We start from the raw sequence: 288,358 nt of genomic DNA, 5'->3' as shown, positions 1-288,358 counted from the left end.
AAGGCTTGATCTCATGCCCCTGAAATCACGACCTGAGTTGAAATCAGGAGTCAGATGCCTAACTGACTGAACCACCCAGGCACCCCTAGAATTACTTTATTGTTAATGATATTTCTAAGTTCTATACTTTGATGTAGTGGAAGAGGATGGTAGCATATTGAAGCATTCTATCAATTGAACTGAAGCAGACATTATCCAAGACAGCCAAAATTGGGAACATAAAAATTTTATGAGGCTATCAAAGAGGAAAGAAAAGCTCATAAAGCCTCATAAGACTCTAAATGTAATAATTAGTGATAAAGTATCTTTTAACATGTAAAATTAAAATCCTTTAATAAATAAACTAAATGCTGCTAAAATAATAGCAATTGAAATTCATATATATACGTTATTATCAAACTGGTACTTCTGGAGTTGAAGCTCTTCAGAGGATTGTAGATCTCCAGTCATTTTTTAAAGTGCTTAATAAGTGCAAACCTAAAACTCCTTGTCAATAAGAACTGATTAAATAAATCCTGGTGCATGCATTCAATGATGTATCAGCAGCCATAAAAAGAACAAAGGACTCTATCAAGTCCTGTTATAGAAATCAAGGTCCCGATCAATTTATATTAGCTGCCATTTGAGGAAAAAGAGAAATAAATAAGAGAATGTTTGCACATTTGCTGCCATGTGCATTGACTGTCTTTAAAGGATGCATTAGAAACTGGTAACAGTGGTTGCTTCAAAAGGGATCCAGGGAGCTGGGACCAGTACTAAAAGGAGAGGTGTTTGTTTGTTTTTAAAGATTTTATTTATTTGACAAAGACAGAGATCACAAGTAGACAGCAGGCAGAGGTGGGGGCAGGCTCCCTGTTGAGCAGAAGTGAGGCTCGAAGTGAGGCTCAGAAGTGGAGCCGAAGTGAGGCTCGACCCAGGACCCTGAGACCATGACCTGAGCCGAAGGCAGAGGCTTAACCCACTGAGCCACCCAGGCATCCCTAAAGGGAGGTTTTTACTCTGCATCCTTTCCCCCCGCCCCTTAGGTTACTACCTATTCCTTATATAAAGAAAATGAATGTTTAAATTTTTCAAGTCATTAAATTGCTTTAAAAATGGATAAAGTTATGGTATACCAACCCCAGAACTACCTGATAGCACTATCAAAAGAAATGTAGTCGGTTTGGTAGAAACCTTCATAGGAAAACGAGGATTGGTCTCAACCTTCCCTAACACCCTATTGTTCTTTCCTTGGGCCTCTTTTAGGAACAGAAGACCCTCGGGTACCAGGTGGCAACAGGCAAACCCATTGGTTTAAGCAGTCAACAGTAGTGGAGGATAATCTTCCTCATTATTCTTTCTGGTGCAAGACAGACCCAAAGCATGATGCACACATTAGAAGCAGATAAATAAGATATAGCATTCCTAATTTTTTATAATTCAACCTAAAACTTCTGTTCAAGCCCTCCTCTGCCTAGTGTAATATTCCACCTTCCTTCCCAAGAATGGGATCTAAGGTCTAGAAAGCCTTCATTGAGCCAAGGAACTAGGGCAGGGGAGGAAGGTGGCATCTGATTGTGCATGAAAGCATCTGTTAAGATGTCCATCACCCGACCTGGTCCCGCAGCACTGTCTATTCCTCGTGTCCAGGAGGGTCTCCAACAACCTCAAATAAAGGAGGCTCCTCACTTTCCCTCTGGTTCTCCCATTCACCCTTCCTTGCTGCTTAAAGAATTTCTTTTTCTGTCCTGGAAGAAGGAATCCTTGCTGTGACTCATGCTGTTTTCTACCAGATCTTCTGTCTGTCTGCTGTCCTTTCTATTCCCCTGCTAGTCTGTTAAAACTCAAATGCCAAGAATATATTTCTTCTTTTCTTTTTGAATTTTTATTCCTTGCCTGAGAATCTTGTGGTTTGGGTTTTGTTTTTAGAACATATACTCTAGTTTTTTTCCAACTCTTTTTGAGATTCTTTTTTTTTTTTTTTTTTTTTTTTTTTTTGGGTACAATGTTATATTAGTTAGAGCTGTACAACTCAGTGCTCACCCTGAATTGTATGATTGGCATCCATTACCACATGACATTATTACAATATTATTGATCATATTTCCTATGCTGTACTTTACATCTGCACAGCTTATTTATTTTATAACTGGAAGTTTGTACCTCTTAATCACTTCTACTTACTTTGCCCATTCCCTCCAACTCCTCCCCTCTGGCAACTCCAGTCTGTTTCTGTTTTTTGTTTATCTGTTGTTTGTTCATTAGTCTTATTCTTTAGATCTACATACACGGGAAATCATATAGTATTTATCTTTCTCTGTCTGCCTTATTTTGTTTAGCCTAGTAATCTCTAGATCCATCCATGTTGTCACAAGTGGCAAGATCTCTTTCTTTTTTATGAGTGAATACTATTTCATTTTATATATTTACATGTATCACATCTTATTTACCCATTTATCTATCAGTGGACACTAGGCTATTTCCATGTCTTGGCTATTGTAAATAATGCTGCAATAAATATAGGGATCCGTATACTTCCCAAATTCATGTTTTTATTCTTTTTGTGTAAATACCCAGGGGTGGAATTACTGGGCTATATGGTATTGTTATTTTTCATTTTTTGAGAAATCTCCATACTGTTTTCCAGAGAAGTTGCATCAATTTTATTTCCCACCAACAGTGCATGAGGGTTTCCTTTTCTCCCCATCCTTGCCAACATATGTTTTCGTTGGGGTATTTTTTTTTATTTTTTGTTTTTTGTTTTTCTCTTTTGACACTAGCCCTTCTGACAGGCATCAGGTGATATCATTATGGTTTCAATTTGCATTTCCCTGACCTCTTTTCATGTGTCTGTTGGCCATATGGATGTCTTCTTTGGAGAAATGTCTGTTCAGGTCCTCTGGCCATTTTTTAATTGGATTTTTTAGTGTTGAGTTGTATAAGTTCTTTTTATGTTATAGATCTATGCCCCTTATCAGATAGTAATTTGCAGCTATCTTCTATCATTCAGTAGGTTACCTTTTTATTTTATTGACGATTTCCTTCATTGTGCAAAAACTATTTATTTTGGTGTAGTTCCAATAGTTGACTTTTGCTTTTGTTTCCCTTGTCTCAGGAGACATATCCAGAAAAATGTTGCTAAAGTGGATGCCCAAAAGATTACTGCTTGGTGCTTTCTTTTAGGAGTTTTATGGTTTCACATCTTACATTTAGGTCTTTGTGCAGGATCAGCCTGGCCCTTAACAAAGAGGAAGTACAAAGGAAAGAAAGGACAAAGAAAAGAAACTTTGGTTAATATTTCACAATATTTATGCAATCATATACAAATGCCAGAAGATGGAAAATTCTTTGAGAATGAATTTGAATATGAGTTTGGAAAAAATAGTTAGAAGAAAATTGAAAACTTTACTTATCACAGATGTCTACTAACTCTTTTCTTTTCTTTTTATTTTCTACTTTGTGGTGGTTGTTGTTGTAGCCCAGAATATCTGAATGCTGAACACTTCCTGGCAGGGCATTTGGAAAATCTTCGTCTTCCAACTTATATATTTTGGTTTTCCCACATTTTTTTTCTCCAATCTAGCATCCAGTCAGGATCAAGCTTGCTTGGATTCTCATGGAAAGGAGAGGGTTCTAGCTTGACTATGACCCTAACAGGCATCTGAGAAAAATTAAACCTTAATATCAGCTATAAAGAAAAGGATACGAATCCAAATCCTAAAAGCTTCAGAGTGGGTACAGTTTGGCCCCTGGTTCTAAGTCCTGAGAAGGTGAGGTTTCCACCTCATGTGCGTAAGGCCACACCCAGCTTCCTTCTCTGGAAACACTCTTGAGCACTACCTAGGACTCTCTATGGATGGTTTCAGGCACACCGCGTTCTTGCTCAGAATGAGTCCGTCAGACTGAGAGTTCATCACCTGAGCAATAAAACCTTAAGATTTAGGAGGGACACTGGGTTTAGTCGGAAGCAGAAGTACACAGAATGTGGGCTCTGGAACTGGGTCGAAATCAGGGCTCTACCATGTGCCAGCTGTGTGAACTTGAGTAAGTGACTGAACCTCTCTGTGCCTTATTTGACACATCTGTAAAAGAAGGATAATAATGGGACTTTTTAGTAGGGTTTTCATGAGGCTTATAAGAGAAAATATTGAAAGAAGGTTTTATATGTTGCCTCACCCAGAATGCCTCAGTAAATGCCAATCATATGATTTTTTATTTAGTTGCATGTGACATTCCTAAGAAATGATGCAAATCACCCTAAAAAGTGGTGAGAAGACAGGAGAATGATGTTGAGAGTGTGAAAAAGAGAAAGAGAGGACTGAGCGATGTTTTTTAGCAACTGTCATTCCAACTGGTCAGTAGGAGTGGCCCGCCTTGACCCACAGCATGGAGAGTCCCACGCTCCGTCCCTCAGCATGTCATGTAGAGACCCTGTTAAGTCTGCTTGGGGTAGGCACTATTCATTTTTGTACCCTCAGAGCCTAGCACATCGTATGTGTTCAATAAATAAATGTTGAACTGACCTCATGATCTTGTCTTTCCTCTGTAGTCTCATAGCACTTCTCTAAATGAGGGAAAAAATAGAGAATGATAAAGGGCAGGAACCAAGGAATGTTCTTTCTTCTTTCCTGGTCCTGACAGGAGCCCCCAGTCAGTATATCTCAAAGCTACATCCTGCCCATCTCCATGCAGGCTGGCAGAGGATCAGATGGGCAGAGCCCTCTGGGTTCTGCTGTCATCTGGGCCCCTTCTCAGAGTTTTCCAGAATTCTCCTCAAGGAACGTAGCCTGTTGGCAGCTTCCTTCCCCTTCTCTGTTTTTCTAGAGGATTTCACTCATGCTCAAATCTTCTTCTCATCCTTAAGACTCTAAGGAAACTGAAAACAGCTTTCTTTAAAAGGCGGAGCTGATGCCTGAGGTATTACTAAGAGTTCCATACCAGATATAAAATAGCTATGACTTTTATATAATTACAAATTTAATGATACATAAAATTCATTATTTAAAGTAAGAAAAGTGGCTTTGAAAGTCTTTGAATCTTGCTCACAGGGTAAAATATATATTATGTAAAAAGAACAGCGTGACAACAGGCACAATGGAGTTAACAGGTATTACTTCTCACTCCTACATGATTTTTTACTTTTCACCTTGCCTTTGCAATCCAAAACCTTCCTCTACCTCATACAAACCTCCCTCAGAAACTTGGTGTTTGCACACTTCCAGGTGATACCCTGCAACCCGACCCCAAGTCCCATAATCGTCGTGGAGAGAAACTGTGCCAAAACATATGAATCATAATTAACTTAAGAACATACCATATATCCACCTACTTATTAACTGGTATCTTACCCCTTACCTGAGAAGCAACTTATGAGAACAAGGGGAGATTTTGAAGGGACATCTTCTTGGACGCATAGCTTCATAACTGGTGTTGCCCATGGTCGTTAATGGTCCTGCCAGCTTCGACAGTCACGGGCCCCCTGTCAACATTTATTCATTCAACAAACATCAGCACCATTGGCGCAAGACCTAAAGGAAGTATGAGGGTGAGTCATGCAGATGTGAGCGAGCAGAGGAGGTAGGGTGCCTAAGGAAGAAGCAGGTCGGCATAGCCCACCAGCATCCTCCACTCAAGCCCCTTCCTCCAGCAATTCAAAGTTTCAAGACAGTGAAGAACCCCACTGCTCTCCCTACCAGGAGTGAGTCTCCGGCAAGAGCTTAACTCACTCTCCCAAGAACTGAAAGGACAGTTCACTCTCTGCTCAAATCAAAATCCAGGCAGACCCTGCAATGGTGGCTCAGAGATTCAGAAAATGAGAAAAATGAAGACTAGAGAGCACATAGAAAAGGTGGAGGAGAAAGAAAAAAGGCAGAGGAGGCATATCCACCTGGAACAGAGACACCTTTCAGACGCACAGCGCAAAACCTTGGATCTCAGAACCAGTGTCTCATCATGATGCTAGATGCCAACGTGAATGCATACTCTGGACACAGGGCAAATGTTGCTATTATATCTCAAGAGGCAAAAGAAGAAAGACTAAAAGTTTTTGAATTAATGTGTGAGCCTGTAGGGATGCCTGGGTGGCTCAGTCAGTTAAGCATCTGACTTCAGCTCAGGTCATGATTTCAGGGTCCTGGGATGGAGCCGCGCATTAGGCTCCCTGGTCAGTAGGAGTCTGCTTCTCCCTTTCCCGTTGCTCCTCCCCCTGCTCATACTCTCTCTGTCTCTTTCTCAAATTAATAAATAAAATATTTTTTAAAAATAACAGTGTTTGAACAATGTGTGAAAATAACAACAGTGTGTGAACGTGTAAAACACAGCACCACACAAACCTAAGACCCAAGTGCATTGCTTCAACACTAATCCTTATAATGATTAAAGCAATTAAATCTTTGATACCTACTTGTGTAAACTGAGGCAAGCAATTCTGCCTGAGTACCAATAATTTTATCTCTACAAAAATGCTCTTATTAAAATGATGGTTAAAACGAGTTCATTTCTGTGAATTATGGGAAAAATAAATATTTTCTTTCTTAAGCTCTTTTTAAGAAAACCTACAACTAAAAAGCTTTTCTCACCCCAAAAGTGAATTAATAAAATAAAAAGCCTTTCCCTCTGATCTATTTTTATACTTACTTCTGGATTTCATGGTATTTATATCCCATGAATGATTTTTCCTTCAAGTATGCCAAACTAAGCAATTCCTTTACCATATTTTTAATATGCAAAAGACTTTTCATTGTATCTGTAAAGGTCTTTTTCAAAACAGCATCAAGGCTTATTTGAAATTTATAAAAATAAGGAGAAGTTGAATGAACAAATGCTGGAGTTTTAATTGATAGTAAAGTCTTTCTATGACACTTTTATGAAACCTTTTAAATGACTTACACTACAGGCTACTGGCTCTTCAAATACTCAGAATCCCATCCTTCACACCAGGGAGCAAGAATTCTGGGCTCCCAAACAGGGAGGAGTCCATACAAAGCACTTAATAAATACGTACTGATTGAGACACCTATTCACCCTCTTTTGTGCTCAACCAGGCCCAGAAATGGTTGCACTGGGTTTTCTGACTGAGCTGTGATTTGGCTGAGAAAGTCTTATCACTGAAGGGGCTTTACCTGGAAGTTGTTACATAAAATAATACTAAGAAGTCATCAAAGAACAATTGCTCGTGATTTTTCTCTTGTTATCAATGAATGCAAAAGATTTGCATTCAAAATTTAGGATACTGAATTTAGTGTTTGACCTTGGATTGTTCTGGATACTTTTGTACACAAAGAAAAGAAAATCATTTCTAAGGTATTTTCAAACATAACGGGCAGCACCAAGTTGCATTTAATTACCTAAAGAAGTACTTAGGTGCCAAGAACAAAAATCTAAAACCTAATTCTGAATCTAAATCTAATTATTCAAATTTAAGAATTGACAACAGTCCAAAATGTGGTCACTAAAAATAAATAGGTAGCCCGCTCATTGGTGTCTAGGCTCCTGGTTAAAAATAGAGGAGTGACACTTGTCTTCTCTTTGAAACAAACCGCACATAAAAGAAAAAAAATGTATTTACTGCATTTTTAATAAAACTAGAACTATGTCATAATTTTGAAACCTATTTATGAAAGAAGGAGTGCAGAGCACTGCAAAAACTGATTTGGTGAAGGGAAGGGAGGGGTGGTAGGGATTGCGAGGTGTTCATAGACTCATTTCCTTTTCCTGCTTAGCAGACAGCCAGACTACATTTCCCAGCCTCCCTTGCAGTTAGCTTCAGCCTGCAGCTGTGTTTTGACTTCTAGAGTATGAGAGGTAATGTGTCACTTCTGAATAAAGTGTTTAAAAAGAGGGTGTTTATTTATTTTTTTTTTAAAGATTTTATTTATTTATTTGACAGAGAGAAATCACAAGTAGATGGAGAGGCAGGCAGAGAGAGAGAGGAGGAAGCAGGCTCCCTGCTGAGCAGAGAGCCCGATGCGGGCCTCGATCCCAGGACCCTGAGATCATGACCTGAGCCGAAGGCAGCGGCTTAACCCACTGAGCCACCCAGGCGCCCTAAAAAGAGGGTGTTTAAAAGGCCAGTATGCTTGGGCTTGGGAACCAAAAGAAGAGAGTAGAAATGGCCAGATTACTTGATGGGGAATTTTATTTTCTCACTCAAATCTTGAGATCAAAGGATTTGGTGGTCTTAATGCTCAAAGGAGAAATTCTTCTACAGAGAATGCAGTTTCAGCTCTGTTACCTTAGAGGCCGAAGACTATGCAACGGCCATTCTGGGTTCTTCACACAACTAATCTAGCAGGCAGAGCAAAGAGTTAGCAAACTGACCAGGAGACATAGACGCTGTGACTCAATCAAGAAATGTTAAGGAACACTAAGTCTGCAACCCAGGGGGGTTGGCTGGACGCCTCTTAACACCTCCTGAACAAACACTTCTGATCAATGAAAAACCAAGTTCATACAATAAAGACCAAAACAACCAAGTTCTCAAATCCCACACAACTGAAGGTTTGAGTCATCCTGCTAGGGAAAAGACCCTAGATGTTGGAGAAAACAGGGAAACATTAAATATAGATGCTCTTCAACCTTCAGCTGCCATTTTCTGCCACCATTTTCTTATGCCTTTGGACCTCTGCACATGCTGGTTTGTGGTAAAAACTTTCAATGCTCACTATATATCCATGTGCCCCCCCTACGTTGACTTACCAATAATCCTACCTAATCTAATTTTACAAACTTGCTATACAATTACATGGATAGCTGGGGCACCTGGGTGGCTCAGTGGGTTAAGGCCTCTGCCTTCAGCTCAGGTCATGATCCCAGGGTACTGGGATCAAGCCTCATATCTCACTCTCTGCTCCGTGAGGAGCCTGCTTCCTCCTCTTTCTCTCTCTGTCTGCCTCTCTGCCTACTTGTGACCTCTGTCTGTTAAATAAATAAATAAAATCTTAAAAAAAAAATTACGTAGGTAGCACTTCTTCAAAATTTTCCCTACAGTATTTTTTACCTGAGTTCAATTTATTGCATCAACAAGTTAAAGAAGAAAGAACCATAGAATCATTTTATTAGTGACAGAAAAAAGAGCCTTGGAAATATTTATGTCTTTTGACCCAGTCTACTTCTAAGAATTCATGGAATCTATGGAAATTACAAATAAAGACAAAAAGCATATACACCAAGATAATGATTACAGTATTAAACATAGCTGTCAGAACCGCAAAAACACCTAAACATCAGCCAGTGGACAAACAGTAAGTAAGTTATGAAAATTTCACACGGCAGAATATTATACAGTCACTAAAAATATATTTGCAAAGAAATAGTAATGCCATGGGGGAAATGGTTATACCTAAGTAAGTGAGAGAAACTATATACAGCACAGTCTCTATTAGATAACATTTTATAAAAAACCAGCTCTAGATTCTTCTTCTACCCACTTAAGCCCCCAAGATGGAATTGGGAGGGAGACGAACCATAAGTGACTCTTAATCTCACAAAAAAAACTGAGGGTTGCTGGGGGGAGGGGGGTTGGGAGAAGGGGGTGGGATTATGGACATTGGGGAGGGTATGTGCTTTGGTGAGTGCTGTGAAGTGTGTAAACCTGGTGATTCACAGACCTGTACCCCTGGGGATAAAAATATATGTTTATAAAAAATAAAAAATTAAAAAACAGAAAAAAAAAAACCAGCTCTACCTGTTGGGATGGTTGATTTTCAATGAATGCTATGGCCCGCCTATCTCCCCCACATTCCAAATTCATATGTTGAAATTCTAATGCTCACTGTGATAGTGTTAGGAGGTGAGGACCTTGGAAGATGCTTAGGTCATGAGCAGGGAGGCTTCATAAATTGAATTAGTGCCCTTAGACCCCTGAAAGCTCCCGAGGCCCTTCTGCCATGTGAGGACAAAGTGAAAAGAAACCAGGAAGCTTTCACCAAACACTAAACCTGCCTGTGTCTTGACCCTGGACGTGCCAGCTGCCAGAACTGTAAAATAAATGTTCGTTGTTTATAAGCCTCCCGGCCTGTGGTATTTCTTATGGCAGCCTGAACAGATTAAGACAACGAGCATGAGCCTCTGCTACTTGTACAAACCAGGTATAAAAACATTTTTAAGGGATCTATCATATATGATTTTTTATTTCAGACTTCCAACCCGGCCACATAGAGCATTGCAAAGAGCTAAGAGTTTCTTCTGAATCTGTTTATCCATTAATTTGTAAATTTAGGCTTTCCGCGAATTTTAGGAGAATGCAAAAAAAAAAAAAGAAAGAAAAGAGAAAAGAAAAAGAAAGAAAGGAAAAAAAAAGAGTTTTTAAGTTTAAGCCTTCCAAGCAAGACCTGGCAATATTATAGCCACGCCCTTAGCAGAGAGCAACAGAGCTGAGGCCTGGATCTTTTCCATGGGTTGTGTCTCTCTGACTTATTTAAAAATAAACACAGAAGCAACACCAAAAAGACACACAGGCATTCATCAGCTGTTTCCTTTACATCCTGAAAAAGTGTAAAGAGACTGTTGAGAGCAAGAGCCTGCAAAAGAAGTAAACAGTTTTCATTGTGTTGCCTTCATATGTGACTCCCATTGTTTTAGACAAAGGCACCAGAGGACTTGTCTCATGAGAAGACATACTGCAACAGTTAGTGAAGCTCTCGAAACTAACTGTATTAAATTACTCTTAAAAGTAAAGAATGAAGGGGCACCTGAGTGGCTCTGTCAGTTAAGCATCTGGCTCTTGATATCAGCTGTGGTGATGATCTCAGGGTTGTGAGATCAAGCCCGGCATCGGGTCCTGCGCTGGGTGTGGAGTCTGCTTAAGATCCTCTCTCTCCCTCTCCCTCTGCACCCCTCATCACCCCTTCCCCTTTCCTTTAAAAAAAAAAAAGTACATAAAAATATAACAGACCCTTCCATATAATACAATGCCCTGTGGTTAAATCAGGTAAGTCATTATCCTGTATGAGAAGAAGAAAGTTCCACGGAGGCTGGGTATGTAGGGAAATGGACAGATAAAAAATGGCCAGTTCCCTGAACTCCCATCCGGTGATCTTACTATTTCCCCTGGACTATGAAGAAGAATGCATTTGCTTCCAGTGGTACCTTTGGAAGATACTTCATGACTTCGCTTTCCTTCTAGGCCTGCAGAGAAGATCTGAGGTTGAGTCTTGCTGTGTTTCCCATGGGGCAACCAAGAGACTGTGCAGGCACGTGAGTGAGTGACACAAAAACAGACACAACACTGTCAGAGTGAGAGGGCAGCTAGAATCTCCTCTGAGTTCTCATTATCAATAAAATTCCAAATTTTTAGGTTGATTTCTCCCATTGTGAGGACTTTCTGTGTCCAATCAGTTAAACATGGGTTTACCACCTCCATTTCCCTCCCACTCAAAATAAAATGGACCCCTCTCATCTCAGAACTGCGGTGTACTGTTCCCCTATGAAAAAGTTATCATGCTCATATAGCTAACCTCTGAAGTGAGATTCAGTTTTGTTTTTTGAGACATATCAGAACCAGGATTAAGCTAGCATTCAAGAAATGTTAAATGAAGCAGATGATTTTAAATTTGCCTAATACCATGTTCACATTGAACTCTGATTATCTGCTGTCAACCAAAGATCAAGAATTCATTAGCATTGTATTTTATAGACTATCAACATTTTCCATTGTTCCTTCTTCCCAGTCTTGCCCTGTTCCAGCACAGTATCCAGGATAAAATGAAAGCAATCTTCTAAAAGCCATAAATCTGATCTCAACACTCTCCTTTTTTTTTTTTTTTAACCCTTCAATGGCTCTCATTGTCCTTTGGGTGAAGCCCAAATTCCCCATTGTGGCTCCCAAGTTCCCAAATTATCTGGCCCCCTGTCTAGTCCTAACAGCTGTCCCCTGACCGTTGACCCTCCATATCCCAAACTACAGCTTCTCAGAAACACAGCACTACCTCCTGCCTGTGATCCCTGGGTGTGTTGTTCTGTTGTAGAAGCTGCTAGAGCTCACTATGTGTCCATGTCTTCCTATTTCCCAGACCTGAGACATCTAGGAGGGTCAAATGATTGATTTTTGCCATGACATGTAGGCAAATGTGATGAGTCATCTCCAATCCCAAGACTTACGAACTAGATGTGAGATTTCCATGCCCCTAGTCACCGTGTCTCCCATCTGTGCACCTGATAGTGAAGAGTTGCAAAATGGAAGAGCCTGGATCCCAGCATCACCTTTGGAAGATAGTCATGCAGAGGGTCTAACTCATCCAAATTTGCACTTAGTATGTGGAAAAAATAACTCTATTAGGGTAAATTACTGAGATTTGGGAGAGTTTCTTACTAAAACAGCAAGAACTGATGAACCCATGACCTCTCGGCCTACAAAAATGTTCCCCTCACTTTTCCACCCTTACCTCCTTCCACCACCAATTTTCACCTAATGTCTACTCGTCCTTAAATTTCAGTGTAAATCTCTTTCCCTAGGACTCTTGTCCTCTCAGAGGAGATCTCATGTTTCCTCAATGAATTCATTAATTATATTTCATTATAATTACTCAAGGATCTTTATTTCTATATGGACCATAAGCTCCAAAGGCACAGGGACTCAGCCTACACTGTTCCTCACTGTATCCAGAGTGCTGTCATGATGTATGGCACAGAGCGGGTGTTTAAATAATATTCGAGAGTGAATGGATGAATAGGGACTTGGTTTTCAGCTACTGCATGTGTCTATATTCTCTTGCTATTTGAGGCAAGAAGCTTTTATTGAACATCCAAGAGACTTAATATACAAATGGACAGTGGCCAAACAATATGTAAAAATAGAACTCTGGTTTATAATCAGAAGCAACCAAATCAGAAAACCAACCCATTATCTATAGTAACCAGCCCAAGAAACCAGCCAGTCTATAAATCGATAAGTTAGAACAGCAGGAAGTCAGACCACTGTCTATACTAAACAGGGAAGCATGCCAAACAATGGCAATAATAGACCAAATGGCCAGGACTTAATTAAGCATTTCTCATTTTTGCCTCCACCTCTAACTTAGGTCCAAACAGAGAAAGCCAAATATGGACCCCAAACTAACCACATGAAATGCTTACTTCTAGTTAGCCTACCTGGAAGCTTCTCCATGCCAACAGTGCCCACTCAGAGCATAGCTGAGTGTGAGGAAAGGTCTCATGTACACAGTCTCTTGACCCCCACTCAGCGACACAAGAATGGGTCTTGGGTCTGGAACACTTCCTCTCCAAGAGTTAGGTCCACATAGACTGTCTAAGGCTTATTATCGAGCTCTGTCTTAACAAGGCCTCCAGGTGCTGCTGGGGCTAAAGTCTGGGAACCACACAACATAATCAGATCTGAATTACCTTATGTTCCAAAGGCATTTGTCTTTTGGAGTCTATGCATAAGCGGCACCAGAAGGTTCCTTCCCCGTGAGAAGGTCCTACCAGTCTGTTATTCCCCCAGTCATTGGTACCAAGCACCAGATTAGCCCCGCTGAACAGCAGGGACGGCACATGCCTCCCTCTGGGATCCATGGCTTTTGCATCACACAGCAATCCCCTTTGAAACATGCTGCCTGCCTCTCATTCCCTTCTTTTCCTACGCCACCTGGTATTATGATCTGTTAGAAGACAAACACACCGACTTTGGCTGTGCCCAGTTACTAACTGTTCTTAAGAACCAGCCAAATTATTCTTATGACATAGCTTCCTTCCTACTGAATGTTGCTTTATATTTTTAGAGACTTCCAAGCGTTGGTCTAACATGTGGAAATGGATGCCCTCGAAGCTGAAATCTTATTTTACAGAAGCTGGAAAAATCTGAGTGCAGATTCAGAAAAGCACTTTCCAATTTTGAAGGACTGACTTTTCTCCAGGCTCATATGTATTGGTTATAAGTCCTTGGAACACAGTAGACCAGAAAGATGAACAGGAGGAATCTTGCCTTCAAGGTTTTAACTTCTGAGTTGAAACGTCCTCACTTAGAAACTTTAATGAATAAATTATTTTTTCCAGAAGCATCACAATGGTTTCCAACAGTTAAAACCAGGGACTGATCTTTGTGTTGAGGCCTCTAACCCTTTAACAGTCTCAGGATTTCTCTTCTTTAAAAAGGATGTAAAATTGGGTACATTGCGAAGGAAATCAGAAATCACGACAAAATACAAATTTTGGAAAGCTGACAAATATCACATGTACCATAAAACCCAGGGGAAAGTAATATAAAAATAAATAACACATTTTCAAAAAACTATAAAAATTAAAGTCCTGACACATCTCAAAAATGCTTTTTTCCCTGTGTTTTTGGCTGTGGTCTCTGATCATTTCCTCATATGACGAAGATGCTATAACACCAAATAAAAGGTCAAAGACCTTTTCCCTGGCATGGTTGACCAATTTTTCTTATTGATAGTTTAGAAAACTCTTTTAACAACACGGCTGTTGGGGTGCCTGGGTGTTTCAGTGGGTCAAACCCTCTGCCTTCGGCTTAGGTCATGATCCCAGGGTCCTGGGATCGAGCCCCACATCAGGCTCTCTGCTCAGCGGGGAGCCTGCTTCCCCCTCTCACTCTCTGCCTGCCTCTCTGCCTACTTGTGATCTCTGTCTGTCAAATAAATAAATAAAATCTTTAAAAAAAACACGGCTGTTATTAATAATGTTTCAGAAATTGTTTTTAAAGTATTGTTGTCAAATGTGGGCAGATTTCTATCAAGTTTCCTCCACATGTGAGCTGCAAAAATCGACGGCTTTCACAGACTACCTTCAGGCTCCATTCCTTCTGGACAGTGTTTCTGTCTGCCTCCCACATACCTGGGATGCCCATCCTGGGCCATCCCCTTCCTGTCCTCACACCAGGAGAGTAGCAGCCTGGGGACACCAGCACTAACTGAACTGTACACAGACATGAGTGTGAACCAAATAAGTATATTCCACAGAAATCCACATTAGATGCACCTCCAACCCAAGTTTTCCTTAGGCAGTTCCCAGAGATGGCCAAAATGGCTCCGACCCCAACCATAGCTGGGGAGAGGGACCTGAGAAGGTGCAGTAGAGAGAGGTTAAGTGATCTGCCGTCCTATGTTTTCAGCACACGCCCGTGTGAACACAGTGCTAGGGCAGTACCAGCAAGACCGGCCCCAAGCTAAGCTTCCCCAGAAAATCCACCTCCACTCAACCAGGAGAAGCCCAGGTTGAGTCTTGATGCGTCCTGGCAGGTGAAGGTAAGTTCGACGCCTTTAATTGACATGAAGAAAGGGGAGAGTAGAACAGGATAGAAAATGATGGAAAGAAAGTGCTAACAAAACACTAGTGGCCTGAGGCTAGTGTCTGAAATGAGGGGAAAGTACATTGACGAATATGAGCGTTTTTTAAAAGACAAATGTGCTCGTCTGTGCCTCTCCAGCCTTTCTGCCACGTATTTCCGTGCACAGATCCGCTGAGCAAATTTGTCATAAATGATTAACTTCTGGAAGAACAAATCATTTGACCTCTCCAGCTGAACAAACACACAGCGGCAGTGACTAAAAAAGCCAAAGGCAATGCTTCAACAACACTGAACACACTTTCATGGAAGTCCTGCCATTTAATGGCAGAGGAGCCTGAGGGGAACTTAGGTAATGGCTTCTCTTTAGTTAAAGGAAAAGAATTCTCTGGGCCCCTGGTTGCTGCCACAAAGAGAGACTTCAGATCTCAAAGGCTGATTTTACCGTGGCTTTGGAAACGTGATCTGCAGGTTCTTAATAGGAGAGTTTGATTTACGAAAAGATTCCAGTTTCCTGGATATCAACAAAGAAATTGAATGAAGGTAGCAAAATGATACAAGGAACCATCCGCTAATGCCATGGGTAAGTTTCAAGGGCTTCTGTGCCTCTGTTGTAAGCACTCTACCCTGGAAATTTACACAAAGTAGCTTTGGGCTGGAAGAGTTCCTTGAGATACAGAATGCCAACACGTAGGCACATTAATTCGGAGTTTCCCTCTTCCGTGAAGCTTTCTAATGCAAGAAGATTTTTCAATAAGGAGTAATTCTTACTTTTAAATAAGAAGTATCCCTGTCCCCGGGGAGATTCTTATTTTATTCAGATATAGCTTGATGGGGACTTTCATAAATAAAATGCAAATGAGAATGAAGAAATTTAATTAGAAATACAGATCAGAATTCCTTTTCATTAGTACCTTAAAAACCACCATTTCCCCCAAAGAAAACTTGAAGACATGTTAATATACTAAAATTAAAATTCAAGTCACCACTTGTTTTTCCTGGGTTCTTTTGTTTTGGTTTAGTTTAGGTTTTTGTTTTGGGGGGCTTGTTTTTGTTTCTTTTGTTTGTTTTTTTGCCGTGAACTTGCTAAACTAAAATTAATGATCTGGTCAGCCCGGAGACCACATCTTACAGGACATTTTCCTCTAGAAGGCAAAAGGTTGAAATTCTATACTAAAGCCTGTGCCTGACCCATGGTTGTTAAAAAACAAAACAAAACAAAAACAGTGTTCTCCCTTCAGGCTCCGGAAGACAGCCCCCACTAAAAAATAAAAAAACAACCCCGAGGCATTGTTGGTTTCTTCGGAGCAGGTATAAAATATTGCAATATGTCAAAAAATTTCTTACAGCTTTCCTTTAAAACACATCCATAGAATACACACATGGTCACCTATGATTTCATCTTAAGTTTAAGAAGTTGAAAAGATAGAAATAACTTTTGGACAATCTTTTGAAACAAAATGCATTCATGTTTATCGCATTTATAGTATATCATTTATATGCAACGAATTATTTAAAAATCTGTCTTTTTAAAGCTTAAAAGTTCAAATCTCATCATAGAATACTTGGAAAAGAAAGAAAAACAGAAGAAAAAAGAAAATCACCATTTATCTGCCATCTAGATACAATCATGCCTATCTATGGGTTCATCTTCTGGTATTTTTGTTGTTCATAGTATTCAAGATTTTATATGCTGATTTTCAGTCTTTTCCTAATTATAAAACTATTATCTGCTTATTGTGGATCATCCAAATAATTTAAAAAATCATGCCTCTACAATGCCACCACCCAGAGACAACTTCTTAAATATGTTGGAGTAATTCTTCACATTTTTTTCTTCTCCTTTTTTAACACAAACAACTAGTTCATCTCTCTTTTGCTTGTTGGTTTTATATTGATTTTTAGGAACTTTTTATATTTGCTGGTTACTGATCATTTTTTTCTTGTCAGCCAAGTTGTCTCAACTTTTTCTAGGGGCATTTGTCATCAAGACGTGTTATTTTCTACATAGTCAAATCTATAAATCTTTTCCTTTGGGGCTCTGGGTTTTGTATCTCATTTTGCAAGTCTTTCTCACATCCCCAAGACTATTTTAAAAAAATAAAAATATTTTCTTTCTGATTCTTTTATGGTTCTGCTCTTGAGTCTTAGCTCTTTATTTCTATGTCTGGTATAAAATAAGGGCCTGATTTTATCTATTTCCAAATAGCCTAGTGTCCCAACAGTATTTATCACCTTGTCCAATTTGTGTTCTGTATCTACTGGCACACTCTGAATTACTCCAGCTGGATACTATATTTGGGGGCAGACTGGGGAACTGAGGGGGCCTTCCCTCATCCCCACTGTTCTTTTGGTTGTCTCAGCATCCATTACTATTACGTTTTCTTTTTCAAAATGAATTTTGTAATTATTTGGCCCATAAATTCTCTTGGGATTTGACTGGGAATGTCCTGAATTTATAGATTAATTTGGCAGGTAGTAAAATCCTTATAGTAGTGAGCCTTGACATTAGGAACATGCTGTGTTTCTCCAACCCATAACTACTATTTTGTATCTTTCTGTAAAGATTTGTATTTCTCCTATAGATCTTACACATGATTAAGATTTATTTCTGGATTTTTAATTGGGAATGGATTTGGATTTGACAATTTTCATTTCTGAGAAAGGCATTTTTTTTTCAATATGTTGGCTTGACTTGTACAATCTATTCCCTTGTATATATATCTTCTAATTTCCTGCTTTTCTGTAGTGATGTCAATTTCTCATATTTAATATGATGCTTTTTCTGTGGTAGGATTTGCTATAAGTTTGCCTTTTTCATTGGTTTTTTAAAAAGATCGAGTGTGTGGGTTTTTTTGTTTATTTGTTTTATGTTCTAGTATTTTTTTAATTTTTTTTTTAATTTCTTTTCAGCGTAACAGTATTCATTGTTTTTGCACCACACCCAGTGCTCCATGCAATCCGTACCCTCCTAAATACCCACCACCTGGCTCCCCAGTCTCCCAACCCCTGCCCCTTTAAAACCCTCAGGTTGTTTTTCAGAGTCCATAGTTGAGTGTGTAGTTTTTTAAAAAATTTTTATTTATTTATTTGGCAGAGAGAGAGGGCAAGCTGGGGGAGCAGCAGGCAGAGGGAGACTCCCCGCTGAACAGAGAGCTGAACATGGGACTCAATCCCAGAACCCTGGGATCATGACCTGGGCCAAAAGCAGACGCTTAACTGACTGAGCCACCCAGGCTCCGCAAGTGTGGCTTTTTTGCTTACCATTTCATTAATTCTACTTACCTTTTCTTTTCTTCCTTCTTTGGATTCCTTTTCCTATTGTCGTTCACTCTTCAGCTTCCTTCTCATTTTGTAATATTTACGTGTAACACTACACACCGTCCTTCAAATACTCCCTTGCCCCCTCCCTCCATGGTTTCCGTTTGGAGACTCCAGTGTTAGTCATGTCTTTCCTCTCATCTCCTTCCCTGACAAGGTAGTCCTCCCAACTACCCCTCTGTTTTCTGCACCATTACCTCCTGCCATATCTGCAATTGTGAGGTGACAGTTCATTACCAAGAAAGTCCTGACATGGGGTGTCTGGGTGGCGCAGTTGGTTGAGTGACTGCCTTCAGCTCAGGTCGTGATCCCAGGGTCCTGGGATCGAGTCCTGCATCAGGATCCCTGCTCAGTAGGGAGTCTACTTCTCCCTCTGACCTTCCCCCTCTCATGCTCACTCTCTCTCATTCTCTCTCTCTCTCAAATAATTTTTTTTTTTTTAAAGCAAAGGAAAAAAAGAAAATCCTGACATACTAAGAACATCACTTTGGGTTGCTCTGAGTGCCCAGAATCACATTCCTCAACCCACCTTTCTCTTCCTTCTGGGAATTCTTTGTGCTTCCTACAGGCTGGCTTCCATACTGCCACTGCCTCTAATGAATCACACTGACTCTTTCTCTCCATCCTGAGAAAAGCTGGATCCTCATATTTTCTAAACGGATCATCCATTTAGAAAATCTCCATCGTGAGAAACAAACCCCTGTCCTACTAACATGGACCACTTCTTTTGGTATATTGTTAATGTGTCATTATATTTTATGCGTATAAGGAGACACACAACCAGTGTGTTCTCGGGCAGTCAAAAATTAGATGGATTTTCTAATGTGCTTTTAGAGACAAGAACTTTTCTGAATCCTGATGGAGATTTTCCCGGCCCTTTAAAGTATTCATTTGCCTTTTCTTCCTCAATGTAGCATCCATTGAATCTCCCATGGGCCAGAAATCTGAAGACCCATCCTAAGGTCTACTTGAAGAGGTACTCCTCTTGCTTTGGGGAAATAGAAGTTGGACCTCCACTGCAACCCAGAGGGAGTCTTGCCAGATTTCCACTCCTTTGGGTCACTCTTTGTTCCCCACCAGCACCCGGACAATGCCCTGAGTTTGGAGGGACTCTTCTCTTTACCTGTGCTTTTAAGTGAGTAAGAAGTAATAGTAATTAATGATCAATTATTTCAAGAGTAAAATCATGATCATCATATAAAATAAACATGTTAAAGATTTTATTCAACTCATTTCCTAATTAGGAAGCCAGTAAGATATTACAACCAGCTCAAGGAGAAACCAAAGAGTGGACATAAGTATAAGTCCCCAAAAGTGCTGAAATAGTTTGGCTTAATAGATGCAAAACATGCTTTTTTTCATGAGGCCTGGAGGGGATCAATGACCTCTCAACCAAACAAGGTTAATCCGCATGCCTATGAATATGAATTATTTTTATTGCTATCAGTTACGTATAATTTACAGGGTTATAAAATCACTCAAAGACAAAGAAACTGTAGAGATAATCTGGAAAAGTGTCCTGTGATGACATCCTTTTACCTCCTTTGCTCATTTCAAAGGCATTCACCACTTTTCTGATGCTCTTCCCTTAACATCTTCCGTAGGGGTCCCCTTCCCGTGTCTGGTAGTTTGCGCTACTGGGATTCCCAAATAAGATGTGTTCTGGGCTCCTGACCACCCAGGGATCATAGGGTTCTCTGTTGTATCAAGATTTCATGGATACCAGCCGCTGAGCCACACAGATCCCTCAAATCAGATTTGCGCTGGATGGGTCTTTCTTCTTCTGCCTTTTAACCACACTCAAGAGTTACTGTGTACCTGAGGGGCCTTCGGACAGACACTAAGAAATAGGATTTAATCATTATTTGTAGTGACTGCATGTGAGCCACCACCTTTTTAATTCTCAATTTGTGTAACAAATTTGTCGTAGTCTCCTACGGGAGCCCAAGAAATAGTTGTAGATTTTTAAATCCCTCCAACTGAAGTAATTCCAGCGCTAATAACTCTCAAAATCTGGATTCAAGCCAAATTTATGAGTTGAAAAAAATGCCCCAGTTCTGATGCTGTCAAGAAGGCTTCAGAGATCACATGGGAAGCTACATAGTAGGAGGCAAGTGGTCTTTCTCCACAAGTGAGCTGTGGACTGTGATTGGAGACCCTTGACCTTTTAGGGCCACTTACATGATTGCTCTTTTAAGAAATAATTTAAGGGGTTGTATTAATTCTAGTCTTGACCAAAGTCCTTTGAAGTTCAAATAATTCTCCCACTTGACAGGTGAAGCAACTAAGGCTTAGAGAAATTTGCTCAAGGTCCCATAACTACTAAGTAACCTTGCTCTGATGCATGGTTGATATAGCTCGACATACTCAATGCATTCCATCACTTTCTGCTGCCCCTCTATATCCCAGGTGTTTGTGCCAACATTCTGCAAATATTCCTCTCAGCACCCACCATGTGTAAGACATTATATAGGAAACCCCATTTATCTGGCTATCCAAGAAAGAAACTTCTACCGTAGCCTGATTCCACCATAAGCTCCCCATGCACATCCAGTTGTGTTCTCAGCTCTATGAATGTTATTTTGATGTATTTCTCCACTGCATCCCTTCCACTCTCTACCCTCACACATCACCATATTCATCTCGTATTCATCTCCATTAGCCGGAATAACGCAATGTTCTTGTCTGGCCTCCCTAATACTAGCTTCTTCTCATCTCTCTTTCCTACCCGTGGACCCTCAGTAATACTCTGAGCTGTGCATGTCTCTCCCTTGCTTAAGAAATCTCAATGGCGGGGCGCCTGGGTGGCTCAGTGGGTTAAGCCACTGCCTTCGGCTCAGGTCATGATCTCAGGTCCTGGGATCAAGTCCCGCATCGGGCTCTCTGCTCAGCGGGGAGCCTGCTTCCCTCTCTCTCTCTGACTGCCTCTCTGCCTACTTGTGATCTCTCTCTGTCAAATAAATAAATAAAATCTTTAAAAAAAAATAAAAGAAAGAAAGAAATCTCAATGGCTCCCCAGTGACTGCGGGATAGGTGCAAACTCTTTAGGGTGGCCCATCAAGGTGTTAAAAATATATCAGCTCATCTTTCTGGTCACTCTTCATCTCAGCCGCTGATGAATCTATGACCTAGCCACAGCACATTAGTGCTTATTTCCACGGCATCTCATCTCCTCAGGCCTCCATGCTTTTCCCTCATGCCATTTTTTTGAATTACAACATCCTTCTCTGATTCCAGGCCCAATATCTCCTCTTCTGTGAGACAGTCTCTGATACCACCACTATTCTCCACGTACCAAGGAAAATAATTCTCTCAATCAGGGTGCGTGTTCCTCTGTTAAATCATACACACAGGCCCAAGTTCTACAATGGTCATGCTTATGTTTGTACCCCTGGCTAGACCCTGGTCTCCTCAGGGGAGTCATTCCACACACCTTAGAATTTGTGGCATAAAGCACAGAGACTAGTGTGAGGAGACCCTTAATCAATATGTTGTTGAAAATCTAAATTAATAAACGAACACATGTTGGACTTGAGGGTGCCATTTTCAGACTCTTCACCACATCCCGATCACTTTAAGACAGAAGGAACAACAAAAACAAATAACCAGAAAAACAAGAAAGGACAATCCCAAAGCTTGTGTTCCAGAAAAGCTGTGTACCCCTGAATATCCCCTTCAACCCCGGTGGTCAGAAAACGAATTGCCACACTGGGAACCAGTTCTGTGCCAGAGACCGGACCCTTCCCAGCTGCCTTCCGTAATGCCATTTGGGCAGCTTGGAATCCGCCATGATGGGAGTAGTTTACAGCATGGAAATTGGCAAACGGTGTGAACAAAGGTTGTGGGGAGGTGGGTCCTGTGTGCTGTTCCCATTTAAAATTGTACAAGTCACTGATCGTTAGTGTATTCACTGCTTTGTGCAACCATCAAAATATCCAATTTCAGAACATTTTCATCACTCCCCCAAAAAACCATACCCCTTAGCAATCGCTTTCCATTTCCCTCTCCCCTAGACCCCGCAATATTTCTGTGTGTGTGTGTGTGTGTGTGTGTGTGTGTTTTGTTAAAGAACTCGTTGTTAAACACTTATAATACACCACTGTTGGGAAACCATCTGTTCCAATAATAACTGTGACTTTTCTCTTTCTTGTTCAATGCTTTGGTACTTCAAGTACCTAGAGGCCTCCTAAACCCCAAGGTTTCCATAACAAAGATTTATATACCTTTAAAGAGGAGTTATTTTAGCTCTCGCTTAATTCAATTTATCCGTCATAGAATGAGATGAAAAATAGTCATGCATAGAGAAAAGATCAGGAGCTAATAAATCTTTTAAAAGGCTAGATCACTTTCTGCCGGATTAGTATATGGGATTTACTTGTGCATGAGACAATAGGCTCTTGTCTATTTTTAGATTAGATAATGCATTTCCTAGGACCCACAGGAGGCCTTGGCTTCTCTTATTACTGAGCACACATGCAGAGACCAGAGGTTTTATGAAAGGGAATAAGAAAAAGACAAGGGGAAAGGATTGGTGGTTTGCTCTTTTGATCACTAAAGCAACTCCATCAGGAAAGAGGAAATACAATGCCGGAGAATTTCCTCCAAGAAGTTCACCACAAATACACACAAATACATATGTGACAAGAGACACATATGCCTTGTACACATCCACATGAGTGCACTTGCACCATGAGATCATTTGTTAATGTCCTAATGACCTGCTGCCCCCAGAACTGTCTCCCCAGATGTGGGCTTCCAGATACCAGCTGCAAATTACTTATCCAATTAAAGCCTGCTGATTGGACTTGTTTTTAAATCTTCTATATTTGCAAGCAGGGAATGCTGGGCTGTCTAGGGAAGAGTCTAAGCTTTGAACTGAAAGTGTGGCCCATGGGCCAACAGCGACAGCATTATCTTGGATATTATTAGAAATGCAGAACCTCAGGCCCTATCCAGATTTATTGAGATCAATTTTTATTTTATCAACATCCCTGGTAGATTCACATATGCATTAATGTTAAGAAGCACCAGATGAAACAAGTGGTGGACCCTTGACTGGCATGTGTTCTCACCTCACTGTCTTGAGTTTGTGTGAAGCAAGAACTTGCTGACCCTTCTTTGGCATTCATCCAAACGATTGCTAACCAGGGCTTAGATGTCTTGGGAATCCCATTCCATTTCAAGCTTTAGTTTTGGAGCTGAAACAAAAGGCTTATTTTCTGTGCAGATTGGAACCCTACTGACTGCAGAAAGGTCAATGGCCCATCTTCAGGGATCATGGAACATTTTACTTAAAATGAAGTTTTAGCAAGAGGAAACTAATATGCTCATTACAGAAAAGCTAGAGAACTATGGAAAAGCAAATTTATATCACCTCACTTTCTACCTCTGAGTATTAAGCACTTAGTATTTTGGCACTTTTTTGTGTTACTTCCTGTTTCTAGCAGAATTCTTTATTTTACACAACTGGGAGAGTAAAGTATATGGAGTTTGCATCTTGGTTGGGTTGGTTTTTTTTTTCCCCCGCATGTCATGATTATTCTTTTATTCCTAAAAATTCTTCAACAAGATGATTTTAATGATCTTCTCTTCTTACATCACTAAACCATATTTTGTTGAAGTAGTCTCATATTCTTGAGTATTTTAAATGTTTTCTAACCTTTATAAATGGCATTATGATTAAGACTCTTATGTATAAATCTTTTTCTGATTCTTTTTTTTTTTTTTTTTAAGTAGGCCCCACACCCACTGTGGAGCTTGATCAAGCACTACAGAGGACTTCGCTATCCCTGGCACCCCAACAACACTTTTTTTTTTTCCAGTCAGGACACACCTCACAACCACTGCTCTTCAAAAAGCCAAAACCTCCGCTCCCACCCACCAAAAGAAAAATAAAGGATTCTTCAAAAAGTCTCTTTTACAAGTTGTTCATTTCTAAACAGATATTTAACATGGGTGTGTCTGGTCAGTGCTGTGTGGGTCACGTTCTTGCGTCCCAGCTTTGAGAAAGACTGGAAATTTCACTTTCTGAGTTCCTTCTTTGCTGAGGCAAAATGCAAAAAGCTAGAAATACCCAAACATTGCAAGGGTTTCAAAAAGCATAGGACATTCAGAAAGAATGACAAATTGTCCATAGCACCCACTTCTTTTAATTCTTATAATTTGGCCTCTGCCTCACAGTTCCCCTAAAGCTGTTCCTCAGTGGTCCTCAGTGATATTCAATGGACCTTCTCCTTAGACAGTCTTGCACTGGTTGCAGTGATTAAAGACGCCCTTGGCAGCGTCTTAGGACAATTGCCCCAGAAGTGGACACAGAGCCAAGAACTCATTTCCAAGTGATTTATTTATTTTTTTAAGATTTTATTTATTTGAGAGAAAGAGAGAGAAAGAAAGAGGACAAGCAGGGAAGAAGCAGATTCCCTGCTGAGCAGGGAGCGTGATGTGGGGCTCAATCCCAGGACCCTAGGATCATGACCTATGATGAAGGAAGGAAGACATTTGGCCAACTGAGCCATGCAGGCGCCCCTCCAAGTGATTTATTAAAGAAGTTTCTCCAAGAAGGTTGGCTAATAGGTGGAGTGTGACACAGAAGAGAAAGAGGAAGCAGCTAAGTATGGGCACAATTTCAGGCAAAATCCCAGAGAGTAAATTCAGTCTGATCCTGCAAGGGACTCTGGAGAGTAAGTTATATCTCAGGGACCTGACTTGAGGCCAGGAAGCTTTCACAATCTACCCCAGGGGGCCCAGGGATGGACATAAACTACAGGAACTACCAGCTCTTTGATTTCACAGGTAAACTGGCCACAGTAGCCTGAGGGCAGTCCTCTGAAAAAACAGAAGCAGACCTGGACTAATGGAGATCAAAGCACATAGGTGCCTTCAGGAGAAAGACGCACAGACATGGTAAAAGAAACCCAATGCTTCCCTGATAGACGACCAAAAAATCCCAGGAGAATTAGGGATTTAGTATTCAGTTTCAAATATACCTTCCGGTGGGTACTTGTTCCAGCCCAGGTCCACAGCCTTGCCGACCGACTCCTGTCATCAACCAGCCACCAGTAAGCCACGATTCTCAGTAATCCCCTGCATCTGCCTCAGCTTTCAGCCAAATTCATTGCCAGCTTACACCAAATATGCCTAACCTTTCTTGCCTTCATAACATCCCTTTTCCTATGCTAAGGATGCTCTCCCCTCAGTTTATCTACTGTAGAGTTCCCTGAGATCCAATTCAAATGCTGCCCACATCAGGAATTCTTTCCTGGTCACCCCAACACTCAAGGACAGCTGTCCCCTGAATGAGGACAAGACTATTTTTAGCTCTTATAAGAGCCTAATCATGTACCATAGAAACGTTCATGCCTTGTCTTCCCTGATGAGTTTTAGACTCCTGAGGACAAAGATTGCTTCTTTTTTTTTTTTTTAAAGATTTTATTTATTTATTTATTTGACAGAGAGAGATGCAGTGAGAGAGGGAACAGGAGGAAGGGCAGAGGGAGAGGGAGAAGCAGGCCTCCCGCTGAGCAGGGAGCCTAACACAGCACAGGATCCCAGGATCCAGGGATCATGACCAAGCCAAAGGCAGACGCTTAATAACTGAGCCACTCATGCACATTCAAAGACTTCCTCCTATAAAGCGATGTTTATTACATAGCATCTTATTAATAGTATTCACTTACATGTGTTTTTTGAAATAATCCTGTTTCTGAGTTCATGAAACATCAAAAATACTGCAGTTTACTTTTAAAATAGACCATTTCCTAAATCAGAACTACTAGTGTATTACCTTAATATGTTCTTTTGTTGAGAGCAGACAAATAATATAACACACTTTTGTGTAATTATTCCAGATCTAAAAACTAATTACTGAAATAAAAGGTTTGGCTCTGGGTTCCCAAATAAATTTAAAAAAAAAAAATGGAAAACTTTCCTAACCGTTTTTGATGATTTTCATCAAGTGAGCTTATCCCCAGTTCCTACCAAGGCAGGGCTGATGACTTCTCAGCTTTTGGGAACCAGGTGCTCTCTTTTGCCTTCATCTACTTAAAACTCCTCCCTAGTGTTCCACTGGTCTTAGCATTTGATCCCCATGCACAAGGCCCTACACGATTGAGCCTGTCTACCCCACCAACCTCATCTCATCATGCTTTCCCTTTGCTCACAAAGCTTTCTCTGCAGCAAGCTGCTCTTTCTGCTGTTGTCCACAGCACTTCTCTTTGTTTTAGAGCTATTGTCCTTGCTCTTCCCTCTGCCAAACTACCTTTCCGCCTGTAGGTGACCCACTCATTGACTCCTCTTCATCTTTTAGGTCTCAAGCTGTTCTATCGCAAGTAACACTTTGACCTTTTTCCCTGGGTGACATCAACCATATCACTCTGATTTTGTCCTTCAAGGTCTTCATGACAATCTGAGATTAGTATTAGCTCAAAAGATTTTGTTTTCTTTCCCCAGTTAAAATTACATGGTGCCCAAAGGAGACTGCCTTATGAATATGCTCGGGACCCACAGCAATTCTACACTCAGTGTGAGCACTCAGTTAGCAGTGGTTAAACGAGTAAATGGAAGAGCGCACTTTGGGAAGGACACTCTTGTGCAAGACAATAAAATGAAAAATTATAAAGCAATAGATAAATCTGACTTCATAAAATTTTAAAAGCTTCTGATAAAATATTGGAAACCGGGATGCCTGGGTGGTTCAGTTGGTTAAACCGCTGCCTTCGGCTCAGGTCATGATCCCAGGGTCCTGGGATCGAGTCGCGCATCAGGCTTATTGCTGGGCAGGGAGACTGCTCCTCTCTCCACCTCTGCCTGCCACTCTGTCTGCTCGTGTGTTCTCTCTCTCTGACAAATAAATAAATACATAAAATCTTTTTTAAAAAATAAGAAAACCAAGTAAAAAATGGAAAAAAAAATACTTGGAACAAAAGTAGATGATGAAAAGTGTTTTGGCCGATAACTCAGGTGAGATAAAAGAAAATAATGAACGAGATGAGGGAGAGGAAGTAAAACTCAAGATGTAAGATGAAGCACCTGTGTGGTTGTGGAATTCTCCAAGAATGGAATGGAAAGGTGAGTTTTGAATACGTAAGCCATGAAATGCCTTTGGGATGTGGAGGGCATTCAATCCTCCTAATAATTTCACATGGCATGACATTTTTATCCTCATTTGACAGAAAAAAGGTACCTCGAATAACCGTCTAACCTCATTCAAGAGAGTAAGTGGTTGAGCAGGAATTTGACCCTAAGTCTTTGTGGCTTCAAGGCTTATTATGTTCTTTCTCTGTCAGTAGACATCTTACATTTTTCATGGGTGAAACTAAGCACAAGGGAGTTAAGACATGATCCATGACTTTCTTGGGCAGTGGATTCTAAGCCCAGAAACAAAAATTAAAAGTAGTACTGAAATGCCTTAGGGAAGAAATACCACACTCTAGAAACTCTTAATCTCATGAATCTTAATACATTAATCTCTGCACACTATAGTCCCATTTAGAAATGTGACTCGACCACCCAGAAGTATAAATGGGGTTCTGGAATCAAAACTACATAAATAAGCCATAAAATCTTGGAACTATTAAATAGCTTCTAGAAAGTATTCTCTTAGAAAGTAATTTGTCTAACTCATTTCCTGCTTCAAAAAGGGACACTCAGGAAAGTTCAGTGCCTTGTTTAATATCACAAAGCAAGGTGGTAACATCAGTCTAACCAGATCACCACCAACCCTGGGCATCACGTAGACTGTGACTTCTTCGTCCCATTTCAAGAGGATTTTGAGACAGAATCCTTGAGTCCACCATCTTTTCTTAGATCATAGTTGCCTACAAGTTAGTTCCACTTCGCTCAGGAGTCTTCTCCATGGTGCATTTGACATTTGTGGCCCTTTTTGCTCAACTTTGCTGATGTTGGCCTTCTCTCAGATCCCGGAACAGCCTTCTTCACAGAAACCATGACTATACCCTCCTCCGAACTTGTGGTCAAATCTTGCCAAAGGCAAAAGTCCTCTTCCTGATGGGCCCTTTCCCACGACTAGTCTCTTGAGAAACTGGAAGTTCAAGTACTTATTGCCAAGCAAGAAGCCTGAATCACTGAGCACTACATTGTGAGACATAGAGAACCAGCCACTCACCAACTGATATTTGGAAGGCTGAAAATGCACCAAGCTGTCTCTTTGGTGAAGTCAGATTCAGCAACTGGGTGTTTCCCTGTACCTTCCGGCCTGATGCTTCTCCGGTAGTTGGGAGAAAGGAGCTGGGGTGGATTGGCCCAGAGGAGAAACAGATATGAATTAGAAATTACTTCCTCTTCAGCACTCACTCACTTGCGGAACAACTGATCAAGGCATATCAACATTAGTAAACATCGTGTTCAGCTTCCTTTGGCTCAAAGACATCAGCTTTTGAAAATGACGGCTATTAAGGCGAGTGGTTGTATAGGGCCTCATAAATTATGAATTTACTAGTCATGGATGAATACAGAGAACCCTGCAATCAGGAGACAGCTGGTAATTAGAAGCAACTCTTCTTCTGATTTAATTAACCACCTGAGGAAATTAGGTTTTCATTCGGATTTGCATTTGAATGCTCTAACCCCTTTAAGACAAGGAAAAAGAGGGGCACCCGGGTGGTACAGTCAGTTAAGTAACTGACTGGGTTTCAGCTCAGGTCATGATCTCAGGGTCGTGAGATGGATCTTGGGATTCTTTTTGCCTCTCCCTCTGCTCCTTCCTCTTGTGCTCACTTCATACTCTCTCTCCCTTCCCAAGATAAACAAATAAATCTTTTTTTAAAAAATTTAATGAAACTAGAAAAAAGAATAACAATCCCAGAGTGTAGAACATCTCTTCCAGATTTACAATGGGAGAGCTCTTTCTACTACGGTTAAAGAAATCAATGAATTAAAAGAAATTTAGCCACCGTGTGTTATTGTTGTGAATAATTGCCATCGATAGGCTCAGGAGGGAGGATTGGGCAAAGTATTATCCATTTCTGAAATACGTTCTTCTCCATGGTTGAAGACTACCTCCTTCTTTAACTGACTCGATGAGGGGGAAATCGAAGTTTGGGCGGTTGCCCAGTATCGCTAGCGAGTAGGTGGCAGTCTCACCATTGAAACACAGAGCTCCTCATTTTCTAATCTACAATATCGCTTGCTGCCTATAGTGCCTGGCCCCACAGATGTTTGGGAGCAGGGGAGGACATTTAGGAATAATACTGTATTTGATCCTGTGGTCCTCCTCGAGCCTCTTACCATACTGACAGATTAGAAAGGAGCAGAATGTTTTCCCCACCTCCACCCCAACCAAGACAGGTGCTTTAATAAAAATCAAAGAAATGTGGTCAGCATTTCAGAAGAACAGTGTTGCCTAGCAGCAGTGACCTTTAAAGAAAGGTCAAATAGATTTTTCCTAAAGGTTTTTCAGGATATTTGGAGCCATGTTTCCTGATGATTTATCTAAATATAGTACTACAATTTTACCACCTGCATTATCAAAGGAAGTCTTTTGATACTCAGGCTGCACAAATAAATATTAATCATGGCCATCATTTATTTGGTGTATTGTTTCACAAAGCATGGTATGGGTACCTGTTCAGATACCACAGGTGGCATACAAAGTGATCTGAGGTCCTATCAGATGGATATTTGTTATTATAAAGGTTGTATATCTGTTTAAATGTGTATTTGAAAACATAAACAGTTCACCAACTCAATGCTTTAATAAATACAGTTGCTTAAAGTTTTTTAAAATAATTTAAATAAAGTCAATTAAAATACTTAACTAAATAAGAATACATACAGTCAGTACTCAAATATAACTGAAGTTTTGCAAGGAATAATTTGGCACTTATTATGTTCCAGACACTTTGCTGGAGGACTGTGCTTTCTTCTCGCTCCCTGGTTTCTTCAGAAGCTCAAGTTAATCTTACCTGTGAGTGAGTGGAACTGAACCTACTTGGGTTTGGTTTTGTTTCCTGAACACTTTATCTTTTAACCTATTCCTTTTGGGATTTGGATTTTGTAAGATTATTGGAAGATGACTGAAATTCTCCCACTTTAAGCAGTAAACTCAAGAATTCTCTGGGTGGTGCAACAGAGTAGCTCATGCCAGCCCTTGTGAGTTACTTATGTTCCCAATTCTGCACTCAGGGACAACATCGTGGTAGCTTGAAATTGGCCACAGTGAGAGTATTTACACCACAGATATTTGCAGATGCTGCAAATTAGGATTTGTTTTTGTTTTCCTGTTCTGGAGAACCAGTTGTTAAATATTTACCAAAATAAAACTGTATTCAATCCTATTTTAAAGATGTTGACAATGGGGAGAAAGGGGAACCCTCCTACACTGTTAGTGGGAATGCAAACTGGTACACCCAATCTGGAAAACAGTATGGAGCTTCCTCAAAAAGTTAAAAATAAACTACCCTGGGATCCAGCAATTGCACTATGAGGTATTTACCCAAAGATACAAAGTTACTCATCCAAAGGGATACATGCACCCCAATGTTTTTAGCAGCATTATCTATAATAGCCAAATTATGGAAATAGAGCAAGTGTTCGTCAACCAGTGAATGGATGAAGAAGATGTGGTGTATACATACAATGGAATATTACTCAGGGATACCAAAGAATGAAATCATGCCCTTTGCAATGGCTTGGATGGAGCTGGAGAGTATTACGTTAAGTAAAATAAGTCAGAGAAAGACAAATTACCATATGATTTCACCTATATGTGGAACTTAAGAAACAAAACAAATGAGCAAAGGCAAGAAAAAGAGAGAGAGAAAGGCCAACCAAGTCACAGACTCTTAACTCTTGAGCACAAACTGCTGGTTACCAGAGAGGCGGTGAGTGGGTGGGGGGATGGGAGAGAGGTGATGGGGATGAAGGAGGGTGTCGGATGAGCACCAGGTGATATCTGGATGTGTTGAATCACTAGGTCGTACTCCTGAAATTAATATTACATTGCATGTTAACTAACCGGAATTTAAAGAAGAACCTAAAAACATAACGTCTCCCAGCAATATACCATCAGTCCCTACACCCTCAGGGATGTCCATGTGAACAGCTGCCATGAACGTGATAGCATCAGAGTGCCACTGAGAATGGGACCTTCATGAGGGGCAAGATTTTTAGGCAGTTCTCTTTTTTTAAAACTCTTCTTCCAATCAAAACTTTTGTTACATGGCTAAACATGAGCCTTTAGCCTCTTAAAGACCTACCTGGATTATATATTTTCCAAATAACACTAGTACATCAGTTTGCTCTCTAACTTTTAGGCTTCATACCACTCTTAAAATATTGTATCTAAAAAAATTAAATTAAAAAATAAATAAATAAAATATTGTATCTGAGTGATCAAACATGGGGAGAAGATCAAGAAGAAAGTGGGGCTATTACAAAAAGGCAATAAGAAAGATGGTATGGAGCAGGCGGGGGATAATAAAACCCTCATAAGCCAAAAGCAGAAAAGCAATTACCGTTGATTTATGTGGAAAGAACTGTGAGCGTTCTCAGTCCCAGAAAATAACCTCTCTTAGGCTTCTCTGATGCCCTGAGGCACATCTTGTTAATGGATGCACCAAAAAAAAAGAAAAGAAAAAGAAAGAAAGGAAGGAAGGAAGGTAGAAAGGAAGGTAGGTAGGAAGGAAGGAAGAAAGGTAGGAAGGAAGGAAGAAAGAAAATAAATCAAAATAATGCCCAGATGTTCACAGACAAGTTCAAAGATCTGACTGCTGGATCTGAGGGCTGAGTGTGGTTCCTGGAGATGATGGCTGGTGGGGTCACTCTCACAGCTGCTCAGGCAGTGCTGTCTCTATAATGGCTCATCACAAAATAAACACTGAATACTATTTTCAATTTTGCCTTTCTTTGTAAAATCAAAAAATCCTCTTTGGATTTCTTTTGGTTGACAAAATCAGGTACTTGTGTAGGTCTTCCATAAACAGCAAGTGGCATAGGGTGAATTTGCAAAAAGTGGGGGATACCTGTGTGAGACCCTCAAGTTCTTCTCAGCATCAGTTGGTCCTCCTAGGTCTGTCCAGTCTCCTTCAATGTTCCTTTAGCCTGCCAGAAAGTATCCCGGTAGGAGCAGGGTTAGTCCTCAAAGTTCATAGCTCAGGACACACTAGTGGTCAGCCTGCCTGGCTATTCCCTAGAGATTAGAACTTCAGACATGTGTAGGTATTCTGCTTCCCTCTTATATTTGTATTTGCTGTTTCTTGCTTGACAAATAGTACACTCTCATGTACATAAAACTTATTATAGCATAGCTGGCTGATTCCCAATGGACTTTTCATCTCTGATTTTAAGCACACAGCATTGACTGCCCTGATTGCACCTTGACTGTGGGAGGGACGGTCAAGACAATATTGCCTCCAAGCCGAGAATGTCCCAATTCATCCTGGGCTCCTCCACTCTGGGAAGTTAGCAACTACAGGTCTTCCACATTTCACAACTCCAGGGAATATACTTTCCATCGTCACTCATGTCAACAGTGACTCCAGGAAGTGTCCACGGCACACAAATGATCAAACTCACCACCGATGAAGAAAGTAAGGCCCACAGAGAAGACTGTCCAAGTTGCGCAGCTAACTGCTAGCAGAGCCAGGATGGCATCCCAGGTCTCTGGATCACAGTCTTTCTAAATTCACCAGACTGCCTCCCGTACTTTGCTAATAATAGCAAGAGAAAAACAATGCTGCCATCTTACTACATTGAACATTTCCCAGTGCCAAGCTCAGCATATTTAATGATTTACATACATTTTATCACTCATAAACATAATGAGTGGAGTAAGCCATGGGCCCCAAGGGGGCCTAGGTCTATAACATGTTGGCCAAGTTACAAGTAAGGATTTGGCAGAGTTCTAGAAAGTCCAAGAGGGAATGCAGTAGGAGTCAATGTTTCTCCTTGCTTCAAAGCACAATACAGATGTCTCTCTGACCATTAACCACTTTGCCCCAAGGAGGTGAGGTGACTTAAGTGGAAATACTGGGCACACAGAGTTCCGTCCATTGATTCTTCTCTGCTTCTCCATGCTATAAATCTTCCTGGGGGGATTCTCATGTACACAGAGTCCAGAATGTTCACGAACATATAGATATACCTGACTCCTGCTGCCAAGAAGCTTTGCTATCCTTTATTATTTGTTATACTGACTGCATAAAAATAAGCACATATCTCATCAAAGAATTCCAATTCTTCTATGCTCTAATATCACATTCTCATCTTGTTCCAAATACAACAATGAAACACTCAATAGGAAAACTGGTTTAACATTTGGAGACAAGACTCCAATCCTTCAAACATCTATTCAAGGTGCCTACTTTCCCCAATCCAGAGCTTTTTTCAGTTAAGATTGCATTGGGCTGTCTGCACTATGGTGTCTTAAGCAAATAAGTGGTTTCTGTTTTTCACTAGATAAGAACTCTGGAGGTAGGAAGTCTAGAGCAGATATAGTGGATTGGGAAAATCACAGAAGACCTCCTTAGGATCTCCCTTTCTTTTCTACCATCTTTGCATGAACTTTTCATCCTTATAGTTGCAAGATGACATCATGATTGTGGTCAGGCAGGAGAAAGGAGGACAGTCAATGGACAAAAAGTGCATGCCTGTGAAGTCTTTCTTTTCACCAGGAAAAGAATAGCTTCCAAGAAACCCTATCAGTGGATTTTCAGAATTATATCCCATTGCTTTTGCTAGGGAGCCTGAGAAGTCAGACGATTTGGGGCAGGGTCGCATGCCATGCTGAACAAAAGCTGAGTTATGTTAATAAGAAAAAAGGAGAAAATGGATATCGGGTGGTGTCAGTCTGATGATTGGAGTCCCTCCCTGGAGCCCTCACCATCAGTTGTGACCATCCCTGAGTCCTTCTGTAGAGGTCAGAGTCCCCTTGTCTAGCTGCAGTCCTAGTTGTTAAGTTGCTCTTTTCTGGTACTTTTATCTGATTCAGTACTCCCTCAGATAAGTAAGTGCACCAAGACTTTCCTCTGTGCTAGCTTTGGTCAAAATCCAGAATGTAAGTCCCACATTAAGCTTAGAGTTTCCTACATCGTACTGTGCTCTACCAATACAAATTCTCACTCCTGCATTCTCTCCTGAAACTTTTGGCTGCCCCTTATATCCAGGGCAGCTTCACTAATTATTGCTTCCACCTCCATGACCTTCCCTGAGGTTAAGGGTCTCCTATAACCTTCTCAAATGAGGGTACTCTTTATCCTATACCCAGGGAAGCTCAGGGCACTTCCCTAAATTCTCTCTAACCATCCAAATGAGACATAAGGATTCTCACATTTGGGGCCCCTTCCAAGAAGTTTGCACCTTCTTCAGACCTCTTTGTCCAAATCTAACCTTTCTCTTTCCAAACTGCATATCATCTGACCAGAATCACCACCTAGAAATTGGAATATACCCTTATTACTTCAAATACTCCTCCTTTCCAGGGAAGTGGACAAAGAGATACCCTGTTAAAATTTCTGACCACTGGGAAGATTTCCCTTCCTTGCTACCCTCAGTTGGAGAGCTCTGATTGTCCACTTCTGCTGGAGGCTAGTAAGTTGGGAAGAACATGTGTGAAAAGGACAAACTGTTTTTTTTAAGAATCTTCAGTCATGGGAGCATCGAATATAGTTACAAGTATGAACTGAACGAAGGGCAGATGAGTGGCAAAAGTAGACACAATGAGAATGTGAACCACATGGCTATGCAACTTTGTAGTGCCTCCAGGGACTATTGTAATGGCTTCTTATGCTTGATGACTGCAGGCCTGACTTAATGACTGGCTGAATCAGATAGTATCCAGGTCATTTAGATCAAAGCACAGTAGCAAGTCAGGAGCTGTTCCCCAATGGAGAATATGTGCTCTGCCACAGATACTTCAAGAACCGTTGAATGCTCTGGGCCAAAAAGGAAAATGGGAGCAGGCTTATTGGTGAGTCACATATTATTCTGGGCTCCATACAAAGCTGACAGCTTTGGGGACCACATGGTAAACAGGTCAAATAGGACACCCAATGTCCAAAGAGGTTTAGTATGTACCCTGCCTCTTTGGGGTAGGAGGACGCATGATATTAAGCAACATGTATTTCCTATCAATAAAGTTAATAAACCTATACTCCCCAGACCACTGGAGTTTCAGAAATGATGTATCATTTATTTTATCGTATCTTTGATTCATATGTCTTTCCAGAGCAAGCAGAGAACCTGCTACTTCCTATTCTCCAGGGTCCATCAGCATAATGTCATTGGTGCAGGTAGTAATGACATACTATACAATGATGATTTGGTTACAATCTTGACAGATGAGATTGTGGTAGAGTCAGTCAATATACTTCTGAGGCAAGATGGTAAATGTATATTGCTGACCCTGTCAGGTGAAAGCAGGATATTTCTGGTGTTCTCCCTTTATTGAAATAGATAAATACCTGTCCATCAAGTAAAAGATCTTTATCAATTTATAAATTTGCTCCAGTAATAAAGCTCTGTGTGGATGAGCATCTACAATGGAAATTACCACCTCGTTACATTTATAATTTACTGTTATTATACAGGATCAAACTGTTTCTGTTTTTAATTTACAAACTGAAAAACTCATCAGAATGCAATAAAAAACATTAGCCATTCATATTCAAATGCATGATTATATCATAATCTCTGAATTCCCCCAAGAAACAGAATTTTGCTTCCCATTTACTATTCAGTAGATTTGGCCAATTACTCTGATCAGCAAACTGTAATGTCATTCTGTATCACTGGGAATTTATTTAATATTGGTATATAACACTTTTGCCAATAAAACAGCCATGGTTACTTTAAGAGAATGCCAGAAGAAACCTGATAGATTTTATTTATTTATTTATTTATTTATTTATTTGAGAGAGAGAGACAGAGAGACCATGAGCAGGGGTAGTGGCAGACAGAGGAAGAAGCAGGCTCCCTACTGAGCAGGGAGTCTGAGGCAGGGCTGATCCCAGGACCCAGAGGTCATGACCAGAGTCAGAGTCGAAGGCAGTTGCTTAACTTACTAAGCCACTCAGGCATCCCAAGTCTTCTTTTCTAATATAACAATTTGAGTTAAATTTCTCTTCTCTTCTAACCATGGGCTGCCTATTGATTTCATTCCTGAAGACCCCATAATTTAAAAACCACAGCCAGATATTATTTATGAATGTCTGATAATGTCTCATATTCTTCACACCATGTTTGCCTTGCTGCCTAATGAAATGATTATATCACTTTTTTTCTACTGTCATGTGGACTCAGGCACTCTGGGCTTCTTTCAAACTGAGATCAAGAAGCCCTTTTCAATTATAGCATTTTTCATTAACATTCTTGATCTCTTAGGAATGAATTGTAAAGCTTTTTTTAAATATTGTGACACTTCTTTCATCAACGTGTCTTCAATGCAAGAGTAAAGGGAGAGTGTTCTTGGTTCTATAAAAAGATATAGTAAGTGAACAGGTAAGGCAAACATGATAGAATCAGTTTAGCATCTGTTTAATAATTCTTTTTTTTAAATATTTATGTATTTATTTTTTAAATGAGAGAGAGCAGAGGGAGGGGCAAAAGGGGAGGAAGAGGAAGAGGGAATCACAAGAAGACTCCATGATAAGTGCAGAGCCTGACGCAGAGCTGGATCCCATGACCCATGAGATCATTACTTGAGCCAAAACCAAGAGTTGGCTGTTCAACTGACTGAGCCATCCAGGTGCCCCTGTTTAATATTTCTTGAAATTATTGCTCCTGCATCATAATAAAAATTTACTGGTCTTTCTGTGTCATTTAAGTGAGCCAAAATTTAATCCAAAATTATGTAAGTTAACCCAGAAAAATGGTAGAACCACACTAGGTTAGCTAAACCTAGCCCATTTTATGCTGAATCTCTAGTAATATACCCATATAAATAATCTGAGTCCCATCCCTTGTGAAGTATGCTCAAACTGATTTCAAAAAATTTTTCTAGGGGTGCCTGGGTAGCTCAATCGTTAAACATCTGCCGTTGGCTCAGGTCTTGATCCTGGTGTCCTGGGATCAAACCCCGCATGGGACTCCCTGCTTAGCAGACAGCCTGCTTCTCCCTCTGCCAATCCCCCTGCTTGTATTCCCTCTCTCACTGTGTCTCTCTCTGTCAAATAAATAAATAAATATTTTTTAAAAATTTCTCTAGACTTTTAATGATACAAATTCCTAAATCTTTTCAAGTTCATAATATCTGAATTTTGTACTTCATCTCTCTGACCATATTATGTTTAAATTCTGATTATCTTTAGATCATCAATAGTACATGGGCCACATGGAGAATTATTCTTTCTTCTACAAAGGAGATATGGCTTCCTCATCTGCAGACAGCATTTATAAAATGTTAAGGGTCTGAAAAGCCTATCAAATCTGCCACATATCCCATTCTAATCACTGAGTTTCCTGGTCAAAGCCTTAAATTTCAGTTAGAGACCTGGCCAGATTGTGATTTAAACTGGTGCATAACTTATCAACCTGCAAAGTCAGGCTGTGAATTTCTTTTAGTTATTTTAGCTCCACGTCTATAAAACAAAAGCAAGATATAAATAGTATTTTTTCAAGCACTTCTGGACACAATCTACATCATAAAGTAAACTTTACATCATAAACAAATCCACTTATGCATACAATTGAATCATAAATTACATCAAACATTTCTCCCCACAACTATATATAATGTACTTAATATGTTCTTTTCGATTATATGTTATTTTTAAACTGTTGGTTTTAACTACACAGTAATGGGCTTCAACCACAATCTCATAAAAATTCCGAGTTTTATTTCAAAGTTCGATACAGCTGCTAAAATATCCAATCATGTTAGGAGACAATCCCAGAACTTCTCATTCACTTTAAACTGACTTCCAGCCCTAGCTACCTAGCTCCTAAGAGCTACTCCTTCAGTGGTACAGTGCTTTCTACCAGAGCACAAGTGAAAATTAGACTATCAGTTCACCAGGTAATAACTTGCCTGAATGTATTTTGGTACATAAATGGGAATTTCACCGTATTTTTCCTCATTTAGATTTAATAACTAATTTATTAAATCTCATTTCCTTGAGGATCTAGATCCTCCAAACCATTCTTTCTCTTCTCACTGTTCATATGATCTAGGGTTTTTTGGATGCAAATAACAAAAATCAATTCTGGCTTTAAAAAAAAGTTTATTGAGGGGCGCCTGGGTGGCTCATTTGGTTAAGTATCTACTCTTGGTTGCAGCTCAGGTCATGGTCTAAGGGTCCTGGGATTGAACCCCACATCCAGCTCTGCACTCAGCACAAAGTCTGCTCATCCCTCTTCCTCTGCCCCTCTCACGGCTCACACACTCTCACACCCTCTCTCTCAAATAAATAAATACATCCTTAAAAAAAGAATTTATTGAGGGTGCCTGGGCAGTTCAGTCTGTTAAGCATCTGACTCTTGATTTCAGCTCAAGTTATGATCTCAAGGTCATGACCTACAACAGGCTCAGATCCTGCTTAAGATTCTCTCTCTCCTGGGGTGCCTGTGTGGTTCCGTCGGTTGGGTGTCTGCCTTCGGTTCAGGTCATGATCTTGGGGTCCTGGGATCAGGCCCTGTTGCAGGCTACCCACTGAGCAGGGGGCCTGTTTCTCCCTCTCCCCTCTCATGCCCTCTCCCTTTCTTTTCCTCTCTCTCTCTCTCTCTCTCAAATAAATAAATACAATTTTAAAAAATAGATTCTCTCTCTCCCTTTCCCACTGCCCCCCCCACAACTTACTCATGCTCTCTCTCTCTTAAAAAAAAATTATATATATATATATATATAGAGAGAGAGAGAGAGAGAGAGAGAGAGCGCATACTCAGTACCATGAAATCAAAAGAACTTTATAACAACCAAATTTTGGAGAAAGTAGGAACAGTAATTTCAGGAACCTCAGTTTCAGAAACGTGTAGACTCTCTCTGAAAGGTTCTCCTCCAACCGTACTTACTAATGATTCAAATTTATAACGAAGAGAGTCTAATTGACCCAGCTTGACATGGTGTGCCAAGTCTCTGGTGGACCCGGTAACAGGTGTTTTTGTTTGAAGGCCAGTATTTATTTTTTTTTTTAAAGAGTTTATTTATTTTTGACAGACAGAGATCACAAGTAAGTAGAGAGGCAGGCAGAGAGAGAGGGGAAAGCAAGCTCCCCACCAAGCAGAAAGCCCGATGCGGGGCTCGATCCCAGGACCCTGAGATCATGACCTGAACTGAAGGCAAAGGCTTAACCCACTGAGCCACTCAGGCACCCCTTGATGGCCAGTCTTACCAGAACCTCATGCATCAGGATGAGAAATACATCCCAAAGGAAGAGATATTCCCAGACAAAAATAACGGATGTTTGCCACAGTAAATTGGAAAATCAGGATAGCCACCCAGTTTAGAAGAAAAGTTCAAGGAAAAGCCTAATTCAGCCAACTTCAGATCCCTTTCCAGCAACTCAGATGAATCTCCCCATTCTCAGATCAGAGCCTCCTCGATGACAGCGCTCTGTGATTCAGGCACCAGCGGAATTCCTTATCTTCCTGTAGCCCAGCTTCCAGCAGGGACTGCTTCTCTGGTGGGGTTAAGAGGAGTAGGGATGGGCAGCATACTTAAAGCTATGTCCCCCTTGGTTATTTTAAAGATGAGATTGAAGCATTAAAAAAAAAAAAAAAAAAAACCTCCCACATTAATCAAAAATGCCTAAAAGCAGTAGTTTTCAACACTGAATGCCTCCCAGTATGAGCCAGGATGCTTTTCTAAAATATGCGTGATGATGATAAAATCTCAGAGATTGTGAGGGAGCCCCAATGCATACATTTTGAAGAGAAGGATATTTTGATCCTCACGCTCGGTCAGAGCTAAAACGCACTGACTTGGAAATCAGAGTGGCTGAAGGTTGGAGGTGAGAAGGCACTGTCTGACTCAGCTCTGAAAATCACAGGAGGGGAGAAAGAAGGCGAGTGAGTCCACCAGACTTGGGAGAGGAGATTACATACATACATAGCGTGGGGCTCTCTGTGTAAAGTATATTTACCTCGAAATTTCTCACGTCCCATCTTCAGATCACCACAGTTAGATGACAGTCTGTCATTTAATAGTTTCTCCCAGAAGTAACTGTTTCATACTAAGCCCTATCACCCACTAACGTGTTAGCCAAGAAAAAAGAAAAACTCTAGAAAAAGAGCTGGGAATCAGAGACAGGTCAGATCAGGAAAGCTTTGATACAAAGTAAGGAGAGGCAGGAATGAAAGCCTGTAACTGGGGTGTGGGTGGTGTGTGGAAGATACACTAGCTGCCCGTGCAATACCCCCTTTCCCTTCCTCCTCGCTAACAGAATTGCATTATAACCTAAAGACCACGTTTCTCAGACTTCCTTGCCACTAGAGATGGCCAGTGAGATATATATGGAGTTGTTGAGTGGTGTTCCCAAGCTCCTTCACTGGGGGACTGAGCTGAGACGTGTACCCTTTCCAACCAACCCCTTCTCCTTCTTGAGACCACATGGAACTCAGGTTTAGGGGCTGAAGCCTAGATGCCATCTGAAATTATCTGAGCATGGAGGCTGCTTGCTGAAACAGAGGAGCGGAAGGAATGATGGAACCTGGCTACCTCCAGAACCTTCTCAGGTAAGGGAGAAGCAAACCTCTAGTGTGTCAAGTTGCATACTGGCATTTTCAGTGACATGCATGCAACAGAATCCTAGAACAGAACCCACAACGCAGTCCTATGCCCAAAGAGCACGTTTTCAGGAAAGGCTCTGAAAGTCTTAGTGTATGATAAAAGAATTCAAAACGTCCATCAAGTGGAAAGTGAAAGCAGCCCATGGCCTCTTATTTGTGGCACAGCCAACCCATGGTGTAAGACAAGACCCCCCATTCCCTGCAAGACCCCCACCCCTTGCCAGCACTTGCCATGTCACGGGTCGTTGTCACAGGTCGTTCCTACTCCACCTCAACCAGAGATCCTGACGGTCATCCCAGGAGTGGCTGCTCTTCCCCTCCACCCTGGCTTCAATGCTAACATAGTTTTGCACAAGCGCCTGGCCAGCCCAGCATCCTTGCCAGGAGAGGTGCCTCCCTGCACTTGTGGCACAAAACCTGCACAATACTCAGCGAAAAAAAGGTGGTGTAGTCATGCATTAGAGCTGATTTGTTCTCTCCAAAAGCTTAGAGCTGTAAGTAAATTCTATAAATGAAGCTCTTGAAGTTAAAACAGTATTTTAGAAAACGTATTTTGTTATTTTACATGTGTTTAGTATCAAGGTCATATCCCATAGGACACATATAGAAAAATGTCCGAGACACTCGGAGGTTGAGTACTAGAGTTGCTAATAGTTGTTAAGTCTTCTAAACATTCACAATGAGTACCTAGCCACGGACCTAGCAGCCAGCCGGGACCAGAGATAGCTCACTCTACACAAGCAGCAGTTGCCCTGCAAATGGACAGGGTGGCAGTTGGACTGGTCCCTTGGGTAGCTAGGTTTCTGCACGCCTCTTCCTGCCTAATATCCCCATCTCTGAAACTATGAGAGGGCTTCTTTCTAGTGACCTTGACAGTCCTATTTCTATGGCTGGGCTGTCTTTGTATTCTCCATTGTATTCTCCGTTGTCCATGTATGCCTAAACAAGACTTCTGCATGCCCAATGAGTTCCATGGTCTTTCTTTACACCTTGGCAGCCATGGCCCCTTGTCGGCTACCCAGAAAAATGCATCCCTGCCACCGCCCAAACACATCCCTGCTCTGACTCTCCAAACCTGTCTGGATCTACCCTTGTATTTCTGTGCCCTACCTCATGGCTTGACCTCTGCCCACACACCCTCTCTCACTCCTGAAGGTCTGACTGCAATGACTGGTATCGACTTTGACATCGCTTAACTGGGGAACTTTGGATGAATTGCTCAGTGCAGCCCATCTCAGTTTCTTCATCAGGAAACAATGGGGTTGAACAGAGAACTCAAAGATCCTTCCAATTCTGAAAGGCTGCCATACTTTGTAGGTAGGTTCTCCCATGTCAGTATTCTTCCTGATGAAGAACATAGAAAGAAGTGGTAGCAGCTGGCACTTCGAGAGCACCTGCTATGTGCCAAGTGTGGTGCTAGGTGCCCGACAAGCATTTTGTTATTTGACCCCTCCTGATTGACATACTAAAGGTGAATGAGATCTTTCTCCCTGTTCTGCCCTGAAGGAAGAGCCAAATGTTAGCACAAGAGGCCCAAAGTAATGAGGACTACAGCCGGGGTCACACGTGGAGGCTGACCCCGAGGTTCATGCTTAGCACCCTTCCGCTAGTCCACAGTACTACCATGAGCCTGACGGTAGAGCTTTGGGGCCAGGGTCCTGGGTTCAAATGCTGATATCACCATTTACAAGTAAAGTTTTGAAAACAACGTCAGCATTTAGTTAAACAACCAATTATTATCAGCTATCATTCCTGCTGCTCCCCAAATTCTTTCCCTACTGTTTCCTCCTGGAGCGGTCGATCCCTTTCTGCTTCAAGGGATGGAGAGCACCTCTTAAAAAACAGACACATCGGGACGCCTGGGTGGCTCAGTTGGTTGAGCAGCTGCCTTCGGCTCAGGTCATGATCCCAGCGTGCTGGGATCGAGTCCCACATCAGGCTCCTTTCTCGGCGGGGAGCCTGCTTCTCCCTCTGCCTCTGCCTGCCATTCTGTCTGCCTGTGCTCGCTCTCTCCCCTCTCTCTCTCTGATAAATAAATAAAATCTTAAAAAAAAAAAAAAAAAAAAAACAGACACATCTGTTAAAAGCACCATGGAAGCTGGGAGCTCCAAGAGAAAAGGAACGCTAAACTAGTCCTTGGGAGAAACATTCTTTTTTTCATTTCTTGACAGAATTCAAAGAAGGGATTTAACAAGAATTTGAGTTCCAGTTACCACCCCTGCGCTGGTAGTAGAGTGCTCTGCAGAGACGGTGCTGTTGGGTAGAGAGGACCAGTACCGCTGTTCCTAGGCAACGGACCACGGCAACACAGCCCAAGTTCAGGGACTGCAGATATGCCACCTCTCGCTTTGCTTCTGTGATCTTGAGCAAGTCACCTACTCCACGAGCCTCCAGCTTCTTGTCCCACTAAATGGGGATAACAAGTTCAGCCCTGTTTGGAGAAAGCCACTTCTATTAAAAGCAACCTTCCAATAAAATGCATAATTAAAATGTGTAATAGAATGTTATTTAGCCATTAACATAATTGTCTATCCATTAATCTACATGTGTGGTCTCAGCTTTCATGCATTCATTGTTAAAATTCTTCAATCAGACTCTGCCTGAATATAAATTGGGTCAAATATGTGTTCTGTATTAAGGTTGAAAAATATGTAAATCTCAAGGGATCCTAGGTCTGAGAGCTATAATTTGTAGGAGGACACAAATACCTTTGATGTAATTGTTCCGCTGTCCATAGTTATTTCAAACTAAATTAGCTTTAATTTAGATAAATCCTGAAAGCTCTTTAGTATCTCAGCAGGAAGGATGACCTGTGATGCCTTAAGTTTCACGCATCACTCCGCATAACTAATTATTATCATTGTCCCTATTATCAACCGTAAAATAACAAATTACTTAATGGAGTAGTCAGATGTCAGTAAATATTATTGGATTCAGCAGCGAACATAGAGTTCAACCTCATATTTTGATGGCGATGAAAGGGAAAAAATTCAACTAAAATTAGACATAAGACCTGCAGACTTACTGCCCTTTCCTTCTGAGCAATATTCTTTGTAAAGCCTGCACAGGGTTTGACCTGGTTATTTCTGTATTTGACAAACTGCAGAGCAAATAGACACAGAAAATGACCCAAAAGAAACCATTGTTTCCTAAACATGAACAGCTAGCTTATCTACTTCCTTTAGTCACGGTAGTAACTTGGAAGTTCCCTCCCATGTTTGTATTTTCTTGGATTCCTCCTTCTCCAGGACGCATGTGGGGCTTATGAGCACCTTTGGAAAAAGACTGTCAGTCAGAAGTTCACCTTAAAATAGATGGCTGAGTGGGATCACCTCTGAATAGCAAATGAGAACAGAATGTGCTGATTTTTGGTTTGCTTCCTTTCCTTTTTAACCCCCCCCCCTTCTTTTTTTAAACAAAATAAAGCTACATTGATTTGGAATGCTTCCAACAAGCAACCTTGTATTTGTAGATTTCTCTTTCCTCATTTTAAAAACGTCTCTGGTGAGCAGAATGCTGTTTAAATCAAAGCAAGGAGGAAAACGTTAATTATTATTAATGGAGCTGTCCCTTCAGTTACCCAGATATAATTCATAATGGCCACTCAAAGGAGATGCTCTATCATTAGGAGGTTAGTAATATACGCTGGAGGTATCAAGTTGAATGGCGAAGTCAATATTTGTCTTAGTTTACATATCAAACTGGAAAATAAAACAAACAACTCTTGTTATAACAAGTGAATTGGTCTTGGTAATTTTGTTAGGCTATTTTGATAGGGATGGGTAAGGCCCCGGAAGGTATTTGTCAAAGAAGTAATAACAGACAGGTAACACCCTCTTCATAAGACAAGTATTAAAAATATGTGGTGCATAAGAGTCTGCAACCCAAACATCCTGTTCTTTATGTGTTGACAGAAAAAGACCAGCACAGTATACCTAAGGACTGAGGCTGCTGCCCCTGATTACCTTCAGGTACCACTGAAGATTGTTTGCACACAGGTGGAAGCAGGGTGTTTCTAGCTACTGGAGTCTGCCTCCCAGACGGGGAGCTGAATCACCTCTGGGGAAACCTTCACCTCTCTTTCTCCCTCCCAACTACAGACTGACCTCACCAGGTTAAGGAGTGTTCCCCAACGACCTTTCATCACACTAAAGACTCTTGCAAAGGTTCACTTTTCAAACAAGCAATTCCTCTCTTTTGCTTTGCGTAGATGTCAGATGACAAGGACAAAGAAGTAATATCTCTTGCCCATCTCTTTTTTTTTAATTTATTTTTTATTTTCAGCATAACAGTATTCATTATTTTTGCACCACACCCAGTGCTCCATGCAATCGGTGCCCTCTATAATACCCACCACCTGGTACCCCAACCTCCCACCCCCCCGCCCCTTGTTTTCCAGAGTCCATAGTCTCTCATGGCCCATCTCTTCATAGTACTCTCATCTAGTCTTCCTTTTGCCTTAAAGACATTTGTCTCATTATCATTGTATTGTCCTGTGCAGTTTTCTTTTAATTGAAGTGTAATTAACATAGTGTCACGTTGGTTTCAGGTGCACAATTTAATGATTCAACAATTCTGTACGTGCTCAGTGCTCCCAGAGATAAGTATACCCTTACTCCCCTTTATCACCCAACCCCTGCCTACATCCCGTCTGGCAACTACCAGTCTGTTCTCTAAAGTTAACAGCCTGGTTTTTTGGAGGGGGGGGGGGTTGGGGTTGTCTCTTTTTTCTCTTCGTTTCTTTTGTTTTGTTTCTTAAATTCCACATATAAGTGAAATTTTAGGGTATTTGTCTTTCTTGGACTTATTTCATTTGGCCTTATACCTTCTAGGTCCCACCTATGTTGCTGCAAATGGCAAGATTTCATTCTTTTTTATGGCTGAGTAATATTTTACTTTATACATCCATCTGTGGATGGGCACTTAGGTTGTTTCCGTATCTTGGCTATTGGAAATAATGCTGCAATAAACATATGGATGCGTACATCTTTTTGAATTAATGTTTTCATTTTCTTTGGATAAATACCCAGCAGTGGAATTACTAGATCATATGGTAATTTCATTTTTAACCTTTTGAAAAAACTCCATGTTGTTTTCCACCATGACTGCACGAGTCTGCATTCCCACTAGTGTGCACAAGTGTTCCTTCTTCTCCACATCCTCCCCAACACTTGTTATTTTTTGTTTTTTTTTCTTAAATTTTACCACTCTGACAGGTATAAAATGATATCTCATTGTGATTTTTATTTGCATTTCCCTGATGAGTGAGGTTGAACATCTTTTCATGTGTCTGTTGGCCATCTGTGTGTCTTCTTTGGAAAAGTGTCTATTCAGGTCCTCCACCCTTTTCTTAAATTGGGTTATTGTAGGGAGGGTTTGGGGGGGGAGTGTTGTACCAGTTCTTTATATATTTTGGATATTAACCCCCTATCAAATATGTCGTTTGCAAATATCTTCTATCCAGTAGGTTGCCTTTTCGTTTTGTTGATTGTTTTTTGCATGATAGTCATGGGCCCTAAATAGGTTGAAAAGTTGGTGTTAAAAATAAGGCAGAAAGAAGAATGTGCATTCCAGCATTCCAGGGAAAACTTTCTGGTGCCCCTCCTCCATCAACCACCCTGAGCCATCACCTTTTCTTCCTTTTGAGGGACCATTAACCTTTAGTGCTCCATGTACAAACTGTATTAATAACTTTTAATTATTCTGTAAACTCTATAAAGAAGTATCATGGTTCAATTGAAATGCTTTTCTATTCATACCCATTGGGCACCTTGACCCTGGTCTGGAACACGCTCTAATTTTTCCTATTAAAACTAATGGATTTTTTTTTTCACTTCATGGTTTTTCACTTAACAGCAGGGTTTGCGGGAGTGAATGACACTCACTAAAGGAGGGATAGGTGGAATGGAATCTGGCCTGAATTTAGTCAATGTCAAAATGTCAACGCATTCTTGCAGCTCCTCAATGAAATCTCCTCTCTCTAATCTCTAACCTAGTACCTTTCCTGGGCACCCCCCAAATGGTTCTTCTTCCCCTGCCTCTTTCCCTTGGGCAGGTTAGTCCTGTTCCTTGGAGTTCTCTTTCCTTGAGAACACCCTACCCAAATCATGCCTGTACTTCGCTACCCTATTGGAACAAGTCCGACAGCCACTGCCTTCTCTGCCATCCCGACTGTCTTACTGGTCGCACCCTTCATTTTCCTACATGAGCACATCTTCTTTGAATGTTTCCAGGAACCTGGTACACAAATCCAAGTCCTTTCCCCAGTTAGACTGCAAATTCTTCCCTCCCCCCAGCCTGCCCCACTTCACCACCCACACTCATAACACCTACTTGGAAGCTAGGTAGATGTCCAATAAATATTTATTAATTGGAATTCAATGGAATTGCTGTTTTCTAGTGCCACATGCGAGAGAAGCTAAATCTATGCACACACAATTTATTTTTAAAGAAGTGCTCTGTTATATTTCTAGATAGTCTGAAACATGCAAAGATATTTTGCCCTATAGACAAGGGCAGGGATAATAATAACACAGTGCTTGAGTGTTTGTCCTTGGAGACAGCTCTGAGTGTAAAACCTGGCTCTGCCTCTCCTACTTACTGGCTATGGCACACTGAGCTCATTTTTTAATCTAAGTCTCAGATCCTTAATTCATAAAAGAACAAAAGGACACTTCCTTTCCTAGCGATTGTAAGGTTTAACAAAGTGACTTTCCTTCCCCTGTCTCTTAATTATAGACATACTTACTCTAAGGTCATTTTCAGATTGCTCTATTATTTTCATTTCTTTGGGAGCAAATTCCTCACCAGAGAATTCCTCACTCAATTGCTGAGTTTATTCCCTACCTTTTTTAATGTTCACTTTCCCCATGTGCCTTCAACTTAGAGTCTTTGAGCAACTTAGGAATAGGATTTGTGTGTATGTGTGTGTGTGTATTTGTTTTTTCTTTTTTTCTGGGTTAGGCTCCCTTACTAGTAGTTTTATGGTTTCTTCCACAGGCCACCCCTTTGCTTCAGGGAGAGCCAGCTCTTGTCAGAGAATCTCTGGGCGTCTGCATTAAGATGGTAGTGAGGCTATAGTATAGGCATTGATTGAGCTTCCCACAAGCAGTGGAACCCCTTCCTCAAATGAGGCTGAATCTGCTTCCTTCTGCCACTACGGTGCAGAACTTTATAAACACTGCCCTTCCAGACAGTACCAGCAAATCCTTCAGCCTCTGTTTGTAGGGCACGGATTTGACAGAATTCCCCAGTTGTAGGCACTGTGCCTGATTCACTTTTCATGGGGTATTTTGGTTGCAATTACTCCACTGACGTTAAACTGTTCTCTCACACCCACAGTCCAGCTGGCCCGTAGTTTCAGCCCTGCTCACTGCTTTATATATCTGTCCTGTGTTCAGATCTGGAGAGGTCTTTGTCTTGTCTGGAGGGAGAGGCATGTCTTTATTATTTATTTTTATATTTAATAGTTTGTTATTTTCATGTATCACTGATGTGCATTTGAAGCTAGAGATAGAAGGAGACAGAAAGCTAGGGGATTGTGGGTGTCCAGAAACCAAAATGCCACCTTAACCAGCAGAAGTACCAAAAATGGCATCCTAGGGATGCCTACTGAACTGAGCCTCAGACCATGATTGCAAGAGAGGAAGAAAGACTGGAGCCCAACCCTGGGAAGGGGCATGAGCTCCAGTTTGGAGGAAGATACACATAAAGTTTATGTCAGAGAGGACAAGGAGATTGGTTATTGTTGGTACTCCTTCTGTGTATGTGTGTGTGTGGGAGGGGGGGATGTTGTAGGAATTTAGGTTGAAAAGGGAGAAAAAATGAAAAATCAAATCCCAAAGAAATGAAATGACCTACCCTAGGTTGTTGAGCTCTGTTCTCCTGTAGGCACATGATTCTGAACAAAATCACGGTAAAACCATGGTGGGGAACAGAGAGCCCTACAAAGAGAAGCATAGGAGAAGAAAGAGTTCAAGGGCAAGGAGCAGAAGAAGAAGGAAGAAGAGAAGGAAAGAAAGAAGACTGGGGAGGGGGTGATGGGAAGGATAGGGGTGGTGGGGGAGAAGAGGAGAACGGAGGAGGGGCAGCACTCTTTCTGAGGGAGCTTAACCTTCAGATCTGAATGGGCAACATTCATAAATAGCATATATGCAGATTTGATTCTCAACATCCTTTACAAAGTAACAAATGGTGAAAAGCAAATTGTGATACTCATATGTGGGAGTGGAGGGGTATGCCAGGAAGATGAGAAGGAAAAGAAGGACCGCCAGACATACTAGAGATCAGGGACTCCCACCTCGTTATTTTATAGTTACAGAAACTGAGAAACAGAGAGACACAGTGACTTGCCTGAAGTCTCACATATTCAGAATCAAGACTAGCCTCCCAGACGCAACCTTGGTGCATTTTTCTTCTCATTTTATCCTCAGGGAAAAGTGGGCTTAATTGAGAAATATTCACAGGAGCAGATATCTTTGAAACCAAATAAAAGGAAGCAGTATTTATAATGTTGGTTTTGTAGAATGCTAAGTTGGTGGATCTGATGATTTGTAAAATGTAATTGACATGTCTTTAAAGCAAATAAAATATATTCCATATGAATACTCTATATTCTTGGGTATGGCATAAAAAGAGGTCTTCATGAAATAAAAATGGAATGGCAAGAAGCCATCACTGGTCACAGAGAATCATTATGGTCATAAGTAATGAGACACCAAAAAGGCAGTTAACTCCTAACTGGGTTCTTAGTCTGTCAACACTGACATTCCTAATTTGTCTGTTGACCTTTGGGACTGATCTCCTGAAGAAGCAAATTAACTTCAAAACTGGACCTTATTTTCCCTGAAAACATAACCTTCATTTGTAGATACAGAATCTTTTTGCTTTCGGATCAAAAGCTGACCTTCTCTACAAAGCTTTTGTTCATCAAGTGGTATTGATTTTTGACATTTTATTAAATCTTGGTTTGGTTTCTAAAGCAAAATTCAACACTTAACACCTCCTTTAAGAGACACTAATACAATAAAAGAATTTGTTGCCCTATCCCACCCATGATGGAATTCGAGAAATTAGTTATTAGTTATTAGTTATTGGTAAGATGATCTTTTCACTGGAAAGGTTGTGTGATTTTTGTCATTTTTCAAGTTCTTTTTTTTTTTTTTAAAGAAAGAACTATAAGTATTTCATGTTAGAAATTCTCTTTCTAAAAATCCTAAGGAAACAACCAGAAACACAGATAGGCTCATCACTTAATCATCTATCTTAATAAAAAAATTAAAATTAGGAGTGCCTGGGTGGCTCAGCGGGTTAAGCCACTGCCTTCAGCTCAGGTCATGATCCCAGGGTCCTGGGATTGAGTCCCACATTGAGCTCCTAGCTCAACGGGGAGCCTGCTTCTCTCTCTGTCTCTCCCTGCCACTCTGCCTGCTTGTGCTCTCTCTCTCTGACAAATAAATAAATTAAATCTTTTTTAAAAAATTAAAATTAGTTTAATTGCCAGGTTATAGTGTAACAATTATATAATCACATGGACATACACCGGAATATTAGGTACTGTAGACGTCATCTTTTGAAGAATATTTAGGGACATGGAACCATATCTCCTATAGAAGCTAAGCTCCAGGGATGCCTGGGTTGCTCAGTCAGTTAAGCCTTTGCCTTTGGCTCAGGTCATGATCTCAGGGTCCTGGGATCAAACCCCACATTGGGCTCTCTGCTCAGCGGGAATTTTGCTTCTCCCTCTGCTTCTCCCCCTGCTTGTGTACTTTCTCTCTCTGTCAAATAAGTAAATGAAATCTTTAAAAATTTTTTTAAAAAGTAAACACCATGAGAATGGAAGCCAAGTCTGAGTTTGCTCAATATTGAATTCCCAATTCCTAGCACAGTGGCACAGTGTATATTTGTTGGATGAATGAATAGATGGATGAAAATATTAAGTGAAAAAAGAAAGAATTCAAAGCTATGCATTTATTGCAAATTATATTATTTCTTCTCAAATAAAAGACTCCAAAGAGATGCTGTCACTATTATCACAAACAAAAGCAATATTACCCAAAGCATTTCCTTTTGGTGGCTTTATACAATATAAACATAATTAAAATGTGTTCGCTTTCGAAAGCAGAAAATATGTTTCTGGGGTCTTCAAGCACAGTTTTGATGCACCCAATGAACAAGAGAGACTAAAACAAAAGACAAACAGTCTTTTGATCCTAATCAATTTTTTCTCCCTTAATTCTATTATATAGAACCTTATTTTTCAAAATTTGTTCTTTGTTGCCATAGTGATGAGCTCCAATGTGAAATTATATCACACTGGCTTTCTTTCAAGTTTCAATAACATGCTGTCAACACCCACTTCTCTTTCAAATCCTCTAATCTCTGAGTACCTTAAGAGTCTCACTTTTGGGGAGCTCAAGTGGGAGTTTGGGGGGGTGGATAGTAAAGGGTTATGTATGGAGAGTGAGAGTGAAATGACAAGAAAAAAGTGAAATTCACAGCAATGTATTCTTCCCATCTTCTGAAGTTTTCATTTTATAAATGATATACCAATAGATGAAGGGAGCCTTAACTTAAAAGGACAGTAATTTGAGAATAAAGGCATATGGATTTATAGGTTATATTTAATATAGAAAGAGTCTTAACAAAGCAATAAGAAAATGTTTTCCAATAGAAAAATAGGGGAAACATATAGATTGGCAACATACAAAAGAAAATAGTAAAATGCTCAATAAACACATAAAAAGATGTTTCACCTGGCTAGTAGTCAAAGAAGTAAAAATTAATGCGCCATCTTTTGTCTGGCAACTGGCAAAAATTTTAAAAGACAATAGTTGCAAACTTAGCAGGAGTTTATTAGAGAATTGGGTATTCTTGTACACTGTGGTAAGAATATAAATGGGTACAGTCTTTCTGAAATCTTTTGAATTAGGATTTCCACTTCCAGGAATTTACCTAAAAAGGGAAAAAAATAAAGAAAGAGGGCTATGTATTCACTAAGATGCATATGCATTGATACTCAGCTTTGTTTTTATCCAATAAATGAGATCAACCCTAATGCCTATCAATAGGGAATAATTATATCGATCATGATTTAACCACATCACGAAGCGCTCTGAAACCATTGAAAATGAAGACAGAAATCTATATTTCTTGACATGAAAAGTTTTCATATTGACACAAAAAGATAGCTACATAACATATGGTGAAAATATATACGAAAATATAAAATTTATGTATATAAATGTATAAATATATAAAAAATATAAATATATTAAATATATGAAAAACATATGGTGAAAACTTCTGAAAATACCCTAGGAAGAGTGAGTCTCCACAGAAACAGGTCTAGATGCTGTAGCTGTTGCTACACCAAAATATGGATGGGTTATGGCTGACACAGATGCTTTCAAGAAATTTTTATTTTCTAAATTTCTATGTTGTATGAAGACTTGTAATTGGCAAGCCGAAATCAGGAGAAAACAATACAAGTATGTATTTTTATCATGCACCATGTAAGTTTCTTCCAGAATTTTTGAAACCTAAGTTCCCAGGCACAGGAGGCAGTCAGGACTGGAACAGATCTTGGAAATCAGATGGCTCTAAAATGAAAAAATGATAATTGGGTTGGGGAAGGTTTGTGGAAATGCTGGCACAAATCTGTTACTCAACCAGTACTTACTGAATAAGAACCTGGACTGAGCCCCTCATTTTATAAGACAGGAAGCCCAGACTCAGAAAGGCAAAGCTGTTTGCTCCTTGTCACTGTTGCACAAAGAGGAAGGAAGGAGCTCAGATTTCTCTTTTCTGGGTCTCTCAGTTCCACTCCCCACCCCCACCCCCCACCCAACACCATTACACAAACTGCCTGCACCCTCCAGCAAGTTCAGGTGACTGCTTATTTTATAGAGTAAAAGAAGATTTTTTTTCATTGTATGATAAACCTTGAACAAAGAAAGACATAGAATGACTCAGTGAGCTGAGTTTGCGTAGAAATTATAGGTTGTGCTGTTGTTTGGTAAGAGTTTGGAATTAATTACAAGGTATTCCCAAAACAACACCTCTTCGGGCATCACATGCATTTCTGAAGATTTCCTGCAGATGACTGCTGGCCAAGGGCATTTCCTCCGTGCAAATCCAAACATTGCTTGTTTACTGTTATGCTCCAGTGCAAGACTTCTAGGAATGTTTCTAGGAACCAAAGACTTAACCAGGATGTGTAATCTCTCACTGTGGAGCTGCTCCACTGAGGGACCAACCTGCCTAAGGAAGCATTTCCATGGCTGGTGTCAATCACCGTTTGCAAACCCGAGGGTTTCCAGTCTGGTTGTCTTGAACACAAGAGATGAGTATAAATGGAGTCATATTAATGGGGAAAGTCCGCGTTTCTCCAAATCTTGACCTGACCTGTTCTTAGAACACTGAAGAGAGTCAAAGCCTATGTTGGAGGGTCCCTGGCTGGTGGTGTCTCTTCTGGGCTCCTGAAACCTGATTCTCAGCACCCCCCAAGGAAAACCACCTTCCCATTCTTGCCCTCTGCCCGGTCTCTTCTCTGACACTTTCTGTCCTCAGAAACCCTTGCCCCATACTCTTAGCCTCAACCAGAGGAAGATCAGGGTCTATTCTCAGGCCATCTCTGGAGGTTGCCTAGTATATCAAATGTCACTGAGAGTCTGGTGACATATTCTCTGAAGACTGGGGGGGAAAGCATCTCAGACTCTGGGCCACATTTTATCACCAGATGCGGAACAGAGCTGATTCTCTTACCAAGGACTCTACAGGCCCAGCAAGGCAGAGGCCTGGAAGGTGCCAGACAAACTCCTGATACCCTGTCTCTCCCCTAGTCACACCAGAATCTACCCTACCTCCCTGAATCAGAAATCAGACCCAAAGCATCTCAGCTCCTCTTAAAAAAACCTCTTAAAGCCCCACCTCCTATTCTTCAGATAGGTCTGGATAAGCCTGAATCTCAGAACAATCTCAAGTAGGCATCTTGGCTACCTGCATTGTCCTTGTCATTTTACATTGCAAAGCAAAAGACTGTTTGGGGAAAATAAAACCAGTTTCCATGATGCTAAAAGAAGTTTACCATCTGACTACTCTACAAGGGTCTATTGATTCAGGTCAAGTTCATTGGGAAAGAAATGCAAAGCAAAACACCTAAATACGTGAATGTGCAAACCAAGAAAGACACAAGACCAGACCATGAAAATGTCACCCCTGCCTTTTTGCTCAATTTTGTCTTTTGGTTTAAATTTGTCATAGTTGTCAGAGCAGATCAAATCACTGTTTAGACAACTCTTTAAAAGTTAGCAACAGTTTAAGCTTAATTTTATTTCAATTTTCAAAGTGAACTTAAAAAAATGCCTCCCGGGGTTTCCACAAATGGACTGCGCTTTCAGCACACCCTGCAGCAGCAGAAAGAGAAAGCCAGGCTCGGTTGCCACGATTGATGGTTGGGGCTCTGCAAACGCGCTCAGATCAATCTCCGGCACGGGGATTATCTACGCAAACACACAAAATTTAGCACCGCTGAATCTGACCACTCAGACATAAATGCAACTGTTCTCAGAGAAGATCAATGTTTATAGCCTTAAATTCATTCAATATTTAATTTAAATGCAAGCTGGTTTATGCCTGAAGCCAAGGCCTGACATTTCGGGGTTTTGTTGCTTTTGGTTTTGGTTTTTTGTTTTGTTTTGTTTTGTTTTTATCACTGTTAGGCCAACCCTGCAAAAAATCATCATGCAAACTCCTAGGTGCTAAGGCCTCAGGGCCTCAAGCACAGGGCCCATCTGTCCAGAGGGGTCCGGGAGCAGGGTAGGAAGGCACACCCTCATATCTGACCCCCATCATGGAAAGTCTGCTCACTGGCAGCAGTTTCTGGTTTTCTCTGCTTCCCACCTCCTCCATCCAGCGGGTTTCTATGGGGCCCCCAGGGCCAGCCTTCTGGGGGCGAAGACAGGAAACACTCAACCCACCACTGAATTCAAGGCCAAGTTAAATAATGAGGAAAACATTTCTAAAGAGCCCAGTAGATGTAATTGGTTGAAACAAAAGCAGAAAAAAAAAAAAACAAAAACCTCCAAACAAGTCTAGATCCCACACTTAAATTTTTTCTTTAATTGGGGTTTGTTTTATTAGCTTGCTTTTCCAATGCTGTCCACACTTATTATCCAAAATTTGGAAAACAGACACAAGCATAAAGAACATCCTTGTATTTACTACTTATAGCTCCAGGGATGGCATATTTGTACGTGTCCTGCAAGATTCTTCCTGATGGGCATACATACATATAGATCACATTTTTTACAAAACTGGGCCATCTGAAGTATGTGTTTTATTACCACATTTTAGGTCAGTGGTTCTTGCACTGACTGATTATAATCGCCTGGGAGGAATTTTAATACCTTGATAGACAGGCCTCACTCTTTACCACTAAATTATTATAATTTCTGGAATGAGACCCAGGCATCAGTATTTTTAAGGCACCCTAAGTGTATCCAAGGTACAGAAAATTGAGAATAACAGTCTTGTGAAGGCTAGTACCGTTGACCACCCCAAAATATGCAAATGATTCGTTGGCTTAAGAATTATCTTGAGAAAGTGCAAACACAGGAGAAGCTTTGAAAACAGGTTAGAAGTTACCTTTCACTAAGGTGAAGGGACATTTATATTTATTTTTTTTTTAAATCTCCATTTGTAGGAGTGACTCCTCTCTGTACCAGGAAGAGTTGGCTAACCCTCAGTCCCACGAAACTTTCATTGACGGACAAGGCAACCCTGGCATTTGCATAACAACCTTGGGCTCCCTAACTGGGTTTTTCCTGGTAACTTCTCATAACCCAGCTCGCTTTTTGTCCACCCCCAACATCTTTCTTTGGTCTTTAACTACAGATGGTATTGAAGGTGGTGGTTTGGACCATTTGGGGGAGAGTTACACAACTTTCCTGGGTCTCCCCATATATTTGTGAGTTATACACGTTAATAAACTTCCATTAGTTTTTCTGTCATTAACCTGTCTATTTATTACAGGGCGTAGTCAGCCAAGAACCTAGAAGGGAGGGGGAAGAATTATTTCTTCTCCGCTACACTCACATGAAAAACTGGGATAAAAAGAGCAGGTATGGGGCGAGGTAGGACAGTCATTGCTGGACTTGGCCACGTATCCGAACCAGCTGGGAAACCTGGTGAGCATGCCCAGTCCCTGGCCAGCCCTACCTCAGGAGCCTCGGACTTGGGTTCTTCACTAGCTCCCTGGGCACTGCAGGTATACAGCGACTTGGAGAACCACCAGTTTAGGCGACCCATCTCCTATTGTGTGATGACATTTAGGCGACCTGCTCCTCCCTCTGCTCACCAGACCATAGGCTTCAGGAGTGGCTCTTCTCTATGGCGGGAGCCTCTGCCCATGCGTGGCTATGGAACACTTGAAACTGGCTGGCTCCCACTGAGAGTCACTGGATCACGAAGCTTTAGTAGACACTGAAATCATAGTATTTTGGCCGCCTTGGGTTCCTTTATTTTTATTTCTATTTTCAACTTGGCTACTAAAAAATTGAAATTACACATGTGGCTCACTTGAGATTTCTGGGAGATAGGCTGCTCTAGGGGACAGGACCTATGCCTGTTCTCTGCTATCTTTCCAGGACAGAACTCAGGGATTTTGCATCAAATAGGCACTCCATTAACATTTTTCTGAAAGAGAGAACGATTCAGTGAGTGAGTGAATGAACCCAGACATATAGCAGACGGAGCATTCACAGTGTGATTCCATGGGCAAAGGAGAAACTTTTGGAGAATAGATGTTATTTTGGTTTGAGTTTCCCCAGAAGCAGTCCCTGAGACAAGGATTCAATGCGAGGGATGTATTTGGGAAGGGATCTCCAAAACGCCAAGAGAGGAGGGAAGAAGTGGGAAGGGGTGCAAAATAGGATGTGTTCTTCAGCCAGTTACCACTGTGGGCAACTGCAGCTGGGTCCTGTGGGAGAATTGCAGGGAACAATGCAGAATTCGTGCTTCAAGGTGATTTCCCCCACCAGAGTGAGAGAACCAGGGTATTTGTGCAACATTTTCCATCAGTCTTTAGTCACAGTCTGCTGGGAGGGCTGGATGTGTGAATCCCAGACACCTCGGTGCCACTGTGTGGGGCAGATGGACAAAGCCTGCCAGTAAAGAGATGTCAGTGCTGGATAGGGGGCATGTGCCATGGCCTAGGGGACAGGGGCATAGCCAGAGACAGCCAATGATAACTCCTTTCTAAGCACGCTTATTCATTCTTGCATCTAATAATTCACATTGTCACCACCCCTCTACACATCCCTCTAGGTGGTCAGGAAAATCCCTTGGGGTTATTTGCCAGCTCGTTCCTTGCTGACCCCATTTCCTGCTCTCCCACCCTATGCACCTAGCGGATATGAGGAAGAGGCTTCCAGCAAGCCGCCCAGTGTGGCTTAAGAGTCGCCCACACTGATTCAAGGTGGCTTCAGCATCTCTGTCACCAAGGTCACGGTTCTACCCTTCATCTCCCATTAGTTAACCCTATGCAGATGCCAGCAGGCAATTTTCTTGCTTCTGGTTCTTCCATTATGATGCAGAGGCACCCGGGGATGGGGCTGGCCCTTGTCTTTGACTTGCCAAAACACACACACACACACACACACACACACACACGGACCTGACATGGTGGCAGCCGAAGGTCTGAATAAAGCATCTCAAATTTCTAGTTTCAGAAAATAGAACTTCACTTCATATTAAGTCATTTCACGGAAACCAGACCACAGTGGTTCTGTCTGGGGAGGTTCATTCAGTCTGGTTCTAATTTGAAATGAATTGGGAGGCTCCAGAATAATTTCATTAAGCACAGCGAAGCAAGGCAAATAAGCCAGAAGAAGTCATAAACAGAATGAAACCCAGAAACGGTTGTTGCTGTTCTGTTCGGGGGCGGGGCAGCCAGGGTGGGGGAGGGGGCCCTGAACTCAAAGTAGTCCCGCGTTGGTACAGTCATTTTACCTCTACTTGATCGCACAGAAATGTATCTGTGTTTCCCCAGGAACCGTCCTTTTCAGTCATGACCTTGATTTACTCAGGTCGGGCCAAGCCACCCTCCGGACCGCACTCCTGGAGTTCTCCGTTCAAGGCCCTTGCCCCAGTCTGAGATTCTGGCATTCCCTTTCTCTCTGGAACTCAGGTGATATAATCGTTTAGCTTATTTAATTAAGTATTCAGGCTATAAATATTAGGTTATCTGATTTAGGCAGATGACGGAGACAGAGGGGGAGGGATAGGCAGACGATCTTGGAGTCCTGCATATAGTTGGACCACCACAACTTTAAAAACAAACCTAGATATTCTAATAAAAATATGACAAAAAGAAATGAGTTCCCCAGTCACTCCTTTTTTCTTTCTTTTCCTCCCTCCCTCCCTTCTTTCTTCCTTCCTTCCTTCCTTCCTTCCTTCCTTCCTTCCTAGTTTCACAAACACATACAGAGCATCAAGCCCCATTTTATGGGGCCCAGAGCAGGACCTGGCAGTGTTTTGGAAATCAGTGTATCTGATTATGACCTTGTTCTCTGATCACCCAGCACACTGCATACCTCCCTCCTCAACTTCCACTGTACAAAGGAGAACGTGTCAAGGTGTCTAGTTTATGTTCAAATGCGACCTACAGAAGGAGCTTAAATTCAAGGCAGAAAAGGAGTTGGGAGAACATCGGAAGCAACATCTTGGTTGTCCATCAGAAAAATACATACCTCAACTGGAGAAAGATACGTTTCTCCTCGGAGATCCTGCTGTTCTCAACATTAACCTCCCCAGAGACCACAGAGATTTTATTTCATGGGAATGTGTATAGAGACTGATTTTGGTTATTGATTGGCAAGAATAAAAACACAGCACTTTGCACCCACACAGAAAACAACAGCAAAGTTGGCTTCCCTTAAATGAAAATATTTCCTTGGCTTCCTCTTAGCTACATATTTTTAGCAAAAATTAAACATACACTGAAAATCGTGCCTTCATTTCTTGGGTTGGGAATAGACTCATTTCAATCGAACTTCAAAGGAGCAGCCAGAAGACTTTTCTTTCCTAGCCCACTTTGAAACACTCCCACACTATTTTATCCTTTTCCCTCTGTGAGTTATTTTTTTTCCCTCGTCAGAACGTAGAGTATGTGAGAAATCTGTACTGTTCTATTTTTGCTGAGGAATGAGTTTTCGGCTCAGAAATTGTTAGCTATTCAATTGTTATTCCTACTCTAAACCTTTATATCAGAGTCAATGCCCAGCCTTTCCTCTTCCTGTGACTGTAACAATAACATGGGAGAGAGGACACAAATTTAGCTATTGTCTAAGATTAAATGATGCCCTATAATTGTAAATATTATTTTTACTTAATTATATCTCTATAATAGTAATCATCCAGCCCCACATAATTTTATGTGGTGAGCGTGACATCACAGATCAAATAATAATAATAAAAGCCACATTTATTAAGCCTGACTGGGGGCCATCCAGACCTTTAAGACTCCCATCTACCCCCTTAGTTAGATGTTAATAATTGTCCCCATTTGTCAAAGGAGAAATCTGAGGTACAGAGGACTCCTGTGTCCTGCCCATGTTTACACAAGGATGGGGCTGAGATTCAAAACTGCAGAGACCGTCTGTGGTCATAACGATGTGAACAATTCCCACTACAAATGATAAGGTTTTATTTTTTGGTTTTACTCTTCCTTCCTGGGAGTTCAAACAACATTCTATGGAGGCAGAACAAATAAACACAAATATTCCAAATGGAGATACTATGATCAAGTAGGTGGCCGATCCATCATTCATGAGAGATCCCAGCCAAGAGGTGAGCAGTGAATCCACCCTTAAGAATATGATGTAACGTGGCAGGCACAGACTTGGGGGCCCTTTGCGCACACCTCCGGACCTTACACACCCAGACACCACTTCTCTAATGTACCTAACTTTATGAGAAATCATAGAAACAGAGCTTGTCTTGCCCTAGTCTGTTCAGGCTGCTCTAGCAAAATACCAAGACTGGGGGGCTTAGAAACAACAGGAATTTATTTCTCCTGGTTCTGGAGCCTGGAAGTCCAAGGTCAGGGTGCCGGCATGGCGGGGTTCTGGTGAGAGCCCTCTTCCGGGTTTCAGAGTGTCGACTTCCTGCTGTGTCCTCCCGTGACACAACAGAGGAGCTCTTTCTGACCTTACGTAAGGGCACTAATCCCACTCAGGAGCCAAATACTTCCCAATACCACCACCCTAAGCATTAGGGTTCAACGAATGATCCGGAGGAGGGACATGAATCTGAGTCCATAGCAACATCCCACCTCATTCCCTCTTTTTACCAAAGCAACAACCAAAGGCTAAAGTGGGGGAGCGGCTTACCCAGATTCACAACGTTTTCTGGCAAAACTAGAACTATTGATCCCGGTAACCAATGTTTCTGCACCTCGCAACACAGAGACAAGAACAGCAACAGCCGGGATGTCCACTTTCCACGTGGCTTTAGAGCAGGGATAACTCAGCGCCTGCAAATCTCTGCCAGCAAGAACTTCTATAAAAGATGCTCATAAATTCTCTAAGATCTCACCGTGCTTTTTGGATCATTACAGGGAAGATAAAATTGTGGTCAGTGCCGTTTGGCTGTTATGCAATCTATTTTATTCTGTCTCTCCATATGGCATTTTATTTTGCATCTCCGAAACTCCAGAATATACTTATTAACCAGAGCAGGCGGGCTGAGCAGAAGCGGTTTAAAGTCGACACAGCCAGGTCGTCTTGTCGCTCCAGAAAAGTCAGGGGGTGCTAAGTATAACTGGAAGAAAACTGGGGCAAAACAATGGAGAAAATAGCTGTGATACAGCATCAAGATCTCTCCAGCAGAGGAAATATTATCATTTGTGCTTTTGTGCATGGGGGGTGGGGTGGGAGGAGGGAAGCTTCCCTGAGCCTTTATAGGAAACCTCAGTAAACTTACCTTCCTCCATAAAAGTAAAGCTGCAGAAGGGAGTCCCATGTTGGGAAATATTTGGAAAGAAGGTGGCCAGAGTATTGCAGGAGAATCCAGATGGCTTGGGAGATGTGGGGCAAGGGAAGCAGAGGTTGTCGTTGTAGAAGTCCTGGAGGCCTGGGTACAGGGGTGGGGCAGGTGCATTCCCCTCGGCCCTGAGCTGAGGACCTTGGCCTGCAGGCAGTCAGTGTGAGTGGTGCTCTTGAGGTCAACATCTCAGGAAGGGAAGGGCAGGAGATAGGACTAGAAGAGGGAGAAGATGAGCAGAATCCTTGGACAACCCCACCAAGAGGTCTGAAGCTGGGGTGACATGTTTGGGGTTGTCCCAAGTTCCTGCAAAGGGAATGCACCTTCATAGACCACCTGCAATGGTCCCTGAATACAGTCCACCCCAGCTAGGGCCAGGAGGCTCTCTGTAGCTCATGGAAGTCCCCCAGTGGGCCAACAGCTCAAAGTTTTCTGCCTGGAGCTCTGCCAGGCAAGCCGTTGGGAAGGGCCATCCTTTGGTCCTGGAAGGGAGCTACTGGCGAGTGCATGGCAGGGCCATCCCGGGGTCATGAACATGCTCCTTGCCTGGGACTAGGGCTTTACAAGATGAGGCAAGGGCACCAGGGCTGCTGTCCCAGGTCAGGGTACAAATTCCATCTCAAAAGAAGGGATGGCGGAGGGGTGCACAGTGTCTGGGCCTGGAAATGGATCCAGGCTTCACGACAGAGCACGCACTAGACTCAGGCCTGCAATGGGGCCCACCCAGACAGAAGGGCTCCAGCATGGGGCTACGTGGGTGCTTGAGGCATGGCCTGTGTGGCATGGGTCCTCGGCCCTGCTGTCCTCTCTCTTAGGCCAAGCTTGGTAATAAGGAGACAAACAGAAGTCCCTAGGAGCCTGGCAGCGCAGTCTGGGCCACAGACTTCCAGTTTGGGGGGGGGGGTACAGCTAAATCCAGGGATGCAAGGTGATTTCTGACACATTGGGTGTGGAGTGGGGTGAGCCTGGTAGGGGTAGGATTGTGAGTGGGGATGTGAGAGGGCTATCTCAGTCTCACCAGCTTTAAGGAGATAGGAAGGGGGGCGCCTGGGTGGCTCAGTGGGTTAAGCCTCTGCCTTCAGCTCAGGTCATGATCTCAGGGTCCTGGGATCCAGCCCCGCATTGGGCTCTCTGCTCAGCAGGGAGCCTGCTTCCCCCTCTCTCTCTCTGCCTGCCTGTCTGCCTACTTGTGATCTCTGTCTGTCAAATAAATAAATAAAATCTTTAAAAGAGAGAGAGAGAGGAAGACAGGAGAAATCTAGTGGGAATGGAAAAATAAGTGATCGATAATAATTTACACATGCAAGATAGCTTACAGAGTTCTATGTGCCAGAGAGATCCCATTTTGCTAGTTAGTTCTGCCCCTAGAATGTTTATACAAAGAGCCACCATGAATGAATGTGATAAATGCTGGTGTCAAAGCCAATCAGAATGCACCCCCACCCCTCACTCCCTCTCTTAGGCCTCTGGAGGTAGGAGCAACACCCCGGAGCATGTGGTTTTCATGGTGGCTGAGCCTCCGTAGATCTCCTTGGCCAAGTGACCCTTCTTGTCCTGGAAGATGCTTCTAGTAGACTTTTTCTCTTGATCCTTCTTTTATTCACAATGTTAAATGGCATCACCACGCTTTGGAAACTCACACAAACTGTGAGGGTGACAAGGTCATGTCACCATTCTAACAATGACTCCGCTTTCGTGTTTCACCACACTGGCCACAGGGCCGTCAGGGACTCACGGCAACCCTCTGATGTCTCCCTTCATGTCTGGCCCGTCGGCCTGAAAGAAGCATTTTGTGGGAGAAAACAAAATAGGGAAAGAGAAGACCTTAGCCGTCATGACTGCTGATCAAATGTTGATTCGGCAAGAGGTGTTGTTAGAACAGAAACTGAAGGCCTACTCCTGTCCTCTTGTTGTGGGGCCAAGGTATAAGGTAAAAGGCAATACATACGGTTGCCTGTTAAAAACAAGGGGGTGTGTCACATCCCCATCACTATCGACTGGTTTGAACACCTGCAGGGAAGGCAGGTTGATGGAGAGTCATCCACGGACCACTTGAGGGACTCATGGGAAACGTCTACTGCCAGCTGCTCACAAGTGGGTCTTTGAGATTTACATCCTTATTATCTTAATAGGAGAAACACAACCCTTCACTGCCAATTAACAAATGCTTTATGCAGGTATTTCACGCTTATAACTATCGAGGAATGTCCTTGCCCAGCAGCATCTCGCTGCCTATTTTTAGGTACTTAATTAATGGCCTTCCTCAAGGATAAACACATCGTGTGTTCAATAAGATGATGAAAGCTTTCTTTAAAAATGTATTTTGCATGCCATTATACTTGAAATTGTCCTTCACCATAAAATCGCGAACAATTACTTTAAACAAAACCGTCGTAGTAACAACTGACGACGAGGTTAATTCCGTCCGTTCTCTGATGAGTAATTCGGTCCTTACCTAATAGATGTTGAAAGATGCTTGGCCTCAAAATTCAGTGCAAGATGGTATGGTCTGTCCCATCAGAGCAGTATTCTCAATAACGCTGTGGATAAAATCGTGCAATTCTTTTTTTTTTTTCTAACAGCGTATTCAGAATTCACTTGTTTTCAGGGTATAATTGATTGATGTTTAGTACATTTTATGATTCCTTTTAACAGTGACTATCCCTGATAAATAAAAGCAATTACTGAGCCTTTTCCAATCATGTGAATCATTTCCAATTCAGGTATTTTGGTTACTCATTCGTACAGAACTCACAGTTCCTGCTAGCTAGGAGAGAGAAAGGCCTGAGTTTCCCTGATGACAGATTTCTGACAAATATCTAGTGTGTTATATCTGTATTGTAATGGGAATACCAAGAAATCTGCCTGGCTCATGCTATTTAAAATCACAAAACAGGGCGCCTGGGTGGCTCAGTGGGTTAGGCCGCTGCCTTCGGCTCAGGTCATGATCTCAGGGTCCTGGGATCAAGGCCCGCATCGGGCTCTCTGCTCAGCAGGGAGCCTGCTTCCTCCTCTCTCTCTGCCTGCCTCTCTGCCTGCTTGTGATCTCTCTCTGTCAAATAAATAAATAAAATCTTAAAAAAAAAAAAATCACAAAACACTCCAAGAGCAGAACATGATATAGGAAACATTTGCTATGCTGTGTATAAGTTTGTCTCGTGCAATCATATTTTAAAATGGTTTATTTCGCTGTCCAAATACAATGCATTTAGTCATCATTAAATCAATTTTTCTCTGCTATTTTGGCTGGTGTACAGCCTATCTGTCATTTGCAAAGAAGGCCGTGAGGCATAATGTGAAGGTGTTGTGAAGTTTGAGCCTTAGGAATACCTGAATTGGTGTGCTTAAACAGTTTGTAATGTCTATGATAAGCTAGCTAATCTAATTTTACACTACTGTGATCCACTTGGAAAATAGAAGGAACTGTGATGCTTTCAATTAACACATATTTAATCAGAAGGGGAGGGATAGAAGAAAGGAAGGAAGGAAGGGGTTAGGAAAGAAACAATTATTTGAGTTTTCATTAAAATCCATCTGTAGGCCTTGTGTAGGATAGTCCGCAGTAATATAAGGCACATTCCAGAAGAAGTGAACACTACTGAGAGATGAGATCATCAAATACAGGATAAGGAAGACTATGAAGGGCCCCATATGTGGAGCTAAATTGTGTAGATAAAACTAAAGGGTCAAAGCAGTTCAGAGAGAGATCAGTGTAGACCATCAACATCAGGAAAGGTTTCATGGAGGTCCAGACATGAGCTGGACCTAAGGGGTGGTTAATATTTTTAACAGAAAGTTTCCAAATTTGGGAAGACTCTGGTATGTACAGTCATAGTTTTGACTGGGTGGAATACCTTTATTTATAACCCCATAAACTGATGAAGAAATAGCACATAAATAAAAATATCTCCATATAGCTACCATCAAAACAATGGAACTGAATGATATAAAAGTAGTTTGCCAACATCTGGTGTTCCTCGATATTCTCAAGTTCCTGAGCAAAAATGGCGGTCTAATCTCTCAGAGAGACCTGGCTTACCAACTTCCTGACTTGGAGCACACCCCAGATCTCTTGGATCTCAGAAGTTGTGCTGAAAAGAAACTATTCAGCTCTGTTTACTTTAGAATTCCCCAAGCTCACCTGACCACGGATGTTTTTTTTCACAGCATAGACATGTCAAGGAACTGAACTCCATGGGACACAGACTGGGAAATGCTAGTCCACTACAGCAACAAACAAACCATCTAATTTTTGAAATGGGCCAAAGACCTTCACAGTCACCTCACCACAGAAGACATACAGATGGCAAGTGAACATATGAAAAGATGTTCCACGTTGTATGGCATTGGGGAAAGGCAAATTATTTTTTTTTAATATTTTATTTATTTATGACAGAGAAGATAACAAGATATGGAACACAAGCACAGGGGAGCTGGAGAGGGAGAAGCAGGCCCCCCACTGAGCAGGGAGTCTGAAATGCAAATTAAACCAGTTGGCCCTACACACCTATCAGAATGGCCCAGACCCAAAACATCGACAACACTGAATACTGGCGATGTCCTGGAGTTACAGGAAATCTTGTTCTTCACGGGGCGGGGCGAGGGGGGGGGATGTGAAAGGCTGTGGCCACTTCAGAAGACAGTTTCTTCTAAATGAGATTGAGCAACTGTACTCCTTGGTATTGACCCAAGTTGTGGAAAACTTATCTCCACACAGATACCTGCATGTAGATGTTTACAGCAGCTTTATTCAGAGTTGAGCTAGGAAGAAGCCAAATGAGCCTCAGTAGTGAATGGATAAACTGTTGTATATCCAGACAATAGAATACTAGTCAACTCTAAAATAGAATGCATTAAGAAGCTATGGAGAGATATGAAGGAAACTGAAATGCGAAAGACGCTAATCTGAAAAGACTGCATACTGTGGGACTGCAGCTATATATGTGACATTCTGTGGAGACGGTAAAATGATCAGTGGTTGTCAGAGGCTGTGAGGGCAAGAAGGTTAATAAGGGAAGCACAGAGGACGTTTGGGGCAATGAAACCTTTTGGGTGACATTGTAATGGTGGATACATGTCATAAATTTGTCCAGACCCATAGAACGTACAACACCAAGAAAGAACCTTGATGTCAACTATGGACTTTGGGTGACAATGATGGGTCAATGCAGATTCATTGACTGTAACAAATGTACTTCACTCTGTTGAGGGATGGTGATAATAGGGAAGTTGTGCATATGCTGAGGTCAGGGGGTCTCGGGAGAAATCTTTGTATTTTTGCCCCAATGTTGCCGTGAACCTTGAAATGTTCTAAAAAATAAAGTCTATTTTTAAAAAACGTAATCCGGGACGCTTGGGTGGATCAGTGGTTTAAGACTTTGCCTTCGGCTCAGGTCTTCATCTTGGGGTCTTGGGATTGAGTCCCGCGTCGGGCTCTCTGCTCAGCAGGGAGCCTCCTTCCTCCCCCTCTCTCTGCCTGCCTCTCTGCCTACTTCTGATCTCTGTCAAATAAATAAATAAAATCTTTATAAATAAATAAATAAATAAATGTGATTCAGTGAGGAAGGCATTACATTCCCAAGAAATCTGCTCCACACACACACATTTTTTTATTTTGTTTTGGTTTTGGGGTTTTTGTTTTGTTTTGTTTTCTGGTTTTGTTTTTTTGTTTTTTGGGGGGTTTTTTTGGCTACTTTACCTGTCTAGTACAAAGCTTCATTTAAAACAAAATGAAACAAAAAAAGGGAAAATTGGTATTGAGAGTTGTTCTGTGGCTGTTTTAATGGCCCAGTGAGTGGTGAAACCCAGATCTGCTCAACGGTAGTCTTATGCTTGTTCTACAAAGTTCTATCTTACAGAAGCATCTTTATCTACATCCTAAACCCTCAGAAGGACTGATGAACAGATTGGAACAATGTCACAACTGATCTTGAGAGGAAGAAAATAGAAGCCCAAAGTTCAACCTACTCAAGCGTGGCCAAATATAAGTTTTTTAAATGATGAAAGGAAAATGCCTTATGGTTGCAAAAATGTCAAAATTGTTCAAAGGCATAGAGACGGTTCCAAAAGGATTTACAATCACTAACCAATTCTATAAAGATTTCTAGTCTACTTCTTAACCATGTAAATCTGTGTTTCTCGTTAAGGATTATGACACTTCCACCTAATTCTCACCTTGAAATAAGAGACATTAAAGAAATGTGGCTGAACTCTGTGACTGGAGAAAGATCCAACTTGGTCAAACATACATAAGACACACAGCTCCCATGTTTCATCTCTTCTTGTGTTGAAGTCCTTGCATTTCCTACTGCCTGTCACCTACCAACCCTTTTCAAGGTGTGTCTCTAATCATCTGATCAATTTTTTTTTTTTAAGTAAGCTCTGTGTCCAAGGTGGGCTTGAACTCACAACCCTGAGATCAAGAGTCGCATACTCTACTGACTGAGCCAGCTGGGTGCCTCTGTCTTTAATATATTTAAGTCTGCTTCTTTCGTTAATGTCGTTAACCATTTTAAATATTCTTTCTTTTTTTTTTTTTTTTTAAATTTTATTTATTTATTTGACAGACAGAGAGATCACAAGTAGGCAGAGAGGCAGGCAGAGAGAGAGAGGGAAGCAGGCTCCCTGCTGAGCAGAGAGCCCGGTGCGGGGCTTGATCCCAGGACCCTGAGACCATGACCTGAGCCGAAGGCAGAGGCTTAACCCACTGAGCCACCCAGGCGCCCCATTTTAAATATTCTTGTTTCACCTCCTTTATTCAATTGTCCTGTTATGTGAAGTTCTGGGGAAGGAAGCTATCCCCGTTATTTATTAAATCAGATGATTTGGAGTTTTGCATCTGTAGTTTCTAGAGGATTTTACAGTTTAGAATTGGGGGTCATCTTCACGATAGTGGGATTTAGTATTCTCCGTGGTGTGGGACAAGGACAAGTGCCTCCAGAGGAGTTTACCAGTGCAGGGCCGCTCTCCTGCCCCAACACAAAGTATCCATTTTATTTATTTATTTATTTATTTATTTATTTATTTATTTATTAAAGATTTTATTTATTCATTTGACAGACATAGATCACAAGTAGGCAGAGAGGGAGACAGAGAGAAAGGAAGGGAAGCAGGCTCTCCGCTGAGCAGAGAGCCCGACCTGATGCGGGGCTCGATCCCAGGACCCCGAGATCATGACCTGAGCTGAAGGCAGAGGCCTCAACCCACTGAGCCACCCAGGCACCCCCCAAGTATCCATTTTAAACTCAATTCCATTTGAGAAGGAGGCCTGAGGTTACAAAATCGCATGGACTTTATGGCCAGTCAGCTTTTTTGTCATTGGCCCATGTAAATGGTTGATTTTTATCCCGTCCACCTCTTACTGAAGATTCAATCTCTTGGAGAGTGTTTTATCTAGAATTGCCAAAAGTCTCATCTCCTGTCTCACTTGGGTGTTAAAAATCCAATGCCTTATATTCCCGAAGCTGACACCCATCCCCAGAGCTGTTCAGAACCACTTAAATCTTTGTAACTTTTTTCTTTGGTTGTCTTACCTCCTTTCTTTGGGCACAGATGTGTGTTTGAATGAGGTTGGTTATAAGTTATTAGTGTTTCCCGAAGATCACCGCTAAAGGGTTTTGGGGTTCCTTATTCCATATGCTGCCAGGTTCAAACACTCTTTGGCCTTCACTGCATGACTTCTGTCAGGGACCGAGGGTGAAGCCCATCTTGGTTGGATTTTGGTGTAACCCTTGCTTGGCGATTCTGTGAGAACATATAAAACTACATTAAGTTCAAAGTTTTCCAAGGAACTGGGAAAAGCTGTTGTGTATTCTTTTCCAGGAACTTCTCTTATATGTCATAATAAAAAGCATGTTAATGGAGGAAGCAGCAAACAGTGAAGGGAGAGATTTTTGGTTAAATTGAGATCTTTAAAAAAAACACTTCTCCGTGCAGCAACCCTCAGTGTCAACAAATAACATGTGTTGAGTACCTCACACCAGCCTCTGAAGCACACAGGTGAATTACAAGGATTCTTGTTGGTTTAAGGAACTTTTTCTAAAAAAAAAAAAAAAAAAGATTTATTTATTTATTTTGGTGGGGAGCTTGTGGGGGGTTGGAGGGAGGGGCAGAGGGAGAGAGAATCCTCAGGCAGATTCCCTGCTGAGCGTAGAGCCTGATGCAGGGCTTGATCCCAAGACCCTGGGATCATGATTTGAGCGGAAATTAAGAGTCAGCCATCTAACTTACTGAGCCACCCAGGCTTACTCTAACAAGCCGTTTATGTGATATTGTATGTACGCACACACACACATGCACATATGCACCTACCAATAATGGTGGGGGGCATGTGCAGTGCATCTATGCCTATTTTATTAGGCTTGGAGCAGAATTTTACTGTTTTGTATTTTCAGAGTTCCAGTTGCTGAGTCTTGGCTTTTATGATAGAGTTTTGTTTACTGCCACAATTTATTTCATGCCAAGCCTTTGGTCAGGAAGACGACCTCCAATTATCCTGCTTTTCCCATGGAAGAGCGCTGTTTTACCCTGGACCACATGTTGCTCCAGTTCTCTGGAATGCATTTTGGATAAAAGCAAACACTGTCTGCATATCAGAATACTATTGTAGCTAATTAATTACACTACGAGGCAATCAATCCAGGAGAAAATACTTACTGTGCTACCATGTGCCTAGTACCACACCTTTTTAGTACTAGCTTTTTGAGATATTCTAAAAGACATAAAACGTGGACTTCTAACACTCAAGGGTCCAACGGGTATTTTATTTTATTATTTAAAGATTTATTTATTTGAGAGAGAGAGAGAGCACTCATGTGCAATCAGGGTGAGGGGAAGAGAGGGAATCCCAAACTCAGAATGTGGAGCTCGATCTCACACCCCGTGAGATCATGGCCTGTGCAGAAACCGTGAGTCAGATGCTTAACTGACTGAGCCACTGAGGCACCCCAGAGCCTACAAGTATTTTAAGAGATTATGTAAATGCAGCTTGTAATCAAGTACCCAATCAAAAACCATTTAAAAGAGATGCTAAAGTCACTTAAGACATATTTAAGTCGATTTAAATGTAATTTTTTAATATGTGGAAGAATCTATTTAGTTAATATTTGAAAAATTAATCACCTATGCAAAAAGTTAGAATAGGGTGGGGGGAAATCTGTGTTTTTTAAACCCTAAAAGGGTGAGGTAGACTGGAAGGAGTGGGGTGGGGGTGTGTAGGAGAGGTGGGAAATGCATTTTCAATTATGGTGCCTTTTTTGGGTAACCTTGGTTAGGGACTATTTTTATTGATTGTGGTTGGAAATTTCCATTTGGATTTCTTCTAGGAAACCAGCAGGAAACAACAGAAAACCCAAATAGATCCTTCCCTTAAGAAAATTCTAAAGAAATGTGAATTGTAGCCCCTTCTAAATCATCCATTCCTGGGTCTGTCTTAACTATTATTCTTAACATGCAATAAATAATTAAGTTAATGATGAGCATTAGATCATGAGAAGTAATCCTGGATTTCTAAGATGTTATAAACCCAGTGTAGTATTCGTGAGGAATATTTTCTCAGAAATTTTCATCTTCTCAAAATTTCTTAAAATTGAGAGAAAATTGCAGAAATACTTAGCAGCAAATTGAATTACACCCATTATTCTTACATAGTCTTTAAAAAAAGAGTACATTTAGACTCACTAAGTCTATATAAGCAGAAAACATCAATTTTATAGGTGTATAAGTTTTAAGTTCTTGGTGGGAGAATACAGCATTGAATGGGCCAAAGACTATTGCTCTATTTGCAAATCTTCAAACTGACAGAAACTTCTGGAAAGATTTATGACAAGTTTGTCTTTTTAAAAAGCGATGTTTCTATAAATCCTACCAAACTGCTATCAATAAGGCTGTAAATCACTTCATTGACTTGAGTAATGGGATTTGTATTTCAAGAAACCAGTCCAAGAAACCCAGAGGCTTTCATTGATATTGAATCTTCTGTAATATTTAATACCTATCTTCCCCTGAAAAGATGAATTTTGATAATGACTGAAAATATTTTTTACCATAATTTTTGCTGAAAGGAAAAACAAATAGAAATCAATGGTATTAGGTCTGATGCTTTTAAAGAGGTTTATTAGTCAAGAGCATAGGAAAAAAAAATTAGAAGCAGTAGAAAATAAGTATAACCACATTCACTAAATTGATGTGTCTGTAAGTTCAGATTTTATCTGCAGTCATGATTGGTACATCCAGTTCTAATGGATGAATGATCTTGTGTTTCTTTCTGCATGACTTTTTTTTTTTCTGTCTTGCTTTGAATTTGTTGGACAAAGGAGAAACTCCTTTGAATGATCTACTCTTCTTTCTAATTATAGCCATACATTCTCATAGGGAAATGGAGAACCCAGTAGCTAACTGCTCTAAAAACCCACCAGCAGGTAACTCCCATGGCGAGGAAAGGGGACTTGTCCCACAAATCCCACAATTACGTATGATAACCGAGAGAGCTAAGTGTACAGCTGTGTAGAGGGAGCCCTGTGTGCCTTTAGTTAGGGACCTGACTGACATCCTGGGCCATGAGCTTTATAAGTGTTGTCCGTGTTACCAATCTTTGCCTTGAGTAGTGTCAGAACCTAGAAGGAACTGGGCCATGCACAAAAGAAATCAGGCTAAGGGCAAGAGTAAGCTTTGTAGTCCCAAACATTTATAATGTCCTGGTCAGTGATTTGCGTGTGTTTATGTACACCCTACTTGCCTTTACGAAGAATTTGATGGGGGTCAGAGATGCATTCAACACTTCAGGTACAATAAATGAAAATTGGAAAGAAGCTGAGTCAGAGTGGAAGCAGGAGCAGAGAAGTAGGCAAAATCCATTCCGTGGGCTCTTAAATCTGAAGTCATGTACTCCATCTCAGAGGCCCTGGGAGGTGATGGGAAGCCTTAATCTTTATACCTTTGTACTACAAAAAAAGATGAGTCTGGAGCAATGGTGAGAAAAGGGATCAGAAAGTGCTTCAAATAATTCACAGTTCAGAAGCACGTGTGTAACCTGCACTTGGTATATTTGTGTGTGTGCATATTCAACTCTATTAGCATGGATAAGGAAGTTTATAGAAAACAAGAAAATAAATGAGATGGATGAAATTCATATCTATTAGCATGGATAAGGAAGTTAGTAACCCTATAAGACCAAGAAGACAGCAAATATTCATTGAGCTTTATATAGAGAAGCGTGTAAGGCACTCAGGATTCACGAGGTCTTAATTTCACTACCCACTGGTGGTGCCCGTTCTGGTCCCAAGAAACACAAGTAAACAAGTAAAAACAAGTAAAACCTGCTTATCAGGTTAGTTGGCAACCTATAACTACTGACCATGCATACTTACCCCTCTGTATTTGCTTGGGTTGATAGTTTCTGTTCCCAAAAGTTCTGGTCTCAAGTGCTCTTTCTAGTCCTGCATCCTATTCCCATCTATTTCCTGCTCTGGCTTCCCTGGTGGACGCCAGAATCACCCTGTCTATCCCACAGGTCCCCATTTCTACCCCAGGGCACCTCTAACTTCATATCTCCGAGGCTGACCTCATCTTCCTTCCCCCAAACAACTTGTCCTTCTATATATTAGCCCCCATGGCAGCAATATCTACCTAATCACTTCACCAAAAGCTTGGATATCACCCTGACCCTATCCTTTTCCTCAAGTACAAAGTCTTTTTATTTCCTCCTCCTTCAAGTATCCTTTTATTGTTCTCTACCCATCATCTCTGAGCATGTGCCAAATTAATGACATAATGGGCAAGTCTAATAGACAAGGCTGTCAAAATCTACCTTAGTTTACCTCTCTGCTCTTACCTAAGTCCTGGACATGGTGGGAAAGACCCTTTCTCTTGCTCTACTCTTCCTTTTTGCCTTTTCACAGCCTGAGCTCTATTGCTTAGAGCTGAATGATCCATTATCTATCCCAAATCTGTGATTTTACCCTCACTATTTTTTCTCTGTCTAGATGTCCTTCTTTCCCACCCTTGGTGCCCCCCAATCCACCATCCCATCACACACCATTTTATTCTGCCAACTCTTAATCTTTTTTTCATGTTTTATTAGGATGTTAGCTCTTCTAGGAAATTTCCCTAAAACCCTAGGCCCACCTAACATCACCCTCCACCCTTGGACTTTATTGAATTACAGGCGCTCCCTTCATGTTTTCACAGCAGTCTGAGATTCTGCTCTCATTACACTAGCAATCAGGGTCCCAGAGGAAGGAGATGGCACTTGCCATCAGATGATTCAGAGAGGTGTGGGAGAGGGGCAGGGGAACCATAAGGGATAGGGTAGGAACCCAGGTTAGTAACGGTTGATCTGGCACCCACTCTTGGTCCAAACAGATAAGGTGAGAGAGTGGTTACTGACAGCCTAGACAGAGAAAATCATGTGGGAGAGGTTATCTGATGAAGACCAGTGACCTTTGTTTGACAGTGACCAAAGGCAACCTTTCTGTGAAGAAAACAGAAGAGTGGGGTGCCTGGGTGGCTCACTGGGTTAAAGCCTCTGCCTTCGGCTCAAGTCATGATCCCAGGGTCCTGGGATGGAGCCCCACATCGGGCTTTCTGCTGAGCGGGGACCCTGCTTCCCTTCCTCTCTCTCTGCCTGCCTCTCTGTCTACTTGTGATCTCTGTCTGTCAAATAAATAAATAAAATCTTTATTTTATTTAAAAAGTTTATTTTATTAAAAAAATTTTATTTTATTAAAAAAAAAGAAAGAAAGAAAAGAAAACAGAAGAGTAACTCTCCTGGCTTCATTCTCCTCTTTTCTACTGGACTTCATACCAGGGTTTGCCACTGGCCAAACCAACCAGCAGGCAGAGGACAAGGAAATGAGTTAAATAATCTCATAGCCCAGCCTGGTGACCTGTAAGTTTGGAGAAGAGTAGAGATGGGATTTAGAGAAGTGAACGGATTATATCTAGCACAATCACATAGTAATGAAACTGTCTTCTTTGTTCATCGGGCTTCTTCATTATAGCCTGAGTTGCTTGAGGATAGAGAATGTTTCTTTCATCTCTGCATCCTCGGTATCTAACATATACTAGATAACACGTGCTTATGGAACATGGGGAATTAGACATTACTCAGAGGGCTGTACTTTCTGAGCATGTCCCACATGCTTTTTGGAATCCAGGGAAAATGGAAAACAGAATGAGTTTTACCATTTTCATTGTCTTGCGAAGAAGAAACATCATTTGTTCGAGAGAGATGAGTTAAGTTAGTTCTCAGCACTGGGAGGGATCGGATGCAGTCTTGTGATTTCCTGCATAAGAGGTACTTGGCTGCATAATGGGCAATTCCTCCAAGGGAAGCCACAGGTGCAGAAACAGTTTTTATGGGGCTGTTTAAAAACCATAAGCCCCTTGGGGGTGCCGGGTGACTCAGTTGGTCGAGCGTTATGACTCGGTTTCGGCTCTGGTCATGATCCCAGGGTCTTGGGATTGTGCCCTGAATACAGCTCCATGCTGGGCATTGGAGTCTACTTGAGATTCTCTCCTCTGCTCATGCTCATGCACACACAGGCTCTCTCTCCCAAATAAATAAATCTTTAAGAAAAAATTAAGGGACACCTGGGTAGCTCAGTCGGTTAAGCATCTGCTTTCAGCTCAGGTCATGATCCCAGAGTCCTGGGATTGAGTCCCAGGATGCATCTGGCTCATTGCTCAGCAGGGATCCTGCTTCTCCCTCCCTCTGCCTGCCACTCCCCTGCTTATACTCTCTCCCTCTTGCTCTCATTCTCTCTCTCCCTGGCAAATAAATAAATTCTTTTTTTAAAAATTAAAAAAATAAAATATAAGCCCCTGTACATCTTATACAACACTATATGTTAACTACACTGGAATTAAAATTTAAAAAAAAAAAAAAAAAGAAAGGAGAAGAAGAAGCCCTTGATAAAAGCCAAAGACTTGTTACTAAAAAGTAACCAGAAGGTGAACTGAGCTAATGTGGTCCACTCTGATAGATCCTAGAATATCTTGCCTCTACGTGGTTTGGCCTCGGACTTCAAACCTCACCCCCTAAATAAGCCTCAACTGCAGTCCTCGCTGGGTCTCTCTTCTCTTAACAGCCAACAGAAGAGAACGATCAGCAAAGAAACTCGCATGCACTGAGGGACTGTGGATCCATCAGAGGGCAGAAACTTGGCTCCCTGAATGATTATGGGGGACAGAGCCCTCTGTCTACCTCTCTACCTCCGCAAACCTCTGTGCGGAGAGCAAGAAATATACTTCTAATTTGTTAGAACTCCTAAGTTTTGTTGGGCTTTATACCAGCAGTTATTTTATAGATATGAAAAAAATGTTCTAACTTCTATGTCTGAGTCTGTTTTTTCTTTTTTTTAAAAGATTTTATTTATTTATTCAGCAGAGAGATAGAGATCACAATTACCCAGAGAGGCAGGCAAAGAGAGAGAGGGGGAGGCAGGCTTCCCGCTGAGCAAAGAGCCCGATTCGGGCTCGATCCCAGGACCCTGAGATCATGACCTGAGCCGAAGGCAGAGGCTTAACCCACTGAGCCACCCAGGTGCCCCTTTGAGTCTGTTTTAAATGCTGTCACCATGATTATCATAATCCATTGTCCATATTCATAATCAGTTATTTTCATAGAAGTCCTTTCCAGCTTGAATCTCATGATTTTAGAATTACTGTATTGCTGCCTTCCCTTCGAGAGATGCCTCTCAGAGCCCTTCTTGCTTGGAACATGATAGAAAATATACAACATCGTGATGTATTTTATAATGTACAAAGTCCTATTTCATGCAATGTCTCTCTATATTCTCCCAGTAAATCAGAGGAATAATTCAAGGGTCTGTTATTGTCCCCATTTTGCAGGTGATGAAACTGACACTAAGATTAAGTATAAACCAAAAAAAAAAAAAAAAAAGAAGAAGAAGAAAGAAAGAAAAGCGGTGACAGCTAATGTACAGATTTCTTTGAAGATTAAGCAAGAGAATAATTTAGTCCACCTGGCATCTGATAAATGTTCAGACTTTTTTTTTTTCTTCCTAACTCTCTGATAAGTTATTTATTGCTGTGTAACAAACCACCCCAAAATAATGACTTAAAAGAGTAACAATCATTGATGCTGCTCCCAGAGCCAGGGCTGTGAAAACCCGAGTAGCTGGGGGTGGGGTGAGGTTGGAACAGCTGGCTTCCTTGGGTTTCTTTCTTTCTGTGGTCTCTCCACATGGTCTCTCCACATGGCAGCCCCAGGGTAACCATGGCAGCTGAAGGCTTCCAGTGAGAGCAGAGGGAGTGAGAGAGTAGAGCGAGAAAGAGAGAGCCAGAGTGAGTTACAGAGAAGGAGAGGGTGAGGCAGAAGCTTGTAATGCCTTATGACCTAGCCTTGGAAGGACATTGTGCTGTCTCGTTTCCATCACATTATCTGAGAAGCAAACCATAAGGGCCAGTGCATGGTCACGGGGAGAAAAATTAGACTCCACTTCTTGATTGAATTTTTGGCCATGTTTTTTTAACTACCACATTTTCCTTCTCTAAAATGCTTGCCTGGATGAATGCAAACACAAAGCTCAGAATGTAAGGGTCACATCCAAGGTCATTCAGCCCATAAATGGTTCCACCAATATTAGATCCAATTTTGTGACTCCTACCTCCATGCACTTCCCAGGATCCCAGAAAATCTCGCGTGATTAGCATGCAGAACCTGGTAGGCAAGACATGCTAGCCCCCAAACAGACCCAATGCTCATTGCCTTGGAAAACACACTTACATTTATTTTGGAGGAAAAATATTACCCAGAAAGCAGTCATCCATGAGCACTTTCCAAGTTTCTCCCAAACATCTGTGTTTAAAATTTTTCCCCCCAACAGATGTATTCATTTGCATTTCCCCCAGATGAATCACTTTTTTTGTTGTTGTTATTTTTTGACTGTATTTCTCACCTCTCAAGATCCTTTGGTATTAATTCTCAAACCCACCACTTAGGTTGGTACCGTCTCCTGATTTGGAACCTTCCCTTTCTTCTATTATCATGAACATTTGCCCTTCCTGTGGGCCACTAAATGAAATGTTCTTTAAGCGGATGATCTGAGGAGTACCTGGGTGGTTGAGTCCGTTAAGCATCCCACTCTTGGTTTTGGCTCAGGTCATAATCTCAGGGTCGTGAGGCGGACCCACACCTTAGGCTTCTGCTCAGCAGTGAGTCTGCAGGAGATTTTCAATGCCTCCCCCTCACCCTCTGACCCTACCCTGCTCTTATTAGCATGCCCCCTCTCTCTTTCTGTCTAAAAATAAGTAAAATAAATGAATTTTTTTTTTTTTTTTTAAAAAGAGGACAGCCTGATAGGTCTGAGGGGCATTGTGGTTTGTTTTTGTATTTGTTTTGGCAATAGGCCAACATTGCTAGAATTGAAACTTCTGTTGACCCAGAGAGAGTTTAAAACTCATTTTAGAAAATCTGGGTTACTTGAACAGTGATATAACTCTGAAATCTCAGAGGGCTCATATAGTGCCTACAATTCTAAGCAGTAAGGTATTTTTCCATGTAGGAGCCTTCCTGTTTGGGGATCCCCAGGAGTCTCTATGGGAAACCATCCTTTCTCTTTCCCAGCCCCAAGGTCTTGATGGGTACATGGGGTAAGAAAAAGAGAGTGGAGGAGTCTCCAGGAGATCTCTGTGTGGTGGTCTCTGTGTAGACCAGCACACTCTTCAGAGACATAATGCAAGCCCCAACCGTAGTGCTATATTTTCTAGTTAAAAAGTAAAAGGTGAAATTAATTTTAATAATAGATTTTAGTTAACTCAGTATATCCAAAATACTATCATCTAAACATGTAGTTATTAAAAAAAAAAATCCACGAGATACTTTTCATTCTTATTTCTATACCCAGTCTTGGAATCCCAATGTGCATTTCACACTTCTTGAACACTTCATTTGGGACTAGCCACTTTTCAAGCCTATACCATATTGAAGAGCACACATAAGCCCTTTGTTTCTATTGCTCATTGGTCCTCTGAGACCTCAATCTTTTCTCTGTTTGCATACCTTCTTATCATTCAGATCTCAGCTCAAAACACCTATTCTGGAGAGGAAAAGACAAGTAAATTCGACCCACTCCCTCCCTGCCCTCCTCTTTCCCATTCTCCTGTGTTACTGTCTCCCTAGACCTGAGCTCTTCTGAAATGGTCTCACTCATTTGCTTACATATTTCTTTTCTATCTTCTCCACCAGAATGTAAGTTTCACGAGGGAAGGGATTTTTAAAAATTTATTTTGGTCTCTTGAGTTCCCGGGGCCGAGCACCGTGCCTGGCACATGCCAGGCGCTCAGGGCACATTTCGCTGGACGAAGGAGTCGCATTTCTCTGGAACGCGGCGGAAGGGGGCAGCCGAGCGGCGTGCACAGGTGGGGCGCCCACGACGCGCGGCGCTCCCTAGGCTCCAGGGTGGGTGTGGGTGAGTGGGTGTGGGTGAGTGGGTGTGTGCGGGGGTGTGCGCGGTAGAGCGCGCCAGCGAGCCCCGAGCGCGGAGCTGGGAGGAGCAGTCGGCGCTGCGCAGAAAACGCAGCGCCCGCCGGGCCGGGCAGCTCGGAGGTGGGTGGGCCGTGCCGCCAGCCCGCCCGCGGGGTCCCCATTGGCCGCCTGCCGGCCGCCCTCCGCCAGGAAGGCGGCGAGGAGCCGAGGGGCTGCTCCCGAGCCGGAGGGGGAGCGCCCGACCAAGCCGACGCCGGGGCGGACGCGTGGGATCCGCGCCCCCCCACCCCCGCTCCCTCCCCGCGCTCCCGCCGCCGCCCCGCTCGACTCCGGCGCTGGCGCCCTCGGTCGGCCTCCGACAGCTACGGAGGGACCCGGGCAGCTCCCGGGCGCCCGGGGTGAGTGGCCGCGCGCGCGCTTCCCGGCCCCTCCCGGGCCCCGCCGCCTGCTTTTGCTTTCGCGGCGGCAGCGCCGCGGGGTTTGCCGGGGCAGCGCCCAGGGCAACCGGGAAGGCCCAGAAGGGGGCGGCTGGACTGCGGGGAGAAATGGGGCCGCAGCTAGGAGGCTCCCCCTGCCCCGAGGGCTGGGTGGGAACAGGTGGCGCGGACCGGGCCGGGCGCTTTGTGTCGGGGCGCGGAGACCGGGAGCGGGCGACCGCGCCTCCCTCGGCAGCTCCCTTTCCTCCCCTGCTCCCCCGGGCGGCCGTACGCCGGGTCGGCCGGGTAACGGGGAGGGAGTCGCCTGGAATGTGCCTCTGGGGACTGCCTGGCTCGAGGGAGGAGCGGGGGTGGCCGCGGCGGCCGGGGAGTGCGGGAGCCGAGAGGTGGTGCGGGGGCCGCTGTGCCGCCGCAGGCCGGAGGGGGATGCTTCCAGCGAGGCGCGTTCCGGCCGGGCGAGGGCTTCATTCTCCCGCGGCGCTCCCGGAGGTGGGGAGCTGGGTGGGCGTGCGTGTGTGGAGAGAGGGGAGGCGGGGAGGCCAGTCACTTCCGGAGCCGGTTCCGATCCGCGCCGAGCGCCCTGCTTTCGCCGACGCGGACCTCGGGGTGCGGTTGTGCCCGGCTCCACGCGCGCGCGGGCGATGCGGGGCCGGGGGACGTCCCTGGCGCGGGTTTAACAAAGGGTGCGCTTCTCCACCCGGCGGGGCGGGGCAGCCGGGCAGAGGTGGTCCTTGGGAGGGGCTCTTAGCTGGGGAGGACTCCTTCGTTTTCGGGTTATCATTGTATTATTATTATTGCTATTATTTTAAAGGACTGGAGACTGATGCATGAGGGGCCCACGGAGGCGCAGGAGCGGTGGTGATGGTGTGGGAAGCGGAGCTGAAGTGCGCTGGGCTTTGGTGAGGAGTGACAGTTTATCATGACTGTGTTCAGGCAGGAAAACGTGGATGATTACTACGACACCGGCGAGGAACTTGGCAGGTACGGGGGGCGGGGAGGGGGTGCCCGAAGCGCATGCTACTGGGTTGTGCGAATGCATAATATTGGGGGCAGTGGGCGGTAGACAAACGCAGTTTGAATCAGGAGGCTCCCTCTCCCTTCCAAGAGATGTGCAAATTACAGAGAAGAGTTGCTAGCCCAGCGCGTCCTGGGGTCCAGAAATAAAGCCAATAATCCAATGGGCTGTGATGGAAGAGGCAATTTCAGTGCTAGATTATGCTGCATACGGTATTGATCAAGACCCCTGGACGGGAACAGATTTAATTGTCTGCAGTAATTCTTGTCAGCTTTTGCAGTTACGAGATGAGGCAAAAGCTTAGTAAGATATATTTGCATCTGGTGTTAGGTCTTGTATGTGACTTGAACAGCGTACCGACGAATTAGTAGGATTTAAAATATTTATGCTTTCTCTCTTTGGATTTTCAGAGTAACGCAAGTATGGGTAGGTCATATATGGCGACTTGCCCGATGTTGGTGTTGGGTTGGATTTTGAAACTTCCTCCAGCCAGAGATTTAATTACCCCGTTGGTGTTCCTTGTTGCTTTGGTTTCCTTTACAATGTTAAATTTGTAGCAGATAAAAGACCGAGAGTCTAATATGGCTATCTAGATTCAGAGCATTACTTCCATTGCTTGCGGGAGCTGTGACTCTGAGGGCAAAGTCGTTCAGTTTCTGGTGAACAAAGAATGATTATTTTGAGGCAGCTCAGTTTCCCCTTGACTGGTTATTTGACAGGATGTGTTGAGCTCTGATCTAAGTAGCACGAAACCCAGTTTTCACACCTAAATTCAGGTTCAACATAAGGATTTGATTTTAGTGGGTATGTTTTGAGTGAACGATCTTGAAACAAACAGAAAGTGTGTATTTACTTACACTTGTATCAAAATATGTATTTTTCCATATTCACCTGATGTCCCGATCCTAAGCTTTTTTTTTTTTTTTTTTTTTTTTAAAGAAGGAAATTCAAAAGCACCCACACCCTAGGTGTGGGAAATGGGAATTTCCAGTGTGGAGCTTAACAACAATTTTTTACAAGTTCAGATAAGAATGGGGAATAAAAGCCATTTTAAAAAGGATTTTAGTTAGTTATTTGACAGAGAGAGGCATAGCGAGAGAGGGAACACAAACAGGGGGACGGGGAGAGGGAGAAGCAGGCTTCCCCCCACACCCCAACAGGGAGCCGGATATAGGGCTCAATCCCAGGACCCTGGGATCATGAGAAGACAGACACTTAACTGACTGAGCCATCCAGGAGCCCCTAAAAGCCATTTTTTAAAAAAGATTTTATTTATTTATTTGACAGAGAGAGAGATCACAAGTAGGCGGGGGAGGGGGGGGGAAGGCAGGCTCCCGGCTGAGTAGAGAGCCCTTGATCCTGGATCGCAGAGATCAAGACCTGAGCTGAAGGCAGAGGCCCAACCCACTGAGCCACCCAGGCGTCCCTAAAAGCCATTTTTAAAAGGTTACTCTAACAAAGTATTTCTGTATGTGTTTAATACCAACTCAGGATGTCACTGAGAGCCTGAATTTAGGAGGAGCTTATGATATATTGGAGATTTTCTGAGGGAATAAGGAAGAAGGAAAGTTCTGAAAAATCATATTTCACGGATATGTTTAAGATTAAGGTTTAAGGGTGTGTGGTTAAAGTACTTGTTTTAACTAGAATTAAATCACTTTATTCCTGTGGTTTTCAGCAAAGCGAGTGGTATATGGAGTTTTCCTTTGAGTTTCCCCACTGGGAAAAAAATGGTGAAAAAAAATATTTTAATTCCGTTTGTGTAGTGTGGCCTCATTATATAAATTCTCTTAGAAAGAGGGGTGATTAAAATTAGGTGAGCCGATTGCTTTATGGATTAAGTATATGACCTTATTTTCAGTAAGATCTTTTGGTAGAATTATGTGTTATGAGAAAGAAAGAAAAAAACCCCGAAGTCTCCCTAAGGCTGGTGGGGGGGGGGTTGTGATCTTCACTTAGTGGGCGAGATGACAGGCCCTCTGCCTCTGAGCTGGGAGGTGGCGTGCTCCGTTCTCACTACATTTAGCTTTGACTTTTGTCTTGGTCTTCGTTTCTGTGTAGAACTTTCTCCCCACCACGTAAGGCTAATTGACACCTCATTGATGGGCTGATTTAATTTGTGTGACCTGTGAATTTAGGAGAAAGGGCTCTGAGAAACTGGGAGTTGGGGGGTTTTAAAATAAAATATATATTCCATCCGTCCGATACAGCTGCTTTTGCTTTGCCTGAAAATGAGGAAAATGGTTGATTTAAGGGGGAAGTGTTTTTTTTTTTTTTTTTTTTCTTTCCCAAGCCCTGCGGTTTTTACATCTGCCTTGGAAATAACTACTTCCTGAAAACAAGTCCTGAGTTAAGATAGAGATGCAGGAAAGAGCACAGAAATGGAAATGCGCAGATGAGGAGCACAGATGCAGGGCCCTTGTGAGCAGTGAGTTATGCCCAGACCTGTGTACATTCTACACTTGACCGGCATGTCTTTAGGAGTCATCGAAATAATAGGTACTCTTTTCGCTTATGCATATGCTGAGACCAAGTCCATAGCCAGAGGAGGTGAGATGGGTGCACTCGATATTATTACTATTATTGCTTTACTTTTAGGAAAACCAACAGAGTACCTTATGTACGAGTGTCTGTGTGTCTGTGTGGACTGCCCAGGACTGCCATAAAAGATCTCTGTTCCTGTAAAGAACTTTATAAAGTACTCTGATTGTCGCACTAATGATCCAGCAGACAGACCCTTGGGCAGAGATCCTGGTTCAAAATCTGGCTCTGCAACTTGCTAATTACTTTGAGTAAGTCCCTTACCCTCTCTGACCCTCAGGATCTTCATTTTTTTGTTGTTGTTGTTAAAGATTTTATTTATTTATTTGGCACAGAGAGAGATCACAAGTAGGCAGAGCAACAGGCGGGGGGCGGCAGGCTTCCCATTGGGTAGGGAGCCCGATGCGGGCCTCGATCCCAGGACCCTGAGATCATGACCTGACCCGAAGGCAGAGGCTTAACCCACTGAGCCACCCAGGCTCCCCTCAGGATCTTCATTTTTAAAGCAAGTGGCCTATGGGTGCCTGGCTAGCTCAGTCAGAAGAGCATGTGACTCTTGTTCTCTGGGTTGTGAGTTTGAGCCCCGTGTTGGGTGTACACATTACTTAAGTATTTTAAATACATAAAAATTTAGAAAAAAATAAAGTGAGAGCCTCAGTGCTTATGTTGTGGCTGTTTTGAAAATCACATAGTCTAACACATGTAGAAGTATTTTAATCCACAGTGAAGCATTTAACCAAGGGAGATATTATCTGCAGGACTGACTGACACATGTGCGTGTTCCAGGCAGGCTAATAGCTTGGCCTGCAAGTCAGTTTTTGTTCAGCCTTCTGTTTGCCAATTTTGTGAATGGAGGTCTTCTGGGAAAAGGGTCATGTGCGGGGAGGCACGCTAATGTTGCCCTTGGCCTCCCCACTCTGAGTCCAAACTCCTGTCATGAGCAACACCCCCCCCACCCCCCTTTAGAAGACTGTTTCGTGAGTCTTCAAATTTGTGTTGACTCCAGGAGGCCCTTTGGGGTCTTACTCTCCATCCATAAAGCACTGCTTCCATCCCCTGGAGTGATTTCTGGGAGGGGTTCTTGTGAACGGAGCTGTAATAGCTGGGTCAGTTGTAACCCCACGGGGTACCCTCGCCACTCTTAGCAGCTGGAGCAGGCTGGCTTGTCCCGCCCTCGGGCTCCCCTTACACGAACCCCTTAGGTTCAGCCTCACAGGGGAGCCTTCTGGACATCCCGCTGAGCACCGCTTTCCTCTCCCGCCGTCTGACCTCACATGATCTTAAGACCAGGGCCCTGCCTCCTGAAGACCTTCCCTCCACAGTGAGTTCTTCAGACTTGCTGTCTTGAAGCACTCCGCTCGGCTGGTAGGCGACCACAGACTGTCGTGCCGTGCTGGGTCTTTGCTTTGTGCTGTCATTATTCTCTTGCTTCTCGTGGCCCGCTGGAGCACTCCTTGTGGTGAGTGAGCTCCGTGGTCTTTTCTTCCCAGGGCATGCAGTGCAGTGTAACACCGAGCGACATCTGGATCAGTGCCTGGACAAGCCATGCGGGTGGCCAGGTGTGGCGTTGGGACCATGATGGGGATTTAAGACCTAAATGACGATGCAAGTGCTCATGCTGATAAGAGAGGCAGTGTGCGGTGTGAGACAGCCTCGGGACACTCATTTGGAAAGTGGGGAGACACCTACCTTTGTAAGGTGTTGTGGGAATGAGACACTGTGGCTGTCAACACCTGACACGCTGTCCCTGCCTGAGGTATTATTTTTAATAACCTGTTGTCCCATCCTGTGTTTCCCACATTGTAGAGTCATTGTTTAGGTGATTACCTGCTTTCCTCGCAGGTTGTCCCAGGGCTGTGACCTTGGACTTGCTCATGGGTGTGTATCTCTAAGACCAACTTAGATACTCATCAGTAGGGGCTCAATAAATGCTTGTTGATGGGATGAATAAATTGTTGTGTGTGAAGCACTGTGAACACACACACACACACACACACACGTGCACACATGCACGTACGTGCGTATGGCCCTCAGTAAGGGATGACCCTGGTGGGGGATGAGCTTAGGAAGTCAAGGGCTGTGACTCCTAAGAGTGGAAACTGCTCTTCCGTTTGTGTTCTCTGTGCCTGGACAGTAATATGCACCGCAGCCAAAATGTCCAAGCCCAAGGTCCGTTTTAAACGAAACAAAGTGGAGCATTAGATAATTTACATCCATTCGGATGGTGGCTGGAAGCTTAATAATTCAAATTTAAAACTTTCTCATTCTGGCATACGATCCATAGGCATTTTAATTGAAGTAAGGCTTTGTCCTGAACTCCAGGAGTCAGCATACGTCTTTGATTTGGTTTTCTGCGGATCACTGTGTGGGTTTGTGGAGTCACGGCGGTCCTGCGTGGCTGGAAGGACAAAAGACATCTTGGCCTGTTTTCCCTTTGGAAGGGGCGATCTCAGGCCCACCTGGCTGACTGTGAGATCATCCGTAGGACTGTGCTGAATGTGATTTTTTGTATTTGCCTTTCTGCTTTCGTGTGCCCTCAGATGTTTCCTCTGATAGGAGAAGCTGCAAAGTTTTAAGAGAGATAAAGTTCAAATAGATGCATTAGAGGTGATGTTCAGTGATTTTTTTTTTTTTTTTTTTAGTTGAAGTGTAGTCGACACACAATGTTACATTCATTTCAGGTCTACAACATAGTGATTGACAGCTCTGTGTGTTATGGTATGCTCACGGGGGTGGCTGTCCTCTGTCACCCACTGTACAACACCATTATGGCATCATCGACTACATTCTGCACTCAGTGACTGTGAATTCTGTGCATTTTAGGACGTTCTAATCATGGTCTTCCAGCCTGTGAAGGGAGGGCACAGTGATGGCGGTTGGGGGGCAGTTTGGCTGGATGCTTGCTTGCCAGCACTGGGAAGGCATCCCTGGACCACCCAGGCGGGCATCATTTAGGTCCAATGGGGCCAGAAACATAGAAGGTTGAGGTTTTATTGCTGGGGAGCTGAGAAGCAAGAGGCTGACTCTTTAGTTCCCCCATTCCCTGTTACCCCAGGCCTGTATCTTACCAAGCCGCTTGGAAACCTAAGGCCCCATAACACTGGCTGCCTCTCCAAAGCCTTGGAAAACACACAGCAGGCTCACAGAGATGGGTGCTCAGATTAATTCCAGGAATTACATATGGAGGTTTTAGAAAGGGGAGGTGACAGGGTCAATACGTTCTCTGACCTTCTAGCAAAGTTGTGATCCCTCAAAGCCAAAGACTATTTCCTCCCAGGCGGAGTGGGGCTGAGGAGGGCATCTGGGTGGAGAGGCACAGACATGTGTCGCCGGATACCCTTGGAGAGGGTATGGTGGGAGGGCAAGGCCCATGCCCTGAGAGCTACAAGGTCAGTCACATCGTCTGACCTCTTTGAAGGCTCCCTGTCTTCCTACAGGGAGATGTGTTACCAGCTTTCACCCTGAATTCTAGGCAGCTGCTGTGTGTACCTACACTAGGCAGGTATTTTGTATGAATGCAATAAAACATGATTTTAGCAGAAGCCTATTACTGATCATGAGACGAAGAAGCCACATCCTGGTGGAAAGGATGGGCATGCCTTAACGAAGACCCCTCTGCACCCGGACCTGGAAGAAGCTGGGAGTCATCTGTGGGTCCTCCCCTCCCATTTCATCCGGTCGGTGCTTAGACGGGGCCGGTGTCTCAAGCACCTGGTTAGTAGGTAGCAAGAGGTGGGCCCGAACCTGGCCAAGCCTGCTTCGAATGTTCTTTACGCTAGTTAGGATTTGGCAAGATATTTAAGAGAGGTGACCTGGGAAGCCGGCTACTGCCAATCCATTTTTAATATCTGCCTTGGAGAGGGTGGTTAGGAGCAGCTAGTAGCCAACTTCCCTGAAGGCTGGATTCTTCCCCCCAGCCAGAGGCTTACTCTGAGCTCAGAACTCTCCTGGCCACTTTCCTGCACACAGAAACTTCTTTCGTTTTCCCTTGTGCCCCACAGTTATGAATGATGTTCGTGTGTGGCATGGTTTGACCCAACTCCCCAAGTTAATAGTTCAGCTTTTTAGAAAGTTCACAGAACACTCTTCGTATTACTGAACCTTTGAGTAACATCATATGTGAGAGTCACGGCTCTGCCTAGTGGGCCATCCCCTAAATGACAAACTATTTCGTGTTTCACGAAGTGGCGCTGGTCTATCTGGGGTAGGGCTACTGTGCCGTTGCCTGAGCCTTTATGTGGAAGGCAATACTTAATTGTTTTGCTTTGGTTTATTGAGGTAGATTATCACAACAGAAAGCCTCATCTTTCAGCCTTGAAAGAGATGATATGACAGTATAATTATTTATAGTAAACCCAATTTATCACTTTATTAACATTCTAAATGAATTCCTTTAAATGGGCAGTTAGGAGAGAGAGGAGGGAAAAAAAATTGCCATCCAGTTTCTTCTACAATATCTAAATGGGATTGAAACATCTGGGTCTGTGTAATAAATCTTTCTTAGGTAACCCATCTTGTTTATTGCCTCTCTCTTTTTAGGTGACGTTAGAAGCAAGTATGGCTTACAGGTCGCACTGTGGTCACTTAAGTGTCATGTTACCTCCCCCTGAGAAATGACCATGGGGCTCACCCCCCTGTTCTACGACCTTTCAAGTGTGAGCTTAAGGAATTTTATTCAACTGTGTATGTTCAGAGATGTCAGGACAGGAGGTGGGGTGAATGTTGTAGATTTTTTTCCCTTTATACACACATTCAACTTTGGATGAGGAACATAATGTTTGAGCAAATGAATGCTGGAAACTGCTGATCTCTGGTGTTTGAAAAGTTTTTATTGATGGTTTTCAGCTGGGAAATTTGGCTCTGAGTGTGGCCTCTCTTTGGGGACATATTTTCTGTCAAAACTACCTAATTATTGTTATTATGATCTAATGTGACAAACGAGGCTGGTTTCTCTCCAGTAGTATGGATATTGTAAGTGTTCACCTGCAAGGAATGAGCTAATTTCCATTCTTTCCCGTAGTTCAAGAGCTCTTTCTGCAGCTCGGCGTTTCCTGCCTTTGAAACCACGCACAGTTTTCTTTGTAACTTAAAAAATCGGGAGTTTTGAGACCTTACTTCCATCTTCCATGCTCATGTTGCAGGCCCTTGAGGGTAGAATTTTCCAGTTGAAAAATAAATGTAAAGGGCCCGTGGATGGCTCAGTGGGTTAAGCCTCTGCCTTCCGCTCAGGTCATGATCTCAGGATCCTGGAATGGATCCCCGCATCGGGCTCTCTGCTCAGCAGGGAGCCTGCTTCCTCTCTCTCTCTGCCTGCCCCTCTGCCTACTTGTGATCTCTCTCTCTGTCAAATAAATAAATAAAATCTTAAAAAAAGAAAAAGAAATGTAGGGAAAATAAGCAGTGCCCCTTTTTCGATCTGTATGAAAAGGAATAGCTCTTCCTCAGCCTGTGAGCAGGCTGCACGTGCAGAGGGTAGGTAGGACTTGGGTGAGGCAAGGAACAAGAAGGAGGGATCTGTTGGGACAAAGAGGGAGTGGCTTGGGGCAGAAGAGATCAGTCGTTGCAGCTGACTGAGGCCTTTGCTGCCCACCCTCCTCCGAGAAGTTCCTTTGCCTCATCTGTGCGGAGCTCCAGTTTTTTTGTTGTTGGTGGTAAGCAGTCTGTAGTTTCTAGGTAAGCAGTGCAGGTATGTATGTGTGTCTCAGACGCTGTCGAGAAGAGACTTTGACCAGCCGGCTGCTGATGTCTGAGATGCTGACTCGTACATGATACACAGAGGAGCTCTCTGTAGAAATTTGGTAAGCAAAACCCAAACCCAAACCGCTAACTGGTCACTTGCTACCTTACAAATGCCATTTTATTGGGATATAAATCAGTATAATTTGAAAGCAGAGCCTGCCCGGGGTTTCTCCTGTACACCTGGGGCCTGATTATACAAAGCTGTCTCTCTAAATATTGTCTTTGCCACTCAGAGCATCTAGAATCAGCATGTGAGCTGTTGTCCTTGAAGCCAGAAACTTCTACCGAGTTAGTCCTCAGGAGCTCGTCTGGCTCCTGCTGAGCACGGGTTAGCTTCCTTACCTTCTGCAAGACATGAGTAGCCCCTCTCCTGGCGCAAGTGCTATGGCACTGGGCTGCTCTGGGCGAGGCCGGGCTGACTTCAGGCCCTCCCGCTCCTTTTTCTCCCAGATGTCATGTGTCCAACATTGTGCCGCTGGAACCTGTCATCCCATCTGGACGTGAGCCTATCAGGTGACCACTTGGTATCCTATTCTTGGCATTTCTTTGTAATCCGAACAAGCTTTGGGATAGCTGGAGGATATTTACAGTTTTCCCTTCGAGAACTGGTGAGGGCTGGCCCTATGTACCACCCTGTATTTTCCCTCATGTAGGGCTGGCTCAGTTGTCTGGGAGAGGAGGTGGGTGAGTACAAGCGGAATATTTTCCAGGATAAAGTTTTATCAGTCCGTACTCTCCCCACCGCTCCCTTGATGCAGAGTTGGCAGTGCTTGGCAAATACAGCAGTGGGCAGGCCTCAGCGTGGTGTGTGTGGAAGTGCGAAGTCCCTGGGTTTGGCCGAATGTGATCCCGGGGTTGAACGAGCATGTCCTGTTTTGTGAATATCGCTGACTTGTAGGGACCACCCTGTGTAGGTCTCACCTCCTCTTCAGGAGCACTGTTCTCTCTCTGATGAAGATAATTTTAAGAAAGTCATCTACATGAGAGAAGAGCGATCGCCTGGAGAAATGACCTGGAGCGGCAGCCCGTGCCTTCTCCAGAGCATGTCCCCGGCTGGTCCACCAGGAAGCCTGTCTTCCTTGGTTTCTGTATTCCTTAACAATTCGGAATGAAGAAGCAGCCACTTGGTGTGCTTGCGCAACTGGGTTCTGCCTGTGATTCTCCACTCTCCCTATGGATTGTGCGTCTTCTGAGTAGAGAACGTGGCTTCTTATGTCACTTCTCTTGGGTGGGATTAAGGTCAGCACACAGTAGGTCTTACTTATTTGCTTAATGAAGGTACATATGCAGAAATTAGAATATGGTTCAGAGCTTTGGACCCAAATCCCTGATTCCACAATGCATCAGCTGTTACCTTGGGAAACTCACTGGACTCGGTTTTTTTATCCATTAAATGGGAACAGCAATCATACCTGTCTCCCAAGTTCGCTGTGAGATTGTAGGTAATGTGTGTAAAGTGCTTGGACTGGTACCAGGCATAGAGTAAATGCTTAAGAAATGGTGGCAGGTTAACAAGATGGAGAGAGTGAGAGGGAACGAGGGAGAGGGCACTATATGACGCGCTTCTGAGTCTCTGTGACAGGACTGTCCCTTGTCTCCATTCGTTCCTCCTGGACACCTGGCGGTGGGGTGGGGGGTGAGGGCTCACTCCTTAGTTCTCTTCTTCTGCCTTCTCTTCTCCATTCTCTTCTACCTTCGACTCAGCCTGCAGGGTGGGCTCACTCTGCCAGGCTCGACTTTGGTCATCTGATAGTTCATCTGATCCATCCTTGTAGGTGTGCCTGCCCCTTGCTGGTGGGCACCGACACAGGACTCGATTTATGTGCTGGGCTCCCTCAGCAAGTTGGCCTCATGTTGTGGTAAATGGCTCTTGGAGTTCCTGAGAAACAAATAAGGAATTTAGCTGGGCATTCAAAAGTGGGCTGCTGGGGCGTGTGGGTGGCTCAGTCGTTAAGTGGCTGCCTTCGGCTCAGGTCAAGATCCCAGGGTCCTGGGGTTGAGCCCTGCATCAGTCACCCTGCTCAGCGGGAAGCCTGCCTCTCCCTTTGCACTTCCCCTGCTTGTGTTCCTTCTCTTGCTGTTTCTTTCTCTGTCAAATAAAGAAATAAAATCTTAAAAAAGAAGAAAAATGTGGGCTGTTGGGGATAAGATACCATCTTGAAAGTCCACCCAGGGATGCCTGGGTGGCTCAGTGGGTTAAGCGTCTGCCTTTGGCTCTGGTCATGATCTCAGTGTTCTGAGATCAAGGCCCCCATCAGGCTCCCTGCTCAGCAGGGAACCTGCTTCTCCCTCTGCCCCTCCCCCTGCTGGTGTTCTCTCTGTCTCTCTCAAATAAATAAAATCCTTAAAAAAGAAAAGAAAAAGAAAGAAAGAAAAGAAAAGAAATGAAAGAAATTCCATCCAGATGCCATGGGAAGAGGGAGGGAGAAGCTTCTGTTAAGGAGGTTTATGGAAAGAGATGTGTCCAGGGAAGCCAGGTGTCAGCTGCTCAGAAATGCTCCGAGGGTTAGCCCTCCTGGCATTTACTGGGAACCCGGGACGTGTCAGCATGCAGATTCAGCTTTCCTGTGCTGTCCTTGAGTTCCCGAAAAGCCTATTTCATTTTTCTAGCTGCTTTTTAAGTTAAAAGTAGTCCTAAGCCGTCAGAGAAGACCCCAGGCATTTGATCAGAGGCACAAACCACTGCTTTTTGTCACAGATCTTTATGGAAAAAGAGGTCTGCAGTGAGTGTGCGGGCCCCCGAGTTCCTGGGCAAGACGAGTTTGCCTCAGAACACAAGACCTGTGGCAGAGCCGAGCCTCCGTTTAGCTCTGACACGTACTGATTTAAGATGTGAAAATGAGTGTTTGGCGAAGCCCAAATTGCCCGTGCCAAGAAAAGCCTATTAGGTTGGTGACTGAAAGACTGAATTGTTAGGACTCACTTAATGGCCGGGAGGCTCTGCCCGGTGCTGGGAGTGAATGCCCACTTACACGCTGGAGTGCCCGTCCTTGTTCCCCTGGGCTGGGGTCTCGTTGGTGCAGGGAACATGGCTGCTGCCCAAGAGGCCACTTTTAAAGGGCAATGCCTTATTCTGCAGGCCCATTGAGTGGATAGCTTTAGTTTATGAAAGTGACATTAAATGCTCACAGATTTGTAAAGGAAAATACTTGGAAGCTGGATCTAGAAGGTGAGTTCAGATGAAATGTCAGGGAACGGCGTAGTGACTATAAACAGGCCACATAAGTGGACCGTGAAACAAAACTGTCGCGTGAGCCGTATTATCTGTTCATCGTCTCTTCCTTCCCCCGGGCTTGGCTGGACATGCGAAGGGCCCAGCACTCGTTTGACTTAATCTCAACAAGTTTCCAACCATGCAGAGTGGACGGACTTTGCACAACCAATGATAATAGAAAGCCCAAGTAAGACGTGAGAGAAACCAAGTACAGAAACCCGTTTTTGGAGTTCGGGCAGGGAACGGTCATTCGGACCTAGAGGGGTCATTGGTTTTTTTTTTCATTCATTTATTCAGATTCTTGTGGGGATGTAATAATGTAAGCGGGTGGGTACCTGAGCGGCTGAGTGTGTCCGTGTGTCTCTGTCCCTATATTCCCGGGAAGCAAGTGGAAATCAGGCGTGAAGTGGGAGACCAGGAAACAGATTTTCGGGGAACCTATCTAGGCCGGGAGCTGGAGGTAGGTATTGTTAGCCACATTTTACAGATCAGAAAACTGAGATTCAGGAAGATCTCGCCCTTGGATAATGTGTATAAAATAGCAGAAGGACCACGGGATGCCCAAACCGCTAAGCAGTGTCTAGAAATTGGGTGGTGGGCGGCGCAGCTCACTTTGTGTATTGTGCCTTGGTCACCGTCTTGGGAGGGAGGTTTAAAGAACTTTATTTATTTATTTTTAAGATTTTATTTATTTAGAGAGGCAGGCAGAGAGAGAGGGGGAAGCAGGCTTCCTGCTGAGCAGAGAGCCCGATGCAGGGCTGGATCCCAGGACCCTGAGATCATGACCCCAGCTGAAGGCAGAGGCTTAACCCACTGAGCCATCCAGGCTCCTTGAGTTTTAAAAAAACTTTTATGTTTTAAAAAAGTTTTAAAAAAACCTTAAAACACCCATGTAACATCCAGCAGAATGCCAGCTCCTCTAATATGTTCAGTGTAAGTTCACTGTGCTCCTTCGACACCAGGCATTTCTCCTGTGATGCTAGTGACCATTTGGTTGCTATCCTTCTCCGTCGTGGTGCTGTCTGGTACGCTGGGGGATGCTTAGCGGCGCCCCTGGCCTCCACCCACTGGGTGCCTGTAGTGCCCTCCACCCCCCAAGGTGTGACAACGCAAAATGTCTGTAAACATTGTTCCGTGATTGTTGAGGGGCACCCCCTCCCCACTTCCTGTTGAGAATGACTGGGCTCCGGGATCGAGACAGGGAAGCCTTGACTCACGGGCCCAAGGGTTGGAGCTGGTCATAGGTAAGCAGGATCCTGCACCCAAGGAGCAATGAAAATGCCCTTGAAGGAAGCTACTAAAATTGGTATCGAGAGCTGGGGAGTGAATGTGGCGGGCGGCCAGGTGGTGGGAGCAGGAGGTCTGGGGTAGGTGCTCTCCAGCATGCTGTCCGTGGAGCAGATGGGTCTGCCGTGTCCCAGAAGCCTGGCATGGGGCTGACAGTGAGGAAGACCTAGAGAGGCTGCTGGTCAGACTTCCAGATGCCAGATGTTACTCCCTCCCTTGGCTGTGGGAGCTACCTGTGGCTAATGCCCCAGTTTGCGCTGTGCCCCTCCATGCTGACCAGGCTGCTGGGAGTCACAGCCAGGCTCCCCCTGCTGCCCGACCCCTGTCCACCCTGCTCTCTCCCAGGGGAGGCTTTCTGCTCCTGTGCTGAGGACTCTGTTTTTAACTTGCTTAATAGGTATTGGCCTTTTTTTTTTTTTTTTTTTTTTTAAATATACTGGTCACTAATTTTAAGTCAAAGCTAGAGAACTCCTACTTTTCTTTTCATTTCTTGTAGCCCCCGGTTTCTGCCTCTCTAGCGGAGTGGATGGTACGGCATGCTGTGTGACCATGGGCGCCCCTATGGCTGAGTACTGGCTCCTAGATCCCTCCCTCCTAGCAGGGGCTTTTAAAGGTAGAAGGTGGGGTCTGGCGGCCTCCCTGACAGGAGGTGTGGCCAGTGCCCTGCCAGGGCTCCCAGATCCCTGGGGACAGGGGCATTAGTGGAGAAGTCACCTGGGGGACGCTTGCCAGTGGGGGAGGGTGTGAAAGGGCCATGGCTTGGGAGTGTTGTGGAAAAAGGAAATGTGTCCGTCAGGGTGCTGGCAGGAAATGAGTCCACTCCCAAGGGTTCAGGCGAAGGTTATGGAATGGCCACGTATACAACAGTCTGGGGGTCTCATACCTGCTGAGGATGAGCTGGACCCCCGAGGAGAGCTACCAGCACACACCATTTCCCTCTCTTTCCCTCCAGCCTCTTGCCAGCACCTCCCGTTAACCGCCTGCGGGGAGACCCAGTGATACAGTCTGTGGTGGGCGGGGAGACAGCCACCTGCCTGGGCAGAGAAGAGTGAAGAATGCACTGGGGGTGCGGGTAAAGGTGGACAGACGGAGGCAATGGAGGATAATCAGGAAAAGGACATCCATCGGTGGCAATGTGGACTGATGCTGGGCCTGTATGTCCCTGTTCACCTGTGTGGTGCAGGTGGTCAGAATCCCCCCGTCACCGTGGGGGACCCTCAGCGCTCCTCCTGATTCTGGGTGTATATACTCTTTCCCCCAGGGAGGTCACCCTGAGCAGAGCATCCCACTTCAAAGCCCTCCTTTTGTGAACCTTGGGGGCAGTTCCTCTTCGGCACATTCATACGTTTACACTTCCCACCATTGCACTGTTGGCTCTGTGTGTGTGTGTGCGTGCGCGTGTGCGTGCACCCTGGATTGGAAGCCCTTCAAGATGCCACAGTTCTTTTGTTCGCAGCATCTTGCAAGAAGGTATTCCAGAAATATCTCTTGTTTGATGATCAGTTCCTTTAACTGGTCATAATCACAAAATTCTGAAGGGAAGGACTGCAGCCATAGTTCCTGAGTTTCCAAGGTGGACAAATAATCACGAAAAAGTTCCTGAAGATGCATCGTGTGTTTTCATCCTTGGGATAACACCGACAGAGGACAGTCCTGTAAAGGTCCCCATATCACACTGCTCTCTACAGGGAAGGATGTGGACTGAACAGCTATATCTTTTCCACCGTAGCGCAGTGATGATGTCCCCAGACTCTGCCGGTGCTTTGACCATGCAGCATATTCTCAGTGTCATATGTATTTAAAAATGTGAGAGTCTAGTGGGAGTAAAATGGGGTTGACCCCGTTTCAGTGACGGAAGAGAAGCTAGGAAGCGGAGGCCGTGTGTACCAGGTACCAACCTGTCCCCGGCCACAGCTGGTGTGTTTCTCGGAGAAAGCAGCACCCGGCGGTGCGGAGCCTGGGAGCGGAGCCTCCCCAGCCCAGCTGCGTGTCCCAGAATATTTGCAGTTTCCGAGGGAAAACCTAAGGGACTTGGAGTCAAACCTTCTTGCAGTCTGCAGTTGCCCAGTTATCCGTCTGTCAAATTTGCTCTTTTTATAATGTTTTTAAAATGCTTGAAAACTGGGGCTTCACAACGGAAAAGGGAAGTCTTGACCTAGAATCGACTTCTTCCTCAGCCGATGTGAATTGATTCTAGTACCGGTAGAAAGGTGCGTCGTGTGTTCTGAAAGGATAGGGTTTAATTCCGGTTTCACATTAATTCCACGGCAAGTGCTTGGAATGCCACCCAGAGAGACGAAACGGCAGCTCCGGTGGGGTTGTGTAAACGGTTGATGGGAAAACAGGCATGGGCCGCACACGTCTCCCCTGCTTAGGGCAAATGGGGGGACAGCTGGGGCAGGGGCTATGAAAGCACCTGCGGATGACCCCCGGGGGACCCCTGAGCAGATGGGGACGGGGCCCAGCCTGAGAGCCGTTTTTAGTGGGGTACAGCTCTTGTTCCTGGGGTTGTACTTCCTCTGCAGTGAGAGATTACAGGCAAGACGACAGGTGCTCTAAAGCGCCACAACAAGGGGGAAGTGGTTGAGAGCAGGTATTTTAAAATCAGCCCCTGCAGGGTGGGAAGAGTCAGGCTATTGGTAACAACTGGATTTCTTACTTTATTGTTTTTTATCGACCCTTGAAGGTAGGTGGGAAGTGTTTTTTTATGCTGTTTTTACTGTTTGGGAAACAGAGCTCAAGGCAGTGGAGTTCAATTCGATGGTGATTGAAATGTGGGCATGTGTGTTTACGTGTACACACATAAATGCATATAATATGGGTGCACATGGGGGCGCCTGGGTGGCTCAGTGGGTTGGGCCTCTGCCTTCGGCTCAGGTCATGATCTCAGGGTCCTGGAATCGAGCCCCACATCGGGCTCTCTGCTCAGCAGGGATCCTGCTTCCCTTCCTCTCTCTCTGCCTGCCTCTCTGCCTACTTGTGATCTCTCTCTGTCAAATAAATAAATATATAAAAAATATGGGTACACATGTATGCATATACACGTCCACACTTTATTATAAATTTGATATAAAGGAGGTGTAACATGCAATTTACAAACAGTGAAATATGCACAGTGTGTTGTAAATTCCACATAGCCCGTCGCGTCTCATGAACTTTCCTTGATGTCTGTGTCGGCTGACCTCCTGTCCATAATGTTTTGACAAAATGGTGCTGCATCCTTGTCTGCTCATTCTTTTCCCAATAAATTTATCACCATTAAATCTGACATGTGATCTCCTGTTGGACCTTCTCTCCTCCTGGTACAAATTATATTCATTATACTCAGCTGTTTTTCAACTTCACTGCCAGTTGCAGTTGTGCTATCTTTTTAGCTTTCAGTGTCATTGCAGGGATTGTGACTTTGTTTGATTCTATATTATTACAACAGTGGCTGTGTTTAACAAGCTGCTCTCCAGATTCCTGCGAAATGAACAGGGCCCTCTCGTGAGCTGGCAAAGGCTGGCTGGAACACTTCCCCTATTCCATTGTTCAGATCTGAGAAGGAGGTGCTTGCCTGTCTCACTCCGTCCCCAGTGCTGAGTGTCTGGTTCGAGACTCAGGAAGTATGGGGTAGCTTTGGTGAGTGAGGTTTCAAAGCTGGGACTGGGAGCCAGTTCCTGAGACTCTAGTTTGTACCCCGTTGTCCCTGGTGGGCAATGAGGAAACTCAGGAAAGAAGGGGCTCCAGAAACTGGGAGTGTGTCCATCGTCCGAACGGGCCGACAGAGCCCTGCCCTCTGGTGGGATGCAGTGTGGTGCAAACAGGAAGGGAGAGGACTGTACCTTTGTTCGAGATCATGGAGACTGACATTTTTCTTCCCCATCTTCTAGGAAAGGGGAGGCCTTCTTGTCCAGTAGGGTGGTGACTTCCATTAGTCATCAGTAAGCCAATGGGGATGACCAGTTCTCGGGAACACAGAGTTAGATCCGTTTATGTCTTCTGGAATCGTTGGTGCGTTCCCATATCGTGGAATCAAAGGGGGGTGGGGTGGGAGAAGTGGCATCTGTCTGTCTGTCTTCCAGGCACCAGCAACTCAGCTTCTAGGGATCCATCCAGGTATAGTCTCTGCACATTTAAGTCAATGAACGTTTAAATATTTACATGTTTTTTACTGAAATGGTATCATGCTGTTCACTTTGTTCTGCACTTTTTTTTTTTCTTTAACCTCAACATATCTCAGAAATCATTCTGTTAGTGTACAAAAAGGAATGCCTCTTTCTGTTCTAAGGGTGTACTGTATTTGTCTCTCTCCCAATCTGTGAACTTTCCCCCTTAATTTTTGTATTACAAATAATGCTGCAACGAATACCCTTGTGTAAAATGTTGTAGTTACCGATAGGATAAGTTCTCGAAAGTGGAAATGCTGGGTCAAAGATTATAAGCCCTTGTCATTCTGGTAGCTATTGCCAGGTTGGGTTGTTTTTTTTTTTTTTTTTAAACTAGGCTGCTACCCACAATCGAGAACCGATCTCTCTACTGCCTCCCACAACTGTTGGGTTCTTGCCATTTGTTGAGCATGGTTTCGTTAATTTCTAAATACGAAGGAGTGGAAGCTTCTTTCCATGCGTTTAAGAATTGTTTGTGTTTGCTGTGAACTTTCAATTCATACTATTTGCTCATTTTTTGATAGCTCTGTAGACCTCTATTCATTTGTAGGGGCCCTTTATATATGAAAAAGAGCTTTCATTGGTGCTGGCGTGGCTCAGTGATTAACCGTCCAACTCTTGATTTTGGCTCAGGTTGGGATCCCAGAGTCATGAGATCAAACCCCGTGATGGGCTCTGTGCTGGGCGTGGGGCATGCTTGAGAGTCTCTCTCTCCCTCCCTCTACCCCTCTCCCTCCCTCAAAAAAAAAAAAAAAATAGCTTTATGTCTATGACATGATTTGTACATCTTTTTTTCTAGGCTGTCATTTGTCTTATGACTTTGTTTCTAGTGTTTTCCTCCCACGGATACATTTTTGTATTATGGTAAAATTACATAAAATCACATTTTCCATTTTAACCGTTTTTAAGTGTGCAGATCATGAAGTATAGTTACACTGGTTGTGTAGCCATCACACTAACCAGCTCCAGAACTTTTTTATCATCTCGAACAGATTTTTTTGAACGTGTCAAATTTATCAGATTGTTTATTTTCATCATTTGTGGGTTTTGTGTCACAGTTAGAAAGGCCTTTCCCACTTGGAATTTATTAAATGGGCTCCATGGTTTCTTGTAGTACTTCTGTGGTGTGTTACTTAAATTTAAATATATGATCCATCTGGAACTCATTCGGGTGTAAAGGATGAGGTATGTTTCTAAATACATTTTTTCCAGATAGTGAGCCCTTTGCCATTTGGTCATCAAACGTGGGTTTGAGAAACAAACTGGATTCAGTTGGGGGGTGGGGGAGTGGGGGGCGGTGTCTGGCACCTCAGTCGCTATAGGGAAACAACAAAGAAGCCTTTGGGAGTAGTCCATGTGAATTGTAGGGGGCTTCAGAAATAAGCCTGACCTAGATTGAGGAAATCTCATTCTAGGAAAATTCGAGCTCCTGGGTATTTATGTTTGCTAACCTCAAATAGAATCCCAGACATGCTCGTCAGTACTTCGTCTGAACTTGCTGAAAGACGGTCTATTTGTATCCCTGCTGACACAGTTGGATAGGATCTGTGCAGCACGCGGGACAGAACTTCCCGTCTCTCAGGCAAGGACCGCACTTCGTGTCCTGCCAGAGGCTCTAAAGGAGGATAGGAATGGGCGGGCATCAGGGCTGAAATCCAGCTGATGATCAGGGACCTCTGCCTGGAAGAGGCGGCACCTGTTTGTCATTCACCCAAAGGCTCTGAATAGTGCAGAGATTCCTTGACCCAGTTTCCTGAGTCTCTAGACCCACTAGCAAGGACCCTTCTGGATCTGTTCTCTCAGGCTCTTTGAGAGGAGCATCAAGGGGCAACCTTGCATTCCAGGTGTGCTGGACTGCTGAGCCCCTCACCCTCGGCATAGCTGGCAGGGCTAGGGCATCAGTTCCCTCAAGCTGGTTATCTCAGGTGGCAGGTAGCAGGTGTGTTCCATGAGATGGGGTAGGAAAGGTTGGGAAGCCTTGAACTTGCATCCTTCTTAGAAGCTTGAGATAAAGCAGGGGTGGTTTCCCTGGTAGAAGCACCTCATCAAAGAATTCCAGGGGGCACCAGTCACAATCCATTCACATCCCCAAAGGTGTGACTGGTATATCTTTTGGTTTCCCTGGGTCCCTTTTTATTCCCTGGTAACCTGTAGGTGGCCCGAAGGAAGCAATTGTGGGCAATTGTGTGGGCAGGGAGTTCTAGGACTTTCTGCATTTCTATTTTTCACTGTGCTTAGCTCAGAAGTGAGTGGAATTAATGAATGACAAAATGCCAAGTTCCAAAATAAAGCAGAAATAGTTCTTTTGTCAAGGCAGCTGTGTTTAGGTTGGGAACTTCTGGTCTACCTCCTTTTCAGTGTGTTTTCATATCTTCCCACCCAAGAGCTCTCAAGGTCTGGTACTGTGACTTCTCTGCTCATTGTCCAGCTTCCTGCCCACGGTCCCTGACTCCCCTGGAAGCTTGAATGTTTGAGGATCTTAATTCCCTGTCCCTTTTGCTCTCACCACAGGGTGAGCAGTCAGTTGTTCTGAAGGACATGACCAGTCAGTTGAGCCATATCTGTACAGAGATGTACGTTTGTTTTGAAATATTAAATGAGATTTACCTGTACGCATTAAATATTTAAATTCTTTGTTGAGTTTTGTTTTTTTCCCCCCTGATTACTAGTTTTTGGGGTTTTTTGTTTTTGCATTTTTTTTCCAGGTGTAATTTGCATGCAGTGCCGTTACACTAGTTATTGTGCCATTCCAGGAGTTTTAACAAATGCATGCTGTCATGTGACCTGTAGCACAGTCAGAATATACAGCGGTTCCCTTATCCCCCCAAATTTGCTTGTGCCCTTTGTAGCCAGCACCCTGCCTCCCCCGTCATCTTGCAAGCACTCATCAGTTTTCTGTTCTCCTTTTTAAGAATGACATAGGAATGGAGTCCTACATAGCATCTGTCCCCTGCGAGTCTCGCTAGCATAGGGCATTTGAGATTCATCTTCATTGTTGATATATCTGTTATCCCTTCTTTATCATTGAGCAGTATTCTCTTGGATGAATAGGCCACAGTTTTTCTATTCACCAACTGAAGGACAGTCAGGGTTTTCCAGTGTATTATTAGTATTTTGACTGTTTCCATCTGTTAGTGGGTGGGAAGCTTTCTAGTGAATCGCGGTGGTACTAACCAAGTATATTTGGTCCCTTTCTTCAGGGCAAAGTCTTTTGGGCAGCATCCCATAAGACACCCTCTATGATGGTGCACTGGGTGGTCCTTTAAGATGATGGCCTTAGTAGTGGTGGTCGCCACGGCCCCATCCGGGTGACACCGCACCACCTCCACCATCTTCCATTCTTCTCTCCTGCTCCCTCTCCTGAGCGACATACCTCCTTTCACGTGGAGGCCAATTAGAAATGTTCTAAAAGCATTTCTCTGAAAACTCAGAACCCAAACTAAACCATCTCCATATGCTGTTTTCCACTTCAAAGAAAGTTGGAAGATAGTTTGACACAGTTTCTTTTCTTCAAAGGGTCAGAGAGGCTCTTTGCTGTGGGGCCAAGAGGGAGGGGTTAGAAAGAACGCCCTGGGGACATTCATCTGGGGCAGCCTGGGAAGTGGACACCTGAAGGGTGGAGGGCCAAAGGTGGCGTTGACTGTCTATAATTATTTAGCTGGTAGGAACAGAATTCTGTAGCAAAGCCTGGTATCCAACAGTTGTGCCATTTTGAGCGACCCTCTGCCTCCCAGCAGCTGGAAACATCCCGAGTGGCATTGAGGTAACTTGGATTTTGACCTTGACAACATCATCTTCAACACTGTATGTACTTCAGTTTCTCTTTGTTAGGACAAGGGCCGTGGAGAGGATGGACCTCTTGGGTCTCTGACGCTCAGCTCACCCTCTGAGATCCCAGCCTAGGCCTGCTCTTTGAATCTGCTGGCTCCATGAGTCCAGAATCTGCTGGCTCCATGAGTCCAGAAACAACTGCTCGGTTTCCGGGGATGCTGAGCTGCCCTCATCACTCACCCAGCGTCCGAGGGGGCCGTGCTCTGTTGGGAGATGAGCCTTAGCTGGCCACACACTCTGGCGGAGTACCAGGGAGCATTCTCCTGCCGAGGTGAGACTTGGGGGACACTTCTCCATATCCAGACCTGTAAGGAAGGCGATCTGGCAAAAGATCCACTAAAGACTTTAGAAGCTCATTATGTACATGCAATAATGCCTTCCGCTAGCAAATATATCAAAACGCAAACCTAATGTGTGTGTGACCAAACATGGAGCTTCCTTTGGAGCCGTTACTGGCTGTGTTCATGGGACTTCCTTCACGTGGTTATTTCATATCATTCTTGTCTTGCAAGTGACATCTAAAACACTTCTCCTTTGAAGCACGCATGTGAGGCCAGGAGAAAATCTGAGAACCGAACGGGATCTTTTGGCCAAGATCTTATCTCACAAGTGACCATTTGCCAACCAGAGTGCAGAAATCATTAATCTTCCTTTGCCGCAACATTCCTAGTGAGTTGGAAATGGGAAGTCAGATCTCAGAAGTCTCCCCCTGGAACCAAGGCAACCCCATGTAATCTCACCAGAGACAGCTTGAATTCCGCACCTGGTTCATCAAGCTGTGTTTGTACAGAGCGTGCTGGTAGCTCGGATCCCGACGCACTGTCCCAGCCTGGCTTAAACCCTCACCGCAGTTAGATTTTCAAGAACTTCAGTATGCCTAAGAAACCAGTTAGAAGCCTTTTGTCAGAATACGTGGTCTGTTCCTTCTTCTGGGTGTGCTCTTCCTGCCCAGAGTCACACACCAGCGCTCACCTCTTTCAGCCTTTGCTCCAATGTCACTTTCTCAGTGAAGGCGAACTTTGCTACCGTCTAAAAATCAGCTCTTACTCGGCATCATACCCTGTTTTCTGCCCTACTTTTCCCCAGCACTTAGCACTTCCTAACACGCTACTAACAAAACCTACCGATCTTGTCTTTTCAACAGTTAAGGGCATTATTTATTGTGCAACCCTTTCATGAGAGATCTTTGTCTGTTTTATCTCAGGTATCTGGATGGGGCCGGACACATAGTAGGTGCTCTGTAGAAAGTTAGGGAGGGAGTGCGGATGCCTGAGGGGCCGCATAGTAGAGATCTTGGGTTACTGGTATGCTTTCATTTCTTTCCTGCAAAGCTGGAGGGAAGGCGCAGGTTGCATGGGAGGGACAAAAGTTCTCACAGCACGTGGGCTGCAGCCTGCATCCCTTTTTCCAGCAGGCACAACTAACTGCCTTGAGGCTACCCAAAGCAAAGAAGCCTCCTGCCCCATCAGGCTCAGTCTGGCCCAGGAGAGCCTAGGGGAGAGCTCCTGGTCACCTGGCCCTCGCACATACATCAGGTCCACTCTGTCCTGCTGGGGTCTGGTCTTCTGCTGTAAATCACCTTTGGCCCTTTAAATTTAGGGTTTCATGAGAAATGTTGGTGTTGGGGAGTATCTGATGGCCCCCTAACTTCTCAGAACCCCCACTTCCTCTTCTGCAAACTAGACATCAAGGGAACTTGGCCTTAGACATCTGTAGATGTTACATCAGAGAATCTACCTCACTTCGTAGGGCTGAGCCGATCTTAATCTGGAAGCTCCCCCCTCCCATCCTCCCTCCACTATTGTCTGGTACTTAGAATTAAAAAGCACAGCCTAATCTTGACCCCCAACCTCAGCTTTGTCCCCAGCAAGGACTTGTATGGTTTTTCTCATGTTCTGTTGTGATTATTACATGTAGCACAATTTATACCAAAGCAATACAGCATTTTCCAGAATGGGGGAAGTAAGCCGAGCACCATGGAGGCTGTCACTTGCAGGGTCAGAAAGCCACCGGAAGCCAGCCATGGAGAGCCCTTGTAACCTTGGATGTTAGCCCCAGAGACGCTATGTTGCCAACCTGGGGTTATGTCATCAGTTTATGCATTCAGGTCCTTCCCAAGGTGTCTTGATTTCAAACGCGCGCCTTGATTTCAAGTCTGCACAATTTATATGAAGCGTGTTACCAGCCTCAGTCCCTCTGAGGGGCAAATGATGTCTGCTTTTCTGGGCCCATTTTGAAATTGGAAGAGAACGTCTGTATTCAACTCAGCTGTGTGCACTCTATTTTAGTTTCAATAATTAATGGATGAAAATTTCTTTCATCCATGGCACTTCTTGGAAAATTCTAGAATAATTCCCGTCTGTCTGAGGAACAGTAATTTGGCTCTCTAAAAAGATAAACGTGCTATTTAACTTTTCAAGCAACCTTCATGTCAATTCTGACGTTTGGGGACAGGCTGAAGGAGCCAGTTTCCCTTTATGTCAGCTGGGTTTGGGTGGTGCCACGAGAAAAGGATGTGCAGAGGGGAGCCTTCCTGTGGCAGGTGGGAAGGGCATCCTAGAAAATCCCCCAGGGGCCCTCTTAAAGGTCAGCATCCCTGGAACAAAGTAGTCATTGGGGCCAGACCAGTGACCTCTTCATATTCATTCAGGTCTCCCCTTCAAAGGAGGTTTTTAAGTAATTTCCTTCCCCAGGGGGCTTGGAGCAGCTGTGAGCCAAGGATTAGCATCAGGCCGATTTAAAAATAGAGAGTAATGGGGCGCCTGGGTGGCTCAGTGGGTTAAAGCCTCTGCCTTCAGCTCGGGTCATGATCCCAGGGTCCTGGGATTGAGCCCCGCATAGGCCTCTCTGCTCGGTGGGGAGCCTGCTTCCTCCTCTCTCTCTGCCTGCCTCTCTGCCTACTTGTGATCTCTGTCTGTCAAATAAACAAATAAATCTTTAAAAAAAATAATAGAGAGTAATGAATTTAAGAAATGCTTAGTTTAGCCTTCGGAAAGTGAGTAGAGCTATGGATGTATCTGTCTATCCATCTGTCTATCCATCCATCTATCCATTCTTCCGTCCCTCTCTTTCAAAGACAAAAGAGAGTGAGGGAGGTCGGAGAGCCAGAAACAGAGGAAGACAGACTGGGACGGGGCTGGGGGGCAGGGAGGTATATTTACGGGAAGAGTGGGGATAGGGAGGGGAGGGAAAGAAAGACAGAGAAAGGGACTTTGTCAAAAACGTTATTTAGGGCAAAAAATGGTCTGATCTTTTCACATCGCATACAATGGATTAGGTTCAGTGTGCTTTGTGTTTCTACCCTGTGGTGGATCTGGGCTTGCTTAGGAGGACCGCTCTTGTGCATGGTCCCCTCCGAGTGGAAGGCTGGGCCCCTCAAAGCCACTGCCAGTAGCTGGGCTGGAGTTCATTACCGGTGCCGCCAGGTGCCACCAGCCTCTGACCGGTCATTCACAAAGGAACAACATTTGAAAACAGGCCTAATTTTTTTCCTGCGGTCTCTCTTGCGTTTTCGTCATTGAACTCGGATTACTTTGTAGGTGGGAAAATCGCACGAGAAAGAGTCACAAGGTGAGCCAGTCTGAAGGCTGTGTCAGCGGTGCGCGGGAAGGCCGGGGTGAGCGCCGTTCACCTCTGCCCGGACTGGTGGCCCCCTCCTCCTCCCAGTGACCCAAGACCAGAGACAGATACAGAACGCTGTCCCTTTAGCTGAATGCTCAGAAAGAAAAGACCCCCCTCCCCAGAAGAGGTCACGAAACCCTTCAGGATTCCCTACAGGGACTATACATTGCATATAATTTGAAAAGCCTAGTTGCTTGGAAGTTCATTTCTATCTTGTTCCCTCTGGCATATGAGACTATCAGACACTGTGGGATGTCGGAAGGGCCGGGGGTCTGAGAGGTGGCCACGAGCTCAGAGAAATCCCCAGACTGTAGTTTTCCCCCTGTGTGCCCCCTGGGGAGGGCATTTGTGCCCATGAGCACTTATAGGTAATGCTAAAAGAGTTTTCAGGGCTGGCCCTCGGTTTTCCTTTCGTGAGGGAGCAGCTCATTCCTAAACAGGCTTTAGTGCCCAGCTCAGCTTGCTCCCTTTCTGGCCAAATTGTGATTCATGACACCTTAGATCCTCTCCTGTTGGGAGCCCACACCCTGGGGCTCCTTGGTGCCCCACAGGGTCAGAGTCCCTATGTTGACATCAGGGGTCACAAAGGACACCACTCAGGCCAAGTCTGACCCAGGGCCTGAGCCCACGTGCTCAGAATGGTTTTCACGTTTTGCAACGATTGGGGGGAAAAAATATCAGAAAGAGCAATAATATTTTGTGACGTAAAAACTATGAGATTCAAATTTCAGTTTCTTTACGTAAAGTTTTATTGGAACACAGCCACACTCATTTGTTTATGGTCTGTCTCTGGCTGCGCTCACATTATAGGAGCCAAGCTGAGCAGTTGTGACAGAGACTTGGAGTCCTGAAAGGTGAAAATACTTCGTTTCTACCGTTTACAGAAAAAGTTTGCCAGTCCGTGGTTCACATCACTGGGCGAGGCTTGCTGTGCCCTTATCCTAGTCTGATTTTATTATGTTAAATTAATTCCGTTCATATTATAATGTAACAGTTTTTATTTTGATAGCCCTTGTCACACCCTCTATAAGAATCCAAAAATGCTAGTCAATGAAAGAATGTCTAAACTCTTGAACACATCGAACCAGGCATCTGGTTTTTTTTTCTGATTCTGTTTTTTTTCTGATCTGGTAATTTCTGATGCTTTCTGAGAAAAAAAAAAGTCATCTTTCCTTTACTACCCTCTTCTTTTCTTCTAACGTTCTGAAAATTTTCAAATAAAGCAGTTGATAGTGGAAAAGAACTTTTTAGTGAACACCGATTATGCCCACCTCTCACCTTCTCCCATTGCTAATGCTTTGCTTTATTTTATCTATCCCATGTCTGTCCATCTTTCCAGCTCATTTTTGATGCATTTTAAAATCAGTGGTAGATGCTACTACATTTGAACTATGGGTTACTTTTATTTCCACTTTTATTAGGCATAGCCCAAAGGGTGTGGAACATCTGTACTTCCTGAATGGAGTAAGAGGGAAGCGTTAACAGCAGCTAGGAGCAAAAGAAAAATATAATGTAATTAAAGCCTGGGTTTAAAAATGTGTATATGTGTGTCCATATGTATGCACACACATGTAAAATTTTGTATCTGTGTGTGCATTCATATGCATGGATACACATGTGCAGATGGTTATATGGGTACGTGTATGTCTTTATATTAAATAAAGGAAGAAAGTCGTCCATAAAGTAGTGGAGTCTTTGGGGAGCAGATTCAAGGGCAGCTGCTGGGGGAGAACCGCACCCGGGCTGTGTTAGGAAATGACGTGGCCACGGTCCTGCACATATCCAACCAGGCTGGACTTCTGGCCAGGCTGTGTGGATTCACCAGGGCGGCCTTGAGTCTCCTTGCTTTTTCTTGTAAATCCTAGAGAGAAGCTGGCACTCAGCGCACTAGTGTTGTGGCTCTCTGAACCTATTTGGCTTCCCTCCAGGCGAGTGTCCGAGGAGGAGGGAGAAGGGACAGGGCGAGTGGCCTCTGAGTGAGCCTGATCCCCGGAAAAGATGGTCAGAAACCATTAGGCAGCCTGTTATGGAAAGGGTCAGTGAGGAACCTTTGCTTATCAGAGCGTCCTTTTATGGCAGGAACAGTTTATCCTTAATTGACCCTTCATGTTTGTCATTTTCTTCCAGCTGTTCCAAGAGCCCCTGTCCCGGAGGCCTATTTAAAAGCACGTTTGTGGGGTGCGTTACAGTTTTTTGAAGCATTTTTTTTCGTGGGTGGTGCTGGCCCTCACGGAGATCCCGTGGATGTTATTATCCCAATTTCTTAAGAGAATTTTCTTTTTTAAATTTTGCAAACTGGCTTTGAATTTGGGGAACCAAGTAGGTCATAGGCACTGGGCCCTTTAGATGTAGACATGCTCTGCTATTTGCCATTCGCGGCCGAAATGCAGGTGGCTTGTTCTTGTTTCTGTGTTTCAAGGCCGCAGTGCTGCTGCACTAGTATGGCTTGGAAGTTTTTTGTTTTTGGAAGTTTTTTTTTTTTTAAAGATTTTATTTATTTATTTGACAGAGAGAAATTACAAGTACACTGAGAGGCAGGCAGAGAGAGAGAGAGAAGGAAGCAGGCTCCCTGCTGAGCAGAGAGCCCGATGCGGGACTCGATCCCAGGACCCTGAGATCATGACCTGAGCCGAAGGCAGCGGCTTAACCCACTGAGCCACCCAGGCGCCCCTGTTTTTGGAAGTTTTTATTATTTTTTTTTAAATTTTATATTTTTTAAAGATTTTATTTATTTATTTGACTGAGAGAGAAATGGAACACAAGCAGGGGGAGTGGGAGAGGGAGAAGCAGGTTTCCCGCTGAGCAGGGAGCCCGATGGGGGGCTCCATCCCAGGACCCTGGGATCATGACCTGAGCCGAAGGCAGATGCTTAACGACTGAGCCCCCCAGGCGCCCCTGTTTTTAGAAGTTTTCAAATTGACAGTTTTTGCTGCACTTCCACCCTCTATGCCCCCCTCCCCACTCCGCTGCCTCCCCCCATTCTTGCTTCTGAAGGCAAAGGTACCTTGTTGCTTTATTCAGCAGTTTGTGAATCTGGCAGCATCTCATCTAGAAACAGAAAGGAACTCCCCTGAGCTACAGACATGGAAAGGTTTTTAAAGAGGAAAGAGGGCTGGAGCAAGAAATTATTAGCAAAGAACGCATTGTTTCTGGCAAGGTCGCCCTCCTGAGGGGAATAGTAGGGGTGTCTGGGGTGAAGTATGTCACTGGTGCTGACCAGCTAGTTCCGTGTTGACTGGCTAAAGATTACATTCCCGAGGAGTTGAATATGCAGTTAAGTTGGGATTTAGGTCTTGGTTTGCTGACTTGGGGCTTGGCACGAGAGACTCCATTTTGGGCCCGCTGTCTCCTTTGGAGCCCACATTTCATTGGATCTTCCAAGACTCTCAACCAGTGCTGATCCCCATGCAGATACTTGGTAAACGTTTACTTTCCGTTGGGTTTATTTTGAGTTACGGGTAGGATGCCTTAGCTTTGATTCCATTTCTGACCCAAGGATCCGCAAAAACAACTTCAGGTATACTCTCTGGTCTTGTCAGTAGGTACTGTTGTGGACAAGTGAAATACTTTCCTGTTGGATACCCCTATTTTAAAAGTGTGTTGTGGGGGCACCTGGGTGGCTCAGTGGTTAAGCCGCTGCCTTCGGCTCAGGTCATGATCTCAGGGTCCTGGGATTGAGTCCCGCATCGGGCTCTCTGCTCAGCAGGGAGCCTGCTTTCTCCTCTCTCTCTGCCTGCCTCTCTGCCTACTTGTGATTTCTCTCTGTCAAATAAAAAAAAAAAAAAAAAAAAAAAAAGTGTGTTGTGTTCTTTCCTACCTTTTTTTTTTTTTTTAAGGATTTATTTATTTATTTGCAAGAGAGAGATAGCGAGAGAGGGAACACAAGCAGGGGGAGTGGGAGAGGGAGAAGCAGGCATCCCACTGAGCAAGGAGCTCGATGCGGGGTTTGATCCCAGGACCCTGGGATCCTGACTTGAGCTGAAGGCAGAGGCTTAACTGCTGGCCACCCAGGTACACCTGTTGTGTTCTTTCTTGATTTATCTTCTATCATGGATTCAATCTGCAGAAATGTATTAACGTGAAAGGAAGCTTTTATAGAAGGCAGGTTATTTGGAAGATGAAAGAGTAAGTAAAAATACTTCCTGATTTCGAACTATACCACAAAGCTGTCATAATCACAACAGCGTGGTGATGGCAGAACAACACATACACAGGTCGGTGGAACAATATAGGGAACCCAGAAATAAACCTTCCCATTTATGGTCTCTTTTCAACAAATGAGGCAATGGGGAAAGAACAGTGTCTACCATAAATGGTGCTGGGAAAACTGGACCGCCACGTGCAAGAGAAAGAAACTAGACCCTCTTACACCAAGCACAAAAGTCAACTCAAAAGGAATTAAAGACTTGAAAGTAAGACCTGAGACCTAAAACACCCAGAGGAAGACCTAGGTGGTAAGCACCTTGACATTGATCTTGGCTGTGATTTTTTTGAATTTCACACCAAAAGCAAAAATAAATAAGTAGGACTGCGTCACACTGAAAAGAGAAGGCAATCTAAGGAATGAGAGGGAATATTTACAAACCATATAGTTGATACCCAAAATATACAAAGAACTCTAATTCAATTGCAAAAACCAATCTGATTAAAAAATGGGCAGAGGAACTGAATAGACATATTTTTAGAGAAGACATACAGATGACCAACAGATACATGAAAGGTGCCCAGTTTCCCTCATCATCAGGCAAATGCATATCAAATCCCAATGAAATATCACCTCACACCTGTTAGAATGGCTGTTATCAGAAAGATAAGAGATAACAGGCATTGGCAAGGATGTGGCAAAAAGGGAACCCTGGTGCATTCTTGGTGGAAATGTAAATTGGTGTAGCCACTAGAAAACAATATGGAGATTCCTCAAAAAATTGAAAACAGGATTACTGTATGATACAGCAGTCCCCCTTCTGGGTATGTATCCAAAGGAAATGAAGATAGGATATCGAAGAGATATATGCACCCCTGTGTTCATTACAGCTTTCTTCACAGTAGCCAAGGTATGGAAACAGCCTAAGTTGTTAGATAAATGAATAAAGAAGTGGTATATATGGTTGATCCTTCAACAATGCAGTGGTGAGGGGCAGTGACCTTTCATGTAGTCAGAAAATTCCACACAAGTGACGCTTGGGTGGTGCAGTTGGTTAAGTGTCCGACTCTTGGTTTCAGTTCAGGTCATGATCTCACGGTCATGGGATCAAGCCTTGTGTCAGGCTCTACACTCAGCGATGAGTCTGCTTGAAATTCTCTCTCCCCTCCCTCTGCCCCTCCTGCCCGTGCACACTCTCTCTAAAATAAAAAAGTCTTTAAAAATATATATAAATAAATCTTTAGAAAAAGAATTAAAGGAAATTATATATAATTTCCTTTATATATAAATTTATTTCATATATAATTTATAATAAAATAATAAATTTATTATATACTATATATTTATTATATATTATATATAAATAAATTTTTATATGTATAAGTAAATCTTTTAAAAAAGAAGAAATTTCCATATAACTTTTGACTCCTCCAGTACTTAACTATTAATAGCCTACTGTTGACCTGAAGTCTTACTGATAACATGAACAGTTGATTAACACATATTTTGTATGCTATATGTATCATATAATATATTCTTTTTTATCATATAATATATTCTTATAATAAAGTAAACTACAGAAAATATTTTAAAATCATGTGGAAGAGAAAATACATTTACAGTACTGAACTGTTGTTTATTGAAAAAAATCCTCATTTAAGTGGACCCACATAGTGCAAACCTGTATTGTTTATATACATGAATGAATATTATATGTCTATGAATGAATATTACTCAACCATGAGAAAGAAGGAAATCTTGATGTTTGCAACAACATGGATGAACCTTGAGGGAATTATGCTGAGTGAAATAAACCAGGCACAGAAAGACAAAAACTGCATGGTATCACTTATATGTGGAATCAAAAAAATAAGAAAAAAAGATAAAAGAAGTTAAATTAAGAGTAGAAAAGTGGCTGCCAGGGTCGGGGGGAGGGAGGGGAGGGTGGAGTAGGGAGAGGTTGATAAAAGGGTACAAGCTTTATGTTGTAAGATAAATAAGGTCTGAGAATCTAATTATCACACGGTGACTATAGTCGATAACCTCGTATTGCATAATTGACATTTGCCGAGAGTAGAACCCAAATGTTCTCACATACACCCAAGAAAAATAAATAAAATCTTTTCATCAGTTCTTCGTGTGTGGAGACCATGTGATGACAATGGATAAGCAGATGACACAGACGCCATGCCATTTTGTGTGTGTGTGTTCTCTGTGTATTTCTAGCCCCAGGCAAATCCTGCTGTGGGCTGGGCGTCTAATAATAGCCCCTGTTCTGTGGTCACCAGGGCTTATGAACTGTGTTTCCATTAGTCCCCGTTTCCTGGGCTTTCTTGACCCTGCGTTATTGTTCCCTCAGCAGCTCCGAGCAGAAAATCAGCACAGAGATGCTTATGAAAGGCTGCCTCACCACTGTTAAGACTGATGTCAGTTTTCAATTCTAGTATTTTATATGAAACTAATCTGTTTTTTATATTGAGTTATATAAAAATTATAAGCCATACTAAATTTTGAGTGTGGTTAAACAACAACAACGACAACAACCCTGTACGTTTGAAACTTGCATGGGGTGAGCATTTTGTATTATAAATTGCGGGCACTCAGCATAACTCACAGGGCTTCGTTGCTTCTGACTTGGAGTTCTCATGTGTGAAGGTACCCTTTGGTGTGAAATATAAAATTTTCTTTTAATATAACGCTGTCTATAAATATGATTTTTTTCCTCTGGGAAAGGAGGTAGATTCTCTTCCTAGTTCATTTAAATATAAAGTCCTGTAAAGTTTTATTTCTCTTTATATCGTAGGACATAATTCTAGGTATCTTAGAATATTTCCAGATCCATAAACTTTCTTCGCTAATTCTTTACAAAATGATTTATTTATTATTTATAATTTATTTATTTAGAAGATTTTATTTATTTATTTATTTGAGAGAGAGAGCACAAGCAGGGAAGAGAAGCAGAGTCAGAGGGAGAAGCAAGCTGCCCGCTGAGCAAGGAGCCTGATGCGGGGCTGGGTTCCAGGACCCTGGGATCAGGACCCAAGCAGAAGGCAGATGCTTCATTGACTGAGCCACTCAGGCGCCCCTATTATTCATTTTTAGTAAAATAGATGACAGTATAGTCAATGCCCTTTGCCTAAGGCATACAGTTAAGGCAACTTAATATGTTTGTAAGTAAAGGGAAAAAAATGGGATGAGACAAATATTACCCAGACACCCATGGTGGTTATCTTTTGGCAGAAAATTGCAGCTTGGTAATCTTTGTTTCCCTTTTACTCATCAGTTTTCTAAAATTTCCACAGTGGATGTTTTATCTTGGTAACAAGAAGCAAAATGATACTTGTTTGTTCTTTTAAATAAAGTCATTTATCCCAGCCCTCAGCCTCTGTCCCCTCCCAAGTGAGTCAGGTCTTGGGTATGTATTTTTAAGCTTAATAGGAGTGTAATTGACAACGTTGTAAAATACTTAAAGTGTACCTTGTGATGATTTGCCATACATACACACGGTGAAAGGATCTCTTCAGTCTAGTTAATTCCATTTATCACTACACACACACACACACACTCTCTCCCTCTCTCTCTCTCTCTCTCAAAAAAATTTTTTTTTATTTTTTGACGAGACCATATAAGTTCTACTCTTAGCAAAAGTGAATTAATTCATAGAGTGTTATCCACTGTAATCACCACATGGGTTTTAACTTACATTCTAAATTGTCTCTAGGTTAGGGTAATGCTCAGAGCTATCCCCAGGTGCCCTGGGAGGTCAGGATTCACAGCAGTTTGGGGGTCACCAAAGTGACCCCCAGTGGCAGACACCAGTGTGGAGACGGCTACAAGAGTCACTGGGTTTTAAGTCAATGAACCCCTTTTGGTTCATTCTGGGAACTGCAGTGTGCAGAGAGCTCAGGCACTGGTTCTCTGGCAAAGGTGTCACCAAGATGAACCCCAGGAGATGTAAATCACAGCGTATGCCTGCGAGTAGTTGTTTTTAAGATACTCACTCTGTGAATGAGTGTGACTGGAAGGTTGATTAATAATATAGATTCTTTTCTCTAGAGAAATGCTAAATAATTAAAGCTTTTATATGTCTGTACTGACTTTGAAAACCAAGAGCTTAAGATTCTGATAGCTTAATTAGCTTAAAAAAAAAAAAGAAAACAAAACTGCAAGTCATGCGGGAGTTGTAAAAAAAAATACTCAATACCTGATTTTTTCTATCACTCTACCTTCCCGCGGTTCCGGTCCTTGTCAGTGAAATGAGTATTATGCTATATTCAGTTCATTTTGCAAATTAATGCATTTATAGTTATTCTTTCGAGCCATTTGGCTTTAGGGCAAATGATATCCTTTGTGAATGTTTTATTCTTATTTAAATTCCAAATGGTATTGAATAGGCACAATAACAATAAATTTATTCAAAATTCAAGGTTAGGAAAGAATTTTAATTAACCTGATCGTTTTATATTTTTGTAAGGGAGTAGCAGTGTTTTAGCTTTACTATCTGGACCGTATGGTTGCTTTAAATTAATTTTTACTTTGAGAAACTTGATATTGGAGAAATGGAAGTTTTCATATGTTTTGGAAGCCCTATTGAAATAGTACAGCAGCACCCGATCTTAGCTCACTCCTCTTAATAGGTTTGGTCTAGCCTGGGGAATGTTTCCAGGTACACTGTGGTGTGTGTGTTTCATGTGTATGGCATCTGTGACACAGATGGGATGTGTGTGTGGTGCAGTGTGTTTAACGTGTGACATACAAGAAGAGTGAGTGCCCCTGTCTGTGTGGAATGCGGTGTATGTACAATGTGCTGTGTCGGGTGTGTGTGTTGTGTGTATGTGCAAAGTATGTGCTATATAGGGTGTGTGCTTGTGCTCATGGGGGATGTGGTGTGTGTGTGTAGGTAGAATGGAGTCTGTGTGTGTGTGTGTGTGTGTAGAATGAGGGAGCACGTGTGTGTGTGTGTGTGTGTAGTATGTGATATACATATGGTGGTATATGTTCACATGTTTTTGGAAGGAGCAGTGGGAGATGCCACAAAAGAGGCATTTCTCACTCTTTGCTCTTAGTGGAGGTTTTCTGGAAGCAGCAGATGGTACGAAACCTGCAGCTGTAAAGTTAGAAGAAAATCTCTGGGAGGACCAGATTGGATCTGAGGCCAAGGAAGGAGTATCCTCATAAAATCAACCCTTGAAAACTATAAAATCAGATAGCAGAGCCCAAGGGCCACCCAGGGGGATCAGAGGAGCTGAAAGGAGCACTCATTCACAAACGAGTGGCTGCCAGCTTTCATCCACAATCCCACAGGAATTACAGTTGTTTTATTGCTCTGGGACGCTTTGTAATTCAGCAGATGGCTTGAAGAAGTCAGTATTTTCCCATTTTTACTTTAAGGTTAAAGGGATTCTAATTAAAACTAAAGCTACAATTTCAGTGTCATTGTTTAAATGAATTCACCAAGACTAGAGTTGTGGACTTTTTTTAGAGGCAATTTAAGATGTTAATTGCCCACGGAAGTATGGCGTGCTAATAATTGAGCCAAATAATGACACCAAAGAATGACTTAGGGATCTGCTTCCTTGGAGTATATATTTTTTTAAAGGAAGAGGTTTTTTCCCCCTCATTATAAAAGTAATACATGCCCATTGAAAAAGAAAGAAAGAAAAGAAAAAAGAGAAGAGAAGAGACAGACTTGGAGGAAGCGGGGGGTGGAGGGGGGGGGACGGGAGGCAGGAAGAAAATCCCACTACTCAAAAGAATCAGTATAAATACCAGTCAGTTTCCCAATCACATATGTAGAGGTTTGAGCTGTGTAGGTGTGTGGGTGTGGGTGGGCATGTTGGTTTAATTTGCAGATCTGGCTTTCATGTTGTGTGTATAAAGACTAATTTGTTTCCATTCATCTTAAGGTTGTATTATTTCTTCACTTTAAAAGGCCTTTATCTGAAGTCCACTGGAAGCCTCAGTATGTCTCATGTGTTGGAGACCTGCTGTTAGAACAAGAATTTGAGCAGAATTCTCTTAAAACACTGAAATAAAGAGAGACCCAGCATTTAAGCAAGAGTGACTCTTTGCCCAGCTGTTTTCTTGCTGGCTGGTTCTACAGCAGTTGCCCACATAACTAAAAAGAAATTGCAAGAGATTAAAAAACACAAACCTCCATCTGGTTAATTAAAAATTTAATGGTATCTGTAGTATAAAAACTTAAATTACAAAACAACAATTTATAAACTGTTGGCTTTTTTTTTAAATTAATTTTTACTCCTTTTTTAAAGTTAGGTGTTTTTGAGTCTTTAGCGTGACAGATCTTTGTACTTGCTAGATAATGCATTTGGACTCTGAGAAGGGGCTAAACCCAAGTTAGATTGTATATATATTTGGAGGCATTTTTTGGGAGACACTTTGTGTGTTCGCTAACATTAAGTCTCCTAAAAGTGATAAGATTTCTCTTAGGATGGCTACTGACGTTTAAGATACATAGATTTTGGGGTGCCTGGGTGGCTTAGTGTGTTAAGCCTCTGTCTTCGGCTCAGGTCATGATGTCAGGGTCCTGGCATTGAGTCCCGCATCAGGCTCTCTGCTCAGCGAGGAGCCTGCTTCCCCTCTCTCTCTGCCTGCCTCTCTGCCTACTTGTGATCTCTGTCAAATAAATGAATAAAATCTTAAAAAAAAAAAAGGATACGTAGATTTTACACAGTTTTCAGATGCATAGTTTAAAATGTGTAGATTATGTGTGCTGGGGAAAGCTAAGGATAATCTTTTTCTGACTGCCATTAAATCAGTTTAACCACACAAGTAATGGGAGCTGATAATAGATTGAGACCTCTGTAAATAATTCTGTTATTATACACATCACCCCCCAATGCCAGTACTCACCTGTCTTTCGTGGACTTTGAACATGTAAGGGGAACCTCTGTCTTAATCAGTTTCAATCTGCAGGGCTGATACATACTTGAGATATAAATAATTGTTGAGTTAATGAAAGACCCTCTCATTGAACTATTTTCTCTTGAGCCGAAGTCTTTTGGACTCTGACGGAGATACCGCAAAAATCTGTTTCCATTTTTTGGGAGACCCTTTGTGTGTTCGCTAACATTAAGTCTCCTAAAAGTGATAAGATTTCTCTTAGGATGGCTACTGACGTTTAAGATACGTAGATTTTGGGGTGCCTGGGTGGCTTAGTGGGTTAAGCCTCTGTCTTCGGCTCAGGTCATGATCTCAGGGTCCTGGGATCGAGTCCCGCATCGGGCTCTCTGCTCAGTGGGGAGCCTGCTTCCCTCTCTGTCTCTGCCTGCCTCTCTGCCTACTTGTGATCTCTCTCTCTCTCTCTCTCTCTCTGTGTGTGTCAAATAAAAAAAGAAAAATCTTAAAAAGAAAAAACAAACAAAAACATCCCTTTCCTCCACGCTGAGTGCTGGTTACTCCGGTGATTCCTTGATCCGCCGCTTCTAGTGAGTGCATCTCTAGTCCCGTGTAGTTGTAACTAGCTCAAGTCAGAGGGGTTCCAGCACTCAGAGAATGATGGAGAAAGCCATTGTGAGGTATCAGAAGAGACTGCTTCCCACTAGAAGAAACACAGGACTTGCAGAAAAGTTCCTGAAAACACTGAGGTTAACCATTGAAGAAGTACAGAAGAGGAAATGTGAGATTTATTTTCATATTGAAAGTAGAAGTGAGAAGAGTTAGAACCTCTCCAGGACACACTTTGCTGAACTACTATCTATGGGTTACGTCTCAAAAGGTGTTCTTTGTGATTTGTTATTTTGTGAACCATTATTATGTATTATATCGAACCATTATTATGTATTATGTATCAACATGTGGTACTAACAGGATTGGCTCATTTTTCTCTTATGTATCTATCAGATATCTGCACGGTATACATACACACACACACACACACACACACACATATATATGTATATGTATATATATATTTTATGTTTTTCCTGTATGTTACAATTAGATTTTGTAGTTCTGTGCTGCTGTTTGTGTCTCAGGTTTGAGTGTCTTTGTTCTTTTTTAAAAATAGTACTGATACCTCTACAGAGTTTTAATATTAAATTTTATTTAAATATACATATAAGTTCTTATTTAAATTAAGTTTAAATTAATTCATAGTAGCATTTAATTATTAAGTGAGTTTTTGAAGAAACAGAAATCAGATTGCTTTAGGGCTCCAAACATAAGGAGCACAGCATTGATTACAAGCCCTCAGTTCTGATGCAAGAGAGTCAGGGGGGACTTACAGAACAATGACTTACGGGGTTGGTCAGCAAAGTTTCATACTAATCTGCCTTTATAGGACTTCATAATGATTTAGCTCACTTTAATCATGGATTTTTAAAAATTTTTTATTTATTTACTTGAGATAGAGCAAGAAAGAGAGAGAAACAATGAGAGCATGAGCAGGGGGAGCGGCGAGAAGAGGGAGAACCAGGGTCTCCACGGAGCAGGGAGCCCAATGCGGGGCTGGATCCCAAGATGCTGCAATCATGACCAGAGCCGAAGTCAGACGCTTCCCCAACTGAGCCACTCAGGCGCCCATAATCATGGATTAACAATGAAAAATCACTACTGTGTTCTCTAAGGTTTGGAAATTACGTATTAGTAATAGTCGGTAACACTTCGTGAATACGTCAGACAAGTCAGACAGTGTTCCTGTTTTAGCAGTGCTTTCTGTGGGTTATCCCCTGTTGTCGTGACAACAAACCTAAAGGATCAAGGCTGTTCTGCCCATTTTACAGATGAGCTAACGAGGCTTGGTGAGGGGAAGGGATTTGTCGATGGTCACACGGGGGAACAAGGGACAAAGCTGGGCGTGAGCAGGGAGTGCCTGACATGCTGGTCCCGGGCGTTGTGCTCCACCCACCATGGCTAACTGTGCCAGCGCTCCCGCAGGAAACTGCGTGCCATCAGCTCACCAGAGCCACGCTGTGCTGTAGGGATTCCCGCAGGGTTTTCCTATCCACGTCCCCTCTCTCTTTCCTAAGAGAAATCCGTGTTTATCAAGCAGCTGCTGTGTTGGTTGACTTATAGTCACTGACTTGTTGAAGCCTCGGCAAACCCTGTGAGGTAAGAGGGATCTGCCCCGTTTTAAGGATGAAGACTTGTGACTAAGGCCAAGTTGACCAAAGCGACATGGCCAGCGAGAAGTGAAACCCAAGTCCGTCTGATGCCAAGACAAACACCCTTGTCCTTGCCCAGGGCTGCCTAGCTGCAGAGTCCCGGGGGAGCCTTTCCATGCGGGGTGTGCACCCCCTTGCTCTCTCCAACCCAGAGCTCACTGAAACAAGCGGAATATCGTCGTGGTCATGAGTAGACATGCCAGTGACTTGGTTCATTGTTAGCATGTCTTTTTATAATTAAATATCTTAATGTGATGGTAGGGGTGACAAATTAGAAAATAAATGTTTATTTCTTCTACAGTAGACATAATGTGGAAATTTTTAACCCACTGAGCCACCCAGGTGCCCCATAATGTGGAAATTTTTAAAGAATTATTTTAATACTTAAATATTTAAAATATGGCATGGCATAGGTTGTGGAGAACAAGTTAGGGAATGTTAGCATATAAAAGTTTTTTTTTTTTTTTAAGGTTTTATTTATTTATTAGAGAGAAAGAGCACAAGCAGGGGGAGTGGCAGGCAGAGAGAAGCAGGCTCCTCTCCGGGCAAGAAGCCAGATGTGGACTTGATCCCAGGACTCTGGGATTGTGACCTGAGCCGAAGGCAGAGGCTTAATCAACTGAGCCACCCACGGGCCCCCATAAAAGAAGTTTAAAAAGTACTATTTAATATTTCACATTTATGTACAAAATATGTACTGTTTGGCTGTCTAGGTCTGTTTATCTAGAACAACCGATCTGATAAGGAACATGTCGTCTCTGAAGTGGGGGCAGGGAGAGAAAGTTTTTATGAAAAAAATAAATTTAAATTTTGGTGGCCTTCTTAGTGGGCATATGGTTGAGTCTTCCTCAGTGCTCCTTACTTACAAATCAGTTTTCATAATTTCCATTGCTTACCAATTAAGTATAACTGTTCATCACTTAGAACCGAGCTTTTAAAAAATGTGCTGCTATTAATAAATGTTTTCTGGCAGTAGATAAGTGGATTCTGACATAGTTTATAAAAACAACACAATCAGCCAAGGATTATCTGTTCATTTCATGGAACTTTCTGCAATTTCATCATTTGTCCTTATCTGGGGTTTTTCTGAAGTTGCTTTATTAAGTATTGCATTGCTTGGTAGAAGAGATTGTAAGCTGATTGCAAACTTGGGAAAAACATAAAAGCCTTATTTTGTAAAAATACCCAGATTATATGCTTGATAGTTTTGTGTGTTTGGGTTTTATTTATTATAACATTGTGCTGTAGGTTTAAGGATCAGGGACTTGGAAGATTTCATGTGATTTTAATTAGCAATCTGCCATATTTAGAAATAAGCTCGTGTTGAGATAATAAAAGTAGAAGTTGTAAATACATAATCTCCCAGAAGGCAGGGATGCTGTCCATAAAATTATTTAAGGTAATGTTTCAGAAGAGGAATATACATGATTAAGTATATAAATATATTAGCTTCAGGGGGCGCCTGGGTGGCTCATGGTTAAGCATCTGCCTTTGGCTCAGGTCCTGATCCCAGGGTCCTAGGACCAAGCCCCACATTGGGCTCCCTGCTCAGCAGGAATCCTGCTTCTCCCTCTCCCACTCCCCTGCTTGTGTTCCTGCTCTTGCTGTCTCTCTCTCTGTCAAATAAATAAAAATCTTTAAAAAATATATATGTGTATACTTAGCTTCAAAAAAAGTATAGAAGTAACATAATTCATTATCTAAATTTCGGAAAAAGAGAACTCACTCATAGCCTCATTATTTCAGTAAATTTCTGTGACAGTTTTGGGTTAAGATAAATCAGTGCACTCACCACATTTTCATTGTTAAATATTGCATGCTTGAGCAGGAAGAAATTTTTTAAGTACTATCATACTCAAGAATATATGGTACTTGAGATACATGCATGTGTATGTGTATGTGTGTGTATCCACATACGAGGATACACACACATATACACATTTCAAAGAATTTGTCCAGTGTTCCTTCCAAAACACAGTCTGCAACTTTTGCAAGTCTTTTTGCAATTTATTTAGTGACTGCATCCTTTTCTAGTGGCAGGACTTGCGTGGTCCCTGCAGAGAGCTCCTTCCAGCGCTCCCAGGCGGGATGGATTTTGTATATATTGCCTCAAACAGGGAAGGCAGGAGGACTGGGTCATGGTGACTTTTATTTTTTTAATCTTTTAAAGATTTTTGTTTTTAATCTCCACCCAACGTGGAGCTTGAACTCATAATTCTGAGATTAAGAGTTGCATGTTCTACCAACTCAGGATAATGTAACTTTTAAATGAATTTTTTTGAGTGAATCAAAGCAAATTTCCCCACCAGTATTCAAAATGCAGGAAGAAAAGCATTTTTTCCAAAGAATGAAATTTAAAAAAATGAAGATTTTCATTTGTGCCTCTCTCTATCCCCCGCCCCGGAAGTGAAACTGGCAAGACAGATCTGCCTTCTCCAGGGAAATGACTTCATGTACCTTTGCAGCCCATTCCTGAGCCTCCCACACTGTGGGCGGTGTCCCCACACACCGTAGGTTATTTTCAGCATCCCACTGCTTGCTTTTCCAATCTGCCTTCCTCTCTGAAGGATGGTATCAGCTGCCTCCATACTCCGCACGCAAGGACAGAACTCCTGAAGAGCAGGGGTGGTCAGACTAACTGCCAACAGGCCAAACACCTCTCCTTCAGGAACTCGGGCCTCCAGTAGCCTGACCTTTCTGCCTCTCTCCCTGCCTCTCCCCGATCCTCCTCTCCCTTGGGAAGTGCTTAACTTTAGAAATGGTTCTTGAAGCAACAGCTGAGCGGTTTATTAATAACGTCAACTCCAGCCGTTCCTTGGGATGAAGAGATCTTAATGGCTGATTTAATTAGAATACACAAGACAGCGGAGGGTCTGCAGACCACAAGCAAGGATCTTCATCCTTTGTTAGTTTCTTTGAATGTTAGATCAATGTGGAAGGGGCCAAAGCAAATATGCCGGAGAGACATCAGTCAGAATGGTTTAAGTTCAAATCCTAGCTTTGCCCCTGCCTATGACGGTGACCCTGGGCTGGGCATTTCAGCTGAAGTGAGGCTGTTTATCTGATCACCGGATAGCTGAGTTTGGTTCTACTTGGTCCCTAAGAGGCACCATTCTGGTGCTTTCCCCAAAAGTGTAAACGAAAAGACTTTTTGTTTTTTGTTTTTGTTTTGTGGTACTTAGGTATCCTCAGTACCTCTCACAGCACAGTCAGATAATAGCATCTGGCCTCTTGGCTGGGAAATTGATTTTTAGTTAAATCAACTTCTATTTCCCCTGGTGAGACTGGGTGTGATCAAGGAAACGTTTATAAAATGTAGATTTTATTATTCATCAGGTATAGTGAGGCCAATGGGTGGGGAGATGTCTGCCCTTGAGAAGGGTTTGTCACTCACTGTTCCGGAGAGGAGGGGCGCACCCCACCCTGGGGACCACGCCCGAAAGTATCTGGGTCCTCCTAGGGTTGCTCAGGAGGCAGAGGGGGTGAGGGGAAAAAAGCGGGCAAGAGCCTCTTGGGGTTACTGCGGGAAGGAAGGAGTGAGCAAGCAGGGTGAGCAGACTTTGGGTTGGTTGGTTTGAACAGTTTCTGAAGGCTCAGGGGCAAAGGGAAGGCCCTGAACTGTCTGATCCCTGGCCCTGGGGTGATTGAGACAGAGGAGTAGTGGCCACAGGTGTGAGAGCCTGGTAGAGGAGGAGAGAAGGCTGAGCTCTGAGTTGGGGTATTGTGCGTTTACCCCTAGGAGTCCAGGGTCAGCAAGACCCCAGAGACCAAAGCATCAGAATATAAAATTACAAAGGGACACCCGGGTGGCTCAGTCAGTTAAGCGACTGCCTTTGGCTCAAACATGATCCCAGGGTCCTGGATCAAGCCCCGCATGGGGCTCCTTACTCGGTGGGGAGTCTGCTTCTCCCTCTTCTTATGCTCTCTCTTTCTCTCTCAAATAAGTAAATAAGATCTTTTTTTCAAGAAAGGCATGAGTAATGCAGACAGACAACATGTGGACTTTGGATGACAAAATGCATGTCCCCCCTCGCTTCCCACACCCTCTATCTCTGTACCTCCCGTTTCCTTTTTCCTACCAGTTCTCCCTCCCACCTCATCTGTCTGTTTTCCTGCCCTTCCTTGTAACAGAGGACTCAGCGCTGACGGGAGCAATGAGCGTTCCACTTTCCTTTCATAAGTAAAACATTCCCAGGAGTTATTAAAAGCCTAATATGATGAGGAGGAGGAGAAGACACACACTGGCATCCTAACACACCTTTTACCTACGAACCCCTGGCTGCTTCCTTGGGAAGAGGTTCATTTCCTTCTCTAGATGAGCACTGTCCAGTGGAACTTTCTGTGCTGACGGGAATGCTCCCAGGCCACACCTCGCAATCTGGTGGTCACGAGCCTCAGGTGGCCGTTAAGGATTTAAAATGTAACTAATGAGACTGAAGAAACAAAATGTCAATTTTGGCGCATGTAAGGTTAAATTTAAGGAGGCACCCGTGGTTAGTGGACACAGTGTGGGCAGTGTACATGTAGAAACCGTCTGCCTGTAGAGTATCCGACATTGTTCTAAGCACTTTACTGGGGCTCCATCAGATAAGAGCTGTTCAGTATATGTTCTGTAGAAGACAGTAATGGAGCACTGAGTAAGTCACCTGCCCAAGGTCTTAACCGCTGGTAAATCAGGCTTTGCACCCAGACAGCCTGGCAACAGACGTGCTTTATCATCACCTCTTTCGAGCCTCCCTTGGCTTTGAGGGGGCAAACTGCTTTCCTAACCACCAACCTTTTCATCTCACAGGGGCCGAAGCGAGAAGGCCTGTGAACCTCTCTGAACCTCAGTATCATCATCTCTAATACAGGAATGATCATTTTCTCCCCATGGATTTTTTTTTTTTTTTCAGAGGAAATGGATGCGAGGGTCCTGACTTCCTGTTTTCTCTCTCACGATATTGTGGACATCTTTTCCTATTCCTGCGTCCATTCTGAAAAATCTAAGCTCGAGGACATCACCAATAAAAGACACTTGGTTATTGACAAGTTGAATCGATTTACATCCTTTTTTTTTTTGAAGTGAATACTAAAATGCTAGAATTGCTTCTTTGATTTTGCAGCAACCAGAGTTGCGTATTCAGAATTCCCTTGCTTATGCAGACAGGAAGGCATGGTACTGTTCTTATTTGTGTATGTGTTTTCTTGTGGGAAACCATTTCTGAGCCCGTGTTCCCTGTATTTGGCAGTCGGCCTTACCAAGCTCAGTGCTGATTTTCCTCTCAATGGGTGTGCTCTGGGCTTCTCAGCTCCCCATGCCTTCCTCCATGTGTTTCAGAGTCTGGTTCTGCTTTGGGGGGCTGTTGTGCATGCAAGGTTGTAAAGAATGCACTTAGGAGCTTGCCTCCCGGTGTGAATTAAACCTTTATGTAGGTGGTTGGTTTTGGCTGTCTTCAGGATATTTAAGAATAAACACCTCTGAAATGAAGACCTTACCATCTTCTGGCTTTGTTTATTTATTTTTAAAAAGATTTTATTTATTTATTTGACAAAGAAAGAGAGAAAGGAGAGAGAGAGGCAGCGAGAGAGGGAACACACACAGGGTGAGTGGGAGAGGGAGAAGCAGGCTTCCCACTGAGTGGAGAGCCCGATGCGGGACTTGATCCCAGGACTCTGGGATCACGACCTGAGCCAAAGGCAGACGCTTAACGACTGAGCCACCCAGCTGCCCCTGTCTTCTGGTTTTAAAGAGGCATTCACAGAGCTTTAATTAGTTTTATCAGTAGGTTAGAGTGGGAAAATGTTTCTCATCCTGAACAGTGAACATTTCAACATCAAATACTCTTCCCTTTCTCCTAGAGTTAAGTTTCCTTTTAGAACACCTTTTATTAACTTAGCCTTTAGATCCTTGGTAGCATCATGGTGCGATCATATGGTCAGTTGAGCCCCAGAAGCAATCGGGCTGTGCGCCTGGTAAATTTTCCACATTTTATTTTGGAGATTTTCAACTATAGACAAAAATAGAAAAAAAGAAGAAAAAAACATGTATCATGAGCACCCGTGTATGTTGCCCAAGGTCACACAGTGTACATGACTGAGGTTACAGAATGAACCTTTTGCCATATTTGCTTTATTACATACTTATCCGTTTGTGCACCCAGCCCTGTTAGCACACTATCTTTGTTTTTAATACTTTTCAGAGTAAATTGTGGGTTTCTGTCCACCTCATGCCTTAAACACTTGGGTGTGCCTGTCATCCCATGGAGTTCGGTGTTGGTTCCTGGTTCTTTTTTGTGTGGTACATGTTACACACAATGAAATACACAAATCCTTCGTGCACCTTTTGGGGAACTTTGATAAGTGCATCCCCTGTGTAACCCAAACCAGGTAAGCACAGAACAGTCATGTTGCCCCAGCAGTTTTCCTCCTGCTCCTTAGGCATTTCCACCCAAGGGAAAACCCTGTTCTGGTTTTTTTCACTGTAATTTTGTTTAACCTGTTCTCAGCTTGATGTAGGTGAAATCATACAGGCTCTCCTCTTTTGTGGGAGACCTTTGTTGCCAACTGGGTGAGTTTGCTGGGGCTGCCATAACAAAGTACCCGAGTGAGAGGCTTAGGGAAGAGAAATTTGTTGTCCCCCAGTGCTAGAGGGTAGAAGTCCAAGGTCAAGGTACAGACAGGGCCTTGCTCCCCTGAAGGCTCTAGGGATGGATGTATTTCAGACCTCTCCTCTACCTTCTGGTGGTTCCTTGGCTTGTACATACCTTCAGTCTCCACCTGGCCTTCTCTCTGTGCGTGTGTCTCTGTGTCCAAATCACCTCTCTTTATAAGGACATCAATCATATTGGACTAGGGCACATCTTCCTACAGTGTGAGTTCGTCTTAGTTAATTATATCTGTAGTGACCTCATTTCCAAATGAGGTCACATTCTGAGGTGCTGGGGATTAGGACTTAAACATAGGAATTTGGGGGAACAAAATTCAACCCAGAACACCGACAAATGATTTTGAGATTTGTCTAGGTGGTTGCCTGTGTCTGTAATTTGTTCCTTGTTGCTGAGTAAGTAGTTTCTCATTGTATAAGTAAGCAGTTCATTTTTTAATTTTAATTTTTATGCTTTTTAAAATCTTAATTTTTTTTGAGTAGAGTTGACATACAGTGTGGCAGTAGTTTCAGGTGTACAACAGGGATTTGACAAGTTTACATATTACACTGTGTCCCCCGACAGTGTCCTACCATCTGTCCCCATCCATTGCTATTCCCTTATCCTTGACTGTGAACCTTATGCTGTGTCTTATACGGCCATGACTTCTTCACTCCATAACTGGGACCCTGTACCTCCCTCTCCTTCTCACCTGTTTTGCTCAACCACCCCTCTCCCCTCCCTTCTGACAACCATCAGTTCTCTGTATATATAGGTCTGATTTTGCTTTTTATTTCATTTTTTTAAAAAGAATTCACTTATGAGTGAAATTGTATGGTATTTGTCTTTCTCAGTCTGCCTTATTTCACTTAGTGTAATACCCTCGAGGTCCAGCCATGCTGTACATGTCTCATCCTTTTTTGTGGCTGTATAATATTCCACATCTTCCTTATCCATCCATTCATTGGTGGACACTTGGGCTGCTTTCTTATCTTGGCTGCTGTATAATGCTGCAGTAAACATAGGAGTGCATGGGGCGCCTGGGTGGCTCAGTGGGTTAAGCCACTGCCTTCAGCTCAGGTCATGATCTCGGGGTCCTGGGATCGAGTCCCACATCGGGCTCTCTGCTCAGAGGGAGCCTGCTTCCCTCTCTCTCTGCCTGCCTCTCTGTCTACTTGTGATTTCTCTCTGTCAAATGGATAAATAAAATCTTTAAAAAAAAAAAAAACATAGGAGTGCATGAACCTTTTTGTGTGTGGTCTTTTTCTGCATGTATCTTTTTGAATTAGTGTTTTTGCTTTCTTTGGGTAAATAAATACTCAATAGTGGAATTATTGAATCATATGGTGTTTCTAACTTTAACTTTTCAAGGAAACTCCATGCTGTTTTCCAGAGTGGCTGCGCCAGTTTGCATTCCTACCAACAGTGCAGGAGACTTCTTTCTCTCCACATCCTTGCCAACACTTGTTAGTTCTTGTCTTTTTTATTTTAGCCATTCTAACAGGTATAAGGTGTTCTCTCATTGTGGTTTTGATTTGCATTTCCCTTCTGATTAGTGATATCGAGAAGTTTTTCATGTATCTCTTGGCCATCTGTTTTCTTGGCAAAAAATACCTATTCAGATCCTCTTCCCATTTTTAATTGTTTTTTTTTTTTCTTTTGGTGTTCACTTGCATTTCACATATTAATCCCTATTGAATATATTGTTTGTAAATATCTTCTCCCATTTAGTAGGTTAGCTTTCCTGTTTTGTTGATGATTTCCTTTGCAGTGCAAAAACTTTTTATTTCAGTGTAATCCCGATAGTTCATTTTTACTTTTGTTTCACTTGTCTTAGGAGGCATATAGAAAAATATCCCTGTGGCCAATGTCTGAGAAATTACTGCCTGTGTTCTCTTCTAGAATTTTTATGGTTTCAGGTCTCATATTCAGGTCTTTAGTCCACTTTGAGTGTATTTTTCTGTCTGGTGCTAAAAGGTGGTTCAGTTTCATTCTTTCATTCTTTTCACATATCCATAAACTACAGTTTGTTTAGCTGTTATCTTGTTGATGGGCACTCGTTTTGGCTATTGTGAATACAGCTGCGAGGAACATCCCGGACCAACTCTTTCTGTGGACACATAGTTTTGTTTCTCTTAGATCCATACCTAGGTGTGGAACGGCTGGCTCACCCCCTCCAGCTGTCACCTCCTGAGATTTGGTGGTAAATCTCCATGCTTCTATTTCTACATGCGTGGCATGAAGTTTATTAGACTAAATAATCGCTAAGAAAATAGCTCAAAACTTATACATTTTTCTGTAACTATATCCAAGAAATGGAGAATTCCGAGCATGTCAGGTCCTATCAATTGGTCATCCCCACAGTAATCCTTGAATATTTGCTGCGAAGACAAAGGGAAGATGGAAGAACAGGTGAATTTCTCATTTGCCAAAAAATGCCTCCTATAGAATGATTGAATTCTGGCCACAAATATTTCTTTACAACATGGAAGGTATTTAATAAAATAGTGAGAAGGTCCTTTTCTACTTGACTGATAGTGGGCTGGTGGGTGATATGTGTGGTATTTAGTGAGGGTTGATTTTGCAGGATAAATAAAGCACGAGGTAGATAAAGCATCAGGGATTTGGAGTTGGGGGGAAGTGTGCCAACATGACCTTCTTTGTCCTTTCCATAAAGAAACTTAAATGCATTTGAGTTTCTTTTGGATGAAGCAGTGCTTGCTTTAGGACTAAGCAGGGGTGTGGGCATGGTGGGGGATGGGATGGCGCATGTATCCCAGATCCTGAGGAGGGGCTGGTGTGAGTGCCAGGACAGCAGGGGCACTGAGCTGTGAACTGGAGCTATTTCTCATCTCTGAAATGGAAATTCAGGAAAGGGAGAGCCCCTTGAGCCAGAAAGAGGAGAGACAAAATGGGCCAGTCAAGAGGTGGCAGTTACAAACCAGAGATCCTACTTCTTAAAACTCTGCGGAGTCTCCATGACTTTATTTAGGTTCTAAGCCAGGACCTCTTGGTCTCCCTGTAAGGTTAGCAGTGAAATCCTTAAAAACCCAGTGGCAGAGAGCCTGTTACCTGGGACAGCAAAGATGAAGGCATGTGGGGAGATTGGCCTGGTCCCCGAGGCAGAGGTGACAGCTGACAAAGGCAGGGAAGCAGCCACAACCCCCAGAACTGTGGGGGGAAGGGGTGTATGGCATTCTTAGGGCATGAGGAATTCCTTGGCACCTGCCAGGGGAGAGTGATCAGTGCCAGGAACCCCTTCAGGGCAGCTCAGGCCCTGATACACGGGCACAGAGAAGTTGTAACAAAACCAGAGACCTCCCTGCAGGACCCCGTAGGAGGATCCTGAAGATACGCATCAGAATGTGTTGTCATCTCCTTGGGTTGGGGTGGGGGGGCGCTGTAGGAGACATGCGAGCCTGAGCCTGAAGCAGATGTGGGGTTTCCGATGCCTCTGTGGGACTGCGATCTGCAGGTGAATCTAGGTGAGCGGCGGGTAATCTCAGCTGCCAGTAAGCCTCCCGGGCATGGAGTCTCTGTGATAACCCTGATCAAGTTCTGGGCTGCCCGGGAGGCCGTGTAACTCTTCTCTCCAAGCCCCCCTCCGCCACCCGGTGGCTCACTTTTCAGGCTGCTAGTCATGGAAACGTGACACCATCTGGGGCCCATACTCTCCAGGACGGGCAAGTGGCCGGAGAGCAGGCAGGAGATACTGAGTTTGGTGATACAGACATTTGCCTTAGGAGATACAGACATTTGCCCTAGGACCCTGGTAGATATGGGCTCTGATAACATCTCTTTTTGCCAGAAACATTCAGAAAAATCAAGACAGCTTTTCAAAAATTTGTAATTAGGTGTACATTCCCTACAATTGATCATTTTGTCCGTTTGTGGGTATACAGTTCAGTGCCATGAAGTTCATTCACAGTGTTGTGCAACCACCACTAGCCATCTCCAGAACCTTTCCTCTTTCCCATCTGAAACTGTACCCACGAAACACTAACTCTTCACGCCAGTCCTTCCTCCCAGCCCCTGGTAACCACCATTCCACTTTCTGCCTCTGAATGTAAGACTGCTCTTGAGAAGAGCTGTCTTGCTCTTGACATTGATACTGAATTTCTAGCCAGTCAACTAAGCCAAGCAAAACTGCTTTCATCAGACTCTTCAAGTACCTTCTTTTGTAACTTTTTGTCTGTGACATAGGGTGGGGTTGGGGGACTGGGACTATCTGGTGTCTACCCAGCGGCGTCTGACCTCCCCCAGCATCCTGTCCATAGGCATCTCAGTAATTATAACACACGGCAGATTATCCACTTATGTGGGCTGTTGCTTCCCTTTGATTCTGAGCTCCTTAGGAACAGAGACGCTGTCTGATTTGTCCTCGCATCCCCAGCAGTGAGCCCCGTGTCTGGCACAGACGGTGCTCAGCATTCATTAATTTTTTCTAAAGCTCCGTAGATGAGGGGAAGGCGGAGAGGATGAGGAAGGCAGAGGATGAGCTGTGTGGCCCATGGGTGGAAGGGAGGGGACAGGAAACCCCCCCAGTTTTGCCTTCCACCCAGTTGTGTCATGGTCAATGGAATAAAAGGTTTGGATTGGGAAACTTAGCTATATGTTAATTGAATTCTAAACTTAACTTTTGGGGAATGCCTTTAAGAATACCTTAGGGCTCTATACGCCTTTCTCAGAAAACTGGCCTCAGATACTCAAACGCAGAGCCCACAGTCTCAGCCGACTCACAGACCCCCCCAGGTCAGAAATCGTGCACCAAGGCGCAAAAGATAGGCAAAATGCTTATTTTCATCTAAGTAGCTCAGTTCATAAAGAGCTACAGATTCACTGAGATTTCGCACTTGGTTTCACCATCAGTAATGTCTTCAGTAAGTGTACGGAAGGTGAAGGAAGTTATTCTTGAATGCAGCTGCACCGATCCTTTGAGGGTTCTTGCTGCAGACTACCGTTTTTTAAATTATTATTCCCATTTTTTGCAATGCCTCGAGGCATTTTTTTTAGCTCAATAGCGATCATTATTTCAAACGATTGTGAAATGCTGGAAGAAACTGTTAAAAAGAAAATGTAATACCAAAAACAAAAAAAAAAAGACATCCTCACTTCATGTAGAAAATTTAATTTAAAGGAAAAAACCCTTCCCCTCTGGACATAACTGACTAAAGCAGAAGGCTTCCTCTGGCCCAGCAGGACGATGTGGGGCCCAACCTACCAACTCCATGCACTCAGCCCCCCACTGCCACGTGACTTAGGGACACCCACTTAGCTCCCTCATCAGGAAATTACCAGGTGGTCCTTAGTGGGGGCATCCAAGAACACTGCTGATCTCCATGGCAACCTGAGCCCAAGCAAGCAAAGCCCATCAGCCATACAGGCCTGTTCACTACCCTGGGAGGAATGGAGGTCGTGGGTCCTGCCCTGGCTTCCTCGGCCACATCCCCAGACACCTAGAGTAGGAGGCTTCTGCTCTCTGCTCCAGCTTGTTCTCCAGAAGGTCTTTAAAGGGAAGCTCGGCCGGTGACAAGTTCTCTGCCACAACCTGCAGTGAGGTTCTAATGATGTCTCCGCAGACGGTTCAGCTCCCTGCACAGTGGGTGGGTGGGGTGGGCTGTGAGCTCAGGCAGCCTCACTATTAAGACTTTTAAGGACTTGAGGGATTTACATAACATCCCCTTTTCTCAGCAAAGCAAGTTCCTTCTTTCTGAGCCTCACGGTCCCAGAAGACACAGTTCCTGATCTCAACTGTCCCGTTAGAGCATTTCTGTAAATCAGCATGCATTCTTGAAGGAATTTTCAGTCAGGAAGCAGTTAGGTCAGAGCTAAGCCTGGTCTTAACCTAAAGCGGTGAATCTGTCCTTCTTTTGTCCTCTGTCTTCTCTCTCCCAGACACAGGGAGAACATGGGAATGACACCCGCGGGTCATCTGATATGTTTCCTCAGGAAATATTAGTCACACGAAAAACAAAAACCAATAAAGATGATTAAAAAATTTTAAATCCCACACTTAAAAATAAACAGACACTAGCAGTACCTTAAAATTTCCTGTTAAGCACAAATACGCAATCATGCAAAAGTACACTATGAAAAAATTGCCGGCTACTAAAAGGTGAGTGTAATTGAGCAGCGCATGGGGAAGTGATGACTTAAAGGAGGGGATGTAGTCATCGTGCTCCCCTGTGGGAGATACCGTTTTAAGAGCAAATGTGCTCATCATAATGACTGCAGAGGGCAGATGAGAGGCTGTGTATTTGCGTTCAAATCCTAGTCACGTGGACTCATCATTTCTGGATGCGGGCCCCTTAAACAGGAGAAGACCATTTGGGGTTGACACTTGTTTCACCGACACTGACCTCTGTGGCTGAGTGCCCGTGTGGATCAGGCAAAGTGCTACGTGCTTTTCCACGCGTTACCCCATTTAATCCTTAAAGCAGCCCTCGAGGGGAAGTATAGTGTTCATTTCATGGTTGAGAAACTGAGGCACAGAGAGGTGAAGTGCGCTCAGGCTTCCCTCAGGAATGGTGGCAGGACTCAGTGGGCGAAGCCTCCACCATGCAGGTAGCTTCTGGTGCTGCCTTGACGGGCTTCCCATTGCTCTCCGGCTCGTGGACGTGTTCGCTGGATGCCGGTGGAACAGGGCCGTGTGCCGGTCAGGGTCCCAGCCCTAGGGCTCCAGCCGTAGACGAGACAGTCTGGCCCCACGGTGCTCGTGTCTGGTGCGGCAGAGTAGCTGGCAGGGGTGGGGCAGGAAAGGCCTGCTGAAACCTGGTGAAGTCACCTCAACTGCCTTTTCTCAGGGGAGAGCCTTGGGCTCCGAGAAGTGACGTTGTTTGCCCAAGGCCCAGAAACCTAGAACATGGTGGGGTGGGGAGGATTCTACCCCAGGTGTCTGTATAAAACACAGCCCATCCCCTCAGAAGGAGGGATTGCCTCAAGTTTTTACCTGAAGAGGTGGCAGAATTGCTTTTCTTGTCATTGCTTTTCTCAACAAGGCACGAGGAATGGAAGGGACTTGCCCTTCTGGTTGTGTGCAGGTGGGCTGAGTCACACTGGTAGGGCCTGTGAGCTTCCTCCCAGGCCACTTCCAAGTTGGTGTCATCAGGGACCAGCCCAGTAGGTAGGGGGGAGGCGAGAAGAGCCCCCCCATGAGCCTAGTGGTGGAGGTGGATGGATGACCTCTGGCCTCCAGCTGCTCACATCCCCCAAGGGGTAGAAAAGAGGAAGAGCAAGGCCTAGTCTCTACCCACACTCTCCTCACGCTCTCCCCACCCACCGGCTGCTTTCCTCAGTGCCTTCGTCAGCCCTGTGGCTTCTCCAGCTCAGTGTCTGGCTCTGTGAGACCAGTGGTTTTCCAACCCTCTCTGGTCCCAGAGCTCTTTATTCCAAGAGATCGTTACCCGGCAGCCTCACATCCGCCTGGCAGACCTCTGAGGAAAACAGAACTCCTCTGAGAAGAGACCGGAAACCTGGGATCTGCCTTTTCTACCACTACTGAGCCAGGGGCAATTGTTGCCCTTCCCTGCCTGTCCGGTCCCTACTCTCTCCACAGACCACTTCCTCGTCCTTCTGAATGCAGAGCCTTCCTCTCATGACGAAACTTAGTTTTCTTTCTGTGGCTCAAAGAATCCTCTTTTGTGATCTCTGAAACCATGCAGATTAAGAAATTATAAATTTGAAATAGCATTGAATATCCACAGTTCTTATCGACAGTGATTTGGGGGACAAAATCTTTAGATTTTTTTTTTTCTATTTCCTACAGAATCCCATACTTACTACTTTTGCATTATTACTCCTTGTGACACAATTTATTAAAGGAAAAATATATTGGGTTTTTAAAAATACCTACTCTTTTAGCCAAGTGTGCGTCTTGGAAAAGTGACCTAGCAATCCTTTGAGTGTTTTCTTTCCTTCACTTACCTAGCTATAATCAATTTTTCATTCAAATTTTAACAGAATTATGAGGAAGAGCCCAGCATGGTAACTGGTAGTTAGGCCGTCCCGCGTCTGCTGATCACATAGGCTGCCCCTTGGAGGCCAGTGCAGGAGATAGGTGATCTGTCTGCTTTCACGTTACAGTCACAGAATCTGATGGCTGGTGTCCTGTTTGCACATTGGCTCTCAGCCCATCAGTGCCTTCCCTGAAGCATCCCAGGAAGGCCTGAAACAAAGTGGGTCATGGCCCTTTGACCAGGCAACCCATCAGGTAGCAAAACTCGAGGATAAACGCACAGACCCATGGGAGAAACAAATTAGCCTAAAAAAAGAAATGAAGAGATATATTTTAATAAATGACAGAAAAATCTTAAATGAATTAGGGATCTTGGAGTCTCTTGAGTATGCTCTGCACACCCAAACACACATGTGTATGTCCACACACAAAGACCCTGGCCAGTATGCTCACACACACGCACACACGAGTGTCCACACAGATGTGAGCATCCACATGTATATATATGTCTGCACACAATGGGCATGTGTGTAACAGGATCTCAGATATGCAAGGTGCACAACCGTCTTTGCACATAAACACCCTGCAGACAGAGATGAGCTGGTCTCTGGGTTTCTGCTGTCTCTTCCTGCAGAGTCCTTGTGGGGAAAGGCTGGAATTCCAGGGCTTTCTGTTGACAAGGGGAGTACTTTGCTTCTGTGAATCCCCCACTTAACTCATCGACAGGCCCGCTGGGGCCGTTAAGGGGCTCATTCTGGGCTTCACACACCCATGTGGTTTCCCACACGTGGTTTCTCTTCCTGACAGGCAGGTGGGAGGAGGGTGGCTAGACCAGCCCGAGCCAGGTCCCAGTGCCTGGTGGGCTCCCTGGAGGTGCTGTCCTTTCTCAGCACAGGCCTGGGGGTGGGGAAGGTGGATGATCCTGCAGGTAAGTGTTTCATGTTCTCTCTCTGTAAGTAGTCACAAGTGCAAATGAGTCTGTTTGCGTGCAAGCACCAGTTGCACCCCCTTCCCTCTCCCCAAAGTAATAGCCACCATGCTGTGACCCTTACTGTGGGCAGACATGTGTGCCTTGCAAGTATGATCTCATTTAGCACACTTACTTAGGTGCTCATGCTATGCTTATTTTACAGAAGAGGAAACGGAGGCTGAGAGAGGTTATAGGTACTTACTAGTACTCATATGTCCTTACTAGTACTCCCCAGGTTCCCGTGACCCTGGAAGAGCTTCTTTTCATCATAATACAGTAAGTAGTGTAGAGCCCATCCAAGTCCCATGTAGTAGAGCTTTCTGCGATCATGGAAATGTTCTGTGCAGTCCAGTGGGGTGGCCTGTATGCTCTTTTATAAGGCTGACTAATATTCCATTGGATGTGGATATACCGCATTTCCTTTCTCCATTCACGCATTGGCGGATATTTGGGTACCCTTCTACCTGTTCCTCCTTTTCCTCCCCAAATATAATATGTTATTAAACTATCTAGACAATTATTTTATTTGATGATGAGTAGATTGTGCTTATTTCATATTTTAAGAGCCACAAGAGTTAAGCCTATACGCTTTCTCCCATCATCACCCCAAAAGGTACCAAATATGTTTACCTAGAGTGGGTTTTTAGTTTAAGGAAACTACCCATTGGCTTTGAAGTTCCCTGGGTCCTTGACTTTCCATAGAAAAAAGAAATTGTTCAGGCCAGCCTAGGGGATGCCCCTGTTTGGATAGTAGGTTGGATGGGCATTGCATTTGGGTGATGTTTGAGTATGTTAGGTAGTAGTAGTTTAGTCAGGTTAAAGTTTTGCTATACAAGAGTGGGGAGGCAGTGTGACATGGCAGTCGCTCAGTGCCATTGGAGACTCAAGTTCCTCCTGGGCTTCTTACCCGCCATTCTTAGGGATCACAGGCATCTGTGAGGTTCCCTGTGGCCACTGGAGCTTCATCCACTGTGCCTATGGTTTAGGCAAGAGGAAGAGAAGTGGGAAGGGCAGGGAGGGGTGCAAGCTTGTGTCATTGGCCCCCTTAATGGGCTTTCCTGGAAGTGCCACTGGAGCTCTGTTCATTTTTCATCAGCCAGACTGTGTCACCACACACCCTGACCCCAACCGAGTGTGGAAGAAGCACCATGCTGTCCCGAATGCAGTTTGGTTCTGATAGGAAGTCAGGAGGAGGGGAGCCCAGGCTGCCAGGAGCTCCACTTTCTCCTGGTGGTCTTCACCATCCACCCTCTTGGGGTTTTGATGATGGTTCCAGGAATTTGGGCCGCAGGCTCCTTGCAGATGGCTTGCCTTTGGTACTTAGATGTGTCTGACTGCTTTGCTTTTGCTGCTAGAGCAGGCCAGCTTCCCTTTGTGAGTGCAGGCTCTAACTTCTTCCAAAAATAGAGGAAGGGGGTGTGTGTATCTCTGTCCGGTCTCCGTTTCTTTGTGTGTCTCGTCATAGAGAAGTGTGGGATAAAGTCGCAGCCCGTGAGGACTCCTCTGCTTGGGTCGGATTTAAAATTCTCCCATTTAAATGGGTTTTAAAATGCAAAAGGGGAGAAAAGGGTTGGCCCCTTAAAGAAGTCTCTTTCAGGTGATAGTTCATCAAACTGCAGCATAATAAAGACACTCATTCATAGTGGTTGGGCCTTCGTGGGAAAGGATGAAGGAGAGTTACTGGAGCTGGTTTGCAGAGCCTGCGATTACACAGATACCCAGGGTTCGAGCAGATGTGTAACTCAATCCTTCTGGGTGCTTCGGTGTGGGTCTGTGAAGGAAGGGGTGCAGGGCTTGTTGGGACTAGGAAGTGCTGGCTCCTGATGGGAGTGAAGTGGGAACTGGTGGTTGGGTCAAGCCTCTGAGTGCTCAGTGGGAGCACTGAAGAGTCCAATCACACCTTCATTTCTGAGTGGCTGTAAGCAGGGACTGTGGTCATCCAGGAGCTCGCCTTTTGGGAGATGTAGCTGTAGGACCAGTGAAAACAACCTCCTGGGGAGACTCGGGCCCAAGAGCCCACAAACCAGCTGTACAGAGGCAAAAAATACCAAGTTCAGATTCCAGGGGAGGAAGAAGGCAGGCAGGAACTAGGCTCCACATAGTACATGCACTAGTTGGGGCGGGGGGGGGGGGGGCCTAGTCTACAGGATCTGGCCCAGGGAAACAACCTGGCTTTGAGACCTGGGTTTGCTACTTCCTCTAGGCAAGTGGCCTAACCTTTGCCTGTCAGAGTCAAGATTATGGATGAGATCGCCTCAGTGGGCACCATCAGTATCCTCTGGTCCCATCATCCAGACTTGGGAATGGCTATCAAAGGAATCAAGGCAAAGGTCCTGTTGTAGGGAAGGAACTTGAGATGCCCCAAGCTCTCTCCCTTAACCCAATAATTTCTGTGGCTTTCTTGCAAGGAAGGGAAAGAAAGCAGTTTTCTAAACTCAAGGCAAGCAAGAAGACAGAAGTATGAGTGACTAGCCAGAGGGCAATGAGGAGTAGAGTAGTTTACTAGCATCTAAGCCACTCTAAAATCAGGAGCCATCTTGCTTAAAATGACCCATCACTTTGTAGTTATAGTAAGTTAGGATGGGCCCAGTCATTCCACTGTGTAACGAACAACGCCGATGGCTAACGTGAATTAGTTGGAGGCTCTCTCTTCATGTTCTGACTCTAGGACCACAGTTAATGGAACCTCTACCCTCTGGAAAATCTCAGTCGTGTTGGTGAAGGGAAAGTGTGTGGCACACTGAGCACCAGGTCTTGAAACTTTAATTGGGAACCAACACAGGTGCTTCAGCTCCAATTTCATTGACCGAAAGAAGTCACGTGGCCTCACCTCACTTGAAGAACCTGGAGGAGCCCTCCTACCATGTCCTGGTAGAAGGGACTCTGAATCGTGATGGATAGCATTGCCATGGTAGTTATTTTTGTAAAGAGTTATATTTTTACAGAAAAAGGGTCAGGAGCTGGGTCACGGCTAACCCAAGAACCTTCGTTATTTACACCTGGAGAAAGTTGAGATTGCCCAGATAACCTCTTACCGTATTATTTCACTTAATCTCAGACACAGTGTCCAGAAGGAGATAAATCTTGCCAAGTCTAACTCATAAAATGATAGCTTGTCAGCTGCCCAAATTAGGAGGACAGATTGAAACAGCGGCCCGCTCTTATTGCACAGCAAAGACAATTTGCTCTATATTAAGCTTAAAGAGTGATTTAAAGAGGATTCTGCCCGGACATGATGACTCGCTCTGCTTTTTTTATGGAACCTAAAGCAGACACTGACCTCTTAAACCTTTTTTTATGTCCTTCATGACGAATGACGGGATGTGGAGTGAAGGCTGGAAGAAGAGCAGCAGTCCCGCCTGGAGACTCGTTCCTGGTGAATTTCAGGCCAGATGCTCTCTGTGAAATGGTCATGTTCTTCTTCTAAGTCTTCTTGACATTTTTTTGTAAGCAAAAGAGACTTTTTATTCTTGATGAATGTCAAGAATATTGTGCATTCGCTCTTGGTAAACTCCAGTTCTTTAAGTTTAGGGGTATGTGCGTTTGTGAGAATGTCATTAATTCACATGAGTTTATTAAGCATCCACTAGAAAAACTATGGGAATCACCATTGGGGGTACAAAGGCAAACAGGACTTTAAGCTCCTTGAATGCTTCTGAATTTAAGGGGCTCATAGATAAAGTGTGAACCCAGGCACTAGTCATATATCTTTCCACTCGGGTGGATTGTTGTATTCATGGTCCCCAAGGAACCATGCCTCCTGGTGCCCCCCCTCCCCTTGGCAGTTCTGCTCTGCTGTTCTTCCCCACCCCTTGAATCGGGGCAGGCCTGTGACTTGCTCTGACCAGCCGAGTTCTACAGAAGGGATGTTGTGTGACTCCTAAGGCTAGGCCTTGCTCTCTTGGAAAGCTTCACCACCATGTAAAGATGATCTGAGTAGCCTCCTTAGGGGAGGAGACACCTGTGGAGCGAGAGGCCCAGCTGACAGCCAGCATGCACCACCAGCCCCAGCCAGTCCCACTGGCCTGCAGACCCATGGATGAGACCAGCCAACACCACAAGGTGCAGATGACTTGCCCAGCCGAGCCCAGCCCGTGTCTCAACCCACAGGACTGGGAGCCAGTTCTGGTTTTTATTTGGGCCACTGAGCTGAGTGGTTTTGTGCCCAGGGATTGACCATGATGGCCACATAGGTGTTCTTACCATTCCCCAGTATGTCCTGATTCTTGGCATCTTCTCAAACGTACCACAGAAGATAACTCACATGCCCGAGAAAGACATTTAGTAGTAACCTAGGTCTTCAGGGTTCTCAGAGAAAAATAGTAGGGATGAGCCTTGACAGCAGTGCCCATGGCCATACAGTACAGAATATGATGACTGAAGGGAGCCTGATCATTTTAACTGTGCTCCAAATGCAGAGAGATGATAGAAGGAGATAAATATTTTGTGGAAAGGAATGCTCTGAACAAGGGTCTATCAAAAATAAAGTGGGGGGGCATCAATTATATAAGTAATGTTCACTGCAGAATTAGCCTAAATGATGCCTGGGTGATGGTGAGAAATATAAACACAAAAGCAAACAAAACTGTTTGTAGATGTATGTTCTGAACAAGAAGAACTAGGAGGGACAGATAGATAGATACCCTGGCTGGGCCTTAGAAGGATGAAAGGAAAGCAGGGAACATGAGGGAACAGTCATATTGGGCCAACCTGATTTACTTTTCTTTCTGAAGATTTTTATTTTTCTTTAAGAAATCTTTACACCCAACATGGGGCTCGAACTTCCAACCCCGAGATCAAGAGTTGCACACTCTACTGACTGAGCCAGCCAGGCGCCCCCAGCCTGATTCTCTTATTTGGAAACAGCAGTGGACAGCTGAACAGAGAAATGTCGTCCTGGCACACAGAGGGTTTCTGTAGGGCGTTAGACAGCATCCTTCCTGGGACAGATCCTTGTGGTCTTGTGAAGAAAGTGCGTGAGCCAGTACTTGTACACTTGGGTGACTGGTTAAAAAGCAAAATAGCAAGAAAGGTGGTTAATGATGGTTTACCAATACAAAGAGAAGTGCCCAGAATTCATGCTGGTAGTTTATCTGAAGGTACAGATGGACTACAGAGTTCCGTCCAAAACAAATAATTACGAGATTAAGATATACTCTTTGTATTGGCAAAGCAAGTGAAGGCAGAGTGGAAGGGATGTGGCGGATTGAGAAGTGCCTGGTCTCTCCTCCAGTGCTTGCTGGTGCCAAGTCAGTCTGTAACTGATTATTGTCTTGAATATGTACTCAAATTAGCTGTGTAGCGGGCCATCTGCTGTCTCCTCCAGACTCGGTTGATAGGCCCTGAAAAAGGGAAATCCTGCCAAAATGCAAATAACGTACTAAACTGATAATATAGAGAAAGATAAGGTCTGTTGGTGGGGGAGGGGAAGCAATAAGGGGCTAGTTTCTCAGCTCTTCCATGTCTTTCTTCCTCCTGTGTTTCATCCTGTTGGGAAAAGACCAGGGGTGGTTCAGGAGACCTTGTCTTGATCAGAGATGCTGGGTCACTCGGGAAGTAATCGGGGAATTAGGCTTGGTGATGAGAATGCATTTTGCAGCCTCCTAAACTAGTTTCTTGGTTTGAGCTCAAGAGTGGGCATCCTTTTGATTTCCACTGATGGGCTTGCTGTGCTCCGCAGATTTGCCTTCTTCTGGGCATGGAGTTATAGTCTCTGCTCACGTGGGACTACCACCTAGAGTCCCCAGGTTGCCTTCCCATTAATCCCTGACCCACTCCCCTGGGACCACCCTCATGGTATTCCTGCCCAGGCATGACTTACATTTTCAAAATGGCAGCTTGAATGGATTGAACAACTGTCATTTATGTGTGCATACTGCTTTATAGTTTCCAGACACTGTCATGTTCACATTTAGTGCCTTTTAATACTTGTAAAACCCCGAGAAGCCATCACTGTTCAATTGGAATAGTAATGCTAAAGAAACGGAGGTTCCATCCCCAGGAGGAGACAGTGGCCATCCAAAATTAGCCTCACAGCTAATGAATAGAAGACCAAAAATGTGATTACAAATCCCATCACCAGTTCTGCCCTTTTAGGGTCATTGATTAAAGAAGAGTTTGCAAACTCTGATGCCTGTAGTCAAGTAGACTAGACACAAGGCAGTAGGGCACAGTGAGGCCCACATCCAGCTGGAGAGTGCCAAGTCATCCAAAGGGGGCAGCCATTTTGCATCATGTGATTATTCCGCCAGCTCTTCCAAGTCTAGGCAATGCAGAGAATTAGATTTTTTTTTTTTAAAGATCTTATTTATTTATTTGAGAGAGAGAGGGAGAGAGAGAGAGCATGGGAGGGGAAAGGGTCAGAGGTAGAAACAGATTCCCCACTTGAGCAGGGAGCCTGATGTGGGACTCGATCCCGGGACTCCAGGATCATGACCTGAGCTGAAGGCAGTCAGTTAACTAACTAAGCCACCCAGGTACCTGAGAATTAGATTTTAAAACATTGAGAGTAGATTCAGTTCTTTTCAAAACACGGTGGCTCAGAACAAAAATCATTCACATATCCCTCCGGTTTTGATCAGTGGGTTAAAGTAACATCCCCTGGTGAATGAAGCTTAGCTTCTTTTGAGGGTTGCTTGCATTTGCAAAGAGTTTTGTTTTGTTTTTGAAGCAATTTAGTTTCTAATTAATCCAGTCTGTGGGGGAGAAGTTTTTTCATGTGTGGCACTTTGTGCCTGCTCTCTCTGGTCTCCCAGCTTCAGTGAATCTTGGCTGAAGAAAGTGGGAAAGTGAGGGGCAGCGTGCACGGTGGTGCCTGGTGCCTTGAGGCCAAACCGTGCTTCCCTCATCCTGTCTGTTCCTGGGTCTGAACCCCGAAGGTGGCAGCCTGCCAGACTACAGGAGGGGAGGCTCTCTCAATGTACTTTGGGTGATGCACAGAACTCGTTTAAAAACCATTTTCTAAAAAAAATTTTTTAAATGTTAAAAAAAACAAAAAACAAACCCTTTTCTAAAATTCCTTGGGAAGGGGGAGAAAGAGCTCTCTGAGCCATAGTTTATACTTTGGGGTTGTCACAGAACATGTGCACTTTTACGTTGAGGTTGCGGCTGTGGGCTGACGATGAGCAGGACTCATACTGAGAAAGGAGTTTTAATAGGAACACACGTCAGCTCCTGAAGGGAGGGGTCCATCTATGCAGAACTGATTAGACATTTGGGGAGAGGGGGCTCGTCTTGATGGAGAGACCACATTTAGGTCATCCTTGTTTTGCATACACAGTGTGAGTTTGGGTTAGCCTCAGGGGTTCTCTGCCAGGGATACTGGGGGGATCTACTGGGAGCTTTAAAAGCCACTGCTCCCTGGGTCCAGGCTCAGAGATGAGGATTTAATTGGTCCCAGGCCTGCCTGGGCTCCTGCATTCTCTACTCCAGGTCAGAGTACCTGGGGAGCTTGTGGAGAATGCCCAGTGCTGGCCCCGTCTAGTGCATGGAATCAGCCCCTCACGGAGCCCCTGGAATCTGTATTTTCAAAGGCCTACCTCCTGTCTTGCTGCCCCATATGATCATGGACTTAGGTCGTGAGTGGCCTTTTGTACTCGCCAGAATGGGTATGCCCATCTGTGCGATTGACAGCTGATAGATTGTAATTCTTTACTTTCCGTCTTTGGGCAACTACTTGAGGGAAACCAGCATTCCTGAAACAGATGTCAGTGAGGTACAAAGGCTGTAGGCACCCTGGTTCTTTGCCACTGTGGGAGTGGGGCCCGACAGGCCGTGTGTGGCGACGGCTTTCTGGTTAAACGGAGGCCTTGCCCATGAGCAGCTTTCCAGCCCGCTGACCCTGTGTCCTTGCTTCCTGTCCAGAATGGTGCTTCATAGACACGGGGCCGAACAGCTGTAAACACAAGACCGAGAGCTGTTTAGTCCTTTGCTTTGTTCTTTTTAAGAGCCCAGACAACTTAGGCCAATATGGTAAGTCGCGTTGTAATTCTTCTTTTCGGATTGAAGAAATCACCATAAAATACTGCTTGGACACCTCTGAAAGTTAGGCTCTCAGTTCCCGGCGACAGAATGTTTGTGTGTCTGGGTCTTAAGGAGTTAGGAAAACTTAGGAAGTGAAAGCAGTTTGTTTCTCCTGCGTCTGCTTCTTTTGCCTCTTATCCTGAAAGTCTACATCGTACTTTTCGTGTTGGTCCTTACTGAACTCAGTCACTTCCTAATATTTGTTGCTGTTGTTATTTTGTGATAAAAGAAGGATTTTTGTGACTTACAGCCCAGGAAGGAGCAGGTGTAAACACTGCAGATCAAATATCACGCCAGCCCATATGGACTCCTGACCTCATTTCTCTCCTGTGTTCACAGGAGACAGACTTTATTTCAACTCTGTGGGCCTCTCTGTGTATTAGAAACCTCCCTTCTGACCCTAGCCTTGTCTAATTATTAACACTAGGAAATACTACAAGTTAGTGGTTAGGAAAGGAGAGAAAACTTGTTTGGGGAACCGATTATATTATATCTCAAAATGGCTTTGATGTAAGTCTACCACGTGTGTCTTTATACATTGTCAAGCACTTGGCTTGAATGCCAGTAACCCTGTCCTTTAGTGGGGCCGTGCTCTTTTCCATCCTCATTATTTTGTGATGCAAGTAAACAGCAAGTTGGACAGAGCATAAATAATACAGGTTTTCTGGTGCGGTTCTGTCTGTGGTTCACATACCAACACACTGAGGGCTTCAGGGTAGGGACTGAAAAGCTCGTGTAACACACCCGCCTCCCCCATGTTTCTCGATGGAAAACAGTCCCTGTTCGTGGCAGCCACTTAGGAGATTCGGTTCCAAAGACTAAATCCTCTGTTCCAGTGTCCGAAATGCCTGATTCTCCGGATCCTGGAGACAGGCCAGCGAGGGAAACCATTCTGGAACACACAGGGGCTCGGGTCTGAGTCCCGGTGATTTTTTTTTTTTTCCATCCAGAGGGTCATATGCTCAAATTGTTTTCCTTGCTTACATGTGCAACTGACCCCTGAACGTGCTGATAACAGAAGAATAAGTAAGTAAACACTCTCAGGGTTGGAGGCTGATAGAAAAGTCACTTGGTTTCAGGGGATTGGGCTGGAACACGAGCCTTTTGTTTGCTGTTGAAAAGTTTAGCGCTTGAATTTCGGGTTGGGCTGTTCATTTCATTAAGGAAAATGTGGACACCTCATGCCAACGCCTGTTTTCTTTAGTCCCGGAGAATGGAAGGTATTGTGTATTGGGTACACACACACACACACACACACACACACACACACACACACGTCAACAGTGACTTAATTGTGCCCTGGGATCAAAAGCTATTACCTGGGGAGCAGGATGGGAGACCCCAGGCTTTGCTCACCCTCTTATAAAGGCAACATTGCTGGGAACCTCAGAGCAAATATCCAAGCTGTTGCTGGTATTTGAAATTGTAATCCATGGACTCATTTCTCCTGACACAGATGAGAGGAACGTGGCAAAGTGGGTTATTCAGATTATTCAGAAGAGCCCGAAAGTCCAGGCCCTCAGCACCCTCGATAATGACCAGATATGAAGCAGAAGGAGGAGATTGGAAGGGAAAAGAGGGGGTTGGAAGGCCCAGTGACAGACTGGTGGCTGTGTCCCGTGGCTGCCTCTCAGCTTTCCCGCAGCTCAGTTTTGGTTAAATCCCTTTAAGAAAGCGCTTAACCCACTGGTCCGTATCTGCAGGCCGTGGGTGCCTGCCAGCCTGAGGATTCGGGGAGCACACAGCGCTTCAGGGAGCTAAGGGCAGTCCCTTGATTTTTCTATCACGTGAACGTGATGTCACTCTGTCTCTGTCTCCTTGAAGAGTGATTTTCGGGGTCAGAATCCTCTTTTCTCTTGAAAGTGGCTAAAGGGTTGGCTTTGCCATTGGCTTGATCCAGTGCAGTTGTTGATGACCTCGAGTCCCAGGCCGCTTCATTGTGTTTACTTTTGCCTTTGGAGTAGCCATCAAAATAAGATTTCAAGTGTTTTTTTTGTTGTTGTTGTTCATGGGGAAGAATGCAGGCTTGCTATGGAGTAGGAAAGAAAATGTGTCAAGTAGAAAGAGTTGCTTCAGAATCTGAAATTCCTGTTCCCCCGGTGGTTCTCTTCAGTTTGGGTAAATCGAGGCCAATGACTATGGCTGCTAATAGTAACAGTGATCGCAAAAGCAAAGCTAGAGTTCATTGGCCATTCATGCCCTCCACGCCATGCCCTTTATAAACTTTATGACTTACCACTTCTCCACAGTGGCTTTTTTTTTTTTTTAATGAACAAAAATGGAAGGCAAGTACTTACATGGGGTCCCAGGACAACGACTAAATCTATTCTTGAAGTCATGACATGACCGATGTAAGCCAACTTCAGTGTGCAGGAGAATCACCTGGGATCTTGTTCACATGCGGAGTGTGATTCAGTCAGTCCGAGCAGCGACTGAAAGTCTGCATCTCTGGTCAGTGTGAGGCTGCACGTCCACAGAATATACTGCACGGCAAGTTTCTAAGTCAGAGATGGCCAGACCTGGCTGATCATTAAAATCGCTGAAAAGGATTGCGAAACGCACAGCTTCCCTCCCACCTTCAAGATGCTGATTCTGAAGACACCAGCCTCGCTCTTATAAAGCAGCAAAGTGGGGCCCTTGGAGCATGTGGGAGCATCTGGTTGTCTACAAGATCACAGAGAACCCAGAGCCCTGCCCCCCGCCCCCAACGCTGGGAATGTGCTCTTTTCCTCACATTACCTGTGACTGATATCACGTGCTTAGGAGGTGCCCACAAGTTTACGTCTTTCCTCCTCACCAAGCCTGCGACCGCTGAAGAACCACTCTAGCTCCCTGGGAGGAATGAGCCTCCCCTCCTGTTGAATAAGCTGGTCTTCTTCCCTGCAGGCCGATCACCTGCTGCACATTTCCACCCAGCACACAGTTGTGGGGAGGAGGGAGTGGAGAGGGCGAGGGTGGAGTGAGTCTGGGGTAGGAATATGTGGCTCCAAAGGAGACCTGCTGTGTTTGCAGAGGTTGGGGCAGCCCACCTGGGGGCTTTTCCTGACCCAGTTGCATTGCTGCTGCCCCTCCCTGACCAGGAAGGCTCAGGCTTCCAGAAGTGCTCCCAACGCTAGCCAGCCCTTAAGCTCAGTATGGCTGCAGGACTCAGACCTTCTATAGTCACTTCCGTGTAGTTCTAATCCTTCTAAGTGTCCAGGATCTCAACAAGAGTCCAGCTGTAGGGAATGGTCCTACAGGATTCGCTTCATGTCCCTAATCTCTATGATTCCAGCTGAGGTTGTCCCCTGGTCATTCAAGGTTTTGAGGGTTTCTTTAGAAGTATTTTCATGAGTGGATGTTTCTTAGGATTTGTTTTGGCTGCTCGTGACGGAAAGCCCAAGAGAATAATGGCTTAAAGAAAGTAGGAGTTTGGGCGCCTGGGTGGCTCAGTGGGTTAAGCCGCTGCCTTCGGCTCAGGTCATGATCTCAGGGTCCTGGGATCGAGGCCCGCATCGGGCTCTCTGCTCAGCAGGGAGCCTGCTTCCTCCTCTCTCTCTGCCTGCCTCTCTGCCTGCTTGTGATCTCTTTCTGTCAAATAAATAAATAAAATCTTAAAAAAAAAAAAAAAAGAAAGTAGGAGTTTATTTCTACATCACAAAGGTGGGGTCCTGAGCTGGCATGGTAGGTCTGTGGTATTAAGGACTTTGCCTCTGTTTATGATGTCACTCTGCCATCCTGAGAATATGACTTTCACTTCATGGTTTCATGTGGTTGCTTGTGCTCCAGCCATCACATCTTCATTCTACTCAGGAAGAAGAGAGGAAGAAGGGCAGGCCATTTCTTATAAGGACATTCCTTGAATGTTGTGCACAATACTTTTGCTTACATCCTATTGCCAGAAACCATAGTTACACGGCCAGAGTGAGGTTGTTACATGGCCCTAAGAAAGCCTAGAAAATGTCATCTTATATCAGGTGGCCAGATTGGCAGCTAAAAATGAGTAATTCTAAATCTAAGGACAAAAGAAAGATCAAATGTAGAATATACAACTGTTCCTGCCTCACCTGGGTCTTCAAGTCATTTTCAAACCCAGGTAACATTTGGATCAAGTCCAGATGTTTTCAATTGTTGCTTCTAAGCCACTTTACATGACACACGAAGTTTGGGTTATGGTGGATCTCTTAAGCATTCTTCCAAGAGGAGCCAGAGCTATCCCCTTACAGACTACACTCAACTAATTATGGTTTAATAATTTAATTAATTAGGGCTGATGTAGATTGCTGAAAGTAGGAGAAAATTGCTGCCTATAGTCAAAGCTTAAAGGCAGAAGGAAAGATTCATTGATTCATGACTGTTCCCCAGGTGCCATCTTCAGCTTGTTGGGAATGTTTGTACATGTGTTTTGAGCCAGACAAAGAGATGAACAGCCGTAACCACGGCAAGAATAGAAAAATGGACCAAGTCTCTCAGCACTAAAGGATGGTTGGTTCTGAGTCAGCACTGAGGGATTTCTGGGACATGGTGAAGCCTAGGAATTTTCAGGAGAGTTCAGGTGCTGAGATCCTCCATTTGTAAAGAGAATATCCGGAGCTGGAGGTACTGGGCATGTCAGTCTTCATGGGGTTACAAAGAAGCGGTTCGAGGACTAGCATCCATCGGATTTGAACAATGATAGTGAAATAGATTTCCAGAGCTAGTGTAGTGCTGACAGGGCTATTCTGTGTTTTTTTCTAGAATGTTCCAGCTTGTTCCCAGAACATACCTAGAATAACTTCTGTACAGGTGAAGACTCATAAGTAGACTGAAGATTATCACTTCCCCCTCTAACCCTCCCCCCACCTTTTTTTTTTTGCCTAACAGCAAACACAGAGTTCTCCTTTTAGAAGAGAATGTGCCAAGAGAGGGGGAAGAAGAATGTTCTTCCCTCTAATCATCCCGTGCTTGTACAAAACAGCCCTCACATTCACAGGCATTAGGAACTCCCCTGGCAAGTAAAATCCAGGGCAGAACAGAAGGTAGGACGTGTACTCTGGGGATGTGGAGGCGGACTCGGCCATGCTTTGGGAGGGAGGCTGTGGGTCTAGTTAGGTCCTGAAATCGAAGTCGCCAAATCTCACATGTATACAGAAGCTTTTCCACAGTTGGATGCTTGGCTTTTTGGAACTCACGCAGGATGTCTGTTGTAGCGTAATCCTCTTCTGTGTTAGCATTTGGTGTATTTTAAACTTGACTGGATTTTGAAGGGTTCCTTCTTCACACACGTAGATGCACACCGGCCAGGCCAGAGGCAATGAAAAGATGTTTGAATTTGTGATAAAGCCAGGGTGAGCACATGTTCTCCTGTACTGAATGCATTGCTTCTTTCTCTGTACTAAGATTTTTAAGAATAAGAAAGAAAGAGCATAATGACCTCGTATCTGCTCCGATTTTTTCCCATATTGTTTCAGTGCTATCTTTTCAAGCATTGTGATGTTTGTTTATAGGAAAGGTTTTTTTCTTAGTCACGTGAGCTTTTCTTCTCAGCAAAACAAAAGCCAGGACTTAGACGTCTGACAAGCCTTGGTTGCATCCTGGCCTTCACCGGTCATGAGCTGCCGGTCTCTGGCAAATTACCATTACTCTGAATCTCACTTGTCATTTTCCTATGATAGCAATGGCTGTGCCCTCCTTGCAAAAGGAGGGAATGAGCTCTAGAAGACATGAAGGATTTCCTTAAACTCCTGGTTTGCCATAGCTGCTCGAAGAATGGGCATTTCCTTTCTCTGTCTCGATTTTCCCTTTGCCATCTTTGGTAAAGAAGCCAGTGTTTAGGGGCAGAAATAATAATCTGGTTTGTCACTAAAATTTATCTGAGAACCTGTTGTGGAACTCAAGGTCACCAGGGCAAATCCAAGTTCTCAAAGCATGGCCCTTGGACCAGCTGTAGCATCATCACCTGGGAACTTATTACAGATGCAAATTCTCAGTCCCCTCCCCAGACTTAGCAACTGGAAACTGGGTGCAGAGCCCAAGATTTGTGTTTTAACTAGACTTCTGGATGATTTGATGCATACTGACGTTTGAAAACCACTAGATCTACATCTGGGTTTCTTAGACCTTAGATTTCCCCAGAGTCTTTTAAAAGACTAACATCTGGGCCCTGCTCCCAGAGACAATTCAGCGAGTTGTGGATAGAGCCCAGGCTTAGAGATTTTTTAAAAATTTCCATGAGTTATTCCCAGTCCACTCAGGATTGAAAAATTCTGCTTTTAAGTGTTTCTGTCTTGTTTTGTCTTTCTCCTGCCTTCTTTCCCTGCCTCCTCCTTTTCTCTCTTTCCTCATCTAGTCTTTGGGATGGGGTGTTGTATGAAACAGGGGAAGGATTCTCTTGTGACTTGAGTTCAGAGGGGCTTCCGGGGGTGAGATGAGATGCTGTCCACAGGTCATAGAAAAGTTCCACTGCCTTTGCCTCATTCCTATAGCACTCTGGTACACTTTGCTGGCGATCTTCTCATTTTAAATGTAACACATGCTTATGTAAAAAGTTTGGAAAAAACCTCTGTAACTTTGAAGGAGAAAATAGAAATCTCCCATAATCCTCTCCGTCAAGATCCATGAAACTGTAACATTTTGCTGTGTTAGCCTCATCTCTTGTACTTACATGTCATTGTTAATATAAAATTAGGATCACAATGATAGTTGCATATCTTGCTTTTTTATCTAACATTGTACTATGATAATTTCGCATGAAGTTCTTTGAATTCCGTTTTCAAATCCTGTATCAGATTGCACCATGTGGATTTGTTGTAATTAGCTCAGTCTTTTCTCTCTGGTTAATTCTAGTCTTCTTTCCCCAAAGCTCAGATATCTTTGTAAATAAATCCTTGTTTTGCTGATTATTTCCTTAGGATAGATTCCTAGAAGTAGGATCACAGAGCCAGAAGTTATAAATGTTTCAGAGGTTCTTGTTCCATCATGCTCCGTTTGTTTCCAGAAGAGCCCTGACATTTTCACTCCTACTCTCAGAGCTGCCGGTCCCCTTGTACTGTTGTTGACATTGGTTATTATCTTAACAAACAAACAAATACAGTGTATCATTTTGCTGAGCTAAGTGGTGGTATCCTTTTCTCTTCTTGCTTTCTAGGAGGGGGATGTCTTTTTCTTTCTTCTTCCTTCCTTCCTTCCTTCCTTTTTCTAAAGTTTATTTATTTTTCTGGGGGGTGGGTGCGAAGGGAAGAGCAGAGGAGAGTCTCAAGCAGACTCCCCACTGAGTGTGGAGCCCGATGCAGGGCTTGGTCTCAGGACTGTGAGATCGCAACCTGAACTGAAACCAAGAGTTGGACATGTAACCAACTACGCCACCAAGGTGCCCTGAGGTGGGATTTCTAAACCTATGTGTCTTCATCTTTCTTTCACTCATCCTTTTGGAATCATGTTTATGTTTTCATATCTGAAAGTGCTCTTGTTTGGGGATTTTCATCTTATCTTGGGATTTCAGCTCTGCTCTCTTGTAACTCCATCTTCATTGTATTCGGGTGTCATCTTTAATGTCTTTGTACCCTGTAACCTATTCATATGTGGTGCACATCAGCGCTTACCAGGAAGACTCTTTGGACAACACCCTCAAGAGACCCTTAATAAATGCTCTGAGATATTGTAGCAAAGGCACACATAGCATGACAATCAAAGCTAAATTTTCCTAGATCCCAAGGTGTATGTGATCTATTATCAAAGTGATACTGCACCCCACCCAACACACGTGTGTACACACACACGCACACGCTCAAGTGCACTTCTTCAATGTATCAAGCAAGGAAGTCTTTTTGGACCCCCAACTAAAATAGTCAGAGAATCTGTTTCCTTGGCCTTCCTTGACAGATGATATTTGATTGAAGCACCCAATGACTTGACTTGTAATTGTACTTTTCTTCCAAACTAAATGTGCCTTAATTTGGTAGAGGAAGAGGTGGAGAACATTTTCATTGTCCACATTTAACATCTTGCAGCCATTCCCAGTTATCACAATGGTTAAGCCATACAGATCAAGCCAAGATAATGTGTCTTTATGTTTAGGATGCTCCTAGGAAAAGCTTCTTGCAGGAAGGCCAGTGGAGAAAGGCCAGTGGAGAAATAGTCATTGTTCTAATCCATGCGGCTTCTTCTGGCCTCTTCCTATCTTATGTGCTCTACTTTTGAAAGTGTAGATGTCTACTTGCCTGGCTTCATGCCTTAGCTTAGAGCACCTGGGGTGGAGGAGAATACTAGCAGACCCTGTTGTTGGTGACTTCCGAGAAATTGGCATTATTAAAGAAGTAGGGGAATTGGGGAGGGACAGGGGCAACAAGAAGGGTTGAACCCTTCTACTCCAGGGTCAAGGCCACAGCTTTACGTACTCTCTTCTATTTCTTTGCAAAAGTGATTCCATTTCTTCAGTTTGGGGAAATCAACAAACTAGAGCTGCAGGAATGGAGTGATGGGCTTACTTTTATCCCTGTGACTCCCGAGCGTGTCCGTCCCTCCATCTTTCCAATAAAGTTTTATTGAACACCTACAACTGGAAAACAGCCATTTGGGCCCATGGTTTTCTGAAGATAGCGATAATACATGTGTTTGTGAATGTGTGCTAAGTATCCAGAAGCCAGTGGTGACCTGGTGTGGACTCACTGGTATGTGTAGGGGTGTTTGTGTTTGTTGTTGTTGTTTTGTTTTGTTTTTTCATTTGAAATGGATGAGATGACAAATACAGAATTAGCCAATACTAAGCCCTTATCTGTTGAAAGACAGTGGTTGTAGCAGATATTATCTATTGAGAAGGCAGGGAAAACCTTTACCTGGGAGCCAGAACCTCATGGTTATAATGGTCTGATCTGCTCCTCTTTCTAGATAACTCCTTTTAGTTCTCAGTTTTAAAAGTAAATAAATCAGAAGGTCTGTGATTAAGATTAGCTCATTGGAGGGCTGTGGTAGGCTTAGATAATGGCCCTCGGTGATGTCCTCCTCCTAATAATGCCTGGAACCTGTAAACCGTGACCTTATGCAACAAATGGGACTTTGCAGAGATGGCAAGAGGAAACTAACGTGAGGTGAGGGATCCAGTGCAGAAGCAAGCCCAAATATTTTGTCATAAGTATAATTTGGTTTGTAGACTACATGTCTTAGTTTGGGTTTGGAAAAGGAAATCTCCATAGTACATACACAGTCATGAATTCTGTCCTTTTTCCATTTACCTTTGGAGGAATTTCTTACTCCAGAGTTTAGTTCATCAAATTTTATCGAGCACTTACTATGTACAAGGCTGTCTACAGGACTAGTGTAAGGGTGACTGCGAGGATTGATATCTGCTCTTGACCTAAGACTTCCTTTGTTTTGACTGTCCATGGCATCTCAGTAGTGATCAGCTGGATCTCCCAGGTAGGACCCAGAGGTTAAGCTTCTAAAGAAGTTTTCTGAAGTTTCAAGGAGAAGCAGGGCTCAGAGTATGGTTCGAACGGCACATGAGGACCTGTAATATGAACACTTGATCGTGATTTCGATGTGTGGCCTTTATACAACTTAGATGTGGACTCTGCTGTATGATGTAGGTGACACAGAGCTCTGTGGGAGCACTACACCTACTCCCCTAGGTCCAGAGGCGGTGCAGAGTGAGTGCGTGCCCCAGTTAGATAAAAATCAGGTAACTTATCCAAGGTGTTTCTCTCCCCTTCTTTCACCTTCGTCACGTAGCACTGTGGTGTCGGCTGTTTGTCACTGCTGTTCAGACCAGCCTGCAGGAACACACAGCTTTTGGAGATGCATGGGCATGTTTATTAGTGCTTGGATACAAACTCTAGTCTTAAAACAGTGTAGTTTTATTGTGCCTTTTTGCATCCAGGGGGAGGAGCCGGAAACAGCCGTGAGTGGTGGTCTGGCTGGGATTGTCCTCCGTGCCTTCTCACCACATCCTCAGCGCTCTTTCATCTGTAGCAGAGAGACCCAGGCTCACCCGAGCATGAACTGTGATGCTGGAACCATGCTGTGACCTTTTTTTTTTTTTTTTTAAGATTTTATTTATTTTTTTGACACAGAGAGAGAGAGGTCACAAGTAGGCAGAGAGAGAGGGGGAAGCAGGCTCCCCGCCAAGCAAAGAGCCCAATGCAGGGCTCAATCCCAGGACCCTGGGATCATGACCAGAGCTGAAGGCAGAGGCTTAACCCACTGAGCCACCCAGGTGCCCCCACGCTGTGACTTTTTAAAGAACATAGTTAATTTTACTTAAAACAATATCCTGAAATCAAAATGGATTTAAAACTGCACAGTTATCCTTATCAATAATAAAGAAAGCTGGTTCTGGAGCCTGTGTTTCTGGAGGCCTGTGAGCCCATTTCAGTTCTGAGGCCCCTGTTTTCTGTGTGTATCTGTGACTAGGTTGGGGTGTGAATTAGAATAGGATTCTTTGCCTGAGCTGTTCCAGTTCCCTTTGGCCATGTAGAAAACAAGCGGTTGTGGGTCAGAAGCAGTGTGCTCCCTTGACTAGTCTGGAAACAGAGCCAGCCTTAAAACCAGCCTGCCTGAACCAGCCTGGAAACTTGGAGAAACTTCACCAGTGGGGAGAGGGTCTGCTGCAAGGGAACAAGCCAGCCATTCATCTCGTACCCTTCATCAGGTGTAGATCATGTGCCTGGAAGTCATATGTATTTTACAACATTCATTCCCTCTCATTTCCTTTAATTTGAAACTCTTGGGCATAATGTAGTAAGACACTTTAACCGAAATTTAATTTGGACAGGGCTTCACATGGACTTTGGTACCCTACAAAAAAATAACTATGCTCTAAAAGAAAACAAATCTAGGAGGACTTCAAAGCTCTACCACTTAAAATAATCAACTTTATGTTTTCCGCAAAGATGGATTTTGTGCCCTGCTGGAATGCGGTCCTGTACCAGGTACATCCTTCTCCGGTTCCTTTGTTAACGAGCTGGAGAATCTCATGAGATCTGAATTCAGTGTACGTAAAGTCATAGTGAAGGAATTGCTAGAATCTTGGCAGCCTTTCTGGTTGTACCAAATGATTTAAAGCAAAGGGTGGCTGGAGGTGTATATTAGACTGCTCGGGGGGACCATAACAAAATACCATAGGTGGGGTTGGGGGCTGCTGAAACAACAGAAGTGTGTTTTTCTCACAGCTCTAGAGGCTGGGGGTCTGAGATCAGGGTGCAGGGAAGGCTTGGATTGCAGAAGACCACCTTCCTGCTGTGTCCTCACATGGCAGGGGCGGGGAGGGGCAGGGGAGGGAGAGAAGGAGAGAGAACAAGCTCTCTGCTGTCTTTCCTATGGGGAGGGGGGCACTAATCCCATCATGAGGAGGAGCCCTCATGACCTCATCTGAAGCCTAGAGGCCCCACCTCAAAATGCTTTCACACCCGGTGGTCAGGGCTTCCCTGCGTGATTTTGGGGGTGGAGGGTGTAGTTTAGTCCATAACAAGGTTTGGATGTGTCCCAAAAAACCCAGTAGAGAAGCAGCCATCAAGAGTCTCCAGGGCAAATAAAATAAAAAAAAAAAAAAAAAAAAAAAAAGAGTCTCCAGGGCTATAGCATCTAGCCTTTGGGGACCTGGTCATGGTTGACATCCTGTGACAGTCTTCACTGCTCTTCAGGACAGGAGACAAAACCTAGAAAGTGTGGCCAGAAGGGGCCGGCACATTTGTTGAGACTACCGCTCCATGTCGGTTGGTTCTGCTGTGTTCTTGACCATGAGGGTTTTCTCCCTGTCATGGTCACACTTTGCTTACTGCCCCCACTTTTAATGGGGTCTCTGTGCCAAAAGGGTTATTGTTCAGAACCACAGGAGTAGTGACACAGAGTGTCCCCGCTCTGTCAAGAAGTAGCTGATCCCCAGGGTCACGGGACCTGCCTTCTCCAAGTCAATGGCGGATGCAGTTGGCCGCTTTTAGAATGGCGTGACACTCACCTTTAGTATTTAATTAGGAGAAGGAGGAAGCAAAGAATAGTAAACAGGGAGAAAGACTCCTGGAGATTGTGGTTCTCAGCCAGGAGAGGGAAGAAGAACATTTCATTGTTACAGATTCTCCCTTTTGGCAATATTTTGGATATTTTAAGACATTTGGGGAACTATTTTAGGGGGAAAAAACCCAAAACACCATGCTGTGTCTGACACAGAGAAAGCGCTCAAGAAATGGTCATTGAGTGAAGGAAGAAATGGATGCAGGTAGCGATCACCTAGATTTGGGCAGAGAACCCTGTGGTACCTCAGCGTAGTTAAACTTGCCATTTGGCTGGAACATACTAGGTGCTTTATGCATAAGCACCTGTGAGTCCCGTGTGATAGGTTTGTTAATTCTTCACCTTTCACCAACAGGGAGAAATAATGGGCATCAGTGCTGTGATGTCTCACAAGTGAGGGAGAAATGAATCAGCCGTGTATTTAAGAAGTACGGCGCAGAGAGAAGGCAGATGTCTGTGAGCAGTGAGAATGTGGGCACGCAGACTTCTCTGTTTAACCTCCCCCCGCCATCTCATCAGCAACTTTTACTTCCCTGCATATGATGTAACCATTACTCTGCCTCCCAGTTTTGGGCCGGCTCAGTACCAGGAACTTTTCCTCTGCTCCACAGCCATCACCCCAACAACCAAAAATCTTGATCGCCAGCAGCCATTCACACCTGCTTCCACCAGCTTGTCTGCCCCTTCCTCCCTGACCACTCTTAGGTCTCAAGGGAAGCTTCCTGTCCATCCTCCACTGTTTCATTGTCTAGCATTGCTCGCCTTTCTGTAGAAGAGGAGGAGGAAATAAGTAGAATCACCTAGATTATTAGTTTACCAAAAGGGATCAAACTTTTAAATCAGCTGAATCATAATGTGTATTTCTCTCTGGGGCAGGATACATTGTAGCCTCCAGTAGGACACTGCTTAGAAATCTACCTAGATTTCCTTCTTGGAGCCATAGAAATGGGGCAGGATACATTGTAGCCTCCTCTAGAACACTGCTTAGAAATCTGCATAGAAATACTTCTTGGAGTCATAAACTTCTCTATATGAAGCAGTGGTTTTACTGACAAGAATTTGCTAGAGAAGCTGAAGGGAGATTTGGTAAATGCCTTCAAGTACATCAGTGATTATTAGAGCATGTGGTTGTGCAAGTGACTTCCATGCCCCACACGGCAGTACACATAAATGAAGAGTTGGTAGTGTCATCACATATTTTTAAGACAAAATTATCTACAATGCACAGTCTGGGTTTCCAAGGGGCATTTGGTCTCTTTAGTCTTCTAATAAGGTCAGCCATAGTATCTTTCATCTTCCAATGATTAATGTGTCAAATTAGATGGTTCACCTCCCAGTGACTTCACAAGTATCTTTTCCACTTTCCTTCTATAAATAAAATAATCAAGCTATGTCCTAGTTCTATATTATAGCTATAAAATTAGCAAGAAGCTGTGCCGTTTGTCAACAACAGCCACAAGCCACTGGTGGCTGGGGTGTACTTGAAGTATGGCTAGCCCAAATTTCAATGTTCTGTCTGTATAACCTACCCCTTGGGGTTAAGTGCCACCCTCCCCCCGAGAAATAAGTAAAATACTGCATCATAATTTTTATTTATTGACTACATGTTGAAATTATAGTATTTTGATATGTTGGGATAAATAAAATGCATTATAAAAGTTAATTTTACCTGTTTCTTTTCTCTTAATGTGACTACTCAGAAATTTAAAATTGCACATGAGGTTTACATTTGTGGCTTGCATTATATTCCTTTTGGACAGCTCCATTCTAAATAAATCCTTGTTTAAGTTTAGAAATATCTGTTGCTTAAAACTTGTATACATTTATGTCCTCATTATGAAGATTACATAATTACAGTTCACTTCCTATAGCCAAAAATTATTGGACATATCCTCTGAACAAATAATCTATACCAGTACTTAAATAGATTAATGCAAATTGAATCAACCTGAATATGGTCAGATTGTAAGTTTTCAAAGTTTTCCCGATGTGAAATTTTATTCTGTTTAAGAACGTATGTTTGGAACCAGGTGCGAAGTTCCATTCCGTTTGCTTTACCATGAACCACTAACATTAACTCTTCTGAGCCAGCTATATGGTGACATGTCACTCAACATTTCTAAAGTTAATTCAGCATCCTAAAAGTCACCTTCTTCAGTTTGGTCCTTAATTAATATTTTGAGGTCTTTCTGGCCTAGCAGCCTCAGGAGTGAGAGGACCGTCAAATTCTCTGAGGCGACCTTTCCCCAAGATATTAGTCCATCTCTTTCCTTCTCTTTACCCAGAATAGTTCAGTATTCCTCAAGTCCGAGCACCTCCTGCTAAGGTGTTCTGAAGGCAGCAGCCTTCATGGAAGGCACACTCAGTAGCCTGTGCTCAAGATGGCTTTTCCAGAACAGGGTGGAGGAAGAACTTGATAGGTTTTTCCTTCTCTTATTTCCCCTAATAGGACAATATGCAAGTCTTGACATGTGCCTAAGAGATGGAGATGGTTTTAAGCAAGATATGCAGTAATAATAATTCTAATAACAGTAGCAAGCATCTGGTCCGTATTATGAGTCAGGCAGTATTGAAAGAGGTGGACAGGTATAGTTCATTTAATCCTTGTAGCAATTACTTAATGTAGGTGCAGTTATTAGGCTCAGTTTCCTGATGAGAAACCTGAGCCACAGAGAGGTTGAGAGGATGCCCAAGGTCACACAGTTCTTAAGTGGAAAAGTCAGGATTCAAAACCAAGCCCTCTGCCTCTAAAGTTTATGAGTCTTAATGTCATGCAGAAGATTAATTTAATCTGTCTAGATATTTAATTTTGAGTTTTGGAAGACTTGAATTGGCTGTTTTTAAATCCTGTTTAAAAGAATCCTTTCCTGGGGCGCCTGGGTGGCTCAGTTGGTTAAGCGTCGACTCTTGATTTCGGCTCAGGTTATGATCTCAGGGCTGTGAGATTGAGACCCATGTAAGGTTCCACCCTGGGTGTGGAGCCTGCTTAAGATTCTCTCTCCTTCTGTCTCTCCCCTCTTGTGCTCTTTCTCTCTCTAAAGAAAAAAAAAAATCTTTCCTTCCTTCTTTCATCATCCTGTTATTAGAGACTGACCTGAACCCATTAGGAAAATTTGGACATAAGACATGGTGGTTTTATTCCCAGCTGTGATATCACTTAAATAGCTCCAAATATTAATGTTATATTTGTTTGATAGTGTGAAGTATATAAGACACAATTACATCTTTTTACCACTTTTGAATCTTAGAGCAGTCCTGTAAGCTAAGCATTATTGATCTCAATTTCATTTTAATTTCCTAAATGACCACATTGAGTCTCAGAAGAGGTACTGAAGGGTTAGATTAGCATTCCCACTGCTACATGTCCCAGGGGTCAGCATCCAGTTACTGCTATCTGATGGCCTAACACTCTAACCCCCCCACCCCCAGTACATTTCTGCTCAGGTTGTGGCTACCCTCTTGTCACTTTGCAAAAGTTAATCTTAAGGCACAAGTGCATAAAGTATATTTCCAAAAATGAACCTAGAGAAGTTGAATGAAATAATGGATCTTACTTAGAGTTTCAATCGGGAGAGATCATGCAGATAATAGAGGTTCAGAAAATGCATAGAGAAGAAATTCTGCCATGGGATTTAACTGTACCCAATGATTTGTTTTCTTTTAGTTAAGTGAGGAGAGTAATACAGCAGAGTCTTGATTTCTGCAGCCCATAGAAACAGAGGAAGGGAGCTGAGACCATTGTCCCACCTTCCACTAATATCTGGCTGATTCCTCTTGACAGCCTTTCAGATAGTGACAGTTCTCCTGCCCAGAGCCAAACCTCCTTGTTGTCCCATCCCCACCCCCTGACTGCCACTTACCCTGCTAGCATCTTTCTTACCAAGTGCATGTGCCCATTCTGGGGTCCAGACTTGGACTGAGAGCAGGAGCATTGCACCCTTTAAACATGCTGGTGCCACAACCATGGTGTCGGCAGTGACATGGCTTGTGTTATTTTTGATGAACTAGAACTGTCGGTGTTTTCTGATATAAGCTGTTTTCATGTGAAGTTAATTTCTTTGAATCTAAACATAGGGATTTCTGGGGCACCTGGGTGGCTCAGTGAGTTAAAGCCTCTGCCTTCGGCTCAGGTCATGATCTCAGGGTCCTGGGGTCGAGCCCCGCATCGGGCTCTCTGCTCAGCAGGGAGCCTGCTTCCTCCTCTCTCTCTGCCTGCCTCTCTGCCTACTTGTGATCTCTGTCAAATAAATTATAAATAAAAGCTTAAAAAATAGGGTTTTCTGTTTATCTCTCTTATGATTTTCTTATTCATTTGGGGGTAATTTAGATCCTGTTTCTATCAGTGAATTTTTGCTTTTAGACTAGTTGTTTAAAAAATGCAGTAAGTATGCCTTCATCTGATCTACTCAGAGAGAAACGTCTTACTAGGACAGCGCTAAACTCCAGAGCTCTCTAGCCTGCCACACGGTGATTCCACATTTCATCGACAAAAATTCCATGAAAGTCCAGCAAGGTAACAGGCCTAGCTGAAATCAAAACATTTTCTTTGTTGATATCATTTCCTATTCCTGCTCATCTTACAACCCCGTTGGAGGTAGGGAGAATGTTTTTCTGATTGTGCTGTTTGTTGATCACGTGCTGTTTTTAATTCATCTGATCAAAGATTGATTCTCAGTTTTTGCTGGAGACTAATAACAAGCTAATTGATCTTAGAGACAGGTCCAGCTTGGTCTTCTTTTGAACATGGGTATAGCGTCATTCCTTAACATTGGTCCAAGATTGCCACCAATGATTTGAGACTGCTTCAGCCACCCTGAGGTTTGACATTCTCAGACTGAAGACTGGAATTTCTTTTAAATGCCCAGCTGGGCAACCTTTTATTATCCCTTTTGTTAACTCAAACCTCAGTTAGTTCCACCTTACCAATGTTTTCCCAACTCTCCCAAGTAAAGCCAATGGCCCTCATGCAGGAAAAAGAAATGGTGCTCAAAAGAATTCATTTGTTTCCTACTATGATACCATCCACTCTTAGCTCTTTTCTGTCCATCTTCTCTTATATGTTGATTTTTTCTTTCTTTCTCAAAGCTTAGTTCATTTGGGCTTCCTGAATAATTTGTACTCTTCTGTTGTATTCCTACAAGATCATGAATCTTGCCTTCGTGTTCTCCATTCTTTACGAATCTGGCCTCATGGAGTTTGCACATTGCATTGACCTCTCAAGGGCCAATGATTGCTTAATGACTATCGACAACTCTTATTTTAAAAATATTTTGGTCGTGCTCACTTACCTGGCCTAAGGCATCTCCTTACGTAAAGCACTTAGGCCCAAGGAGACCTTAGCTCCAAGGAGACCAGGAGAATTCCCTTAAGTGTCATTAACCATATGAGGACTGCAATATACCTTTGCTTTTCAAATGAATATGCAAGATCAAATACACTACTGTCCCCTTGAAAAGCTTCTGAGGCAGGTAGGCACCTGCCAGAGAGGGCCCGCTGGGACTGAGACTAAGCACATGGCTGGGCCCAATAAATAAGTGATGGAGAAAAGTGAAGGCACGTGAACTTCTCAGAGCTACAGTATTCTTAAAGCAAATGATAGGACATCTATTGTGATGTTTCTAATTACTGGAGCAGTCATTTTTCCAAGTGTAGAGGGTTAATGGAAATGTTGAAACAGGTAGTCAGCATATAGTTTTAAGGGGTGACCCATAAGGTCATAGAGTCAACAGGTACAGCTGACTTTTACACAACATGGATTTGAACTGTGGGGTCCAATTATGCGTGGGGTTCCCCCCCAGTAAGTACAATGCAGTACTGTAAATACATGTTCTCTTCCTGATGATCTTCTTAACCACAGTTTCTTTTTTCTAGCTTCCTTTTTTGTAAGAATACAGTATATAATACATAGAATATCCCCAAAATGTGTGAATTGACTGTGTATGTTTTCTAAGGCTTAGTCAACAGTAGGCTATTAGTAGTTAAATTTGGAGGGAGTCAAAGTTAATGCTTAGATTTTCAACTTGGCGGGGGCGGGGGTGGTTGCTGCCCTAACCCATGTTGTTCAAGGGTCAAGTGTATTAATTAAAAAATTTTACTGAATGCGCCATATTAGGTTTGTGCATGTTAATTTTCAGAAAGAATCCTATGTACAGGTATAATATGAACAGTTTTTGAAAAGCTGATCTATTGGTAGGGTGTTAAGAAGGGGATTAGAACTCACTCTTGGTAATCCGATTCTTGTAGTGTTCCTTCTTCTTCCTTCCAGACTCAGTTCTACACTGAGTAAGTAGTAGTGAATCTCTTATGAATGCCTCACAAATCGTGAAGTGGCTGGAAACATGGTGTCTGCTTCTGTGTCACTCACTTGCCTATTCTGTGGAAAACAAGCTGCAAATCCCACGTGTTGGCCTCCTACAGCTTTTGAGCTGGCACCTCCCTCCCGGAGTTCACCGTCACTGTGAAGCCACCTAACAGTACTGGAGACCAGCGGCCCTCACTCGGGAGTTGATCTAGAAGCCCCTGGAAGGCAGCACCCAAAGGGGAAGGCCTGAAAAAGCGGCCTGAGGTGGTGGGCCTGCTTGGGGCACCATGACAACTGTGTGTTCAATTCTTTGCTGCTCCGGGGCCTGAAGCCCTGGTTTCCTTTGGGCCTCGTTGCCTGCCTGGGAGCTGTGGTGGATCTAAACGGGGTGGCCTGCCCGGCCTAAATGTTGCCATGTGAGTACAGATAAGCACAGGCTCTTGATCTCAGTGGCAGGACCATGAGGCCCTTGCGGGGCAGGGTAGGGAGGGAGGCATTTTGGCAACTGCATTGAGAGGGGCCCCTCACACTGCAGCCGAGAAAGTGGGTACCCACAAGCAGAAGGGCTTCCCACACACCTTGACAGCGGCCTTGTAGAGGTCGGCACCCCTTCTCTCCTGCCAAGGCTCCCTCCCCTGCCTCTCCTACTGGAAAGTTGTGTTTCCATCAGTTACAGCTTCTGAAGCTCTGGGGCTGATCACCCCGACTCCCCAGGAATTCAGATTCCACGTTTTCTTAGGCAGTGACACCGCATGGATAGGTAGTTACATGTGCAGTTCCTGCTTCAGGAGGTCTTGCTTTCATCCCTGAGACAGGCCAGGTGCTTTTCATTTTCTCTGGAGTTTGACCGAAGACCTGGCTGGTGCCCCTTGCGCCCCAGAGGTCGCACTTCCAGGGTGAAGTGCCGTCATTAGTGTGCTCCGTCTCCTGGCTGAGGAGTTCACAGCCCTCCCCCTGCCTCTGAGGACAGTCTGCAGGTTTGCACAGGTCCGCTCACGGCGGTGAGGTCAGCCCACGTGGCAGGCTTCCAGGGACTTCTGCTTCCACCGAGGGAAGACTCAGACTTCCCGGGAGCTCTGGTTTCTCTTTAACTTATCATCTTTCAGTTTTATCGGTGTGGCTCTTTCTTCAGGTAACTTCAGCAGTGACTTTCCCTGCCAGCCTCTCCTTGCCTGGCCTGAGGTGACCCCCTTGGTCCTCTGCCTGTTTTCTTGTCTCCCCACACTTCCTGTGAGGTGGGTCCCCACCTGATTCGGAGCCAAGGTAGTGGATGTGTAGGCATCACGGGAAAGGACTTGGCCAAGAGCGCCTTGAAAAGGACTCCTCCCGGCCAGGCCAGGCTCACGGCCAGACAACCACTAGCTGCCTTGTTGAGACCTGGGCCTGTGACTCTTGCAAGCTCTGGGAAGGAGAACTATGAAGAAGCCACAACCCTGGGTTGTATTTGGTCTCTAGAGCCAAACCAGCCTGTGTACAGGGTCTCCCAAGCTCATTGGTCTTTAAAATCTGCTGGAAGCCACATCATGCCAAACATATTTGCATGTCTTCCAAGGGCACTCAAGTTCAAAACCTTCATTATAGACCTGGCTTCTTGGGATAAGATGGAGCTAATTCTTCCAGTGATAAAACCTGGCGGGAGGTCCCAAACCTGCCCATGACATGCTTGCCTCGACAGCATACATACCAAACCTGACCATGAAAACACACAGACAAGTTCCACCTAAGCTGAGAAGGGAGATGTGCAAACATCTAGGCATCTTGGTGAAGTGCCTCTCATGCTCCAAAACCAGGCAGAGCACATATTGGGGAGCATTATCACACAGTTTCTAGAACTTTCATTGAACCTATGCAGCTCAGTGTAGTAGTTGCATGATTACAACGTGTGCCCATTAGACCCGGCTGAACTTTACCTTTCTTGTTCTCTTTGGCTAGGTTTCCCCATCTCGAATCTCTGCACCTTGAATGAATCCAACTTTCTTTTTTGGTCATGGGATAAGGCACTTCAGCTCAGCTCCTGTTTCTCTTCCTTTGCCCCGTGAAGTTATATGAACCTCCTGTTCTCTTTTTCAGCTCTTTTCCCCTGAGAGCAGCTTGCTGAGTAGAGGATGGATCTCACCTTATGACCCAGTTACCTTTAGCCCAGAAGCTGAAAGGGATGATATGACAAAGTCAGGTTGATCACATAATGGGATTGGCCCAAGGGATAGCATGAGCATCAGTCTCTAGCCTCAGCTGAGCAACCCAACCCCTCCCTCCCTCAGCCCTGAGCACAGTCTTGGGGCAGGAAACCCAGATCTGCAGTCACCTGTCGTGGTCACCATTGGTTAAACAGGAGGGCTGATCCTGGCATGACACCCTTCTTTACAAGAGCCTTGTACTCTCCATAATACTGGACTCAAAGGGCAGCCCTGGTTCCAGTGTGGGACTTGCTCTATTTGAAGAAAAATACTTGGAGTACTGCTGTTTGTTCTGTCTGTTGAAGGTCCTCTTTACATCCATCAAATGACACTTTTCCAATACTTGTTTTCCTTTTTCCTTTCCCTTTGGCTTTAAAAACCAAAAACAGACACCAAGCATGTGTTCTGTGCCCGGTCCCGAGTTCAGGAGCCTGGGTGGTGCTGCCTGGGGTGGGTGAGGTTGTCCCCAGCCCTCGGCTAGCGCAGGACCCCCACTCACTCTGCACACCTCCGTCCGTCTTATACAGCACTCACAGGTCTGTTATATGGAAATGTCCTGTTAAGCCCTATGGGTTGTAAATTCCTGAAGTCACAGACCATATCTGAATCAAGTGAGATTAGATATGGCCACAAGGGACAGTAACCAAAGGAACTCCCCCCACCCCCAACCTCCCGGAACAAGATGGCAGTGTTCCTTCTAGGCTTGTGTAAGTCAAGTGCCTGGGAGGCTGCTGAGGACTTGCTCTAAGTGGTTTGCAGGTTCTGGGCTCCTTCCCATCACTGCCACCCGATTTCGGTGATGGTTCTCATGGTCCCAGGCAGGCAGGAGAGCTCAAGAGTTCCCCTGTGAACTGGCCAGTGAATAGAACAGCACTCTGCCTTCAGGCCTTCTCTCTCCACACCTACCCTGCCAGCTCTCAGTTTCTGTCCACAATACCTAGCCCCGCCAACCATGTGAAAGAAAAAAAAAAGACTTAGTCTCAATTGGTACTGGGCGTGTGTCAGGACTACAAACATTGTGCATTGGCCCGTCCCCTCTAAGCAGCCAGACCAACAGCCAGAAAAAGGCAGAGGAGCTCTCACTCCAAAGCAGCAGGCGGCTTCCTCTCCCTGGCCTGACTCAGTTGGTCCCCACCCTTCTAATGGGCCAGAGTCCCAAAGGGTCTGAGCCCTCCCAAAGCCAGCTCTGCACTCAGCCCCACCCGGCCGCACCCTGATGGGGTGTGCCTGAGGAAGTAACCTCAAAATGCAGCTCTGGCTTGAAAATTAAAGGGAAACTGGGCATATAGAGTCCAGTCCCAGCTCTGAAGAAGAATTTAACTGAGAGAGAAGACGAAAGCAGACTTTTCTTACACACACACACACACACACACACACACAACAACAACAACAACAACAATAAAAACCAAAACCAAAACTGGATTTCAAAATTTCATAATGCTCCATGACAAAAAACAAGCAAAAAATAAAATAGCAAAAGCATTTTGTGGTTAACAACCCAAATCCTCTGAAATGCTGAATGTGGTCCCACGCCTTGGGGAGAGCAGTGTCCTGCGTGCAGAGACCTGTGTGACTCTGTTTACGCAGTTTCCCCTAAACTTGCTTGACCATGACACCCTTTCTCCAAGTAGCGTCTGTTTATTTGGGAAATGCACTTCCAGGTGGACCTCAGACATTCCCCGTCCAAAGAGTGATCCCAGGGACAAGTGGAGTGAGCAGAGGCGTGCACTGCTACCTTTCTAATCGCCCTTTCCTCTGAGTCCTTGCTTGCTGGGGTTTGCATATTCTTTCATTATAATGAGCTGCCCGAGCTGCCCAGTGCTTGTGTATTTGGTTTCTTTGACCCACTGGCAACACCGCACCTGTGCTGGAACCCAGATCCTTGCCCACCCTTGCCTTGGGTCCTGGCTTTTGCTCTCTTCTGCTGGGTGTGGACTTCTCTGTGCAGTCCTGCCCTCCCAGAGGCTGCTCTACCCAAGGGGTCCACTCTCCGCCCAGTCCTTCTGCTCAGCATGCTGCTCCAGCGTCTCCCAGCCACCCTTGGGCAGCACTTCTCATTTGGCAACTCAGTCCTGACTCCCGTGTGTTGTTTTGGTTCCCGGGGTGACAGGCTGGTGTTTATGCCCTTGGTAAACCCTGCCTCTTGCTGTCCGTACCCTGGCAACCTGTGCTGCTTTCTTATGGTGTAGGGGCACACAATTCTTCTTCAGATCAGGGGCCATTTTTAAATTATTATTTATTTTTACTTGTTGGGGGAGGGGCAGAAGGAGAGAGAGAATCTTAAGTAGGCTCCAAGCCCAGAATGGAACCTGATGCAGGGCTCGATCTTATGACCCCAAGACCATGACCTGAGTTGAAATCAAGAGCCAGATGCTTAAGCAGCTGAGCCACCCAGGTGCCCTGATCATGTGCCATTTTGATTGAGTCTTGGTAGCAGTTTAATAGTTTCTGAGGGGTTGTGTGTTTTTAGTCGTCCTCCTCATCATCACTGGCTTTGGTGTTTTTGTAAAAGGTGTTTTGCACTCCTGTCATGTGAAGCTTCTCAAAGGGCAGAGAGGGGCAGTTGGGAGTGTGGGCTGAGCCAGAGAAGCCTTCCAAGGGGATTGAACTTGGTGTTGAAGTTCCCAGTCCCTGGACGGGTCAGCCTTCATCGTCTGCTGAATTCTGTGCGCTGGTGGCTGAGGACGGAAGGGGAGGCTTCCGCTGGGCCCCGGGCGCGTGGACCAGTCTGAGTGAGGGTGAGCGGCAGCGCGTTCACGGAAACTTGCTGGGCAGCGGGTGTTGGGTTTCAGGGTGGGGTCCTGCTCCCCCACAGAGACCGGAGAAGGTGAACTGGAGACGAGTGGCAAGCCCCGCTGCACCAGGGATCTGTGAAGGCATTTCAGCGAGAGCCTCTGGGGTTTGCTGTTGGTTTTGGGTTCTGACACAGAGATCCCTTCTAACTGATGCAGAGCTTTCCTTGAAAGATAGGGAACGGCTGCCAAACCTGAAACATGAGCCCCACATGCGGATGCAGGCTCGGGGCTGGGGGTGGGTGCTGTGTTCAAGATGGTCTGGGCATTCTTGCTCCCTCCCATCATGCTGGGCTCTGTCCCTGGTCACCTGCTGGCCTCTCATCCTCAGTACCGACTCCTTCCCCTACACAGCTTCCCAGGTCATGGGTCAAACCCATCGTCCCAGATATTTTCGCGGCTGTTCCACCTGTCCATGGCTGTGTAACAAACCAGCCCAAAACGGGGAAGCGAAAAGCAACAGTTGACCATGCTCTCTCGTGCTCCTCTGGGTTGCCACAGACCCTCCTCCCCCTGCAGTGGTTGCTGAGACCCCCGTCTAGGGGCACTACATGTTGGCTGGGGCCGGAGCCATCTGAAGACTTGATGGGGCAGATGTTAATGTCCACTTTCCTGGCCAACCTGTTAAATCTGCTGTCCGCTCGGAGGGAGCTGTGGATGGGGACACCTCCACGCTGGGCTTCTCCCAGGATGGTGGCGGGGTTCCAAGAGGGAACACCCAAGAATGTGTGCCCTAAGAACCAGGCAGAAGTCCCAGAATCACTTTTGCCACATCCTATTAGTCAAACAAGTCTCAGATTCCAGGAGACCAGGCTGAGAGTCCACGTCAGGGTGGGACAGATGAGGTCACGCTGCGGGAGAGCCTTGACCTGAAAGACGTGACTGAGACCATCTTTGCAAAGGACAGTTTGCTTCCCCTAACTTAGCCGCAGACTAAAACTTCAGCATCAAAATGAAGCAATAAGGTTTTGGGGGGAACCAAAGGGAACACATCAGATAGGTTTCATCAAAAATAATTTAGTCCTAATGGAGTGAAGAAAAGCATAGAGATTTAATACTGAGATTTCACAGTTGCCTAGAAAAATGCCAAGGAGAAATTTGGTGCCACTTTTCAGCCACGGAAACACTGTCCTCTGGGCTTCTTGGAGAACTGCTGAGCTGAGATAGCTTGTTAATTCTCATCCCTACATGAGCTCAATATGTTTAGAGAACCCACGTGCCTGGCCTCATCTCATGTTGGCATCACCCTCACTCAGATGGGGAAACTGAGGCTCAGACAGGTCACTGCATTCTCGCATTGTTGGCCAAGTTGGGGTTGGCGCTGCTTCATCGTGGGCAGGGCCCTGTTTGTGGGGCTGCCCTCGCGCTTCACCACCGCTCTGTCTCCTCTTGGAAATACGGACCAGGCCCTTTCATGCCTCTCCAGCTCAGCTCCTGCTCTCTCCTCCGGGACACTGTTCCTCCACACACTTTGTCCTCCAGGCTGGGGCTTAACCCTCAGGGTACACCCTGGGTCCCCTGACCTCATGCTCTCCCCTGGGGCTTCACAGTGGCCGCGTCCTTTGTATGGCCCTTCCCATACTCTGGTGTTACGTGCTTGTCTCTCCCATTAGCCTGCGAACCCTTTGGGGTCTTTTCCCCTGCCGTCAGTGTGAACTCATCCTTGGAAAACCACTTCTGTCACCTCATTTCTTATTGAAGACCTGTAATTCCAGTGTTCAGGTAGGATTCAGGCCACTGACACTCTTTCAGTGCAGCTCTTCAAGAAGAATAAATGGCCCATGAACCAGCCCTCACATTGTGCTGCGGGTTGATAACATGAATTCAAAAGTAGAAATTATTTTGCTTTAATTAGAAACCTTACTGCAAAGCCTTGAGACGAGGGGAGAGTTGGAGCTTATCGTTTTTTTGATCGAAGCCAGGTCCATTTCCAGCATTAATACAGGGAACTCATAACAATAAAGAGTTACCATAAATAATTCTTTGACTTAAATGTGCTGGGATAGAGACATATTTAAAATCAGCAAAAAAAAAAAAAAAAAAAAAAAAAAAAAAAAAAAAAAAAAAAGTACTGTTTTAGCCCCTTTGGTTTTTGGTTTTTGGTTTTTTTTTTTTTTTTTAAAGATTTTATTTATTTATTTATTTGACAGAGATCACAAGTAGGCAGAGAGGGAGGCAGAGAGAGAGGAAGGGAAGCAGGCTCCCTGCTGAGCAGAGAGCCTGATGCGGGACTCAATCCCAGGACCCTGGGATCATGACCTGAGCCAAAGGCAGAGGCTTTAACCCACTGAGCCACCTAGGCGCCCCTTTAGCCCCTTTGTTTTGAGTTGGCACCCACCTTCCCTGGTGGGAGTTTGTTGCAATGTGGTGTCTAGGTCAAGGTCAGCAACGAAAATGTTAGCCCCTAGGTTAGGTGCCAGTGCGAAGGTACAACATATTGTCACGTTCAGCCCGATTCCTCCCTCTGAATGCGACCCTCTGACATTGCACGTTTATGCCATCTTTTTTCCCATCTTTCCCCAAGTGAGCAAAACTCCCACAAATAAATGAATTTGAAAATAAAACCCAACTGGATTAAACAGAGTCCAACAGCTTTACTTGTAATGCGTCATGAAATATAATGGACCTGTAAAAGCCCACATACTTCACAAATGTGTGCTTGTCGCCCTGGTGCGCTGACCTTGAGAATCTTTTGTGGCTCTTTCTAATTGTTAGTAAGGGCTTCTGAAGCGACACACAAACATGACTTACTGTTTACTCTGAGAACACCAGAGCATGGTAACACAGAGGCTTTAATTAGTTAAAACACTTCATGAGTTTGCAGCGGGGAGAAGGTAACACTGCCCAACCGTATTCCACCACCGCCCTCCTCTCTGTGCCTTCCCTGCACAAAGCTTTTCCCTGGAATGATTCCTAGACCCATCTGTAACTTCACAGGGGCATCGCTTATATTTCCAACAAAATGGACAGAAGCCCAGGACAGCAATGGGGTTTGACGAATAGAGCATTGGAGGCAAATGCATTCGGGATTCACTTCTTAAGTGTGGGGCTTCCTTGCAGGAAAGAATTCAGGCAACTAGAAAAAAATCTCTCTAAGGTTTGGTTTTTCTCATTGATGGAAGAGTGCATAAGTGAATGTTGTAGAGTTGTGATAATGAATAAAGTAATATGTTAAACTCCTTGCGTAGAATTCTGGGTACAGTTCATTGAGTGACTACAAGGTGCTCTGATGAGGTCAGTGACTTAGACAAAGACACTAGGTGGCAGGTTGTTCTTTATGAAGTTTTGCTCCTTTTATCCAAAGTTTTCTTTCTTTCTTTCTTTTTTTTTTTTGATAAAATTTATGATTCTTTTTAAATCAACAAGTTTTTGTAGTACAAAACTCTTTAAAATGGGATGTGTCTCATCGGCTTTGTATGGATCTGGCCACTAGTGGTCAATATGTGTTTGTTACATTTAATTGAAAGCTTCTGTGTCAAAATGAATTTGGCTAGCTGTACCTAGTCCAAAAAGTGTTCTGTCAGTTATTAGGTGACAGAAAACTTGAGTACATTTTTAAAAAGCAACATATGATCGATTCTCATTATTGGGGCTATAGTTATGTTCCGTGACTTCACTGCAGACACTGAGTTAGCGAATACTGGACCATTTGTTCTAGAGAAAAAACAGGGTCACGTTTCTGTGAGCCTCTGTTCGTAACATTTCCATCATCGGATGCAGGCATAACCTTGTTTCATGCGTGTTTCTGTTTAAAGGGCTTTCCATTACACACATAGTTGATTTCTTAACACTGGGCTCACAGCCAACATCACTGACACCCCTGCCTGAACAAAGCCAACCCACCCATGACATGTGTCCATCACAGCCTCCATCTTATGAGCTCTGGACTTCCCATTTTGGGGGTGATTTTAAATAGGGAAATCACCAACAGATAGCAAAAATGAAAAAGCCTGGCACTAAATAGACTCTTAAGAAGACATTTGTTGGGGCACCTAGGTGGCTTAGTGGGTTAAGCTTCTGCCTTCGGCTCAGATCATGATCTCAGGGTCTTGGGATCGAGCCCCGCATCGGGCTCTCTGCTCAGCAGGGAGCCTGCTTCCCCCTCTCTTTGCCTGCCTCTCTGCCTACTTGTGATCTCTCTCTGACAAGTAAATAAAATCTTAAAAAAAAAAAAAAAGACATTTGTTTACTATATCGAAGCTGACCTAGAAGGCAGAGTGTCGCCTTGACCCACCTCCCCTGGGCACTTGGGTGACTCGGATCTGTGACCGTGACAGCACTGCCAATGATGACTTTGAAGTCACAAGTACAATGTAGCAAGTAGGTGAACTGGCACATACAGCTCTTGCGGAAAGTGAGGATCCCGTGTATTCTGTTTTGTCACTTCAAATGTGCTGATATCCAGTCAGTTTCTGTTTTCCAGGGACGGCTGCATTGTCCCATCCGTGGACGACCGCTGCAGCTGTCCATGGGGGTGTGCATCGGTGGGGAGCCTCTGGTTCCATCACAGGAGGGAGGCTGGAGCCCAGGCCACCATGTGTGGCAGTGGTGGCCTTGCTTCTCTGTGTGAATTTACGTACCTCCTTGCCCAGCGCTTACCCTGGCAGCTGTATCAGATCGTTTCTCCAGGATCCCATGATTTGGAAGCTCTTGCCCAAAAAAGCCTAAACAAAAAATTTTTTTCAGTTGTAATTATTGGGGGAGGGGGATCGGGGAAGAGGAGCTGACCCCCCAAAGTGGGTGTGAGGGAGCTGGGGGGGGGGGCGTCAAGGGCCAGCTGCTCAGGAAGGAAAGCATGGGAGCAGCAATTAACCACTAGTCCAGCTCAAATTAGGCCTCACAAAGCAAATTACTGTGTTTAGAAAGGAATTTCTTCTCCGAGGAGTCTGCCTTCGGTTCGCTGCCTGCCCGCGGAGACGGCTGGGAAAATCCCGGCACGAGTTACCGAGTGCACACCAAGGCCCCATAGCCTTGCGTGGGCCTCTGCCCGCCCTGGGCTCAGTTGTGCCTCAGTTTCCTCATCTGCTGGGGGCAGCCGCTCTCCCTTGGCAGGGCATGAGGGCGGGGATGTCGTGTTTGAAGGCCGAAGCCTAAGGCCAGGGTCGCCTTGAGTTTTACACTTTAAACACGTGACAACCCTGTTGAGGTTTTTTCTTCTTTGGACTCTTTTTTCCCTTGGCAGTTCTGAGAGGCTGATACTTTGAAGGCACTTCGAGCTTCGAACCATAGACCCTAAGCTCCTGGCAGTGGCTCCAGGTGAATAGTCATTGAAGATGTCATACTGCTAGGCGCCATTCTAATCACTTTCCATTTATTATTAGTTACCCTCCCAGGCAAACACTATTACTCTGCCCACTTGGCAGATAAGGAAACTGAGGCAGAGAGTGGTCAAGGGGGATGTAAACCCTCAGTTACACAGCTGGTAAGAGGCGGGACACCAGCTCAGACAGGCAGCCTGAGTGCGCAGCCCCACGCAGAGCTACTGAATACAGGGAAGTGTCTTCAGGTAACACCTCTGGTTTTAAGGATTCAGGAGTCAAGCGCAGCACGCATGAGCTCCCAGAGGAGCCCTGCATCCCGTGTCTCAGGGATGAGAGATTCGCCTGCCAGGCTTCTGTCCTCCGTGGAGCTGCAGTCGTGGTAGGAGTAGGAATGGGCAAGAAACAGGCAGAAAAATCTGCAAGGGGCCCTGTGGGCTCAGGTGCAGGAGACGGCACTGGTCGGGGCAGACGTTGGGTAGGCAGAGATAACTAGGAAAGGTGTCTTTAAAGAGGTAGCATTGAGATGGGTCTAGAAAAGTGGTCCTCGAATTAGTCTACACCTTCTCGACCGTCTGCAGCCAAGATTAGTTGGGACATTAGCTGCAGCTGTGCACATCTTCTCTTGGCCCGGGGGGTTGGGAGGCTCCCAGCCTAGCTACAGCCCCTTCTCCCTGCCTGCTTTCCCCTCAGGGGGACCCGGAAGTGTGAGTCAGGTCAGCTGACCAGGGAAGGAGTGCGGTCCAGATGTTTTGCTGCAGATGTGGGCAACGCCGTCAGGTTGGGCCTGTGCACACACTCCTGGCCTTGGCGCACAGGGTATACAGTGCCCCCTCGCCCCAGCCCAGCGCTAGGGTAGGGGGGCCTTGATGCTTTCCCTCCCATAATTAAAAGGGGAAACGTCCACATGGAACGTTTAGCAGGAAAAACAACTTGGGGTAGTCTTAGCAGGAAAAACAACTTGGGGTAGTCTTTGATCTTAGGCTTCCATTTACGTTCCCCACGTCTCTTTCTGGTTTTCCGTTTTTAGTGTTTAAAGCAACATGATTCAAACCACTGAATCTGCCTTGAGTCTTTACAGTCCCTGAGAAAAGTCACGGCGCTTGCGTGACAGGCGTGCATGACTCAGCCCCTGGAAGCTTGGGTCATATGTGACTCGGATCAGTGCCCTGCCCCACCCCGCGTCCTTGGACACCTTGGGAGCTCTCAGCTGGGACCTGATGCTCTCTTTCTGGCAAGTGGGAATATAAGCACCGCTTCACCAGATGCTTCCAAGTAGTAGCTCACTTTGTTCCGTAGTCAGGCTGTTTTCTTCCCCCACAAGCCCCATCTCTGCCGCCCACCTCCACCCTCCAAGAGAGAAATAAGCCCAGTTCTTTGCTCTTCAGAAAAAGAATGTAAAATGTAATAAAGTCCTAACAGATCCCCTGGCTCTTTAAGGTCGTGAGTTCACAGGCAGTTGGTGCTAGTGTTCTGGTGTGATTTATCTTCAGCCTCTCTGCTATTTTGCTGCAGGGAGAAAGAGAGTCTTAATAGCCCGTCATGCAGAAATTTGGCAGTGCTAAAGAAATAATCCTGTACTCTGGGTTTTTCTTCACTGACCTCTGCTGCTAAAGTAAATGAGTAATGTATTAAAGTATCCCTTCTTTAACATTGAACAGTTACTGTTCATCTGATTTTCTCTCCCCCTTTTGTCTTCATGGGAGAATAAAGCTAGTTAAAAATAACTGTGATAATTCTCTATATAGCTGTTCTCTAGCACCTGCCAAGAAATATACGGATCCTGTGATGGGTGGCTCTGGGGAAGAAGTGAGGTGCCAGCATTGATACAGGAAGGGTCCTTTTGTATTGTTTCCCTTACTTTCAGGGTAGCTTACTTACCTTTCAAGGCTCTCCCTGCTTATGTATTTATTTTATTATTTTGTGGTAAGTTCTGTTATTATATTCTTTCATATACATAGGTAGGAGGCTCTGGTTATATACCATGGCTGAGAATGTATAGGTTGCTTTCCTCTGCAAGAAACTGAAAGCCCATATCCAACTGGCTTTAGCAGTAAAGGGCCTTTATTGGCTTCTGTTGCTGAAAAACCCAAAGGCAGATGGCTTTCAGGCTAGGGCTGATCCAGCCATTTCACAGTGTTACCATAAACCTGGTTTCTCTTCTTCTATTTGGCTCTGCCTCTGGAATGGTTGGCCTTAAACCAAGAGTGGACCTCCCCCTTCATCCCGGGATGGCTGGAAGTAACAACTGGGGTCATGGAGTTCAGTGTTCACATCCACAAGAAAGAAGAGTCTCAGGAAAGGTCTTGGTCTCTGCATTCTCCAAAAGGTCTTACTTTGGTCATGTGTCTGTACCTGGAGCCAGGAAGACACAGTATACTGACTGGCTTAGCCTAGGTCACCCAATGCATATCTCTAGGTGGGGGTGGAGTCTGTTTCCTCAGGGCTGTAGGATCCCTAGAAAGGAGAGAGGCAGGTAATGCTGGAGAAGCCTCCACCAACAGATGTCTGGTGTATGTGGCTGATCTAATCTCTGAGGTGTGAACAGAATATACAGCTTTTTTTTTTTTTTAAATTCTGAATGTTTCAATTGATAAGTACATAGGCTAGAAATAGGTCGTTGAAAGCAGGGCTCTGTGTATTTTTCTTTAAGTTCGCCCGTCTTGATCCCTTGTCTTCCCTGGACAAATGGGAGAAAGGCTTGTCAGAAGGAGGTCGGGAGGTCGGGAAGCTCCTTGCTGCTATCCCAGAGTCTGCAAGGGGAGGGGAGGAAGAAATCACAGAAGTGGAGGCATCGTTCTCCATTCCGTAGAGTATTCTTCAAGACAAGAGACTTTGTATCACTTGCAACATTGTTCTTAAATGTTCAAGAACATTGCAACCTGTTTTTAAGCAGGTTTAATGAAAGGGAAATGTCATGAGAAGTAACCCAGCTTAATCTGTTAATTTCCCACCCCATGGACTTTCTTACTCACCGTTAACGGCCCCCCTTGCTCGTGCCCTGCCCCATCCGTGCTCAAATCCGGGCTTTGTAGGGAGCAATAAAGAAATGTGTGAATGACCTGTAACCGCTCATCCTCTGTCTACAGTGGGCAGTTCGCAGTCGTGAAGAAATGCCGGGAGAAAAGCACCGGTGTGCAATATGCCGCCAAGTTTATCAAGAAAAGGAGGACGAAGTCCAGCCGGCGGGGCGTGAGCCGCGAGGACGTCGAGCGGGAGGTCAGCATCCTGAAGGAGATCCAGCACCCCAACATCATCACCCTACATGAGGTTTACGAGAACAAGACAGACGTCATCCTGATCTTAGAGCTGTGAGTAGGGTCTGCCTGGCTGTGGGGGACCTGGGAGGCCCAGGGTGGGGGTCAGGGTGGTTGAGGTCCGCCCATGGCTGCCCTGCAGTGGGACACCTCGGGGGCCTGCCCCGAGCCTCGTCAGGAATGTACTCTGCTTTGTCAAATTCGAGAACAACCCTGTACCGCCTGCACCGAGACCTGTCTGTGGTTACCTCGAATGATGCTAAAGAGTGGTTTCCATGAACGCAGTCCTACCCGACTTGCAAGAGGGTCCCCACATCCTGGGGATCCTCTTCCTTTGTCATGACGTCATCTGACCCCTGAGCTGTCTGGTCAACTTTAAGCTCATGTTCCTTTTCTCCTGGCACTGTTCCTCTGCCTTCCTTCGGGGTTTCTACTTCTCTTCCTCCTCCCTCCAGTTCAGCCCCACCTCCGCTCCCAGCTGTTGGCACTGTCAGCACGACTGACAGGAGGGGGTAAAACTGAACCAGCATCCCTCAGAGGTGATCATAGGACTTGTTTTCAAAGCTTTCCACGTATTTTCTCGGGCAGGCCCTGCCTGTCGGTTGTGGTTGTGGGTGACGGACTGTCGTGCCTTTCTCAGTAATGTGTCTCTCTGTCTCCAGGCCCCTGCCTCAGTGCCCTCCCCATCTTGAAGAGAGGGAGGAGAGGATGCCCCCCAGGAGCACCTGGCTGTTGGCTGCGAATGCCTCTGAGCCGTTGGGAGGGAGGGGAGGCATCCGGGCCTTGAGGGCAGGAATCCTGAAAGGGGCCCAGGAAGCCAGGGTGACATGCCAGTCCTGGGTGGCTCTGAAGTTTGTTTCCTGGGGCCCCAGAATTCAGACCTGCGCCTCTGCCAGCCAAACAGCTCCCCATGTTTGCAGATCTCTTACAGTTAGGAGGTGATTTTGGAGGTCAGATAGGATGTAAGGAAGTAAAGGGGGTTTGTGGAGGCCCCAGCCTTGCCCTGGGGACCCCACACTGCAGCACCCCGGGCTTTGCCCTCACAAGGACCTGGGGGTTCCTGCGGCTTCCTGTCTGTCACTGGGGTGTGGGTAAGCAAGTAGCAGCTTGCTCAGTTATAAATTGGGGTTAATAGTAGCTACCCCCACAGGGTCTTGAGGAAATAAGTAAGTTGAGAATCGGACGATCCCTAGCACAGTGTGGGATTTGTGGACATGTTTTCTTCCTCGCTTTTAAGCCAGCAGGTTCTCCACCTCTGCCGCAGAGACACTGGGGGCTGGGTATGTCTTTGTTCAGGGGCTATCCCAGGCCTTGTACGATGTTTAGCAGCATCTCTGGCTTCTACCCACTAGATGCTGGTAGCACCCTCCCACGGGCTGTGACAACTAAAGCTGTCTCCAAACAAGGCCACGTGTCCTCTGGGGGCAAAACACCCCCCTTCTCCCATGGAGAACCTCTGCTTTAAAGGAAGAGCCGGGCTTTAAGAGCACAGGGGATTAAGGGGCTTGCCTGGGTACAGCTGCGGAAAGAGACGTTCACGGTGTAATCTTTGCTTTCTGTGGCAACTCTTGAACCAGACAGAACCGAGATCAAAATCCAGGCCAATCCTTTACCGTCTGTAAGCCTGCATTTCCTCTCTTAAGGCTGTTGTCAGCGGCCATGAATACAAAATTCTTGGGGAAGAAATGTTACAGATCACAGCTGTTTTGCCTTTTCAGAGAATTACTAGGTTGTGCCCAGTGACTCAGGAATGTCGCTTATCCTCTTTGTACCCCGAGCCGTACAGGGATGCCTGTGCCTTCCTGCCCTTCTGGCTCCCCTTTCCCCGGGCACATTCTGGTCTCAGCTGCTGATGCCTGACCCCATACCCTAGACATTTCCCCTTGGGTCCCTTTATCCTGTGCATCATTTGGGTGACATACAATTACTTTTTTAACCCCTGGATTTTTCCAATTTTTAAAAAGATCATATAGTTAATCTGATGTGGGAGGAGGGGTGTGCAAGTCTTAGGACGTCAACACACGTTTAAATCAAGATTCAGAATAGTACCCCCCCACCCCGGTTCCTTTGTCTCATTCCTTTATAGTCACACACACCTTCCGCTCCCCCATCTCCTCGCAACCGCTAAGCTGTTCTGTCTTCTCAGAAATGTCCTATAAATAGAGTGATATGCTATTCAGCCTTTTGAGACTGGCTTCTTCCACTCAGCGTATTACTTTGGAGATTCATACATGCTTGTTTTGTGCCTTGTTATTGCTGTGCGAGATTCTGCTACGTGATAGATGCGTGTTTGGTGTCGTCTGTCCACTTACCCCCTGAAGGACCTTTGGGTTCTTTTCTAGTATTTGGTGACCATGAATAAAGCTGCTGTAAACATTCACTTACAGGCTTTTGTACAATCTTGAGTTTTCATTTCTTTCTTTTTTTTTTTTTTTAAGATTTTATTTACTTATTTGACAGAGAGAGTATAAGAGCAGGAGGGAGAGGGAGAGAGAATCTGGAACAGAGTCCCCGCCGCGCGCAGAGCCTGACTCGGGGCTTGATCCCACGACCTTGAGATCAACCATCTAAGCCAAAATCAAGAGTCAGAGGCTGAACCAGCTCAGCCACCCAGGCGCCCCAAGTTCTCATTTTTTTTGGGGTGAATACCCATGCATGCATAACTGCATGTGTAATTTTATGAGAAACTGCTGAGCAGCTTCCTGAAGTGGCCACACAGGATAGCAGTCCCTCCAAGGCTGGGAGGTCCATTTGCCGCCACAGCACTAGCCAGTGTCTGTCCATGACAGTGTCAGCACTAGGATGGTAGCCATTTCAGAAGATGGCAGAGTGGCACGCAGCCTTCTTCATGCACTGTGAGGTGACCTAGACTAGAGTTTGAGTGAGCCCGCAGAGAATGACCCTGGCATGGAAGGAACAGGAGAGGCCTGAGAAGACATCCCTTCTGCACGGGGTCAGCTGTGTCTCTCTCCCGCCTGAGTATCTGCCCTTCACAGCTTCCGGCACCCCCGTGAGCTGATTGTCCCTGTCTTGTCACCCACCAGCCATGTGGGAGTTGTGATGGTGACCTTTATATGTGTCAGTGGAGGTGTCCAGACATTCGATTCAGCATTACTCTGGGTTGTGTCTGTGAGGGTGTTTCTGAATGCAATTAAGGTTTGAATCAGTGGACTGAATAAAACAGATCAACCTCCCCAGGGTGGGTGGGTGGGCCTCATCCAATTAGTTGAGGGCCCCAGTAGAACAAAATGGAAACTTATCCCTAATAAGAGGGATTTCCTCTTACCTGATGGCCTTGGGGGTCTAGGACATTGGCTTCTTCCTGCCTTAGGACTGCACTGAACCATCGGCTCTCCTGGGTCTCTAGCCAGGTTCAGCCCACTCACCCTGAAGGTCTGGAGACTTGTTAGCTTCCATTGTGATGGGACCCAGTTTCTTAGTATGAGCTCCTGCTCTCTCCATGTATGTACACATACCTCCTACTGGATCTGTTTCTCTGCAGACTCCTGTCTTACACAGTCAGAGGGAAAGTAGACCCTCATTTTAGACATCCCATTTATATATACTTACTTTGCAATGAAGACGTGTTTTAATTTTTAATAGACAATTCAAAATATTAGGTCTACCTGGGAGACAGTCATCTTCGTCTTGGAAGAAATTATTGTTCCAAGTTCTGTGAGCTTTAAGGAAAGATTAGCCACCAGGGACACATTCCATCTCTTCTTTGCTTTCTAGAGAATACTGAGGAAGGGGCACCTGGGTGGCTTAGTGGGTTAAGTCCCTGCCTTTGGCTCAGGTTATGGTCTCAGGGTCCTGGAATCGACCCCCACATCAGGCTCTCTGCTCAGCAGGGAGACTGCTTCCCCCTCTCTCTGCCTGCCTCTCTGCCTACTTGTGATCTCTTTCTCTCTGTCAAATAAATAAATAATAATAATACAAAAAAAGAATTTTGTAAACCTTGAAAGTAGCTTCAAAGAATGAAGCTCCCCGCTCCCCAAGCTTGTTCTACTGGGAAAGAATTGTTTATTTCCGAACTGATCTGCTGGTGCAGCTCAACACAGGGGCATACGTGATGTATGATCATGATTTCATATCCTCCACGTCCCACTGTTCCCTCATGAAGCCATGCCAATCTGGAACTCTCCTCTGACTGTGCTGTCACTCACCTGATATTGTCCCATGGGCAAGCCACTACAAAACTTTGAGGTCAGTACTTGAGTCATTTCGTAACTCTTTTACCCCGTAGAAAGGGAAGCTAAGCTCTCAAAACTTGAAGTCAGTGCTAATCAGAGCCACCAGCTTCTAGAATTTCGTTCTTAAACTTGCTGTTTGAAATAACTACATATTTTAGGCTATAGATAGTGATGTATTTTTCTCCCTAGCTCTCCTCAATCCAGACATGGTTCAAGCTCACCTGCCTCAGGGGTCAGAGAGGAGACGTAAGTGAGCAAGTGTGGTCTGCAGGAAGCCTGAGGGTTGGGGAGGCATCAGGGAGTGATGAGGACTGTGGCTCACCCGGAATCCCCATACCCCGCGTCAGACCCATCAGTTGATTGCTGCCATGTGGAATTTTGGATATGGTGTTGCCAAGTCTTGTAATTTTTTTCCAAGAAAAGTCTGTAATCTAGACTTTCAACATTGGTAGTTCATAGAATTCATAAACAGGAAAAATAAACCCTATCTGAAGGCCACACCTGTAGAGACTTGAGACTCCAGTCTGTTTCACTATAGCAATAAGTAGTAGTTGATCACTGCTGTGGGGAGAAGCAGTGTGTTATAAATACAGCTGGAGGCAGCCCAGAAGGGCAAGATGCATACTTAGCCTGGAAAGTGACTTTTTCTAAGTTTTTTGTTTGTTTGTTTTAAGATTTTGTTTTATTTATTTGACAGAGAGAACACAGCAGGGGGAGTGAAGCAGACTTTCTGCCTAGCGGGGAGCCCAATGCCGGGCTCGATCTCAGGACCCTGAGATCATGACCTGAGCCGAAGGCGGATGCTTAATGACTGTGCCACGCAGGCACCTCGAAAGTGATTTTTTTAATGTAGAGTATGGTTTAACACAGTGGTTCTCAAACTTCAGCCTGCCTCAGAAGCTCCCGGAAGGCTTAGGAAAGTGTGCATTATTTGGCTCTACTTCCAGAGTTTCTGATTTAGTGAGTCTGAGTGGGACCCGAGAATTGGGACTTTAAACAAATTCCCAGATGCTGCTGCTGCTGGCAGTCATCTTCTGAGAAGCTGTTAGAGTTGACTTGTGGCTCTCCCAATAAGATATGTTGAAATCCTAACTCCCAGTACCTCAAAATGTGACCTTATTTGGAAACAGGATCTGTGCAGATGGATTTCATTAAGATGAGCTCATTTTGGAGGAAGGTGGGCCCTGAACCCACTATGGCTGGTGCCATCGTAAGGAGGAGGTCGTGTGAAGATGGGGGATTGGAATCATGTGTCTATAAGCTACAAGAAGGGGGGCATGGCACAGCTGCTCCCTCAGAGCTCTCCTGAGGAACCAAGACCACCAACACTTCTGTGGGGCAATCAGTGTCCATGGTTTTAAATCACTCGATACTTTGTTAAGGCAGCCCTAGCAAACTAAGACACAAGTGCTAGTCGAATAGAGAACTGTACTTCCTAGACTGGGAGCCCACTCACACGCTAGTCTAAAGTTCTGAAAGCAGGTCAGAACTGGAACAAAACACCTCATTGTGGCAGCTCTGCCAGGCGACTGAGCCACGATGTGATGTGTAAATCTTAACGAAGGCCTGGACAGAAGAGGTGGCGAGGGTCTTAACTCGAGGCAGGGGTGGACATCACCCCATCCCCACCTGCTTTGGGATAGTCATCCCTGTAGCTCTGAATCACCTATCTGAAAGCCACCATGGAAAGATCTAGACATTAAAAATGCTCTCATTGCCATGTAAGGAATGGCACGGTGGGCTGGGACGGGGAAATCAAATCGGTTTGGGTTTTCCAGTCTTTTTCTCCTTATTTGCTCTGTTTGGAACTTAGACCAGATTTTTTTTTTTTGTTTTAAGATTTCATTCATTTATTTGACAGAGAGCGACAGAGCGAGAAAGACAACACAAGCGGGGAGAGTGGGAGAGGGAGAAGCAGGCTTCCCACTGAGCAGGGAGCCCGACTCGAGGCTCGATCCCAGGACCCCGGGCTCATGACCTGAGCTGAAGGCAGACGCTTAACAACTGAGCCACTCAGATGCCCCTTAGAGCAGATCTCGAAATCAGAGTAGCCCTTCTCTTAGCTAGCTTGCGTGCTTGCTTGCTCTCTCTTTTTGTGATCAGAAATAAAGTTTAATTATTATACTGTGGTTGTAGCCAAGTCCAGGGTATGGAATGAATGATGCATTCTGTCATTTTTTTTTTTAATCTAGGAATGTAAATTTTTTTTATTGTGGTAAAAAAAAAAAAACAAAAACACACGCACATGAACTTGACCCTCTGAACCACTTTGTGGTGCATAGTGATGTTAGTGGTTTGCACGCTGTTGTACAGGAGATCTCCGGAACCTTTTCATCTCGCAAAACTGAAAGTCTATACCTTTGGAATAATAAGTCCCCTTATTAGCTTACTTTTTGACTTTGGCCAGGTTAATCATTGCTGGAATTCAGTTTGCTCATTGCAAACAACCGCTGAGTGATATTCAAACATTTGTGCGATCTTAGGTCACTTTAGGGAGGATCATGGTGAAGTTGGCTCCCTCTCTCTTTCGTCAGCGAGCCGAGATGAATTTCTCCATCGTGTATCAGCACGGTGCATGCGGATGAATCCTTGCCCCACGGACGTCATCAGGTCTAGAATCATAGGAGCTTTTCAAGAAGAAAGTGCAGTGATTGGGGCACCTGGGTGGCTCAGTGGGTTAAAGCCTCTGCCTTTGGCTCAGGGTCCTGGGATTGAGCCCCACATCGGGCTCTCTGCTCAGTGGGGAGACTGCTTCCTCCTCTCTCTCTCTCTCTCTGCCTGCTGCTCTGCCTACTTGTGATCTCCGTCTGTCAAATAAATAAATAAAATCTTTAAAAAAAAAAAAAGAAGAGAAAGTGCAGTGATTGGAGGAGTGGTGCTCTCAGGCTACCTTCAAAGGGGCAAAGTTGCATGAAGCAGGATGCAGTTGTAGGGACACAGGTGACGCTGGTTAAGTAAAGTGTCTCTGATGCTGGGGCTGCTCCCAGTGCCCCTCCCGCAGCCGTGCCCCCTCCCAGGCTCTTCACTCCACTCCGCTCCAGGTCCTTCTGAGACACAAAAGCACACTCAGATTTCTTCAGCACTTTTTTCCCCCCCTTCCCCGCCGGCTACATTTGTTCCCACTTCTCTGAGCTCGTGCCAGCTCTTTTGACTTTTTGAACTTTTGGTTTTATTCAGAGAGGTAATTTCAGGAACTGTGCTGGGCTGCGTTTTTGGCACCCTTGCTCCTCGGATATCTGCTGTCAGGCAAGAGCGGAGAACCAAAGTGCACTTGGCAGCTGCCTTACCTCTCACAACAGAACAAAATCACATAAAATAGGGTCTTTTCCGTTCGGGCGCTCTCTCTTGAGAAACAAAACCCTGTGTGGATGTCCCCCTCCCCCGACCCCCAGGCTCTCACCTCTTGCCAGGGCCCTTGAGAAGTGCCCCCTTCGCGTTAATTCAGTGGGCATTTTCACTCCCGTAAGCAGGGTATTTGGTTGCTGGGCAGTCTTATAAAATTACGGAAAATGGAAATGCAAGAAACTACACGTGGCATCTGAGCTCAAAGATCTGTTATTTTTATCAAATATTCGTTCTCTGAGCCTCTGACTTGGCGTTCTCTGTGCTGTGCACGTGAATTGATCGGTGGCTGCAATCTTGGCTCACCTCCAGGAAAGACCCGTGGTCACTGTGGTCTGGCAAATGGGTGGCAGCGCTGCCTGCCGGCCAGCCGTACAGACATCTGTCGCTCTGCTGACGGGCTGGCTATTCCTGGATCCCTCCCCAGGGACCACAGACTACTTTATGACACTCTGGGGTAATCCAGATCCCTGGAAACTGTTCACCCTTCCTCTTGGAAGCCATGGCATGAAATCTCATTATTCTTCCTGCCTTGGTTGCCCACTCCCCTAACCAGTACTTCAAGATGCTATAACAGGGAAATTCTGTGCGATGGTGGCTTAACTGATCCTTCAGACGTTCTGATCTCCTCTCTTGGCCCGTTGCCTCTTCCTCATGGCCTGGTTTCTTCTGTGTGGCTTGGGCCATCCCAGGCACGGGTCATAGGCTTCCTCTGCATCCAGAGCCCACCCAGGTCCCTCTCAGGCCAAGGGCTGCCATTTTGGCAGCCTAGGCTCAGCCCAAGCCTTCTGCCTGGCTTTCCTCCATGCCAGTCATATGACGCCCATGACTAGGCACACTGCGCTCAGAATTCTGGGATGGTGGTCAGGTTCAGCTTGGAAATGAGAGCTTAGGCCAGTGGCTGGGGCAGGTCAGTAGCAACGATTCCCAATCATCCTTGAGCCTCTTAGAGCTTCCGTTCTGCCTCATGTCATTGCAAAATGTTGTTTAAAACCAAAGGGGAATACTTCTACAACAACCAGGTATTTACTTTTTTTTTCTCCTAATTTGTCGAATATTACCTGACCTTCTGGTGTTGAGCGACACTTCTTTTCTTTCCCTGGGTGGGACTCATTTCTAATGCAGTCAGAGTTACTCTGCTGCAGACTAGGGACCACAGGGCTCCAGAGGCGTAGCGGTCAGGATTTGCATGTGCCGTCCTCAGATGCCAGTGTCCGCTCCAGTCCGTGAACCAACACGGTTCCCAGTGTGGCCACAGTGTGACCCGAGTGCTGCTGTGTGGACGAAGTTAGTCGTGAGGCAGGGGCTCCCGGACCCAGACTTCCCTTTGGTGACGGAGGTGTCTGTGGCTTTTTTGGCCCGATATTCAGACGGAGAAATGCAAGCAGAATTGATTGTTTCGGAAACGGGATAGAACGTTCACTTCTCCTAGGGTCCTCCCAGTTTGGTTGTGGATCTTCCCCAGCTGTCTGGAGAAAGAGGATGTAGGTGAAGGGCGAGAGACGCTTTTCTTGGAGAAGAGAGGGAAGCTGCCCTTCACTTGACTCTTTGGGTCAGTCGCTGTGGGGCCCCTGCTTGGTGTTACCTCGTTTAATCCGCCCCAGATTATCCTTACCACCCTGCAGATTGGGGAAGCTGGGTCCCTTCTGTCTGATACAGGAGTGGGGGATTCTGATTCTCAGAGCTTTTGGGGGAGGAAATTTTTTTATCTGAGTCCTAAAATTCTGCAAAGCCCCTGCAGGACTTAGCCTCCAAGGCCCATTGCCCATCTTTTAAATGCTGTCCCCTTTGGAGGTCGTGGGGGAGGTGAAGGACATAGAGAAGACCCCCTCGGAGCACCGAGGGTTCTCCAAGCCTGCCCCACTCACTCTCCTCCTCATCTTGGGCTTGGCCAGTCACCTTGACCACTACCCCCAGGGCAATGATTCTCAACGTGGAGTGGCTCTAGAGTGTATTTGCTTCTCTCAATTTCCAAGCAGTGACTTTTGGACGCTAACTTGGACTTGGAGGACCTTTCTGCTTCTCCGGCAGCCATGTTGTCCTTGCCCCTTATTCCTTAGGGTTTCTGCGATGCTGGGAGAGGGCCGAACATGTTCTAGGGTAGCTGTGGGAATGATGGAAGTCCAAGACGCAGGATGGTGGTGTGGCGGCTTTGGTATTCTAGCTGTGTGCATATCCGCCCCCCTCAGTGGGTTTCTTTGAGGCCAAGACACATAGCCTCCTTTGGCACATGCAGCACTGAAGACTGTGGTCCAATAGGTGTGTGAGAGTCCAGATAGAGCAGGAAGAATGTTATGATGTAAGGCAAGGGTCACGGGTGTCTCAAGAGCTAGTTGACCCTTGATGTATGTGTTTCCGGTTGGGAGTTGTTGATCTACTTGCTTGGGCTTCAGAAAATCTACTGTTGAAGAAGTCTTCAAGAGGGTGAGGAGTAAAACCTGGAATACAATAGCCAAAAAGTAGAAACAACCCATTGTCTATCAGCTGATGACTGGAGAAACAAAATGTGGTCTCTTCGTACAATGGACTGTTATTTGGCCATAAAAACGAATAAGGTCCAAGTACACGGCACAACACGGGTGAACTTGGAAATGTTTTCTTAAGTGAAAGAAGCCAGTCTCAAAAGACCGTATATCATATGACTGGATTTATAGCAAATGTCCAAAATAGGCACATCTGTAGAGACACAAAATAACTTCCTGGTTGCCTAGGGCAGACAGGGTAGTGGTGACAGGGAATGGGAGTGGCTACGAATGGGCACAGGGTTTCTTTGGAGATGATGAAAATTTACTAAAATTAGATTGTGGTGGTAGTTACACAACTCTGTGAATACACTAAAAACCACTGAATTGTACACTTTTAGAGAGTCAGTTGTATGGTACGTGAGTTATATCTCAATAAAACTTTAGAAAACATCTCTGATGGCTCCCTACCTCCCATAAAATGAGGCCAGGTTCGTAGAATGGTGTAGGATATGTAGGATGAATCTATGTCCAGTCTCCTCCTTGTATCCAACTGTTTCTCCTCCATGACTTCCCCTCTGCCCCTCATGCTCAGCCCACAGAGAAGCTCCTGCCTTTACTAGATTATTCCGTGTTCTTACCCCCAATCCATTGTTTATGTTTTACCTCTGCCTGATATACCAAACCTTGCCACCTGGAGAACTCACACTCCCCTCTCAAAGCCCAGTTCACACATCATCCTCACTCTCTTTGGCTTACCCACCTACCCCTGTTAGATTTGTTTCTTTACTGTGTGTTTTCATCATCTGTTACAAGTGTGTTGATTCTAGCACTTACCATACCGTATTTTAAATGTTTATGTGTATTTCTCCTGCAAGGGACTGCGAGATTTTCAGGGGGATATGCCAGCATTTTACTTAACTTGTCTTTCTGCCTCTGTCTCCCTCTCTCTAGAAGAGGGCATGGATACTAGCACACAGTCTGCGCCTGGTGAGAGTGGTAGAAGCTGAATTTAGTCAAGGAGGCCAGCAGGCAGATCCTGATGAACGGCAGTGAGGGGCCTTTCTAGAGTAAGGACAGTGGGGATGACAAGAGGGAACGAAGCTGAAAGTTCCGCATCATTTGTGATCTGCCGAAAGTAGCCTCTCCTAAGATCAGGTAGGTCTGTCACCCTACCTGATAGCCACGTTGGGCCTGAGAGGGCGGGGCCGTCTGCGTGAGCTAAGCGCTTGGGATGGAGAAGGAGTCGACCGGAAGGGTAGCGGGTGGGATTCTGAGGCCCGAAGCGGAGGACCTGCTCTGTGCCTGGCATTATGACGCCGGACGTCAGTGACGGTCCGAGTGGGCAGTTAGAAGGAAGGCAGCTGATTGTCACTGGCCTCTAGTGTCATAATGCCTATCACATGGCAGGGACTCGATCAACATTTATGCTAAAGGAAGAGAGAGAGAGAGAGAGAGAGAGAGGAAGGGAGGGAGGGAGGAAAGAACAATCTGAAGTCCCCTTTGCCCTGCGTAGCATTCCTTATAGAACCAGCCTCGCTCAGATCCTGCCATGGCTCCAGGCTGACTGTGCTTTTGAAAGAGAGATCCAGATCTCATCTCCAGCCCTCAGCTGGGGTGGCTTTCTGCTCTCTGCCTCCTCTTCCGGCAGAGCAGGGTTTCAGGCTCCCCCCTCCCCTACCCTTCACCAAGGTGTTCAGTAGGAGCTTCCAGCTCCTCTGCCCTGATGCTTGGCCTCTGCCAGTGCCTAGAATCTTTAGCGCTCCTGTAGGGAAACTGAGGCAGGAGGTGGTCTGATAGCTTCTCTACCTGCCAAGTGAATGTCCTTTCACCTTTCCTGCCTCTTCCAACTCTGCCTCCTCCTTCTCAAATCCATCCTCGCACTCAAGAGAAGGACCACTCCGCTTTAAGCCCGTTTTCAGTCTCCGCTCTCCGTGTCTCGGGAGGCGGCTCAAGAGCGGGCAGAATTGTCCTTCAGACTGACAGACTCCCGCCCCCCATCTGATGGGCCAGTGGTCTGTCATCCTGGGATTTCCACATCGTTAACAACAATTAGCAGCTTTCACTGGAGGCCTTTGGGCTGGATTGTCGGAGAGAATAAACCCAGCCAGGGAGTGGGCGGAGAGCTGGGTCCCTGCGCTTCCCTTGGATAATAGCGGTCCCTTGTTTTCAACTAGACGGGACCAATTGGTTTTGGCATAAACCCCCATCCATGGCTGTGCCAGCTGGGTTTACTTCCCACTGGCCTTTTGTTCCAGCACCTGTTACAGTGACCCAGGCTGAGGGGATGTCTGGCTGCCCCGGCTTTTCCGTTTGCCCCCATTTTGATTGGCCTCATTATTTCTCCGGGTCTCCAAAGCTTCGATTGAAGCCACTGAAGTAAAAAGAGGCTGGGTACGCTGTTGAGTTTATTTCCCTTAATATGAGTACTTTACCTCAAAAAATCCGTGTGGACCCCTTGGAAGTGGAACCGGTTCTCTCTCAGCCCTTTGTCTCCCACCCACGTCCCCATGTCTTGCCTACGGCAGCCCTTCTCTTCCCTTGTCACCATCCCTCCAGGGTGCGTGGCACGTGGGCATTTGTTCGGAGCACGGGGTAAACCGTGGCTGTTTGTGGCTGGAGATGGCCACCCTCCAGGTCCAGCCAGGCATTTTGGAGCTCCATCCAGACCCCCAAGGGCTGGGGCCCCTGCGCCTCTGACACTTGTACCCCATTTGTGATATGCAGGTCAGCGGGCTTGACCACTGAACTCTGGGACGCCATACCCAGAAGGCCATGCGTGGCCCGTCCCATGACCTCCCTGCCTGAACTGGTCCAGCCAGGGATCCCTCCCTGCCTGGAGCCAAGTGTGCACAGCGTTCCCACATCCCCTAGCCACCCCGAGTGTCCCAAGGACAGGAGGAGATTCTTTACAGTCAGCCTCCTGTGTATCACTTTCATCGTTGGTGTGGCATTTCCTGAATATTCTCCAGGATCCCTATCTCTCTTGAAAAGTAGGGAGGAGGGGGCTACAGGAGTTCACCATAAGAGTGATGACCGCCTACATGAGACATCCCACAGGTGTGACATTCACCCCATTGCTGATCACCCAAAAACAACCCTCTGTGTTTTCTTCTCCAGAGACCTGGCTCTAACCAACCATCCTACCAAACCAATAACATGTTTTCAGCAGTTGCAATCATTTTGGTCTACTCAGTGGGCAGAAGGCAAATTCGATCCTGTTCCCTGAAAGAGGAAGAGCAACAAAATGGGTTTTGGTTATTTGGCTTTTTTTAATAAAAGTCTCATTGTATTCCTCATAAAATTTCAATTTAAAAAAAAAAGTCGGTTTTTTTTCGGGGGGAGGGGTTGTTTTGGTTTAGTACCTTGTCTAGCTGCAAACCACATCCTCCCGTTTGGAAATCTGCTTCAGCACCCTGTGGCTCCATTATTCCAGCCTTGAATTTGAGCATGACGTCATTTAAGCGAGGGGTGGGTAATCCTTTCGGGAGCACTGGGACTGGAGCACAGCTGGGAAATGCGGTCTGGCTCTGCCCTCTGGTATTGATAAACCATGATTCATTTCTTCGTTACCAACCCGGCATTCTGCTTCTATCTCGGGTACTAAAAAAAATAGTCATGATGCTGCTTTTCATCAATGAATGAATGAAAGTGATTGCTTCAAAATCTGCATTTTCTCTTGGAGGCCATGCTTTGATCCGGCTTCACGGATTAGTCCCTTGTGATGGCAGAGGACCAGATTTTTGAAGCAAGGAAACATCGAGATCTAAACTTATTTCCAAATGTGGGTCTTTCTACAAGATTGGAACCTTCCTTTTCCTGCCTCAGCTGGCAGAAGTCATGGTTTGGTCATATCCCCAAAAGCATGTATAGATCCGCTCTCCATTTATTATTCGATACAGTTTTAGGCTATCTTGCCAGTGACAACCGTCTGTACCCCTTGAATCATGGAGGCCCTGTGTCTGCCAGGCTACAAAGGAGCTGAAATAAAATTGGTAGTTCCTGGAGAGTTTGGGATTGAGATAGAGCCGCCCAGATAGAGAGGTTACATGGTGGACTGGAGGCAGGGTGGGGTGGAGGTTTGAGACAAGTTAGGGCTTCTTTGGAGGTTTCTGGACATCAGAGTAGAAGGATTTTTGACGTTTCCGCCTTGCTCTTTGCTAAGTGCTTTTCATTTCATCTCATTTAATGAAGAAGCCACTAGAAACATCAGCCTCATTAGAAAGCTTGGCCAGAAAAGCAAAACCCATAAATAAGGAGGTGAATCATTTCCCCTGTACCTGGAAGGGAACTCAGGCAGCTGTAGTCTTTCTGAATAGTTGCCATTCGTGGAGGACATCTTATGCCCCAGGCACTGAGCTAAGTACATTATAAATGCCAGGTCATTTAATCCTCGCAAAAGCCCAGGTAGGGTTCTGAAGGCTCTGATCTGGGTGTCTTGTGCTATATAACAAACCACTCCAAAGCATGACGACTCAAAATGGCAATTGTCGTTTGTTTTGATGGCGGATCCGCGATGTGGGCACGGGTCGGCCCATGGGTCGGCCCATAGCTGGAGCGTCAGCTGGGCTACCGTGTGGGGCTGGGTGGGTGGTCCCCTTCCATGGGGGCTCCCTGCCCCGAGCGGCGGGCTGGTGCTGGCTATCCGCCGGGAGTTCAGTCAAGGGTGCTGGCTCTGCTCCACGGGCACCACTCACTGTGCTCTCAGGGTCACCCACAGCCCGGCAGCTGGGCTCCTAGGCCAAGTATTCTAGATAGGAAATGGAAGCTCTCCGTGTCTTGAGACTGACACGGCATCGCTTCTCTCATCTTCTCTGGGTCAAGCAGACACAGAGCCTGCTTGGGTCTGAACTGAGGAGAGGAAGTCCAACTCTCAGTGGGTCGGGTAAGAATTTGCAGCCATCTTTATTCTGCCGGACACCCAGAAGGGTGAAGTACCTTACCCTGGATCATGCAGCTAGCAGCTAGATAGGTTTCCCATGCTCCTCTTCTTACGGACTCTGTGACACTCTGAAGTTGGCCAGAGCTCCCGACTGACCTCAGTCCAGATTTCTGTACTTTTTCCTGCCCTTAACTGGGTCTATGTGTCAATCTCATCACAGCCACAGAGACCCAGGAAAGCACATTCTAGAATCATTCCTAAATCACTTCACTTGGATTTGTAATTAACTTCAGGAGCAATCCCTACAGAATTCTGGGCTTGCAAAGAAAAGACCCAGGGGGTGTGTGAGACCCATCTTTGGGTTTGGGAACGAAGACGTGTAGGTCCCAGAGTGACTTGTGTTCTGTGACTGTGTTGTTCCTGAGTGGGGCTTGGCAAACTACAACCGGTGGGCCAAAGCCTGCTGCTTGTTTAAGCACAACTCTGAGGGGAAAAAAAAAAAAAAAAAAAAAAGAAAAAGAAAAGGCTCTACAGTTTTTAAGGCGCTGAAGAAAAAAGCAACAAGACTACATAGCAGAGTCGAAAATTAGCAACAGAGACCAAATAGTCCGCAAAGCCTCTGATGGAAAAGTTCGTTGACCCCTGTTCTAGAAGGCAGGATCAGGACCCGTGTTGCCAGAGCTCGATTTCAGGCCGACGGAAGAAGGACTTTTCTGACTCGAGTCATCCGTGGGGAACAGCAGCTCACAGCTGAAGATACTTATGCAGGCAGGTGGCAGAGCCTAGGACGCTATAGATCCATGGTATGCTGGGAAAAATTCTCTCACCTCCAGGTCTTCAGGCCAGGGAAGCTCTAATTTGTAATGTTTGTCCATTTCTATGGTACAGATCCCATCATGGCCAATTTCCAGTTCCAACGTGGTGTCACTGCAGGCAGAGTGGGGAAGAGAGGCACATAAGCTACTCATGGAGCCCCAGTTTACCCCCGTGACAGGCTCAGGGGATGGATGATGTGTCATGCTGCCCCTCAGGTGGCTCCCAGGCTAGGGACATGCATAGGTTTCGAGAGGAACGACAGTGCTGGAAAAGCCTTTGAAATGCCACCTGCCTCTCTGGGCTCACAGGCAGCCCCTGTTAGAGTCTGCGATGGCGCAAAGATGAGCGCTCGCCCCGGGTCCCCAGCCGCTGAGCCCTCCACCTGCTGTTTCATTGTCTGCACATTTGGTTTCGAAAATCTTGATTTAGACAAAGAGCGATAAGCTTGAGCACATCCCAAGTTAGAACTTGTTGAAAGCATCACTTCAAGCAAAGTTAGAACAGATGGGGAGAACACGTTGAGGGTCTGGAAGAGGTCGAGGTTTGGAGTTGAGAGGCCGATGGAGCAATCGACAAGCCAGTAGGAGAAAGGGGAGAGAGTGTGGATCGTTGACACCCACTCAGACACAAAAAGGCTGCCGAACGTGAGAAATGAGCAGTCTTTCGATCTGAAAGAGCAGCTGTCTCCCTGCAGCAGGGACATGTAGGGTACGACAATGAGTCACTGATGCCATCCGTTGGATTGGCCCAAAGTAATAATGGCATCCACACAAGGTTGTGAAGCCGCAGCACATTCGCCAGCAACAGCTGGAGGAGCATTAACTGAGACTAAAAGCAAGCATATCCTGGGGCGCCCGGGTGGCTCAGTCGGTTAAGGGTCTGCCTTCCACTCAGGTCATGATCCTGGGGTCCTGGGATCAAGCCCCACGTCCGGCTCCTTGCTCAGTGGGGAATCTGCTTTACTCTCTCCCTCTGTGCAACCCCCACCCCCACCCCACCACCCACTCTTGTACATGTGCACATACTCTCTATCTCCAATTCGGCACTCTCTCTCAAATAAATAAATAAAATCTTAAAAAAAAAAAAAAAAGCATATCCTTATGACCTAGAAATTCTAACCCTGAGGGTCTAGCAAAACTCTTAAATCTCATATCTTTAGAAGGCAGGTACACCAGAAAAGTCATTGCCTTGTGGTTTGTGATTGTGAAGAATTAGAAACAACCAAAAGCCCAGCAGTCGGGGACCGGCTAAGTGAACACGGGTCTGGATATCCCCATGTCTGTCGGGCAGCAGCGAAAAAGGAGAATGCAAGAACCCATGAGCTTAGCCAAAGTGAAGTAGCAGATTACGGAATGATTCGCATCTAGTCTGATACCATTTATGTTCTTAACATGTAGTGCTGTGTAGTTCACAGAACATACAGAGAAGGTTCTGGAAGGCTACTCAGTGTATCATAGTAGTGTACGTTTTGGAGGAGGTGGAGAGAAAGGGGGCCCAGCCTGGGCAGGAGGGGGATAGTCAGAAGAGACTTGAGTTTTATATGTGGCTGTTCTAATTTTTCTTAAGGAGAATATATTTATGTATTTCTTCCATAATATTTTTAAGAGACCAAGTTAAAGTGTGCCTGGGTGGCTCAGTTGGTTGAGAGTGCTACTCTTGGCCTTGTCTCAGCTGGTGATCTCAGGGTCATGAGACCAAGGCCTGCATCAGGCTCTCCGTTCAGCGTAAAGTCTACCTGAGACTCTCTCTCTCCCTCTGCCTCTCCCTGCCACACTCTCCCGTTCTTTCTCTCTTCCCCTCTCAAATAAATCTTAAAGAAAAAAGAGAGAAATACCAAGTTAAAGTTCTCTTCTGCCCAAATGGAGAGGCATCTGTTAGAGAATGTGCAGCTCCCTGGGTAAGCACAGACCTGCTAGGTTGGGCCTCTAGGGAGCTGCATGGCAGGCGGTGGGGGGGGGGGGGGGGGGAGCCTCTGGATGTGAGGGTCGCTTTGGCCCACGAGACTGACTTGCCTTGAGGACTGTCTCTCATCACCTCTCTCACGCTCTTAACTAAATAAGCAAGAAACCACGTTCTCCAAAATCTCTTGTTGCACTGTCGAGACAGGACCGTGTTAAAGAAGTCTTCATTTGACAGGAAAGAAAATCACAGTAAGCAGACGGTGTTGGAGTGGGATGGTCAGCACATCCTCCTGTGCCTGCCTCCCGCCTCAGCACGCACTTTCTCCCATCGTCCCCCTGGCTGCCCTCAGGCACTTCTAGATTCCTGTGTGTCCAGACCCACCTTCCAACTTCTGTGTCTAAGGGTCCACTTCTTTTTTTTTTTTTTTTTTAAGATTTTATTTATTTATTTGACAGACAGAGATCACAGGTAGGCAGAGAAGCAGGCAGGGAGAGAGGAGGAAGCAGGCTTCCTGCTGAGCAGAGAACTCGATGCAGGGCTGGATCCCAGGACCCTGGGATCATGACCCGAGCTGAAGGCAGAGGCTTAACCCACTGAGACACCCAGGCTTAAAGGCCCACTTCTTCCCTAGGTTTGTGGCCTCAGGAATGTCTCTCATTTCGGGGAAACCCTGCTTTTTAACCACAGCGAGTAGCCTCCCTGGCACACCAGAATCTCACCCCATAAGCTGGCATCTGGACGAGAGACACAGAGAGTGGCTCACAGGTTTTCCTCACCCAGACGCCTGTGACTAAGTGGAGTGAAGGTCAGAGACAGCTGCCTGGAATATTAATGTTAATGTTAGTGTCAGACGCTCATAACCTAAGTCATATTTTCCTTCTTTCGTCCCCAGTAGTAATAGTGAACAGTAGGTATTATTACCCCCATTTTATAGACAGAGAAACTGCCTCTGAGAGTAACTTAACCCGTCTGAAGTCACAGAGCCCAGACTGAAACCCAGAACGCCTGCCCCCAACACCTTTTTTACCCTTTGAGTGAGGTTCTTCCGTAGGGATTTCGTAGGAACCCTCAGAAGGCTCCTGCCTGCGTTGCGCACCACCTCTCTGGGTGACGTGGAAGGTCACTTCCCCCGTGAGTTTTGAGTGCCAGGCGCGCTGTTCTGTGAGAAGCCCCAGAACGCCTTTTCAGTTGTTCCTTGAACTCGAATCTGAGGCAAAAACAGAAAATGTATTTTCAGATATAGCTTGTCTTTTGGATTCAAAGGAGGCAGGGCTAATTCCGAGGAGGTGTGAAGATTAGGGGCTCCTTGGATGCTATTTATAAGGTACTTTGGGGGCAACACAGTATCTAAGCAGAGAATGGCGTGCTCAGGCCCCTGGCCACCGCAGGCCTTCAATTCACACCTAGTTCACAAAATCGAGGAGGAGGGTATCCTGTTGACCTTTCCCTTGGATTCCCAGCTTCAGTTCTGCATTCCAGGAAGTCCTCAGTTAACTCAGGGGATTTCATTTGGAAGGTGAGAGATGAGAGTGTGAAAACCTTTCAGGGCTTCCCCTAAATTAACAAGAAAGTACATTCTCCCGGAGGTGAAGACCGCAGAGCTCGGAGGTTTAATTTTTGTTCCGAGGCAGAACCAGGAAATGTCTGGGCACTTGCCCCGACCTTCACATCACGTGCTCCGGGAGAGGTCCACCGCATCTCCAAGTGTTGAAGGAATGACTTCGGGATAGGACGAGATAGCATTTCTCTCCTGACGTTTTTCAGACTCGGATTTAAAAGTTTATGTAACAGTGTGAGAAGGAACCCTTCCTTCGTAGGAGAACCTGAAAGCGAGGCTAATGAAAAACATCAGCAGATTCTAATTACCCTCGCGGAGGCTCATTTGTGCTAGGCATCCTGTAACGTTTTGCTGGCAGCCTGTGGGCTGCTGCCTCTTAGGGGTTGGATTGTACTTACCCCCTTAAAAAAAAAAAAAAAAAAGAGATGTGTTGAAGTCCCAACGCCAGCCCCCCAGAATGTGACCTTCTTTGAAAATAGAGCCTTCGTGGATGTCATCAAGGGACAATGAAGCCACTAGGATGGGCGTTCATCTGGTCTGGCTGGTGTCCTTATAAGAGGGGAAACTGAGGCACAGACTCAGACATGCACAGAGAGAAGGCCATATGAGGGCCGAGGCCTAGAGTGAGTGGTGCATCTCCAGCCAAGGATGGCAGAGGTTGCCGGCACACTGCTAAGAGCTAGGAGAAGCAGGGAAGATCCCTCTAGAGGGTTCGGAAGGAACACAGTGCTGCTGACATCTTGATTTCAGACTCAGAGCCAGCAGAACTTGAGACAAGAAATTTCTGTTAGTTGGGCCACCCTGTTTGTTGGTGTGGTCCTAGCCAATTGATGCAATTACTGTACCACACCCCCATAAAATACACATTTAGATGAAGTAAGAGCGAGCATTTCAGTTCCTCCATCATGGGTAATGACGGACGAATAGGTATTTTCCAAAGATGATTGTAACATCCTCTCGTGTCCTACATGTTGCCTAGAGCCTTGAAGTTCCCTCGTTCAGAAATGAGTTCTAAACCCCCTTCTCCTGAATCCAGAAGAGCTTCTGACTTGCTTTTAGTGCTACGTGAGTGCTGAGGCAGCTTCCACCCTGCTTGCTGAAACACTGGTCCTGGAGCCTGGAATTCCCACGTCAACAGTCTCCTTGTCTTGAATCCGCCATGCTGTGAGGAAGCCCAGATGGTTCCGGATGGAGAGGCCGCATGGAGCCCTGAGTTTACATGGCGAGAGGTGCCCAGACAGTCCCCCATGGCAGTCCAGCATCCCCGGGGTGTTAGCTGCAGCTCCTGAGTCCCACCCCTGTGACAGACCCTAAGCCAGAGCTACCCAGCCATGCCTTCCCGAATTCCTGACCCATAAAAGCCACAGGAGTTAAGACAATGATTATCCTGCTTAAAGGCACTGAGTTCTGGGGAGATGTGTTGCCCAGCACCAAATGACTAGAATAGTTAGCATACTCTGTGCTTTGCCTTGGTTGCTTTCCTTTAGTTTTAATTTTAAAAATACACCGTAGTCCTACTTCTGATTAAATAGCTTTGTATTTAGAGCAGATGGAATACAACTGCAAAATATCCGTGGCTTAACATAATAGGATTTATCTCTCACTCAGAGTACAGTTGCTGTTGGATGGCTGTCCTCCAGACAGTGATTCAAGGATCCCTATACTTTCTTCTTAATATCTCCGCTGCTCCTGGTTCCCCTCGGGGTCCTCTGCTGGGTCACTTGTGTTCAGGTGGCCAAGGAGAGAGGGGGAGGGAGTGAGGGGAGGATAGTCTGGGATATTACAGAGGCCAGGCCTGAAAGAAGGAAGTAGGAAGTAGGTTCTAGGAAATTGTATTTTTGCCATATTCCCCGAGTTGTGATGCACAGGAAGGTTAGAGGGTCACTTGGCCCAATAATTCAACCCTTTCATTTTACAGATGGTAGAGTTAGGCCCAGAGAAGTGTGGGGAGCTCCATACTTTCCTCCACAGCCAGAGCCAGGGTTGGGGGCCTGTGTGCTGAGGCTCCTCTAGTCCTCTTGCCATGCTATCTTCCAGGGCTGGTGTCATAGCAGGCCAGGACCGTGAGGGTGTGCCCTGAATTGTTCCAATGCCCCCCCCCATTCACCAAATGAGGAAATACAGCCCCACACTGATGTATCATAGCATTTGCCTCAAAATACCTCATGAGGTGTAGTTAGCTTGTAGACACGAGTCCCCTGCACTTAGTTTATGACCAGATCTAGTCCAGAACACGTCCTGCTGTATCTGGACAATTCCTAGCAAAAGTCAAACCCTGAATAGTGTTATAATTTAGAAACTGGAATTCTGTAGTAATTTCTCTGTGTCACTCTGAAGGCCCCCTTCGTTTTCCGCATTCTAATGAGTCCTGACTACATTCCATGACAGCCACCTTTTAGGGAGGCATTGGTTGTAGAGGAAGGCAATGGGGGAGAGAGGGAGCCTTCCAGTTTTCCAGCTTTCTTGGTGAACACAGCAACGCTTATTAGCATGCGTGTCACACAGTTTCCATGATAATGCTATAATTTTAAACACTCTGAGTTAAAGACCTAGTAGAGGAGGTTAGTCTTGCTTTCTCAATTTGCTACACAGATGGCTCGTCTCTCTTTCCCCATCAATCTTCCTTTTCCTAAGCAAAATGTAAAATTTGGACCAAAGAATGGAAATACCAAGGTTTGGGCTGATCTTATTAACATTATCCTGCTGTTCACCAACAACATCATAAGCATTTGCATCCTGGTTCTAAGCATGTATATGGGGAAAAAAAAAAACCCTCCAGTCACTTTCAAACTTCTGAGATTTGGGGAGCAAATGGGGTCAATTATCCAATGATAATTTAATAAATTATTATGCCCCCCAAACCTTCGCTGAAGTCATTTAGTGTTGATTACCTTGATTAATGACTAAATATTTGTAGCTATATTTGAAATTGATGGCTAGAACACCTGCCTTCCCTAGTGGCATGAAGGAGAATGTATATATGTGTAATGACCTTCAAGGCAGCAAGAAACCAGGGATGGGTCCAGGCCCGGTGAAATGGGGGGTCCTCCCAACACTGCTGAAGCCCAGCCAAATGGTTCCCTGAGCAAGCCACAGCATGGACCGTATTGTGAACACCGTGGGGTGTGAATAGTGCCTGGAGAAGAGTGATGGAGAAGTCAGAGGTGATCCATGCCTCCTTCCTTCAGGCTTGGTCAAGCACCACCATTTTGCAGGCTGGTCCCTCACTCTCCTTCCCTCTGGGAGCTCCAGGGTTGTTCCCGGCTCTCACTAATGTGGTCAGAAAGCACTGTGGAAGTTGAGTTGCTCAAGACAGGAAAACTGACGAAGGCTGGAGGTGACCAGGCCCAGAGAAGGGCAAATCTAGTTTCCATTGGCTGAACCGAGTAAACAGACCCAGCCAGTTCAAGATAGTGTTGTGATCATCTATTGCTGTGTAACCAACTATCCCCAGATTTGCTGGAGGCAGGACAGGTTCCCACGGAAGCAGACTTTGAGAGGGAGAAGAGTGTGCAGGTTGTTTATTAAGAACTGCCCTTAGAACCAGAATATGGAACAGAGGAGAAGGTGCAGTAGTGGGCAGAAGAGGCTGTGCTGCCTTGCAGCCCAGTGACAGCCCCAGCTGGCCCAACAGAAAGTTCTGAAGGGCCCTTAGATTGGCCCAGGTTGGACTGAGATGAGCTGGTCTTTATATCAGGGTAGATAGACTATAGCCCCTGAGCCATATCTAGGTGGTCACTTGTTTTTTGTTTTAAGATTTTATTTATTTGACAGAGAGATCACAAGTAGGCAGAGAGGCAGGCAGAGAGAGAGAGAGAGAGGGAAGCAGGCTCCCTGCTGAGCAGAGAGCCCGATGCGGGGCTCGATTCTAGGACCTTGAGATCATGACCTGAGCTGAAGACAGAGGCTTAACCCACTGAGCCACCCAGGCGCCCTGGTCACTTGTTTTTAAATAAAGTTTTATTGGAACACAGCCACATCCCTTCATTTATATATTGTTTAAGGCTGCTTGAACCTTACTGGGGCAGAGCTGAGTAGTTGGGCAGAACTCTGTGGCCCCCAAAGCCTGAAATATTTATATCCAGCCCTTTATAGAAGTTTGTTCAACCCAGCTGTATGTTCCTACACTCAGCAGCATGACCCTCCACGGGGAGCATGGGTGGTGCTCACGGTGTCCACCCTAGCAAATTAAAATGACCATTTTATTTTGCAAACAGTTTTGTGAGTCAGGAATTCTGGAAGGACTCAGATGGAGTCTGACTTCCATGACATCAGCTGGATGAAAGTATCCACTCCCAAGATTTCTTCCTTGGCTCAATGCTCCTCAGCCTCTTTTCTCTCTTCCTGGGGTGTCCCATCTTCCAGGGTTTCTTCAGACCACAGGGTGGTTTGGGGATCATGACACCCTCTTCGTGAGGGCTTCAGCACATGGTAGAAACAGAACTACACCAAAGCCGGCATGGAGTCACTCCGCTGTGTCTTACGTGGCCTTGGGATCTGCCGAGATTCAAGATGGCAAAGCCCCAGAGGCACAACCCCCTCTCAGAAGCATATGTGGCAGGATGTGCTGTGGCATTAGATAACTAATGCTTCAGTGGCCCAGGTTGGCTGGCTCACCCAGGTTACAAAGTTCTTGGTGCTTCCCAACCCCATGGTTCGTGTCATCCCATGGCTGGCTTGAAATGGCCATGAGAGGAGTAGGACACCCTGGGAATGGACTGGACTGGGCCTTGCCCCTGCCCCCAGCCCCAGAGAGCCCGTTGGGAATTATGGGCCAGCACACCGCTGCCTCTGTGGGAGGCTTTCAGTTTGAAACCAGATGAGAACAGAAACAGTGTTTACTGAGCCCCAAGGGGCTCTCCACACCATGGTACCTCAGAACAGCTCTGTGGTGTGCGATGGTCCCTTATTTGATGGAAGAGGAATCCCAGGCTCAGCGAGGTTGGGTAATGGGGCAGGTGACATGGCGTTCTACAGGGACAGTAGTGTCCCTCCTTCGAATGGCACCCATTCTGCTTACTGACCTCAGCCTCCTGCTGGACTTGCCAGTCTCTTCAGGTATATTTATTATCTTTCGTTGGTCAAATCCTAAGTCTATGCACTAAGGTCACGTCCTAAGGCCTAAGTCCTAGGCTACCTGTTTGGTGAGGAAATGAGGCCCAGCCTGAATGCATAAGCTTCCAGCTGCAGAGTGAAGCTGTGTCCTGGGTGCACCGGCTCTGGGCCTTACCCCACCACATAGCCCACGGTGGTATGGGCCACCTAAGCCAGGCCATGCAGGCCAGAGAGGAAGGAAGCACCCGAGGATGAGAGAGCATGGTTCCCCAAATCACTTGATTCATCATTTCCCATTTTTCTCTCCTTTACCCCACCCTCTGGAGTTGAAGGAATCCTTCTCCCTGATTTGTTGGTTTTAAGAGGAATAAGAAGACAGAAAACTGAGGAGTGGTGGGCACCCAGTGCAGAGTTCATGGCCAAGGGCTCCGTGGAGAGGATAGGGCAGCAAGGCTGGGAGGGTGCAGACAGGGCCCGCCCCCCCCACCCCTGCGAGAGTGTGGGGGTCACCTGCACGCCTCTGTGGCCGGGGCTTGTGGGGGGTGTTTCCTGGCCTTCCTGGCTCGCTCAGGCTCTGGGGCACATGGCAGATCTGTCCGAGCTCTCTGCTTGGGTCCCCACAGTCACCTCACCTTCCGGATAAACATCCAGATGTTAAATATCAGAGGGAGGCCGTGCATCAGGAGAATGCAATTAAAACTTTCACAAATGGTCCTCACTTTTGAGTGTGCTAAGAATCACCTGGGGCGCTGGTTAGCTATTCTGCGTTTTCCAGTCCCCACTCTTGGGAAACTCTCAGGCAGGAGGCCGGAACGGACGTCGAGAGTCTGTATTTTTAAAATACCTCAAGCAATCCTGATGCTAGGGGGCCTGGGGCCAGGCTAAAAAAAACAACTTAGAGAGTGAAGGGGCAGGATCTGACCCCTTTCTTGAAGACGTCGGCTTTCTTGTCATTGGCGTTTAATCTCGTAAGCACCGGTTCTCTTTTTTGGATGGGGAAGTAGTAGGTATGTTCACGGAGCTGTCTTGCCAAAAGAAAGATAATGAACACAGCATTTATGTGCATAATTGCAGTTAATTAGTATGTTGTGCATGTATGGGTAAACTTGAGAAAAGATGAACTTATAAAAACTCTTATTAAAAGTTCCCTGTTATTTGCCATTAATTACTGCTGTGGATTTCTAAGGGGAGTTTGTTCACTTAGCCACTGGCTAACAAAGTTTTGAGCTCTTGCTGTGTGCCTGGCTTCGTGAGTTTCATGAGAGGCTTCATGCCTGTGTGAAGACCGGGGGACAGTCATGGACTGACCTCTGTCCATCAGAGATTTACAGTCTGCCCAAGGAGAGGGGTTCATAAATCCCTAAACAACGTCATACATTTCAGATTTGCGTAGGTTTATTCTTACTCGTAAAAGTATTTGTAAAATGCATTACTAAATGTGCTTTATTAATAAATATACAAGGATTTATATATAAACAGGTACAAAACAACAGTAAGAAAATCTCCGTAAGCCATATATTGTGATTTGGGGCTTAAAAGAATTGATTAACGCACAGATTACGAACTTTCCAGGCACTCTCTGATTGCACAAGGAAGATATGTTCTATAAATTCTGCACAAAGTTGGCGTATTGTTTTGTCTTGTTTTTATTTTTTTTAAAGATTTTATTTATTTATTTGACAGACAAGTAGGCAGAGAGGCAGGCAGAGAGAGAGTGGAGGAAGCAGGCTCCCTGCTGAGCAGAGATTCCGATGTGGGGCTTCATCCCAGGACCCTGGGATCACGACCCAAGCTGAAGGCAGAGGCTTTAACCCACTGAGCCACCCAGGCACCCCATGTTTTGTCTTTGTTTTTAAATCAGTGAGTTAAGACCTTACCTGTACATATATGTAAGTAAGATGCTTTCAGATACATTTCTCCCCATCACATCTCTGCTCCTTGCTCTCCCCTGTGAGCATAGCGCAAGAGGAGGGTGATCCCCAGGACCGATCCAGCACGAATGTACCTGAAGACGGAATTCCCATCCAGTGGGGAGACACATGGAAAACTCTGATGCCTCGCTTAGCCATTTCAACTTGTTCTTAGGCCATTCTCTTGCCTGAAATTCGAGCACACCAGTGGTCTACACAAGAGAAACTGAAGTACACCCAGTAACCTCTGCTTCCTGGTTTTCAGAGTCGCAGGTGGAGAGCTGTTTGACTTCTTGGCTGAAAAGGAATCTCTGACTGAAGAGGAAGCAACCGAGTTTCTCAAACAGATTCTTAACGGTGTTTACTACCTGCACTCCCTACAGATTGCCCATTTTGATCTTAAGGTACGTTTTGCTGAGTGTAGGTCGGAGAGAAGGGTATGCAAATGATAGCATCGGTTGTTTGTTTAAGAAAAATTGAGACATCTGAAAGACATACATTTATTTTTAATCCTATATGGGTGTAGCAGATGGAATTAGGAAGATAAATCAGCAGGTGTATAGTGCATACCTACTCAAGGATTTCTAACCTTTTGTGGGATAGAGACTGAAGATAAATGATTACGTTCAAGAATCCCTGGGGGGCGCCTGGGTGGCTCAGTGGGTTAAGCCGCTGCCTTCGGCTCAGGTCATGATCTCAGGGTCCTGGGATCGAGTCCCGCATCGGGCTCTCTGCTCAGCAGGGAGCCTGCTTCCTCCTCTCTCTCTCTCTCTCTCTACCTGTCTCTCTGCCTACTTGTGATCTCTCTCTGTCAAATAAAAATAAATAAAATCTTAAAAAAAAAAAAAAAAAGAATCCCTGGGGAAGAATCAAAGGGTTTTACCAGCCAGGTCTCTAAGCAAGGCGGACATTCTTGGTTATGGGGTGTTTTTAGCCTAGAGTGGCCTCTGGCTGCCCAGTTTCCAACTCCTGTAGCTGCAGGGCATATAAGGAGGAAGATGTCTTGATCTCTCCTCTGCCTCTTGATGCAAAGGCCTGACTCTGTCACCAGCAATCGATCAAGAGAAACTCTGAGATTGGCTAATTGGGGTCTTTGGCAGCCTGGAAACAAAGCACTGTGGGAGATAAAAAGATATGTCATACTTGTAACTATCAGGGAGGTTATGGTCTCTATAGGAAGGGAAGGCATATACAGGAGCAACAGGTCATCAATGATGATGTAAGATTCAAGGCACTGAGAAGTGATCACAAAGCACCATGTGATCTATTGGCAAGTGAATGATTCAGATCATTGGAGCTAGGATGAGACTTCAGAAGAGGAAGGACTTTCTCCATACTTACTGTAGCAGAGCTGTCAAGACCCCATCTGGATCCCTCCAGCACTCACTAACACACCCCAAACGCTGCTGCTGGACACTTGTGACTGTCTGCCTGACATCTGGTTTCTGGCCTGGGAGCGGCACGCACCAGAGTCGATGCCCACAGAAGCCGTTCTTAGCAGTGCAGGTGGTTGGGGTGGGAAGGATGATGGATAAATGCCCTGACTCCCTCCTGCTTCAGCTGGAAAATTCAGAGCTACTCCTCCTTAAGTTCCCCAAGGGCACTGCCCTCCATCACCCCCACCTTGACAAGACTCCTTGCGTGGGTTTCCTTCCTTCTGCTTCCTGTCTCCCCAACCTCGACCGTGTAACTCTTCCCTGGAGCCCCCTCCCGCAAAAGCCGCTCGCACCTGAATCCCTGGCACGGGTCTGCTCCCAGGAGAACCTAAACCAAGACATTTTGTTTTCCTGGTGTTCTCTTGCAACTACCCAGTCATCCCTAGGTTTGGGTGGGTTTTTCAGGGATGGGGGGGAACAATTCTGCCACTTTGTCTTCAGCATAATATATTATAGCGCTTCTCTTTCTTTTAAGCCTGAAAACATAATGCTTTTGGATAGAAATGTCCCTAAACCTCGGATCAAGATCATTGATTTTGGGTTGGCCCATAAAATTGACTTTGGGAATGAATTCAAAAACATATTTGGGACACCAGAGTTTGTTGGTAAGTTTTTTTTTTACTCCTGCACTCTTTTATTTCTCATAAATATAATGGATTAAACTGGCAAAATGTCCCCTGCTGTAACATCATCTGTTTCCCTGGTACATCTTTCTGGTTTATATCTGATGGTGGAATCTGTTGATTCACTTTTATTCAAAACTAAACGTGTTTTATTTCCTCTTAGCTCCTGAGATAGTCAACTACGAACCTCTTGGTCTAGAGGCAGATATGTGGTAAGGAGCATGCCCTTGATGCTGTCATCTTTCTGATTTACTTTACTGTTCTTCTGACACTGGCTTCTGTTTCTGTTTGTGTCTAGGAGCATCGGGGTCATAACCTATATTCTGTAAGTATCAAAATCCACGTCTCGTATTCTTTTCCTCTTTCTCTGAGACCATCTGTCTTATTAACCATCTATGTGTCATGTTGATCTCTTCAGTTTATGCATGCTTTTTATGTAAACATACTCATCTTACACCCCCAGAACACGTTTAGTTTATACTAATTAAACATTTTCTTCTAATTCGCAATGAGTCATCAGAAACTGCAGCATCATCGCTGAAAGCAAGCGTGGCTGTCCATCACTGCTGAGAAAATAGGAAAAAAAGAAAATAGGGTGTTTTTTTAACTACTAGATGCTGTTCCAAATTAACTTTTGAAGTGCCTCCTAGGCCTTAAGCTGGAGGTTTTGTGCATGGCAACTAAATGCCCCCTACAGTGTAACTGGATTCTGAAGGAACTGCCCAAGCACCAGATTATCATCTCAAGCCTCACTCCCCTTATCAGTTGTTATAGGAATGACATGACCACCCAAGAGGTAATCATGCATGTTCTACACCCCCACTTTATTAACAGCCTAAGTGGGGCCTCCCCCTTTCTTGGAGACACTAAGCAAGAAACGTTAGCAAACGTGTCGGCCGTCAACTACGAGTTTGAGGAAGAATACTTCAGTAATACCAGTGCCCTAGCCAAAGATTTCATAAGAAGACTCCTCGTCAAGGATCCAAAGTGAGTGTCCGTCATTCCTGAAAGGTTCCCGGCCGTGGCTCCAGCTCACAGCCTGGACTGTGCATGCGGCCACATTTATGCGAGCCTGGTAGGTTCCGCGTGGCCAAGGAAAGCATGCCACGTGGAACGCTTCGGAAAATGCAGGCAGGGCCCTTTGGACCTGCTTGGTCAGTCCCTGCAGATAGAGTAAAATAGTCCCAGAAAGACCAACATTCTTTCTGGCTTTCTTTCATGAAGCAGTCCCTGACCTGCATTTTCCAGAGCACCTACCTAGGAGGCCCAGCCGGCATGGAAACAACCTTAGTGTTTGCTTCTATGGTCACAGCATTTTTTTTCTTTCCCCTCCCCCTACAAAGGAAGAGAATGACAATTCAAGATAGTTTGCAGCATCCCTGGATCAAGGTAAGTTGCCCGCCGTGATTGGTTTGGTATTAGAGGGCATCCCAGAATGCCTTTGCCCTGGGGTACTGCAAGTTACCATGGGGTCTCACCCCAGATTGCGTGGAGGATTGTTTTTGATATTGGTGCCGTATTTAAAGGCGGCTGACAGATGAGAGTGTCCTAATGGTCGTGGAGGTGAGAGTGAGCTGTCACAGTGCAGGATTCTAAACAGGGAATCGAAGGTCAAGTTTGCTCAACAGCCATTTTTGGTCTGACCAGTGGGATGGTGGCCCAGAGACTATTTTAAAATTTTTGGAATTGATTTCCAGCATAAATATCATACCAGATCTGGATTTCCGATGTCTGCTGTAAAATTTAAAGGCTACAGCACCGAGCCCGCATTCCATAAAGCGCTCCAAACCCTGCACAATTGTCTGTGCCAGAGCCTGCCGCACCCTCTCCCCCCGGCCTACTATATACCTCTGCGTTCCCTGAGACACCCACTGGCATTTGGGTTAAAGAGTTTGCTCCAGCTATGGCAGTTACACAGTAAAATCATGGAACTGCTAAGGGGACTGCAGTGTAACAACTTGCATTGCTGAAGTAGGTTTGGGGCTTCCAGAGCGTTCTGCTGTGTGAGCTCCTAGCAGTTGCCTGGGCTCCCTGAGGGGGCAATGGTGTCTCTTTCTCTCATCAGTAGAGCCAATGCTCTCCTAAAAAAAATTCAGTACAGGGAATTCTAGTGCTGTCAGACAGGGCTGATTTGCTAACCTTTGAGTCCCCTCCCTGTCTGAACTACCTGATGGTACTAAGTTCACATACCACATCACAAGACCTCACCATGAATCTTGCCATTCCCAAACTCAGTGCGGGAAGTTCGAATTCAAGCCTGGTCCAAGCGCAATTCTTCAACTCTTCCCAAGATCCACTTTTTATGGATTTTATCAAACCCTTAGCCATGAGAGTTGACCTCCAGAGACTAGGTTCCTGGCTCTTGCATATTATCCGAATTTGTTGTCTTATATTCGTAAGGTGAGTGTGTACACATCCCAAATAATTAGAGGTTTCCAAAAGTTGTCATGGCACACATTTCCATCACTTGAGGGCTCTAAATTTGCTTTCTTGGACTTTGATTTTAGCCTAAAGATACCCAGCAAGCACTTAGTAGAAAGGCGTCGGCAGTCAACATGGAGAAGTTCAAGAAGTTCGCAGCCCGGAAAAAGTGGAAAGTAAGAGTGTTTGACAGGGAACGATTAACTGATTTCTTTCCTCTGTGGCACTGCTTCTGGCCAGTCTCATCTGTTCTGATACTGCCCATACAAAACTGCATCCTTTTTTGGTCTCTTTGTTTAAATTTACTCTAGTGTTCTGCACCGTTATGCTATTTTCAAAAGATAGGTGAAAATAATATTTCAGTCCTCTTTAACTCTAATTTTCATATGTAATTTTTGCACTTTTTTAAAAAAATAAAATCCATTCCCAAGGCAAATGTTTAAATCAGCACAACAAAATTATAGTGGTCTTTTCCTAAATGCAACAAACCGCATTTTAAATAAATCTGTTCTTTGTGGTAAGCAGCATGGAATTGCGTTTCTAGCAGAACTTGTGTGAATGGTTCTCTAAGTCCAACCTTGATCTGTGATGGGTGGGGGTGGGAGTGGGGCAAGGCCATGAACATTTGCCCAGTGGCCTCTTGTGCTTTTTCAGTGTGGATGGCCTCTATGGGGGCTGTGTGGGGCATGGCTCTAAAAAGCATTCCGGTCAACCTTGCACAAATGAAAATTCAAGGTTAACAAGGTGACGGGATGTCTTCCTATGTCCGGGGTTGTGTGAAGCCCAAAGGAAGCAGGTACCTGCCCCATGTCTCTGAGCACTGGGCTAGAAATAGACCTCATTTTCACACCCATCAGGTTCTGGGTACCATGGTAGGGATGAGGAGGGCCACAGCACTAGCTTACTTGAGACTTAACATTTAGTCTGAAGGAAACCCTGAGAATAGTCTTAAAATATAGAGATAACCACCATAAGTTTCTCTCTTTTTGTCTTTACACACACACACACACACACACACATACACACACGTTATTTACTATTGCTTTTGCCTTTGAGAGTAAATGCAGGGGTGTTTGCCCTATAGGCTAAGGAGTTCCCCACTGTTTGTTTCCAACAACTCCATGAATTTTGATAGTCACATTACCAGCTTGCCTGGGCACAAGGACACAGGACAAGACCCTTGCATACCATGCTTCTCTGAGTGGGGATGTGCAAAGGGTTTGTTAAGGTAAGATTCCACTGCTCAAAAAGTAGATAAGGACCTATTAAGAGAAGGGATGCAGACTGGGCAATTGTGTAGTTAATAATGAAATGTGGAAGGGAAACCTCTATCCTGTTGTCTTGATTTATAAGACCTTTAGAAATTTCCTTAAGCAAATAGGATCCAACTTCCTTATAGGACCCTTACAAGATCCCCCCGCAAAGAACATGCCATCAGCAGTGAATACCAGCTCAAAGACTTTGCCATTCACACTAATTTGAGTACCATTATATACACTCTTTCTTCCTGTTCTCCTGAATTTTATGGTTTTTTTTTTCACCTTTTTCCCTTTTTTTTTTTTTTTTTTTTAAGCAATCCGTTCGCTTGATATCACTGTGCCAAAGATTATCCAGGTCGTTCTTGTCCAGGAGTAACATGAGTGTTGCCAGAAGCGATGATACTCTGGTAAGCAAACCTGTTTGCCTTGGTGAGGTTCATTCTTCGCACCGTGCGTTTCAGATGTTTAGGTTGTTTGATTTGTTCAACAACCCAGAAAACCGGAAGTCACGGAAGTGTCAGGCCTCTTCTTCTTCCGCTCAAGGGAGGGAACTGGGTGGCTGATTTGATGTACTCTGTTGCCTCTTTTGTTCTCTTTTCTCTTTGTTTGGATTGGCACCATACCCACTCCTGCCTACTGCCTCTAACACCACCCCCCCCACCCCATTTCTCCCATACTCACAGTTTGATGAGTGACTGGTCAACAGAAGAGGAAAGCATTTATTCTAATTTTCATGAATAAAATGAGAGTCCTCTGTTGCCACTGACCTTGGAAAATACTGGGTCATAGTAGTACAAAAGGGCCAGACCCTCCTCCTGCCAACACACACACACACCCAAAAATCAGGGCAAATACTGTGGGGCTCACCGGGGGAGTTCATGCTAGACCAGAAAGCTAAACCTACTCCCCCTGTTGATCCTGTATTGCATGTGTAATGCCCTTGAGAACAACTCCAAATTTTTTTTTCCCTTAATCCACACTGAAACCTAACCACAGATTAACTCTTCAGATATGGCTGGATACCTCTGAATTCACTGAGACTCTCCCCTGACAGACAGTAGGGCTTTGGGAGCCCTGAAGGTAAAGGGAACCAGAAAGGGTGGTTCTGTGGGAACCAGCCTGTTCCCGTGACTACTACGTAGTGAATGTTTCCTGAGTGGGTCCAGGGGCTCCATGGGCAGGATGACACACCCGCAGACACCAGCTCTTCTCTTCCCTCGGATGCTAGTTCACTGAGACTCCAGGTGTAGCTTTGTAGGGTAAAAAGAGATAGGACAGGTTAAGAAGAAAATAGGGGTGGGAGAGAAGCAAGATCGGAGAAGGAGGAAGAGAGGAGAAAGTTTGGGTTTGGGGATTATTTGAGAGTAACAGCTGAACCAGGGACAAGACAAAAACTATTAATCTAAGTAAGATGAGAACAATTATGTGTTACAAATTAAAATCATCTTGAATAACCGCTCAGGGGAAAATCCAAGCAGTGCGATGTGAAGTTTAGGGTATGAGAGGGCTTCGGGCTGTGTGTGGGCTCCAGGTGGGATGACCCCTCCCACAGCTCCAGTTCCCTCATTGTCCTGATGTCCTGATGTCCTGGGGACCTGTGGTGACCATCTGCCTCTTCTTCCCATTCACCCCATTTCTCTTGACTATCACTTTCATGCAAATGTCTCTTAGTCATCAAACTGAATTGTGTTGGAAAAGCAAAACCAGTGACATTCTTGACATGGGCTTGGTACGAATATTATTAAAATGCTTGTGAAGTTTGTTTGGATTCAGATCCGTAGAGAAGAGAAAGCTGAGCCCAGAGAGAAATGCTTTCTCCATTCTGCCCCCAAAGCAGAGACTCAACGTCTGTCAATGTGCTGCTTTTCCAGATTTGAAATAGTAGAAGCCATATCCCTGTACGTCCAGAGATTTTAGTTTGGGATTTTTCTGGCTTATTCCTTAGTTTTAATGTGCCATATTTGGTAAATATCTTATTATTATAAGAAAACTTTGACATAGTGGCAAAGATTTAACTAAGTTGTTGTTCAACATTATCTAGTTATTTTCTCTTGTAACAAGAAATGCATCTGCTTTCCACTTCTTGGGCCTTTATTTTCATACTTCTCCCCCTCTAGGGTATATATAAATATGTATGTGTCTGTGTATATGTGTATATATACATATATATATGTGTGTGTATATATATGGGTAAACAGAAGGTGGTGTTAGTTTCCAACATGGCAGGAACAAAAAGGAACCTCCTTCCCTTCATGACCAGGTGGATTTGGGAGAAAGTGGCTTACTTTGCACTGAATGCTTCTCTTGACAAATGAGCACTGATTTCTCTTACGCTGAGAAGAGGATCGTGGCCAGCAAGCTAACTCTTGTTCCCTCTTCACGGTCCCTCTCAAGGATGAGGAAGACTCCTTTGTGATGAAAGCCATCATCCACGCCATCAATGATGACAACGTCCCCGGCCTGCAGCACCTCCTGGGCTCATTGTCCAACTATGACGTTAACCAGCCCAACAAGGTCTGAGGCTGTTCTGCCAGGGGAGCGGGTGGGGGAGTCACCACGACTGTACACCTCCAAGTCCAAGGTGGAGAGGATCCCTTCTACTGCTCCATTCCCTGGGGCTGTTACAGGCGCCATCCTGTGAGGAAGTCACTCCTGGGTTGATAGTGGATTGAGTTAGAAATGAGGTCAAGAGCACTGAGGGCCTTTCTTCATGCCCCTCGTGGGCCTCTAATCATGACATTGCAAATGTGCTCCTCCTGCAAAGGCACATGTCACCTTGGGTTGGGAACCCAGCAGAGAAAGGCTGTGTGTGCTCCTCTTGAACCCCCTTCCCTGTGGTGCCGCAGTGGTTGTGTGTCTGTTCCGACATGGGAAGCTGTGTGGTGTGGGGCCCCAGGGAGAGCTGCTTTTCCCTTCCTACCAAACTGGAAAGAAATGTTCTTCCTTGCCTCTTCCAGCACGGGACACCTCCATTACTGATCGCCGCTGGCTGTGGGAATATTCAAATACTACAGTTGCTCATTAAAAGAGGCTCAAGAATCGATGTCCAGGATAAGGTCAGAATTCTGTTTTATTGCCACTGAATTAGCTTTTAAAAAAGTATTTCCCACTGTCTCCCTATCTTAGAGGGAACAGAGAACAACGTGGGCCTCTGACTTCATTTCTCCATTTTCTATAAAGGAAGGTGAACTGCCTAACAGGCTGGTCCAGTCTAACCTGTGTTATGAAGAAAAAAGGCAGACCCATCCCTTCCTCTTGTCTTCCCTTGTACACTACTCAGATTCACTCCTGGCTTATCATGTTTACTCAACGGGGTTAGTAAATGTCACATTTGGCAAAATTTTCATGATCTAATTAATCTCATCAGAAATACATTTGCCTGCACGTTTGTTAGGATAACAAAGTAAGGACACTACACACGCCTTGAGGTCACACTGGAAGGATAGATACAAGTGTTGAATAGGGAGTAGTCACTACAATGGCTCTGCCATCAGCTTCCATAGATTTTCAACAAAACTATAAATGGACTGGATCTGATCCTTGTGCACAAAGTTCTAACCAGAGATTGAAATGAAGGTTGTAAGAGAAGAAAAATGGCATTTTAAAATAATTCTAGATTTACCAAGAAATCTGCAAAGATAGGACAGAGAGCTTCCCAGAAATCTCAACATCTTATGTAACTCTGGTCTTTTTGGCAAAACTAAAAAATAAAACGGGAGTGTATTCCTCTTGGAAGTTGCTCCCTTGAAGTTGCCGTCTCTCGGGAAGGGAACTAGAGCGAGTCTGAGTGATGCGTGCCTTGGGCTCTCTAAACGTCACTCCACATTTGTTTTTATACAGGGTGGATCCAATGCCATCTACTGGGCCTCTCGGCATGGCCACGTTGATACCCTGAAATTTCTCAATGAGAACAAATGCCCTTTGGATGTTAAAGACAAGGTAAGGCCACTTATTTTCTTAGGGACCGTGGGAAGTGATAAGAGGTTGCTTATGAGTGTTGACCTGCCATATGCATCAGGGCCCAAAGCAATAGGGCCTGTAATCAAAATCTTCCTGCAGAGAATTTAATTGAGAAGTTTCTTTCTGCCTCTGGCTTGGTCTAATATTAAAATCTGCAGTTAGCTGAAATCTACCAAGTCGTTGGCATAATATGCAAGCAGTGACTTATCTTCCCCATAACATGGAAACTTAAGGTTCTGCTAGAGAGACAACCAAGTCCTGATTCTTCTATTCAATTGCCGTGTGTACCTACCTTTACCCTTCTCGTCCTCTCTGAGGCAGCTGCCAGTGTAGGTCTTACAAGCACAGGCACTAGAAGGATTCATGAGACTACATGTAAAATAAGGCTTTGGCGGGGCAAAGATATTATAAAAATTATTGATTTAGCAAGGTAAATTTACTTTCGTATGTCTGTTGTTTCATTTGGTTCACACAACAGTCATGTGAGTTAATTGGCAGGGCTGGAACACATACCTAGGATTCTTACCTTCTCATCCATTATGCATCGAACTGTACAACCCTGCTCTGCTCCTAATACTTGCAGACTGATTTGTCATGTTCATTCAGGACTGCCACATACAGTTGTATGGACTGCGCACTGCTCTATATCTAAGGGATGATAGTCATGTCAAAGACACACACACACACACACACACACACACACACACACACATATTACGGCAGTTTTGGTCAGGTAGCAACAAGTATCTTGTTTTGTTTTAAATCTGTTTATACTCCAAGTTCTGGACAAATATAAGTAAAACATCCTGAGGAAATTGCATGTATTACAAATTCACAGAATGCGACTGTGGGCTAAAAGTGATATTTTTAGAATCTCTGAGAATGTAAGAAATGACATCCTAAACATAGACAGTGAAATCAGAAACTTGCTCATAAGCAAAACTTTAAATAATGTAATATTAAAACGGGAGTTTTGTGTTTTTTTTAAAAAAAAAAAAATCCCATGGCTTTGAGTATCAATATATGGAGAGGGTTGAGAACCGCCATCACAGACAGGGAGGCGTTCTAACTGAGGAGGTTTTGTGACAAGCAGGATGAGCTATGTGTCTGGGTTTATTTAGCACTAGCTGTGTGGGACATATCCTACCCCAGGGTCCTGGGCCCAATCACCAAGGGGGCAGCGGGCCTGAGGGTGGCGGGGGCCCTAAAGGGGAAGATGTGGAGCCAGGCATGCACGGGATTTGGCCTCCAGTCCTATGCTTTCAGTTTCCACAGTCTGCTGAATTTGTCTGTTTCTCTTACAGTCTGGAGAGACAGCCCTTCACGTGGCAGCTCGCTATGGCCATGCTGATGTGGTCCAGTTACTGTGCAGCTTTGGCTCTAATCCCAATTTCCAGGACAAGGTGGGTCATGGTAGTCGATGTCCATCTGCCTGCTCGCTGCGTGGATGTGCCCCAAGCTGATGGATAGAGTCGGGTCCTTGGGGTTTTCTGCTTAGATTTCAGAGGGCAGGGACTCGAACAGAAACACGAACGTTCATTCATTCTTTCATTTACTCCTCTGGACTATCCTGCATGTGGGTTGCTATTATTATTATCCTCATTTTATGGAACACTGAGGCACAGAGAGGTTCAGTGATTTGCCCAAGCTCACACAGCTGCTAAGTAGCAGAGCAGTCTGGTTCCATAGTCGTGGTTCCAGAATCATGCCATCAGCACTACACTGTAATAACGTCTTGCAGACAGACATGAGCCTCTAACGACGTTGATGGTGAATGTACAGGCCTTTCAGGCCTATAGACCTTCCTGTCACTTCTTAAAGCCCAATGACCTCAGCACTTCTTTGCCAGAGCAACGGTAAATTGTGCGACTCATCTTTATGTGACATACGGGACAGAAATCTTGAGGGGTTAAGACTGTGGCAGGAATGCTTGCTCAGGAAGTGCTCTCCCCCCGTGAGGAGTCTGAATGTGAACGAAGACACTTTCCCAAGAAAGATGCTATAAACCTACCCACACCCGGGCTCCCTTGTTTAGAACAGCCGAGCTGACCGCTCCAGGGGGCTCCTGAAGGTCAGTTAGTAACTGGCAGGGAAAACTGAATTTGTGCAACACACAGGTGTGGACGCAGGAAACTAATGAAGGAGAGACATCAGGCCTATATCCATTATTTCCGGTGAACGTCTTGCTCCACTGGCCACGAGCTCTTTTCTCTGTGCTGCCATCACTGGGCCGCCGTGACTTGGCTGGAACTCTGCGTACACGTACCTGCGTGTTGCTGTGTCCATATCTTCATGCGTGTGTCTCTTTGGCCAGGAAGAAGAAACCCCCCTGCACTGTGCTGCCTGGCACGGCTATTACTCCGTGGCCAGAGCTCTTTGCGAAGCCGGCTGCAACGTGAACATTAAGAACCGAGAAGGAGAGACGCCCCTCCTGACAGCCTCTGCCCGGGGCTACCACGACATCGTGGAGTGTCTGTCTGAACACGGAGCCGACCTCAATGCCTCCGACAAGGTGCTTTGTGGGTAAATGTATCACGCTCCCTGGCATGCGATCTGGGGGGCTGGTAGGACCACAAGCCTCCTGCATCAATTTACCTAACAAACTCAAATGTAGCAAATTACAGTGATCCTTTGTCCTCTCTGTTTCAGAAATTCTGTGCCCTTTTCTAGATTCTGTTTAATAATTAATATTCCTTTGTGACATTTAACACTTGATGTCACATGACTTAGGTGTCTATCTTACGTTTAGCCTTTTCCACTTCGGAGCAGGTACAGCAATGATCACTGAGCCTAAGACAATCTTCAGTTAGGACTAAAATTGGCAAGTCACTATTACTTCGTAGATTAAACAAAGAAATCAGTGGTTTATTTACTTTCATCACTGACTGTTTTGTAAAAAGACGAAAACCACCCTTGTTTGTCTGATAATTGCCATTCTAGACCAGGTGTTCCTTTATTCAGGATACAAATTCAGCATAATCTGTTGTTGTGAGTTTATACTTAATGTGAGGCTGTGATGTTACTCTATATATCAGATTTGGGATAGTGTAGTTAAGTTAGTAATTGCCATTTTTGGAGTATTTTCTTAGTACGGAGAGGTGGTTCTAAACTGGGAGCAAGCTTGCCCCCAGGAGACATTTCGTAATGGCTGCAGACCTTTTGTGGTTGTCACAGCCTGGAGTACCCACACAGACATGGCCCCAAATTCTGTCCCTGGCTCCGGACACTCAACCTGACTGTTCGCCAGGGAATCCGTAACAAGTGGAGGGAATTCTCAGGCTGGTCTTTTTGGGGATGCCTGGGGCCAACATGTTATATTCGCCCCTAATATATAAGGCAGCCCTTGAACACATCTCAGTTTCTCCCAGACTCAGAGAAAGGAACAGGCATTCTACTTAGGAAGTCAGTAAAGACGCTGAGCGAATGTTTCTTAGAAGTGGTGTTCAGGTCCGTGATAAAACTGGCCATTGGAGTACGGACCATTACTTAAGTTCTGTAAAGCCAGGGACAAGAAGAAGTGTTGGCTCTTTCTCTCTGGTTGATTGTACTGGCCGCACCTGGAATCGTCAGTTTGTGGTTACTTAGTAGGGTGCACGAAGCCTGTCCCCCACTCTCTGAGAGGAAAGTCTGTTATGTAATCCTCCCTTCAGGCTCTGCGCTAGCGATGCCATCCCCAACTCATCTGGGCCCCGTGGCGGCTGAAAAGGCGAGTGGCCAGCCCTGTGAGCCTAAGGGAAAGTGCTCATGGCCCCTGGTACTTTTTGCAGGACGGACACATCGCTCTTCATCTTGCCGTGAGACGGTGTCAGGTGGAGGTGATCCAGACTCTCATCGGCCAGGGGTGTTCTGTCGACTTCCAAGACAGGCATGGCAACACCCCGCTCCATGTGGCCTGCAAAGACGGCAACATGCCTATTGTGGTGGCCCTCTGTGAAGCCGGCTGCAATCTGGATATCTCCAACAAGGTAATGGCGGCGGGGATGCAGGGACTAGCATGTGCACCCGGCCAGCTGCCTCTGGGTGTGGCCAGGCTTCGCTTTGTGTCTCATCATTGTTCATTACTCATGGGCACCTGTTCGGTCTTACAGGGCTCTCAATTTAACGCCGTATTTTATTTTATTTTTAAAATTTTATTTATTTGACAGAGAGAGAGATCACAAGCAGGCAGAGAGGCAGACAGAGAGAGAGGAGGAAGCAGGTTCCCTGCCGAGCAGAGATCCCGATGTAGGGCTCAATCCCAGGACCCTGAGACCATGACCTAAGCCGAAGGCAGAGGCTTAACCCACTGAGCCACCCAGGTGCCCCTTAATGTCATATTTTACATTTAGCTTTTGAATAACTTTGTGAAGTAACAGAAAATTATTATCTGAGTAAGTACTTCCTACCTAGCCAGGTGGTCACTTATGAACATCGAGAGAGGAAGAGAGAGAAAAGGAGGAGTGTGTGTGTGTGTGTGTGTGTGTGTGAGCTCTTGTAGAGGAATCCCAGAACATCCGTCAAGAGTCTCTTTCTGGAGCAGTAAGTCTTCGGGAAGACGCTTCACTGAGAATCCAAGACCCAGATTTCTGTTCTTAGCTTCACGCATTCAGAGTTTTATGGTCAAGCACTCATAACCCTTGTTTGGGCTAAGTAAATTTGGTAAGACCGAGGGAATGCTACCATTTGGCAAATAAAGAAATGGAAATAAATAATTACATGCTCCATCAAGCCCAGATGTTGGCTTCTAGAAGCTAGCTACCACCTTCCCTTTTCTCTGAACACCATCTAGATTTTCATTACCAAATAAGACAGAAGAGTTGGCTCTTCCTGCGGTTTTAGCCATGTGACTGTATGAAAGGCAAACACTCTTCTTTTGTAATTGTGTTAAAAAGAAAGTCCAACTGGAATTAAATATTTGAATGTGGGAAGGGTTTGTTTATAAATGGCACAGATGATGCCAGCAGAATTTTATTGTGATTTGTTTGAGGTAAGAGAATTAATATCTGAAACAGCGGGAAAATTACACTCCTACCAAAAATTATTCCTCTCGCCTATTATGTGATTAATTCTAATGAAAATTGAAATTGGCAATCTGCACGTTCTGTAAATTTGGAAACGCGAGATCATAGGTCTTAGCCATTAGCTGCTACACTGGTTGCTTTCTTTGTTTATCCCATTCTAATCCTGCCAAGCCAGTCAGGAAAGTGGCTTAATAGGAAAGCCAGATATAAAGCAGCATCAAGATCTTGACTTTTCTTCCAGGAGTCTTTAAACAAATAAAAAGTGGCTTCAAGGAACAACGTGGCACTTACTTGGGTATGTTTGGATTTGGCCACAGCGTGTTCGGAGGGCCACTGTGTGCACAGCATCTAAGATGAGCTATGTCTTGTGAAGGTGGAGGGGCCGAGCGGGTGACTCTCGGTTCTTGCACCAAGTTAAAGAAGGGAATGGGTGTTCCCACGCCTAAGTGCAAGCACTGCACCTGCTAAATATGCTCTTAAAATACCCAGCAAGAGGGGCACCTGAGTGGCTCAGTCAGTTAAGCAGCTGACTCTGGACGTCGGCTCTGGTCATGGTCATGGTCTTGTAGGATCAAGCCCTGCAGCGGGCTCAGTGCTCCGCGTGGAGTCTGCTTGATACTCTCTCTCCCTCTTCCCTTGTTCACACGCACACACACACTCTCTCTCTCAAATAAATAAGTATATCTTTAAAAAAATAAAATAAAATACTTGGCAAGATAATCCTAGACTTTCATGTTTAAAAACCACTGGCCTATTGACTGGGAAAGGCTCTCCGTTGTTGATGCTGTGGCTGGCCATCCAGATGTATCCCCACAGACGTGTTTCTACCATATAGGGCAACACAGTGGCTCAGAGAGGCGGTTCAGCAGGTGACTTGGTCACGGACCTGAGCACAGCTGAAGCTCCATGGCGTCAGCCTCCTGGAGTCCATAGCCCAGGTCAGAGGGTCACGGGGAACCTGCTCAGAGCCCCAGCCTCTGTCTGATGAGCAGCTCTGTGCGCTGGGACCTGCAGACAGGCTCGCTGGGCTGCCGTCAGTGCTCAGGGGCTCAGCACACCGTCACGACGTGCGTCTCACGCCTTCTTCAGAGAACTGAGAGCATCTTTGGCTTTTTCTTCCTTTTCTAGCTTTTTGTTTTAGGAAAGTGATGGAGCTCTAGAGGATCTTGAATTAGTAAGAGTATTACTTGCTCGGAAAGCACCTCTACCTTTACTTGGCCGCACCCTTGTAAGCGACTGTCCAAACGGACCTTAGCACGTGACAGCCTATGTCCCACAGGCAGACGGTCACTCTTTTCTTGTGACATGTGTGGCCTTTTCCTTAGCTGGATTCAGTTCCCCCGGAGATAACAGTGGCCGTTCGGGTCCTATCCCAGTCCGCAGTATGGGACAGATACTTGTCACTACCTTTGACGCTCATCAAAGTGAAACAGGTCTTTCTCAGTCTTCCTTCATCCCGTGGGAAAAACAGGAGAGCGGCTGTGGAAATGGGCTGTGCTGGGGAGCACGGGGCAGAGAGAGCTGGGTGGCACTGAGCCTACCGACCTTAAGCCTTCTTCCTCTGGGATGGCTCTTCTTATCAGTGAAGACGGAAAGCATATTGTGCTCATATACACATATGCACAGACCAGCACAGACACATGCACCCACACAAACACACAGAGACACGCACACATGCAAACAGATGCATATACAAAGCACACACAGACATGCACACGCAGATGGGCCCACACACATGCACACACGCACGCAAACGCATGAGTGAGAATGCCCAGCCAGCCAAGCGTGTCCTAATACCTTTCTCCAGCGCATTGTGCCAGGTGAGGTCTGGGGCTTGCGGATAGCAGCAGGAATGGTTCTTGCCCTCAGGCTGCTTTTCCCTCCAGCCCTGTCTCCTCCTGCAGTCTCTGCTTTCACAGGGACAGGTGCATGGCAAGGCGGTGCTGGACACATTAGAGAAACTGAAAGGGCTTTTCAGAGGCACTTAGGGCTTTGCTGGATGGGGAAGAGGAGAGAGTGTGTTTCAGACTGAGGGAAGTGTTTGTGTATGTTTGGGGACAATTTTCTGGATGCGCCGGCAGCTGACCTGGAGGTTTAAACAGGTTGGGGGGGGGGGCAGGCAGTGGGGCACAAAGAGAAAACGCAGGTGGAAAGGGATCTTGGGTGCAGATGGTGCTAGACCTTGGCTCCAGTCCGAGGAGTTTGGGTTTGGTTCTGTGAAAGGTTTGAGCCTTTAAAAGTGTCAACTTCCTAGTCCTTTTTCTCTGTTGTCCTTCTTCCCTTGCGTCAGGCGATGCCTCCCACTGCCAGCTTCGCCTGCTTCCACACAAATCCCGACACCGCATCCCGTCTTTGCAACCCCTCTCTTCCTTCTTGCTGCATTGCTGGTGTATTCGAAGGCTTCATATTTGCTTTCTAAAGCCTCTGGATGACAGCAAACAAAATACAGACATGTATGCACATTGTAGCATTTTTTTTATAAGGACAAGGAACAGAACCATCGTAAGTGTCCATCCTCAGGGTCTGTCTGCATGAACATCCACACGTATCCACATGTGACATTATTATTCGGGTGTCTGAAAGAACGTACTACATAGTGACAGGCATGGCGAAGCGTCGCCCATATATTGTCAGGTGAACGTGTAGAGTGGGTGTGATCCTGTCCTGACTTTTCTAATTATTTGTTTCCTTTTATGGATTGAGAGCTAAAAGCTTGGCGGGAAAGGCAACAAAGGGACCAGCAGGACCTGCTCCGAGGAGGGAAGTTGGGGGAGGGGGACCGGGGAAAGCTCTTCCGTTTACCACCCCATTCCTCAGAGTCCTTTGCATATTCTAAATCAGCGGGTGTTAACTTCAGAACAAAAGCTTACAACTGCAAATAAACAGCCTGTGACCCTTACCTGAAATTCCTCAGCCTCCCTGGTCCTGGTGTCTCAGAACTTTTTTCTTGGTTCCCCTAGGACAAAAGAAATACCTCACCGCTCTGTTTATTAAGTGGTTTGGTCCAAATAACCTAGTAAGAATTTATATCCTAAAGACTCAGTAGCTGTGGGGGAAAAGTGAGCCCACACAAATGGAAAGGAAACGAATATTTTGATTTCAGACTTCCATAATCCCAATGGCGTACCAATGGGACGTGTGCGCTTTTGGGGCACCTCACAACCCTCAGACATGAACCCAGGTTGGACACTGCCGCCCTCACTTAATGCTCTACCCTGATGTCCTCAAGATACTCGCCTCTTGTCACTTCCCCGCCTGTAACCTCCCCACGCCCTTTGTGCTAACACCACAGAAAGGAAGGCAGGGCAGTCTCATGCTGAGAGCCTGAACTGCCTCTTAAAGCTAGTAGTTCACTTTGTGTCTGAACCTGCTGCTTCCATTGAAAATGCAAAATATTCCTCAGTATCCCGTGAACTCACTGCAGTGCCCTGAGGTGCCTGGGCACACAGTTTGGGAACCACAGATGTAAACATGAGGGAGCATGGTAGGCATGGCCTTGCACTGTCACCTCAGTAGAGCCGCCTCAGAAGCTCTCGTAACATCCCTTTGTCCCTTGCAGCTTCCATATTTGAACTGTGGTACAGATCTTTCTGGAACTTTGGGACCCTTTGTAAGAGCCCTGACTCAGACCTCCTTTCTGCCCGCACAGCGGGAGACTTGATTTACTTATGATAAGCCTCCTACTCTTTCATCCTTTCCAGTTTTAGTTCCAGGTTACTCTTCTCACTGGAGAACACTCGCCCCCGTCCTGCCAGGCTTGTGTCCCTCAGGAGAGGGCGAGTTTCTGGAGAAGGGATCCCACACCTCCCATGTCTTCAGGGGGATCCCAGATGCCTTGCACAGTGCTGACCCATGGGATGGACTCGCATCCAGGGCCATCCTCAGCAACCATCGTGAGAAGGACTCTCTTTGGCCTTTCTTGTGTTTTCCAGTACGGCCGAACACCTCTGCACCTTGCAGCCAACAACGGGGTTCTGGACGTGGTGCGCTACCTCTGTCTGGCGGGCGCCAACGTGGAGGCGCTGACCTCGGTGAGTCACCCTCTGGGGCAGGAGAATGCCATAGAAAGCCGTAGAAAACGTCTCAGGCCTCAAGGGCATGAGGGGCAAGATATCACTTGGCAACTGCCTCTCCGTGGACACGCTGCTAGAAGCTTCGTTCCCACACAACAGGTTGAAGACAGTTGCCCACACAGGGCCAGGGGGAGGGCTGGCTTGGCCACCTTCCCCACGCATTTTGTGGCCCGCGCTGCCATGAAGGCCTGCTGTGGTCCGTGTTCCACAACAACACCTTGGGGTGTGTGGTTAGGTCTGTGTTTTCCTTTTCTCAATGCTCCCCTCCCCTATGGGGTTTCGGAGGCATCGGGGGTGGGGGTCAGGGTGGGGAACTGCTTGGGAGAGCTGTGCTCTCCTGTGCTCTCCTCAAGAAGCTGCTTTGGCTCTGAGGCGGGCCCTGATGATTTTACATGCGATGCTTCTGTTCCTGGCCTCCCCACTTCCATGCCAGGTCCTGCCCCGCTTGAGTTAACATTTCATGTAATACCAAAGAGGAAAAATCCAGGGACTAATGAGATAAGGTTGTCATTTGACTGCTCCCGTGAAATACTGTCATTTAACTTGCTTCTGGCCTAATGGTGGGTTGTCTCCCACTCCATTACGTGGGGGATTCCTGAAACTCTAGTGCTTGGCTGACATAAAGTGTTTGTCTAAGGAAAGCCATTGGAGTTTCAAAATAATGGCAGCCAGTTTTGGGAAAATCGGGCCCTGAGACCAGAAGGGAGGCCTCATTTCTTGGAGAGGCACGCAGGGGTTGGCAAGCTAGGGGCCACGGGCCAAATCCAGCCTGCTGCCTGTTTCTGTAAATAAAGTTTTATTGGGAGCCAGCCATGTTCATTATTATGTATTTATGGCCACTTTCATGCTGTAAGGGCAGAGGTGAGCAGGTGTGATGGAGACCCTGTGGCTTCCAGAGCTCAAGGTATCTACTCTCTTGCCCTTTACAGAAAATGTTTGGTGACCCCTGGTGGAGAACATTGCCTCCCTGAATGCACTGATAGTCCTTTGATGTCCTTCTGTCCCCAGAAGTACTGGCCCTGTTCTCTGAAGTGTTGAGCCCTGAGCTGGGCTTTTCTGCAGGCCTAGGGAATGCCAGTGGGACGGGGTTGTCCCTTTCTTAGGGCACTTCCTCGCCCGTCACGAAACCCCACAAGGCCATGCGTGGGCTTCTAGGCCAGATGTGCCATTATCAAACCCTGCCCAGCCATGTCCTTGGAAAAGTATATATATATATATATATATATATATATATATATATATATATGTCACAAATGTTGCCTCACAAAAAAATAAACTGTGCAGGATGGCTCTGAAGATACCAGATGCTGATTCTGCCAAATCCCACAGGCGGGTTAGGGACAGTAAAACGTGTGGCTGGGTGGTTGGTGCCACCACATGACCTCTGTGAGCTCTGGGTCCTCTCCTTTTGCCCTTGTCCCCAGCTGCTGATTCCTTACTTCCCATCAGGGGCCTCCCATTCCAGCCCGCCCTCAGGTCCGTCTCCTCATTCACCCTCTTCAGAAGTGCTTCCCTTGTTTCTTCATTCCCCAAAACTGGGCACGTACTGTGCACCAGGCACAGCTAAGACCCAGGAACACAGGGCTGGATGAGCTCTGCTCCCTCAGGAGACTTCCAGTAGTCTAACAGGGGGGAGGAAGCAGACAAAAGAGCCACAGCAGTGAAGGTACAGTGAGGGGATGCGACCAGTGAGGGGAGTTTCCAGGAGTGGGGAGCACTCCTCAGGGAGAGTGTAGGGAGTGCCCTGTGGGAAGCCCTAAGCTTCCCTAAGCTGAGTGGCCACAAACCCTTCTAGGAGCTGGAAGGACAGTGGGCCTGAGCACAGCCTGGAAAGGCCTGGCCGGCCAAGGGGGAGAGAGCAGGGTCGGGTGCCGCCCCCCACCCCGCAGGTGCGTGGACCCTGAGGTTTCACTCTTAGAGCAGGGGCAGCCTTCCAGGCGCCCAGCGTGGGGCGGGGGGTATGATCACCGACGCCTTGCTGCGAGCTGACCTCTCCAACAGAGTCATCCTCATACGCGCAGCATGTGTGCCATGCTAGATGTTCTAGAAGCCACATCCAAAAAAGGAAAAGAAACAAAGAAGTTAATTGCAGGAACAGATTTTCTTTAACACAAGACGTGCAAAATGTTACCATTTCGACCAGCAATCAGTATTTTAAAGGTATTGCGAAATTGCCCGTTCTTCGGTTTGTACTGTCCTGGAAATCGTGCTTTATGCCCCCAGGCATTTTACCTGGGCCCCGTTTCAACACCGAGGTAGGCACGGTTGGGGAGGGACCGCCTCCTGATTGGCAGAAACAGTGCCCGCCCCTTTCCTGTGCTTCTGTCCACGTGGCGCGAGCAAGTGGGCTTCTGCGTCCTTAACCCCAGCTCGCGACCCTGCGGCGCCCCCTAGCGGTCGCTTGTCGTCCCACTCTGGTCTCAGCCCCAGTTACTCTGAAAAGCCTCTGAAGGTCCTGCCCTTTTTTTTTCCTGGACTCCCTCCCCCTCTCTTCCCCCCTACGCCCTACAGCCCCTCCTGGACACTGTGCTGCCAAATCTCCAGTCACCTCCTAGTAGCTCTTGCCTTCAGAACTTCTTTATAGTAAGGTAAAACAGATTTTTTTTTTTTTTTTAACGAAGCATATGAACAAAAGTAAAGCTTACTAAACTTTCAAAGTCACTCCAAAAGCCTCCGGGGCCTGACGTGGTCACTGCGTCTCCTTCCGCAGGGTGTGACCCCGCTCTTTTAGGGTAGCCATGCCCCTGCCTGTCTTCTTTCTCCTCCGCACCTCGGCGGCAGCAGGTTTTCTGAATCGTGGTTAGCCAGGACTTGCACTTCCGGCCCCTCCCACTCGCTTTGGGTAGGAAAACCGCACTTGCTGCTGCCTCTCCTCCTGCCTTTGCGTGCCTCCTCCAGCTCCAGTGGCTTCCCACATTCGGCCCCTGCCCTCTGACCACCCTGGGCTGCAGCTGCCGCTGGCCCCAGGCCCACGACCTTGGCTCCAGTCCCACATCCCCAGAGCGCCCCCGCATGCCCTCTGGTGGGCACCAGCGTCACAGGGCCCGACCTCTAGGTTGTCCTCATCCTCCAGCCCTGCCATTCTCTGTCAGTGTCTGACCTGTGCAGAGGCCTGCAGCCCCTGTCAGCTCCTAGGGTCCAGGAACACACACCCCAGCTGTAAGACATGATGTGCTCCTTCTGTCCATGTGAGAGACTTTTGGGCCTAATAGCACATAGGCACAGAGTCACAGATGACATTGGTGGCAGCAAGGTTCCGGAACACTAGCTCCTTTTCATCTTTCAGTAATCAGCTGGAGCCCCAGAGAGCCTCCTCTTTTCAGCCCCCTCCAGCTCCCTTTCTTACTCTGTTGGAATTGATTTGCTGATCCTCCATGAGATATGACCCCTTGGCCATGATCATGTGCAATTTGTCCCAGTCTCCTAACCATTTTCCTTACTTCTACCCTCACCTGCCCAGACTGTTCCTCAGGCAGCAGCTTGTGTGACTCTATTGCAATAGAAGTCAAATCATATCCCTCCTCTGCTCAGACCCTCCGTCAAGTTAGAAGTCCTTATGATGGGAACTACCTGAAGACTGACCCCTCACATTGCCTCCCTGACCTCCATCTCCTGCTCCATCTCCAGGCTTTGACACCCCCCCCCATACCAGGAGAATCATATGAGCTTCTCTGAAACTCTTCAGACATGACAGTCATCCTGCTGCCTCAGGGCCTTTGCATTTGCCTTTCTTCACAGGTATCCAAATGCCTTGCTTTCTCTTCTCCCTCAGGTTTTAACTCAAATGTCACCTTCTCAGTAAGGCCCTCCCAGACCACTGTTTGTAACCAGGAGGACAATGAGTGTTAGAATTGCTTGTGGGAGTTAGTTAGCACCTGGCTCAGGAGCACAGAGTCAGGCAAGGCCAGAATGCAAACAACCAGCTCCTACCCCATTCTCTCCTAGAAAGGCAGGGCATTTGGGGAAATTCTCAGCTTTTTTATTAGCAATTACTGCCGATTCCTTTTTCCATGACTGGTACTCTTTTGGTTCTTTCCATTTGTTTATCTCTGATCTGCTGAAGTGCCTGTGTGATCAGGGTCCCTGCTTCCGCCTTACAATGAAGAAGGCCAGGTTCCAGAAGGCCCAGTGACTGATCACACAGCTGGTGGGGGCAGATTCAGGAGGTAAACCTCGTCCTTCTGACGCCAAAGGTCAAACTTCCCACCACACTGGCAGGCCTTTCTTTTGGGAGCTTGAACACTGTCTCTTAAGGCAAAGTGTTTTGCAAGCTTTGAAGTGCTCCATAATTGTAGGACATTTGGTTAGTGGTGGTTTTCCTGTCACTTGAAAGGCTCCATGATGGACAGGGACCTTTGTCACTGAAGGTCCTCTGCCTGTGTAACGTGCCCATCCTGGGTCTCCAGGAGAATTGTGGTGGCCAGAAGTCAGACAACTTTAGTCAAGGCTCACTTGGCTGCACGTTGGAATCATGGGGAGCGCTTACAACCGCAGTGTCCAGGTCGCACCCAGATTGAGGGAAGCAGAGCATCCAGAAGGGGGCGGGTGCGTGCAGCCCGCCGGAGTTCTTAAACACCCCCAGGGTTCCAGTGTGTGGGGAGGTTTGGGAACTGCTATTCTGAGGCCTTTTCTCATCATGTCAGCAAGGATCTAGGCTGTTTGGCACGAATCCCTGGTTGTGGTGTGGTGACTGACAAGATCCCTGATTCACCCCAAAGAAAACTAGAAGCTCTGCCCTGCCCCCTGGAGACACCTGGGGGCCCTAAGGGAGAGCAGAGGTAGGCTGCGCACTGTGAAGACTGCTCCCCCGAGCGCTTACGTGAGCTTCCAGCTTCAGCCTAAGGTGGCAGTTCTCAGCTGGGGTGATTTCGCGCCCCCCAGGGAGCCCAGGGCCACGTCTGAAGACACCTGGAGTTGTCAGGAATCGGGGAGGACGAGCCTTGCAGAGACCAGAGACAGTGGCGCTCCACACCTTGCAGTGCCCGGGACCGCCCCGCACGGCAGAGAACGATCTGGTCCAAAATGTCAGCTGTGCTGAGGCTGAGAAACACTGGTCTCATGAAGCCCTGCGCAGGAGAAAGCGGAAGATGTGCTGTCGGTGAGACTCGGGTGGCCCCGAGCTTCCTCGGGAATGCAGCTGTGACCGGTGCTGAGCGGCCCCGAGCGGGAGAGGGATCGAAATGCTTCTCGGTCTCGTTGAAAGGAGATTGCTTTTATTTGCACAGAAATGGCCTCCGGCCTTTTCTACTCTGAATTAATAAAGACTTTAAAACTGTAGCAGAACAGCCCCTCAGCCTCTGTTTCCCCCTCGGTGGCCCACGGATGAGCAGCCAGAGGTCCCCACCCGCGAGGGCCCCCCAGTGCGCTTGTGGGCACAGCAGGCCGCCTGGACCAGATGCATGGTGGTCCCGGCCTCCGTGTCAGCCCGGCTCCTGCTTACTGCGGGCGCAGAAATGTAAGTGAAATTGCTCACTGTGAAACGGCAGCCTTGTGAAAATTCTCTACTTAAAAGGTGCCATGATCTCTGATTTCCTCCTCTTATGTTCACTGAAAATCTTTAGATCAAAATCGTCTGTAAAATTAAAACTTTTCTTTGAAGTGCACAGAAATTTCCAATAACTAGCATTCTCCGTGAGTGCTCAGGTTTGTCCGTGGAAGGTATTTAAGACACTAGCTAGCACCAGCTAGACTTTGGCATCTATGAAAGTCTGCATCGTCTGCTTTCTTGGAGGGAGGTTCAGCATCTGGGGTCATCCTCCCGCCTGCGAGGTACCAGGTGTGAGGAAAGCCTGTGGGTCTGAGACATCTCACAGATGGACTTCCAGACACCAGTGCACATGTTTTTTCTCTAATTCTCACTTTCCCTCCCTGCAGAACCAATAAGGAAATGAAATAAGGACTGTACAGAAAGAGAAAGAATCGAGGACTATGTCCACCTTTTTTGTTTCTAAGGCCTGTTAACCCTTGTTTCTGTCTCTGACAGCAGAACCAGTGGATGGAACAAACAGCCTCCCGTGCAGGAAAGACACTAACGGTTTTTCTCCAACAGGACGGGAAGACAGCAGAAGAGCTCGCTAAATCAGAACAACACGAACATGTAGCAGGTCTGCTTGCAAGACTCCGAAAGGTGAGAAATTCTGTTTTTCGGTCTGATGTTGTTTTTATGTGAAAAATTCTGTCTTTTTCCTTTTATACAATGAGTTGAACAAAATGAGGCTTTGGACACACAGGCTGTAGGAAAGGCATCTCTCCCTGACCTGTGGTTTGCATACCGTTAGCATAAATGCATCAGCTCCCTATCAGTTTCTTCTTCTGTGTTTGGACTTGGAAATCATTTGGCTTCCTTACAGTTTCTGTGCCTGGTTTCCCTCCTCCCACCGCTTCTGTAATAACAGTTCCCATAAAGTAGACAGGAAATGAGAAAGCTGACAGTTTCTTTCTTTCTTAATGTTTTGAGCTCCAAGATGTCACATGATATGCTCGGGTTTAGGAAACACACTGTTGCTGTAAGGTTTAAAGAAACAGGATACAAATAAGTAAATGCAGGGGTGTCTTTCTAGCCCACATCATAGGAATGTGTATCAGGACTCTTCAAAATAGTCACACCCTTTAAGGTAGGAACTCCATGTCTAGGACTCTAGACTCTAGGACTTTATCCTAAAGAAATGGAAAAAATGCAGGAAATAGTGCACACAGATGTTCATTGCAGTGTTATTTATAATACAGTAAGAAAAATCAGAAACATCAGATGACCAACAATAATGTCTAGCGAATTGCTGTACAGATGTAGGATAGAACTGTTTCTGGCCACTCAAGTATTTTTGAAGTCCTAAACTCTTCTTGAGTTTAGGACTTTCTAGGGCTTCAAAGCAGAAGATAGATTCCATATACGCATGTTATAATCCCTTCTGTGTTTTTAAAAGTGAATAAAAAGGAACTATTAACAGCAGTATTCTGGGATTTTGCTGACTGCATTTTTTCCATGTTCTGTATGATGCTGGTGAGCCTTAAACAACAGATTTGAACTCTGCAGGTCTGCCTCTATGTAGATGTCTCTCGGTAAGGACAGTACAGTGCTATAAATCTCTTGTGTCTTCCTTCCGATTTTCTTACTAATGTTCCCTTTTCTCTAACTTACCTTATTGTAAGAATACAGTCTGTAGTCCATATTGACATACAAAATCCGTGTTAATCTCCAGTTTATGTTATCAGGAAGGCTTCTGGCCAACAGTAGACTGGTAGTAGTCAAGTTTTAGGGGAGTCAAAGATATATTTGGATTTTCAAATACATGGGGGGTCAGCACTCATGATGCCTGTGTTGTTCAAGGGCCAACTGTAATCACGTAATAATTTTTCAAAAACAAACTTCTGAGAAATAAAAACAAACAAAACAACCAAACCAATCCAGTCAATTTCAGTGCCCAGTGGAAAGGTATTGTCCAATACAAGCTTGAGGTGCCACAGAGGTCCCGCCATTTAAATTGAAAAGTGCCCTGGGAGCGGATGATCCCCTCTTAACCTCCACAGCTGCCAAGTATCTGAATTTTCCTAGTGGTCCCAGGGTCTGGCTGTGGTGGGGCAGGAGACACGGGTGGAGCAGTTAGCTTTCCCAGCACCTGGAGTTGAGCTGGGAGCTCACGCATCATCACACCTTTGTGATTCGGAGTCTGCGAACTGGCCGCAGAGGCACTGGGAAGACAGATGTCCCAGGCCACTGCAGGGATTCAGTGTGCCCTCCCTTCTGGCAATTCCAGGATGAGAACAGTCTAAAAAAAGTGTCCGTCGCCTTATTCACACGTTCTTGCAGGGAATGTGTGCATTTGCTGTGGACGTCACATTCTCCCGCTCCACACCTCCACGCACTTTCTCACTGCGGAGGAGAATTTTGGACAAGAATAACAAGGGAGAAGTGTTTTTGTTTACAAGCAGAACAAGAGCCTGAGAGTCACTGTCAGCATATCAACAAGGAACTTTCACATAAAGTCTCCTAATCTTTAAATTCCCTTAACGTAAAGCTGTATGTCCACCAGCTCATGGCAGAATGGAACAGTGTGCAGTGTGCAACCCTGCAACAGGCCACATTGGCTCAGGTGTTTGACTTTGGGTGGATTTCATAGCAAGCTGCCCTGCTTTTGAGGTTAGAGCCTTATATTTATTTAATTTAATGTATTTATTTGTCATTGCAGTGATTTGTCTGAAACAGTAAATCCCAGACAGATGACAGGAAGGATAGGTCCTGACGTGACAGCCGAGCTGGGATCAGATTGACAGGGTGAAGGTGCTTTCTCCGTTCATCTGATCCCAGGTTCCCTGCCTTGTGCCTACACGGCTTTTGTAATTGGAAATATAAACACTGAGAAGCTTGTGTGCTGCTACTGCTGACCCCCAGCGGCCAGGGAAGGTGACTCGCTGTTTTCCAGTCTAGAATCTTTAAATCAAGGTACATGGGCTCTTGCTCTGTCCCTGATTTCCTTTAGTCTCTCTCACCGAGGGGCACCCTTGCGTTTTGGTGCCTAGATTTTTAAAAGAGAGATGGGAGAGAGAATATTCCAATGTCTAGTATTTTACCACGATGCTGGGATTTTTCTCTCAGGAGAGGTCAAGGCAAAGAAACGTCATTTCAATCCCAGTGAGCAAAGGGCATCATTCCTGTTCGTGCCCTGAACCCACAGAAAGAGCCCTCTCTCACCTTTGCTTCTGGAGGCAGCGTATAAAGTGGTGGCTGAATGCACAGACTCAGGAGTCAAATGGCTCCGGCTCAAATCCCAGCACTGCTATGGTCTAGCAGCCCCGTGCCTCAGTGTCCCTTTTCTCAACTGGCATAATTATAACGCCAATTATATGGTATGGTGGTGATGTAAACGATGTCTTTAGAACAGGGTCTGTACACAGTAAGCACCAAGTGTTTGCTGTTTCTGGAATCCTGCAAACCACTCCCTGAGTCCTGGAGAAACAAAGATTTCCCTGTGGTCCAGCGCCCAGGAGCAGATGTGGCATGTGCGCAAGGCCCCAGGCAGCTGTGGCAGGGCACCCTGGAGAGCCATCGTTAGCAACAGCCATCATTTAGTCCTCAGTGCACAGCAGGTGCTGTCCTTCCCGCATCCCCAAGATGGAGCTGTTCTGCAGGAAAGCCCTGTTCTCTGAGGCTAAGCAGATGCGAATTAGCTAAGCGCCCAGATTCAGTCCTGAAATAGGAATGTCTGCTTCCTGTGCCCTTCACTGGGCTCAGGGCTTCCGTGCTGATCCGTCCTCAGCCGTGGGCCATGGGGAGGGAGGGTCCTTCCCTTTGCTGTGTAGTGAGCCCCCCGTCTCCTTCCTGGTTTCACCAGGTCCTACTCCGTTCATGACTCTGTGTTCAGTGAGACCTGCGAGTCTGTTTGTCTCAGTCATTCCCTCAAAGGGCTCTAGACCCCGGCTTCCTGATGAGCCAGAGAGGGAGAAATTGGCTGCCATGTATTTCTAACCACAATTTTTTTTTTTTTAATAAATAAATACGGTGCCTGGCTGGCTCAGTTAGTTAAGCGACAGCCTTTGGCTCAGGTCCTGATCCTGGAGTCCCGGGGATGGAATCCCACATCGGACTGCCTGCTCCGCGGGGAGTCTGCTTCCCCCGCTGACCTCTCTCCTCTCATGCTTGCTCTCTCTCAAATAAATAAATAAAATCTTTTTAAAAATAAATGAATAAATTTCCAAATAAGTAGCTGCTTGGGGCCTGGGGACACTGGTACTGGAACCGGGTTCTTGAAAATGACTGAGTTGTCCCAGGAGCTGCCCTGGAGATTGTCAGCAAGGACTTGTAGGTCCTTCCACGATTAGGCGATCCCTACAAAACCAAGACCATGGACGTGTTTGCTGTTTTAACTCACAAGCTGTGGTGGAGGAGAAGGATCACAACCACTGAGCACAGAGAAGGGAGAGGAAGAGGACAGTTTCTACTTAGGAGCCTCTTGTCCCCATTTCCTTCCCGTGTCATTTCCTCCCTGATGTTCCCCGTTTGTCTCCAGGGCGGGGCGGGCATTTTGGGGAGGGTGGGACTTCCTGTCTTTGCAGGACTTGTGGACACCCTAGGCAGTCACGTCATAGCACCCTCCTCCACTCGTTGTGAAATCCAAAACTGTGACACCTGACATGTTTCCTGACACCTCTGGGGATGGGGGGAGCCACGCTCTATCAGACCCCCTCATGTGGATCCTAAACACATTCCTGGGGAGAAGTCTATATCTGCACAGCAACGGAGTGGGGCGGGGGGAGCTTCAATGACTGTCATTCCATAGGTGTGCACACGGGCCAGATTAGCAGCAGAAAGGCCCCCTTGTTTACACCTTTAATCAGTTGAGCCTGGGAACAATACGTCTAAAGAAGGTCTTCTGGGGAACCCATGGGACCTGCTATTCCACTTAGTGACCTGCAGGGGGCAGGAGAGCTTCCAGAAATACAATCACAGTCCTCCTATTGACCTGCAGGGGGCAGGAGAGCACCAGCCAGAGTAAAGAAAGAACTTGCAGCCATCTCCTCCGGGCAGAGTCGGTAGTGAGGATGGCTGAGTTCAGAGCTTGTGGAGGCAGGAAGAACCTACAGCAAGTCTCAGCTGGGCAGGATCTGCACTCACCTAGTTTCCCACTAAGTGTCTGAGAGTGGTGGTCTGCCCGGGCATCTAGTGCTGTCTCGTGGATCACCGGTCTCTTTCCAAATGCCAGTGCCCTAACACTGGGGGTTTGATTTTCCTTCCAATTAGATTTCTATAAGCTGACATTTAAATAGTTGCTTTTCTTACATGTAAGATGAGACCATGAAGAAGATGCCTGAGAATACTTTGGAAAACAGGAGGAATTGGAGAGTTTGCCCAGAATTTAAAATTCAGCACAAGTGAGCAAATTTGCATAATTAAGAGTAGGTGCTCCTCCCCTGCTGGGTCTGACCTCCTCCTGCCGTCCCCCTTCCCTCCCCCCTCCCCCCACCCCCCACCCCCGCCCCAGGGAAATCACAGCAGGGTCCCCTACTCTTATCTTGCTTTGCCAGATTGCCTATGGCCCTCCCTGTCAGTCATTTTTGCTGATGAGAAAATGCAGCTAAATTGCCAGGGGCAAAGGTGCAGGAAAAAAGTTAACTAGAAGCCAGGATTCACCAGGGTGTCAAAGAGCGATGCTGTGACCAAATAACATTCATTTAAAAGGGATTCACAGCGTCTGAATATGCTAAGACCACAAGGAACAAGAGGGAAGACTCAGGCTATAAACAAGTAAGAAAAATGCCAGATGGGGTAAATCGGGGGCTGGCAGACAATGACCTGGGAGCCATAGTTGACCCACCACCTCTTTTTGTAAATAAAGCTTTTTTGGAACACCGCCACACCCCTTGATTTACTGCTGTCTACTGCTGGTTTCTGATACGTGGAGTCGCAGGAGAGACCACCGAGCCCTTCATAAAGGATTGTGGCCCCTGCTGTATGTGCAAGGGTCCAAACAGTGTGAAATAAGGGAAGGGAGGTATGTTCCTTTCCGTCCACTGGTCAGGGGGCACCTCTCTGCTGGTGACACATAAACCAACAGAGGAAATACTGGAGAGGGAAGGCAACCAGAGGAGGGGCTAAGGGATAGCAGAAGGAATCCTAGTGAGTGCAAGGGCCTGGGGCAGTAGATCTGGGTGTGTCCCAGGACCCAGACCTAAAGGAGGCGGGAGGGGTTTGCACTGGGGCTTGAGTAAGGTGGTCTGGGGAGTACGGTTCCCGATCAGAGTTAGGCGGCTTTACAAACCTAGGTCAGGAATGTGGGTTTGGTCCAGGTGTGTTCGGCAGGTGGGAGCAAGACCTGACTCTGGTTTGGGGACTTTTCCCTCTGACTGCCCAAACAGAGACCAGGTAGAAGGTCTTCTACCTTGGCGGCCAGGTGAAATATGGCAGCACTTGGATGGGTTATCCAGGCTTAGTTACTTGGTGAGCAGTGGACAGGAATGCAAGCGGAGGACCTCATCTCTGGGTGAATATTTCAAGTATAAGGTTAAAGGAAATAAATGGGGAAAGAGCACATACCCTGCCTCCCAGTTACACAGATACACTGTCTGACCGCTTGGAAGGTGGTGGGACCGGTTTAGACTTCTGATTCCTCGGGTTCTCTGCTGCTTTCCTGTCCTTTTCCCAAGCCTGGCAGCCCCGCCCGGAAGAGACCGGCCCCCTAGGCCTCACCTCTGCAGCCAGCCACATCTGCCTGCCAGGGGCTAGCCGGGAGGGGCTGGGAGAGTGCCGGGTGTGGGGGGGGGGGTGCTGGGGATAGACAGAGCAAACTATTTCCAGGCAGGAGCCAGAATTTAGGAAACACCAGCGTCCTAGCTCCTCACTCCCCAGGTGTTACTGCTGGGAGGATCTGTCCAGGTGGGGCTTTGTGGCCAGCAGGGGGCACAGGTGGTCTTGGTAAATGGAGACCCCGGATGGACTTGTGTTGAGGCAGCAGGAAAATAGGAGTCTTAAAGGTCACAATACAGCTACTCAAGGAGATTCTTGCTGAAGGCAGGCCAGGAGGGATTAGATATCAGGGAGTGGTGAGGAATCTCATCACACGGGAAGGAGCAGGGTTCTTGCTAAAACTGAACTAACTTTGCCAAGGACAAGGCCCAAGTTCAGAGCCTTGACACAGAGCACCTGGGCTAGAGTTAGGACAAAAAGAGAGTCTTCATCCCCACTTGTCTGTGTTCTGGGGCTGGCCCAGGGATCAGGCAAGCACATTGTCCATGGCTTCTGGCCCCCACTACCCTGCATGGAATTCAAAGGGTGAACTGTACTTAGTTGAGGGCAGCACTGAGCAAGGTGTAGACATGACGCCCCTCAGCTGCCAGGAACAAGCCAGCCATGGGCCAGAGAAGCTTCCAGAAGCACACTGGGACAGCAGCAGTGTCTCTGTCCCATGGTTACCATACCTCTAGTCTCCTCTGAATGCAAGGGCCTGAGGGGCTCAGGTAGAGGGGACAAACATACCCTCAATCCTATACACAGGACAGACATGGTGACCAAAGTCAGGTGCCAAGATCAACAGGGCACGAGGCAGTAAAGGGCCACAAGCCAATTAAAATTGCACAGTGTACCCATGACCCAGTGGCTGGATTACAGCCTGAAACAGGTTTTCTGCCTTTCCCCTGTTCCAGGAGAAGGAGACACTGCTTCCCACAAAGAATCTCTGTGTGTTGTCGCAAAGTATGTGGTGAGTGTTGTGACTTACTCAGTGAGACGCTCATGGTGAACAGTGATGGTCACAGGACAGGGTAACTGTAGTTCACATGCTTCCTGTGTGGGGGAGGTGGGAGCCGGGCCTGAGGGAAAGGGAAAGGAGAGGAAAGGCTGAACTTGAGGGTTAACCTAGAGTGAGGGGAGGCAGATTTGCTTTGGAGGGGGGGGTCAAGGACTTATCTGCAACAGTATCCAGGATCGGGTTAAAATCAGCGAGTGCCCGTTCCTTCCAGCCGGGTCAGCAGCACACCGATGAGTACCTGCGTCAGAACAGACCATCTCCAGCATCTGTGCTGACTTGGGTCAGAAGTTGGAGTAATTGCTGGCAAGATCCCCTCAGCCCCCACCCTCCATGCAGTGCTTTGTGTCTGACCCTATTGAGATTTGAGGCTACAAGAGAAACAAGAATAAGGACAGCCTCATGCTCTACAGAGCACTGCACAAGGCAAGGTTTGCAGGCCCAGCCCACCCAACATCGGCAACACACACTTGGCGATGCCCCCTTTCCTCTCCTGAATGAAGTTCACAGGAGACAAGTCCCTGCACAGGTTGCTTTAGTGAGTGGAATGCTCTCCCTATAACAGAAAAAAGACATCAAAGGAAATATATATAGTGAAATGATATATTTCCATGTGTAAATGCTGGGGCCCAGGGCATAAGGGCACATCGTGAAATTGGCAGATACGGAGATCCCTCCACACTCACTGAGGCCATGTCTGCAGACGCCCATGCATCCTGGAGCCTGGGATGGCATGTGGACACTGCGACCACCTGCTGACCTGACCCTGCAGAAGTGAGGGTAGGAGTTCATGAAAGATTAAATATTTTTGCCAATTTATTAAACAGCTGCATTCTCAGAAATCTCAGTAGCTATTAAACCATCTCTCCAAGATGGTGTTTGGGTTATGGACATTGGGGAGGGTATGTGCTGTGGTGAGTGCTGTGAAGTGTGTAAGCCTGACGATTAACAGACTTATATCTCTGGGGCTAATAATAAATTATATGTTAATTTAAAAAAAAATGCTCTCCAAAACATGCTTTTAAATCCTAAGGTCACATAATTATAAACAAAGTTTTTTTCTTATAAAAGTGCTCAGCAGACACTCAGGGGTCACGTGGACCCAGGGAATGGTTACCGTGCAGGACTTCCATTAATCTATTTGAACTCACAGCACCCGCATCCAGGAGCTCCCCCAACATCAACAACTGAAAAATTCGCCGCCCATTTCCACCATGCCCGCTAGGGGACAGTGTTGTGGTGTGGAGAAGGAAGGTCCCAGTCCCACACAGAGACTGGGGGAGGACAGGGAGCCCTCAACAGAGCTGTCTGGCAGGCGAGCTTGCTGGGTGGCCGGTGGAGAAAGCCACAATGGCTCAGCAGGAGGACAGCAGCAGAAAACCCCCTTCGCCGGGTTTGGAAGTGGGTGCAGTGTCTGCCAGGCCTGAGGTCCCAGGAGACCAAGAGCAGACAGTTCCCTCCGAGAGGCTCCTGCAGGGTCACCGAGTCCTGTCATTTCTCGAACACCTCTTTATTGAGCACCTCCCTGCCAGGTGCTGGGGACACTGTCTCTGCCCTCAAGTTGGCTCTCAGTCAAGAGGGGGAGACTGTCCCACATCACCCTATAGTCTGGTGGAGTCACAGTGGAGAACCCCACGTGAGCCAGAGCCTCCAGGGGAGGAATGTTCTGGAAGAGATCCCAGCAGGAGGGGTCCCCTGGATGCGTGGACGTTGGTTGGTTAGAGTGGGACCATCCCAGGTCGAGGAAGGAATCCCCCTGAGGCTGTACCCCACAGCTCCAGTGGGCCTCTGTTCTGGAGCCAGGATCGAGCTGGAGGTGGATAACGAGGCTGCCTGTGAGGCCGGATGGAGTCAGGGGCACAGGAGTGACGCCTCACTGTGCAGCCTTGAGGTGGGCTGTCTGGGTGCCCAGAACCCCTGCCCACACCGTCCCCGCAGAAGCACTGCCATGTTTGGTGTCAGTGTTTACATACCTGTGTGTCCCCAGGACACGGATCTGGACTGGGTCTGGACCTTCCTGTTCCCTACACTGTGCGGAGCCCACAGGGGCCTCCGTAAATGTCTGCTCACAAGTGAGGGAATGAGTGAGTCTGTGAGTTCTCCTGCTTCTTCCTGTAGGGAGAGAGAGAGGACAGGGGGCAGGTGATCGGGCCCTCGCCCTGCCACTCTTTGTCTTTGTACCTCGTGATGCCCTCCTTCTCAGCATCTGGTACAGTCACGGTGCCAGGAGAACAGGACCCCTCCACACAGAGAGCAGCAGGCACCCCTGACCAGGCAGACAGGCCAACCCTGCTTTTCCTGGTAATCAGCGACCTCACAGGAGTAGCTCCAACCAATTCCTTGTGCACCAAAATGCCACGGACCTGGGCACATGCTGGCGACCAAGAGCAGATGGGTGGTTGTCAGGGGCCAGGCGGGGAGGGAGGAGTGACTACTGATGGGCTCAGCTTCCTTACATCATGGAATGTTCCAGAACCAGAGAGCAGGGCTGGTTGCACACATCGTACATGTAGTAACACCTCGAAGCTTCAGTTCTCCTTAAAATGGCTGAAACAGGGAATTGTATGTTACTTGCATTTTACGTGAATTTTTTTGTGGCTACAATGGGACACCACAAAACCTCTGTGCACCATGGGTAAGAATCGTGGACCAGATACGAACTTCCAGTTAGAAAATGAGTGCCGGGATGTACTGTACACGACAGGACCACAGTTACTAACACTCCATGGCACGTGTGAAAGTTCCTAAGACAGTAACTCTTAAAACGTCTCCTCATGGGGCGCCTGGGTGGCTCAGTGGCTTAAGCATCTGCCTTCAGCTCAGGTCATGATTCCAGGGTCCTGGGATCAAGCCCCGCATCGGCTCCCTGCTCAGCAGAGAGCCTTCTCCCTCTTCTGCCTGCTGCTCTGGCTACTTGTGTTCTCTCTGTCAAATAGATAAATAATACTTTTAAAAAGCAAAACCAAAACTTCTCCTCACAAAGAAATCCCGGATCGGGAAGGACACAGCGAGGGGGTTCCAAAGTGGGAGCATCCGCGCTGGCAATTTGCTCAGAGGCTTCTCTTGTTCTGTGACTAACTGGCCCCCCTGCACCTGTGTTTAGGACGCTCACCGGGGACTCTTCATCCAGCAGCTGCGACCCACGCAGAACCTCCAATCCAGGATCAAACTGAAGCTGTTTGGCCACTCGGGCTCCGGGAAAACCACGCTGGTGGAATCGCTCAAGTGTGGGCTGCTGAGAAGCTTCTTCCGGAGACGCCGGCCCAGACTGTCCTCTGCCAGCTCCACCAGGTTCCCACCCTCCCCGCTGGCGTCCAAGCCCGCAGGTAGGCGCCTCCACCCCGGCTCCTGTCTCTGTGCGAGGTGCTGGCTTTTGTGCTGTCCTGTGTCAAGGTCTAGGGTGAGTAGTGGCTTTGTGTTGGTTCCCTGGCCCGTGGTGACCAGATCTCACTGCCCTGTTGGCTCTAGGTGTCTAGCCCAGCTTTGGCTCCTGTGTGCACTTGCACTTGCTTCTTGGCCTGCACTCCCAGATCACCCAGGAATAGCAAGGTCAGGGCCTCCCTAAAATCATGGTCACAGATACAGAGGTCCAAACGGCAAATGTGCCAATCACAGAATGGTGTCGTGTTCTACTCTAAACCAGACCAGTGTAACCAGAACGGGTTAATATGGTGAACGGTATGTTGTGTGCATTTTACATGAGTTTATTTTAGATGCGGTGGGACAGAATAAAACATTCCTGCCACGTGGCTAACTTTCACAGACCAGGAGACTCAGCCCTCGGAAATAAAACTCACACGGACAGATTCAGGTTCCAGATCGTACACAGGATGGTACATTGGTCCAGGATGAGTTGTCCCCCTTTGGCTTTCTTCTTGGAACGCTGGGTACACGCAGTAACTCAAGAACACGGCCACAGAATTCGCACTCATCCTTGTGCATCTCAACGCTGGTTGGTGGTCTTGAAAGCCTCCCTAATGATGTCACGGTCGGTCCGTGCACTCACATGGAGCCTGACTGGGAGGCGGGCTTTGCTGTTGTCCGCCCCCCCACCTGCCGAGATGCAGCTATGGGTGGTTCCACGTCCAGAAGGGCCGCATGCCTGTCCTTCCCCACCTCCGCCAGCCCCAGGGAGAAGCACCGCAGAGAACACTTAGGCACTGATTGTGTTTCTCCCAAATCCCAAGTGAGGCAATTACATTTTGCAAAGATAAGAATATAACCCTCCAGAGAGGGTCCTGTGTCGCCATTTGTGCAAGGATTCATTTCCTCTGCATGACCTCACAAGGTGTCCTGTCAGATCCCCCCTGCTGAAAACACTGACGGTAAAGTTTTGTTTCCATGCGATCCCTCTCTTCGTGGGTGAGGGTGTCTGGGGAGCTTCTTCAGGGCTGAGGGACCGTTGACTGACAGTTACGTGCCCCTTTCAGCTTCTTTTCTCTGAACAGCAGTGGACTTGAAACCAGGTGAAGCTCCAAAAACCACAGTAGATTCACAGTTAGCGTGAGTGCAGGGCAGCTTACACGTAGTGGGAGTATCTTCTAGATACAGCACGCCCGGAACTGGACGAAATGTGGTTCTCATGTCACCTCACTGAGTCCACACAGCAGCCTCCAGGACGTCTACCCAGCATTTTGCTGGAGCCTAGAAGGGTCCAGTGGCCTGCCCAGTGCCACCCAGCTGGGAATTCGTGACGGGCCTGACTGCTGTGCTTAGTAGGGATGCTTACAAGTCCGTCTGTAGTAAGGGCAGTTTCAGGCACGCATTGGCCAAGGTCATCCGTAATTTTGGCTCAGTTTAGAGACGCAGGATGGTTTCACCGTCTCTGAAGCCAGCAGTCTTCCACACTTAATGATTAGGCTCAGCCTGTGTGTTTGGACTGGGTCAGTGTTGCCGAGTGTGTGGGTGGGAGAGAGGGGGGCAAAGGGAGAGAGCCGAAGAGATCTCCTTAGAGCTCTGAGCTGGAATTTCTGTACATCCTCACTGGGTATGAAGATTATGCCCCAGGAGCCCCTGAGCTAAACTGAACCAGCCACAGACTGATTTTATGTCCTTCTCAACCCTCATCCCTGAGAAGTAATGTCTCCGTTCATCTTCCACATGTGGAAGAATCTGGAAGTAGATTCTTGATAAACTGTGGCTCAGGAAGGCCGTGTTATCACCCAGGGTCACGAGTGTGGCGGCGTCCTTCAGCCAGGGCCGAGAGAGACTGGGTCATGGGACTCAGTGACGGAAGATTCTGGCAAGACCATGTCCGCTCTGGACCAGAGAGGCCTCGCCAGCCACGGTCAGCGCAGAGACGCAGCGGGTCCCCTAGGGAGGCTGCTTCTCCTGTTCTCTTGACCACCCCTGGTTCAGAGCTGCGTCTCCAGGCTGAACCCGCAAAATTCTGTCAGGATAGCAGGTTGGTGGGGCTCGGCTTCCCCGACAGGACTGTTAGGAGGTGCCCTCTCTTGTGTCCCATGTGAGTCCGTTCCAGAATCCTCCTGGTCTCCCAGCATCCTTGAGGACGTTGGCTTTGCTACCAGAAGGAGCCAAATTGTATTCCATTCTCTGGGGAGCGGACAGCCTTGTTCTCTCAGGAGGCAGAGCTCTGCTCTCCGTGGTCACTTGTGTAAAAGGAAATCCCCTCAGGGATTTGTAAGACTGAAGAAAGTGACAAATGCAGGAAGGACAGGAAAGAAGGCCCAGGGGACACCAAAAGGATGTCCAGCGGGCAAAGTGGCTGGTCTCTGGGGAAACCACAGTAAAACCTGGAAGCCGGGAAGCGTGGAAAGTGGTGTGTGAGGTTGACATGGTCTGTGCTGACCTGGATCCGGGTCCCGCACACGTGTCGTCTCACCGGATTCTCACGACATTTTGAGGTTGTGTCATAACCCACTTTGGAGAGAAGGAAGTGGGGGCTCAGAGACATAACGTGTCTGCCTCAGGCAGAGGCTGAAACCCGGGGCCTGGGCGCGGTGTGTTGTGTGCAGGAGCGGGTGTGGGGGAGGAAAATAGGATTAGCTGCCGACATTCACACCTCAGTCACCCAATAATTTGGATATTGGGCTCTTTGTGGAAAATTGGAAGCTCTGGGTGCACCGACTCACATCCCTGATATCAATATCCATGTAAGTACCTGAATATCACTCAGACAGCAGGCCGTGGGTTTGCCTTAGACTCCTGGCTGTTGGCTCTGTTGGCTCCTAAGACGCAGGGGGAGAAGGGCCGAGCCATCAGGCAGGACGCAGGAGCGGGGACAAGTGTGGATCCCGGCTGCTCCGTGTGCACCTGCTCGGGGCCATGGGGTCTTCCCCACAGGGCTTGTCCGGTGACCACACCCACACTCTCTCTGTGGCCAGCAGAGGGTCATGGCTGTGGCTTTGTGGGGCTGCAGCAGGAAGGGCATACCCAGAGCAGAGGAGGGAGGGGGTGTCCAGGAGCAGTGCTGTGGGGCGGTGGGGTGCGGCCTGTGGTCCCCAGAGTGGAGCACAGGGGCCCCCTATCTCTGCTCAGAGTGCCCAGGGGGCTGCTCCACCGGGCCTGCCGCTTCCCACCACTAGAGGTCAGCAGTTAGCAACGATGAACGGTTTCCCTCTGGTGCCTCTGTCTCCGTGTGAAATTATCATTTTTATGATACTGGACACAAACGCTGTCCTAACGAGAACTCAGCGAGGTTCAGGAGTGCCTGCCAAATCCCGTCCGCTCTGCCTGGGACAAGCTGGCCTGCTAGTGGGTAGAATCTCTTCGCGGTCAGCCTGACACAATCTCACGGCCCAGAGTGGGACAGCTTCATCGGCCTCATTTTGGGTCCTGGTGGGGACGTTAATGGAAGGACAGTGTCATGGGCACAGTCAGGGGAGCATCGCAGAGACGGTGAAGCGTTCAAGGCCTGGGCCAGAAGGAAGCCATTCCCTCCCCTGGGACGGAAAGACCAGAGGAAGATACTCTGTTCCTGAAAAAGCTGGAGCCCCGGGGTGAAGCCGCTGAGGGCCGGAGGGGGGTGGTGTCTGAGTCAGTCCCTGGGGTCCACCTCTGTCACTGAGCAGTGCAGGCCAGGGCTGCGCGAGGTGCAGCGGACAGGAAGAATCAGGGCAGCACCCCTGACCCACACGTTGGGGGCCCACGGGGCCAGCCCAGAGCAGCAGGGTGTGGGGACGAGAGTGTCCTGGGAAGGGACAAGGCGCGGACCAGGCAGTGGGGTAGCAGACACTCAGGCTGCCCTGTTCTCACCACCTCCCGTCTACTTGCAGTGTCCGTGAGCATCAGCAACCTGTACCCGGGCTGCGAGCACGTGAGCGTGAGGAGCCGTAGCATGATGTTCGAGCCGGGACTCACGCGAGGGACCCTGGAGGTGTTGGTTGCCCCGCCCCAGCACCCACACTGTGCAGCCGACGACCAGTCCACTAAGGCCATTGACATCCAGAATGCTTATCTGAACGGTACAGTGGCCCACACGCCCCACTGGGGAGCACCTCCTGTCTCCCTTCTCCCTGGACTGTAAGTCCTCCCCCTGAGGGAACGGTCCCTCAAGTCTGTCACAGCCCCAAAAGGACAGAGGAAGAGCCACACAGAGTGACCGTGGGAGTGACCCCGTGAAGCACAGCTGGTTCATACCCGTAAAGAGTGAAACTAAACCCCCTGTCCTCATGGGCACCTAGCAGAACCCCAAGCACACAGTAGGCGCTTAATAAATGTTGAGTAAATCAATACATTTTCTTGGCAGAGCCCAACATCCACTTGGATGAGAAAACTTGTAAAATACTATCCAGCTGGCAGTTTAATAAACGCAGGTGTGAGAAGAGTTAACCTTGACCACATCTGGCTGACGCTAGGCAGCCCAGGCACGGGCGATTCTCTCCATGGGCAAAATTTCCCATGTGTTCTTTGCCCTCAAACATTTCCAACACTTCACATGTTCCCTGGGAAGGTTATTTCTCCAGCATTCACTATGTCAACCCCCTGCCCAGCCCCCGGAGCTCCCGGGCCCCCCGTTGGCCCACATCACTTGAACACCATCCCCTGCCTCATGGAGACGAAGTTTAGAGCAGGGATAAAGCAGTTTCTTTGAGACCCATCTGTGAGGACCATATGCGCTGATTCCAGCGCCCGTGCTCCAGTGTCTAGCACAGGGAAGGCACTCGGACAATGCCGGTCGGGGGCATCTTCCCATCGGCTCTGTGATTACCCTGAACCCCGTGAATGGTAGACGTCAGTGTGTGTCACCTCGAACTGTTCATCTCCAGGGGGCAGGCAGGTCTCCTGCGGGGCTTGTGAAGACTCACACTGCCATCCTGCCCCCCAGAGCTGCAGGAGGTTGGGGGGGGCGAGGTTAGATGAGGCTGCTGCTGTTGGTCCAGGAACCCCACTAGGAGAACCACTGGGTCTAGTGACGTAGAATTAAAGCCCACGGACATTTTCTTTTTTAAAAGCAGAGTGTTGTCTGTGGTCCCGGAGCTGAGCTGGTGTCGTAGTATTGTGAGAGGGGCAGCCTGTCCCCAGCACCCCTCATTCACCTGGCTTCTCACAGCCCCTGCCCCACCCCAGATCTGGCTCCCAGTACTCCCCGTGCTAGAGGACCTGTGCCTGTGCTCTGGAACCCTTCATACTAATGCCTCAGTGGCCAGATTAGAGAGTCCCATCCCCAGGGCTGCCTGCACTCCAGTCGAGGCTTCAAAAGTGCCCTTGGATCTTCCTCAATAACGGTTGATTGCAGAATTTCTGGCCCCAAATTAGCACCGAGGGGAAGAATTGGGGAAAGGGAGCTTGAAATCCTACAAAATAAATGGTCCTGCCTGTTAACCCCAGAGGCCAGTGTGTGGATGGTCACTGCCCTGCTGGGATGTGGCCATGTAGGGCTAGGGATGCCCCCTGTATCTAGAAAGTCCCTGAGAGGTTCCAGGTGCCCTAGGATCTACAATCAGAGCCTCACCCACAGACACTTCTAAGAGAACTCTCTGTACCCACCACTCAGATATGAGAGAGCCAGCGCCTCCCAAACATTAGGCCACACAGCCTTCTACCCTTCTTGACCCTTCCACTGCCCCCCACGCTGGCTGAGTGTATAAACCCCACCTCCTCACAGCTCCCTCCCCCTCCGTCAGATGCAGACTGTGCTAATCAACCATTGCATCTTTCACCTGTGCAGGTGACCTACCTGAGCAGGTCACTTCCTCACCTGAAGAAGGTGAATATAACCATTTAAATTTATTTAATAAATTTATTATTAATATTATATTATAATTATATATAATAATATTATTATAATATATAATAATAAATTATTGTTGATATTAATATTAATAATATAATATTGTTACATTTATTAATAAATAAATAATTTGGTTATATTTGGTAATTTAACCAAAATTAAATTACATATCTTAGTGACTTTTACATTCAACATCATATATACCCTGTCATGTTCCAAAAAGAATTTATACTTATTTGAAGGTAGGGAATCTTATCACATACGTCCTCTTACTGTGTGAGTTTGTTGATGGGGAGCGCAAAGCCACCAGTTGGCTCTGACTTCTTCCTCGTGAGGAGTCATTCCTGTGGGGAAGGCGGGAGTGTATGGATAAACAGCTGGGTGGTATGGACACCACTCCTTCCCTCAGCAGGCCCTAAACTGTTAAAAAAAAAAAAAAAAAAAAAACTGTGGTTGGCATTTGCTGGTGGTGGTACAGATAGTCATCTTTCTTCTCTCTGTAGGCGTCGGTGATTTCAGCGTGTGGGAATTCTCTGGCAATCCTGTGTACTTCTGCTGTTACGACTACTTTGCCGCCAACGATCCCACGTCCATCCACGTCATCGTTTTCAGTCTGGAAGAACCTTACGAGATCCAGTTGAACCAAGTGATTTTCTGGCTGAATTTCCTGAAGTCTCTCGTGCCAGTTGAAGAGCCCATCGGTAAGCTAGCAGGCCCGGTGTGGGGGCGCCCTTCCCGCTGGGCGGATCCACAGCTTGGGGCTAACTGTGAGACTCCCCCACACCCGGTCTCTCCTTCCCGTGACTAGATTCCCACTCTGGACGGTTCCTGAGGCCCAGCCGCTCCCTTTGTTCTCAGGGAGTTATTACAGGATCACATTTTCCTGCCTCAGAGACCAGGTCCGAGCAATTCCTTGAGGACCGCATGTCACTCTCTCCCTACACGCTAGAGCTGTGGTCAGTTTTGTTGGGTGGAAGTGGAATTCGTCCTTTGATGGTCTCTGTGCCTCTACCTTCATGATGAAGAGGCAGAACGGGCCCTCCTTCGTTGTGTGGTTCCTTCAAGCACGGAAGGGACCCTATTGAGTGTGAACGTATTATGTTAACTCTATTCCTAGAGCAGAAGACAGCCTCCAATACACTTTTGTTCCTTCGTGTACAAAACAAAAAGGAGCAGCCTTCCAGGGTGGGCACTGGGTTATCCATTTTGTTCTTTGAAATTCATAGAATAATCAAATAATTGGACTTAACCTCCTCAGGGGACCTCCACTCTTCCTCTTTCTTTCCCATTCTTTTGGCTGTTTTCTTCCTAAACCCTCCTCTAAGGAGAGGCTGGTGGGCTGTGTGCACCGCAGGAGGCCCTCTCAGCCATCCCTGGGTGTCGCTGCATTCGGAGGGCTTTCTTCGTCTGGTAAAGGGTGCAGCTGCTCGGAGTTTGATTTCCCCACACCATGCAAGCAGGGCCCCCCAGAGGGAGAGCTGAGAAGCTTCCTCGTGTTCTGTGGTCTGAGCCCAGCAAACAGGCTCATCCTGATGTTGGCCAGGTCCGGGCCTTCTTGGGCTAAGCCCACACGGCGGGCAGGCTGCACCTCCCAGAGGCCAGCACGGCCTCCCTCCCCCAGGGAACTCAAGGCAGCCAGGAAGGAGGACCCACCTGTGAAACACCTGCCTTCTGCCCCCAGCCTTCGGCGGCAAGCTGAAGAACCCGCTGCATGTGGTCCTGGTGGCCACCCACGCCGACATCATGAACGTGCCTCGGCCGGCTGGAGGCGAGTTCGGGTACGACAAGGACACATCCTTGCTCAAGGAGATCAGGAACAGGTGAGGGCGTCGCTGGTGACAGGGGCCATCCCGCAGAGCTCACGGACACCAGAGGTCTCCTTTGCTTGGTTGGCTTCTGTGGCATGGTTTTTATTTGTATCAAGACATTGAAAACAACAGATGCAACAGAAGTAAAGAGCATGGGATAAAAAACAACAAAGCATGCATTGCTTTCCTCACCCCCTGGGGCCAGTGCCCGTCTAGCTAGTTAGCACATCCATCATTATGTCTCCTTCTCTTCTCCTTATTTCTTTTTTTATTTTTTTGGTGAGAATGTCTCTCCCCCAAAAATGTTTAAGCTCAATCCTTAGCAAACGTCTGTCGTGTAATGCAGTGTCACCAACTGTGGTCACCGTGTTGATGAAGAGCTCCGGTGGTGGTTGTTGCTTTTGCTCTTGCTTCCTCTGACGATGGTCTTCTTACCACTGAGCAGTATCGCTCAAGGCAAAGTTGCCGCTCCTGAGGGGGTCGTGACAATCACTTGGGGGTCCTGACCTGATCTGGAAAGCAGGAGGGGCTGAAGGGGGAAATACCAGTGTGAGGTTCCTGGCACGTGTTTTTGGAGAACTTCTGTTTCATCAGTCAGTGTGGGTGTGCACGGGTCACAGTGTAGAAATATGCATTTTTACATAGCATCTGTCAAAAAAATCGGGAAGCTGCAGCTCTGACAGTAATGTGAATTCTCGATTGATCGTCTGCAGACATTTCCTATGGTCCTCCTGATAGGAAAAAAAGGGCTCGTACTACTATTTTCCATCGAAGGTGTGACTGTCAGGCCCATCGTCTGCTCTTACGCCGTCACCCTGTGATGGCCTCCGTCCTCTTAGCGTGCAAGGGGCGGGCATAGGCCTCATCTGTCCTGCGTCAGGTGACCTGAAATCTTCCCATACTGTGTGCCTGCTGCTCTGTGGGACTGGAACCAGCCCTCATCCCTCAGCAGCCACCATCCTCGGGTCTCAGAGCATGCGGGTCCCCACCCCTCCCACCTGCATTATGTGACAGAAGCCAGCAGACCGCGAGGGAGGGATGGCCCTTGCAAGGTCACAAGAATGTTCCGGTTTCTGGCCAGCAGAAGCCTGACTCCCGGGGGCACCGCAGCACCCTGAGGAGGCCGCTGCTCTTCCCTCAGGTTTGGGAATGATCTTCACATTTCAAACAAGCTGTTTGTTCTGGATGCTGGCGCTTCGGGCTCTAAGGACATGAAGGTCCTTCGAAGTCACCTGCAAGACATCCGGAGCCAGATTGTGTCGGTGAGTGAGCCGGGAGGCTGCAGGCCCACCTTTGCCCAGACCATGCGGTCACCCCAGAGCCAACCTGTTCGTGCTGTCCTCGTGGTTCGGTTCAGTCCTCAGGGGCCCCGGGACGGGGCAGTCACAGGGCCGTGTTTGTGTCCCATCGCTCTGGGAGGAAGGAAGGGTGAGAACAAAGAGGGGGCCTGGAGCTGAGGGGTTATGGACATGGGGTCACCTTTGGGTGTATGAGATTCTGACAGTTTTAGTAACATGGCCTTTTACAAATCACAGAAACCACCCAGAAGTGACTTACTGTGCGGTATTTAGAAAATACAGAGAAGCATCTGTGGGGCTCAGTCGGTTAAGCGTCCAAACTTGGTTTTGGCTCAGGTCTCGATCTCATGGGCCGTGAGATCTAGCCGCACACCAGGTTCCATGCTCAGCCTGGAGTCTGCTGGAGGATTCTCTCCCTCTGTCCCCCCAACCCCGCCCTTGTATATGTGCTCTCTTCCTCTCTAAAATAAATAAATTTATTTTTAAAAGAGCTTATTTATTCAAGACCGACAGAGAGAGGGGGGTAGGAGGGGTGCACATGCTTGCATGAGCAAGGGGGAGGGGCAGAAGCAGGCTCCCCGCGGAGCAGGGAGCCTGATGCAGCGCTTGGTTCCAGGACCGGTGACCTGAGCCACAGCAACTGCTTAACTGACTGAGTCACATAGGCACCTCCATAAATAAGTAAATTTGAAAAAAAAAGCCAGGGGCACTTCTTAGAGTTAAGGCAGTTCCAGCATACATCTTTCAGGAATGAGATCATTGGATTGGGTTTTTTATCTTAAAATTTCAGTGGAAGAATAAATAACATATTATAAAAACTGTGTAGCTAATCCAAAATTTAAAAAATCAATAAGTGGAGTAAATGAGTGTAGAAGTAAATCACAACATCTACAGAAATTTAGTAGAAGACAAAGATGTTGTTTCAGTTTTGGGGAAAATGTGATTTCATCCGTGATCTGACACAACTGGCTATATTCTAGAATGAAATGAGATTGAATTCTACTCACTGAGAGTCCCAAAAATAAATTCTAGGTGGATTAAACCTATTAAATGTCAAAAAGAAGAAGAAGAAAAAAACCTGCAATATCTTGACTAAGTTTTTAAAGTAACTTGGTACTGCTTTGGAAAACCTTTTAGGTCATACAGGGAACCCTACGAGTTTTCAAAGAAAGTGTATCTACTTGACAATATGGAAGCTAAAATTTCTTTTCTGTCAAAAAAATTCCATGAACAAAGTTAAAAGGTGAAATAGACTGGAAAAAAAATATTCTCAGTGCCTCTGACCCATAAAAGGTTGCTGTTCTATAATACTTGAAAAGTTCTCCAGAGCTGTCACGAAAGGGTAAACATCCCAAGGGCAGAATGCTCCCTGAAAAGTTGCTGCTGCCCCAGCCTCCTGGGTGGGAACAAGATGCCTGTGTCTCTCCTTCCCTTGGGGTGGGGCAGGGCAGGGGGTGGCTCTACTTAGAGCTTACTGCTTCCCTGCTGGGACATGCCTGTTCACACCAGGCTCCAGTTCCCGATGTGCTGTAGGAAAACTCTGGGCCCACCTGAAGGCCAGTCCTTGCCTTCCAGTGGGAGCCCCAGTAAGGCACAGTGAGTGGGGAGTAGTCTGGGGGGGGGGGGGAGTAGTCTGGGGGTGGGGGGGTCTCAGAAGAACCCCGTCACAGAAACCAGTGGGCATCGATCGGGAACAGTGGTCTGTGAAGGGCCCCAGCCCCTCCCCACCAGTTGGCAGTGGGGGCTTTGCTCTGGGCTCAGAGTTTGAACTGGGGGGTGGTGAGATTGTCTGCTTCACAACCCCCACCCTCAACTCCTGAGGCCGAGCAGGTGGAACCCATCACACAGACTGCTGTTTTGCCTGGGAACTTTGTTTTACGAAGAGGGAGCGGAATTTAGCTGACCTAAAGGTAGGATTCGAGAAGGGACTACCTGATTAATGATGCAGGGCAGTGTATGGCTGGCTTTTTTAATTAGGATGGTGTGCGGATTATCTGAGTCTGTCACACAGATGATTTATTTAATGGAATTAAAAGATTAAAAACCAATTTCAAGGGGAGTGGGGGAATGGGCAAAATAGGTGAAGGTGGGTGGGAGTTACAACTTTCCAGATGTGGAGGGAGTAAGTCGCAGGAAAAAAAGACAGCATAGGGGCTCCTGGATGGCTTAGTGGGTGAAAGCCTCTGGCTTCGGCTCAGGTCATGGTCCCAGGGTCCTGGGATCGAGCCCCGCATCGGGCTGTCTGCTCAGCAGGGAGCCTGCTTCCCTCTCTCTCTGCCTACCTCTCTGCCTACTTGTGATCCCTGTCTGTCAAATAAATAAAAATCTTTAAAAAAAAAAAAAAAAAGACACAGCATAGGGAATATCATCCATAGTTTAGTAACAGTGGGCGGTGACAGAAGTCACCACACTTGTGTGCTGAGCCTGGCATAGTCTGTGGACTGGTCCAGTCCCTGCGTCGCGCCCTAAAACTCTCACAAGGTTGCATGTCAACTATACTCAAAATTTTTGGAAATAATTTAAGAAAGAAATCTATTTCAAGCCTGTTACCAAGAATTAGTCTCATTTATTTTTTTTAAAGATTTTATTTATTTATTTGACAGAGAGAGATCACAAGTAGACAGAGAGGGGGCAGAGAGAGAGAGAGAGGAGGAAGCAGGCTCCCTGCTGAGCAGAGAGCCTGATGCGGGACTCGATCCCAGGACCCTGAGATCATGACCTGAGCCGAAGGCAGCGGCTTAACCCACTGAGCCACCCAGGCGCCCCTAGTCTCATTTAAACTGTATTTATCCACAACATTCCCACGAATGCCTAATTTACTGGTAAAAACCCACTGGGATATTGCTAAGGAGGGTTCATCTCTTTTCCTGTCCCTTTGCTCATCAAGTGACCATCTTGTGGCTGAAAGAGTTGCTCCAGGGGAGCACGGAACACAGCTTTTGGGGCCAAGGCATACTGAGATTGAGTCCCTGTTCCAAATGCCTTGTTATGAAGCCTCCCCCCTATTTAACCATTAGCCGTAGAAACGAAAGCCTCCGTGTCCTACTTGACGCTTGTAACCGGGTTTCACAGGGAGGCAGCGCTGTAAAGAAAGAACTGGCTCCATTTGCCCAACAAAAAAGCCCTAACTCATCCCGAGTATTTCTTGCAACGGTGCGGAAAAGAGAGCCATCCCCTCTCCCTGGGCTTCTCCGAGGGAGCGCCCTGGACCGCGGGTTGACCTGCCCCGTCCTGCACGTTCTAGGTGTGCCCACCGATGACGCACCTGTGTGAGAAAATCATCTCCACGCTGCCTTCCTGGAGGAAGCTCAACGGGCCCAACCAGCTCATGTCGCTGCAGCAGTTTGTGTACGACGTGCAGGATCAGCTGAACCCGCTGGCCAGGGAGGGAGACCTCCGGCGCATAGCCCAGCAGCTCCACAGCGCGGGCGAGGTAGGGGGCGGGGCCCGGGCGGGGGCGGGGGCGGGGCTCCACGGGAGTGTTTCTGCCCCCTCAGAAGGGGCTTTGAGCCCGCAGAAGCCGAGTGGAAACTGACCAGCCACCCACAGTCTATCCAGACGGGGCCCGGGTGATTTTCGGACCTGCCGTTCTCTGCTTCCCTGTCCCCGCTGAGCGCTGTCCCGTGGCTGTGTGCGGCTTTGCTCGTTTTCCCGCTTGTGTGAGTTAGGGGGCACAGTTCCGCTGCACGGGGCAACTGGACCTCTCTCCTCTTGTCTTGGGGCACCCAGTGCTTAGCTGTGATTTTCTGCCCCATGGGCTGAAAGTCCAAACAGACTTTGGGGCTTACAGATTATTGAGAAAAGGCAGTGACGAGAGGACATCCAGAGACACTTTGACCCAGCAAGCAGCGTCCCCCAGAAATGACCCAGAAATGGAGATCTTTGCTTCTGCGTGTGTGGCATTCAGCACTGGGGCTTGGGTCTGCTGTTCTCATCACCTTCTCTGCCTGTCCCCAGAGAGGGGACCTAGCCTTTTCGTTCCTCCATCCTGTGACATCAGGGGACAGTTGAGGCTAGTCCAGGCCACGAAGAACAGTTCTGAACGTGAAAACCCAGAAGCAGTTCTGAGAATTCTAGACACCAGGAGCTTCCAGTCCAGTCTCAGTGTCCCCCTGACTCAAGATCAGTGTGTGTGGGTCAGATAGGCCTGACATTAAAACTGAATCTGGTGACCCTGAAAATTAAGAGCATCAGGCAGCGAGAGCAGGACCCTCCGAACTCTGCTGAAACTGCTGGTAATCTACAGGCCCCTCCGGATGTGCTTTAAAGTGACTGAATCCAAGGACGGGGATCCAAGCTTACATTATAAGATAAGATTAACCGTAATAATAAACTCAGTCCATTGGCCCAGTCTTCTCTTGTCTTCTGATATCTGACCAGCAGTTTCTAGAGCAAGGGTATAATCCACTGTATTCTTCATTCTTCTTGCCCTTGAGACTTTAAGTGAGTAAGTGAAGCTCTGACAGTAGGAGTAAGGGAGGGGAATCTGTCAGGTGCCCCCGCTCTGCTTGGCCACCAGCCCCTCCCCCAGGCTGTTACTGCCCGCTGGTAAGGAAACTCTTAGGCACATGTCACCGGTTGTCCTGATGCCTTTTTCTGGACCCCTCACTGCACGAAGTTGTCTGTCCCCTTAGTCTGCTCCCGTGTGGCCAGTGTCTCAGTCTTCCCTGACCCTGAGGTCCCACCAAATGCCTTAACAAGCAATAGATCTGCTCTACCCTCCCAGAATTGTCATTTTAGCGATCATTTGGATCGGACTCGTGGGCAGAGGGGTTCTCAAAGCTGTAACTGCAGTGTAGACTAGAAGGTGGTCCTGGTACCAACAGTCAGGAGCCTCCGCCTCCACGTGAGGAGGGAACCTGCTCTGGGTTCCGAGGGAGGAGGGGAGGGAGGTGCGGCGCAGAGCACAGCTGCCTCTGGGTGTTGTCCCTTTTCTCTCTCGCAGACTTCTGCTTTTTCAAGAAACAGGTGACAGGTAAGGCTCCAAGTCCTGTGCAGCCTCGTCCTCCCTCCTCCTCTCTAGCACCACTGCCTGCCGGCATCGCTTTCCAGACCTTTTTTTCTGTGTGTGTTAAAATTTTACATGATGAAATAATATAACAACTGGAATCTTTTTCCTGAAAAATTTTAAGCCTTCAGGGAAATGCAAGAAGAGCTCAGTCATCATCTGCTTCACACTTAAGTTAACCAAGTGTTTACTCCATTGGCGCTGTGTCTCCTCTCTCTCTTCTATTTATTTGCTTATTTGTTTTGCAAATATGACATTTCACCCCTAAATAATTGAGCTTGTAGCCCCTCCGCTGTGGGGTATCCTCCCACTGGTACAAGGTGGAGGAGGGACCGTAAAGTAGCTCCCAAAATGAGACCAAAAAAACGAAGCAGGCAACTCCTTATAGTTTACAGTTTTATTCGGCGGGACTTATGAGCAGAGGAGATGGGGTGGGCAATGACCCACTTGTGCTGTTTAGTCTCCACAAAGTCTGGACTGTTGTCTACAGATTTTGTAGACAGGGTCCGTGTGCCACTCACGGACTTTTAACATCGAATTAGATCTCATGGCACCACCTGCGTGTCAGGAAAGGGAGACACTTTGTTCTCTTCAACAAATTTACCAAGGGCCAAAGCAAGCTTCCTACCCCCCTGGCCTTGGTGGGTGTTTCTCAGGTTCGTATGTTAATCTCCAAGAGCCCCCTGGGCCACGGAGGGCGTCAGCAAGTGACCGTGAACAAGACAGATGACTAAGGATGGAGTCACCCGGATTAATTAATTATGTTAATTAATTAATTGTGTTCCAGAAACATAGCATGGATATAATGCTACTATTGAATATATAGTCCCCATTTGAGTGTTTGCCACTCATCCCAGTCATTTCTGTCATAGCTGTTTGCATTCATTCGTGTGTTCATTTGAGAATGTAGAATCCAGTCAAAATTTTCTCACTGCATTTGTCTGCCATCTCTCTCTCTTTTCTTTTTGCCTTTCGTTCATTGCATTGACCTTTTTTTTTTTTTAACTGTCCAAGGTAATCTTTTCATTCCCTCGCAGAACCTTCTCAAGCTAGTGTTTTGGGTCGCTGTTGGATTTCCGAGATCTGTCCCCATGAATGCCCTGGGTCAGTTTTTGCAACATGTGCTTAGAGTTTATCATTGTTCGGGTCCCCTAGCGCTCTGAACTGGTGCCTCTGGCCATCTTGGTCCCCACGTGTGACCTCCTGTTGTCCCTTCCGGCAGATCAACATTATGCAGAGCGAAACGGTGCAGGACGTGTTACTCCTGGACCCCCGCTGGCTCTGCACCAATGTGCTGGGGAAGCTGCTGTCCGTGGAGACCCCACGGGCCCTGCACCACTACCGGGGCCGCTACACAGTGGAGGACGTCCAGCGGCTGGTGCCCGACAGTGATGTGGAGGAGCTGCTGCAGATCCTGGACGCCATGGACATCTGCGCCCGCGACCTGAGCAGCGGGACCATGGTGGACATCCCCGCCCTGATCAAGACGGACAACCTCCACCGGTCCTGGACAGACGAGGAGGACGAGGGGCGGGTCTACGGTGGCGTGCGCATCGTCCCCGTGGAGTACCTCACCCCCTTCCCCTGCGGCATCTTTCACAAGGTCCAGGTGAACCTGTGCCGGTGGATCCACCAGCAGAGCGCGGAGGGAGACGCAGACATCCGCCTGTGGGTAAACGGCTGCAAGATCGCCAACCGCGGGGCCGAGCTGCTGGTGCTTCTGGTCAACCACGGCCAGGGCATCGAGGTGCAGGTACGCGGGCTGGAGACGGAAAAGATAAAGTGCTGCCTCCTGCTGGACTCCGTGTGCAGCACCATGGAGAACGTCATGGCCACCACGCTCCCTGGGCTGCTGACGGTGAAGCATTACCTGAGCCCCCAGCAGCTGCGGGAGCACCACGAGCCCGTCATGATCTACCAGCCGCGGGACTTCTTCCGGGCGCAGACCCTGAAGGAGACCTCGCTGACGAACACCATGGGGGGCTATAAGGAGAGCTTCAGCAGCATCATGTGCTTTGGCTGTCATGACGTGTACTCGCAGGCCAGCCTCGGGATGGACATCCATGCCTCGGATCTGAACCTCCTGACCCGGAGGAAGCTCTGTCGTCTCCTGGACCCACCCGATCCCATGGGGAAGGACTGGTGCCTTCTCGCCATGAACTTGGGTCTCCCCGACCTTGTGGCAAAGTACAACACCAACAACGGGGCTCCCAAGGAGTTTCTCCCCAGCCCGGTCCACGCCCTGCTCCGGGAATGGACCTCCTACCCCGAGAGCACGGTGGGCATCCTCATGTCCAAACTGCGGGAGCTGGGGCGTCGGGACGCAGCAGACTTTCTACTGAAGGCGTCCTCTGTGTTCAAGATCAACCTCGACGGCAATGGCCAGGAGGCCTATGACTCGAGCTGCAACAGTGGCACGTCTTACAACTCCATTAGCTCCGTCGTGTCCCGGTGAGGGCAGCCTTGGGCTTGGGCGGGGTCTCTTTGGACTGCAAAACAGGGGGATGTGGCCCCTCTTTCCCATCCAGAAATTCAGGGTGCATCCCCCCATGCCCACATATGGAAGGATGCCACCCTCCCCCCTGTTTTACCAGTCTCTCTGCCACTGTGTCCCTCCCACTCACACACTCCACTGTGTGTGGATGGTCTTTCTCCTTTCAGAGCAGACCGTGCATCCCTTGTCCTCTGGCCATTTGAGAAACGTCCCTCCTCTCTGTTTTCTGGATCCATCTCACCTCCAGCACCTTGCTCCTTGCTGATAATTTTACTGGAATTCCTCACTTTCAATGAAATTTTTTAAACTATGGATTATCCTTTAAAGAAAAAAACACACACACACACACACACATTTATCCAAAATGTGTATTTCTTCTCCTCTTGTCCCTGTTAGACCACGTCCTCAGCTTATCTCTTTGGTATTTGTAGGAAGGACTCCCATGCACGGACTCCCACTGTATCCCTCATAAACAGACAACATGTGAGTGCCTTTGCAGAAGAGGGTGTGTCTGAGAGCAGCCGGGTCAGCCAGGAGCTGTCGCCAGGAGACGCCCCCTCTCTGTCCCTTGCTGTCTGCTGATCACCGCTGGAGGTGCTGCGTTCTGAGCTGGTTTGTCCCCCAGTAGTTTTTGTGTTTCACTTGGCAAGGAAAGGGGAGGAAGGAACCCTCTTCTGGAGTCATTTCACGACCGGCGCTGTTTCCACAGGAAGACGTGTCTTTGTTGCTCTTGTTTAAACGTCGACGTGCGGGTCCACACGGCACCTGCCCACAGTCCCCCTGCCTCATTCCCGCACATCTCAGGTAGAAGGTGACACAGCTGCAGGTGAGGAAGGCCTGTGGGAGAACTCAGAAGGCCCCTGCCCCGTGGCGTGTGGCAGTCCGTTGTCATCGGTGCACAGCGGACGATTTTCACATCTAGCTCCTGGTTCCGTAACTTGAAGTCCAACAAGTTGAAGGAAGTCAGTTTCCTTGCAGTGATTTTAAGTTGTGATGGAGTTTTAAGTTGATATGAGGGAACGTGTCCTAATTCTTCTGTCCTGGGAAGCATGTAATTTTAATGTTCCATTCCATGTGTGTATATGTGTATATATATATAAATATGCAGTATGTATATACATATATATGAATACAGGTATTTTTACTTAATCTATACAAGGTAGTAAAAAGATGTTGGTTTCTCACTTCTGTTCTCTTTTTTTTCTTTTCCCTTTTTTTTTTAATATAAATAAACTATTGCTTGTTGCATTCGATTGTTGGTCTTTCATTCAAAAGGGATCCTTTATCTCTGTTTTATTTTCACCCCGCGGTACCCACAGAGCGGACAAACCACACTGAAGTCCATAAAGCCGTGAACCTGAACCCCCGTATGGACACACCCAACTTATTTGGGGGGGGGGGGTGTTGTGACTAAAATTGGGTAAAGTACAGGGAGATGGGAAGAGCCCAGAAGGTTTTCACGTTTGTTCTGACTCAAAGAAGGGAGACCCTTCCGTTGTTCTTGCCTGACCAAACACAGGCGGAATCCTGGAGTCCTGGCGCGGGCACTTGGGGAGATTGGTCTGTACACACGTGCGGGGAACGGCCTGCAGGAGGGAGAGAAAACCCACCACACATTACCCTTCATGAACAATCACACCCGACACTGCGCAGGGCACCAGAGGTCAGGACAGATTTGGGAAGAATCTGGAGAGGCCCTTCCTGTTCGTGCTCGAGTTCTAACCCAGCTCAGAATTCTGTCCCCAGACCCTTCACAGACTGCAAATGGAAACAGAAAAAAGAAACTCTTGGGGCCAGATGTCACAGAATTAATAAAAAGTCCAATTTAGAAATGCAGCGGTACCAAAACCATCGTAGGACCCTGGCCAGCTTGAGACAGTACCTTCCTGTGGTCGTCTCATGAATATGTCTGTGTTCCCACCACGTGGGGTTAACACTTCTAGGATTTCACAAGTGTGCTCAAGGGTTGGGGGACTTATGTCCAAGCACTGATTCCAAAAAGAATTCCCTTTTCTTTTTCAAAGGTAAGTATTTTTGGCTTTTTATACCTGTTCTTGATAATCCAATATTTTTTGTTCTCTGATTCTGTCCTTCAAAGACATAACCAACCACCAGAACACCCTGATTCAGGCATTCACTGCTGTACTTCGGATCATAATAAATGCCTGGAGAGTAAAATTCAGTGCTGGCATGAGGTTTTCCATGTGACATATGACAGTAACCCAGCCTATCAACTACGATAAGGGAGATATTTCAATTTTCAGTGAAATGTTCTAAGTCCAGATATGATTAAAAGCTAGATCTTTTTGGTCCCTGGGTGGCTCAGTTGGTTGAGTTACTGCCTGCAGCTCAGGTCATGATCCCAGAGTCCTGGGATCAAGTCCCACGTCAGGCTCCCGGCTCCTCGGGGAGTCTGCTTCTCCCTCTGATCTCTCCCTCTCATGCTCTCTCTCTCTCTCACTCTCAAATAAATAAAATCTTTAAAAAAGAAAAATGCTAGATCTTTTTGGGCTAGGTAAGAAACTTAGGCCCTCATCTAACACCCGCAAATACACGAAGTGGCCCCATCTCTTCTAAATAACAGATCGTGAACCAGAAAAGACCACTCATGGGAACCCACCTTGAGGGTGTCAGCCTAAGGAAACACCACAGATCACAAAATTACTTGAACCAAGCTGCTCTTTACAGTTTCAAGTGAAATCCTATGAAAAATTTCAAAATTCTAGTAACTTCAAAAGGGTATAGTAAATTAAGTATATTGGTCAAATTATATAGCCTTTTAAATATATTTATGAAGTGATGAACATGAGGATGTGTTTCCAGTCATTACAAATGGAAACATTCAGCACAAATATTACATGTATAGAATGAACAATTGTATAAACCAACACCCCACAAAATTCTACATGAAATTTGACATGACTCAGTCTTGTGCATGATGGTGACTTTTCCATTTTTTGCCTAAAGGTCTCCATAGACAAATGCTTATGTTGGTTCCAGAACCGAAAGGAATCCAGGCTTGGATCGAAGCTGCAGAGACAGGTCCCACAGCGGCCACTGCCTTCAGAAGTCTGTATGCCATCTTAGGGACTACCCAGAACCCAGTTACACTGGCAGCAGAATTTTCTGGACTGTATTTGCAGGATTGGAGCTTTCAAAATAGATAGAGACTTCATTACTTGATTACTGATCCACCTCCTGGGGAACATGAGATCAAGACAGTTTGCAGGTACAAAGGCTACAATTTAAATTGTGACTATGAAATACAGTTTCTCTTTTCTCTGCACGTGTTCAAGTTTATAACAAGATAATGTGCTCCATTTACCCATAAACAATATGGGTAGGATTCCTGTGAGTCCAGGCCTCCATCGTTCTGAACATACTGGAAGGGATAACTGATCAGATGACCACTGTAGTCATCACTGCCTTCAGCCCGAGAGCAGGTTCTGCTTACTCAGTGACACTAGATAGCCAGTTTTCTGGAACATTGGTCCTTCGAGGGCTCCAGTTGCACTAAAAGCCCAACAAGAAGCACAGGACCCTGGAACCAAATTAAAAAGCTCTCAGGCTACAGAACCAATAGCAAGAGCTATTAGCTCTCTTGGCTACAGAACCAAGAGCAAGAGCAGCTCCCACATCTGAAACTCTTTTGAAACACCATGACCTGTCCATTGTTTCTCAGCCAAACACAGCAAGGACACGGATGTCTTTTGCCTTTACTCTTGAGCGGCACTGCTGAGTACTGGCTCACCTGATCCTTCACGGGATTTACGGAGCCTTTCTCTCTTCAGTCGACAGATGAGGAGGTCTCAGCAGATGAGGGGGTCTCAGCAGAGAGAGGGGCTTGGCACACATTCGCCTCCTCACGCTTCTGTATCTGAAGGCCAATCATTATGGGCCTGAATTCTTCATTGGTCTTTAAGGAAAAGAAAGTGGAATGTTGAAAATTGAGATTATTTTGGCAAAGCACTGAAGAGGGGACGCACGAAACATTCAGCAACCCAAGCCACACTCAGCAGGTCACCAAAGACATTCACTGCCGTCTCAAAGCTGTGTTTCCCTTGGCTGTACTCCTGGTTGTGCTGTTCAATCACTTTCAGATTCATCTCCCACACTGTTCTCCTCCGTCCTTCTTCATTCTGCAGAAAAACAAATGAACTATCCTCTATTTCTATTTAAAAACCAAATAACCTACTCGAAGTGGATATGCTCACAGGGGAGCAGAGACTTTGACTGGGGCTGGGCTGATGCTCCAGGAGCTGCTCTCCAGCAACTACACAGCAGGACATCTGTCCCCATCTTGTGCAGTCACAGTGCCCTGCTTCCTGCCTGGGTACCAGTGGCCTCCAGAAGCTACTCCCCCCATGGACTCTGACCAGCAATAGAACATTCCCTGGGGTCTCAGTGAACAGCTCAAATGTTACCAACCTTGTTGTACAGTCTCTTGTGTGCCGCCTTCCACTGGGACCAGCGCGCATCTAAGCTCTGATCAAGTTGTGGAGCAGCTGAGGCTATTCCCAGGCAAAGGGCAGCCAGGAAGAGAGAAGGATGCATGTTCCAAAACTTAAAGGAAAACACATGAGTTTCCGATTAAACTGAACTCTCAAAAACCCCGTCCTTTTCTCTTCTGAGATGTTAGCGCCACCATAGTGGAATAGGAATAGAATTTATCCTCCTAACTGTTTCCACCAGGCTGTTGGGAAGGCTGTGGGTGTGGGATGGGCTGGGGACTTGCAGCCCCGCTCCCTGCCCTGTGACCCGTCTGCGGCTTCCAGCCCATGTGAACAGGGGCACGTGGCACCACCATCCTGTAGCCCAGCACATGGGGGTGTATGATGGGTCCAGGTCCAAGTACAGCACGTCCAGCAAGCCCTGAACCTCTGACCCAAAACGTAGTTCTGGTTTGGGGAATGGCCCGCACCTCAGGACAGGCCCTGGCCTCACCTGTGGCAACTGTAGCTACGTTGACCCAGTCACAGGTGCAGGTCTGGGGGTCTCCCAGGTTGGGTGAGGGTCCCAGGCTTTGCACGGAAGGCCCTGGTTTTCCCAGGGCCAGCCCCAGCCCCGCGGGCCTACACTGTGACAGACTCCGCCTGCCTCTGTGCACAACTGACTCTGGGCCTAGTGGCCGGTGACAAGGCATCTGGACAGTGGTGCGTGAGTCAGCTGACCCGGAGGAGGGGACACCGGAGGACCAGGGTCAGTGCTGAGAGGAAGTCTATGCCTTCTCTGGGGGCCCAGATCAACTAAGTACCCCAGATTCATGCACTGGCGGGTGACTCATGAATAGAAGTCACAGGGAGCCCCAAGTAGGTTTTCAGCCTCAGCCTGCATGTCCTTCAGTCCTACAGTTGTGGAGTTTTAACACCATTAATGAACACCGTAATCTGGTCTCATGGTCCCTGATTATAGCAGAAAAAGGTAGGGGCAAGGGGAGGAAACAGAGCCCACAGAACAGATTTATTAGCACTGTTCCAGGATGGGAAGCCTCTGGGTTTGGGGAGAATCTAGAGTGGACTGGCAGTCCCCAAACACTGGCCCAGATCCCTGGAGAGAAAGGGGACACAAGAAGAGGTGTCGGGGAAGGCACAGTGTTCCGTCACTCTCCTCTTCTGTCTCCAGTAGGCACAGATTCTTCTACCCTCTCTAGTCTTTGTCAAAGCCAACAGAAATGTTTTATTTCCAGAAAAATACGGTTTCATAAAACGAGGAAAAATGGAATGTCGAAACTGCTTCTTCCTCCCCATTCTCTGTGTTATGGATTATTATGTTTCTCAGTATCGAATGTGCTTTTCTTGAGATTTAATTTAAAATGTTTAAGAAAGATGCTATTTTAAGCCAAAAAGTGTTCATCAGGAAACCATGAATTTGCCCTCTGAAAATCATTTTTGTTCTCCTTAGGAACATGATTCCACAGGTCTAGACAGTGGGTCACAGCTCCTTTTCTGGATCTCCTTTCTGATAAGCTCCTGTGGGTCAGAGCTCTGCACTGTTTGTCTCTATTTTTTACCCTGGAGCTTCCCGTTCAACTGGGTCTCCTTATAGAGCACATCAACTTGAGCTGCGGAAGGTTAGGCCAGGAGCCCAACGGTGCTGGCATGTCTGCCCGGAGCCCCCTGAGCTGACAGAAGGGTCTGCCCTGAGCCAACCCAGGCCTTTCAGGCACAATTCCCCATTTGGAAAACCTCAGCAAGTTTCCCAAGGACATGGAGCTGGTGCTCACGGAGCCTTCTTAGTGGCGAGACTCAGTTCTGCTGACATATGACGGCGTGTGTTGGTTTGCCTTATTTTGTGTACATAAGGGTTCTTGCTAGCGAGATCTTGGAGGCCAGAAAGCCAAAAAAATTGGTTGGCACGATTCCAGCATTGAAAAGCTGTTAGACGGCCCACCCCCTCCAGAAGTCTCCCATAATAAGGTAAGTTGGCCATGGAACAGGTTACATGGAAACTAGTCACCCACCAGCATCAAGAAAACTTTCCTGCCACTAGGTACCCTATGAACAGCACACGGTCCCCAACCCTGTGGCACCTCCCTTTTGAATATTAGTTGGGCTCCTAGAAACCCAAAGGCTTAGCAGGGTAAGTATACAGTCACGGGCAATACCTACTGTACACTTGCTTATTTCAGTCTAACAATTGTAATTCCAGAACGCAGAGATAGCTAGGAAGATGGAAAAGAAGAATTAAAAAAGAACCTAGAATTACAGTGTCCATTAGGAGGAAACTTCCAGTTAGACAGGATTGTTCCTTTAAGAACCACAGTCAGGGTTCCCGATCCAAATCTATGGAATGGGTTGCCTACTTTAGTTCATATGTAGAAGCCTCCAAAAGCCTTCAAGATTCCAAAGTAGTCACATGGAAAGGTTCATGACTAAAGGCTACTGGACAGTTAGAAACACAAGGGATGCTTGAGACCAAAGCCTGTAAGACTGACTTGTCTCTTACGCCTCCCCCATCCTCCTTCCCCTGAGTGCTCTCTCTAATAGTTGCCCACCTCAGGGGCCTTTTCCCCTGAGGAGACACTTTTCTTTCCACAGGAAACCGCCTGAGGTGACAGGTGATCCTCCCAAGATGGCTGTCATCCTTGGGCAAGGACTGAACTGAGGGCTGCAGTAAAACAGTTCTTCAACCTGGGCAGGGTCCCCAGAGTTTGTTTCTGTGTTTCTTTCATTTTTAAATCAATCCTCCTAAGTCCAGGCGAGAGAGGGAAATAAATATTAACATTACCTCTTCCTTTCCAAGTCCAGACCCGCTGGTTATGGATCCTTTTCTCCTGGAATTACTATTTCCTCTTGTCCCTCTGGTTTTGCATTCTAAGAACCTGGCTTGGCTTTCCACCTGCCTCGGCTCTCTCTTGAGCTACCTTTGGGAGTGGCTCTAGATCTTGTAAAGGTAGTACTATTTACACCTTTAAAGAAGTCTTTTAGGTCCATGATGTTGTATAATATTCCCGAGTGTTACTGTCTTTCTTGGCTAAGATCTGATAATATAGTTTTTAAAATTTTAGTAACTACAGAATAAAAAAATTGGCCAAATTAAAAGCTGATATTTAGACGCTGATAGAATTTTTTAGTTTTCACTTTTTTTCTTTTTTTTAAATTTTTATACCTTTTCTGTTAAGCAAAATTTACTCAGAGGAAAACTTCCTCACAGGTGGATGGGTGCATCAGTCCTTCAATATTATTAAAGCAAGAAGTCTGTTCTTTGAGAAACTAAAAACAGGTGTACTTGTTTTACAAATGTAGTCTTTACAGGATAGAAGGTCTGGTTCCAAAAACAATTCAAAGAACACCAATAATTTTTACCATTCCCCAAGCCGCCTCCCTTATTTATCTCAAAAAGCATATAAGTATTATAAAAGTCCTCACCCAAAGAGATAAGAAAGTCCTTCAAGAAAGTGCTTGCATTTTTTTCCTGTGCCTTCAAAATATAAACATTCAGTGTTCTACTCATCTTCTGCAGGAACTCCTTCACAATGCAGATTCCAGGAAGGTCAGTCTTACCAAGCAAACAAGGAAGCCAAGGCCATTTAAAACTTGATTTGCTTCAACAAATACAAATATTAAGTGTCTTCCTCAGAAGTACTAAAACCAAAAATTTTTTTCCTTCTATATGAATAACCTTATTCCATCCACCAAAACATAGATCCAAACTTAAACCTTGGATTTTTTTTTTTAAGATTTTATTTTTTAAGTAATCTCTGTACCCAACAATGGGCTCGAGCCAACAACCCAAGATCAAGAACCACATGCTCTACTGACTGAGCCAGCAAAACTACTGAGTTTTGTACCAATTTCATGACAGTAATTTTACAATAGAAGCTCTACTCTCTGCAACTTTCTGTATGTTCATGGGCATCTATAGATATTGTAAATGCTTCCACCTTCAAATGGCACTGCCAACATGAATTTGTGAAGACCTCCATTTAGCTGGGTTGAAAGCAAGTGACAGTGACAGTAGGTGTTAAGCAAAAGGTAGAAATTAACACAAGGGCTTTTCAAGTTCACACAATCTAGAAAATTATTTGGTATAAATACTACTTTAAGGTTGATGGTTTAGCTAACACAAACACATCTTTAGAGTTATCAAGAGTAAATATAAAGACTTTCATCCTACCTGAGTTTATCAGCCAAATAAGTTGTTATCATTTTTAAGAGCTACCATCAGTTTAAAAGCTATAATAACTTGGGATAAAATTGACTTTGTCTAATGCTTAGTAAAGTTTCTGTAAGTAACCTGTACATAATTGTTAATACAAGTAAATTAAATATCAAGTTTTGGAGTAAACTTTTTAATTGTGTAGGGGCCAAGGACAAGCTTCCCTAAGATGGACCACTCTGGTGTAAAAATTGTTTTTGAGTTAAAAGCAACCAAAACCCAGCTTATTCAGGAAAAATTCTTTTCCTCTCCCTCATCTGCCTCCCTTAGGAGGAAGAGGGCATTAACAGATTCCTCCTTATAAGGAATTCCTTCTTCCTCCTTACCTGCACAACACAGCAACCTTTGCTTTCCAAATATCTATTCTCACTGCCCGCTAACAGTCTCCTTCCTCTTTATATCCCCAGTTCTGATCTTTTACCTTACCTCTGGATGTCCTGTGAGCCCTCTGTTGCCTGTCTGTCTTTAGAATTTATGGATTTGTATATGTGTGAAACAAAATTTGATTTTCTCCTGTAAATCTGCCTTGGATCAATTATATTCTTAGTCCAACCTGAAGGACCTTAAAGGACAGAGGAAATTCTTCCTCCTGGAAAATAACAAAATTTGGAGATCTAAGTGGCTTTACAAAATGCATTATGAATCAAGCAGGGCCCCATGGAGCAGGTAGACAGGTGTTCCAAGGACATGCTCCACATGGACGGTTTCTATAAAAGGTTTTATAGAAGAAGGTGGTGGCCAGGTAGCTAATAAGCCAAATAAATAAATAAATAAATAAATAAATAAATAAATAAATAAATAAAGGACTGTTCTTGGCAATGCTTCTTTATAGGGGAAAAATCAAGGTTCCACCTCACCTCTTTGAGGGATGGAGAAGACCCAAGTGGCAGACTCATTGGACCAGATTGAAAACTTCCTAGCTGACAGGTTAATGTCACCTTTGTGGGATAGGTTGAAACTGCAATTAGGTGCAATTCTGCCTGAGGCAAAGACATTTGAAAATCATGGCAAAAGGTCCCTCCCCCAGAAGATCACCAAGAACATCCACCAAGTTCACCAATAAATGAGAACTGCAGAACTCCAGAGCTAGGGGAATGCAGCATGTAGAATTCATGGTTTTTTCCCCATGATTCTTTAGTCTTTCAAAGTTAAAATTTTTTTTTCTTAATCTACTTTTAAAAAATTTTCCTATTTCCTATATTAACCTTTTTAAACTATTTTATCTTATTAATACCTTATTTTAAAATCTTTTTAAAAATTTTTGTTATAGTTATATTCTATCCCTCATTCTATTTAACCTTATTTTTTGTATAAATATAGGTTTTTCTTAAAAATTTTGAGATACAGTTTCTCTTAACAGATCAAAATACACCCTAAATTTAGCATCTGGCTTTGTCTAGTCTCCAGTCTGATCACACTCTTTCTTCCTTTTTTTCTTTTTTCAGCCAACTTCTTATCTTATCAACTCCTTTTTTAGAATCTTTTAAAATTTTCATCTTTATAGTCATATTCCATCCCTTCATCATGTTTACCCTTATTATGTGTGTGTGTGTGTATATATATATAAAGTATTTCTTTCTTTAAAATGTTGGGAGGCAGTTTCTTCTAACAGACCAAAATATACCTCAAATCAATTGTGTGGCTCTGTTCTATTCACCAGTCTAATATGTATGTATGTTTGTGTATAAATATATATATATATATATATATATATATATATATATATATTTTTTTTTTTTTTTTCTTTTCCTCCTTTCTTCTCCCCCTGGTTTCAGGGTTCTTCCAATTTGGCTACTATATATTTTGGGGGGGTCATTTCTACCCTTTTAGTATTTTATTCTCTCATTCATCTATTCTTATCTGGATAAAATGACAAAGAAAAACTCACCTAAAAAAAGAACAAGATGCTTTATAAAATAGAATGTTAGTGAATGCTGATTCCCCCCTCTAAAGGACAAGTTTCTAGAACCCAGTATTTCGGCATCAGCTCACTGGCAATGATTAGGAAGAATTGAGTGGAGAAAATCAAGCAGGATTATTACAACTTTGGCAAAAAAATAATTTAAATGTATATTTCTTTCATGGAGGACAGTGGCAATGTTTTATAAGTCAGAAATTTGGAAGTCAAGGCATTTTGTAAAACAGTCTTACACTCTCATAGATGAGGAAATTTTGGTTAAAATATGATTTTTTCATATTCTCATTCAAACAATGTTCATTTAAAATTATTTCTATAAAGCTAGTTATGCATCAATACTGTAGTAGAAGGTAATGTATGATGATAATAAAAAGGAGTCATATGCTGTACTCAAGTTTATAATATGGCACCAATGTTAATTTCCTACTTTGACAATGTACTAGTTATTTGAGATGTTACTGTTGAGGAAAGCTGCATGAAGGGTACAGGGGAACTCTGTACCATCGTTGCAACTGTTTGTAAAACAAACAATTTTAAAATTAAAAGGAATTTAAACTAAAAAAAAAAAAGAGAGAGAGAGAGAGGGAACATGAGGCAGTAATTATGGCTAGGGACCTAATCAATATGGACATTAGTAAGATGTCAGAACTAGAGTTCAGAATGGTGATTATCAGAATGATGATTATCAAGGTGCTAGTTGAGTTCAAAAAAAGCCTGGAAGATACTAGAGAATCTCTTTCTGGAAAAATAAAATCCCTTTCTGGGGAAATAAAAGAACTAAAATCTAACCAAGTTGAAATTAAAAAAAAAACTATTAATGAGGTGCAATAAAAAATGGAGCCTGTTACTGCTAGGATAAATGAGGCATAAGAGAGAATTAGTGATCTAGAAGACCAACTGATAGAAAATAAAGAAGCTGAGGAAAGGAGAAACAAACAACTACTGGACACAAGGGGAGAATTCAAGATGTAAGTGATACCTTAAGATAAAACAATATTAGAATAATTGGGATCCCAGAATAAGAAGAAATAGAAAGGGGGGCAGAAGGTATATTGGAGCAAATTATATCAGAGAATTTCCTTAATTTGGGGAAAGGAACAAGCATCAAAATCCAGGAGGCACAGAGAATCCGCCTCAAAATTAATAAAAATATGTTCACACCCTATCATCTAACAGTAAAACTTACAAGTCTCAGTGACAAAGAGACTTGTCTCTTTGTCAGGTCTGTAACATACAACAGTAGAAATACTAGATTGGCAGCAGACCTATCCACAGAGACCTGGCAGGCCAGAAAAGAGTGGCATGATATATTCAGAGCACTAAATGAGGAAAATATGCAGCCAAGAATACTGTATCCACCTAGGCTGTCATTGAAAATAGAAGGAGAGATAGAAAGCTTCCAGGACAAACAAAAACTAAAAGAATTTTTAGGAAACATTAAAAGGGATCCTCTAAGCAAAGAGAGAATCTTAAAGTAGTAGACCAGAAAGGAACAGAGACAATACACAGTAACAGTCACCTTACAGGCAATACAATGACACTAAATTCATATCTTTCAATAGTTACCCAGAATGTAAATGGCCTAAATGCCCCAATCAAAAGACACAGGGTATCAGAATGGATTAAAAAAAAAAGACACATAGATATGCTGTCTACCAGAAACTCATTATAGACCCAAAGACACCTCCAGATTTAAATGAGGCAGGGTGGAAAACAATTTACCATCCTAGTGGACATCAAAAGAAAGCTGGGGTGGCAATCCTTATATCAGATAAACTAGATTTTTAAGCCAAAGACTATGATAAGAGATGAGGAAGGATACTATATCATACTTAAAGGGTCTGTCCAACAAGAAGATCTAACAATTTTAAATATCTATGCCCCTAACATGGGAGCAGCCAATTATATAAACTAATTAATAACAAAATCAAAGAAACACATCAACAATACTATAATAAGAGTAGGGAAATTTAACACCTCCTTCACCAAAATGGACAGATCATCTAAGCAAAAGATCAACAGGGAAATAAAGGCATTAAATGACACACTGGACCAGATGGACATCACAGATATACTCAGAACATCCCATCCCCAAACAACAGAATACACATTCTTTTCTAGTGCACATGGAACATTCTCCAGAATAGTTCACAACCTGGGTCACAATTCAGGTCTCAACTGGTACCAAAACTGGGGTCATTCCCTGCATATTTCAGACCACAATGCTTTGAAACTAACTCAATCACAAAAGGAAAGTTGGAAAGAACTCAAATACATGGAGGCTAAAGAGCATCCTACTAAAGAATAAATGGATTAACCAGGAAATTAAAGAAGAATTTAAACAGTTCATGGAAACAAATGAAAAAGAAAACACAACAGTCAAAATCTTTGGGACACAGCAAAGGCAGTCCTGAGAAGAAAGTATACAAGCAATACAAGCCTTTCTCAAGAAATAAGAAAGGTCTCAAACACACAACCTAATCCCACACTTAAAGGAGCTGGGAAAAGAACAACAAAGAAAGCCTAAACAGCAGAAGAAGAGAAATCATAAGGATCAGAGCAGACATCAATGAAATAGAAACCAAAATAATAGTAGAACAAATCAATGAAACTGGGAGCTCGTTCTTTGAAAGAATTAATAAGATTGATAACCCCCAGCCAGACATATCAAAAAGAAAAGAGAAAGGACCCAAATTAATAAAATTATGAATGAAAGCAGAGAGGTCACAACCAACACCAAAGAAATACAAACAATTATAATAACATATTAAGAGCAATTATACAACAGCAAATTTGACAATCTGGAAGAAATGGATGCATGCCTAGAGACATATAAACTACCAAAACTGAGACAGGAAGAAAGAGAAAACCTCAACAGACCCATAACCAGTAAGGAGAGTGAAGCAGTCATAAAAAATCTCCCAAAAAACATGAGCCCAGGGCTGGATGGCTTCCCAGGGGACTTCTACAAAACATTTAGAGAAGAATTAATACCTATTCTCCTGAAATTGTTCCAAAAAATAGAAATGGAAGGAACACTTCCAAACTCATTTTATGAGGCCAGCATTACCTTGATCTCAAAATCAGACAAAGACCCCATCAAAAGGAGAATTACAGACCAATATCCTTGATGAACACAGATGCAAAAACTCTCACCAAAATACTAGCCAAAAAGATCCAACAGTACATTAAAAGGATTATTCACCACGACCAATTGGGATTTATTACTGGGCTGCAAAGTTGGTTAAACATCCACAAGTGAATCAGTGTGATACGATACATTAATAAAAGAAAGAACAAGAACCATATGATACTCTCAAAAAACCATTTGACAAAGTACAGCATCCTTTCTTGATCAAAACTCTTCACAGTGTAGGCATAGAGGGTACATACCTCAATATCATCAAAGCCATCTATGAAAAACCCACAGCAAATACCATTCTCGATGGGGAAAAACAGAATTTTCCCCCTCAGTTCAGGAACACGGCCCAGATGTTCACTATCACCACTGCTATTCAACATAGTACTAGAAGTCCTAGCCTCAGCAATCAGACAACAGAAAGAAAGAAAAGGCATCCAAATCAGTAAAGAAGAAGTCAAACTTTCACTCTTTGCTGATGATAATACTTTATGTGGAAAAGCCAAAAGACACCACTTCAAAACTGCTTGAACTCATACAGGAATTCAGCAAAGTAGCAAGATATAAAATCAATGCACAGAAATCAGTTGCATTTCTCTACAACAACAGCAAGACAGAAGAAAGAGAAATTAGGGAGTTGATTTCATTTACAATTGTACCCTAAACCATAAGATACCTAGGAATAAACCTAACCAAACAGGCAAAAAATATGTACTCAGAAAACTATAAAGTATCCATGAAAGAAATTGAGGAACACACAAAGAAATGGAAAAACATTTCATGCTCATGGATTAGAAGAACAAATATTGTGAAAATTTCTATGCTACCTAGAACAATCTACACATTTAATGCGATCCCTATCAAAATACCATCAACTTTTTAAAAAATCAATTTCTTTCAAAGAAATGGGAAAAATAATCCAAAATTTATGTGGAATCAGAAATGACCCTGAGTAGCCAGAGGAATGTTGACAAAGAAAACCAAAGTTGGCAGCATCACAATTCCAGACTTCAAGCTCTATTACAAAGCTGTAATCATCAAGACAATCTGATACTGGCACAAAAACAGACCATAGATCCATGGAACAGAATAGAGAGCCCAGAAATAGACCCTCAACTCTATGGTCAACTAATTTTCAACAAAGCAGGAAAGAATGCCCAATGGAAAAAAGACAGTCTTTTCAATAAATGATGTTGGGAAAATTGGACAGCCACATGCAGAAGAATGAAATCGAACAATTTCCTTACACCACACACAAAAGTAGATTCAAAACTGATGAAAGACCTCAATGTGAGACAGGAATCCATCAAAATCCAAGAGGAGAACACAGGCAGCAACCTCTTCAACCTCAGCCACAGCAACTTCTTCCTAGCAAGACTGCCAAAGACAAGGGAAACAAGGGCAGAAATGAACTACTGGGACCTCACCAAGATCAAAAGCTTTTGCACAGCAAAGAAAACAGTCAACAAAACCAAAAGACAATGGACTAGGTGGGAGAAGAGATTCACAAATGACATATCAAATAAAGGACTAGTATCCAAAATCTATGAAGAACTTTTCAAACTCAACACCCAAAGAAAAAATAATCCAATCAAGAAATGGGCAGAGGACATGAACAGACATTTCTGCAAAGAAGACATCCAGATGGCCAACAGACACATGAAAAAGTGCTCCACATCACTCAGCATCAGGGAAATACAAATAAAAACCACAGTGAGATACTACCTTACACCAGTCAGAATGGCTAAAATTAACAAGTCAGGAAAAGACAGATGTTGGTGAGGATGTGGAGAAAGGGGAACCCTCCTACACTGTTGGTGGGAATGCAAGCTGGTGCATCCACTCTGGAAAACAGCATAGAAGTTCCTTAAAAAGTTAAAAATAGAGCTACCCTGTGACCCAACAATGGCATTACTGGGTATTTACCCTAAAGATACGAAGGGCATGTACATCCCAATGTTTATAGCAGCAATGTCCACAATAGCCAAACTATGGAAAGAGCCCAGCTGTCCATCAACAGATGAATGGATAAAGAAGATGTGGTATATATATACAATGGAATACTATACAGCCATCAAAAAACCCCAAATCTTGTCATTTGCAACAATGTGGATGGAACCAGAGGGTATTATGCTAAGTGAAATAAATCTATCAGAGAAAGACACTTATCATATAATCTCTCTGATATGAGGAATTTGAGAGGCAGAGTGGGGGGTTATGGGGGGGTAAAGAGGGAAAAAATGAAATGAGATGACACTGGGGAGGGAAACAAGCCATAAAAGACTCTTGATCTCAGGAAACAAACTGAGGGTTGCTGGGGTTGGGGAGGGATAGGGTGGCTGGGAGATGGACATTGGGGAGGGTATGTGCTATGGTGAGTGCTGTGAATTGTGTAAGACTGAGAATTCACAAACCTGTACCCCTGGGGCAAATAATACATTATATGTTAATAATAAAAAAAAGATATATCACTGAAGATTTGTTAGAATTGTCAGACAACACAGAAAAACAACAGAACATGTGACAAGGCCTTGAGGGCTAGGGAAGGCCAAGCACCTGAGGTTATAGGACTAGCAGAGAAGGACAGAAGATTAGGGTTCAGGGGTAGGGGGGATTGCTTGGTGAGGGGAGACTTTATCAGATGCCAAAACCAGACCTGTGCCATGTATAATGCAAGGGGAGTGATACTTAATGAAAATCTTAGTGTTCTTTCCTTATTCGTGTTCCTTTTCTAGGGACTTGTCCCCTCTACAGTGAGAAACTTCCTGGTCTTAAAGAAGATTAGAATTTTAAAAGCAAAGGAAAGAGTCACCGTTCAGCATTTAACATAGCAAATAGAATTCCTGAGTCCACAAGGGTCCTGAGGCCAAGCTTTGAAGAGAGAAGATAAGGTTTCCTAATCTCAGGGACCAATCTGAAAACTTCCCATAAGGTCACTGTCATCAAGGAATGAAGAGTCCATCTCCTGTAGAGTGAGAGGAAGAGAGAAGATCTCCCTAACCCTGGGAGAGGAGCACCCTTTCTCAAAAGGTGAGGGCTGTAGCCTGCTTGCACTCAAGGTGTGCAAGGCTGCTCTAGAGAGGTGGGCTCTGGAAGATGCCCAGGCACAGCTTTAGCAAGGAGGGGAGCAGGTCACAGATTGTGGGATGGCCAAGGGCCACAAACATAGACTGTTCATAAGACCTCTGGACTCTTGCACAGCCATGGGGAGCAGCAGAGACTCCCGAAGAATGCAAGAGACTAGATTTAGCAGGGTGGCTCCTAGTCAGACTTTTTTTTTTTTTTTTTCAGTCAGACTTATTTTAAGAAGAAGAAAGGGATATGATAGTTCTAGGCAGTGTGGACAATAATTATAATTATAATCATGGCTGCATCTGAAAGGACTAGGTCCCAGAAGTGGAAAGAAATGCAGAGGGTTGCTGAAAACTGAAGAACTGAGGTTTACGGTTTCTCCTTAGGCTCATCCTTCGGTACTAGTGGACTCAATACTCAGCCACTGACACTGATGTAGGTTGAGGAATAAAAAAAGAAAATACTACCGTCTGTCAAATGGGTTAGGACATTTTTTTTATATGTCAACCTTGTGCGCTCAGCTTCGGGTTCCTGCATCCTGGCCAGGGAACACCGTCCCCGTCCCCCATTCTCCTCGATGTGAGTTGTGCGCATTCCTGTGCCAAAGCAGAACTGTTCTCAGTTGATGCCCCATGATTTGCATAGTCAAGTGCTCGGTGAACTCAGAGGAATCCAGGGAGTTGGGCACAAATCCAATCCAGGTTGTGCCAAATACTGTTACTGTAACAGTCAGGGCTTGCTGTCAGTGATCACCTGAACAGGAGAGCCCGGCCAGCCCCAGGAGCACAGGGCTTTGGTTGAAGGCAGGTGAGATGTGACCCCACAAACCCCCCTCCAGGCACCCTGGGGCAGTGTACATAGTGCACAAGGGTTTGCAAGGACCAGATAGGAAATTTGCTGCTGCAGGTAAGATACACAGCCCGCTCCACCCCTGCTTGCTCAGAGCTCATGATCCAGACAAGTGAGGCAGCAGAAGATCCTGGGTGGCTGGTCACACTCCCACAACAGTCCCAGGGAGCTGGACATGCCTCGTTCTCCCACCAGTCTCCCAGGTGGTCAGCACTGCTCCTGAGACCACCCTCCGCCATTGTGCCCAACTCGTTTCTTACTCTTTTTCCAGGAGGGGGCAAGACAGTTTCCCACACTCACTTGTTCCCTGGAAAGCAAGCTGAATTCCATTTCACTATGGTAAAATACAGATAACAAAACTGATCATTTTAACCATTTTCATTTAGTGCATTCACATTGCTGTGAAACCCTTACTACCCTTTATCTCCAGAACGTTCCTCATCTCCAACTGAGCTCTGTCCCCATGAAGCACAAATTCCCCACTCCTCCCAGTCCCTCAAATTCAACTTGAAGAGGATGATATTTTTGAAAAGTTTATGTTCATTTTTTATTGACCTTTTTTTTTTTTTAAGATTTTATGTATTTATTTGACAGACAGAGATCACAAGTAGGCAGAGAGGCAGGCAGATAGAGAGGGGAAACAGGCTCCCCGCTGAGCAGAGAGCCGGATGCGGGGCTCAATCCCAGAACCCCAACCATGACCTGAGCTGAAGGCAGAGGCTCAACCCACTGAGCCACCCAGGCGCCCCTTTTATTGACCTTCTTATATGCAACCCGCCCTTGATTCATCCAGAAGCATCCATTGCCTTGGGAAGTATCAGGTGTAGTAAAGTACAAGAGTCAAATATTCAGGATTTAAGTTGAAAAATCAGATTCTGGAGCTCCTGGCTTTCAATAAATATTCAGGCTTTGTAAAGAGACACATGGTCTTTCTAAATGCCAGTAACTCCTGGGAAGCTGGGTGGACACCTAGGACATCCTGGCTCACAATCACCTGTCTTCCCTGTGCTGGTCTTCAGGAGAGGAAGGAATCCACAAGCAGCATCATAACAGTATTAACACAAGTTTACATGGCCACTGTGGACCAGGAATCCAGGTTTCCATGTAACCTGGAGACCAGACAGGATGGGAAGTTCACGTTCAAGTGTCAGCACACTTAGGAATTAAAGCCTGCTCTTCCCATTCTCTGTCCCTGCGTCTGCTGAAGCAGAGACCCGCTGACCCCTGTGTTTCATGACAGGACCATGGTCTGACTCCAGCTTTCCACCTAACGCTGAGATCTGTGACCGTGTTTCCCAAGCATCCAGAATCACAGTGCTTCCCAAAGCGACCCCCTGCCTATTTCCGGAACATGGGTGAGTTTTGTAGTGCCAGGGGACGGAGTCCCATATTTCATGGGAAGGGGTCTGTGCGGCTTGCCCCCCACTCCTATACACAGAACAGAGCAAAATCTTCCGGACAAACAAAATAGCAATAACTTAAATCCACGCTGCCCACACTGAACTAGTTATTACTCAACTGAAATGGAAAATAAGGATCAATGGATAATCTTTTTCTAAGATTCAATTATTCAGTTGAAATAATGTCCATTATTCTAAGACTCAAACCTTCCTAATTTTCTTTTTTTTTTTTTAACTTTCTTTCTGTCTTTTTTTCTTTCTTTTTTTCTCTCCTTTCTTTTTGGGATTTTGGGAGGCATTATAAAAAATTATTTAAAATTTTTTTGGTATGACTGGTGATAGTGTTGAGCAGTTTTTGGTGTTTCTAAGTGGCCTTACTTTGCAAAATAAAGTGTCAATCCCCCATGTTCTTCAAGAAATTTTAATATTCCATGAACATCCCAAAAAGCGGGAACCACTGGCACACAGTAGGGCTCTCCGGGTTCAGGTATCAGTAAAATGAAAAGCTACTTTTCACTGGATAACAGCTTTCTGCTGCAGCCTTTGGGGGCAGAGACTGTGAAATTTATTTTTATTTCTTACCTTCAGCATAATGTTCTTGCCGAAATGATGAATGAAAACGTAATCAAGCTTTTATTCCATTTTCCTCTGCTTTATGGAGCGAGAAATTCAATGCCCCCAGGAGAAAGCAATTAGATAAAGCCACAAATCAGAACATTGCACAAGATAACCTGTTTTGCATGTTTTCCCTGGGGCTCAGTGTTCTCTAAACGAGAGAATTTTTAGTGGGGTCCTCACTATTGACAGCGTGTGTTGATGGATAAGGTCCCCCAGTAGTTTCCCAGGGCCGAGGTAGGCAGGGCTGGACAGCTGGTTCCCAGGCGTGGGGATGTGAGGATGCTGAAGAAGTGGGAGCCTCAGCCGGGACCCAGGGGAGCCTCACACAAAGAAAAGCCCAGAGCCCTAATAACACTGCATCTCTGTGAGGAGCCTGCAACGGAACTCAGACCCTCAGAGCTGGCAAAGAAGGACATCAAAACTGACTAATGAGTGTTTTAAATTCAATGAGCATTTTTTTTCTTTTATTTTATTTAGTTACTTAACAGAGTAGAGGCTGGCAGAGTAGCAGGCAGATGGAGAGGGAGAAGCAGGCTCCCCGCTGAGCAAGGAGCCCAACATGGGGCTCGATCCCAGGACCCTGGGATCATGACCTGAGCCGAAGGCAGTTGCATAACCAACTGAGCCACCCAGGCGTTCTTCAGTTAGCATTTTAAAAAAGATTTTATTTATTTATTATTTATTTAAGAGAGAGAGAACTAGAACAAATAATCCTAAAATTTCTATGGAATCACAAAAGATCCTGAATAGCCAAAGCAATCTTGAGAAAGACCAAAGCTGGAGGCATCACAGTCCCAGATTTCAAAGTATGACATAAATGTATAATAATAACAACAATATAGCACTGGCTCAGAAACAGTTACATAAGTCAGTGAAACGGAATACAAAGCCCAGGAACAAATCCCCACTTGGAAGATCAGTCAATCTTGGACAAAGAAATATACAATGGGGAGAAGACAGTCTCTTCAATAAGCTGCGTCAGGAAAATCGGACAACTACATGCAGAAGAAGGAAACTGCACCGTGTTCTTACACCATATACAAAAATATGCTCCAAGTAGATTAAAGACCTATATATGAGATATGAAACCATAAAACTCCTAAAAGAAAAAGGCACAGGGCAAACACTTCCATTGTATCAAATTGCCCCCAAAGCCAAGGGCATTGTCTGAGCCCCAGTGTGGCCTGGCACGGAAGGACCTTGGTTTGCTGATTTCTAGCACAGAGACAGAGTCCCTGGCCGGGAGGGCCACTCCGCTCTGTTCGTCTCCCTGACTGTGGGAAACGGGCCCCCATGGTTGAATCGGTCAGGGTCAAGGCTGCAGGCCAGGAGAGCAGGTCTTCAGGGCCAGAGAATCCTTTATCTCCTGAAACACACACATATGCATGCACATTTATACACAACACACACATCTACACACCATGACAAAAACATATGTGTATATACACACAGAAACATACGTGTATATACACTTATACATATGTGCACATAGTTACATATGTGTGCACATGACACATTCATGCACACACACGCACACACATTTTCACAGTATACCCATATATGTGTACACTCGTGACACGCGCGCGCGCGCGCACACACACACACCCACAGCCTTACAGTAGAAATACTTAGCACTGAAGAAAACGGGCCCCCAGGTATGGGCAGATGGCCTGACACAGCCTAAATTGTTAATAATTTGATAGTATGATTTTGTCTAAATCTCTTAAACCCTTTGTTTCCAGACCCCAAAGATTGAGGTTGAAGCAAACCATCTGTATTTTAGTTGTAAAATTCTGATTTCAAGGGGACAAGCATGTCATCACCAAGGGCTGGCCTCAGTCGCTGCTCTGTGCCCCCGTACAGGAGCCCCACAGGCTGGAGTCACAGCCTTGGGCCCTTGGCCAGGCCCCCCTCACCAAACACCAGCCCCCAGGGTGAGGGCACATCACAGCCCCATCCCAGGGCACCTCTGCTGTCGATCCTTGTGGAACTTCTTTCCTGCCCCTCCTCCTCACGCCCACGCTCTACTTCATCCTTTCAGAGCAGAGACGTGGCCCTGGGAGTAAGTCACCACCAACCTGCCTCTGAGGTAGGGCCTTCTGGGAAGATCAGCGGCTGTCCCCTGGGGCATGTCTGGCTCTGCCCCACGCACATTTCCAGGGGTGCCATGAGAGGAGGCTGCATAACCCTTAAAATAGCCTTTAAAATCCATCCTCCAGGTGTTCAGCTGGGACCTGTGCCCTGTCCCCCTTCTGGCCCACGTCTGGAAGCTGCTGAGTCCTGGGCCCGAGGGGCTTGGGGCTTCAGCCTCTCAGCAGCAAGTGACTTTTCATTGCAAAGATAAAGTTAGACCTCACCCTCAGGTGGTTGCCCAGAGCACAGTTACAGTCTCTGGAAAGAGCCCGCAGCATCCCATTTTTCAGGTGTCTGTGGGCTTGAGCCTCATGACTGGCCTGAGGGAGCAGGTACGTGATCACCTGTCTCTGTGTCCCTGTTATGAGCCCCGGGGGCTAGCGTCCACACTGGGTCCTCAGAGAGTGTCTGAAGATAATGGATCAGATAACCCCACTCCTAATGCACGGTTTGGCCTGATCCTGTCCTTGAGGCTCTGAAGTTCTGACAAGACTATGGTGCCATTCCATATATGGATCCAAACTGGGGGGGAGGGGAACGAATAGCATACAAAAGAGAGAAGAGACAATCAAAATTCTTACCTCTTTTCCCTATGATAACAACAGCTATCAAAATCTTCTGAGCAGCAATCTATTCTTTTTTTTTTTTTTCTCTCAGGCCTTTCTGGGAACCCTTTGCAAGCTTTTCTGTTACTTGGTAATTTGGGGGTTTGGGGTTTATGAATTTTTTACTTTGTTTTCGAGAAATTGTGGTAAGAGAGACATAGCACAAGATGGCTGATTTAAGCCACGTTTCCTGCACAGTGCACACACGCCCAGCGCTGGTCACTGTTTCCACCATCCGTCCCCACAGCACTTCCATCTTCCAAAACCGAACTGCCATTTTACTCCCGAGGAAGGCTTTCCTCTCCCGCTCTCAGACCTCCTCGTGTTCCTCTGGTTTACAGCCTGACTGCCATCAGCGGCCGGTTGTGGGGGAACAGCCAGGCCGGGCCTTGCCTCTGGACTGGCTTCTCCAGGGTCACAGCAGGAGGGCGTAGGGGCCAAGCATGGCTGCCCCAAAAGGTGCCTCTTTGGCACATTGATGATGATAAATAAAAGTCACTCAGGAGACACTAAGACTCGGGGCCCTCCGCTGTCCCCCTGAGAGCAGGAAATAGCTCTCCCTGTGGAAGGGGCCCTCCCTGTGCCCAGACACAGATATTCTCGTCACCAGAAACGGGAGATTCAGAGCCCAGGAGGCTGGGTAGACAACCCTGTTCCTTGTTCCACATTTCCCTCCCAGGCCACTTCTATGCAGAATTCCTTCCTGAGTGAAGCTCCCGGAGTTTGGTTTTCCTGGTCCTGTCAATTCCCCACAGATCTGCTGTCTGTCTAAAAAAGTATGAAAACTGTAGCCTCAGTCACTTCTGTAGGCCTCTTCTCGTTATGGGGCCTCAATGTGCACATAAGAGAATTTTGGTTTTCTCTCCCATTAATCTGCCTCATGTCAAGTTAATTCTTAGTCCAGCTGGAAGACCTTGAGGGTAGGGCAGAATTTTCCCTTTCCTTCAGGGTTCAGTAAGACCCATGGGGGCTCAGGACATGGAGGGGACGAACCACTTCCTCATATCAAGGAATCCTGTAGTTGTAATTATATCCCTCTCTTCATACTGTCCACCAGAATGTCTACCCACAACTCCTTTTTCAAGGTGGGGAATCCAGGTTTCTGAACCGAGCAGAACTCCCACATGCCCTCCAGCACATTCCACAGAGGCTTTGGGCCCTGGGAAGCTCCTCTCCATATGGACACCTCGGGCCACAGAGGGCAGCCCAGGAGGGGGCTTTGTACCAAGGGCAGTGCCGCCCAGAGGGGGTGAGGAGCCTGTCCCAGGGTCCTTCACCATGACACTAAGAAAAAGGTCCCACTAGACTTGTCTTTGTAGCTCCCGGGACCTTGCACTGACGGAGTCTCACTGTGACCCCAGGAGGTGACCCATGTTCTGGTTTCTTCCCTCCTGCAGGAGGCGGAGCCGGCTGCGCAGTCAGACTTTGCCAGACACATCCAGCCTTGTCTGAGTTCATGCACTGAAGCGCCCCTGGGATGCCCTCATGGCCTTGGCCTTTCCCAGGAAGGGGCAGTGAGCTCCGTGGTCCTGAAGCCCTTCAGATTTGGGTTGTCATGGTTCCCATTATGGCTGCAACACTCCAGGAGCCCAGGTGGCCCACATCCTTCTGAACATGCGCCAAGCCCGACACCAGCATCAAAGACAAGTATAGACGCTTGCGGTCCTTTGCTTTTCTTTGCCCTGCATCCTCCCTCTGCCCCTTTCCCCTGTAAACAGAACTCCTTCTTGGGAAGAAAGACTCCTTCCCTAACCTCGCCCGCCCCGGGGTTCCCAGGCCAGGCAGGCAGGGAGCTCCGTCTCTCCTCCCTCCACATTTTATGCAGGGCGGCGCCATGATTCCCTTGGGCATTCCTGTGACTTTTGCCCATGACTCTGCCCTTCCGTTAATGTCCCCACCTGGACCTTGACTGATGCAGACAAAGCAGGTACCACTCTGGTACTCGAGACTGTTTTAACTTGAGTGCAAAACCCTTGTGACGGTTGCAGGCCATGGAATTCAATGATGCTGAATCCCACAGTGAGAAAGTTGTTCCTGTTGGAGGCAAGAATTCCTGTCCCTTCCCAGGCCCTTCTGGCCAGATGAAGAATCCAACTGGAGTTAGGACCAATTACTAGGAAAAAATCTAATTTAACAGCGGATATATGAGGAATCCACACAGACATGGGATTCCAAAGAGAGGCAAAATGAGGCACCTATGTCATTCTGAACTAATGAGAAGGGGATAGGGGCATGGGGCTACAGAGGAAAGGAATGCAATTTACAGGAAGATGAAAAGTGTAAACGTTTGGTAAACAAATATTGGCCGGGCCACTCAGAAACAATGGGACCAAGATAGGACTTTGATCAAAGTGTCCTTGCAAGTTTCTTTCTGTCCATCACACCTAGTTCACATGGTAAGGTAGTTCTCTTCAGTATCAGCTCTCTTCCTGGAGCAGGTCCTCTGTCTAAATTCTCTTTAAGGGGTTGAGGGAGAAGTAAGGGGGTTTTCCTGAATTGGCTGGGTTTTGATTGCGTTTTAACTCAAAATAGTTTTTATGTCAGAGTGGCCCCTCTCGGAGTAGCCTGCTATCGGCCCCTGCATTTCCCTCCTCTGAAACTTCCCTCAAGTTGATTTTTCCATCTTGCTGGACCAGCCTCTTAGTCTCGACAATAGATTCAATCCTTCTATTAAACTCATTTCAGGAGGTGATGATACAGGTGTGCTCTCGAAGCTGGGCCTGTGGTTCAAAGAAGCGGCTACTAAATAAGAGGCATTTTTTTATGGAAACAAAAGGAAAATAATGATCGAATCAAGTTATAAACCAGGTTTGAGGGCTGAGGGTAGCCAGTCGAGATTTCTGGATGTCAATCTGGTGGCTTCCTCAGATAGAGTGGGAGCAGGACGGGACAGTCTGGCAGATTTTCCTGGTTTACTGTTCAAATATGTCTGGTGATCCTTTTCAGTGGCCCGCAGAGTGGCAGGCTTGAAGATGGTCTGTACGTGGGCTGCTGCAGTGACTTCTCTGAAGGGTCCATCAGGTCATTTATATTCAATTTGCAGGGCCTCAGGAAAAAGGGCAGCTTTTGTTCTCAAATGATTTTCCAAGTCTGGAAGGTGAAAAAAAAAGTTTAAACATATTAGTTCAGAGAATTGTTGCCAGCCCTGGGAGGACACTTCTAGAAATCAGAGTCTAGTTCAGTTTATGATGAACCGTACTAGAATCTACCATCTCCAAAGGCGTGTTACTGAAACGTGTTTTCTCTCTATTATCACCGTCATGTTTACCAAAGATTTTCAAATGACCATTAATTTATTTGCAAAATAAGTCTATTTAAAAAAAAAAATACTTGGCCTGATTATTTACATGAGTGCAACAAGAATAGAGATGGAGCATCTGGGCCCTTTAAAACCTGCTTTGATGGAACTTTTCATAAGAAATTTCTAGATTGAACTTTTAATAGGCCCTCAAGGCCAGGAGCCAAGCTAAATACTTTCCATCAGAGTTTGCCTGCAGTACCTACAGCTTTGGCGAATTCCTCTCTTCTCAAGGTTCCCCAAATATCCTGAGGTTCCTGTACCTATCAAGAAGTGACCTTCTGGAGGGTATGTGCTATGGTGAGTGCAGTGAAATGTGTAAGCCTGATGATTCACAGACCTGTACCCCTGGGGCAAATAATACATTATATGTTAATAAAAAAAATAAATTAAATTTAAAAAGAAGTCACCTTCTTTACTTACCTGGTAAGGCTGCTGGGAACTGTGTAGGCAAGTTATCAGGTTGGTATCTTCAAGAGCTGTTACAGGCCCCATAAAGTCAATCTTAGTTGCTTAAAGCTATGTGGTCATATCTGCGTCTGTGCGTGTCTTTCTCAGACACAACAGTTCAGTCAAAGTTCTGGTAATATAAGCAATGTTTCCAATGTGTCCTGTTGCAAGGAAAACAGATTCTTATTCTTTTTTTTTTTTTTTTTTAAAGATTTTATTTATTTATTTGACAGAGAGAAATCACAAGTAGATGGAGAGGCAGGCAGAGAGAGAGAGAGGGAAGCAGGCTCCCTGCTGAGCAGAGAGCCCGATGCGGGCCTCGATCCCAGGACCCTGAGATCATGACCTGAGCCGAAGGCAGCGGCTTAACCCACTGAGCCACCCAGGCGCCCAGATTCTTATTCTTATAAGTTCTTATTCTTATTCTTATAACTTCTTATTGAACTTATACAAATAAATATATTGCCATAAAAATATAAGAGCACTCACTGAGCTTCTGAATTTTGGAGGGTTCAGGTGGGAGAAAAGAGAGAGGTTTCAGTCCTGCTTACAACAGTCTAATGTATCAAACTGCTCTAAGTCGGTTAACTCAAATAGTTTCCTTAAATCTGGAAAAAGAAAACTTTTTTTTAAAGTGAGGATAGAGTCCTAAAAATGATACCAGTCCTCCTTGGTTCATTAGTTCCATGTGGTTACATCTTATTCTGCTTGAATCCAGCTTTTCCACTGGCTCTGGATAATTTTACATAGGTTGGTTTTAGGATTTTAAGGTTATTAGAAACCTGTACTCAGCGATTTGTTTCTGGTTTTGTTCTTATGTGTTTCATGAGCCTCAAAGAAGGCAAAGCACATTGGTGGGGATCTTTTATTTTTAAAAGTACCTGAGTAAAGTATAAATGTCTGTAAATGATACAATGCTTAAAAAGGCCATGAGTAAAGACCTAGTTATTTCTGTGATACACAACACTTCAAGACAATAATATACCAGGACATCAGATCTCTATGGGCTTTGTACAATTTTTGGAACACTCATTTTAATAACATCTCTACCCAAATACTATATAACGGGATATAGCATCATTTACTTGACAATGCTTTAATTTATGTCATTTTGAACATACCAAGAAAGTCCAATTAGTTTAATTTCTCACAAAATCCTTGAAATGTTCCAGGAGCTCTCTGGGAGATGTCAGTTAGATTGCAGTCAAAAGATTTGATTTCGGAATTTTATTTTGGGAAGTTTGTACAACTTTGACCATTTGATCAAGTGGGATCACAGATCAATACATAACAATAGTCTTCCATTTACCAAAGTAATTGTAAATGATGTCAAAGGCATTTACGCCAAAAGTTACATAGTTATGAGCAAAATTTAGTTCTTTTAATAGTAAGACTCAGTTTTCTTAAGTAATTAAAGACCTGATAGACATAGAAAATTATTTTCACAAAATATAGAACCGTTTTTTTTTTTTTGGCAGATAACTTTAAAAGTAAAGAAAAACATTTGTAATTTTAATTAACAGTTAATTAATGGTTCAAAAAACCTTTGTTCTTTTAACAAAGAGAAAATAAATTTGCACCAGACTACTTTTAATATTAACATTCATTTCTTACTTAAATTTACCTTAACTTCAGCTAGTACTGACCACACCCTTTCTTTTCCATAAACTTTTGACAACTCTTCTTCTTATATTCAGAATTTGTCCTAAGTTTGTTTTTTCTCCCCCACAAACAATCAGCCTCACATTAGGACAAAAACCATTTTCTTTTTTCTTTTTCTTTTTTTTTTTTCATTTTCTTTTTTCTAGGTAAAAAAAAAATCTATCTCCATTCATCATACCTTTTTTTTTTTTTTTGATAAATTTTGCAACAAAAATAGCTTGAACTTATTTGACTTTTAGGAAACACAACATCAGAAAATTCTCATATTTAATGCTGATAATTCTAAAGACCTATTTTAATTAAACCAACAAACTTAAATTACCTTTAGTAACAAATATTTTCACAGAGCACATGAACTTGCAAAACACTTTGGTTAGTCTTTACCTTTCTGATTTTAGAATGCCCAGTTTTTACAAGCACTTGCCTTCAACTGAATATCATCTTTCACAACTTAATGCTAGTGATACATTGGGGGAAGGGGGGAAAACCTCTCACGTTTCTGACATACATAGCCATCTGCATACAGACAATATAGTAAAGACTTACTAATATTTGTGGAGAGGACCTTAAAGGCACATTTTTCAAATGTCTCCCTCTATTTTTTTTTTTTTTCCTGATGACACACTTTTCCCTACAGTTTGCATTCCAAAGAATGGCTTTTAGGTCTTGGAGAAGATGGGGTAGAAAATTTATATCACAAGGGTGCAGGGAGTCTATCTCAAGTGTTCTCCAAGGCAGAAACTTGGAGCATATCTGTTATCAGAGGTGTTAGAGTCTGGGCACAGGATCCTCCTAGCAGTTTGCATTTTTTAAAAGTCCTCTAAATAAATAAAGTAAATAAATAAGTACTTTATGTCTCTGGGCAGTTGGAAGGAGGAAAGTCCCAAAACCAGAATCAGATCTTGCTCCCACCTGATGAGCACACCTGGACCAAAACGGGTCACCTGACTTTGGTTTATAAAGCTGCCTATCTCTCTGATCAGGCATCATTCTTCCTCAGACCACCTTGCTCAAGTCCCAGTGGCAGACAAATCCCACTCCTTATCCTCTGGTTCCTGAGACACACCCAACCCTCTACTGCCCCAGGCCCTTTGCACTCATTATTCCCTTTGCTTTCCCCCAGCACCCGGCCTCTGGTTGCCTCCCCTCTCCAGTCTCTCACGTGTTGGTTTAAGTATCACCACTGGAGAGGTATTCCCTGAGCATTCAGTGGAAAATAGCCATGTCCCTAGCCCCCTCCGTTCTCATATGACCCTGTGTGAATCCTTGCACTACACCAGGGGCAGCAGGGCTCTCTTGCATCTGCCATGTATCCCTAAGCCAATCATAGACAGTAGGAAATGAAAGGGGTGATTGTGCTTCAATGAAAGGTGGTGGGCTGATTTTGGCACCCAGGCCATTGTCTGCCAACCCCTGACTTACCCCATCTGGCATTTTTCTTATTAGTTTACAGCCCGAATCTTGCTTTTTGTTTACTGTAGTCTCACCCGTGCCTAGAACAACTCTTGGCATATTGTAGACACTGTGACTTTCTTTTAAGTGAGCATTATAAGGTAATTGCATCACTCTTTGACGCCCTGGTGAATCACGGTTTCTACATTCCCTTTGCGCAGTCCATTTTCCCCCTGGTAATTCAGCTTCACTGTCTCATTGCAAAAAGAACTGAACTTTAGGAGGTTGGCAGGGAGGACCATGGGACCCTGAGAGAACCCGGTTAGCACGGGGGGGGGGGGGTGGGGGTGGGGAGGGGTGGCGAGACTTTCGGCAGAATCGGGATGCTGTCTAACCCAGCAGCAAAGAACTTGCAACTCTTAATCATGCAAATACAGTTTATTTGTGGTGAAGTTTAAACTCTGGGCAAACGCCCAGCTTTGTCCTATTTTTCCAATCTGTTTCTGGGCATCTTTCTTCACTGTGTTGTCTCAGGCTTAGAAAAATAACTGCTTTAAGATCAGCTTCAGAAACATATAATGAGAAGGACAATCAAACAAAATAAAAATAAACTAACGACCTACCCCCCCCCCCGCGCCAGCTATGATACTGAGGTCAGATCAGAGGGGACCCACCGTGATAGTAAACGTAGGTGCAGAGGCGAAATCTACCTGCACCCCCTCCCCGCATCCTAACAAACACCCCTCTTTTTCCCAGGGATGTAGAATTCGGCTGGCTGAGTAACAGCACAGTTCTTGGGCGGGTGTGGACAGCTGCGCTGGGCCTGTTCAGTGGAGCAGGCCCAGGTACAGTCAGAGGGGTGGCTCCTTGTTGTAAGAAGGTGGCCCCTACAACCCAAGCTGGGCTTGTGGGGCTTCTCCACACCCCAAAGCAGTGTGTGCTGGTTACCGAGCCCGCGGGGGGGTGGGGTGGGGGACAACAAAACAACACAAAGCCACCAACTCTGGTTTGCAGTGTCTGCTGATTCCTGTGGTGTAAATACTGCCCCAGGGCTGAGTTCAAGCCCCCCAGTGTGAGGGCGCCTAGCACGCACTTGGAAAGAGACCCCTGTGGCGGGCTCTGCAGGACAGGACCAAATGCTCTGACGCTCCAGCAGACCACTGCTCCCAGTCACTTTGTGGAGAACAGGGTCAGGGCAGACCCCGCCCAGCTGAGACCTTCCCTGGGTTCATCCTGCCTCCACAAGCTCTGGCCTTGGCCACCGTCACCCCCCACTCTGCCCAGAGGCGCTGGCCGCAAGGTCTCCTCTCCCCAGGGTCAGACCCCTGTGCTAAGGGCACAGAGAGCCTTTCCCTCTGCTCCAGCCAGTGCTCTGCTGCCCCTGCAGGTCAACAGTATGACTGTGGTTGTATTTCTGGAACAGCAAGTTCCATGCCTTCTCTAGCGAACCCTATCTATTTATCTATTTATTTATTTATTTATTTATTTATTTATTTATTTTTAACATATAATGTATTATTTTCCCCAGGGGTACAGGTCCGTGAATCATCAGGCTTACACAGTTCACAGTATTCACCATAGCAAACCTTCTTTAAAAATATGTTCTTAGGGGGCGCCTGGCTAGCTCACTGGGTTAAGCCTCTGCCTTCGGCTTGGGTCATGATCTCAGGGAAAAGGGATCAAACCCCAAATCTGACTCTCTGCTTGGCTGGGATCCTGCTTGGCTGGGAGCCTGCTTCCCCCTCTCTCCCTGCCTGCCTCTCTACCTCCTTGTGATCTCTCTCCCTGTCAAATAAATAAATAGAATCTTTAAAAAAAAAATGTTCCTAGACCTGTCAACTGAGTGGAAGTGAGAACAAGGCAGCGTTTCTGTTGTCAGCCTGGCCCCTGTCCAAAACTATGGAATGGCAAGGCAATTTAAGGCCCCCCGCCCCTGCTGTGCAGGCACAGACTTCTTCCCAGAAATGTGTTCAGGATCCACATGAGGGGGTCTAATAGAGGGTGGCTCCCCCCGGAGTGTCAGAAAATGGGTAGAGGTGGTTTTTTTAATTTCACAATGAATGGGGGGGTAGCGGAGGCGATGACATGAGCTGCTTGGGGTCTCATGTTTCACAAGGATGGGAAGTCTCACCCTCCCCAAAGTATGAATTTCACGCTGGTGGTTTCCTCCAGATGACATGAGCTACAATTCCCCACGAATCCATTGTCTTGGCCTACTCTGCAGGTCCTTCCTGCTCCTTGTGACAAGCTACCGGGGAGTTAGCACCTGGCTCAGGGGCACAGGGTCGGGCAAGGCCAAAATGCAAACATCCAGCTCCCAGCCCTTTCCGTCTTGGACAGAAAACCAATGAGTTCCGGGAAATTCTCAGTGCTCTATTCATAATAACCGCTGCTTGCTTTTTCTGTGCCTGCCGCTTTGCTGCTTCTTTCCATTTGGTTTTCTCTGATCGGCTCAAGTGCCTGTGCAGTGAGGGCCCCCGTGTCCGCCTTGCAGATGAAGAAGCCCAGGTTCCAGGAGGCCCAGTGACTGACCACACAGCTGGTGGCGGGCAGATTCAGGACGTAAACCTCGTCCTTGACGCCAAAGGTTGAACTTTCCACGACGCTGGCAGGCCTTTCTTTTGGGAGCCTGAAGAGTGTCTCCTTGAGTTGTATTTGGCAAACTGTAAAATGCTGGGCAAACGGGGGGCATTTGGTTGCTGGTGGTTTTCTTGTCACTGCAGAGGCTCCGTGATGGACAGGAACCTTTGTCACTGAAGGTTCTCTGTCTATGTACCGAGCGGATCCCGGGTCTCCGAAAGAAGTGTTGTGGCCGGAAGTCAGACCACTTTAGTCAAGGTTCAGATTTCTTCCAACAAGACGGTGGTCCCCAAATGTGGCTACACGTCGGAATCACGGGGAGCGCTTACAACCTCAGTGTCTAGGTCGCACCCAGACTGAGGGAAGCAGAGGGGTGTGGGTCCAGAAAGGGGTGGGCATGTGCAGCCCATCAGAGTTCTTAAACACTCCAGGGTTCCGATGTGCAGGGAGGTTTGGGAACCACTACCCTGAGGCCTTTTCTCATCATGTCAGCAAGGATCTAGGCTGTTTGGCATGAATCCCTGGTTGGGGTGTGGTGACTGACAAGATCCCTAATTCACCCCAAAGCAAACTAGAAGCCCTACCCTGCCCCCTGGAGACATCTGGGTGCCCTAAGGAAGAGCAAGAGCCAGAGCGAAAGATGGGCAGGCTAGGAGGGCCTCCTGGGGGAGACCGGGTTGAAGGAGGGGACAAGCTCCCTGGATTGACTGTGGGCTCTGAGGAAGAAGGTGTGGTTATGGACACAGCAGCTCTGTCAGTGTACAGAGGCTTTGCTGTGCCTGGGGGGCCGTGCTCTGCTCCCCCCCAGGCCACAGCCCTGGTCCCCCCCAAGCCCCGCCAGAAGGGCCAGGCCTGTTTCCTTTCCCCGGGAGAGAGGTCCCCATGGGCACACAGAGATCACTCAGACAGCAGGCAGTGGATTTGCCTTATACGCCTAGCCCTTGGCGCTGTTGGCTCCTGAAGGTGCAGGGGGAGAAGGACCAAGCCACCGGGCAGGACGCAGGAGCGGGGGCACGCGTGGATCCCGGCCGTTCCGTGTGCAGCCGCTTGGGGCCCCTGGGTCTTCCCCACGCGGCTCGTCTGGCAGCCACTCCCAGACTCGCTCTGCGGCCAGCGGAGGGTCTGGCTGTGGCCTTGTGGGGCTGCAGCAGGAAGGACATACCCAGAGCAGAGGGGGAGCAGGTGTCCAGGAGGAGCCTGCAGGGGAGGCGGCCTGCGGTCCCCAGAGAGGAGCCCCGGGACGCTCTGTCTCTGCTCAGGGTGCCCAGGGGACTGCTCCACCGGGCCTGCCGCTTCCCACCACTAGGGGTCAGAGTTAGCAACGATGAACGGTTTCCCTCTAAGACTTGGCTTCCCCGCGAGATGCTTGTTTTCACGGTGCCGCACGCGCACGCGAGTCTCTTCTAATCCTCCGTCTCACGGTGACAACTCGGGCGGTGTGGGAAGACCTGTCATGCGCAGTCTGGTCCGCTCTCGGCGAGCAGGAGCCCACGGTCACTAGGGAAGTCTCTTCCTGACCATGGTCGCTCTGACAGGCTTCACGGCAAAGCGGACAAGCTCGTGCTTCTGCACCTCGCAGCCTCTGTCAGGCTGGACCAACAGTCTGCAAAGAAATACACCGAAAAGCGGACTACGCTGTTCTGTCTTACATTGCTGTTTGCAAGTGTCCCACTTTCATAATCCGAGAAACAAGTACATTCGAGAATAAGCGTTCCCGCTCTCCTTCCCCTGGGATATTCCCGTGTCCATGTCCTCGGTCTGTGAGTGTGACCAGCCAGCCAGGACCTTCTGCCGGCACCCCCTGTCCTCCGCCTGCGCTCCGGCAAGCAGGGGTGGAGCGGGCTGAGTATCTTACCTGCACCAGCTTGAGCGCTGTGTAGACGCCCCAGGTGCCTGAGAGGCCGTGGGGTCACGTCTCACCTGCGTCCAACCCAAGCCCTGTGCTCCTGGGGCCGGGCTCTCCTCCTGCACCAGTGATCCTTGACACCAAGCCTGACCATTCCAGTAACACCGTTTGGCACGGCCTGGGTTGGACTCATGCCCAGACGGCTTGGATTTTGAGTTCGGTGAACTCTGTACTAAGCAAATCATGGGGCCTCAACCTACAACCTTCCTGCCTTTTGCTGCAGGAGTGCCCGCACCTCAGGTGGAGGAGAGTGGGGTGCCGGGAAGGAGTTCCCCAGCCAGGACTGAGAAACTAACATCTGAGGGCAGGTGGCTGATGCAGACAAATGCCCTAACCTATTAGAGAGACTCTGACTTGAATGTTTCTTAACCCTAATCCTTGCTAGCATCTGAGAAGGACTGGAAGTTAAGGTGATGCCCCTGGATCATAGGACAAGCCTAAGGAGAACGTATAAACCTCAGTTCCCCAGAGTGCATCAACCCTCCGCCACTTCCGTCCATTTTCTGTGAGCTAATCAGCCTTTTTCGTATTCAACCATGACTGTAACCCAGACTTTGGGCACAATTACTCTCCACACTCCCGAGGACTGTCATATTCCTTTATGCTTCTTAAAATAATTGTGATTAGGAGCCCCCCCAAAGCAAGCTCTAGTCTCTTTCATTCATGAGCTTCTCCTTCACCCCAGGGCTGTGCAAGGGTCCTGGGGTTTTATAACAATTTGTGTTTTTGCAGCCCTTAGTCACCCCATGGTGTGGGATCTCCCCGCTCCTTGTCAATGGTTGTGCTTGTGGAGCCTCCAGAGCCTCAAGAGCCTTCCCCCCGCCCCCAGACCAGCCTCACAAAGCTTGAGTGAGAGCAGGCTATGGCCCTCAACCTTTGAGGAACCCCTGCTCCTCTCCCAGTGTCGGGGAGACCCTTCTCCCCTCTTCCCCCCACTCCTCCAGGCAATGGACTAGTGGGAGGAATTCTCTCTTCCTGGGATTAGGAAATCTTTTTTTTTTTCCTTCACAGTTTGGCTTTCAGGGTCCTTGAGGACTCAGGAATTCTAACCAGGTTGTCAGGTGCTTAACAGTGACTCTTACTTCTCTTTGCATTCCTACTGTTGAAATCCAGATGGTCTGTGAGACAAAGATGTCCCTGGCTAAGGAGGGGACAAGTCCCTAGAAATGGAGCACTAACAGGAGAGGAACTCAGACATATTCAGAAAGTATCACTCCCCTTGCCTCACACACGGCATAGGTCTGCAGGCGGCTATAGGGCCACCTGCATCTAAATACAGTCTCCCCACAGCCCTGCCAACTGCACCCCAACCTGCTCTAGAGGAAATAACTCAGGAGTGGGGCGTCTTCTACCAGTGGTGGTGGTTCCAGCACGGAGAAGAGAGAAGGAATCCCCAGTCTCCCCAGAAATCAGTGCACAGTCACAGAACACAGGAAGAACTTTCCAGAAATGTTAAAGTGGACATGGTGGCAGAGGGTTGGCAATGGTGCCTGGGGTAATGACGTGGGCCCCAGGGAGGAGTGTGTTCCCTTGGTTGCTGTCCCCAGGACGGAAGCATGAAACATTAGCTGTTGCCCTCTGCAGTTCTCTTTGACAAACTTTGCTGATGGCCAGCTTCCATCCCAGGTCTGCTCCTGCCCTGTGTGCTGCCTTGTCTGGAGTAACGACTCCTGAGATCAAACCCTGGCTCCCTGCTCCCCAGCCGGGGAAGCTGCCAGGCCCCTCGAAGCTTCGGTTCATTCATCTGGAACATGGGATAAGGGCTGTTATGGTGCACAAAGGCCACCACCCAAAGCAGAGTGTTTGTGACTATGTCCCAGCTGTCCACTGGCTTCCAGAGCCCACAAGGAGGTGGATGGGAGGTTGGCTGCATGTTTTTTCCATTTTACTTATCTATACTTCCTAAAGTTTTCATAATGATCACTTGTTTTGTTTTTAAAAAAAAAAATAAGTAAAAGGAACAGAAGAAGCTGCTGGAAGGATAGTGGCCATCATCCTCTGAGATCCTTGACCTCAGCTACTACTAAGTCGTTCAGGAAAACTCCAAGGGGAGGAGGCAAGTCAGGGCAATGGTGCATGATTGTCCCATCCCCAGGAGCACGACACGGGAAAGTGTGACCCTGCTGCTCACGAGCCAGGTAACTGGTTTGGTTCCTTGTTCCTCTGGTAGTGAAACATTCACACTCTTCACCTTTACAACAAACCACTGCATTCCCTTTAGATTCTGGATAGGCCCAGGACATAGAGACTGAAGTTTTAAGAGAATCATTTAAGTCATGTTTTCTGGCAAGTTCGATATGCCAGGACCATTTGGAGAGTGAAGCCACTGGAAGTCTCCAAAGTGGCTTTTGGCTTGGTTTTCTGAGAACGTGCAAGAGAAGAGCGGGAAGAACACCAGCTTCCCAGACGGAGCACGGATTAGCAGAGTTCACCGAGGCAAGGCCTGGACACAGCATTTCCTTCTGCCAACAGTCTGCCCCCACACGACCTATTTCAGTGCATCGTGTGCATTTGGGAGCTCAGCAGGCAGGGAAAGCCAGGGGCGAAGCCATGATGATGGAAGCTTGTTTGGTTGAAAGACTCCAAGGTCACCTTAGTTCTTGACTCTCCATCAGACTTTGAGCACAGAACACCCATGAGGCTCCAGCTGAGAGTTGTGGTCTCGTGTTCTTAATCCCCTGTCCATCTCTGCTGGTCCTGTGACCTCACGTGCTTGGCCGTCCCCAGACCTCAAGGCCTTGTCACATGTTCCATTGTTTTTCTGTGTTGTCTGATAATTCCATAATCTTCAGTAATAGATCTAAATTATGACCCCAACTAGGGTGTTCTGATGGTTTAAGGGCCCTCATAAATTCCAGAACATCATTAGGAATAACCGTAGTAGCCACATGCAAGGGACTGTGTGCTCACCAAGGTATAAGGTATCCTCTACGACCCTTACCATCCCGTCAGAAGTAGGCATTTTTAATCTCCTTTGACAGAGGAAATAAATGGAGTCTCTGGGAGGTGAAGGGTCTTGCCCACGGGCATACGGCTGTTAAGAAGCAGAATCAAGATTTGAACCCAGAATTGTTTCATTCCTCCATCAGTGGCCTGAATTACTACATATTTATTCATTTGATTATTGTCTACCTTTGCCTGGAACCATTGCATCCACCACTCACGTAGCATATAACAAGTCTTACATAAATATTTGTTGAATGAATGAATGCTATCTCCCATCCACACGTAAGGAACAGGGCAGAATGGTGGAATATCATTGTTTTGTTTTGTAGTTTATGGAAATATCAGAATTGCCTCTGGCCCCAGTCAACTCTGTGGTTCCCTGGAGGAGAAGTGTGAATTCCTCCTTGCATTCCAGAAACACTTCATGCTGAGACTTTTATAAGATTCCATTATTATTATTTTTTAAAATATTTTACATGCTAAATCAGTCAGCTTTAGATGTTCTAAAGCTGGGAAGACTAAATTTTTTTTAAATATTTTATTTATTTATTTGACAGACAGAAATCACAAAGTAGGTGGAGAGGCAGGCAGAGAGAGAGGCCGATGCGGGGCTTGATCCCAGGACCCTGGGATCATGACCTGAGCCGAAGGCAGAAGCTTTAACCCACTGAGCCACC

General features: G+C 45.7%; 1 protein-coding gene, 1 long non-coding RNA gene and 1 pseudogene across 10 annotated transcripts; 2 read left to right on the top strand and 1 right to left on the bottom strand.

Moving 5' to 3' along the window:
• The first annotated feature begins 15,441 nt into the window (after positions 1-15,441).
• LOC116571118 lies at positions 15,442-24,451 on the top strand. The gene is made up of 3 exons (XR_004277716.1): positions 15,442-15,800; positions 19,453-19,673; positions 24,275-24,451. It is a non-coding gene; the product is annotated as an uncharacterized LOC116571118 (long non-coding RNA).
• A 54,109-nt stretch (positions 24,452-78,560) lies between these two features.
• On the top strand, positions 78,561-252,286 carry DAPK1 (death associated protein kinase 1). Of its 9 annotated transcripts, none has more exons than XM_032308099.1 (27): positions 78,561-78,640; positions 79,956-80,125; positions 172,960-173,181; positions 199,513-199,651; positions 201,159-201,288; positions 201,470-201,518; positions 201,605-201,631; positions 202,141-202,293; positions 202,650-202,695; positions 203,814-203,903; positions 205,301-205,393; positions 207,381-207,500; positions 207,944-208,042; positions 208,827-208,925; positions 210,251-210,349; positions 211,261-211,458; positions 212,714-212,911; positions 217,879-217,977; positions 224,069-224,146; positions 234,358-234,580; positions 238,490-238,678; positions 240,951-241,148; positions 242,129-242,267; positions 243,397-243,517; positions 246,798-246,986; positions 249,784-251,012; positions 251,487-252,286. In XM_032308099.1, the coding sequence occupies exons 2-27, from the start codon at positions 80,064-80,066 to the stop codon at positions 251,635-251,637; spliced, it is 4,440 nt and encodes a 1,479-aa protein (XP_032163990.1). In that variant the 5' UTR covers positions 78,561-78,640; positions 79,956-80,063; the 3' UTR covers positions 251,638-252,286. The 9 variants fall into 9 exon arrangements, with proteins under 9 accessions (XP_032163990.1, XP_032163986.1, XP_032163985.1 ...); XM_032308095.1 differs by having other exon boundaries at positions 78,575-78,680; XM_032308094.1 differs by lacking the exon at positions 78,561-78,640 and adding an exon at positions 78,697-78,827.
• Positions 252,287-252,806: 520 nt separating this feature from the next.
• On the bottom strand, positions 252,807-255,609 carry LOC116569996 (annotated as a pseudogene).
• Between the last annotated feature and the right edge of the window lie 32,749 nt (positions 255,610-288,358).

Source organism: Mustela erminea, chromosome 12 (assembly GCF_009829155.1).
Source record: "Mustela erminea isolate mMusErm1 chromosome 12, mMusErm1.Pri, whole genome shotgun sequence".
NCBI classification, from domain to species: domain Eukaryota; kingdom Metazoa; phylum Chordata; class Mammalia; order Carnivora; family Mustelidae; genus Mustela; species Mustela erminea.
This window is presented reverse-complemented; position numbering and strand designations above follow the sequence as displayed.

Excerpts from the sequence above, each read along its gene's own strand:
- DAPK1 (XM_032308099.1), top strand. The coding sequence starts at position 80,064 with ATGACTGTGTTCAGGCAGGAAAACGTGGATGATTACTACGACACCGGC. Across the intron at positions 201,519-201,604 it reads GGTCTAGAGGCAGATATGTG|GAGCATCGGGGTCATAACCT; the intron begins GTAAGGAGCATG and ends GTTTGTGTCTAG. Across the intron at positions 243,518-246,797 it reads TCCGGAGCCAGATTGTGTCG|GTGTGCCCACCGATGACGCA; the intron begins GTGAGTGAGCCG and ends TGCACGTTCTAG.